At 39.4% G+C, this 248154-nt stretch overlaps 8 protein-coding genes and 1 long non-coding RNA gene across 30 annotated transcripts; 6 read left to right on the forward strand and 3 right to left on the reverse strand.

The window, feature by feature from the left end:
- Positions 1-15304: 15304 nt before the first annotated feature.
- On the forward strand, positions 15305-70638 carry oprm1 (opioid receptor, mu 1). 3 transcript variants are annotated; one of them, XM_004551449.5, is made up of 6 exons: positions 15305-16033; positions 58040-58392; positions 61464-61639; positions 62471-62649; positions 62861-63044; positions 65226-70638. In XM_004551449.5, exons 1-6 carry the CDS (start codon positions 15792-15794, stop codon positions 65229-65231), a joined length of 1140 nt encoding a protein of 379 aa, XP_004551506.1. In that variant the 5' UTR covers positions 15305-15791; the 3' UTR covers positions 65232-70638. The 3 variants fall into 3 exon arrangements, with proteins under 3 accessions (XP_004551506.1, XP_004551507.1, XP_076747657.1); XM_004551450.5 differs by having other exon boundaries at positions 62861-63031; XM_076891542.1 differs by lacking the exon at positions 65226-70638 and having other exon boundaries at positions 62861-64448.
- LOC105940911 (uncharacterized) lies at positions 62524-64530 on the reverse strand. The gene is made up of 3 exons (XR_001167563.4): positions 64417-64530; positions 62889-62970; positions 62524-62653 (listed from the first exon to the last, which is right to left on the reverse strand). It is a non-coding gene; the product is annotated as an uncharacterized LOC105940911 (long non-coding RNA).
- A 9727-nt stretch (positions 70639-80365) lies between the features above and the next one.
- sf3b5 (splicing factor 3b, subunit 5) lies at positions 80366-82497 on the forward strand. The gene is made up of 2 exons (XM_024799220.2): positions 80366-80506; positions 81861-82497. Exon 2 carries the CDS (start codon positions 81887-81889, stop codon positions 82145-82147), a length of 261 nt encoding a protein of 86 aa, XP_024654988.1. The 5' UTR covers positions 80366-80506; positions 81861-81886; the 3' UTR covers positions 82148-82497.
- Positions 82498-89917: 7420 nt separating this feature from the next.
- Positions 89918-135773, reverse strand: phactr2 (phosphatase and actin regulator 2). 4 transcript variants are annotated; one of them, XM_012919249.3, is made up of 13 exons: positions 135559-135773; positions 107543-107728; positions 106629-106703; positions 106246-106386; positions 105039-105287; positions 103164-103701; positions 102768-102946; positions 101874-102030; positions 101453-101508; positions 99973-100034; positions 99569-99706; positions 98041-98117; positions 89918-95367 (listed from the first exon to the last, which is right to left on the reverse strand). In XM_012919249.3, exons 1-13 carry the CDS (start codon positions 135698-135700, stop codon positions 95352-95354), a joined length of 2016 nt encoding a protein of 671 aa, XP_012774703.1. In that variant the 5' UTR covers positions 135701-135773; the 3' UTR covers positions 89918-95351. The 4 variants fall into 4 exon arrangements, with proteins under 4 accessions (XP_012774703.1, XP_076747658.1, XP_012774704.1 ...); XM_076891543.1 differs by lacking the exon at positions 135559-135773 and adding an exon at positions 127169-127250; XM_012919250.4 differs by lacking the exon at positions 135559-135773 and adding an exon at positions 117233-117452.
- Positions 135774-137350: 1577 nt separating this feature from the next.
- LOC101483871 (pleckstrin homology domain-containing family A member 1) lies at positions 137351-158379 on the forward strand. 8 transcript variants are annotated; one of them, XR_191196.4, is made up of 15 exons: positions 137351-137480; positions 144386-144617; positions 145695-145751; positions 145859-145904; positions 148887-148984; positions 149376-149507; positions 151102-151242; positions 151568-151636; positions 152215-152279; positions 152411-152474; positions 152678-152767; positions 153883-153956; positions 154736-154810; positions 155935-156177; positions 156306-156437. XR_191196.4 is itself a non-coding variant. In XM_076891544.1 (15 exons), the coding sequence occupies exons 3-15, from the start codon at positions 144477-144479 to the stop codon at positions 156535-156537; spliced, it is 1284 nt and encodes a 427-aa protein (XP_076747659.1). In that variant the 5' UTR covers positions 137351-137480; positions 140205-140287; positions 144386-144476; the 3' UTR covers positions 156538-158379. The 8 variants fall into 8 exon arrangements, 5 of the variants coding, with proteins under 5 accessions (XP_076747659.1, XP_004551509.3, XP_004551513.3 ...); XM_076891544.1 differs by lacking the exon at positions 155935-156177 and adding an exon at positions 140205-140287 and having other exon boundaries at positions 156306-158379; XR_001167570.3 differs by lacking the exon at positions 154736-154810.
- Positions 158380-161139: 2760 nt separating this feature from the next.
- On the forward strand, positions 161140-191101 carry LOC101484981 (serine protease HTRA1A). Its single transcript, XM_004551457.5, has 9 exons — positions 161140-161756; positions 171009-171108; positions 171680-171884; positions 186286-186480; positions 186569-186601; positions 186682-186796; positions 188482-188545; positions 188685-188780; positions 190412-191101. The coding sequence occupies exons 1-9, from the start codon at positions 161297-161299 to the stop codon at positions 190578-190580; spliced, it is 1437 nt and encodes a 478-aa protein (XP_004551514.2). The 5' UTR covers positions 161140-161296; the 3' UTR covers positions 190581-191101.
- A 2953-nt stretch (positions 191102-194054) lies between these two features.
- Positions 194055-221623, forward strand: wapla (WAPL cohesin release factor a). Of its 9 annotated transcripts, none has more exons than XM_076891546.1 (22): positions 194055-194426; positions 195046-195459; positions 195622-196330; positions 197413-197711; positions 197914-198047; positions 199204-199299; positions 200532-200693; positions 201247-201383; positions 202780-202891; positions 203631-203861; positions 205555-205666; positions 205790-205887; positions 206191-206267; positions 206737-206912; positions 207204-207319; positions 207439-207654; positions 208351-208552; positions 210036-210124; positions 210225-210320; positions 218359-218397; positions 220314-220409; positions 221395-221623. In XM_076891546.1, exons 2-21 carry the CDS (start codon positions 195072-195074, stop codon positions 220365-220367), a joined length of 3543 nt encoding a protein of 1180 aa, XP_076747661.1. In that variant the 5' UTR covers positions 194055-194426; positions 195046-195071; the 3' UTR covers positions 220368-220409; positions 221395-221623. The 9 variants fall into 9 exon arrangements, 7 of the variants coding, with proteins under 7 accessions (XP_076747661.1, XP_076747662.1, XP_076747664.1 ...); XM_076891547.1 differs by having other exon boundaries at positions 197917-198047; XM_076891549.1 differs by lacking the exon at positions 220314-220409.
- Positions 221624-226474: 4851 nt separating this feature from the next.
- LOC101485900 (uncharacterized) lies at positions 226475-239185 on the forward strand. Of its 2 annotated transcripts, XM_076891552.1 has the most exons (7): positions 226475-226695; positions 236328-236474; positions 236576-236684; positions 237497-237621; positions 237833-238243; positions 238334-238419; positions 238826-239185. In XM_076891552.1, exons 3-7 carry the CDS (start codon positions 236645-236647, stop codon positions 239052-239054), a joined length of 891 nt encoding a protein of 296 aa, XP_076747667.1. In that variant the 5' UTR covers positions 226475-226695; positions 236328-236474; positions 236576-236644; the 3' UTR covers positions 239055-239185. The 2 variants fall into 2 exon arrangements, with proteins under 2 accessions (XP_076747667.1, XP_076747668.1); XM_076891553.1 differs by lacking the exon at positions 226475-226695 and having other exon boundaries at positions 236336-236474; positions 238352-238419.
- LOC106675460 (uncharacterized) lies at positions 230412-236152 on the reverse strand. Its single transcript, XM_076891551.1, has 3 exons — positions 235792-236152; positions 233874-233975; positions 230412-233262 (listed from the first exon to the last, which is right to left on the reverse strand). The coding sequence occupies exons 1-3, from the start codon at positions 236119-236121 to the stop codon at positions 232054-232056; spliced, it is 1641 nt and encodes a 546-aa protein (XP_076747666.1). The 5' UTR covers positions 236122-236152; the 3' UTR covers positions 230412-232053.
- Positions 239186-248154: the final 8969 nt, after the last annotated feature.

The raw sequence follows: 248154 nt of genomic DNA on the forward strand, positions 1-248154 counted from the left end.
CTGACTTCAGCCAAAGCAATTTCCATTGTTAAACATTTGCACAATATAGTAAATTAGAAAATAATGAATGCCTCTTTGAACTTTATTACACTGAATAAACATTTAAAAGCAAACTGATCTGGTGTTCTCTTTGTTGACACGACTATAATTATCATGCGTTATAGTTCAGAGGAGGAGAGCGTTCAAATGCACTGCAGATAGATCAAGTCCAATATCCAAATCATTAATTGGTAGGCTATTAGTGAATAGCAGCAGGGCAACGAGTTTGGTAAACAAACCTCTCAGGCAGGCGCACAAGAGGCAAAAATCTATAAAAAAGAATTAAAAATCAAACTGTGGGTATATTTTAAAGTAAAAGAAGCCAAAAAAACAACAACAAACAAACGGGGAAAGTGGAGAATCGTGACGAGTACTCTGAATAAAAAACACACAAGGTACAGAAGTAATAGCTACTGCAGAAAATGTGACTGCGGTCAGTACGAACACTTGAACGAGTCTCTCACTGAATCACTCACTTACTTACAAAAGAACAGATGGTCAGCAGCTTCTGCAGTGAGGAGTAAACAGACGTTGCTTCCAAATTTCACATTAATAAAATGTGATAGTTTTATGACATTGTTCAAATAATAGACATTCGTCTCTGAAGAATAACAAAACCATAATCTGTATATATTGACAATAGCAAGCAATACAATACTTAATAAGAGTGACACAACATTTGTTCAGCACGACACATGACTATACAGTTGCCCTAATAGTGCAGCAGATAACTGAGACAATATTTCAGTGGTAGATACGAGTGCCAAAGGCTGCACGTTTGTCACCCTGAAACTAATAATTTGAGAAAAAACAGGAAGAAGAGGTTTTTAGTCATAAATTTATAATGTAAGCGTCTTCAATTGCACAATTTCAGATCACACAGCACTATGCTTTCCTTTCATAGCACTATACATGTTTGATTTGTTTCCCCACTAAGTTACCAGGAATATACACACTACTTAATTTACTTTTTACTTAATTTACTTAATTTAATTACCTCCTTATGTTATTGTACTAGCTTTATTTTAATGTAAATATAATTATATTACACTTTCAAATAAAATACACTGCAGTTCCTTTTAATTACAGGGGAATTATGCCCTTACATGTGGAGTATATTTTGATGCGTAGTTGTACTTAAATGATAGCTTACAGACTGCTTTATTTTAAGCAGCAGAATAGTACAAGGCTTGTCACTGTATTTCACAGCTGCGGAGTCAGATTGGGTGTCCTCTAAGTGATCTTCACACACAATTACCATTAAATAGAGAATTTACTCACCTCCATCCTTTACATGCTCCGCTTCCATACAGAACCATTGAGAACGATAAGGCAGAGGGTTGACGTGATGGAATGGATGGACAAAACTGACAAATACAAAAGTAACTTTGGGGAGTAAGACAGTGATGACATGAATAAAGAGAAGTATGGATGAGGTAGAAGAGATAAGCCACTTAATTTGAGCATCATCAGTTAACCTAACCCCATGCAAGTCTTTGGGGGGTGGGAGGAAACCAGAATAAGCAGAGAGAACCCACACAGATATGGGGAGAACACACAAACTTCCACAGAAAGGCATCCGGTGAGATCTCTCTTGCTGTGAGGCAACAGTGGTAACTACCATGCTGCTCCCACTTTTTTCTGCATTCACACAATCACTGATGGATCGAAGGGATTTATATCTTCCCCAAGGGTACCTCGACACATGGACAGGAGGAACCAGAGATTGAGACCTTGTAGTTGGTAGACAATCCACTTTACCATTTGAGCCACAGCCAATTCAAATATTTCAACTATCTTCAGTTATTTTCCATTGATAAAACACGCCGAATATCCGCATTTCACTTTTATTTCTTTCTTTCAGTATTTTGCAAGTAACACAAATGATTGTCAAAGTCATTGTGTGTCTGACCCTAACATATCCATTTAGCTAACTATTTAAAAAACTCCACTGTTTGTTATATAGATATATGTGTGTAACAAACTCTGCAGGAGCCTTTTAATAGCAGCAGACATTTGATAAATAAAACATGCTTTAGCTGCCTTGAGCTAAAGAGGTAAAATACAAAAAGCAAACAGTCTGAAGAGAAGCTTGGCAGTGTGTTCATTTGATTTTTAAAGTTTATTTGCATATGCAGATTGGTTGCACATAATTGGTTGCCCAGCTTTTGATTATTTTGTATGTCTGGACTTCATTAATATGTTTATAATTATTCAAAATTGATAATAATGATCCAAGATGCCCACTCCTGTATTGTATAGTGGAAGGAATGTTTTTTCTTCTGGACACATGGGAGCAGGTGTAGTTAGAAGGGAACAAAGAATTGTTTGCCAGATTGTGATTGCAGAGGATGATTCATTTGAAAGTACATGAACTACCAGCCAACAGCACGGCTGGTGATGCTCATCCTTTACTCAAAACTCAGCCAATGAAGTAGCTCAAGGCTGCAATGATATCTGAAATAATTAAAACTGAACAGTTCCCTAGAGCTACTGTCAAAATTGTCACTTCCATCAAATGTTGCAGTATCAGTGGGCGCAAGGTCATAGGGTACCTGTGCCAAAGGCGATTCACAAGCTGAGTTCTTCTGATCCTGTGATTATGTTATACCTCAAGGCAGCTGTACAGACATTATTTCAAACTCATTTTTCTAATAATACAATGTGCGCAAACTGCTCATTTATACTTTTAATATTCCACGTTTCACCGCATCCCTGAACCTCACTCAAAACCATGCCAGAAAAGAAATGTCATTGTTTTTATCTAGTGATTTACTTAATTTACCTTCTTTAGAAGTAGTAGAGTGAAAAGGCTGGTAAAAAGGTTATAAACTTCACTTCCACCTTTAAATGCTTGATTGTTCTCCTATTTTTGATGATCACTACTTCCAGTTTGTCAAAGCTGCCTTCCCCTTCATCTCGCACCTAATGGGATAAAAACACTGAACAAACAACTAACAGTCTGGAGCGAGTTCAGTGAGTGTTTATATATACTTCAAATTTGGTCACATTTGGTTTTTTTTATCATTTGTGTTTCATCACCTTTAGAGGCCTATTATAATAAATGTCAACAGTGCTTTCACAAGCAGCAATCCCTCCAGTCCCTCTACTCATGTTTTTAGAGAGAACAAATAACAGATACCACAAAATGCTCTCACTTCTCTGGAGAGTCATCCAAGCTACAGTAGCAGCAGCAAAAAGCCAGACAGATATCGCTGCCTTCTCAATTGAGTGCTACCAAAATAGAATCAAAAACAACAGCGGTTTCAGATAATTTAATGCAATATATCCTCCTTTACCAGGAGGGTAATTTCCTAAAAAATAGATAGTCACTATATAACGACTCTTACGCCACTTTCACATGTATTCCGAAACCCTAAACCTTTTTTACCAAACAGAGGCGCGTGTGAGAATATAAATGCTCATTGCTGTTAGTTCAGACATTATCCGGTTTTTAATCTGCCAACTCTCTAGCAAAAACTCTGCGTGATGCACTGATGTGCCAATAGCACAGTTAATAGCCTGGTGCATTTACAGCCAGGAATTGGGTGTCTTCTGCTTCCTCCCACAGAATCAAACTGAATATTTCCAGTAGCGTAAACGCCTCTGAAGCCGATTATTTCCTGCTGTCTGCTACATGCGAGAAAGAACAACTGTCGAAACCATCCTGACATGATTGTCTCAAAATTGTCTGAAGTTAAAGTAATGTGTAACTTCAAAGTGACTGTGTTTTTAATTTTGATTTGAATTTCACACTTTTTTCAGTCATACGTCATGTCACTCGTTTAAAGGAATTGCAATTTGTTCTGTCTTGCTTCTTGTCTAGCTGCTGTTGTAGGGCTAAACACTTGAACTACTCGCCATTCAATCACAGTCTAACACAGAGAGGTAGATAACCCTACAGATTACCCTCACCCTATAAGAAATTTAGAAGGATCAATTTACTGAACATGCATGCTTTGGGACTGTGAGCTCCACACAGAAATGCCTTGTTGCTGTGGACAATACTGCTAGCGACTGCACCAAATGACTGCCCTTGTCCTCAGACCCTAGATTCAATCAAATAAGAGGAAAAACACTCAAGAAAACACTGAAATAAGAAAGACAGAAAATTAACACAAGAAAATTAAAGTGAACTAAACTGCATTCGAATGAGGTCCACTGAAATTAACTGAAGGGAAATGCAAATAAGTGGAAGTAAAGTGAATGAGGTTAAATGAATTAAGTTAGTGAACCAAGCTCAGTAGAAGAAAAGGCAAAAGAAGACGGTTTGAATTTAATGCAAGAAGTTTAATGAAGGAAGCTGAAGTAACATGTAATGCTCTGGTCGTTCTTCTGGCAGTCCTAGCTGTGTTTGACAATATTTACACCACAGAAAGACAAAGGCTGTGTGCAGAGTGATGCAGCAGTTTCCTGTAGGGATTTAGTGCTTACACTTGTTAGAAGCATGGCAGATGGTGTGTCCCTATGAGGGACATTAACATAATGAGAGATTCAGGTAATAATGAAAGGAAAATTATGAGAAGTGTCAGTGCACAGTCTGAATAGTGCTTGTACCTCTTGTGGAAACATATGTTTTAGGTTTACTTTTTATCTATGCTAGATGCTTTGAGGATGGCAAACACAGCATCACAGTCAGCCCACTTTGGCACTGCTTGAAATTGTTCATCAACTGTCTGATAGTTGATGGTTGTAGAAAATGTATCTCAGTCCTTTGAGGTCATCTAGTACCACCACCAAAGTGTTCAACAAGTTATTAGCTAATATAAGAAGCTTGGACAGCAATCTGCATGCATTAACAATGTGGGTGCAATGCATAAACATTCCTGCTTGTTAGTACCAAGTAACGGACTAACATGAGAATTTCAAAAATATGAGAATTACATGCTACTGCTAACCATTTACTTTTTAAAAAAAATAATAACATCACCCTTCCTGAAAGATCCCTTGGCCCAGTGGGAGGATCCAAGGATTTTTTTAAACAGAGTCTAAATGCGTTCTCTTCCTATTAGAAGCAATTTTATTTCTTCTTTTATTTCTGTTGGATTTTTTTAAAACTATATGAATATATGATTCTAAAACCGTGCACATACAGCTAGGCCCTTATGAAGAATGCACCGAAATATCTTTTTGTAATTTTGCCTCTGTATACTACCATAGTGGATTTTAAGTGAAAGTGCAAACTTTCAGCTTTAATTCAAGAAGTTTACTTACTGTTTTAGAATAACAGCAATTTTTATTGGCTTTTATAGTCTTGCAATTTGTCCTCCATTTCCAAAAGCAACCAAAGATTTGGACAACTGACTGAGAAACAGGTAAGGCAGCTTCCTTCATGATTTCATCACAAGTAGGCAAAAGATCAGGAGTTGATTACAAGTATTAAACTTGCAGCTTCAGATATTTAGGTCTGAAACGATCCCAAAAATCCCATAAAGTAGGGATGTACCATCCAGTAAGGCCTGGAAGACCCAGAAAACAGTTAAAGTGAATGATTGCACAATTCCTGGTAAAGGACACTTTGGTTTGTTCCTCTTACTGGTCAAAGTATTCATATACATTCTTACAACACTTTAAAATATTCTCTATACTCTAAGAGTAAACTCCAGCTTTCACACAAGCACCGCTGCTGCTTTGTCCACAGCTGCTGCGGTGCTTTCGGCCTGCATGTAAGTGTTTAACCTTTTCATGATTTTCTCATATCATCGTTTGATCTATCTTTTCTAACATCAGACACTCCTCTGCCACTCTGTGTTTGTGATGTTTGCAGTGTGACCCCTTTCCTGTGAATACTTGGAACTAGACTGATAAATCCATAGCTGATGCACTGAGCTGATAACCACCTTTATATGTCCACTTAGCCTGACTGCTAATGTCAGGGTAAGTGAAGCTAAATAACGGAAAGATATCCTGGGCATATTTAACTTGCTCCCATAGTACCAGGCTCAACTAAAAAAGACTAAATGCAAACAACCACAAAAACAAAGCAAACAGCAAAACCAAGATGTAAAGCTGTCCGCCCCCGTGGATGAATTATGTCAATTGCTTTTGGTCTCTTATTAGAAATTCCAGACAATGTGTTATTTGTTATTTACCGCATTGCTTCCTCTTTCATTGACTTTCTTTTATCAAAGGTTTGCTCATAGTGCTTGCTGCATCATCAGTGGCTATCACTGTCAAAAGGTTTAATTGTCTTCTATCTATTTGAAGACAATAATATATTCATCATAGTGACAATCGCTAAAGGTGTTAAATGAGTTGACGTAGAGGGAGTGTTAGCCAGAGCTGCCTGTGCCAGAGACAGAAAGACCTTCCCAAAAGGACTTTAGCTTCAGGATAATACATTTCTGCATAGTCACTCCTAGGATACTGTGGCATGACTGATTAACAAAAATGTATACTCGATGTCACCTAAAACAAATAATTCAGAGGAAATCCATCTAATTTCAAGTCGGTTTTAGAGAGCGTATTTAACTCAATTTATTCATCCATCGTGGATGGGGCTAAGAGATTAAGTCAAGATGGAATTGCCTACAAAGTTAAAACAGTGGGCATCTCTTTCAGAGCATTTAATTTAAATAGCATAACTGTCTATAAATGCTAATGTTAATGATGAGGTAATGGGTGCACATTTAGTCCAGTCTTTTGTAACTTTATTTAGAAAAAACTGTGAGATGGAAAAGATTGTCCACTGGCTATTATGCAAAGTGCAGATAAGTGTGAAATTATATTCATTGTCCTTTCCTTCCCTTTGTTATGGTGTTTACCTTTGATACCTTTTCTTTATATTCTGTGTGAGCATAATAAATAAAAACACTTCATAACAAGGGAGTTTTTGCAAGGCTCGAGAACTTTTCAAACTTTAAGATTACACTTCAGATAGCACCACAAAAATCTCATACAGTTGCCTTTCATTATCAGTGTTCATTATCCAGATTAGAAAAGAGAGGAAAGGAATTAAATTACTAAAACTCATCATGGATTGTCTTCAGTTCTTACCGTACACTTGGAGCAATAATCTTTATTAGCAGCTGCCAGCGTTTTGTGGCTCTTCTTGCCTCAGGTTTTACTGTCTGGCTAATTGAACTAGCTGGATGCAGCCTGAGAGGAAAAACCTGCAGACTGCTCAGTACAGGAAAAGCATATTATCTCCTCTTCCAGCCCAATTATTATGTATGCAATAAACAAGACCTCTAACCCAGTGGTAATTGTCATATATAGATATTTTTTTTGAAAGGGAGAATACAAAAGAAGAAAGAACACTGCATTGTGTTGGATTGTGTCAATCTGACATTCTGGTCTTAATAGTAATTCTTCCTAATTTAAAGTGAACGCTCTCATTTTTATGAATCTATTTGTCATTTTTAACTCATGATCACAAAGCCAGTAAAGACCATGCTCTCACATGCAAGGTATGACATCTCTGTGTATCAAGCTGAATATGAATTTATGGACTTCCATCAGTATAAAAGCATTTTCACCCTCATATGTTATTTTTCCAAATATGTATTGTGACAACCCCAGGACATTAGGTGTCTCTTTTGGATTTTGTGTTGTGGTTTGTGCTGTGCTTTGTTCTGCAGGAGCTGATCGAGGTAACTGGCTGCACGACCTACCCCTGGGCCCAGTGAGCCTGGCTGTTAAAGCTTTCTTCTTTCTGCAGCGGGTCTCTCACTTGCTCTCTGATTCTTTTTGCTTACCGGCCTGATTTGGACACCAGCTTCATAGGCTGGATCAGCTCAGCTACAGCAGGTGTTTTTGAGTTGTTTGTGTTTCCCACAGACTCTGTACACACCCATACACGCTTTACACAGCTGAACTGCTGACACACACATTCACTTTAATTATGTTCTGCAAATACATCACCCTTTACTAGTTACCACCTCATTCAGTCTCTGTCTCTTTTGTTGCAGCCCGTGAGCCAGGTTGCAAAACAATATTAATGTGCAGTGCAGGCAAACATTCACATGATTCTCCGCTGCTCATTAGACAACTTACAATCTTTGCACTCTCTGAGTTTGTAAGATGCAGTCATGATTCTGTTCCTCTTGACCCACTGAACAAATCAATATTTTGATCTGCCTTTAAAGCTTTGACTGAAGTGACATACAGACTGGGAACAGCTTAGAGCTCAGTGACTTCAGGTATTAGATGCTGTTTAAATTGCAGACTTTGTCCCTGACAAAGATTGCTAATCAGCATCTAGAGTTCATTTTTGTATTTAATGTTTTTTATTCATTTGCTTCTAAAAATCCTCTCGCTGCTTTCCAATATGATTTATGAAAAAAGAAAAAAAATCCACAGTTAAAACACCCATTTTAGTTGGAAGAAACTTTACTTTAATTCAAGTGTTTGTTCTGAATACATAACAGCATTCACTTGAGATTACATCACAATAGCCATGTGCTGTGCAGACTCAAATGCCTCATGCCTTTAGGTGGTTACATAAACCTGCAAAGATGAAGCCTATTTCTTCAAATTCAAGATGACAAATAGGTGTAGCCAGCTAGAATGAATAAACATTTGTCTGGTATAAACAGATCTGAGTCTGAGTATGGTAAGAAGATATCTGAGAAAACACTGGAGGTCGTAAGAGGAATGCGTCTGCCCGATGATGCATGTATCCCCTTCTGCGCTTGGTAACAGATACCAATCACAGGATGACTGCGTCCTTCTAAAGATTTTACAGGAGGCAGTTTAAGGTATTTTTAGCTTGCTGAAAAAGCATTGCATTAATACTTTGCAGTAAAAGTTGTTGGAGTTGTGTATAACTTCGATTTCTCCAGATCAAAAAGGACTAAAGCATTTCAAACTGAATGACAGAAATGTCAAATATATCTCTCTCTATCTATCGCTCTCTCTATATATATATATACACACCTACAATGATGTCAGTTAGAGTTCTGCTCTATACACTGGGCTGAACGATGCATTCAAGTGGAGTAAGAAAAACCCCCTGAAAAAAACATGCACCATACAAATTTGTTTTTGAGCTGAGATTTGATCTGTAAGGTAGAAGAAAGAAATGCAGCTGGTCTGTTTGACTGTGTTTGATGCCTGTGGTCAAATTTCCATTCGAATTTTGGCCAAATTTAAACAGAAAATCTGCACAAAGATGATGAATGCATCCATCACCCTCTCCGGGCATTAGCATCTTGTTCGATTGGGATAAACAGATGGTGGTGCTAATTCTCCAGCCTTTAAACGACTCCAGAACAGGGAAAACAGGGAAATGACGCAATTAAAAGAACAACCAATCTTAAGGAATTGTGATCTCTATGTTCATTTAAAATGCCAGTTTCATACAGCTGAAATCTCATCACTCCACAAAAATCTGATATTTTGCACTCTGTTAAGTGGCATGTTGCATTAATTTTTTTTTTTAACAATTTGTATAAAAATGGTAGGCTGAAACATTTCCAGTGTCGGTCAGTCTCAGGTTTACTTTGTGTGTTTTCTTTTCTGTTTAACATAATTACAAACCTGTATTTTGATTTGTCATAAGTTTTTTATTCAGGATTCAGTGATTTTTAAACATACCATTCTTTCTTTTGTTTCCCCACAAACCTCATCTTTGCCGTCCTGTCTTCAATCTTCATTCATATTATTTCAATAGAGATGGAGATGACAAGTACAGAATAAAAAGTGTCACAGGAACAGCGGTCAAACTTCGTGTACCCTCTTGAGGTGCTGAGGATGTCACATTTTTAGTGTTTTTGCCTTTATTGGATAGGACAGACAGACAGCACCAATTGAGCTATACTGGTGTCTAAGCATGACTTTTATTAGCTAGCTGAAACATATTATGTGTTTTAACATCAGTATTCTCAGTATATATTTCTGCTAAGTGTCTTTTTTAAGAAAAATAAACTTGTGAAAAGAACCTGGGATTTGAGGGATTTAATGAGGCTGGGAGGAGTCGTAAAAATAAAAATAAAATAAAATAGTTTCAATTGCTTGACACTGCACCATGTGGTTACATCCTGTTTAAACAAGCAGGTGATGTGCTGTGAATTTGATGTACTTGCACTACAGGATCAACAACCACCTGTGTAGCATATGAGGGTATTTTCTGTGTGAGATGCAATGTAATTCTCACTATGGCAACAGGACAGAGCCCCTACCACCAACCACTTCACCCAAGATGCATAAATGAGGCAGCACTGCTTCAGAGGAATTACAATATTACACAGTGTAAGAATTTCTAAAAGCATTTGTGGTGGCAGATTTCTTTTCTCATGTATTAATCACATATTTAATTATATCACATTAGTTATAGTAATATCACTTTCTCACTTTACCATAGTAAGAGCACTCCTGCCACTACTTTACATGCATGTGGAAAGTTAACACAGTGAGGCCATTGTAATGGGAGACATTAAACAGATAGTGAGGCTCCTTCTGCTTATCAGGGATGTAAATCCTTAGGTGACGGCCAAGCAGAACACAAGGTCATAATTCTCTCTGTGAGGGAGGAGGTATAGCCCCCCATGAGAGGGGCCAACATGTAAGAGTTTGAGGAATGTTCTTTGTCTGTGTCTCTGTATGTAAGATGTAAGGCCGGTGGCCACAATTCAGAGATAGTCCTGGTGTTTCACTGGGATGCTCTCTCCACATTGCAATGTGTTTATTAAACCCACTTCAAATCAAGTTCACTGAGTGTGTTGCAGGTTATTGTTAAAATTTCCATAACACATTCAACATCAGAAACTTAATTCTTCAAACCATTTATTCAAGTGGCTCTGCCACAGAAGCCAAGTGCATACAACTGCATTTCACAAACAACAAACAAACAACAACAACAAAAACTGATGTTGTGTGAAATGTGAATAAAAACAGAATCCAATGATTTGCAAATCTCAGAAACCCATATTTTAGAGCATAGAAAACATATCAGATGTTTAAGCTGAGAACTTTAAGAAAGATATTAGGTCATATTGAATTTGATGGTAGTAATATATCACAAATTTTGAAGGGCACAAAGAAAGGATGGAAAAGTGAGACTACAAAGAAACAGCTGCAGGAACATTTTTCAAATTATGAAGACTATGTCGTCATCTACATCAAAATATTTAGTGAATCTGGAGTGTGTGAATCTCTGTGTGCAAGGGAAAAGAACACATTTCATTATTGTATGCCCATGATCTTCAGGCTTTAGGCACCACTGCATTAAAAAAGGCTTTATTTTGTCATAGAAATCACTGCACTGCACTTCCAGAAGTGTACTACTCACAAATGCAGGTTGAAGCTTGATCATCCAAAGAAGCAGCCATGTGTGAACACTATCCAGAAATGTCACCATCTATTAAAAAAGCTCATTAAAAATGGATTGAGGGAAAGTGGAAAACTCTGGTCAGACAAATCAAAAGTCAAAATTCTTTTTGAAAAACACGGTTGCTCCATCCTCTGTACTAAAAAGGTGGGGGCCATCCAGCTTGTTTTCTTGTTGCTTGTAATCACCTGCTCATTCTTACTCAGTCTCTTTTCACTTCTCCTTGTCACCTGCTCTGTGCACCCACAGAAAACACACTCACCTGGAAACTAGCTCAACTGTCGTCTGTGGAAACCTCCAGCTCTACCTGCTTGCATCTGCCATCTCCGCTAACTCTTAGATACCCACCAGCTGCCCACAAACTACCTCCATTCACTCCTAACTCAAGCGAAACTGTTAATAACCACCTGGATTTCTCACATGAATCATATTCCTGTTTAAGACTCCAGTTAAGCTCTTTGTCTCGTCTCTGATGGAACTCCCATGTTCAAGCATGTAGTGCTGTTGAATCTCCAAGCCAAATGCCCTCTATCCGTAAACCAATCACTCCTTAACAATAAACACTCCAAACCTGCCAGCTGCTGTCGGAGTTTGTTCTCGGGGACTGCTTTTTGCCAAAAGAAAAATCCCCCACAGCTTCCAAGTAGAAGAGTCCGGGTGCTCAGCTGGCCTTCCTGCAGTCCAGACCTCTCAGCAATTGAAAACATTTAGAGCATCACAAAATGAAAAATGCGATAAAGAGCACCCAGGACTACTGAGTAGCTGCGGGACAGGATTCCTCTTACAAATGTCCAGCAAATTCTGTTTTATGGACTGTTGTTTAAAGAGGGAGTAGTACAGACTGGTAAACATGGCCCCATCCCAACTTTTTGACACACGTTGCTGCCAGCAAATTCAAAATGAGCTAAGAAGTTTTTATAACACATTGTGGAAACAATACTGTAATCCATATTACAAGAGCTAATAGTTTCTGTAGTACCTTTTACAGTTTTCTGACAGGCAGCCTATCCAGGGTATCAGTCTATCACAGAGCTGAGAGCTGGGATAGGCTCCTCTAATTCTTTTCTCAGTGCCTGCAGAAATCCCTCTAAAACCAGAAAATCGGCTGATCCGACTTATGATCAGATAATTGTAATCTGTGAAGGACAGAAAGAAAGTGATACGGTTTCTCATCACTGGTTGGCTGCACTGCCCAAACTAATAAGAATTAAAATCTAACGAAAAGTCAGAGAAGCTCATAAAGTCATAAACAGGACAAATTAATTTGGTTTTTTTTTAAACGATATTAAGCAGCCATGAATTTTATTTATTATCAGAGTAGGCTCCTTTAATTAGATTCATCACAAACACAGGTGGGATTAAGAAGGATTTAGCTTCTTGAAGCGAGTGTTGTTGTGATTTGGTGCTATATAAATAAAATTAAACTGAATCAGCAGTGGTTGGCATAGCTTGACATCAACTTTGTTTTAAAATAGGTTCAAACGTGTTAATATATTTTTTCCTCCACTCAGGAACTGTTTTGTAAGAAAGCAATCATAAATAGCCTACTGCATGGCAGCCACATGTAGTTACTTATTAGTAATGTTGATTGGTTCATTGCTCTTATGTCTGGTTAATAAATAGAACTAAACAAATGTTATTTTAATCTTAATATTATTTTATTTGTTGTTTTACATAAAACCCTCAATATTTCTTTATTCTAAGCTTTCTGTTGGATGATGGTGGAAAAATACTGGGTTTAAAAAGCTGAAGGTTTCCTTAAAAGTTGACTTTGTATTTATAACCTGAACTCTGGTCAGGTTGCTGAAACCCCAAATCCCCAGAAACATTACTCAATACATGAAGTCGTGTTCTTTCAGAAGTACAGCTCTGGAATTAAGTGAGCCATTCCTAAATTGATTCCCACATGAATATCAGGGAACAAAATCTGAAGACCAAAAAAAAAAAGAGTCCTGTATTAGACAGATGAATAGGCTAACAGTCGGTTTCTTTATCCTTTTCTTTAAATGAATTACTATCATTAAGATTGACATGACAAGTCTGTCCATGAAATTTAGCTGCCATCTGTGCTCTGTCATAGCAATGAGTGTAGCATCTCTTGGTGCAACACTTCTCAGTCTTGCGCCGCTGAATCACGAACATATCACTGCAAAACACATTTAGAAAGGAAGCTGACCTTTTTGAAAAGGGCACTCAGCCATAAGCTCACAGAAGCCTTGTGGCCACAGAAGTAAACCTGTTTCTACTATTAAAGTCAGAGCTGAAAGGAAACAGTTTTTATAATGTCACAACCAAACAGTGTGGAAACAAAGAAATGTAACATCATCAAGAGTCTTCATATACAACTATAACATTTGTAGCATCATAAATGATTTTCAAATATGTAAATAGGACTTGATGTTAGTTAACTTATTTAAACTTGCAAATGTGCTAATACACCAAACATATCTGCCCATGCATATGAATTTAAATCAAGTGCAGAATTATTCACTGCATTAATGATTATGTTTAAACACTTACAAACCAAAGCAGTCTTTAACTGGTCTTAGTCAGAGTGCTTTTGCTGTCTAAACATAAATATATATATATGAACAGGATTCAGCATCTGAACCATGGACTACGGTGATTACGTCCACCATTCACCCTAAACATCACTGTGGCACTTCATTCTATCAAAACTGCGGAAATACTTGTATTATAAAAAAAACAAGTTTTCCAAGAAATTCCCACTGTTCAGCCATCAATGGAATTTTTAATCACAATCAACAAAACACTTTAGCAGGATAAGAGAAGGATACTGGGTTGAGCTTGTCAGACTTAGCCAAAGTGATAAAACTGTTCTTTCACAAAAATAGCATTAATACTCCCTTTTTTAATCACTTAACACACAGATGAATTAAGCTTTCAAGTTCTTCTTACTGTGCAATTTGTGTTGATTAAAGTGTTTGCAAGTAACAATTTTACAGCAGTGACTTTGAGTACCAGTAATGATCATGTTGAAAAGCTTTACATTTGTTCAATGATCTTTTGTCATTTTTGAAGCTATGTGAAACTGTAATGAGACAAGTGGGGACATTATCTCGATTAAAATCAATTCCTATTGGATTATGCCATGCTACATTCCCCTGCTCGGCTCACATAATTAGAATAAAGCACAGAAACGGAAATCAGAAGTGAGAAGCCTCATCAAAGCGGTACATGTGCAGGCATGGGTGACTTGACACATAATCACGAGTGTTCTCTTTGTGTCCTCAGACAATGCTGTGAGCATTGTATTATCCTGCAGGTACTACAGAAGCAAAGACTATCACTGTAATGCTTCACTTTAAAACAAATGTGGTGACAGACAAAGTAAATGTCCTGCAAATTGCTGCTCATAGAAACTGATACCAAAGCTGAAGCATTTTCTGGTGGTAACAATAGCCTGTTTCTTAGCTGGTCAGTCCAGTCAGAATGAAGAAAGAAAGAAAGAACCAAGAAGAGCTGAAAAAAGGAAGGAAGAAGAGAAATAAGGGAAGAGGGATGAGAATGAAGAAGGAAAGTAAATAAAAATTAGGGAAAGAAAAATGTAATGCGTAAAATGCAGAGAAAACAGAAAGAAAGGAACGTAAAGAAAAAATACTGAAGTACTGAAGGAACAAAGATGAGCAACAAAAAAAATCCCAATGACAGAACTAAAAGAAGGGGGGGGGGGGGGGGGGGAAGTGAGGTAAGAGAAAGGAGATGTTAACGTGTAGAATGAAAAAATAAAGGAGCAGGGAAGTTAAAAGGAAGGGGAAGTGATCAAAAAGTATATAAGAAATGAAAGAAAATATATAAAATATTTTAAGAAATTATAAAAAAATGTGTTTTAAACCCAAAATGGTCAAAAGAGTGAGCAGGGGAAAAGAAAAGAAGGAAGAACGGATGGAGCAAGGGAAGAAGGGAAAACACAACTGGGGGGTTAAAGGTGGAAAATGAGAAAAAAAGAAAGAAAGAAAGAAGGAAGGAACGAAAGTAACGAGACTAAAAGGAAAGAAGGACGGAGCAAGGGGGGACTGAAGGAAGCACAACAAGGCATGCGAAAAGGGGTGGGAAGGAACGAATGAGTAGACATGTGCGAACAAAAAGGGGAATGAAAGGATAGGAAAGAGGCAGTAAGAAAAAGAGAGAGGAAAGACCCTAGAGTGAAAGAAGAAAGCGAGCGAACTAATTCATTTTCACGTCGTCGCTTCTGTCCCGTGCAGGCTCGCTGTGCTGCGCGAAGATCGTCAGAAAACTCGTTCAGGCTGCCGTTAACCCTCAAACCGTCAATACGCACGGCACATTCTTCAACACGCTGAGGTTTAACGCCACCGGCGGCCCATCCCGCGCCTTACAGGCAGAGCTGCCCCGAGCACACGACAGAGAAGCACCCAGCGGGGCATCACAGGCACCGAGTGCGCTCGACAGGCACCTGAGGGGAGGTGAAAAACGCGCCTGCGGTACGTACCGGTCGAGGACCATGGACAGCGCCGGCAACTGCTCAGAAGCGGATCAAAGGAGCCAGCTGTGCTCGTTTTATAATGGCAGCAGCTTGTGTGGGAACTTCACCGACAACACAAGCTTCGCCGAGGGGAGTAGAGGGAACAACATGGAAATCGACGCCAATCCGGTTATCATAGCGATTGCCATCACCGCTCTTTACTCCATAGTGTGCGTCGTGGGGCTGGTTGGAAACGTGCTGGTCATGTATATCATTGTCAGGTAAGGCGATTAAAAAAAAGAATGAAAAGAAAAAACTCTTACACTGGTTTGAGTGGATGTTTGTTCTCAGACTTGTTGCACACAATCAGAAATGACTTCCAACATTAATTCACGGGTGTGTGTTTTCGTCGTGTGTTTTTATGAAGCTGTGGGAAACCATGTGCTTGCGGTGTTGACAGCGCTGCGAGCACAGCTGCCGTTCGTGCGTAAAAATGCCTCCAACAACGCAGCAAATTGCTACAGCGCCAAAACCCGAGCTGAGCGAAAGGAAAGGAGGGAAAGAGAAAGAGTGAAGGGAAGAGGAGGTGTGCACAAAACACACTACTTTTCACTTTAAAACAGTGGCAGCTGACATCTCTTCATCTGTCGCTTTTAACCACGAGCAAAAATGATGTGATGCTGTGACGTGATGACAGCACGCGCCATGTAAGTCTCGTGCGAACGCACACTCCCCGTTCAATGCTGCTACCTTCTTGTGCGCAAAGGCGTCGGTGTCTTGTGTTCGAGCAAATTCAACGAAAGTCTAGAAATAGTTGGGAATGGTGTTAAAGCAAACACCTGCTAATATAAAGCCTGCAAGTGCTAAAAGTTAAACAGGTTGCCCGGCTCTGAATCCACACATTAGATGAGCAGATTTGTGGATATTTGCTTTCTAAAAACAGACATAAGCTATATGTTCAAGCATGTTCTCTGTTGCTTCTTACGTATAGATAACCAACCTCCTTGCCAAATTTCATATATCATGTTCACGTCTCACTGATACGTCTATCTAAAATGCCTTCCCTTCACGGGGTCAGCTTTTATCATTTCAATCACTTGGTACAAGAAGCACAGGGTGATCATACATGTTTAGTCCTACAGACTTAAAATCCGAGGCCACTTGCCTTTTTATTGTCAGTGTAGACCAACTGGAATAATAGAAATAGTCTTAGTTTCATTGTGTTCATTGGTTCACCACTGATTAAAAAAAACTTCCACCTACTTCAGTGGACCTCACTGTCAGAAGCAGGATTTCACTGGCCTTTAATTACACATGAACCCCTGACATTTATATCAGTTAAATGCTCCCTGGTGTTGTGGATTTGTTTATATATATGTATATATATATATATATATATATATATATATATATATATATATATATATATATATATATATATATATTATATATATATATATATATATATATATATATATATATATATATATATACAGACATATACTCACATATATATCAAAATATATACTTGTATATACCTGCACTGGAGTTTTTATATAATGGAATCACTGTGATAAGCATTTAACCTACATGTTTGAAATCACAAGACCCACACATCTGGGTCAAATATTATCCACAATTATATTAATGAAGTTTGTGCCACTTGTTGTATGAGCATATGTGATTAATACTGTCTGAAATGAAGTAATTAGGATCAACAAGTAACCTTTCATTGTCTTATGGCCAACGATGACAAGTCCAAACAGGGTTAAATAAACTTGGCCCTGCTAAGATGCACCTGGGAGCCTCTCTGCCTGTCTTCGTTGCCAGAAGGTGGTGAACCGCCCATCTTTAACCAATATGGTAAACAAACTTGGCCCGGCTGAGAGTGCACCTGGGACACTTTTTGCCCATCTCCGTTGCTCAAAGTTGTGAGAAACCTTTCCTTAACGTATATAGTCGCAAACCCCAGGCAGCAAACCTGACAAAGTTGTCAGGAGGATTCATTGTTTTGTCTCTGCAATCAGTTTGATATCTGTAGTTTTGCTGACTTTTGGATTCGATCTGGCCATAAAACTGTCAAAGGGATCCAATTAAAAATGATAGATGCTGGGAACAGTGCTCAGAAAGTTATGGAGTAGTGCCAGAAAGTTGTGTAACGCAAGTGTTGGAGATTAAAGAAGGGACAAAGTGCAAATTGACAACTGATTGGGGAAAAGTAATGACAAATATATTACATCAATAATTGGGGGTGTTGTATAGAGTTAGAAAATACTTATTAGTTTAAATTTAATTCGGTCACTGACCCTATGAAATGATGGGTCAGATGCCATCTTTTAAAATTTGCAACTCAACACTAGCCACTGGAATGCTATCTTATTCCAAACGAGGCTCGTTTAGGTAATAAAAAGAAGCTGGACTGGTGGAGCAGGATGAGGATGTAAAAAGCAAGAATACCTTAAGGGCTGAGGGAACAAAAACTGCTTGGCAGCCAGTGGTGAAAGTTAGGAGTGATTGCCTGCTTAATTGGTCCAGTAGAGTCATTGAAGTGTGACAGTGCAGAGAATTTGCCTTCATGCAAGTGATTGCCGAGGTGACTTCTCTGGCTATGTTGACTCCCTTCACTGCTAATAGAATATATAACACTTATAATTCTCCTCACTTGTCCACTAATTCAAGGGCAGGTGAACGCTCATGCACACATCATCCCCACACTAACTGCAGTCTAATTGCTTCCTGAAATACATCTGTTTTCCTAAAGAATGCGCACATCTATGCCGGATGTTTTTTCCTCTCTCCCTTTTTTTTCCACATCTGTGCCGGATGTTTCCTGCACCAAATCACTTGCAGCGAATCTTCTCCCTTCTGCCTCCATAGCAACAAACCTGAGTGAAAAACAAAGGAAGAACAATGCAAAACTGTAAAATGTCTTCTGATGTCTGGCATTTATCAGTTGGTGTGTTAAAGCCATCAACAACTTTCTCATCCTTGGCTGTTTTACCAAAGCATAATGAAAAGGAACCCACCCAATGATCCCTGGCTCCTCTCCATAGTAATCAGAAGGCTGTAAGTCCTAATCCTGACAGGCAGCCTGGAGCCTGCACAGGCACTTCTGTGACCGAAAAAGTTTTAAGGATTTTTGCAACTTTTTGAGCAAATGAGACTTTGTGGGAATTGCAAGGACGCTAGAAAATATGTTTAATTTTCACAAAAACCACAGTCCACCAGGGTCATTAGCATTCATTATTCTCTTTGTCTTTCTCCCCTTCTCTGCATGTCTTATGCTCTTTTCTTTCTGTCAGCAGATTGAGAGTGAACTGCCATTTAGCTAATGATACACTGTGGATATTTACTTGCAAACAGAAATGTAGTTTTGAATTCTCTGTCCCCATCGAGCCGTAGTTGAAAGTAGTTTGTTGAAATTAAAAAAGAGATATCAGCTGCTGAGGGATATTTTCTCCCGCTTGCAGTCTGAATAATGATAACCTTAACGCTAAAATTTTTTATCTCTCTTTCACTCTTTATCTCTCTGTCCTCTTGCTGACTCTTATGGCCCTTCACAAAACTCTGCAAACATCTGCAAACATCCGCAAACTTCTCGCAAGCAAACAGACATTAACAGAGATCAGCACGCTCAATCGGGAATATCGATTGCGGATGAACAGAAACTGCTGGGCTCCACAAGGAGTGTGCTGCCGGCGCTGAGTGCTTCCTGTTACCATGGAAACGCAAGGAGGTGTTTTGAGCGTGATGAGTGCAAAGTGACTCCATCACCACCAAACCGAACCCCATCTATCCTCACGAGGAGCTAGACCTAGTTGGGCACATTTATCAGCTTTCAGTGTTTCCTAAACTGTAATCGATTGAACATCTGCAGGCTGACAGGCTGACCTGCATGCATCCAACCACTGCTGCTTCCTCTGTACTGCATATAGCTCCACAACAGATGGCAGAATTCTGATGGTACTCTAACACTCTAAATTCTGCATATCCCCGTTCATACAAGAGCTTCTCTCCAGTGACATGAAACATGAAGAATCTATAAAAAACGAATTGCTTGCTCATAGCTACCTGAAAAGCTAAAACAAGATAAGAAACACACACCTTGGTATGTGCTTTATTGCTGAGCAAGCAACGGTCAAAAAGATATGCTTAACAAGCATATTTTCAAAATCTAAATGGTATTACCTTTTAAATTCAGTCTGTAAAAGGCATTTTGGCCTCGCAGGCCTTATGTAAGATTTCACTTTGGTTATTCCAGAGAGATTAAATGTCTGTTTCAGAATGATTTAGACAAGTAAGTCTAGTTTTTTGTAATAAAACTCCCCTTTGTGTTAATCTTCTCTCAGCAAGAAGCACTGTAGGGAAGGGCCAAGAGGGTAATGGTCCCAAAACAACTACAGTTCAAAAGAACTACTTGATGTGTATAACCAAGACTAGCTTCATATTGACTTTATCTGAACTAAACAGATCCTGGGGGCCTTTACTTCAAGTCTACTGTAGTATGGAGAGGTGGAATAGTTAGATAATTAAGCTTTAAATGTACAGTGCTTAACAAATTTGTTAGACCATCTGTCATAAAACTGGAAAACACAAATGTTTTAGAAATCTAGGAAAAGCATGTTTAAAACGAATCATTTCATTCTTATTTATTATATAAATAACAAACTGAGTTTACATTTTTATCATCAAATTTCAGCTTCTTAGAAGTCAGAAGTTAGTCAAGCAATGCATTCAACCACTACAACTAATTTTTCTGTTCAGGAATGCAAATAAATAACTGAAATTTGTATTATGTGTTCTTTTTTGTGAAACTATGAGTTTGAAAATTCAGAGATTATTTATTATAATAATGATATTTTAGATTTTTAAAAATCCTTTCTGTTAACGAGCTTGTTCATACTGGTAGAGCTACCATTGCACCTGATGGTGGCCAAATAAATGTTATGCACTATGTTTGTGGACACAGCAGCTCCTTTAAAACAGCTGCATTTTGTGCAGAATAAAAATCTGACATTGTGTTACAGATAGTAACCAACAATTAGCAGGAAGTGGATTGTTCAGGAGGAGAATGACCTGTACCTCATTAATACCAAGTTGGTTGCTGGGTATGCATACTGAAAAAGGTGAAAAACTGCAGGAGCCCTCAAGATTGACTTGTTTTTCTCTAGATCTTAAATGTTCTCTCTGATGAGTGTCGGTAGGTTGTGGTGGCTTGGGAAGCAGACACCTTTCATGTGAATTTTTGAGCATCCTCATGCATGATAGATGTGACTTCTAAAGCCTCTTTATAAAACAGATTTGTGAGAACGTTTGATCTTCCTGTAACTTAAGCACAAAAACCACATATAAAATTTTAAGCACTTTGATCTGAAAATCTCCGTAGGGGTATTGCATATGCGTCCCAGCCTGTGGTGAACTGTACTCAGGGACACTCTAATGAGCTTGATATTTAGCTTCGTTTATCTAACCAAATATTTTTTCTCCCACTAAATGGTATGTGTTGCCTGGCTTTTTCTTCTTCTCGTTTTAGTTTATGGCTATATTTGGGCTGATGTTATATAAGAACAAATCATAATTCAGATGCTGTCAGTTGAGGCTGATTTAAGATTTACAGATTAGAGCTGCACAACTTACAATATTTATAGACTTGGTTTTTGTTTCGCTAATCTTTTTGGAATCAAATGGGAGCCGTTCTAAATCTATAAACAACCCCTTCTAGAGTTGCTCTGCAGTGCATGGATTTTTCCAGGTACAGCCATGAGATCGTAAACTGACTAAATCAACAGCAGACACTCGTAACTCCCAAAGCTACCAGCACATTTGTATTCCTCCGTGATTGTACTTGGCACATACTTCTCTTCTTCAGCCAGCATCTGAGAAATGGTGTTTCAACCTCTTTTTTGTAACAGCTGGACATGCAGCAATCATGTTATATGGCTTTGATTGCTGATAACCAATGACAACGGAACATCTTGATAATTGCCTCTTGCATGCAATTACCTTGTTTGCCTTTGAGTACAAACTCACCTAGAACAAAATGAGTGAAGACAAATTTATTTATGGAGTAACATTCATCCTTGGCAACAATAAAACTATCAGCTGCAAATGAAGAGTGATTGTTTGACTCGTGCATTTACGAGACGCCGTCTGAACCTCAGTGATCATTGCTATAATCGGTGAGCAGGAGACTGACAGCACAGCATGAACCTCTGAGAGACACAAATTCAGCTTGCTGCGTCATGCTAAATTTGTGTATGTGCGCACAACAGGGTGGTACAGAGTCTAATATCTTGCTAAGGAGACAATTGTGGGTAGAGCATGCAGAGAAGTAATTAGCCTGTCCTTCCTGTGTGTGTGTCTGTGAGTGATGAGTTCCCAAACACCACTGGACACTGCTGGAGAATTAGAGCTCTGTCAGTCTGCTTCCAGGAGCAGGTGTTCTGTTGAATTTAAAGACCGAACGAAACGAAGAAGTTAGACGACAACGGCGAGCGCTTCACCAGACTGTGGAGAAAGCAAAATGGGGTTTTGTTGAGTAACGTAATGACAGGCTCTTACTGTAAACACTGAGAGGATGAAGGAATGATGATTAATTAAGAGGAAACAAAAGACTGATTTTGCGTCTTTCTGTACTCGATGATTGATGGGAGCTCTTGGCTCTTTTGTCCATCTGTCATTTCTAAAGTGACTCACTCTCTTACCCTAACTCTGCTCTTTATACTCTATGACAGGTGCTGTAAAACACGTCTCTTTTCATCAAGGCTGACTTTTTAATGAGATTGGAAGGATCTGTTCTTCTGTAGCTCTTTATCTTTTTACTTTTTAAAAAGTATGACGTGCCTTTAAATTCATTTATTGCCACAACTCACAAAAAGATAAGCAAGTAAACAAAGCAAAGAGGGCATGCGATGACCTCATCTGAAGTGAAATTCATCACAGGTTGACAGTTGACAAATATTTTCACAGCTCTGTCGCACTTCCTGATAGAGGTCAAGTACTTCACGTAAAGCAGAAGGTCCGCTTTACATTTAAAAGGTTGTTTCTAAAGGACAGACTTGGGATTTTATTTTATCTATTTCCATATTTGTTATTTCTCAGGATGGAAACACATTACCAGAGTGACTCACATTGAAGTGCATAGAAATGGTAAAAACCATGAGCAGGGCACAATACAGACGTTTTTGAATACACGCAGTTTGTGTGATTTATGTCATTGTGGTCCAGATAATCATATTTGGAGATTGTCTGAAGTGTTTTGCAAACTAAATGCAAGCATACCCAACTAGGCCAAGTTCTCATTGTGGTTTTGATCACAAGATGGACAATATTTTCCTAACACATGAATTTAATGTCTGCAAATACCTGTCAGAGCTGCCAAATTTCAGCTCAGCTATAATTTGATAACAGCTTTAACTGTTCTAATAAACTTATGTCGTTTTCTGTTGCACCCATATTGGATAGTTTCCATTCCTGATGCCATATTTTACAGGCTAATTAAGCGCTTGCATTAAATTAGTTTAATTAAATTCTTGGCTTCAATGCTTTAAAAAACAAACTAATTTAATAAAAGTAGTTTTAATGACATGGTAGTGACACATTATTTAAAATGTTAACATTATATTTTGCTGACAGGACAAAGACTGAAGTGCTTACAGATTTCAAGCTAATGATACAAAGTATAACATTAATTACAGTATTTTAGCCTAAGTGTTGCACATGTTCATGATTTTACAATAGTTTTCGTTTACTTATCTTTTCAGTGAGTCATTGACCTAAGAGTTGTTAGGTTAGACAGTGAATTATCATTAATATGAATTGATGTCTACACCAGCATAACATCTTATTTCAGCAGCACAAAAACTTGCCTCCTGTTATGTCAGAAAACCTTCCAAGAAGACAGAGAAAAGGTACATGTTTTATGACTTAGTTTAGATTGCACATATATCTTATTTTATTTTACCTTGAGATTAATTATATACTTTTGCATTGCATTTTATTACATTTCAATATGGCACATACATACAATCAAAGGGTTTAGTTGTTTGTTTTTTGACAGCTGTTGCATGAAGTTAAACTTAAAAACACCGCAAGTTCTAAAATGGAAACCAGTGAGTGGTTCTCCTCTTTTGAATATTTGTTATTACTCATTAAGAAAGCAAAACTATCTCTTATTCAATTATTGATTGATGGAACAATCAATAGATTACTCGATTACTAAAATAGCTGCAGCCCTAATATATATTGCCAAAAGTATTCACTCATCTTCCTTCGCATGCATGTGAACTCGAGTGGCATCCCATTCTTAATCCATAGGTTTTAACATGATGTTTGCCCACCCTTTGCAGCTATAGGAGCTTTAGCTCTTCTGGGATGGAATGGCTTTCCAGAAGTTCATTTGTGAGGTCAGACAGGCACACAGTTTCTGCACTCATTCATCCCAAAGGTGTTCTCTCAGGTTGAGGTCAGGACTCTGTGTAGGCTCTTTAAGTTCTTCCACACCAATCCCCCTCTTCTATATCCTTATCGAACTTGCTTTTTGTTCTGGCGTGCAGTCATGTTGAAACAAGAAAGAGCAATCCCCAAACTGTTCCCAGAAAGCTGCAAGCACAAAATTGTCCAAAATGTATCGATATGCTCCTGTCACTGGAAATGAGGGGCAAGTCGGACTCCTGAAAAGCAAACCCACACCATAATCTCCCCTCCACCAAACTTTACACTTGGAACACAGCAGTCAGACAAGTGCTAGTAGCTCTTCTTCTTGTTCAACATGTAAGCATAGACTAAAACACTTGTAGGTGTATACAGCTCCCTCAGATCTGGACGAATTGTAGACTCAGTACCAGAGATGGGCAGTAACGCGTTACAAGTAATGCGTTACTGTAATCTGATTACTCCCCCCCCCCCCCCCCAAATAACGAGTAAAGTAAGGGATTACTATTGCAAAAACTGTAATTAGATTACTGTTACTCTCCCGTAAGCACGCTGCGTTACTGCGTTGCTAAAACCGTGATTTTTTGCGAGAGTGTCTCATGACAATGACGTAAGCGAGTGCGACGTTCGTGACAACAGCTGTGTTCAGATCAACAAAGGATAATATATCGAGTGCAGAGAGAGTATGAGCTTGCAGCGTTTAAAGTGTGGAAGTACTTTATGCTTGGGAAGAAAACTTCTTTTTACAGCAAAAAATCCCTAAACTTCCGAGCAAGCACCAAGTGCGCTACGACGTAATAGGAAATTCACAGAGAAACTCGCGGATTCTTCCACTGACCGCCGCAGCACACCTGCACCAGGGCAAACCTCCGCCTACCCCACTCCTGCTTTACAGGTGAAACTAGAGCAACAGGACCGCTAGTCTTTGATTTATTTTCTGCTGTGTTTCACTTACATTTATTTGAAAAACTGAGTGTAAACACAAAAAATATTTTATTTTATGTGCTGGAATGTGCACAAAATAGGTTTAAATGTTAAACAAATTTCTTCCAGTCAGAGAATGTTACATATAATTTAATGTTTGCGTGATGCATAAAGTTAAAAGATTAAAACTAATAAAACAAGTTTTAAAAAGAGACTTTTCCATTTGATTACATTTTGTATGATGGATTATGCAGAAAACGTAGAATTGGGCTGAAAGATCTATCGCTTTATCACCTATTCAGGTTGAAAATTGTGTTTTTAAAAAGTAACTAGGTAACTAAGTAATTAATTACTTTTGAAAATAAGTAATCAGTAAAGTAATGGGATTACTTTTTGGGGGAAATAATCAGTAATTAGTTATAGATTACTTTTTTAAAATAACTTAACCAACACTGTTCAGTACACACACAGTACCTCATCTAGGATACTGAATAACACAAGTACCTTTGTGTTTCAGGATTTCAGTATCAAACGGTATTAGAAAGGTGTCCTTCAGTATGACGTCTAGTGATGTCTCTAGTGAGGGAGATAGTCTTTGTTTGCTAATCTTTGCTGTTAGCTTTCTTTTTGTGCAAAACACTTGCTTTGAATAACCATATAATTAAACTTATTGATCTTAATCACCGCTATTACTAAGAGCAAAATCCCTGTGTGTGTGTGTGTGTGTGTGCATGTGATACCATTATCCTTTGCACACTGGCTTCAAGAAAGACTGCTGTATAATGGGAACAGTAACAATGGAGTATAGATGGATGTCTTAATCTTTATACAAATTAGTCGTGGGGTTGAGGTGATAAAATGCTATAATGTCTCTTATTACTGTTCAAAGCATTCGCCCAAACAATCATATTTTTTTATTGAACTGAACAACTGGCAGGAGGGACATGCCCAGTTGAAACCGTACTTAAGGTGACATAAAAACAAAAAGTGACCAGGGTGCTTATTCAGACATGAAGCCTACACATGTTCACATGCCGTCACATTAATGGAAAGGAGTGCGTGTCTAAAAGAAGATAAAAGGCACAGCAGTTCTATCCTCATCACCATTTTTCTCTGATTGTTCATGGATATCGATCTCCTCGTATCACACTGCAGTCAGGTCAGAAGCATTCTGTTGATAGGTGCTTTTATTAAATGTTTCCATAACTGAGCATGTGTACAGAAGAGAAACTGTTGCCATCAGTGTGGTAAGATAAAAATATGTGCCAGAACATTTAAATATGAAAATATAGAATTATACTTTTTGAAGGAAAAAAAATCTCTAGGGATGTTTAACACCCTACAGTGGTGTGTTTGATGTAGAAAAGCCTGAAACTCCAGCTTGGTACTGAGTTCATTAATTTAGTTGAATATTATTTAAAATGCTGATTTTGTAGTCTTTTGTAGTCTTGACTTTACAGGCTTTACAGTATTATAACAAAATAAAAACCTTCCTCTCGACACTCTTGAGAGGAAGGTTTTAGCTGCGAGACAGTTAAGCAATATTTACAAAATGAAAAGCAAAAGACTTCTCAAATGGCTTGTGTGGGGTGGAATTGGAAAAGCAGAAAATACACAGAAATGGAATACTTCTATTATTTCAGTCATTAAAAAATAAATCGCACATAACTCCTGCAGCTTGTAAAATCATAAGTGCTTAAGTGGAGCAGCAGTTATCATTTTAGAATATAGGAAAGATGTTTTGTGTGAGTTGTCATGTGTATGTGTCACTGGCAGCCTGTGAGCATTGACCCTCAGCTTGAGCAGAGGCACATCTGTCACAACAATGTCCATCTGTCACAGTGTGACCACCACGGCACACTTGCTGAGCTGTTTACTCCCTCAGTAAATGTGTAATTATTCATCTTTTCTATTTGTCTGCCACTTTTGTGTATGTGTGTGTGTGTGTGTGTATGTTTGTGTTTACACATCTGTTTCCCTGTGTACACATGAGTACCTGCATACGTTGCTTGACAGCTCAGGAAATCTTCATGCTAAATCATGGCTTCTTCAGTCCATTTCAGGGAGAACTGTGCCTCTATTTTGTATAACAATCCACACACATACACAAAGTTTATGAGCGTTAACAGTAGTTTCAAAGTTTACATGTCACTGGTAAGTTTAATGCAGTGGGAATAGGAAAGTTTTAGCTGAAGAACAGGATTAAGGGGAGCAGAGTGAAGCTGACCCCCCACCCACTTGAAACGTAAAGGCAAATAGGCGGAGCGGTTAGTGCTACGTTTGTGCAGATTTGTGCAGGTAAAATTAGCGTTTGTGCTGCTACGGTTTCCGAGATATTAAACTTTATTTTATAGGTCATTCAAAGGTCACCATCCCCCCAGACTGCTCCAAAACGGGCCAAAATGGTCTACTTTTTTAGTGCTACGTTTGTGCTGATTTGTGCAGGTAAAATTAGCGTTTGTGCTGCTTCTGTTTTAAAGATATTAATGAAAATGTAAAGGTCAACCAGCCCCCCCACATTACCCAAATCCAACAAAAGTGGTATCAAACGTTTGTGCTACGTTTGTGCTGGTTTGTGCTGCAAAGATTTTCGTTTGTGCTGCTATCATTTTAAAGATATTAATAACAATTTCTAGAGGTCATCAGAGGTCAACCAGCCCCCCCACATTAATTAAATCAAACAAAATGGGTGTCAATCAACTGTGCTACGTTTGTGCTGGTTTGTGCTGCTAAAATTTTCGTTTGTGCTGCTTCTGTTTTAAAGATATTAATGAAAATGTAAAGGTCAAAAGGTCAACCAGCCCCCCCACATTACCCAAATCCAACAAAAGTGGTATCAAACGTTTGTGCTACGTTTGTGCTGCAGAAATTTTTGTTTGTGCCGTTATTATTTTAAAGATATTAACAAAAATTTCTAGAGGTCAACCAGCCCCCCCATATTAATGGAATCAAACAAAATGGATGTCAAACGTTTGTGCTGGTTTGTGCTGCAAAAATGTTTGTTTGTGCTGCTAACATTTTAAAATGTTTAATAAAATAACGTCTTGATGCGTGCTTAATCATCCAGGTAAGTAAATCCCAAAAGGTTGATTCTGTTCATCTGGACATTTTCAGTTGGAGAAACGTTTCGTCACTCATCCAAGTGACTTCTTCAGTCTCAGCTGACTGTAGGTTTCCCCAACCATATAAACAGTACATTTGCATAGTTAAGGAAACTAGCGCCACTGAATGAACAATGTGCCGGGGGGTTAATTCCATGATTGTTAGTATGCAAATTCTTATGACCATTGATCAATGACAACTAATCAAAGCCTATTGATCAATGGCCATGAGTACCATTCACAGAAAGTGGGGAATGGCTACAATCACAGCATTGTAGGATGGCCAAAGATGTACCCTTGGGCCCCCCTTCTCGATCCAGAGATGGTCAGCATCCTGACAGCCCGATGGACGAAGCTGTCTCTCAGTCTGCTGGTTCTGCCCCGGAGGCTCTTCAGTATCCAGCCCTCACACATCTGAACACTAGAGACTCATATGTCAGAGTGCTGTTCATAGACTTCAGTTCAGCATTCAACACCATCATTCCCCAGCAACTCATTCACAAACTGGATCTGCTGGGGATCAGCACCTTGCTGTATAACGGGCTGCTAGATTTCTTGACAGGAAGACAGCAGACAGTACGGGTCAACAGCAACACCTCCAGCCCAAGAACACGATATACGGGGGCTACCCAAGGATGTGTGTTGAGCTCCCTTCTCTTCACTCTGCTGACCCACGACGAGATCTACTACAGGGGTGAAGTTAACCATCTGCCAGAGTGGTACAGCAACAACAACCTGTCCCTGAATGTCATCATCGATGCATTTTGGGATGTAGGCAGTGACAGTTTCTGTATATTCCTGAAAGTCTGTGGTGTTGTCGTGTGTGGCGGCCTGTGGTGGAAAAGCAGTGCCTCTGAGGACCCTTCTGGCCACACCTGTACCTGCTTACGAACTGGTTTGGTGACTTTGACCAGGGGCCTGTGGGAACCCATGGCACACCTAGATTTCTGCCTGTACTGACCCTTATGCAAAATAGGTGGAATTAAGACAGTTCCAAAAGCAAACACAACTGATCAGTGCTGAGAGTGGTCCTGTTGCTGAGGTTGGGATGATCCTGTAATCTCTTATGAACGACCTCCAACGCTTCTATGACTGGGATGCAAGTGAAGACAGATGTAACATCTCTCTCTCTCACTGTACATGTACTGTTTATAAAATTAGGGAAACATAACCTGCACAAACAAAATAATTTGCAGGACAAATGTTTGACATCAATTTTGTTCGATTTGAAGAAGGTAGGGGGGGCAACTTCACTCACGGGTGTTTATATGGTTGGGGAAACCTGCAGTCAGCTGAGACTGAAGAAGTCACTTGGATGAGTGACGAAACGTTTCTCCAACTGAAAATGTCCAGATGAACAGAATCAACCTTTTGGGATTTACTTACCTGGATGATTAAGCACGCATCAAGACGTTATTTTATTAAACATTTTAAAATGCTAGCAGCACAAACAAACATTTTTGCAGCACAAACCAGCACAAACGTTTGACATCCATTTTGTTTGATTCCATTAATATGGGGGGGCTGGTTGACCTCTAGAAATTTTTGTTAATATCTTTAAAATAATAACGGCACAAACAAAAATTTCTGCAGCACAAACGTAGCACAAACGTTTGATACCACTTTTGTTGGATTTGGGTAATGTGGGGGGGCTGGTTGACCTTTTGACCTTTACATTTTCATTAATATCTTTAAAACAGAAGCAGCACAAACGAAAATTTTAGCAGCACAAACCAGCACAAACGTAGCACAGTTGATTGACACCCATTTTGTTTGATTTAATTAATGTGGGGGGGCTGGTTGACCTCTGATGACCTCTAGAAATTGTTATTAATATCTTTAAAATGATAGCAGCACAAACGAAAATCTTTGCAGCACAAACCAGCACAAACGTAGCACAAACGTTTGATACCACTTTTGTTGGATTTGGGTAATGTGGGGGGGCTGGTTGACCTTTACATTTTCATTAATATCTTTAAAACAGAAGCAGCACAAACGCTAATTTTACCTGCACAAATCAGCACAAACGTAGCACTAAAAAAGTAGACCATTTTGGCCCGTTTTGGAGCAGTCTGGGGGGATGGTGACCTTTGAATGACCTATAAAATAAAGTTTAATATCTCGGAAACCGTACCAGCACAAACGCTAATTTTACCTGCACAAATCTGCACAAACGTAGCACTAAAAAAGTAGACCATTTTGGTTTGTTTTGGAGCAGTCTGGGGGGATGGTGACCTTTGAATGACCTATAAAATAAAGTTTAATATCTCAGAAACCGTAGCAGCACAAACGCTAATTTTACCTGCACAAATCTGCACAAACGTAGCACTAAAAAAGTAGACCATTTTGGTTTGTTTTGGAGCAGTCTGGGGGGATGGTGATGTCATCAGCAAAAAATATAACTTTTAATATCTCAGATACTGTAGCAGCACAAACGCTAATTTTACCTGCACAAATCAGCACAAACGTAGCACTAAAAAAGTAGACCATTTTGGCCCGTTTTGGAGCAGTCTGGGGGGATGGTGACCTTTGAATGACCTATAAAATAAAGTTTAATATCTTGGAAACCGTAGCAGCACAAACGCTAATTTTACCTGCACAAATCTGCACAAACGTAGCACTAACCGCTCCGCCTATTTGCCTTTACGTTTCAAGTGGGTGGGGGGTCAGCTTCACTCTGCTATTAAGGGGCATTAATTCATTTAAGCTCCATGTGTGTACTTTACTGATACTAAAACATACTGTGGGCGATCGTGGCTCAAAGAGTTGGCAGTTCATCTTGCCAACTCTTCGGACACAACGAGCGAGACTGTCCGAGGGCTCGGACAGTCTCGCTTGTTGTGTCCTTGGGCAAGACACTTCACCTGCCGCCTACTGGTGTTGGCCAGAGGGGCCGATGGTGCGATATGGCAGCCTCACTTCTGTCAGTCTGCCCAGGGCAGCTGTGGCTACAACTGTAGCTCGCCTCCACCAGTGTGTGAATGTGAGAGTGAATGAATAGTGGCATTGTAAAGCGCTTTGGCTCTAATCAAATCAAATCACTTTTATTGTCACATCACATGTGCAGGTACATTGGTACAGCACATGCGAGTGAAATTCTTGTGTGCGAGCTTCACGAGCAACAGAGTTGTGCAAAATACAATAACATAAACAGGCAAAATATACGAATGGCTAAATCTGAAACTAATAAATATATGTACAATATATAATAGTTTAAGCAAAAAAAAAATTTTCTGGATGTGTATACTAAATGTTTTTCTACGTGTGTGTGTGTGTGTGTGTGTGTGTATACACATATTTTACAAATTAAATAGAGTCAACAATAAATAAAATATATAAAAATATACAGAGTTGAGACATGTGCAGAACAGAGGCGTTACTGTACAGTATGGAGTGCATAATGTTAAAGTTCCAGTAGTGAAGCTGAGGTGTCTATGACGTGTTCAGCAGTCTGATGGCCTGATGGAAAAAGCTGTCTCTCAGTCTGCTGGTACGGGACCGGATGCTGCAGAACCTCCTTCCTGATGGAAGCAGTCTGAACAGTTTATGGCTGGGGTGACTGGAGTCCTTGATGATCCTCCCCGCTTTCCTCAGACACCGCTTCCTGTAGATGTCTTGGAGGGAGGGAAGCTCACCTCCAATTATCCGTTCAGAGCACCACACTACTCGCTGGAGAGCTTTGCGGTTGTAGGCGGTGCTGTTGCCATACCAGGTGGTGATGCATCCAGTGAGGATGCTCTCAATGGCACAGTGATAGAAGGTCCTGAGGATGCGGGGGCTCATGCCGAATCTTTTCAGTCTCCTGAGAAAGAAGAGGCGCTGCTGCGCCTTCTTCACTGTTTTGTTTGTGTGTACTGACCACGTAAGATCCTCAGCCAGATGTACCCCAAGGAACCGGAAGCTGCTCACTCTCTCCACAGCAGCGCCGTTGATGGTGATGGGGGTGTGTACTTCTCTGCACCTCCGGAAGTCCACTATCAACTCCTTTGTCTTTGCGACGTTGAGGGTGAGATGGTTGTCTTGACACCAGTGGGTCAGGGTGCTGACCTCCTCCCTGTAAGCCGTCTCATCATCGTTGGTGATAAGACCCACCACTGTAGTGTCGTCCGCAAACTTCACAATGATGTTGGAGTTGTTAGTGGCTGTGCAGTCGTAGGTGTAGAGTGAGTACAGGAGAGGGCTCAGTACACACCCCTGTGGAGCACCAGTGTTCAGTGTGACGGGGGATGAGGTGATGCTGCCCAGTCTGACCACTTGGCGTCTGTCAGACAGGAAGCTAAGGATCCAGCTGCAGAGGGAGCTGCTCAGTCCTAGATCCTGCAGTTTCCTGTCCAGCTTCGAGGGAACGATGGTATTGAATGCTGAGCTGTAATCTACAAACAGCATCCTCACATACGTGTCTCTCTTCTCCAGGTGTGACAGGGCAGTGTGTATTGTCAGGGCTATGGCATCATCAGTGGACCTGTTGCGAACTGTAGAGGGCCCCGAAAAGCGCTATATAAATGCAATCCATTATTATTATTATTACCTGTTGTCTTGGTATTTTTGGCTGTGAGAGCAGCACCCTCTGATTTTACTCTCGTCACCCTGTCCTTTTGTGCATATCACTGCTACTTGGCACCATCACCGAACTTTCAGACACGACTCCCTACTTGTCTTTGTGATGACTCTGGTAAAATAGAGCCCTGTGTAATAAACCTATTAACGATTAAATGCCATTTTTCTTTCTTATAAACACACACACAAAATCCCAGTAAAATCATTTCAGATAGTCGCTTCAGTATTATCATCGATTTATCACCCATTGGGAGTTTCTATGACGACTAATGGTGAAAGGTGAAAGTGTTTAATTAAGCGGCTGGCTCAGACACAAAAGCGCTGTTTGATGGCAGAAAATTCATGAATCTCTCACTGCATGTTTGTGTTGAATCCCACTGTTTCAGGCTGCGACGAGAATGTGTTATCAGCTATTCAAAGTGGTTCCTTGGGAGTGCTTCATATTTCTTTATGTGCTTTCATTCCATGCTTTTCTTATTCTCCTTTTTAGTCAAGGTTACGCTGTTGTCAGGATTTGTTGATGCATATTTATTCTATTTATCAAGACTCCTATTTAGTATCATCAAGTGTCATATTTGGGCTATGAATTAAATCTGTATAGATGGAAAGGATCAATGAGAAGGTGCTTTGGGTATTTAGATTTTTTAAATTCCCATTTTCCACAAGTACTTTTGATTTGTTGGTAAAGGCCCCTGTCGTTTCACTCCCAGCCACTAACACCTTTATTTTCAGTTACCTCTGTGTTTCTACCGCCTACTGTACAACTGCTGCTTCCTTCCTTATTACTAATCCTCAGTATATACAACCAAACATATTACATTTGTCAAAGATCATTGTTCTCCTGCTAGTTTTTCAAGGTCATGCACGCTGAACATTTAATAACATATTTCACCATTTTCTCATTTTGAGGCTGTTAGCTGTTCTGTATTTGATTTCTTTGTGTAATTTCTAAAACAGAAATGACTGTTTGTCAACATGCAATCGCCAACCAATGCAGAAGTTCCAAAAACTCCAGTTCCTCTGGAGGCAATTATTAAAAGTCACAGAACAGCTGTGTTTGTGTTGTTGGTGCCTTTTGGAACATGTTTAATACAATTATGTGATGAATATTATCAGTATTTTGGCTTAGAGTGTCTAAGAAGTTTCAGCTTCAGTTTTGGTGAGTGAAATTATGGTATTTTATTTGTGTATTATTAAGCACTAATGAGTAGATTTGTGCATCTTTGAATGGCAGCCATAGAATTTATAGAGACCGCTTGCCAATTAACTTCTGCTGGGGTTCTGTGTGGTATCTGCACAGAGACCTCAGATGCTGTGTCTGCAATCTGCTGGAGCAACTATTCTAGTTTCTAGCTTCCAATGTTCCTGTTACCACTGGGAATACTTTGAATTATACTTTCCACCTCTGATCCAGTTGTTTCTTTGGCCCCTGGTACCTCTCTATTTTCTCATGCGCCTTCCTCTTGATGTTGCTGATCACTGAAATCGCTACATCTATCATAGTGCGGTCTTCTGGGTTGTTTTCAGCTACCACTTTGTCTGGTTAGTTGGCCAACAGCTGCTTGTCTGTCTGGAACTAGAAAACCTACAAAGACTTAGGTCTGTTGTTCTTAACCATCAGGACCCGGAGACTTCTGGTCCATATGCAGCTTAAACGTTCCTATACACTATCCCAGCCACTTGGTTGTGCTTCTCAGTGTACACTGTCCCAGCTTGCATCTTACATCTCTCTACTTGGATGGTCTTCGGGACATCTTTGCACAGTTTGCAACTTGGGTCCTGCCTGTATGGATCTGGTGCTTTAGGCCTGTTCTTGTGCTTCAATGATTAAGGTATTTTCTAGACGCTTTCTTGACATCAGCCACTTCCTCTGGCAGGTTCCTGATATATTTATGGATGCGTTTCATCCTGGACTGTGGCTCTGACACCCACTAATGCATGCTCAGAGTGCAGGACTTTACGTGGAGACCTCTGTCCATTGTGAGATTGTGTGTTTTTACATCACTGGCATCTGTCTCATCCTGTGGCCATCTTATTTTTCCAGGTTGTTTTCTGATAACCAGTACAATTTATGTATTGATGGCTTGGATCGTATTCCATCCGGTTGGCTTCTCACAACCTAACTTGCACATCTTTATCATGGTTCCCTCTGACTTGTGAGATTACCAGCTGTCCTATACATCTACTACTCTACCTTCTGGTAGCTCCACAACTTTAGTCTGGATCACCTTGGCTTTATTTGCAGCCATTCATTCACACTTATCCAGTCTGAATAAGACAAATTTTCTCTTTTTTGTGCAGTCATCTCAATGCACACAAAAAGCATTTGAAAATGAAATGTGAAAAGGGAGCAGCTGCTAAAGCCAGTGTTCATTAAAGGGACGCAGGAAAAATACATTTCTGTATTTTTTTCTTTTTTCAATGCCATGTTCCAGTTTTTATATATACACATCTTATAGCTGTTACTGTTGGGATCTTCCAGGCAGCTCACGCATAAAAAAAAATGTATAAGGCTAACACTGAGGTGATCTTTTTTTTTATTTTTATTTTTTTATTCTCTTTTTATTAAACAACCTATATAAACACAAATAATCCAAAATAAACATATAATCAAGAACAGACGTAAATAAAAAAAAAAAAAAAATAAGAAAAACAGACGGGTGTACCCTCTAGTGTGTATGTACTCGCACACACATATTCACTCACACACCCATATTCTTAAGCATACATACACATACCTACTTACATATGTGTTCACTTGTAGTCTCATACATACTAACATATACATATAAACACATAACGATTCAGAAATGTGGCATATATAGTTACAGAGATTCAAACAAGATCGGGTCTCCTTAACCGGATGTAGTGTTTCCATTTACCCCAAATTTCACTAAATATATCAAACTGGAGTCTTTTAATGAAGGTAATTCTTTCCATTTTAAACATCCCATGTACAGTCTCATGCCAATCACCCAGTGATGGAATTTTCGCACTAAGCCATTTCTTGGTAATAATTTTACGGGCAGCCAAACTCAGGATACCATACAACTGCTTAGACATTTTATCTACATTTACTGAGTATAAATATCCAAACAAAAGTTCGTCCCAATTAAAGGGAAGCTGCATACCAAAAATAATCTGCAACTCAGAGTGGATCAATACCCAAAAAATGTTGATCCTTGGGCAAGACCAGAACAGATGAAAATGTTTTACTCCTTGGGCCCCACAATTTCTCCAGCAATTAGAGTGATTAAAATAATGTTTACTTTGTGCAGGGGTAATAAAAAACCTACAGATACTCTTCCAACCGTAACATCTCCATGTATTAGAACTAGAAATTCTCCACTGAAAAGCGCACTGCTCATACCAAATGTTATCTGATATTGCTATATTTGTTTCATTTTCCCATTTTTTTTTGATGTAGGTAGTATTCCACTTCTTAACCTCTTGTATACCCTTGTGCAATCTTGAAATCACCTTAAGGCCTGTGTCAGCCTGATAAGCCTTGACAAATATACTCAGAACAGGTAAAGAAAAAAGATCTGTTCTCTTAGGTATAAAATTATATAGATGATGCCTAATTTGTAAGAACCTAAAAAAGTCCGTTTTACTTAACTGGTATTGATCTTTTATTGATTGGAAGTCCCTAAGAATTCCCTTATCGTAAAACATACAATATGCCGTTAAACCTTGTCCAGACCATTTTTTATATCTTACGTCTAATTCATTAGGTAAAAAATCACTGTCAAAAGCGCACCATCTTAAAATCCTAACCTCTTCAATCCAATCATTCTTATTAAGAAATTGTAACCAGAGTTTTAAAGGTAGGTTAATCCATTGGTTTCCTTGATGAATTTGTTTTTTAATAAGTCTCACATCCCCTAGAATTGCCTGAATTGGAGAATCTTTTAAGGTCACTGTTTCTAGTTCTTTCCATCTCGCTTGATAATCTACATTACACCAACACACTAATGTCCTCAATTGAGCAGAAATATAATAGTCTTTCAAACATGGGAACCCCAACCCTCCTTTGTCTTTAGCCAACTGAATAGTTTGGTACTTAATCCGTGGTTTTTTCCCCTGCCATATAAACCTAGAGATTATTTTGTCCCATTCCCGAAATTGTTTGTCAGTTATTTCTACAGGGAGTGTTTGGAATAGGTAGAGCATCCTGGGCAAGATATTCATTTTAACTGTATCTATACGTGATTCAAAATTTAAAAATGGTAATAAATTCCATCTTTTAATATCCTCATTTATTTTATAACTTAAAGGATTAAAGTTTGCATTGTATATCTTAGACAGATCTTTAGTAATATTTACTCCAAGATACTTCATCTGCTCCGTTTCCCATTTCAAATTGGCTTTAGCCTTAATTTCATAATTGGGCTCATAGTTAAAAGTTAATATCTGAGTCTTCGATATATTTAGTTTATAACCTGATATTGAACTAAAGATCTCCAGAAGTGACAATAGCTTGGGGAAAGTAGTGTTTGGATTTGTCAAATAAATCAAAATATCGTCAGCAAACAAGGAAATCTTATGCTCTCGACCCCTAATCTTGACTCCAGTAATAGTATTGCTTTGTATTACACTTTGACTCAGGGCCTCTATGAAGAGAGCAAAGAGTGAGGGGCTTAGAGGACAACCCTGACGTGTCCCTCTCTGTAGGTTAAAAACATTTGAAAGCGCCCCGTTAACTTTGATTCTTGCCTTTGGTGATTTATATAATGCTTGTATAATCCTGATAAACGATTGATGGAATCCGAATTTATCCATGACTTTGTATAAAAATTCCCAATTAACCCGATCGAAGGCCTTTTCTGCATCTAAGCTCATAAGGACCATCTGAATTTTATTTTTCCTAACATAATCAATAACGTGTAGTGTTCGGCGAACATTATCTTGCGTTTGTCTCTGCTTAATAAAACCAGTCTGATCCAAACTAATTATCTGAACAAGAATATTTTCAATTCTTTTGGCAAGAATGTATGTAAATATCTTAAAGTCCTGGTTAAGAACACTAATGGGGCGGTAATTTCCACAGTCAAGCCTGTCCTTTCCTTCTTTAGCTATTATAGAGATAGAAGCCTCATTCCAAGATGGGGGAATTACTCCCGTCTTTAAAATATAGTTGAATGATGTTCTCATCAAAGGAATCAGTACCTCTTTCATTTCTTTATACCAGTCTGATGGGAATCCATCTGGGCCTGGGCATTTATTCGGTTTCAATTTTGTAATAGCTTTTTTAATTTCAAATTCAGATATGTCCTTGATTAGGGTTATATTCTGTTTTTCATTCAACTTTGGTAAGTCGAATGAATCTAAAAAAGATATCATACCTTTAATATCCACTCTAGGTTGTGTATATAGTTCTTTGTAGAATTTTAGGAAGGCTGACTGTATATCTTCAAGTTTATACACAATGTTATTTGTTTGAGGGTCCTTTATTTTATATATTGTATTTTCTAATTGTTGTTTTTTTAATTTATAAGCCAGTAATTTAGCAGATTTGCCTCCTACCTCATAGTATCTTTGTTTTAAAAAAACCATATTTTTTTGTATTTCACTTGAAAAAATTTCATCGATTTCGTTTTTCTTCTTTTGTATTTCTAATTGTAAGTTTGTAACTGCGCTTATTTTATGGGCATCTTCAAGATATTGTAGTTGTGTCTGGAGTTTTCTTAAATGCTCATTTCTCTTCTTTTTTAAATTAGCGCTGTAACCTATGAGTTTTCCTCTTATCACTGCTTTTAGGGCGTCCCATAGAATACTCGGGGAAACTTCTTCATTATTATTTTCCACTATATAATCTATTATATCTTGACTAATTTGTTCTTTCATCGTACTTAGAATACTTGTATTTAATCTCCAGGATGTAACTCTTCTTTCGTATCCAAGCACTACTTCCAGGTACAATGGGGCATGGTCTGATAAATCCATCACTCCTATCCTGCAATTGATCACCCTGCTAAAATCTTTTTGGTACATAAAAAAATAATCCAATCTAGAATAAAATGAATGAGGGTGAGAAAAAAAGGTATAATCCTTCTTGTTGGGGTTTAGTTCTCTCCATACATCTATGAGCCCTACGTCCTTTAAGATTAATTTGATGTTTTTGGTTGTTTTATTCAATCCCGGAGCGTGTGGGTTTGATGAGTCCAAGGACGGGTTGAGGCGAACATTCCAATCTCCTCCCAAAATCAGAGTACCTTGTGCCTCTCCAACAATCAATTCAAAAACCTTTTTGAAAAATTTTATCTCTGATCCTGGGGGAGCATATACATTTATAAGAGTAATCAGTATACCCTCCAGGTACCCTTTGACTAACACAAACCTCCCCTCCTTATCACTGATTTCTTGGATGCATTCAAAATTTAACCTACTAGAGATTAGAATTACCACACCCCTTTTAGGACTCTGAGGGCAGGAAGAGGAATACTGATTAAATTTCCATTTCTTTAATTTATCATGTTCGAGCTTCGATAAGTGAGATTCCTGTATAAAGGCAACTTCTATTTGTTCTCTTTTTATTTTTGACATAATTTTACTTCTTTTAATATGGCTCCCCAGACCATTTACATTAAATGACACTATTTTAGTTACCTTACAGGGCATTGATGTACGACCTTATATAATTCCAATCTCTGTACATAGCCAAAGATCGAAAGGTACTCCCCCAAACCAGAAAAAAAAAGAGAAAAAAGAAAGGAAGAAAAAAAAAAACCAAAAAAAAAAAAAACATTATACAACGAAAACATATAATCATGTTGACTTCCAAAAACATAATCGCTATATTAGCTATATTTGGTGAGGGAAAAACTCTTCTGTCCACTTGTGGAAGAGTGCCCTCTCCGGCACACAGGCCGAAAGCCCAGTGGTCTGTAGGGTCCAACTTATTGTGCAAATAAATGACCCGACTTTAATGTAATTTTATATGCCCTCTTTATAAGATTAACTAATTATATAACAAAACAAGTAAATCGAAATAAAATTCATATTCTCAGTTCATCTTAGGTCTCAATATTCTTGAGTTTACCTCTAGTATAGTGCTCCGTCACACACTTGCTGTTTATCCACTGTCATCTTGGTGCCTAAATATCTGAAGGCGTTCCTTGAAACCCAGCTTTGGAGTCGAGTTTCCACCTTTCTTCTTCGTACTTGTTTGCCAAGTGTGCTGTTTTATTTGATCCAAGAATGAGTCTCTGTCTTTCACAACTTCTACCGATAATCCCCTCTTCACCATATCGGTAGTCGCTTCGTGCGCCGTGTTGTATGTCACAGTTCCCTCTCTGTAGAACACCCTTAGCTTGGCCGGGAAAGGCGCCTGGAAGCGAATATTGTTCTCTTTAAGCACCTTCTTCGCTGTCGCATATTCCTTTCTTCTTCTTTGTATCTCCGGGGCATAGTCATTGTCCACATATATCCTAGAATCCATAAAGTTGAAGCCCTTAGCCTGCCAGGCCTTCTTAATAATGTCTTCTTTGTTACGATAACTTGCGAGTTTAACTACAATTGAGCGTGGAAGGCTCCTTCCGGGGGTTTTTTGCCACCGGCTCGATGTGCTCTTTCAATTCCCAACACCGTGGGGCGGGAGAGACTCATTGTCTTTTCAAATAGAACCTCTACAAAATTGACAACGGATGGAAATTTGTCCTCTTCCCCTTCCCTCACGCCATATATTCTAAGATTCTTGCGACGTGACCGTCCCTCTAATTCCAGTAGCTTAGATTCGCATCGCAACGGAAAATTTGCCATTTCAATTAGCAGCTCCTCCGAGGCCTGGATTCGAGTCTCCATTACGTCTATGCGTCCCTCTGCTTCGTCGAGTCTTATACCAATGCCGACGACCTTCTCCCTTATAGCATTAAACTGATCATTTGTGTCTTTTCTAAAAGCACGTAATTCTTTTAATATCATGTCCATCGTAGCTGGGTGGTCCTTCGCTGTGGCGTTAGCATCGGGTTGCTGGTCTTCTTCCATATTGCTGCTAGCTTGCGACGAAGCATCTTCTTCCGCTTCAGTACGTTCTCCTACATCCTTTTTCTTGGATTTTCTGGGCATTTCTATTCCTTGGTATAGTACCCCACAAAGATAAATCCAAACTTTTTATGTTTCGAGTTAGGTAAATTGGGGTAGAAAAAATGTCGGGAGCAACTATCCTACACAGCCATCACACGACCCGCCAAACCGGAAATAAGAAATTCGCTGAGGTGATCTTTAACACTTCCTTGGGCTTTGTGACTCTGAAGATGAATTATTGCATAGTGAAACTCTGTGCAAGCTGTGGATTCAGCAGTTTTAATACATTTTTCATCAAGGTTACTACATCAGGTGTTTCATAGATCATAACTAACTTCATCTTTAATGATACACCTTACATGACACTGGTTTCTTTTTATAGTCACATTAAATAAAACTTGCATGATTCTCCTGCAAGCCAAATTAAAAAGAACACTTAAACGCTTGATCCCTGAAGAAATGTTAGCTCTGGAGAATTTATATGGCAAAAACTCTGCCCATTATGTCAAACAGGCACATTTTAAATGTTTGTATTGTATTAAAGAGGGGAAGAACAGTACTAACCAGTGTGCTAATGTAATTACTTGAGCTATTTCAGAAGCTTATTTGAGCTGACGTGTAATTGATAAATGCTGTGATGAAGTGCTGTGAGTAATTTAAAGGATAATTCCAATTTATTTCCCATTAATGTTGTTATTAGGCCATTATATCCAGCCGTCACTGCATTCTCTGCCCCTGCTATAGAAACAAAGAGTCAACATGGCATATATCAGAGCAACTAATGCAAGTTCCCTGCAGCTTTCAGTAAAAAGCTTCAGGGAAAATTCCCTCTCGTGCAGGCAGCTGGCAACTATATTAAGCATACCTACTGGATGCAGTTTCACTCTGCATATGCACTCACTCGCTGCTACATTAGGTACTTTTTCAACTCTTTGTTCACATAAATGTCTGATCAGTAAATCATACAGCAGTAACTCAATAGCCAGAGGTCATAGGAGAATGGCCAGACTGCTTGAAGCTGATAGAAAGGCAACAGTAACTCAAACAACCACTTGTTACAACCAAGGTATGCATATGTGCATTTCTGAATCTTGAAGGAGATGTGCCACAGTAGCAGAAGACCATACTGGATGCTAGTCCTATAAGTTAAGATCAGGAAACTGAGGCTACAATTTAAACACAGTCACCAAAGTCTAAGGAGCTTGGAAAGAAAAGCGTCTGGACTTCTTTGAGTTGCTTGAAGACGTTTCACCTCTCATCCGAGAAGCTTCTTCAGTTCTAAGGGTCAAATGGTGGAGAGTCCCGGATTTAAACCCAGTGGGAGTTTCCCCCCAAAGAGGGACAAAGGACCCCTGATGATCCTCTACCTAATCACATGAGCCAAGGTGTGAAAGTGGGTGTAGGTCACAATCAGCCAGAGTTTCGGGTGAGCTCATTGTGAAACCTGGCCCCACCCTATCATGTGATTTCTTGAGGTCAGATGGCCCAGGATGTGAGTGGGCGTTAAGGCGTCTGGGAAGGGATCTCCAAACTGGATTATAAATGGCAGAGAGTTGGTGTCATAAACCACCGCCTGTTCAAAGATGGTCACTCACAGTGGACATAGATGGCTTCTTTCACTCCTCTTTCAAACCATCTGTCCTCTCTGTCCAAAATGTGAACATTGGCATCCTCGAAAGAGTGTCCTTTATCCTTAAGATGCAGATGGACTGCTGAGTCTTGTCCTGTGGAGGTGGCTCTTCTATGTTGTGCCATGCGCTTGTGAAGTGGCTGTTTGGTCTCTCCAGTGTAGAGGTCTGAGCATTCCTCGCTGCACTGTACCGCATACACCACATTGTTAAGTTTGTGTTTTGGCGTTTTGTCTTTCGGGTGAACCAGTTTCTGTCTGAGTGTGTTGCTGGGTCTGAAATGATCCGGGATGTCATGCTTGGAGAAAACCCTCCTGAGTTTCTCTGATACACCGGCTACATAGGGGATGACAATGTTGTTGCGTCTGTCTTTCTTATCCTCCCTCGCTGGTGTCTGATCTTCTTTTCTGTGCATCTTTGCTGACGTTATATACGCCCAATTAGGATAACCGCATGTTTTAAGTGCTTCCTTTACATGTGTGTGTTCCTTCTTTTTCCCTTCAGGCTTAGAGGGAACATGTTCTGCCCGGTGGTGTAGGGTCCTAATCACTCCAAGTTTGTGTTCCAGAGGGTGATGGGAGTGAAAGAAGCTTCTCGGATGAGAGGTGAAACGTCTTCAAGCAACTTAAAGAAGTCCAGACGCTTTTCTTTCCAAGCTCCTTAGACTACGATGATCTGGATGACTGAGAGCCTTCACAGACACAGTCACCAGTTGGACAATATAAGGCTGGAAAAATGCTGCATTTTTGGATGAGTCTCAATTTGTGCTGCAACATCAGTGGTCTTGGTGGTGTAATGATGTTGGGGAAGTGGGGTATGTTATTGGTACACTTTGGTTCCCTTAGTGTGAAAGATGGATTTGATAGTTCCCTGATGTAGTGGTTTATACAGCTGCTTAACAAGTAAGAGCTCCCTGGTTCCGCCCTGGAAGGAAACACAAATCCCTTTGGGGTTGTGTCAAGAAGGACATCAAACGTAAAAAGCTGCCAAATCAAATATGCAGAGTGAAATGTCCAAAGGGAGAAGCTCAAAGTAGCTTTTTAGTATAAAAGATTCATGCACATACTGTAATGTCACCCATTAATTTTGGATATTTTGAATCCTCAATGTTGGTTTAAGTCAGGAGTTACCTCATATGAATGAGACATTGGAATGCTAAGTTACCCCTTAATGCTAGCAAGCTTTGTTAGCATGTTGCATCCACAAACTGTACTATGTAATCTACATGCGAAGGGACTCATGAAACACAAGAATTTAAGTCACCAAAGCTGAAGCAGAAACCTCTCGTATGGGCTTTACTACAGAGTAAGCCATTACATGTCAGATACATCCATTAAATTGCCCCGAATGCATCCAAAAAACAGACGTGATCAGGAGCTCCAGTTTAGTGAATCCAGTTAGTAAATGGTAAATGGACTGATTCTTATATAGCACTTTTCTACTCTTCCGGAGTACTCAAAGCACTGTATACAACATACCTCATTCACACCCACTCATACAAGCACTTCTTTCTATACTTGAACCAACATTCACACCCCAATGAATACATCGAAGAGCTACGTGTGGTTAGTATCTTGCCCAAGGATATTTTGCATGCAGACTGGGGAAGCCAAGGATCGAATCATCAATCTTCCAATCAGTAGCTGATAGTAGCTCTACTACCTGAGCCACAGCCACCCCGTTAGCGAAGGGGAGGCCATGCAGACTTCAGCTTCAGGTCTATGTGTAGGACACCTGTCAATCAGAGCAATCACGTCCACTATAAAAATAGCAAAACCATTTCTTTTTTCTTTTTCTTTTTAAAAGAATGCAACAACAAATAAACAAAACACAGTAACCAAAGGTAAATTTCATACATTCGGTGGACATCACAGTGTCATTAATGCGAGTCCTTGTGGCTGTAGTAGTTGTGTAACTTATAGTGAAAACCTGATATTGTAACAGTCCTGGTATATACTAAATAGAAAAAAAACCCATCAATTTCTTCTAACTTCCAGTCTCAACATCCTATTACTGCTCACCACATTAACACATGCCTGTAAGTCAGACATGCACAGAGTCACACCCTGTGCACCCATATCCATCATGTTCCTCACACTGTGCATGGACTGTGTTACTGGTCAGAGCCAGAGGCATCCAGATGTCTGTTCACATGAGCAGCCTCTGTTTCAGCAACCAGGACTTAATGGTTTATCTGTAGCCATGAGCAGCTAATGAATCTTACACAGGGCTGCAAACATGCATTCGAGCTTCGTCGGCTAATGATGGATTATGTTTAGGTTGCTGTGTAACAAAAGCCATAAAAAGTAATCGGAATCTGTTCCAAACGGTTGAGTGTGTGCCTTTTTACTTTGACGTTTACTGAAATACGATGACAATACGGTTGATTCACTACAGCCAAATCAAAGCTTACAGTTGTGCCCAAATTATTTAATATCTGCTTAGCTATTAGTCTCCTAATATCTGTTATCTTTCCAAGATTATCCATTTTACACATCAAAGATAACAGGCAACCAAAACATTGAGGAAATGTTTACTTTTTGTCAATATAGCCTGTTAGTCATCCAGGTCATGGTAGTCTTGAGTGCTTGTCTTGAAAAGAAGGCAACTGGACTCCTTTAGGTTCATGTGCATGTTGTGTCTCTCTTCCAAGAGGTTTGTTCAGTTTCAAAACAACTGTCGGAAAGTCCAGAGTATTTAACCCCCAGTTCTGGTTGTCCCCTTGGAGATTTTACATCTGGTCCAAGGTGTGAAATCTCTCTCCCCGCTATCATGTGAGCTATTACGATCTCTTGAAGAAAGGTGTGAGTTGAGGTTGAGATGCTTGGGAAGGGAATCTGATAGCTGTAAGTCATAACCTCTGTTAAACAAGGGTCATTCACAGCGGATGTAGATGCCCTCCTTTACTGTTTTCTCAAGCCGTCTCTCCTCCAAAATGTGAACCCTGGCATCCTCAAAAGACTGTCATTTCTCCTTTAAAGCAAGTGTACAGCTGAGTCTTGTTCTGTTGAGGTAGCTCTCCTTGTCCCATGCATTTGTGGAATGGATGTTTTGTTTCTTGTATATAAATATCTGAGGCACTGCAAAGCACACATGATGTTCTTTTGCTTTTGTTTGGCTACCTTGTTCTTGGAATGAACCCTTCTTATATTTTCAAAACAGAAATTTTATGATAATATTGAATGATTATTATTGTTTTATGGGGTATTTTTGTATCTTAACAAGGTAATCTCCACAGCTTTTTTCAGTGTCTGTTTTTCTGTTGTTACTGCGGTATTAAATGAATGAAGCTAAAGTGAATTATTTTCAATCATTCCTACTTCCTGTGAATTATACAAGAGTGATAATGTTCTGGTGCCGAACCCATTACATATCTTCAGCTAATGGCAATGAGAAGAACAATATACATGCTGCATTAGTTTTCTAGTTTCTAGATAATGCCATTTTTGGCAAGTAAATTGTTTCTCTTTTCAGTCTATTTTTCAACCCACACAGAAACATTAAAGCAAATGAATGTTACAGCATGGTACGTTAAATTTAATCGTGCCTGATATAATAATGTCTTATCCCTGGTCACAGTTGTTGCCATGGTGAAGAGCGACCCTCACATGTGAAAATGCACAGTTATTGACTAATTAACATTCAGGGACATTTTAATGGCTCCATGCCGTTTACTTTCATAGGGACATGCTGTGAGGGCAGAATGTTTTTTCTCTCCTGCCTGTTCAGCTCATATGTGTTCACGTCTGTTACAGTTTCAGTGTTTAGTTTTCTGTTGAACCAGAGGGAAAAGAAGGCTTGTAGATTATTGGTAGCCTGAAATAATGGTCCAATTTTCATCCTTTGTTATTGAACACCTGGGGTTAGACTGCTTCAGTGTAATCACGCAGGCAGCACATGCAAAAAATTACTCGCAACAATGGAGAGTTTTTGTATTTGTGCATATGCCGTTAGTTTTCAGGCCCATTTTATCCACAGTGGTGCAGGGGTCAGTATTCTTTCCTCCCTGCAAGAAAGATCAGGGTTTGAGCTTCCTGGCCAGCTGGGGCGTGGAGGGTGTGGAGTCTGCTGTTCTCCCTGTGCCTTTTTTGGGGGGTTGTAATGTATGGGTCTAACCAGACACTTTAGAACTAAAAAGATGTCAATCATCAGCTATCAATAATCACATAATCACAGTAGAAAATTACAAAAACACATTGAAATGTGTTGTAGATGTTCTGGATTCACACTTGGTTACCGCAGCTGTCTCGGAGTGTGTGTGGAGAGTTCGTCAATCTGTATAGAAACAATGTCGCTCCTGCTTTGTACACTATATGCCATCAAAGACACGTACGTTCTCACTTTTATTACAGTGGCTACTTTTTGCGGTGAGTGTGCTCTCAGTGCATGGTTTTTATTATTACTAATAATAATTATGACTCATGATGTGATTTAAAGCAGGTTTGTTTATGATGATTTTTTTTTCTTTTTGGTAAGGAAAAATGATCCCACAGTCATGCATATTGTATCGATATAGCATATATATGCTATATATATATATATGGGGCTCCATGGATTAGACTTCTCGAGCATATCCCATATATCTCGAGCATTGATGATCTCCTTAAACCATTTCTGAACTCATTCTGCTTTGTGGGAAGGCGCATTATCCTGCAGAAAGAGTCCACAGACATCAGGGAATACCGTTTGATTGAAAGGTCTGCAGCAATGCTTAGGTAGTTGGTACGTGTCACATAGCGCATCCTGGTGCCAGGTGTTTCCCAGGTAAGCGACACACACACTCTGCCATCCACATGATGTAAAAGAAAACATGATTCATCAGACCACCGTGATCCAGGTCTGATGCTCATGCGCTGGTGCTTTCAGCTGACCTTCACACCGGGCTCCATACGCCAAACTACAAAGGACTGTATGTTCTGAATTCTTTCTATGAGAACTAAACAAGTGTTTATGTCACGGCGGGGTGCGCCGGTGTGTGTGTGGAAACAGGACCCAAAAGCAGATGACGATGAGGAGTAGTAAGGTTTTAACAGAAGGTGAAGCTTTATTGCGATGCCGGCAGGAAATAAACCAAGAGACCAAAACAAACAGGCAAAACACTAAGAAACAAAACACTAAGCTGGCAAAAACACTAAGAAACAAAAAACACTAAACTGGCAAGACACTAAGAAACCAAAACACTAAAGGTACTAAGACCAAAAAACTATAACTATGACTGAGGTGAGATTAAACAGACGAAAACTATAACCATGACTGCGGTGATGTAAACAGACGAACCGACAATGGCATGGAGAAAACAAAAGGCTTAAATACAGACATGAGGTGATCAGGGGAAGTGGCGACACATGGGGGAAAACAGCTGACAGACATAAACCTAATGACAGGACCAGGAGAGGAAAGCTAAATACAATAAACAAAGAACACATGACATTGCCAGAATAAAACAGGAAATACTAAAACATGACAACACAACTTAACAGACCTAATACGTGATGAATAATTACAAAACCCCAAAACATAGAAAACCAAGAACAATAACTGCCTAAACTAAAGGAAAATAGGAAATAACACAAAACTGATCACATAACAAAATGAGACAAATACAAAGAAAACTCAGAGTGCTGGGTCGGAGACCCAGCCTGTGACAGTTTACTTCTTCCCACTCCCTTTCAACATGTAAATGAATCAGAACGGTAGCAATATTGAAATGTATTGACTTTTGTATAGTATTTTTTTTCTCTCTTATTTTCTTTTCTAAATGTACCTGTATATTGTTTACATGTTTGAAATAAATTAACAATCAATCAATCAATCAATAAGTTTTCAGCAATTAGAGCTACTGTATCTCGTCCTTGTTAGACCACATGGGCCAGCCTTGGCTTGTCTACTCATGATCCTGTTCATCACTGTTGCTAACCCCAAAAAGAGTTTGAAGATGCTATGACCCAGTCATATGCCAATCATAATTTAGCCCATGTAAAATTCACTCAAATCCTTACATTTATTTTTCCTGGGTACGACACATCAACTTTGATGACAAAATTTATATACAATATATACCATCCACTAACAGGTGCCATGGTGAAGGGATAGGCAGTGCTATTATTCCTGATGTATACTCTACCACCAATTTCCTCTAATCCATTCAATGTTGTGCCATGAAACTTGAATGTCTAAATGTATAACCAGATTAACTTTACCGTATCACAAAAGCCCAAAACAAACAATAAATAATTGCCCTACATTGCAACAACAAATGGGACTAATTAGGAAGCCAAGCTTGAAGTTAGTCTAATTTTATTTTTTATTAATCTGTCAACCAACATAATTTATGTTATATTAGGCTGTCACAGAGCGTATGAATAAAAAAGAGGGCTTTATCATAATAAATTTTTTTCAAATGTTGGCATATTAAAATGACTTGCTGAATTAGTGTATATTAAACCAACCAATCCTCAGCTGCCACCTGTTTAAGAAGCCTTTCTGGAAAACTATTCAAACGAATGGCACAGTAAGACATCTACATATTTGTCAAACGATCTGAATGTTTACATAATGAATCCTCAAGGACAGCTTGTTCCTTTGCTTTGACTATATTAGGTGTGATGAGTTTGTAGAATGTAATTTATGTCAAAATTGTTTCAGGGATAATCTGCTATCATTACACAATCTATTTTTCTCATTTAAGGAGAGGTGAAGATGGATGTGAAACAAGAATGACAGAGTCTCTTCCCCGTAGGAGGGAACCACAGCTATTGACTTGATGGAAGGCTATGAATTATACATTTTTCACAGATAGAACTGCTGTGGATGGATTTAAGACCCATTACTGTACATCTATCTTTCTATCTGATGTCCGTGGGTTTAGTGGTCCAGGAGAATTCCATTTAAATGTTTTTTTTACAGTTAGATGAAGCAGTTTCTGTTAGGTTTTTTTTATTATTATTTTTGAGTGCTGTTTATTCACACCAGAAGCATAATAAAGGTTTTTACTTTTCCGATGATTACTTCTGCCTTGTCTCTCTGTGACTCTAATGTCACTTTCTGTCAATAACGGACTGATTATTTATTCCATTATCTGCAGTCTGTTTACTGGCATACAACAAGATGATGTTCTAATCTTCTGTTTATGCGAGTTGTCAAATTTTACTTCCAAAATGAGAACTCTGTGGGAGATCTGCATCCTCTTTATGAAATATATTTATCAAAAAATTGCTGCTGGCATGAAAATGAATTCTAAACTTTAGAAAGTAACAGTGTGTAATTTTCTCCGTAGATACCCAATTTGTAGCTCTGTGTTGCCATATATTATTACACAAAAGTCATTCAAGCATTGCACAAAGCCTAAAGGGTTTTCATTTTTGATTATACCTGCTGGTATTTTCAGTATCACACCTCCCCCAGCCTGTAAATACTGATAAACTTGCAACTGCAAATAAATATGTATTTAATGAAGTGTAATGCCACTTGATAATATAACCTTGCTAATGAGACATGAGCCATTATCCTAGCTGTCATAGGGCAAACGGCTGGGCGCACCTGTGACAGGTTGCAAGTCTACTGCGGGGCAATGAGACAATTTAATAAAAAGGGTTGCAAAACTGACAGAAACAGCAGATTAATTCATTTTCTTCTGATACACAACCACTATAATGTAAGCGTGACTAACAGTATTCAAGATTACGTTTGACTAAGTGCAGCGTGTTTTCATTTTTACACAAGGTAATGTAAGCAGCATTTAGCTGAATGTTTATTTGTGTATTTGGTAAAACAAATTTGACCTACACTCATTCAAGGTGAGAAGCTTGACAGTTTGATAGGATAGTGGTAAAGATTAGAAAACTTGGAACACGTTCTGTGAAACGTTCTCATTCCCAAAGCATAACATTTTAGGCTAGGTGACAAATCGTCAATATATTACGCTTCCAGGCACCCAACATGTCCCTAGATCACGAGATCGGAAAAATGAGGAAACATAAGGAACCGTTTGGAATGAATCTACACATGTACGTTTGTTTTACTTAAATCACTTTGGAAAACACTATCTAACATCATTAAATTGCTGGTTAGGGTTAGGGATAAGGTTAGGGTTAGGGCTGGAATACATGGCTGTATTACCGCGGGAGCATCATTCTACTGGATTTCATCCATAACCCGGTGCGTAGCATAAGAACGTGGAAGGTCACCTTTTGCGTTCCTCAGCAACACCGCGGGAGTTGATAAATCATTATTATATTACAGCTCGGGAGTGAGAACGGGATGAAAATTTGGGAGGATTGAAGTAAAATCCACACAATTGTTATTGTCCATTGGGGTTGAGTAATGGGCTGATCTGCTTCAGATCTATAAAATTTTAGTCAGACTCTGAATGTAAGTCGTTAATGTGAATTTTTATTTATGCTCGTGCAGATTTGCAGATACAGTGGGGCAAAAAAGTATTTAGTCAGCCACCGATTGAGCAAATTCCCCCACCTAAAATGATGACAGAGGTCAGTAATTTGCACCAGAGGTACACTTCAACTGTGAGAGACAGAATGTGAAAAAAAAATCCATGAATTCACATGGTAGGATTTGTAAAGAATTTATTCGTAAATTAGGGTGGAAAATAAGTATTTGGTCACCTCAAACAAGGAAAATCTCTGGCTCTCACAGACCTGTAACGTCTTCTGTAAGAAGCTTTTCTGTCCCCCACTCGTTACCTGTATGAATGGCACCTGTTTGAACTCATCATCTGTATAAAAGACACCTGTCCACAGCCTCAAACAGTCAGACTCCAAACTCCGCCATGGCCAAGACCAAAGAGCTTTCGAAGGACACCAGGAAAAGTATTGTAGACCTGTACCAGACTGGGAAGAGTGAATCTGGTGAATGACCTGCAGAGAGCTGGGACCAAAGTAACAAAGGTCACCGTCAGTAACACACTACAACGGCAGGGAATCAAATCCCGCAGTGCCAGACGTGTTCCGCTGCTGAAGCCAGTGCATGTCCAGGCCCGTCTGAAGTTTGCCAGAGAGCACATGGATGATACAGCAGAGGATTGGGAGAATGTCATGTGGTCAGATGAAACCAAAGTAGAACTTTTTGGTATAAACTCAACTCGTCGTGTTTGGAGGAAGAAGAATACTGAGTTGCATCCCAAGAACACCATACCTACTGTGAAGCATGGGGGTGGAAACATCATGCTATGGGGCTGTTTTTCTGCCAAGGGGACAGGACGACTGATCCGTGTTAAGGACAGAATGAATGGGGCCATGTATCGTGAGATTTTGAGCCAAAACCTCCTTCCATCAGTGAGAACTTTGAAGATGAAACGAGGCTGGGTCTTCCAACATGACAATGATCCAAAACACACCGCCCGGGCAACAAAGGAGTGGCTCCGTAAGAAGCATTTGAAAGTCCTGGAGTGGCCTAGCCAGTCTCCAGACCTCAACCCCATAGAAAATCTGTGGCGGGAGTTGAAAGTCCGTTTTGCTCGGCGACAGCCCCAAAACATCACTGCTCTCGAGAAGATCTGCATGGAGGAATGGGCCAAAATACCAGCTACTGTGTGTGCAAACCTGGTAAAGACCTATAGTAAACGTTTGACCTCTGTTATTGCCAACAAAGGTTATGTTACAAAGTATTGAGTTGTATTTTTGTTATTGACCAAATACTTATTTTCCACCCTGATTTACGAATAAATTCTTTACAAATCCTACCATGTGGTTTCATGGATTTTTTTTTTTCACATTCTGTCTCTCACAGTTGAAGTGTACCTCTGGTGCAAATTACTGACCTCTGTCATCATTTTAGGTGGGGGAACTTGCACAATCGGTGGCTGACTAAATACTTTTTTGCCCCACTGTAGCAACAGATTTGTGATTTTCACTAATTTACCAAATGAATCACTGTATCACCACAAACAAATATATGTAATCACCTCATTTAATTGCAAGTTGATGCAGAACTGATAAGAATGATAGAATGACTCTGGCTCATTCCCCTTTTGTCACCGTCTCGATGCACCAAAGTCACTTGAAGATTGACTGATTGCGTGTAGTTGCAGCCCTGGTTCTTTTCTTTGAAGCAACCATTTCAAAAGGTAACAAGCTCAATACACATAATCACAATAATTTTGTTTGTGGTACCTTTGCTTTTGCTTGTGTGTGCAGTAGCTTAAAGTAGGGTAAATCAGTCATTGCTGTATGTGAACAAGTCTAAATATGATTTGGTGCTCTCCAGCTACACATTACCTTTTCTTCATGGCTGAAATGGGATGTAATAAACTCCCAGATGTCTCTCTCTGGCTCCCTCTTGTTTTATCATGGACAGTATGATTTATACTAAATAACTTCAGGGCACTACTGCCATGGAAGGATCTTACAGCGACCACATTATGCTATGCCTAGGGCAGGAAAAATTAAAGCACAAAGCTAAAGTCGACCAGAGATTTTTCGCAAACTTAAGTGATAGTACAATAAAAAAAAAAAAGTCTTGGAATTTCAAACAAAAGTGATGCATAACATATTGCTTCCAACCCCTTATAAGAGCATGGTCTGAGATGCAAACATTAAGTTATATCTGCCCATGTCAATGTGAATCCCTAACCTTGTCATAAGAATATACATGCTTTCTTTTAGTATTTTAATATTACAATAAATCTGACAAGTTGACAAAAACCAGAGAAAAAGGAGCAGTTTACAGGCTGAAGTCTGCTCTAGAAACCTAGAACATTTTTATTGATATGTAACTCACAAGCCCGTTCATCTCTGTGTTTGTTACCTGTTGAACATCAAGCTCTGGCTCCTTGGGTGTATCAGCATGCACTCTGGCTGCACAGGTCTTTTGCTTCTAGCTTTGTGTTAATAATTTACTGCCTTTGCAGGTGCTTGGAAAGATTTAGTGTTGTTATTGGACCACTGGGTAGCTGTTGCCGGCCTGGACACAGATTACACTTTACTGTTACATTCTTGTCTTACCAATAAGTTATGGGTAAGTCTTGACCCTTCAAAAGATGTAGAGTACTCTATCATTTTTGTCCCTTTCTTATACAAGAACTGTGGTCAGGTGGATTAATAATAATAATAATGTATACTTTATTGATCCCCGTGGGGAAATTACTTGTTTTTCTCTGCATTTGACCCATTCACTCAGTGAAGCAGTGGGCAGCCACTAAGCAGGCGCCCGGGGAGCAGTGAGTAGGGACAGTACCTTGCTCAGGGGTACCTCAGGGTAGCTGTTCAGTGGATTCGAACCCCCGACCTTCCAATCATGGGGTGACCACTCTACCTACTAAAAAACCTAAAAATGTAGGTTTGACTAAAATAAGATCAATTGTCTGCTTTTTTTGGACACTGAAGAAACTATAGATCTGTTATTTTGTTGCTGTGAGAAGGGACCACATACTTCAGCTTTACTGAGTTTTCAGTCTGTGATATATGTCAGTGCCAGTTTACTGAATCAATCACACATGGCAAAACCTTAAGCAGTTTTATTGACAGACATAATTTACAGATTTCATTTAACCTTTTTACAAACTGTAAACACAATTTCACTCACGAAAACATATTCTGCAATCTAATTTGTGCCCTCCATAATGAGCATCTTATCATGGTGGAGGGGTTTGTGTATCCTATGGATCCCAGAGCTTTGTTGTCAGGGGCTTTTACCCCTATTAGGATCTCTCAAACTGATAGACAAACTGGTCCTAGTTGAGGGGCCAGATGACGAATGATTCAGGTAACTCATAAGAAGAATAAATGAACAGAGGACCACTCTACCCTCCTGGGGATACTGTTACCCAGCCCTCATCCTGGAGCCAGGCCTTGGGAGGGAGCTTAATTTAGAAAGCATTTAGTGGTGAGGCTTTCACCCATGTGACCCTGTTGGATGCAGCCTGAAGAGGTAACATAGGCCTGGACCCATGTTTTCTAACCACCCACAGTCTATTGGAGAGGCCCTAGACTCTGTTATAATCTAGAATTGTCCTTGATGATAGGTGACAGGCTGGAGGGAGTATCATGGTATCCCCAACAGTTCAATGCTGTATATTGGGGTTTTCCCCGGTGGACAAAAGGTGTTTGTTTCGGTGCCAACTTCTTGGAGTGACTGGGTGATGGAGGGTGTCCCATGTGACGACTCCATTGTTTTACTCTGACTTACACGGGCAATTACTCTGAGATCCAGAGGGGTACAACTGGGAGGAAATCCCTGCCTGATCAGAACCCCAGTGGGTTTCTGTCACCTCAGTTTGTCCATACTAAACACCATGTTCAAGCATAAAGATGTTCATAGGTGCGCAGCAACGAGATACCCTAGCATAGTGGTCCCTTTTTTTGTGCCACGGACTGGTAAATGTTTGACAATATTTTCACAGACCAGCCTTTAAGGTGTCGCAGATAAATACAACAAAATAAAACCAGTAGGCCTACCGGTACCAAGAAAAGAGAAAATGTATTCATAACACACAGGAAAAGACCCAGGGAAACCAAGTTAACTATAAAAACAATAAAACATAATGATAAAAACACTGGAAACCGTAAATTTCACACCCGAGCCTCAACTCTCGCGGCCTGGTACCAAATGACTCATTGACCGGTCCGTGGTCCGGGGGTTGGGGACCAATGCCCTAGCGCACAGATCGATAATTGATCATCAGATCTGCAGACCAGCTGTAAAGAGCTGTGTCTGCACGGTGGTTGACGCCTGTTGTGGCTGTAATCACTGAACCAGATGGTGGAAGCCAGCAGTGATAGGAGCCATCAAGGTATGGAGTCCTATCAGACTTGGTTAGCCTGTAAAACTCCAGAGCAGCCAAGTGCTCTGTAGCTCTGCCAGTAGTGGACGTAAAAATTCAAATGTGTGAGGATTTGTGGAGGCTATTTTTGGTCAATTTCAAAGTGACTGTGGCAAACGGTCAGGTTGCTCAGGAAGAGAATGCTATTAGCTGGAGGAGTCTCCAATTCAATAAAAGGATGCTGACATTACCTCGAGCTCTATCGAGCTACTATGACAGCTTTTACTGCATCACAAGGTGTCTCGTCGGTCCCAGTGCAAATAAAGTCTGAAATAACAAACACACTAAGCTGTCTGAGTTACAGTTAATCAGAATTTAATGAACTAACTGTCATCTCTGGTTGTTAAGAGGATTTGGGATTACTGAGGACAGTGCTAGAACAAAAACGATGCAAATTACCTTGGCTTAATGTGACAGTTGAGATTTAATACAGCTAAGACCGGTGGGTGCAATGTATCATTGTCACTTTGTGTATTCATTTATTAATTTAATAACCTCCCAGCAGGGATGTGTCTAAGTAGTCTTTACATGGAATAGTGTCGGAACAGCACAATTCCTCTTGTGCTTTGGATATTAAGACATTTTTTAGAGATGTGCTTGCTCCCTTTATGGCAAGAGAATTAGGCATGAAAGATTGATCTCTCCTTCATGTCTGGCTGATACAGCTGGCAGTGCATCTAATGCATCTGTTGAGCCTAAGAAACACAAGCCTCATATCTAACTCATAACTATTGTTGTCATTTTTACTTGTTTTGGTATAATTTAGGTTAAACAAGGTAACCTTTAAAGCCTGACCAATACATCAAGGGGACTGGTATATTGGCCAATATTAGCGGGAGAAGCAACGTATAGCTTCAGCCAACATTATGCTCCATAGTTTGTCCGCCAGAGGAAACTATGCAGCTTCCCTGGGCGCAAAAACCACCAGCTGATATAAGAAGAGTCGGGCAGATTCTCAATCTTGTTGTAACAATAAAACAAGACTATTCTTTTAAACAGCACCAATATCAGTTGAGCTCTAGTTTTATTCTCTTGTTAAACAGATTACATGAACGGGTAAGCTGTTTCCCCCTGTGTCTAGCCTTTACGGTAATGCTGCTGGTTTATCTAATAAGAATAATAATGAACAATTAAAAATAGATTAAACCACCATTAGGCGTCATCTGAATCATCTGTTATCTAAATTAAGATAATAATAATAAGCTGGAATAGTAAAATTGAGGAGTGACAAGAACTAAAGTGTATTTCACAGGGAAAATCTAACTCCTAGACAGCTTCATTATAGCGTCATTATTTGAGTCAATTACCTCTTTACTGTCTAATACCACTCTATTGAACTCTGTAATACCTCGCAGGCATAGCGACATCACCAGGGAACCCTCTAACGTTTAACATTATGAGAGACTAAAGCAGCGTGATTAAATATGCCAGGCTTCACTCTTTAAAGCCTTAAACATGGTCTGAAGTTGCAGGTTGGAGCTGAATTTTTCACAGTATTTTCACCCATGAATTTTATATAATTTCGTTATAATTTTACCATGGATGACTAATATAACAGGGTTTTTAATAATTCATTTGGGTCTTGCGTGCTGAGTTTAGATATGTGATTTTAGATCTTTTTGATGGGATCCAGCCTTAACCTCGGCTCATCGCAACGATAGGAAGCGATAAACACAGAATATGTCTTTGCTGACAAGAGCTGTAAACAGTGGAGCCATTTCAGTCACTTGTTTTCAGGCCTCTTCATTCTGTGGAAATGGATCCACGCTTTCTTCTGTTTTCTATAAACACTCCACCATTTTCCATTCTCTTTGAACTACCCCTCTCTGCTCCATTTTCCACTATACTGGCTGAAGGGACATTTTTCTGAAATACTATTACAAGGACCATCCTTGAAATGCTTTGATCACTCTTCATTCAGATCAGTGAAAAGCTACTGCTGCCTACGGGAAAGGTTTATTTCAGCAATGTCTTTTTAGTCAATATTGTTCACTTGACCTTTCTACCGAGTCCTTATTAACGGCCCTCTGTTATCATTATTTCTACACTCTATGAATATAATATGGAACATACAAGAAACGATTTTTCCTATCTGCCTGTAAGAAACTGGAATTTTTTAATTATACATTTCTTTAAATATTTTTGGATTACATTTTATGGTTAATTTGTATTCTGTAATATCTTGTAATCTTTTCAATAAATGGAGCTGAAAGTTTTCTATCACAAAATGGGCTAGTAGCTCACAGAAGAGGCCTGAATTATTCAGAAATCATTTCAAGATACTTTGCCTAGATCATACAGTATTCTTGCGTCACAAGGAAACAATGCAAGCTGGGTATATTTAGCAAATGGTCACGCCTGTGTGATTCCATCTGTAAATTTTGCATTTTATTTATGTGTATCCTTCTGATGCTTTCTTTCTTTATTCTTACACTAGTTGAAGTAGTGTTCTTTCTAAGTAAAGACTGAAAAAAAGGGCCTTTGTCAGTTTTGGGAATTTCACATATGTTTTTGTTTTCATTTCAAAAAATGAGAAAAATTCTCAGTATGTGTTTAAAATGTCAAGTTGTAATTACTGAACAGAGCTGCTGAGCCCAAAGGGTCACCGAGCTAATGGTTTAGAGCCACTGTTTGAAGTGACTGTTACCAGTTTGTGCTGCAGAGTCAAACCTCAGTAGTGGATCAGAGCTTCTTGGTCATGGTCTCTACTGCAAATAAAAAGACAAGAAACCTATAAAGACACTCAGAACAGCTAAAGAGGGATCAAATAAATACAAAAAAAAAAACCCATAATAATGCAACATGTGTGACCTTTTACATATCCAGTATGTGTCTTCTGTGCAGATACACCAAAATGAAGACAGCCACCAACATCTACATCTTCAACCTTGCTCTGGCTGACGCCTTGGTGACGAGCACACTACCGTTCCAGAGTGTTAACTACCTAATGGGGACCTGGCCTTTTGGGGACGTCTTGTGCAAGATGGTGATGTCCATCGACTACTACAACATGTTCACCTCTATCTTCACACTCACCACCATGAGCATCGACCGCTACGTCGCTGTGTGCCACCCCGTCAAAGCACTGGACTTCAGGACGCCACGCAATGCCAAGATTGTCAATGTCTGCAACTGGATTCTTTCCTCTGCAATTGGGTTGCCTGTCATGTTCATGGCCTCCACTACTGTCACTTTAAGTATGAACACATGTACCACTAATGCTGATCCTGATTTGCAGCACTTCAATTTTAGCATGAATGGGGAAATTGTAATGGAAGTAAATACACTACATATTGTTTTAGCAGCCTGACCTCATCACAATAATCTTCATGATTAAAGTTTTGCTGCATAGACAGTGAGTAAAACATTAGCCCAAGAAATGATAGCATCTAGTGAAACAGCTAGTTCTCTCTGCAGACAATTATGTCATTTTTGGATTCATTTGCAATCAGCCTGTTCTGCCCCTTAGGTATGATGATGTGCTGCTTTGGACAACTTTAAAGTTAAATGAAAAAGCTCCGCTAAAAGCATCCTTGACCCTAAAACTGTTTTTGTGATCCCTCGTGCAAATAGCGAAGGTCATTCAATTTCTTGAAGAAGTTGTCTGTTTTCATCCATGTTTATAAATAAGATGTGGCAAAATAAACGGTAGAGATTCAGTTTTACAAATTACTTAGATTATTGCATTAGCTTTACTTTCAGCTGCTCCCTTATTTCCCAGGCGGTTGCCACAGCAGATGAATCTGCATATTTGATTTAGCAAAGTTGATGGTACAAACCTCCCATTTATCCATGTTTGGAACTGGCAAAAGGGGAAAAAAACTCTAGAATCCACCAATAAAACAAACAAACAAACAACAACAAAAAAAACAACAACAACAACAAAAACAAACAAACACTTATTTTAGAAGAAGAACATTAAATTACAAATTTAAAAATGAATTTTCGACAATAAAGTGATGTTGGGTGTGCCAAAATAAAGAACAGATTGCTGGCCAGCGCGTACTGATCCAGCCTTTGTCTAAATTCCAAAATTCACCACACAGTTGGCCACAGTGACAACAAAATAAGGAACACTTTGCAGCAAATTTCATATTCTAAAAGTAGAAGAGTGGAAGTTTGTCACACCACCCACTTCTACTCCACCTGCAGCCAGCCTTCATCCCTTCAAACTCCATCCTATCTGCAGCCCTTCACTTCCTCAGCTCTGCTGAAACCTGTCCAATTTACATTCGCTGCTCCCTTGCTCTCTCTAGTTACTTGCTCAGCTCAGTTTGCCACAATCTGGATTCTTTGCTCAGTTCAATTAAGGTTCCTTCACTGATCTGCACAGCTATCAACTTGTCCACTTCTGCACACATCTACTTTGTCTCACTCTACCTTTGCTCAATACTCTACCCCTACCCCATTCTTCTGTCTAATAATTATTCACCGCTTATCTAACTCCAGCCCCCCATGTTTGCCTGTTAGCTCACTCTGGCTCATGATACGGAAGTCCTCACATCAAAAAGTGTGTAAACAACATGTGTCGCGAGGCAATCAAGTGTACTGTTATTGTCAAGTATGCTACCTCATTAATTTCCATAAGTGTATTGTAGTGGTTTACACATTTCCCTAATAAACTATCCCTGGCTTGATCCTGAGAGGAGACACAAACCCCTTGAGTGTTGTGTCAGGAAAGGCACCCAGCATAAAAATCTTCCAAAGCCAAAACGCTGTGGTCATCCCTCGTAAGTAAGCTACCAGCCAAAGCTATAGTTTTTCAATGGGGAGTCAAAATGAACCCTTGCAAGTATATGTGGCCATTTTTTTTTCCCTTTCGCTGTATTTTACACCACAAAATTCATCATACATTTAGTAAACTAGTCAAATTGTTAGGAGTTACCCAAATTTGGAATTAAATATTAAATAATGTTGTGTGGGAAAATGTACACACACCCTATGCAATTTTTCTTTTTACAAACAGCATTTTAACAATGGCACAAAAACTACAAAACAATAATGAACTCATTCAGTTCAGTCTCTTCATTTTTGATTGAAAAAGCAGTTACACACTCCAGCACATGTAAATGAAGAGAAATCACAATATTTATTGTGTAACTGCACAAATAACTCGTTCTGGCTGCTGTCAAATACAGCTGTCTTCACAGCCAAAAAGCTGCTTGCAAGGAAAAAAGGAAGCATATCCAGGAGCAAATGCAGTGGTAAAGACGGTAACTGAATAAAAATGAAACTCAAGCATTCTTTCAATCTGTTTAAGAAGAGAGAGTAAAAGGAGATTTACTGCAAAGCTGTGGGGGCAAGGTTCTTTAAGATGTGATTGCTTTACTTTGACATAACAGTTTTCAGTGAAAAGGTTTTTCTCAAGCAGCTTCAGGAAGACATTGCTGTCTTTGTGTACACACACACACATACATATAGCACTAAATGAGCCACAGGATTCTCTAATGTGGGATAGTGCTTCTTCTTTGGTTGTGTTTGCTTTCCATAATTAATTTTAGAAAAAAAAAAAAAAAAAAAAAAAAAAAAAACACGATTTGAAGATGTCACACTGCCCTCTGAAAAATTATTTTTCTGCATTTTCATATTTTAAAGAGGCAGTTAAAATAGATCTGTTTATATCCTATCTTATGTTTGTGTATGCTGAGACTATAGAGCTCATAGTATACATACCCAAAGTTTCAAATACTGAGGTCAGGTTATATACGTAAGCCCTACAAGCCCAAAAGCTCAGGCTGCTCTTGGCTCTGTATGATGTCAGTGAAAGTGGAGATTCTTTATATGGTCGTTTCGAGCATGCTGCTCTGTCTGCGAGCACACCTTCTGTTCAACGTTTCTGTTTACAAGAGAAAGCCAATTAGAAGAAAGCTACCTTAATGTGAGGGGGGTGGGGGTTGTAAAATACCATATTTTAGGCAGCTGATTAACTGTGGAGCTGCACCAAGACCCAGCCTGGGTTTATTTAGTATAATAGGTATTATTTTGAACTGCAATCTAACCATTAGAGTCCAATAATAAAATATTACAACTGAAAGTGATTATAATCAACCCCTTCTCATAAAGTGAAGAATGGAAAATTTGGACTCTTATGAAAGTAATTTCCACAGTTCATTTTCTAATCAGTAATTTTTAAAATAGTTTTCAATGATGATTTAAAAAAAAAAAATAAAAATAGGCAGTAAGCAAAAATAGAGTTTGTTAAATACATACACATGCATATGATGAATGTTTATGATGACTCTATCCTGTGTCTTCTCAACCTGCACAGACACAGGCATAGTGGACTGCAAGCTGAATTTCCCCCACCCCGCCTGGTACTGGGACACCCTGCTCAAGATCTGTGTGTTCATCTTTGCCTTCATCATGCCCGTCCTCATCATCACTGTCTGCTATGGCCTCATGATCCTGCGGCTAAAGAGCGTGCGAATGCTGTCGGGCTCCCAGGTTGGAAAAATGCATTTTCTTTCAAAAGCCCCAAAATTGCATATATAATTTCTTTCTCTTTTTTTGCATTTTGTCAAGGGGATTTAATTAGATGCAAATTGTGCATTTTCTAAAATTATTAAACCTTGGGTATAAACCTAATTGATTTTATTTTTCAGAATAATGAGGCACAATAGCAACCTGCCCAGAGCATGCTTGCAAATATGGTGCTCTCATCACTCTCAAGTCCAAGTAATTAGGGAAAATCAACTTAAGCCTGAGGTTGCGGCTTAGTTTTAATTAACCTCTTAGTGCTCACTAGCATGAATATGGGTAGAATGAAAATTCTGCTGCCATGCTTTAAAAAGCATCAGCTTTCTCTGAATGAATAACGATTTAATGAAAAACATAAACATACAAAGGCAAATCACAATTTTTTCAACACAAGAGTCTAATGACCAAAATGCCTCAAAGCTAGTTGTCTTTTTTTATTCAAAGGGGGGAGATAAATGGTGAGGTAACACCACACTGGAATGCACGACAGTAACCTTTCACTACGTATTTGAGTTGTTGCATAATGAAAACATCCTAAAGCAGAAATAAAAGGAAGAGTAAACATTCTTGTACACAGGATTTGTTACTGCCTATAGCTCTTAATTCTCTCCTCTTACTCTCTCATCCTCCCTTTCAGGATTACATTCTCCAATCTCCATCCTTTTCACACACTAGCCTCTCTGCTCTGTCATTCTTTCGTTATTATTTATCTTTCCCTGCCATCTCCAGTTTTTTTCTTTTTCATCTTTTCACCAGTCTTATACCCATCACTAATCTGCCTAACTTTTTCACACACAGGAGAAAGACAGGAATCTGCGTCGAATCACCCGCATGGTCCTCGTAGTGGTTGCCGTCTTCATTGTCTGCTGGACTCCTATCCACATCTTTGTCATCATCTCAGCTCTGATCACCATCCCCAACTCCACTTTCCAGACTATCACCTGGCATTTCTGCATCGCTCTCGGCTACACAAACAGGTGCCTAGCAGAGAAAAATATGCACAGTTTGTTTTTTGTCAAAATTCTGGATAATTGTTTTTAGAATTATTCATTTAAAAGGAAAATGGTGCAGGACGGGATAATAGGAGAATGTTATCAGGAAACCACATTATATAGTAAAGTTGAATTTAGCTTTAGGCTGATTTTTGTGCTTGTTATAAGCTTTGATCCTGTTTTTTGTCTCCTGCAGTAGTCTGAACCCCATCCTTTATGGCTACCTGGATGAGAACTTCAAGCGTTGTTTCCGTGAGTTCTGCACCCCAAGTCCTTCAGTGTTGGAGATACAGAATTCATCCAGGACTGGAGCCAGTAGCCGCAAGATCCCACAGCGTGAACACATCAGCGCAAACACAGGAGAAAGGTCCAATCAACAGGTCACCAGTGTCTGTATTACTTGAATGTTAGTTAGGTAGGAGCATTTAGTGGAAGTCTTTCACTCTGTGTTTCAATGTTAGAGGAGAACATCAACAGCTTTCAAATATCTGTACAGTTGGTGGCACAGCTGGTAAGCTTGGCTTGCATAATTTTTGTTGCCAGAAGCAGAGATAATGAAAGTCACTGTTCCCCCCAAAAAGTATGTGCAATCTAAACTGACATGCAGTACTGTGCAGAAGTCTTGAGCCTGCCTTCATTTTTTCATATCTTGCTTCCAGGAGCCAGACTTTCTTGACATTTTTATTAACAACAGTTCTCCTGTTTGTTTTTAAGGTCTTTCTTAGATTTTCTCTGGATGTGCTGCTTTTCAGTCCAGCTCTTATGCCTGACAATTTCCAAGGTGGTTTATTTGTTAGTGTTGGTGGGTTTTTTTTTTGGTAAGCTTGTTAACACTGACCTATGAACCACTTGAGCATTAGAAAGACACCTAACTCAAAGGACAAACTAGTGCCATGAAAACAAGTCATAGACAACTTTTTAAATAGTATAATAATAGCGAGTTTCAAAAGGAAGATGACACAGTTTGATAGTCAGAAAATGGCTCTGGTTTTTCACCAAGAAGGTGATTCTCAAAATGCTATTGCATGTATGGTGTGTCCTTAAAAAAATTGAGGAAACTGGACAAAAGGAGATGAACAACATGTGAAAGTCATGTTCTTCGGAAACAAAAAAAAAAAAAAAAAAAAAAAAAAAAAAATCTAGCAAAGACGTGACACAGGACCTGAGAGATGCGTCCGCCCCTTCACTGTAGCCTCATCAGTAAAGGTCTCTATACAAGGGTGGCAATAGAGAAGGCTTTCTTAAGAGAGGGAAAGAGTCATTTCTCACTGGCTGCAGTGTGAAAAATCAAAGCATAAACATGGTGAAGGCTCTGCCATGGTTTGAGGCTTATTTCACCCAGTGGGGGATTTTGTCAAACTGATGGTTTTATGAATGTAGAAAAGTACTGTCAGATTTTGTAAAACCACAAAGCATCTAACCGGTGATAGCTTCATTTTCTTTTCCTAAACACACTGTTTTGCCTTAAATACTGTGTTTCCACGTATGTTAAACCTTTTTTCAACAAATTTGCTTCACCCAGTTCTCTTTTCCGTAAAAAATGAGGGGAGGCTCAAGTCTTAATTTTGAACAGAACCAAGTTAAAAATGTCTATTCCTGCTTGTAGCATTAGGCTAACTTAAGCTAAGGCTGTAGCATCATTTCATACCGTGAACTATGTCGACTGCATAACAGGGCGAATTTCAACAGCACAGTGTTGTCTCAGATTGAACACAGCATTATGTAGTTAGAGGAAATGACATTTGAAAATACCTGGTTTCTGTTGCAGCTCCTTGTTTTAGGTCTTCCCTTCCTTTATTCCTGTGACTTTTGCGTTCCCCCTCTCAGTGTTTTCTGTTCATTTCGTGTGAGACATTTTGAAGAATATGTTCTCATGTGGCGTTTGGTGCTTTTATTTCCCCCCATTGTTCTCTCACTATCTTCATTAACGTCTGATTGCGTTCACCTGTTTCTTATTATGCTCCTCTCACTGGTGGGCTTTTAAACCCAGTCCCAGCCCAGCCCTCTATGCTCCCACTCTGACGTGTATAACTGCTACTAATATGACTACTGAAGGGTCTCGAAATTGCAATGGTAGGGTACACTTTCTATCTCAGTTTATCCTCCTATCAGATGGACCTATTAGGATCAAGTCCTTACTCAAAAATATGCCATTTTCGGTTCAAATGTATTTGTTATAATTCTTATAATTCTTTTTTTTTGGTTCTTTATTAAACACATTAATAACAACAAAGTACAATGCACTTTTTGAAAGCATGTACAACATTTCCACAAAAGTAAATTTGTCTCCATAATATTTAGCGAGCTGAGCTCTGACTGCACTTCTTGCACTTCACTGCAGTGCTTCTTGTTTACATTTAATTTGTGTCTATGTCCGGACCTACCATTAAATGAAACAGTCATGTTTGCTTTACAAAGATAAAAGCAGTATCAAACTCTCAGCAACAAAGCAATAATGAATTTATCGCCAAACCTCAAAGTTATCCAAGAATTTCTAGTGAACTCATGGCCATGGGTTCACAAAGTGTGTAATAAGATAAACATCCTTTCTTTCTCTGCAGGTATGACTAGCCTTGGAGGGGTCGTCAGTGGACTCTCGCTGTTGTGGCAGTGTTCCCAATGACGATCTCAACTCAGAAGTCACCCAGGTCACCACGGGGCTCTGATTATCCACGTACACATAAGCCACATTCACACAACCATTCAGGACACGGCTAAGACACAACAGCACAGAACATTTTAGCCAGAATGCGTAACTGCATCAGGCCACTACTCTGCCAGCTAGTGTACCTAACTACATGGCTGTGCAAGCTTTTTTACACACTGGTTACATTGATTGGGTAGCACATCCGGACTGTTTGTGAAGTGGATTTGTGGCATGTTTGTTTTTTTTTACTGGATGCACATGTTTCAAATGTAGCTCTGTGTGAGTCTAAGCTAAAACAATCCCTAAATTCAATCTGTTAACAGCTCCACACCTGCAGGGCCAAAAAATGATAGACCTCAGGATCTATGATTAGGAGACACATGGGAGAATAAGCCGTCTTTAGCCTATCACTGTGCCAAAAGGAGATTTGCAAAATATTCAACTAAGATGCAACAAAATTTGTCAAAGGAGATAACAATGCTATACTGCTGAATCCCCTTCTTACAGCCCAGGTGGCCTCGAGGTAGCTGGAAACCTAAAATGGCAGCAGGTTTTGTTTTAATGTGGACTGCCGACAGTACAGGAGCCTTCACTGTGTTATTTTAAAACAAAACAACCCTCCCCCCCCACCACCACCACCACCACCACATCTGATTAAAAGGAATGCACATACCTCACATACAAATGTATATAGAAGAACGGTTGTTTTTAACATTTGCAGGGGGGACCTCCACCGTGTAGTCATACTCAACTCATACAAGTTATACTCAAAGAAAACCGTCATTACCACATCAGGGTGTCTGAATTGAAGTTTCTGCACTAAGTTGAGAGGTAAAACTATTTGTGTTACATTAGTATTGTATGGACTACGCAGATTCAATATGTGTGGTAAACATAAAAATATACTGACAGAACTATAAAAGCCACTTTCACAAGCCACCGATACGTATATGTGTCTTGTTTTGTTCTTTCTGCTTTGTACAGAGCTGCCCCATTCATCAAAGTCTCGTATTAACGAATTCATTATAGTGTAAAAAATAAATCAGTTAATTGTATTTGTCAAGCTCATATGGCTTCACACCAGTCTGCCACTTTTTTTCCAGATGTCTAAAAAGAACAGATCACCGTGTTGCTGCGCGGCACAGGATCTGCTTATCGTTGGTTCTTTTCCTCTGTCACTGCATGAAGACATGATCGTAGAGAAAATGTCTTTCATAGCTAATTACAGCGCCTCACACTGCTTCTATATCAGATCAGCAGCTTTTCACTTTTACACCTGATTAGCAGAATTTTCCGTCGAGTGATCTACGTAGTGCCGTTCAAACTTTGGCCACTTCAAGAAGATGAGTTGTGAGTTGCACTGCACTCAGTAACGATTTCACCATGAAGCACAGATGTAGTACAGTATTGTACTTTCTCTGCAAACTCTGACATATGTACGAATGTCTATTTGTTTACCACAGTGCATCCTTGTGGATGCTCTAAACCAGCAAAAAGCTTTCATCAGCCTGTCCTGCACAACCTTCAGTGTGTGCTGTTGCAGCAAATAGTGCAGACGTATGCTTTTACCAGTGTATAGTTAAGCAGCCATTACAACAGGTATGGGTTGAAGTGGAGTCACTTCTCTGAAAAAGTTTAGCCAAGCGGGACAGTAACACCTGTTGTAATCACTAGAATTGCTTGTGCCTACGTGTTGTGCCATATGCCAAACTTGAGCGCCTTTTTTCATAGTAGCTCTACGCGATATTCAATGTACTGGTATTTTTTTCTAAGGATCTGTAAAAGTAAATGATTGTATTAATCTGCCATGTAAAATATTGTAAGTATTCTGTCGCTTTTTTTAATGAATGTGAAATCATTAAAATCAGTGTGGTCCTACACTATATATGCATATATATATATATATATATATATATATATATATATATATATATTAGGGGTGCAACGATATTCGTATCGATATTGAACCGTTCGATACAGTGCTTTCGGTTCGGTACGCATATGTATCGAACAATACAACATTTGTAATTTATTTTATCAACTCTCCTTCTGACGATGCTGTCTGTGTTGAGCGCTCAGTGAATCTGCGTTCGACTACTCCGCCTAGGCTGCACTGTCGAGCGCAGATCCACTGAGTGCTCAACACAGACGGCATCGTCAGAAGGAAGAGCGCAGGGCAAGCTAGCAAGACAGAAGTTAAGCTCTCCAGATCTGGCGTTTGGAATTATTTTGGTTTTCATGTGACGTATGACCCTGAAGGTAAGCGAGTCATGGACTAAAGTAAAACAGTATGTTGGATGTGCCATGCAATGCTCAATTACATGGGTGGGAGCTAGTGTGTTAGCGCAGTTAGCTCGTTAACGTGTTGGCCGTCTAGCCCCATGCACGGGGCGATCGGCGGTAGCTCGTTAACGGAGATTTGCCGTGTTGTGGCGTTAAGGTCATTTCAACGAGATCAACCTGAAAGCACTAGTGGGAACACAACGAATATGACTGCACATTTACGCCGACATCATCCTAGTGCAAAGACAAAAACAACAAGCATGCTACTAACTTTAGCCGAGTCATTTAGACAGCTGTTAGCACATGATTCTCCTTATGCTGCTGAGAATATAGCCCAGAAGAAGCGGATAGTATAGCTTTTATTTTGGAAAGAGACATTTCTCTGTAATAAACTCTCTTTTCCAAAGATGAGTGATTCCTCAATCAGATACAGGGCTTGCAAAATCGCTAGCCCGACGTCCTGGGGCTAGCGATTTTTTTCAGTCGGGCTACCAAAATCTATCTCTTCCCTGCCCGTCGGGCTATTGTAGGAAAAATATATGTCAATGCTTTTGCATTCTTTCAGAAATGTAGCTGGGTAATTATGTCATTGGCATCGGTGAGCCACTGTCAATATGTGACATATTGAAATCGCGTTTGAATTTGCGCTTGTTTTTTTGCTTTCACTTTGCAATCGCGCGAACTGTGTATAGAGAGCGACAGCACTGATCTGTGAGTGATGAAAATTTGTGCACCAATTCCTCTGACATCGTCTTATTAATCGTTAGCTCACTATGCAAACATGACAAGTGAAATCTCCCGCAGCTTAAACATGTGAGAGGTTGATCGCGCAGAGAATCGCTGAGCTTATGTGAGTGCGTGTGTAAAAGCAGGAGGATATATATTTCATTTCTTCTGAGCCAAATAAGACAGGTCAGGGTGAAGAAGTGACAGCCAAAGAAAAGCTTACCACAAAACGGAGAAGTTATGACAAATCAGACTATAAGGCAAAAAGAAAGTGCAGCTTTATGGTTTCATGGACAAAAGAATTTCTGTGGCTGCAATATGACGAGCTAAATAACCAGGGCTGCACATAAGTGGTCCGCAGGTGCGCATTCGCTGTCAAAATAAAAAACGCGCACAAGGGTTAGGGTTAAATTTAAAAACTGTACTTTTGAGTTAAAATATATATTTATAATTTTAATAAATGACAAATTAAAAAGGCATGAACATTTTTTTTGTATCGAAAAAATATCGAACCGTGACACCAAAGTATCGAACCGAACCGAACCGTGAATTTTGTGTATCGTTGCACCCCTAATATATATATATATATATATATATATATATATATATATATGTATATCTCTTATTAAATCTGCTTTTAATCGGGACGTGTGCAAATCAGAATACTGTGTATGTAAATTGTTGTACACAGAGAGTTTAACTTTGCAAATTGTTTTTGATGAAAAATGCTATACGAGGATGGCACACTGTGCATACTGCTTCAGTGTGAAAGACTAAACTGTAGATGATTCTTCGCAGCCCATCAAGCTTCAAAATAGCAGCAAAATTTACTCTGTGGTGCATGAGCTGTCAAATGTTGTATCTCATGCGCAATGTGTTCTTCATTTGGCAACGAGAACATTATGTTTCATTTCACAAAACACATCATGTAAACAAAGGAGTCAAATGTCAGCTTTTGTGCAGCGTTTCAGGCCAGGAATGAACAGTTGTAGCAGCAAACAAAGGGAGGAAGGGTTTTAATCAGACTATGTTTCCACCTGAAGTCTAGAGAAATTCCTGTTTAGATAACTTGAAGAGTGGCTATAGCTGAGTGTGAGAGCTGAGAGTTTGCCACATTTGTTAACTGTGTCGTAGATTAATGATCTCCTCAGGGTGAATGATGTCCTTCTGCATATTGTATAACAAGAAAATTTGTTATGCCAAAAAAGCATACATGCTAGAAAAGTTTAGGTTTAGTCTAGTGTTGCAAATAATTAAATATCAGCGAGCCAGGCAATCTGTTTAAATATCTCCAATGCTGAAGCTTTATGCATGGCATTGTTGTATTTAAAAGTTGTCTTTCATGCATTTGTTTGTGTTTGTATGAAGTAATTGTTGAAATCATTTTACAGGAGCAGTCAGAGGAAGACAAACAGGCTTGGAAAAACGAAACATAAGAGGAAGCAAACCAAACTAATATTACCTAAAATAGCACAACATTTGTAATCTGCTACCAACTTAAAAGCCTCAACCCACTTATAGAGCTAAAAAGACTCAGGCTGGTCTCAGAATTCAAGCACTAGAAGCTCAGTAGATATTTGATCATATATGTAGCAGTAAAGTTCATATTTAAGACCCTGTTTTCAATATTCTTTAGCTTACTTTAACCAGCTGACTGTAGGTGAAATGGTTTCAGTCCACAAAACTGAAGGTTGCTGCTACAAACAAGAAGCCTGCTTTGATCTACTTCTGCTAAAAATCAAGGATCCATTGATTCAGTAATAACTAGAGAGCCTCTCTGGAGAGCACACCATTCGCCAAAACCAATAACCTATCCTGCAATTTTAAATTGACTCTTGCCTGAACAACTCGAAAAACAAAAAATAGCGAGGTGAAACGTCTTTCACCTTTACGCTTTCTAACTGCATGTGTGCAGCTACATTAAGATGATGATACTCTAATTCCATTTAAATGAAGAAAAACATTACACTATCCACCCTGAAGGTCAGCAAGGTACATTTAACATGTGCAAGATGCAACATCTGACTCCGAGTGCACCTAGAACTGAGTCATTACCGTCCTTGAGCTGTACATGTGCTGCCATGAAACTCTCTCTTCTTTATTTTGTTATTTATGAGAATTATAAAAAATGTATTCTGGTCTTAAAGTGACATGTCTTGTGATTTAATGTTAAAAACAAGAATTTATGATTTATGGATGGCTCTCTGTAACACTGTACATGTAATATTGCAGTTATCTGGTTGTTGTCTATGGATTAAAGTGTCATTAAATCTAACTGAACTACCTTTATTCTTGCATTTAAATAAAACATTATCTACATTCCAGTCTTCCTTGTATTCAAAAACAAGAATGTTTTCCACACTCAAATTAAACACAGTGCAGCTGGTCTGTGAACCCAGAGACAAATACAAATACTGACAACAGAAACAGATCATGAGGAAAAATGAACTATACAAAATACATTTTTAACTCACATTCAGCAGCTGGAGTGTTTTCTCCCATTAATCACGCATTACCTCCTACCACTATAATTTATCACCAGATAATCTATAAACATATTGCTGCGACATTTGGAAATTTCACATGTCAGCCTTTGGGTGCTGCATCACCTCAGAGTGATGTTAACTTTTAAAAATGACAAGATTTCAACATAAGGCTATACATCCACACATTCAGAAGAAATTTACATTCACTAACATGCCTGAAAACACTAACGCCAGGACCACTCGCGGATGCTGGGCATGCACGTGCCAGTGGAAGCAGAAGGCAGAGGATTGGCTGGTTGTAGAAAATGTGAATGAGTCAGGAAAGCACATGTAGTCAGGAAGCAAACGTGGGTGTCATCATGCGGCATCTTTTTTCAAAAGTCTGGAACCGCTGCCAAATTTGTACCTGTATGTGAGGAATGGGTAATGAGTCCCCTATGAGCACCTGTGCACTGCAGCAGTGGCTAAAAACTATGTGGTGCATTTTTTTTTCTTTGGTATGTTCCTTCAGTCTGCTGTAATAACACCACAAGTGCCCTGTAAGCTTGACATATTAATAACACTCAGCGAGCACGTGTTGTGGTCATGTATTTGTTCTTTTTTTCCCCAATACAATAAAAAGTGCTGTTAAAGTTTTTTTTTTATCTTTTTTTTCTTTTTAGCAATTCTGCTTGTAATTCTCTTAAATGTTATTCAATGTTCAAGGATTCACATGCAAATGAAAACCATCTAAAATCTATTGTGTCTCCCTTGTACATTTGAAATGATAGTTTTCTCAGCTGTTGGGCCTGATTATGGCCAGGTGCATTTCGTTTGCAGTGCTCTCACTCAGCAAGAGGGCACACGCTTGACATATGGTGCAGTATGGCGTAATATGTGTTACCAAGTGTCAAGGGAAAGTAAAACAGGGCATTTTAAAAGGACTGAAAACTGTTTCAGCAGCATTTCATTTTGCTCACTCTGGGACTGATTGTCTGGATAGCTGCATAAAAAAAAGAAAAAGAAATGATTTAGAGAGGCTATTTCCAAACATATTGGAAAGATGTCCCAGATTGCCACATCACTTTTTTGTCTAAAATACAGCTATGCTCAAAACTTATAATTTTTATCTATATAGACTCCATTCAGTCTTAGCATGTCTGTGTAATGTGCACGAGGGTTGTACACATCATCATGGTTTCAGAAGTGCATGGAAGTATTCACAGCATGTATTTGCTGCATAGATGCTTCAAACCCCATCTTGTCATGTAAGCGGCTGCTCAGGAGCCAGACATTGCCTTATTGGACTTGGCAGCATGATTTATCCTGTCATAGAAATTATTACGAAGTGACAGTGATTTTCCCGTCTTCCTGCAGAGACCGAGACCTCACCCAGACCCGATGTTGTGAATCTGCCCTTTTCCATATGGAAAGCCAATCAACCAAAACAAACCTAATCCCCCAAAATCCAAGTTTAATAACTTGATATTTAAAAGGTTAAACCTTTGTCTTGGGGACAAAATCAAGGGTCTGTGTTGTATAAAATAATACAAAAACACAATACCGTGACCTATTTCATGCTCCAGTCTGGAAACCTAATATGCGCTTGTGCATGCAGGGGAGAGCTGATAAGTTATGTATGCAAATGCACTCTTTCTGATAATCTTTTTTCAAAACTGGACAAATTTGATAAGATATTTGTGATGCACGCGAACATTTCAATTTAGTAAAACAAACAGAAAGCTTTCTCTTTCTCTTGAATGCTAAACGTTTATGTTTGTGGATTATCCAAAAGAAATATGTCTCATGTGTAATCCACCCATGTAAATGGTTGCTTTTGTATTAATAGTGAGCAAGAAACATAAACAAGGGGACATTTTTATGAGTTGTTATTATGAGAAATAGAAGATTTATGAAAGACAAAATAAATGCAAAACAAACATTTACTCTTTAATAAGCCTTCACTGAGATTTATGGTCTCATTAATAAACTTCAATTTGTTTAGACTAAAGACTTGCATCGCATCATCTCCAATAGTCTTGGCTTCATTAGTGAAATAAACTATTTTTTACTTACTTAAATATGGCTTCTATTTGTTTCAGAGTCATGCAGTCTTACCTGCTTACCTGGTGGGAAAACCATGTGCTGCTTTCTAATAACAAACTCCTGCATGATTGAAGCATGTAAGAAATAGAAAGACTAATGACTTTATTTTTCATTTGTTTCATAGCAGCAAAAAACATAAATCTGTTATGAAATCTCAAACAAGGAGGGTCAAAAAGGAGTGAGTTTGTGTGTTCGGGGCTGTGTCGAATCCAATTTAAGTCCTTCAGGCCTTGATACCCCAGCGCTCCTCTGCGCTTTCATAGAGCAGTGCTTTCCTCAGGCTATTTCACACTCTTAGATAAATGGCTAGCTGGCGCTCCTCATTTGATGGAGAGGAACATAGCATTTTACTGCAATGGCTCACAGCACATAGGGAGGGTGAGAGCCAGATGCCACAGTCAGAATCTCAGGTGTGGCGAGGAAATGAAAGTCATGGAGGAAAGACACAGAGCAAGCCAGCAAAAAAACAGCCAGCTGGTCGAGCTTATCTAAGCAAATCAGCGTGACAGACCACTGAGTCCCACAAAACTGCCACCACCTTATGGCTCTAGTTGCCAATAAACCAGCCATCCAGCAAAAAGTGGGCAGTTTGTCATCTGACCAATAAGTTGCCTCCGTTTGTCAGTCCTCCAACCAACCACGACTCTGAGTACCCAACAGGGTGTAGTTTTCTTGTGCTTCCCTGTCTATCTCCAGTGCACGGTGGTTGGGAATGAGCCCGGGTTTAAATCAATGGAAATATCGCTGACTCCATTTCTTACTATGCTGTTACTCAACGAGACTGTGGGGCACGGGAACCATCCAGTCAGGTAATATTCCCATCAATCCACCTGATTTCATTACCCTGTTCTCCGCTAGTGCTTTGCTTTGCACTTTCCAGGTCCCAGCTCACTAAAAGATTGGCTATCAAAGTTTGATTATCACATCCCAGCAGCTGTTATTTTGCCATAGGTGTAACTTTCTCAGAGTGGGATAAAAATTTACATATTTTTTGTTTTTGATTGGAAAGCCAAAAAAAACCCATAAAACTACTGGAAACACATATATAATCTGTCTGTACTCATATAATTTCTTTTCATATATTTACAGCACCCATTATTTAAAACTTGCATGACATTTTCTTCCACACATTGCAAGACAGTTACACACTTTGGCACTTTTATTAAGGGCTTTTCAGCAGATGTTGTAATACCAGCTACAAAGAAACTTTCAACACCACTTGACACACTTTCTAACATCAAGGTCTTCCTGGTGGATACATAAAAATTCTGCATAAATTGCGCAGGTTTGCTCTCTAACCAGACCCTCCAACAAAAAAATCATTCCAGCACTTCTGAAATTCACACATGAAGAGATAAAAGTGAGTGACTTGGACTAGAAAAAGCTTTGTTGCATTTTCTTACACATCAAGATCAGACAAGTCAAATGAATGATTGCTTTGCTTGTCAGTTCATTTTTTCAGATCCCAGTTTATTATAATTATGGCACTGGGCTTTGAGGCTTGTTTATTGTTAGTAGATTTAGCTTGTTTATTTCTCATACTAATTGCAGTCTAAGTTTATCCTCTGGTAACACAGATCTGTTATCCACCTATCTTCTTCCACTTCTCCAACATGCAAATTCCACACTGAAAGACCACAGAATGGATTTAAACCCAGGACCTTGCTATTGTGAGGTGACAGTGCTAACCACTACACCACTCTGTCAGTCAATCAACAAAGATTACCAAGGAATTTCTTTTAAAAAAAAAAAAACTGAAAAAACCCTAATTCTTAAACCTCTTTACTATTTCTGTTAAATTCTGCTCTTTTTTCAGACAAAGTTTTTTTTATATAAATATTATATTATATTCAGTTGTATGTTGTCCACTTAAAATGCAGTGCAGGTTATGAAAACTGTTGAATACTGAACAACAGAGTGCTACAGACTGGAATAATTTAACAGGCTTTATTGGCGGCACCTATTTTTCTACACCTTCTATCTCACTGTTGCACCTTCAAGCGGACACCAGAAGACTGAGCATAATAATCATGCCTTTATTCACATTGTCGCCAAACCCTTTTAACAGTCCGCTGCACTTATTTTGCATTCAGTTCATACCGAGGGATTAGAGTCTCAAGAGGCTGGAGAGTTTTTATCCTTCAGCTTTGCTAAACTCTGCATGCTTCTCTGTTATATGCAAAGCCACAAGCAATGTCAACAACATCCCATCTCCACCACAGCTAAGGTGTCACCCGGCTTTGTTTTCCGTACCAGTGGTTTCTGCCAGGATGTGCTGTTGAGAATATCATCCCTGGGGTTCAGCGGGGGAGCTGGCCCCAGAGAGGGGTCACTTGCCCCTTCCTTCCTTCCCTCCCCATCTCCAGCTGCCTCCCTCTTCCCGCTCCACCACAATCACCCACACATGCAGGGCCTTGGGGTAAAGGTGTGTCACCAGGGTGCAGGGGAGGCATCCCCCCCTCTGTCCCCTTCTAGCTGCCTGTGCCTCAATTTTATCTCACAACTTAGACATTCACATCACTCACACTCTCATTACACATACATATAGGATCTTGGGGGTGGGCACGCCACACGGACTCCAAAAGACCATCAGGGTGTACAACCTCACCCCTGGCATCGTTGCCCACCTCCCAATTTTAAATACATGTAGACACTGAGGGCTATCAGGAGGGGCTATGCGCTTACCTGCTGCTCTCTGGCAGGTAGCTCCATGCCCTCCTGGGTTTTAAATGCACTTAGAACACACATGCATCAACACTACAATGAGCGGGTGGAGGGAGGTTTGGAGTCTTCTCACAACCCTGTTCTCTGCGGCCTGCTGGAGCAGGGGGGCTGGGAGGAGGAGTTGGCCGTCCGATTGGGGTCTGGAATGTGGGGCCTCCCTGCTACTGCCGAGCCGGGGCGGTCTGCTTCTCTCCACCCCAGGGAAAAGGGTAACACTACCTGGGTCTTGGTGCAGTTTCCCCCTCCGGGGGCAAGGGTACCTAGACCTGGGGCTTAGAGTACGCTTGGGGAGTGTGATTGTGTGTACAGTGTCTCTCTATGTCTGTCTCCACGTTGGGTGAGTGTTGAGTAATTATGAGAGCATGAGGGTGGGAATGGTTGTTTGTATCTGTGTGTGCCTGTTTGTCTGTGTCCATATGTCAGGTCGGGTATCAGATGTCACCTCTCTGGAGGCCTATCTCCCCCCACCACTTCCCCTGCCAGTGGCAGACGCCCTCGGACATCGGTGCGTTGGTGGTTCTTTGTGTCTAGGGATGGGCATCCGGGTACACACCGGCTCACTCCTTGGTGGCTGCTTGTCGGGGCCTGGAGCCTGGGGTTCTCCTCAGCTCTTTCTGGGACAGTGGCGCGGCTGCCCCTCTGTTGGTCTTCCTTCGTCTCTTGTGTTCTGAGGGCCTCTGGATGTCTGGAGTCTTGATCTCCTCCATACCTGCTTCATGCCCTGGTGGACGGGGCTGTGGCTCCCTACACCCTCTAACAGATCATTACATAAAGGAACCTTTTAAATACAAGCGCGCTCATGCTCACATGTGTACACACGGGTGCTCACAAACACAAACTACACCCTTTTTGGCTCCTACCTCAAAGCACACTGTGCGCTGTCGATCTTACGTGCTGCAAAATAATGTTTAATATTTAGTATTTACTGTTATATTCACATAGATCATCGTGATGTTGTTTATTATGTTGCTCTTTTTTTTCTCTTTCTTCTGCTTGTTTTCTCTTTTTTCTTTCTCAACAGGTGATCCAGGTGATTGATATATGTATTTTTTGTCTGCTTATTTTGTTGTTTTTTTGTTTTTTGCCCTTTATCCCCGTCCCTCTTCCCCGCTGTTTTTCTTTCCCTCTTTCTTTCTCCCCTTTCTTTTCCCCAGTCTGTCCCATATTTAACAAGTAAAAATAAAATAAAATAAACAATAAAGGGTGAATCAAATAGACCATTACGGCAAGGCTGGGACGGTCCATTTGGTAAAGTAAATCCGTTGGGCATCTTTCTTCACCTTTAGACAATAATTCTGATGGCAAAAGAGCCAAACAGGACAGACAAAAAAAAAAAAAGAGAATATCATCCCTGGGGTTCAGTTTGATAAATGCACCTTCCTGTTTTATTGCTATAATCCATCATGCAACGTTATTTTCATCAGATATTTTTCTACAGAACGAGTGAGCTAGACTGTTGATAGTGAAGAGCAGTCCTCATGGGACATAATTCAATGTGGTATGTTGTCTTCTGTAGTTTAATCAAATGTAAAAATAAACCTTAATGAAATGGTCCTAAAACATGGAAAACGCTTTTGTGTATCTAAATACTGATCTGATCTGACACATCATAGGAATGTAACTTTGATGGCACTATTCTGTTTTTCCAGTGATTTCTTCCAGATTTCTAGTTATTTCTAAATGTTGCCGAAATCCAACTCATTGCTGCATATACGGCTCCTGGGATCAAAAGCAGAAACATTCTTGGGTAAAACCAGCAAACACCAATTTTTGCAGCTACCCAGATGACCACGGCAGTGTCAGAACAGTAATAAAGAGATGACTCAGCTCTATAAACAACCAACCAAACTGAAAATATAAAGAACATGAAAAATTCAGGTAATCATCCAAAGTGCAGTATGTTATCTTAAAAGGGTTGGGACTGAAAATAAGTTTGGTAATAAAAATAAATATAACTCTCAGGAGAATGTGTTTGCAAAAATTAAAATTACCTTCGGGTAACCTCAACGCACATCTTTCTGTTATCACGCCTTAGAGATGAACACAGTCTATGAGATGCACAAAAACTATTAAAATTAATGAAGCCGAGGAGTCATGTGCTCATAGTTTCTGTAGAAATGTTGGATTGAAATTGTTTTCCCCAAAGAAGCATTTTACAATGTTCAGCCAGACAGTAAAATGTTATAGTAGATGTAGTAATAGTTTTTACAAGACCTTCATGGCTCCCAGAAAATGATCTGAATGCGACAGATACCAGAAGTCTCGACGTTTATTTCCTTTCTGTTTCTTTAGTTGGGACCCTAATGACATTCACACTGCCCTTGGGATAAATTACAGCCTGTTATGTATTCATAAAATGTATCCATTTATTGTCAGGTGAAAAAGTTAAAGTGTCCAATACCATTGTGACTAAACACTAACATTCCCCAGGAATAAAATAGCAGTAACACAGGCACCAAAGTCCAAGGAATGTCAGTTAGAGTCAGCAACTTGTAGATATGACCCTAAACCGTACCTTGAGTTTTTAGTTGTCCAAATATCAGCATAAAACAGCAGCTCTCAGATTTATTTTCAAAACTGTGTTAAAAAAAATTAGCACTGCAGCTGTGCACCAGTATACTTAACTCCATGTTTATTTTGGGACTGTGGGAGGAACCCACATGGGGAGAACCTGCAAACTCTACACAAAAACAGCCCCAGACGGGATTCAAACTGAAATCCTTCTTGCCGTGAGGCAAACCATGCACTTTTGTGCCACATGTATTGCCACACTAGTGTTATCTAATGTTATATAACGAGAATAGAGCCCAACTGTTCACAAAAATATAAGTAAACATTTCAGAAATGTGGTGATTTTGGCTCAAAATTAAATGGTGAGCCTGGAATATTGCTCATCATCCTACCCATGAGTGCCATAACGCTAATGTCTGTGGTTAAGCTATAACCGCTTTGCACCTAGCCACAGAACATCATACAGACAAATTTGGCAATTTAACAGAAAACAGGCAACACAAACAGAGACAAACACATTTTGAGTTAATTGGGTCAAACAGCTAATGGCAAGGCCCCTGTTATCCTTTGCTCCGACAATTCACAAGAATCACTCGTCCCATTCGACTATTCGAGAGACAGATGCCCTCTCTACTTATAAGGTTAGGCTTAAAACTTTCCTTTGTGATAAAGCTGTTTTCTTTGTATTGTGGGAGGGTCTTTACCTTACAATAAAAGGCACCTTGAGGCAACTATTGTGATTTGGCATGACATAAATAAACTGAATTGGACTATTGGTCAGATTTTAGTAAAACAGTGATCACCTGATGGTTCTTCACTGAAATTGTTCTCGTTGTCAATGTCAAGGTTACAGTTGTTGTTTCATGGACATTTTTCCATTTTCACAAGAATTACTGCTTCTCCTGGAGGTCCAGTTTTAGTGAAATGACATTAATTTGTCCTGGATCCACATGTTTATAAGCCTGCTTGACTTCTCAGTGGATTTCAATTCTTATGAGTTTCTGCAATAAAGCCAGCCAGTGACAACAAAACTTTCTTTCTGCACCTCACACAATACAATAACCTCTGTATTATGATGGATCATGAGGTGGATGAGCTACTACATCGCTGACATTCTAGCAAAGGTGTCCGTGCCCGAGAGCCCAGTCTATATGATTAAATAGAATAGAATAGCTTTATTAACCAAATCAATGGAAAATTGTCTTTGTTTCACCAAGTCATAAATCAACCAATCAAGTTGCTTCAAATGAACCCACATTCATACATATACATATACAATACTTCAATACAACGATAAAAACACATCACAGCATCTCATTATTCAGAGTATCGATTGCTCTTGGTGCAAATCATCCCTTATATGTCGTTTTAAAAGGCATTAATTTGAAATCAGAATAGAGAGGGGGGTCACGGTCAGCAATAATAGACCGGGCTTTAAACAGACTGATGACACAGTTTATCCAGTTTAATTTGTTGTCGATCAATAATTTGTTTCTGAAAATTACTTTACACATCCAGTCATCCACACACTGGTGATGGCAAGCTACATTGTAGCCACAGCCACCCTGGGGCGCACTGACAGAGGCGAGGCTGCCGGACACTGGCGCCACCAGGCCCTCTGAACACCACCAGTAGGAAACGGGTGAAGTGTCTTGCCCAAGGACACAACGACCGAGACTGTTCAAGCTGGGGCTCGAACCGGCAACCTTCCGATTACAAGGCGAACTCCCAGCTCTTGAGCCACGATCGCCCTATTATATGACTGATTATTATTATTATTATGTAATATTAATTGTGTGTGTGCGTGCATTACATTGCAAATGTGCACATTATTTACTATTCCCTACATACTAAATGTTAGGCTTAAACCTATGATAAGCAGATGTTTTCATTTGTTTGTAGCTGCAAAACATGTGATCCTGGGCCAGTGCCCCGCTGTTTATTTTTTGTAAAATAAACATTGCCTCATATACTGTATAAAATTTCAGAAATCCCAATAGAAGCACACAGGTCACGTTTTGATGTTTTGTTTCTTTATGTAAGTATGTATGTATTTATTGTTATTCTCTGTAAATTATATAATTACCTGCGGGTTAAGAGAACAACAGTTTTTTTCTGTTAAGTGAATGGATTGCACCTATATATATATATATATATATATATATATATATATATATAAAAAATTTGGTTTAAGATGGACACGAGAAACGTGTCCATCTTAAACGAGAAACGCAGAGTTTACAGTCTGTGTTCCTTTCCGGTTCATTTTACTGGGCGAACCAACCGGAAGTGATCGCTCCGTGGTGCTGTGTTGAGTTGGAGACGGTAGTGTAATTTATTTACATCTCCTACCTTCGTGTTTGAATTCCTGACATTTTATGTAAGTATCCTTTCTATTTTCAACTTAAAAAATGTCTTCCTTGTTATTATATTAACTTTAAAAGGAACATTTAGAGAGCAGTTGACAGATACGGTGAATAGGCTAACACTGGCTAATTAGCCTCACATTAGCATTAGCAGGAATTTCTCTGTTTACATAGAAATCTTTTTACTTCAAATTTAAATAAAGTTTGAATTGCTTCAGAGTAGTATAATCACTCATCGGGTTAACATTTGTTGTGGCATTGCTTGACTCGTAAATACAAAATACAAGAAAAATATTCAGGTTACATGACTGAACTTCTCCGTCTGAACGTCTCCTTTTTAGCTGCACGTTTCTTCTGATGTCCACATGTGCTGTTGCTGTTAGATAGCGTTTCATTCATGGGTCCCTATACTTTCAAGCCCTTAAACGGGTTAAAATTGTGTTTATTTTGGCTCCGAATCAATCGGCTTTTGGTATGTGACTTTACTCAGAAGCACAACGGATGGTAAAGAAAACGAGTCTTTGTTTCTACCATGGCTGGCAATAAATATAAAACATCAGGACACGACCACACTGTTACTAAAACAGAATTCACAATGACAGCAACGAGGTCGGCGACTTACGTAGGTTGTGTCGTAGACGTTAAAAAGAATGCCCACAGAAGTCTAAATCCGACCTTTATCTGCACTTCATCGATGGTGACAACCTCTTCCTATTTCTTAACAACCACTGGATGAAAACCAGACCTTAGAAAACTGTCTGTGTTATATTTGGAAAACCAGAGCCAGTGAAAATGTGGGACACAGTCTCAATATGTGGGATAAGGGATAAAAATACTGTAACACAATAATCATGGTTATTTTAGCTCAGTATTAAGCTTGCAATTCTTTAACTTGGTAAGACTTTTGAGCTTTTTAAACAATGATGAAAATGTGTTGCTTGTTCTTTGTCACTTTTTAAAATCAAAGTTATTCCAAACAGCTGAATTGGTTTTCGTTTTGATGACCAAAAAGTCTCTCTTTATATCATTTTGGTTGAGCTGACCTGCCAAAACCTGAAGGGAACACTGGGTGTTTAGTGCGAGGCAAAATTGTGTCAGTGCAAAGGAAGGGGATTCACTGGATTTATAGAATAGGGCAAAATATGAACCCTCACCCTTTGTTAAAAGACAAAAAGCACAGTCGCAGTCATTTCTGTTAATTTCTTTAAAAGCTATAGTTCTAATTGAATACAGACTTTGATTAATAGCCCATCTTAAAGTCTTTAGCCTGTTATCTCATTGTGTGATCCATCTTTGCATATATATTTTTTTAATTTATTTATTTTGTATTTATATTCTAACTTCTTTCTCATCTCTTCCCCTGTCTAGAGCCTCCAGGACTCATCTCAGCAAGAATGACAGACCGCTACAACATCCACAGTCAGCTGGAGCATCTTCAATCAAAGTATATCGGCACAGGACACGCCGACACCAGCAAGTGGGAATGGCTGGTCAATCAGCATCGTGATTCCTACTGTTCCTACATGGGACATTTTGACCTGCTGAATTACTTTGCTGTGGCTGAGAACGAGAGTAAAGCGCGTGTTCGTTTCAACCTGATGGAGAAGATGCTTCAGCCATGTGGACCACCAGCAGATAAACCTGATGATGCCTAGATCACACTGGAGTGAGCAGTGGATGCTTTTTGTTAGAAACAAAAAATATTCCAGCTAAAACTGCTACTGCATCCTTGTTTGACTCCACCATTACTGGATTCGTTGTGTACTTATAGAAGAGAAGACTTTTTCTTTTTTTTGGTTTTATATGGACCAGAACAAAATATTTTCTTGCCCAGCACAGTTTTCTAAACAGTTGTTTAAAGGTGAAAGTGCTTTAACAGCTGAACATGTACCAGAGGACATAATAGAAAGCAGGTATAAGGTGTAGTACTTTCATCTGCATGTGTTTGCATTAAAGGATGGAGATGTATTCTTGATTTCATTAAAATTAGTCTTTTTCTATTTTAGCACTTGTTGATTGCATTTACATGAATTTAGATTTAATGGCCAATGGTTCGGATTCATTGACCTGTTGTGATTTACAATGTAGTAATTTATACAGTAAGTTTAAAAAGAAAAATCAGGAAAAAAAGTTTGTACCCAATAAAAACTGATTTAGTATTGACAGTGTTGGGCAGCAACAAAGGGACAGCAGTTCCAATGTTTCTTGGCATGGTTACCGCTCATCCCTGTGACACAACAGGGGGAGTGAGAACAATTTGTGCAAAAAGAATATCTGCTCATCAGGTGGAAAGTGCTTTCTGTTACACTCCCACACTACCTGTAGCTGTTCTGTTGGATAGAAAGTAGTTGCTGTGAAAGCCAGCTCATGTCCAAGTCATTCAGAGTCTTGGTGGAAGGATTTATGTTTCCACTGAATCAGGTTTTTTTTTTTTTTTTTTTTTTTTTTTTTTGTACTTTGGCACTCACATTAAAAAGAAAAATGTGTGCACAGGAGATATTTGACTAAACCTAGTCATGGAAAAAACTTTTAGATATGAAAAGGTAAGCCGGTTTACAAAGAGAACTAAGGGATAGAGAACAAGCTAGCAGATCTTGTGGGGGAGCATTTGCACTGTGAAGAAGGAAAAGTCAGCTTTGATTATAATGGAATAAAATTGTAAAAACAAAGTGAAGCGAAAAACAAACAGCTCATTGTGCAAAGCACCCTCCTTATCTGTAAACCGCGTTATGGGACGAGCATACATGGTTGCCAGTAGAATTGGAACAATAGTATTGTAATCACCAGGTTGAATGGAGAAGTGTACAAGAGCATTGTGTGTGCTCAGATTCAGCCAAGTTTCTCCAAACATCCTTTGCTGATGTTTAATCACTCAATGTAGCTGTTTTCCAAAGTATTACACAACCAAAGCCTAATCAGAGAGCTCAAAATGACTTGATTGAATATTCTTGGTGATAAATAGCCTACAAAAACAGAACTGACCAGTTTTCTAATTCGTGTTCAACGCACACACACTTGAGCCGACAAAGATCAGCTGTCCGTGACTGAGACTTGGCATGCTATATTTTTTTATATATATAAACATTTTGTCAATGAACATATGTGATATTCATAGTTAATTGAGCTTTAAAATTCTGTCTGCTACCTTTTATTTACAATTCTGAAAAGCATGTAACAGTGATCAGATTTCAAATGAACTTTTCAAGCAGGTGCAGCAAAAACCTCTGTAGCACAGCTCAACAGCGGTGGTCAGGGTAGACATTAAGAAAAATTTTTCCAGAGAATGAATTTGGATCTTTGATAAGGAGTGTGGGTTTATTATGCCACCAACCATGGGATCAGGTTTTTTATAAAACTAATTGCCTCAGGCTTGTTAAAGTCGAGTCTATGTGTGATGCTGCGGTCCATACAAGGACTTTGCTTGGGGAGCAATCAGAAAGGCACAGCAGGGGCTGAGGTTTCACTTGCTGACTTAAGGTGGTTCATGAAAGTATGCTGTCATCCAAATTTGCGCACACAGTCAGTTGGTGGGAGAGGACGCTAAACATGACTCATTGTTGGACTGTGATAGTAGTCAGGAGGTGCCAGGGAAGTTTTTGTGTCGTGTATTATGGCTGAGATTGTGTGTTGGAGGCTTTCTTGGTGGGGTAAGTCCTTGCCATCTGTCCTCACTGTCAGACTCGGGGAGACAGCGCTGCCAAGTCAGGCGAGAAAGCTGCGTGAGGTTTTGTTGGTGTGCGGTCTCGCACACACACGCATGCGAAACACATAAAATGCTTGACTATGCAAGACGTGAGCCCATAAATAATTGTCTGCTTCTCAATTTTCTGTTTAGTTGTATCATATGATTGTGTGATCTCAAGAACAGCCGATATCGAATATGTATGTGAGGCACCCTGAAAGAAGGCCCTGTTTTCAATTATAAAAATGACACATTCATTTTTTTTTTTTTTTTTTAAATCACCAGCAGCTATGAGAAATTATCAGAGCATCTTCTAAAGCACTGAGCACCATCACAAGGTTTTTTGTCAGTGCTGAGAAAAACATGTTATTTAACAGAAAGCCTTTCTTGTACCATTACGTCACTACAGTTTTGTGTAAGAAATTGCTTTGAAGCACAGATGAAAACTGTTCACACAGTAAGAAAATGTGAAAGCAGCATACAGCTGTTGTGTACTGTTTTTCTTTTCCAAGTCTGTCACAGTGACCATAAATACTCAAGCCTGCCTGCCAACAGTCTTAAATCCTCACCATGACAGCTACAAGGTCATAATGAACACTCATCTTCTACTCATTATGAACAAGGAGCAAAACCTGTCTCTCATGATCTCATATAAATCCTCTAGTTAATGAATGGAGCATAATATTAAAAAATAAAATACTTGGATGATTTATTGGACAAATAAAATATTCAGACTTCCATCCAGCACTTCTTAGCCAACTAGCGTCACAGGGAGTGAGAGAGGCAGGGTACATCCTAGACACTGAGCCCATCACAGAGCTAAAGCATAGAGACAGATGAACATTTATTCTCAAATTCAGACCTATGGCCAATTTGGAATCACCAGTTAAGCTAACATGCTTGTTTTTGGACTTTGTGAGGAAGCTGGAGTGCCCAGACACCATGGCCACAGGCACAGACAGGACATGCAGACTCCACACAAAAATGCCCCAGCTGACCTAAATCAGAAATATTTCATATACTGCTCGAAAAAAAATAAAAGGAACACTTTTTAATCAGAGTGTAGCATCAATTCAATCAAACCTCTCGCATATTGATCTGGTCAGTTGAGTAGCAGAGAGTGTTGTTAATCAGTTTCAGCTGCCTTTGTGTTCATTAAATTAACAACAGGTGCACTAGGGCTAGTGTCTCTACTGGTAGTCCAACTCCTCCAGCATCCAACACGTCAATATGTGCAATTTCCAGAAGGTTTGCTGTGTCCCTGAGCACAATCTCAAAAGCACATGGGAGATTCCAGGAGATGGGTAGTTACTTTGGGAGAGCTGAAAAGAGTGGTAGAAAGTTCTTTCAGAATGATTAAAGAAGAGGATGGCCGATTTGGATTCATTAATTTGTTGTCTTTAAAACCATTCAGCATGATTGTTTGGTGGTGTGTCAGTAATGGTCTGTGGAGGAATATCTATGGAAGGTTGCACTAACCTTAGTCTAGGTAACAGCACTATGACTTTGGTTAGGTATTCTTGAAATCCTTGGACCCATCGTCAGACCACGTGCTAGTGCAGTGGGTTGTGGGTTCCTCCTGGTGCATGACAACAGTCTGCCTCATGCCGCGAGAGTAGGCGGTTCCTGGAGCATGAAAAAATTGATACCATTGACTGGCCCCCTTCCTCGTCTGACCTGCATCCAATAATACATTTTGTTTCAGTCCATCCGACGCCACCAGGTTGCACTCACAGAAGATCAGCCATGCCCTGGTCCACAACTCGGAAGAGATCCCCCAGGATGCCGTCTGTTGTCTCATTAGGAGTATGACCTGACATTGTCAACCCTTTGTAGGCTGACAATTTTCATTTCCAACAAAGAAAGTGGCATCCCTTTTATTCCTAACACATTATCCAGTCCAGATATTTTTTTAATTTATTTATTTTTAGCAGTATATTTTACACCTGTCAGAAAATTACTCTGTTGATCCCAAAAGTCCAAATGTGAAAGAGAAAAAGAAACTGGCAGAACACACCATAAACTGAGACGCTAATGCTTTTAGTGTAATCACCCAAACACATAACTGGGTGTGATAGCTAAACCCATTCTGCCTAAATAGTTAAGGGTTCTTTTATTTCATGCTATTATACTGTATGTCTTACCAGACTAGAAGCACTGATTTTTCTCCAGACTAATCTGCATGTATATTGGGCAGATGGGGCAGTCATACTGTTGGAAACAGTTCTTAAGGAAGAACCAGAACCCCTGTGTTGCTTTATATTCACTTTATTCAAGCTTCAGTTAAAAGATTCAAATCCTTTGAAAGTATTTCTCAAATAATATTTCAACTGGACTGATTTATTTTATTTAAGCTCATCATGCTGGAAATGCAAAACTATTTCTGTTTATCAAGTAACTGGTGAAAATACACAAAGAAAGCTATTTTTTGTCCTTTTCTCTCTTCCCACATCTAACTCGTCACATTCGATTTTGTCAACGAGCAAGTCACTGCACTGCTGTCAAATCTTAAAACGGCTTCTTTCTGTCGAGCTGTCAGCTGTCACTTCAGTGTCAATGGATGCAGTCCTCCTCCACCTCATTCACCCCCAGTTTTCCTCAGAGCCAGCTCATCAGAAGTCCTGTTCCACATCATATGCATGCAGACTTCCATCATACAGCGTCACCACCACCGGTGTCTAAACCCATTGTTATGTTGATTTTACTACAATGGGCTACTGATTGGTGTAGATTATCAAATAATTGCTTCATTTAATGCAGTTGCACTGCAATAACGCTCTTCTTTATGGTGAGCTTCCATGCCACTGATCAATAAATGCAGGCCCACTTGAACATTTCGCAGCTAAACAGCTAATCAATTGATCGAATCTCGTGCGGCCGCTCGTTTTCGCCTCAGCTAGGTAACCTTTCAAGATCCTGCAGGGTCTAGTTGAGGCAATTAATTCTACTCCCTATGACTCTTTGCAAATCACAGTCAGAGTGGAAACTGGAAACTGGCAGCACCGTGTGTTTGCATTTACAAATGGAGCTTGACACATTGAATAGCATTTGTTAATAAACCACTTGGCCTTTCTGTGTTCATGCTGATGCGAGCTCTTCGTTTGGCCACTCGTCCATATCTGCTCTCTCCTCTGATTACACACTGGTGCAAAGGTTCAGGAAGCACAATTACCCTCGTCAAATATAAATTCTCCACAAATTCAATTATCTTTGTCCACATGGCCACCCACCACCTAACCCTTGTTTTATCCTGTTCTCCTTCACTAAACTCTTCACCGATTCTTCTTTACTGCTCGAACCACTTCCTGCAAACTACATCGCATCCTCCCCTTCTCCTCTACTACACTCCATTTTTTTCTTTCTTCATCTTTGCCCTCTCAGATAGGCTTACCAGTGGAGTGGAAACACAGCAACTAATGACTCTCCAGCAGTGGAAAAACACATGAATATTTTGTGTGAAGAAGGCACAAATGTGGTGCAAAATCATATTCAAAAAATAAATGCAGAACAGAATTCACCCAGAAAAATGGCACTACTAAGAAAAAAGGGGTTTCTGTATGAAGAAAATAATTAAAGATCTCTGGTCTGCACAGTTCTGGAGGCACTTTTGTGCCGTGAAAGTTCTCCTTAAAGCATCCTTTAGTTAAATGCAATTTGAAGCAAATTACAATTCACCTGTCACCCACACTTCTTACCAATCAATTACCCTTTCAAAAAGGATTGCTCATATTACTTTCAAGTCTGTAGTGATGTTTCTTTTATAACATTTCCCTCATTTTTGAAAGGAATGGAAATACTTTGAGAAATAGAATGACTGTAATATGAACAGTATAACAGAGCAAAAACAAAAACAAAATCATATGATTATTAAAGTGGGCTGTTTGTTGTGTGTGTGTGTATTTTACAGCTAGTAAAATGTGGAAACTTTTTACTCTCAGAAAGCAGGGCTGAGTTTAGATTTATGGTTTAGGTTTAAAGTTCAGGTTGAAAAAATGCAGCTGTGGCCAATAAAGAAGTCTAAGATAAAAGCAGGGATTTTAGAGACAAGCATCAGTTCTCATGAGTAAGACAAGTGTGTGTGTGTGTGTGTGTGTGTGTGTGTGTAAGATAAAACGAGAGGAGGTTTATGATCACTGTGTACCAGGAGTATCTTTCAAACACAGGCACCAGGTAATACAGTTTTCCTGCTGCCCTCCTGTGCTCTATAAAAATGATTATCACTTCTGTCATCCAGGTCTCTTTGACCCCAGTTTCCTTCCATCACCAGTTTGCATTTTCTTGTCCTCTTCTGCACATCCAACTTCATTACACCCACTTCATATTTAAACTCTTGAAAGCACATCCTGTCGTTGAGCTGGATGGGACCTTTTTGTAACCCAGTAGCTTAAGTCAGTGTAATTATGCTGTCATCTTTGGCAGTTTATCCAAACAAAGCCATATAAAAGATGATGAAATGAAGTGAGCTGAGCTTTCTATATTTTTTTTCTTATATCCAAAAAAAGCTTAATTGGCACTAATTGCCACACTTTTAGGTGCATCATAGATGGTAAATTTCTCTCAGTGCTGCTCTTTGTAGCCTTAATGGAAACGGGGGGGGGGGGGGGGGGGGGGGGGGGGGGGGCAGTCAGCGTTTCAATAACTTTATGAAATCTGCCACAAATTATGTAACATATTCAAAAATAAAACCCCACTGAGTGTTGTGCTCTTTGCGTTTTGCGTCTCTGAATAGTTAATTAGGAGACGCAACCTTCGTGGGCTCTGAAAATATGCTGCCTGCAGGGACTACAGCTGGCAAGAGGACAGCAATGCAAAATTATGGGGCTTCAATGAAATTACATATTATCCTAATATATTTGTGAGGTATGTGCAAATGCATTGCTTTAGGATGCCTATTGCTGATGCATCTCCGAGCTCCTCTGTTCCACTTTGTATGCACAGTTTGCATAACGCTTCTTTATTCATACATTTCCCTGTAATATACAACATCTAAAAGCCTTCCCTGCAGGGCAGGCTGTCTGGGTCCAGACATCACTTAATGCTGGCGAGAAAGCTCATGGTCAGAGAGCAGGAGGCGGTTACTGACCAACAGGGTGTAATTCTCTCAGCTGGCACCACTTTGCGGTCTCTCATTTAGACTCATATCCGGTGGATGAATTATACCTTCATTAAAAACTCTGAAACGTTTGCATGTATGAACACATACATGCTTAAATTCCAAACCTGTGACATTTATTTTCTTTCCGGCAAAGAAATTTCATATTTCTCTCAGATTAGCTTTTTTCCCCACACAAGTATTTCTAGGATGTAGCGAATGGTCGAAAAAAGAGAAAATATCCAGTGAGCGTCAGTTCTCTGGGTTGAAATTACTTACTGATGCCAGAGGTCAGAGGAGAACGGCCAGACTGCTTCAAGTAGTTACTGAAATAACCACTGGTTACAACCAAGATGTGCAGAAGAGTATCTCTGAAGGGAGAAGCCAGTGTTGAAGCAGAAGGGCTACAGCAGCAGCAGACCTCACTGAGGGCCCTTCCTGTCAGACCAGAACAGAAAACTGAGGCAACAGTTGAAGACTGTTTCCAGCACCTTGTTACATCTATGCCACAAAGAATTAAGGCAGTGCCAAATAAATAATAGGTATACCAACTAAAGTATTGGGTGTCCCTGTTCTCAGACAAAAAACAGTTGTGATCTTACTTCAGTGATAAAATTATTCACGACAAAAAAAGACAATGACAAAAAAAAAACCTTTTTGTTTAAGTCTTTATATACAAAAACACTATACACAGTTTGGACACAACAGTAGCTGTTTTGGGATATATAACATTGTAGTACAACTTCAAAGATGAATTATTAATGTCAAACAGAGTAAAGGTGGTTGGAGCTCATGTGAAATATCCTCTCCGCAGCCTTTGCTGCTCTGAGCACAAAGTAAATTCATTACTCTGACAGTTTATACATTACTGTATATCAGATTTATAGCATGATATTTGCTAAACTGCAGCAAATTACAATTTATTTTCACATGGTCAAGAAAAGATTACATGTTCAAGAAAAAAGGGGTGGTTTTGACTGCAGTCTGATTGTGGCTCCAGTCTGAAGTATAGATTTACATTCGGGAAGCAATAAAGGAAGCTTCAAGCACCACCAGCAGGAGACATTCTCAATGTAAACATTTTTATGAACTGGGGGAAGTAGACAGCATTACAAATAAACAGTAGCAGCCCAGGAAAAACAAGTGCCACTATGGCTGTCAAGAGAAATAGAGAAATACCTTCTGAAATGCAGTCTAACTATTATTACGTTTTCCACGATCACTATTAACACTGGGAAATGTGGGGTAGGCTTGCAGCTTCTTTGGGTAACGTGACTGTTTATTTTACAGCTGCCGTACAGATGAGATGAAACAGATGGCACCCATCAACGTTTTTAGATGATTCGTTCTGAATCCTGATGAATTAAGTGGTTATAGCTTAACACCCACATTCCTAATTTCGGATAGAAATATGGATTTTTGCACGATATAAATGCTGTTGATATTCCACGCAAGTATTTCGGTGGAAGCGGTTTCAATATTAAAAAGCCGTTCTAAAAGCGATAACACTAAGCTTTTGCCTGGAGAAGGTTTCTAAATATTCTCATTTGGTAATGCTTCATTTTAACCTCTATATTTAGCACTGATATGTACACCTATCAGCCACAACATTAAAAGCTGCTAACAGGTGAAGCGAATAATACTGATCATCTTGTTATAATTCAATGTACTGCTGGGAAATATTGGACTCTGGCCTTCACAACCCACTATTGCCAGGAACCTCTCCCAGCTGAACAATGCACCCTGCAACTCAACAAAAACTAATTACAGGAACACAACGAAGAGCTCAAGACCCCGACAGGACCTTTGTGGGGTGTGTTGTAACGAGGCACCTCCAACCTGCAACCGACAGGATCTAAAGGATTTGCAGCCAATGTTCTGATGCCAGACAACACAAGACATCCCAAAAGGTCCCGTGTCAATACCCTGATGAGTCAGACCTGTTTTGGCAGCAGCAGGAGGTCCTACACATGATTAGACAGGAGGCTGTAATGTGATTGATGAGTGTATAAATTGCTAAAATTACGTACAACACACTATAATGTAGCTTTGAGTAAATGCTAAGAAATTCCAAGTTTTTAATTTATTTTGATAACAGTTAAAGCTTTTCCTAATTGGTACATAATGAGTGATAACCCTGAATAACCAGTTTAATTGTAATTTTATTTGACTGTATACAGGCTGTAAATGATTAATAACGTGGGTTAGGCTACTCAGTGTGCCCCTACCGAGGTCATCACCTTGGAGATAGTTGTGAGAGTTGTTGACCCACCCTCCCATTACGCAATTTATTAAGTTCACCTGGGCCACTCACACCTTGACATACTTGTGACCCCAATGAACCACATCTTGATTCACATCTTGGCTCATGTTACCCTACCAACACCTCCGTTGGCAGGGTAGGTTAGATAGTATGTTCAAGCTAAAGTTGGAAAATGGAATTTCTCCTAAAGTCGGATTTCCAACTCAGAATGAATGCGTTGATCACAAATCCTATTTTTCCGACTTTACTACTGGAACACGCTCAACTCGGGAGTGATGCAAATCCAACTTCTGAGATAAATGGAAAGCAGTAAAGACTCTCAGGACCACCTCCAAAGACGCCTCTCATGCGAGAGATAATATATGTTTATGAACCTAGAAAAAACCAAAACATCAATTTGCCTCTAACTCAACTGGATGTATGACTTTTAATTTGTAATAAAAGCTCAAACTTCCTGGGTATTTGACTGCAGCTTTGGCTGACGGTGTATACCGTGTTCACCTGTGCTGGAGCCACACCCAGGCAGACTGTAAGGGATCAAACTCATATTTACTTCCTTTCTTCAGCTGCTAGTTTTTATTTCCAAACTAATTAGCATATGTAAACTTTACATATATAATACACTCTCTCTCTCTTTATATATAAATATCTAAAACCAAGTATGATTATTATTCCTATGTAAAGGATTTCTAGTTTGTGCAGATTAGAACTGTGGATATTTGTAGAAATAAATCCAAAACCGGATATTCCCAGAGATCATTATCTTTGTCTACGTATGAAATAGGTAGGTTATTATTAAAGACTGTGCTTGATAAATTGATTAAAAAGCACCACTTTCAGGTCAGCTGTAATCACTTCTTTATCAGTGTCTGGAGATGGTATCAAAAAATATAAAAAAAAAAAAAAAACCCAACACAATTTGATTTTAAAACATTCACATAAAAGTTGTATCATATTATATTGGTAGTAAAAGTCATACCAATGTATGCACATGCTTGATATACATTCTGTACAGTACACACACATATATGTATATTCATATATATATATGAACAACAACTTAGACATCAACATGAATACTGTTGCTTCTTTTTCATTGCTATACATCTTTTCACTTTACAACCCCCGCACATTCAGAAGTGGAAACAATCAATCTGCCCTTTTCAGTTACTATTTGGAAGAATGACGAGTGTTTGTGGAGGTTGGGGCTCTATTATAAGAACACCGTCTTTTGGAGGTCAGCAAGCTCTATCTGTCAATCACTCGACAGCCAACATCTCCGCTCTTCTCGAGTAGGCATGGGACAAAGATATTACTAAAGCTCAGACAAAGATTCTGGCATTCTCGGAGAAAGAAAACACTTTTAATGGATCCTCTACATTTTTCCGAAACATGCATCTCAAGTATCTGGCAGTGCACGTAAAGTCAGCAAATCCACAAATCCCCCAAAATCCAATAGTTACCAAACCACCCGAGCCAGATTGCTAAAAAAAAAAAAAATCACAAATCCACACACTAGATGCCTCATAGCTCCACATTTAAACAAAGGAAATCCTCTTGACTCTGTTAAATATGGCATCTATTCAACCACATGAAAGTTGAAACATTTTCCCAATGATTGACCAAAACTGTAAAATGATCTAAAATGATTCTTATTGAAATAATTACCATGGCTGGAAATTAACTTTCCAAAAAGTGGAACAAATCCATCAAATAAACCTGATTCATGGTTAAAAAAAAACATGTAATGACACTAGGTAATTTTGCTGGATTCAAGATGCATGTTAAAGCTAGATGTAAAGATATAATCACAAAAGTCACAAAGCACTCATGTCAACATTTCTTCTTTTTAAATGTGTTCTAAAAATAAAGTCACTTGACTAAATTGCAAAAGCATGTTCAAGGAAATGAAAATTAAAGCACTCTTTCACTCTCTGAAAGAAGAGGGCCGTTCGTTACTAGTGCTGAACCTCTCAGTGCCTGTTCTCTACGTAGTCCACCCAACAAAATGAAACCTGTAAGCCAGGGGTGTCAAACTCAAATACACAGTGGGCCAAAATTCAAAACTGTAACAAAGTCGCGGGCTAACGTTAATATTTATTGAAATATATTTATTCCTCCAGATATAAGAATGAATCTTTTCTTATGGACTCAAACACGTTTTGCTGAAAAACTGAATATGGAACAAGCAAAGCTTAATACTAAACAATATATATATTAGCTGTATAATACCAGTAGGCCAGCTCTGATAGTAATTTGGTATGGCTTCACGGGCCAAATGCAAGTAGGCTGCGGGCCAAATTTGGCCCACGGGCCAGAGTTTGACACCTATGCTGTAAGCGTTCCAACACCTACATACGATCAGGTTCCTGCTTTATCTTTGGCACCAAATAAAGAGCCAAGTAAAGCACCCCAGCCAAAAGCCTGTAATAGAACTAGTAAGAAAACAATGAGTACATCTCCTAAACAGCTAGCCCAGCACTTTGTGATTAGAGGTTCATAACCCAGCAGAGAATACATGATGATATGTTATCATCAAGTATCATCAGGAAAGTGTGCTGAGGGATTAGAAGTGGCCAGAATGGGATTTGCACTTCAATATTAAAGCCTCAGGTGGCTCCCTCAGCTTTAGCAGTTTTAAATATAACACTTGTGGTTATTCTTCAGCTATGTGCACCGTCGTCTTCTGTAACTCTTAGGATACAGCGACCTCTAGTGGCAGAACTTAAAGCATGTTTTTAAAAAAATGAACTGCAGTATTTCTGATTCATCTCTGAGGGGAACATCTGAGCAGAGGAAACTGCCTCTCCTCTCCTGTGATCTGTGACATAGGCACTGACATCATAATAATAATGGATTGGATTTATATAGCGCTTTTCAAGGCACCCAAAGCGCTTTACAATACCACTATTCATTCACTCTCACATTCACACACTGGTGGAGGCAAGCTACGGTTGCAGCCACAGCTGCCCTGGGGCAGACTGACAGAAGCGAGGCTGCCATATCGCGCCATCGGCCCCTCTGGCCAACACCAGTAGGCAAGTAGGGTAAAGTGTCTTGCCCAAGGACACAACGACCAGGACAGAGAGCCCAGGGATCGAACCGGCGACCTTCCGGTTACAGATGCGATTCCCAACCCCCTGAGCCACGGTCGCCCAATCAGCATGAAACTATCCAATCAACCCCACTTCCTGTACTAGGAAGTTGCCCATATTTGGCCATTTGTCAGTTACTGACAAGGCATACCCTGGTAAGGACACAAACTCTACAGTACACTCACATTCACTACAACAGGGCTGACCAAAAACATACATACAAAAAAAAAAAAAAAAAGAAATACACAAAATATTTTGTGTACCAGCTGGTTCTGATACTCTACAATAAATAAATCTACTCTGAGCACAATACACGCCACTATCCTGACATTGGATATGTGCAAATGTTTTATGGGTGCCAAGAAACACACACAGATGTTATGATAGACTTAAAAGTTTCATCGGGGGCAACAGAGCTTTTTTACATAAGATATTCCGATGTGCTTCAGTAGGAAAAATGCAGGTGAAGCGAGTGTCACCTTCCTATCAATCGCTCTTCTAAAGTATGAGCGCACATCCAAGGTTTTGGAACTGGTTAACCTGAACGACACACAGCCACATTTAAATGTTGTAAAGTACACCTGTGCTTCTCCTGCTGTGACAAGACAAAAAGTCCGCTGTGAAAAAGGTCGACTGAGTTCCAGAGTGAAGTGGACTGAGCTGAGCCTGCTGGGAGATGTGGACCAGAGAGCTTGTGGCGCTGACGTCGACGGGGCATTGAGGAGACTTAGGGCCGATGAAATCTGAAAACACAGACACAAAGGTTTATTTACAACAGAAGAAACACACAGACAGTATAATAGAAATACATGAATGTATTGTCATTTATTAGCAATTCCTACTAACACTCCGAGTAGTAACCTGCACAGTACCTGGGAATAAACTTGCATCTGAAATCACTTTTCAGATCTTGAAAAATCCTCAAACACTAAACCAACTGCTGTCGATATAAACCAAAGCTCAGTGAACACTAGGGCTGCCAATTTTCATTTGAATTTCAAACTTGTATTTTTCTTTTTTTAACAGAAACATAAATTACTCATCTGAATTCAAAGCAACCAACACACATAACAGACCGCATCTTTAACTCCAGGAGGTGGGTGTTTACAAAATGCTTTGTCAGGCTACATTGTGAGTAGTTTGTGTGATCAAAGACAGTCGGTAACAGCAGTTTGTGGTGAGTTATTTGCTGACTGTAGACACTTAATAGTAATATCTTTTTACATAGTCGAGGCATCAAATAACAGAATGAGAATGAAATGAAGACATGGCTAAGCATTAAGCTGTCAGGGCCGCATTGATCTGCGTAATCCTTGTGGTGTTGTCGGATCAAAAATGGTCCCTAGGTGAATGACAGACAAGCATATGGGAATCCCGAGGACCACAAAGCAAAAAATAGTCATGTGAGAAAAAGGATTATGTGCAGTCCTATAGAAAAACTAACCATTAAATAAGCATTTCACCATCTTAAATCATCTTTAAAAGTCATTGAACTTATCTTGATGCTTACCTAGAAGCAATAACTTAAACACTTGTTTTTCTGTATGACTTTATCAATCTGTCACATCATTGTGGAGGAATGTTATGGGATCATTGTCTTGCTGCATTGACCCAATTACACTGCCAGACAGATGGTTTCACATTTGACCCTATAATGCTAACTCAAGACCAAATTCTCACTCCTCCATCGCTGAGACGGACAGCTGGTTCAGATTCCTTTTACAAACATGTGCTCCGTATGTATCCAAACATCTATGCCACTCTGCTCCCTTGCAAAAGACAGTGTGTCCTTTGGTTTGTTCAGATGCAACTTTGGAAACCTAAGCCATGTTCTTTTAGAGGCTTCCTCTTGGAAACTATTCCAAACAAGCCATACTTTTTCAGCTTTTATCTAAAGGTACTGTCATGAACTTCAACATTTAACATGCTGAGACCTGTAGAGTCTGAGGTGTAGCTCTTGGGTCTTTTCATGTGAATCTTCAGGTGAATTTCTATGAAAGATTGTGTTATTAACACACATCTGAATGCTCCACACCAGCAAACTTCTGCTTTGTTGATGATCAATTCATCAAGTGCATTTGATTTTCAGCCTGGCTGCTCCTTACCCTCTAAATTCCTAAGGAAGCAGTAATCGTGTAGATAGTTTTTCACCGGACTCTAGAAAGAAACTTATTCACATCACTGTGAGTGAGACAGATTATAATATGAACATTGTTTTATCATGTACCGTTGCTACGTTTCAGCGTGTTATCAGGCAAAAACAGTCAAACACGAGTTTCCTCTATCTTTGAGCTGCGGCTGCTGGCTTTAGAACGAAAATGGTGGTGGTGCATTTTAATCGTGCTGTTAATTGAAGTGTTTTAACAATAGATTTAAATCTTGCAGAAAAGCACAAGTCTACAGGGTTTTTTTTCCCTCTTCAAAAATATGGCACAAAGGAAAAACATTTCTGGGCATCGTAGAACAAATGACGCATTTCATTGATTTCTCAAAGGAAAATGAAAATCGTGGACCTTCCTTCAAATGTTTCCATTGTCAGACTCAAAAGAAAGGAAGAGTTCTGCTCATCTTTTTTTTTTTTTTAAATTTCTTTACAAAACATACTTTTGGAAAGATTTCAGTTTTAACTTTGTCTTCTTAAAGCACGTGTTCTCATTCTCATCTCATTATATTGACTTTTGTAATGAATTTGCAGGTAAGGCATTGCTTTTCCTCCATTTCCAGCCCGTGTACATTTTATATCAAAGTTTTCTTGTTCCTAAATGTTATCTTGACTTCTGTGGCTCACCTTTAATAGCATTTTTAAAGTCAGACAGGGAAAATTGCACCCTGGAAGCACTTTTCTTTCTCTTTTATACTCTTCTCCGTTGCATGACCTGCCCCTCAGCCCTTAACAATTTAATAAAGTCTTGAGGCAAAAACATTGCCAGACATAATGCTGCCACTGCTGGGTTTTTTTCTTATTTTCTCTAAATTCATAAAACAAAGTATAATAAGATATGAGGAAATAACGGTGACTCAATGTCTCTGTTCTGCATGAGTTGCAGTAACATCTCTTCTCTTTCAAAAACATCAACAACTATGTAATTTCACAAGTTCAGAAAGAGGATGTAAACAAATATTGAAACATTTTGCGCTAGTTGTGTTTTTATTGAAAGGTTTATAAGTTCTTTTTGGTGGGCTCGGCACACCGATAAAATAACAAATGAGAGAGGGAACCTAACCTTTATTGTCAATTATTGCCTGAGGTAAATAAACTGGAGTCGACCCAGGAGTATATCGTGACTTTAATGTGGGACTAGAACAATATAAATATTGATCAATGTGACTAATAAACAGCAGCATTTACTGTGATAAAGCGATAATAAAGCTTCAGAGTCTGCTTAAATGGTCAATGCCATTGACCGCTTAAGTACCTGGTGAACTGTTTGCTGTCTTCATGAACCTCCATCTCTCGGCTTTTAAACTCATTCAGCTCCTTACGGATAGCAGCCTGGGGGGCAGAACACACACATACAAAGACACACACAGAAAATAACATCATTAGAAGACCAAGGCCAACTGTGCCCCCCCCACCCCAATCACCTTTTCCAAGTAAGCTCATGATGCCTTTGAGCTGTTTCAATGTGAAATGTTCAGATGCTTAAGCACTCTCATTTGGAGCTTTTAAGATGTTTACAGATAATTTCCATAAATCTGCAGAGCTACAGTCTTTGCTTCGGGGAAGTAGTCGGAACTAATAGTATATGAGTTAAAAAAAATCGAGCAAATTACACAGCAGCACAAATGATTATTCTCATTCATTTTAACTTATAAAATAATGATTTTAAAGGGATTTATTGTAATGTTTGTAACCGACTCTTCCCTCAAGCCTTACATGAAAAGTTTGTTTTGTCTGTCGTCAGTAACATCAAGTACATCCATTTTTTGACCTGGTTGTGCAGGTGATGCTGTGAAGTCGGAGGTTTATTTTTAAAGCTGTTAAGGATTTAGTTAGACGTCGCTTGCTTTATTTGCCTGTCCATTCTTTTATTTGACAGTAATGAGTTTAGATTTGTGCGATCAGAAATAATTTATATGTCTCCAAGGCTGTCTGCGGTGTGACTGGTGACGGAGATTTCAATGTACAAATGTGCAAGCAGACAGTTTACTTTGGTTTGTCCATGCATCGTTTTCCCTGTTGCCCTCTGAATGTGAGAAGATATCCTAAAATTGAATATACTGGATGTGGGCTGGAAGTCTCAAGGTCTGTATTTATGTGCTGTGCAGTTCTGAACATCAACAGCAGAGGGAAACCTTGACAAACTGCACACTTTGAGGGTCTTTATTGTCTGTGAGGATATTTTGTTAAGCCATGCTAAATATTCATACAGTGCAGATGGCACATATATGCAGTTACATACTGACTTAGTGTGAGCTAGGTGAATTTCATGTATATCATCAAGCATAAACACACAGAGACGTTTAAGACCATAATATGAAACACAACTGTGTACGCAGAAGGCCGTCCTGTTGAAACTAGAAAAAAAACCTGCAACAAACTAAGACCCATACATAAATGGGTTTTTGATTTTGGCCTGCACAAGCTCTGACCCCAATCCACCACCTTTGGGATGAACTGGAACAGCGACTGCAAGCCAGGAAACATTTAGTGCCTGATTTTAATAATGCTCTTACAGCCCAGTGGGTTCAAATTCCTGCAGCCAAGATCTGAAATCTTTTCTAAAGTCTTCCCAAGAAGTCGAGGCCGCTACAAAAGCAGATGGTTGTTCGCCATATATGTGTGATTGCATGTCCACATATATTTTAAGTCTCTAATCACCAAAGTAATCAACATCACAAATTCACAAAATTTTCACCCTGAATAGAAACTGTAAAGGTTTCATAAAGCCCTAATAAATTAAATTATATCAGGCATTACAAAGCAGTCTACAAGAGCAGTACCTTGTCAGCAGGAGTAAGCCGTGTCCAGGGTTTGTCAGCTCGTCTGTCATAATCCTTGGCGTCCGTTACCTCCACATATTCATTAAAACGAAGAATCCTCCTAGCAACGAGCTCTGCCACCGTCGGCCTCACGCTCAGCTACACACAGATGAGAAAGGAGGAGAAAGTAGACAGTCAGTCGAATCAAATATTAAACTTCAAAATGATCTTCCCAGTATTTTGGTTAATGTCTCAGTTCCAGCTGAGTCCACTAGATGGCCTGATCTCTCTATATAAAACAGTTTCTTTCTACTACCATGACTCATAAGGTGGGGCAAAACATATTAGTAGCTAAATATAGACGTGCTGTGTACTTTCTGTTCTGTTATGTGTGTGTGTGTGTGTGTGTGTGAAATTTACAGTACCTTTCTCGTGAGCCTCCTTTTAATCTCTTGCTTAGCTTCTTGTTCCTCTGCTTCATTCTTTTCTGCATGTAGAGAACCAGCAGATTGATTTCACACCTACTATGTCTGCAACAAGTTACTGCATCTAATTATATACACAAGCTATAATTTGCAATATTAAGCCAAGTGCATGGCTATGCAGCAGTGTGGCTGCCATTACGTAAACAAAAGCAAAAAGGCGAAAAAAGGGAAATTAGATTCAATCTGAACGGCAAATATTCTTGTGAAATATTCATTGAATTGCACCATATATACACACACACACATACACACACACGCATATATATATATATATATATAAACAGCTTGGTGAGGGGGCACTGGAGAAGTCAGTGACATCTAGTGGTCTCATCCAGATTGAAACAGAAGTCATGCAGGATTTACGACACCTAATCCTTTCCTAGCACAACACATACACAGTGTTACTTCTCTTCCTGTGTTTAAAGGAACACATGAGAGCCTTGCATTATTTCTCATGTGCTATGATGACACTGAGGCTGTGTGCTGCAGACCGAAATGTTTTAAAGTCTGCAAATCAACCTTTCAAAAAATAAATAAAATAATTAAATCAGAGGATAAAGTTACACAGATACCCAGTAAAGCTGTTGCTCTTGCTCTTGACACTTTTACATTACATTACATTATACACACAGTATTATATAATTTTACCAAATCTATTTGTAGATAAATTCTTGCCCACAAAGGGATGAACACCAGAAACAATATATCGGAACTTCCTTACCGCTGTTATGTATGTGGATATAACCACTACACGTATGGACTATGTGTATATCTGTTCTATCGACTGGGAATACAGGCATTCTTTTCACCTACAATAAAGCAGTATTATCATTGTATATTAGGGAAAGAGGTATCATGCATTTGTGCAGTTAGACCAAGAACAAATATACTGATTGAAGTAATGGGCAATTCTTAAAACCATAAAAGCCTGCACGAATGACAAATTTGAACTAAACAGGTGAGATCATAGCCGCTAGCAGAGTTATTTTATTCATGTTCAGTAGCATGACAAGCATGCTCGTTAGTGTGCGTTGGAAAACGAATGACTCAGACCAGCTTCTATCACTTCGGTATATGATCACCAAAGAAAATCCCCTCACAGTGTGATTGAACACATCACTCCACCGTGGGAGACACAAAGCTGCTAAAAGGCAGTAATTCATAATTTAGACAGACATATCTGTCTCATCCATCTGATTAATAAGACACGCAAGGTCGTATCTGAAGATCTGAAAGTGGCAGTAACAGATTGTGGCTGGGCAGCTGAAACAGCACAATACCGGCTTTAATGTGACCATCCTCATGATAGCTCTTGTGATATGGTTGCAGGTAGATAAATGACATTCGGGCTTTAAAGCATTATGACGATCATAAAAAAAAAGGTGTATCACGTCACACCTCTGTTGAAGAGTGTACTTACGCTTCAGAATGTTTCTCTGCTCCAGCTCCTCTGTGGTTGGTCTTTGGCTCAGGCGTCTAAAAAGAGAAAACTGTTTACACTCTTTTTACGAGCAGGTATGGATTTAATAATTCTGCAGGCTCGTGCAGAGAAAAATCCAAAATTATCAACACTTAAGATGTTGTTTTTTGTTTACACCTTTTGTTGCTGAGAATCTGAAGGCTGTTTTAACACCAGCCAATTTGGCTCATCTGTTAGAAAAGGCCAAACTTCAGGACACATTTTTAATGTGCATCATTTGTAACAGTATACCACCCACAGCTACACCAAAAAAATAAACAACAATCTCTGTTGTTATCCTAAAGCAATGCCAAGCTTGAGAAAAAAGTAACACCTAGCCACATTTTCACAGTCCACTTTGTATGCGTGTGTTTGAGTGTACCTGACTAATTTGCTGCCAATCTGCTGGCGTAGCTCGTGCCTCTCCGTCTCTGAACTCTGTGGCAGAATGTTTTTCTCTTCCAGCTCTTTCTTGCTGGGTCGGTTCCCCAGTTTAATGTTCAAGGTGTCTCGTCGGCGGATCTTGCTGGCAAGAGAGGCTAGAACAGAGAGAGAACAGGCAGGGCTAGTAACAGTCTTCCGGGGGGTCAGCTGTGGATCATAATGAACAAACAATGAAGAAAATGAGACGTTTAAAAACCTGAAACATCAACAGAAAGTCCATTGTAATGATAAACAGATTAAATGCTGTTCACCAGTGCTGGTTAGTTTTGCAAGCAAAAGTTGCATCTTTGACAATTTTAACAGCATGACTGCACGAAGCAAACATTGCACCGTCACAGCAAGTTGGGCGGCTTCACAGTCTGACTGCAAACGGTTCTTTCACTTCATCTTGGGAGCAATGAGCCCTTGAGCTGAGCAGGATGTTAAAGCTATGGATGTGTTTCTGCAACCATTCAAGGGTTTATACACATCTGGTGACATGACATATTCTTTTACTGGAAGTGTCTATTCAGTAGCCATGAGCTGCTGGCCTACTGGTCAGTTCCACAACTCTGAATCAGGATACGCTGTCTTATATTAAAACCAAAGGTCATGTGTCATTAGGTAAAATATATATAAAACACATTTATTTGCAAAATAAATATGTTTTAACCATAGTAGCAGGACTAGCAGGGCTCTTTAGTTGTGAGGCAACAGTTCTAACCATTGACCCACTGCACTACATCCTCTTAAACACATCACACCCCGCCTGCTAACTGACATGTCGAAGTTGAGTTGTTTAGGTGAGCTTCTCTTTAAGTTCTGCAGCTGACGTGACTGTTGTCAAACATACTGTTTGAGTCCTCGTCTTCCTCCTCCTCTTCTTCCTCCTCATCCCGGTACAGGATTGGTCCGTCAGAATCAGAGTCACTAGTTTGGCTGTCTCTCGGCCTATCGGGTATCACGGTCACCTCGGCCTGCTCTGTTTTTACCCTGGGTCGCTGCGGCTTTTCTGCTTCATCCTCTGCTGACCTGCAGGAATCAATAACACAACAGTGTGACTAAACAAATTTTAATAGATTTATTGTCAGTTATCTAATTTCATATAACAGCAAATCATATAAAGATTAATTTGTGACTTTGTTAAGGTTACTGTAATGCATGCTATCAAACTTAGATAAAGTCAAAGTGAACATAAGGAATTCAAGCAATCAGCAACTTGCATGTACCAACTAGATTTTTACAGTACCTCCGGCCATTTTCAACAACATTCTCTGTTTCTCCTTTCTTCGTTCCACCTCCTCCTCCCTCCTCTTTTGTCCTCTCCTGTTTATCGCTCTGTGAGCTGCCGCGCGCCTCTCCATCTGCGAATGATGTGTTTTCTGTAGCAGTGTTGACATGAGAAGACTGACTTGTGGTTCCAGGAACTGCACCTTTATGGGTATCTTCACCTGCACGCGATGCGTCAGGTGAAGATTTGGGATCTTGGACAGAGTCCCCCTGAGCTCCCGCTGTGTCATTGCTTGAGACTTTAGATGAAATAGATTTGGTGTCTGAGGAAAGGCGAGAAGCTTTTAAGTCTCCAGGTGGGTTAAGAGTCTCTGCAGAGGCTTTTTGAAGTACAGACGATGAAGTCGGAGTGTCTGATTTCCGGTTGGCCTTTGCATCTGTCCTTTCATTCTGTGCTGCAGAGCCAGTGTCCTTTGACGCACGAGAACGAGGTGTGGAGGTGGAGGTGGTGGTGCTTTTTGTTGTGCATCCCGTCTTCTTTGGATGAGAGGACTTGGCTGAGGAGGACAGAAAATCAGACGTTTTTGTTTTTCTAGATGCTCTATTTTCTGAAGACATGCACAAAAACCTCCTAATATGCTTATACAAATTCTATGTTGTAAAAGACAAATATTTATGTGTTTTAAAGTAAAAATGTCATCAGTAATATATGTAGTTAATAACACGCGTATGATAATGTGAGAATCATCCCAAAATATAAGCAATGTTTATATTCTGTTTAATGGCTGTTGGCTACTTAACCCAGGGAACTATTGCTAGTAGTCTTACACCTTCTGTTCAAGTGAAACATTTTGATTGGCTGCATGGATAAAACTGAAGCGTATAAAACGCGATGTCTCACTTTTGCTCTCTATTTCAATCAAAGTAGTTTCACCTAAAGTATGATCGGCCTTGAATTTTATTTTTCAAATGCATCACGTTTTTTGTCTAGGCTGTGCAATGCCAGAAAACGTAACCATTTTTGATTAATACATAATCCAAGTGTATGCAGCACATATGGATTCCAATATTTACCAACTCTTAAACTTAAACATAATAGAGTAACTATCTAAACATATCTTCTCCATTAAAACTGTGACAAACACAGAATACCTAAGGATATACTGACTACTAAAGTATGTTTTCAAGTCTATGTGAAGTGTCTTTGTGTGCTGGTAAAAACACCCTTAGGAGAGGGGGTGAACTTAGGATTTCGAAGTTATTCAAACATTAATGAAGCAACGTTTGTGCCACTTTCCTGAACACACCACAAAAGACACAAATATCCTCTGAAAGGACTGCATGAACATCACATGCAGTGTTCTAAGTTTCGTTTAACCATGCTATATATTGCAGCACAGACACACACACATATACACAGGAAGCAGGGGGATGATCATGCCCTGGTGTCATGCTAGTGAAACCACACAAGCTCGTCAGATTGCTCTCTCTCTCTCTTTCTTGTTAAAGTGGCGATGCTACACTGACCTCACTCACTTTTCTTGCTCAGCCCCTCTGACACACACACAAACACTGCAGACATTTCTAGAGGTTCACAGATAAATCTTTACTTCTGCTTTCTTGGAAAACAGGCAGATATTGTAAATGATATGCTTTTTATAAGGAAAGCACATCGTGAAGAGGGAGAAAAGGGGAAATACTAACCACTTGACAGAAACTTCAATAACATTTGCACGAGTGTGCACATAAAGCCATGCTTAGAAGGAACAAACTGCTTAATAGTGACTCCTATTTTCCTTCCAACAGTGAGAGAAGGGCATTCTCCATGCGGGAATGAGGGAAGGGATGAACACTGACAGGCCAGCTGGTTTCGGTTCTAACTATCTGAACTTACCAGTCCCGCGACCAGTTGTGTTAGTGTTCCGTGGGGGGTTAGCTTTAGCCTGTGTGGACGACCCAGTCTTGACAGTGGTTTTAGTTGTCTTTTTAGCCCCAGAGGCACCATCCTTGTGCTTTGCCGTGGCTGCGGTGCCACCGGCAGGTTTGGATGATGCGGGCGGAGTGGCGCTTGGCTGTTTTTTAGCTTGAGTCTCTCGAGGTCGCGCCTGATTTGCCCGGGTGTTAGGTTTAGTATCAGACCTTTCTAAATAGATGAGAGGGAGTAGGAAGGAAAAGTGCAGCAGTTACAGGTTAATATAAAGGCTGGAAGGAAGATAAAAGTTGCTGATCTGTGCAAACTGATGCACAAATAGAGAGGTGGACAAGCAGAGACAGAGGAGAAAATGAATGATACAGAAAGTGTATGACAGAGCTGATGATGAAGGGCTCTTGTACAGCTTTTCCAGAGAACTGATAGATAATATGTACCCATTAACCTTCCCAGGCTCCAGGGTAGGCGATAGTATGTGTGTTCAGTTGCTGTACTTACAGAGTTTGTTGCCTTTGCCTTTCTGATTATTGACAAATGAACAAACAAATGGCTACAAGTTCAATGCTAACAGGGTTGAGTTGAAAACAGCACAACACTTAAGCAGCATCAGACACAAGAACAGTGGCCTGTCTCCTCAGGGAGAGAGAGGCATTAGGAGGAGAAGATACAGCTCTGTTCAAACTGTGAATGCCTATTGCAGGCTGATATAATGGGAATATCTATCTGAACACATTAGACCCGCTCATTGATCCCACAGCGAGTTCAATGTCAACCAGAAAGCTGCTGCAGATACTAATGCATTCCACAGCCCAGAGGAAAAGACATCAAAGCACCTAAAAAAAGCTACAATATTTAGATCCAGTATATAAAAATGGAACAGTTCAAGGGCCGAAAAAGCCCCACATTCCACAAAATGTGAGTTCTCTGTAGAAGAGTAAAGTTTTCTCAGCATTTAGCACGTCTCTAGCGACAACCGTTTCTTGCTTTAATTTTCAAACAAATAACAACAATGCATCTATATATAATTCTTCAATATATGCAGGTGGAAGACTGTTACCCTGGGCTTGTAACTTCAACTAGTACAGGAATCTGATGGTTAGAGACTCCAACCAGCCCTGGATTACAGGCCAAAGTATGACAAAGGTTATATTGTGACTGGTCCAAAGGTTACCTGGTTTCTCCTCAGTTCTGACCGGGCCAGTTGCCTGTTCCTCCCGCAGTGTTTCTTGAGACTCAATGTCGACTTTGACTTCCTCTGGCGTCAAACTGGATGTGGCATGGCCGTTCAGATTTTCACTGATGACTGGTTCGTCTAGGGGAGAAGAAATAAAAGCTGCTTTTTAGTCATTTTCTCCATCTCCTGATATGACACAAACAACATGTGACAAAGTAAAAAGGCTTTGAAGTGTAAAGAACAATAAAAAACATGTTAAGATGTGTCTTACAAGGTGAATTGCTTTGCTTTGTAATAAGTAAATGTCATAATTTGGGGAAGAAGAGGTGTGGCATTCAATGTGTTCTTGAGCATGGATTTGACTGAGACATAGGACAAACCTTGGTCTGGGATGAGAACTCCTTTCTTGATGAGCTCCTCCCTCGTTTGTCTAGTGGAGATTTTTCTCTCTAGAACTGAAAGACCAACAAGCTCAAGTTCAATATATTTATTCAAACACATCAACAACACAATGCCAAACCACATTTTACACAGTTTGCAACTGCATGACGTTGAAATAAGAGACGGGGTGACGAACGGGCCTGCCTACAATCCAGACCTGTCACCCCATGTAAACATTTTGCACATTAAGAAAAGAAAAATGTGACAAAGGAGACCACATAATGTTAAGTAAACGAAATCCTATATATAAACAACTGTGTGAATATATTTTATACTGTTTTCTAATAAATGTGGTGTTTAAATTACTTGTAAATCACCACAATCTGCTTTTACTGACATGGAAATGTGGTTGTGTACTGATCTCAGACCCCTCCCCCCCGAAAACTTTGACACCAATAAATAATCTAATTATAAAGAAAGACGTTCTACTTCCCAGTTAGCACCTTATATATCCTATATATCTAAACTGCCTGAGCGCTAGCATTAAAGGGACATAGAGGAACACAACTTTCATATAAACACAGGAAAAGCAAAAGATAAAACCTAGCAGCTTTCAGGAAAAAGAGTCTCTGGTTTTTGTATTTACCTCTGTCTCTCTTTATTTCCCAGCCAAACCCCTGAGGAATCAATCAGCAAGAACTACAAACAAACCATTCACTCTTTTCCTTTTAAAGCTCTTCTGGGAGCAACAGTGCTCCATTTCACGCGTAATGTTCCACACAAATCCAAAAATGCAATCTGAGATATTGACCAGACACTTGATTGAGGAGAACAAATCAGAAGCGACTCATCAGCTTGTTGATACAGTGTCATTAACATACACATCCACACACGGACACACAAGACGTCCTACCTTTTGAAAGATCCTGGAACTTGTCGCTGGTCTTCTTCTTCCTCCACTTCCAGGGTTTGAAAAGTTTGCCCAGGGTTGACAGCTTGCCTCGCTGCTGCCGTGATGCATGGGCATTCTGGGCATTGGCAGAGCTGTCCACCGCCACGTCGCAGCTGGCCAGAGATGTTGATTTCTCCAGTCCCTCAACTAGAAGACACGAAAGCAGAAATGCATATAAATAAGAGAAAAGCAATATCAGCGTGCAACCCAGGCAGGGCCCTTATATTTGCATATTATCCATAAGCCTTTGCAGCCTTTCTCTAGGAGAGCTGGTCTCTCCTACAACGGATATGCAAAGATAATCCTGCCATCTGAGCACAGGAGATTCTTATTCTCAAGACCAACACTTCCAATTTAAATAAAAATAATAATACTGGACCTTAATTTCAGTCAAACTAGTTTATTTTAACTCCTTCATACTGCACAATACTACAAGTATAGGCCATCTACGATGTACACATGTGTTATATGTTATAAAACAGATTTTTCTGCCTTTCTAATACTTCTTCTTCTTCTGTGATATACTGAACAGCCTGAATCCCACCCTTCAAATTACTCAACTGAAATGATCCGAGAAGGTGAAGGACCCTCTTTACTTAAAGTGCTCTCAAACATATGCAATCATCTGACCCCCTTCCTTCAGGTCACAGCAACATGATGCTCAAAATAGAGTCATAGCACTTAAGATTCATTTTTATTCCTGTAGCCATTTAAAGGACGACAGGAAAAATGGCTCTCTTATCATAATGGAAGCTTCCACAAACCACAGTGCACTTTATCTGGCTCTATAGTTTGCATTTTTTATGTGCAGGATTATAGCGGTGTTTATATTTTCAGTCTGTATTTACTGGAATTGTGTTTATATTTTAATAGTGTAGTGTTATTTAGTATTATACACATCTCTTTAACAAGTGATTACTGGTGTTTACTGCCGAAGGCTTGTTCCTGTTAGTTTCCCGATAACGCCCGCCTATATTATCAACTAAAAGCTTTAAATGAAGACAGATCCACACACGTTTTTAAGATGGAGTCAGCAAGTGTTAAAAAAAAGCTGAGAAATAGTCATATTTGTCGCGCTCTACAGGTCAGTCAGGGGCGAATATTTGTTTTTAACAGTATTTGCAGTGCGTGCGCTTGTGTGTGTGTCTTGGCGAGATCCTTGTCCTCCCACAGCTCCTCCTCTTCCTGCTGAAAGATTAGAAGAGCTGTGAAACTTCTGGGATAATGTCGACAGTGTGTGCAAGTGCGTGTGTGTGTGTGTGTGCAGGAAGCTTACAGAGGAAAGAGAGGTGGTGTGTGTGATTCCTCAGATTTAAGCAGAGGAAGGCTTTTGTTTTTGCAGCTACGTAACACTGCTGAATCACCGCTGACTCTGTGGAGCCCAGCTAGCGGCAAATGTGTATCATTTTTTCCGCAAAAAACTTTTGAGTAATTTATGTCTTTTTTCATATTTGCACTCCCGAAGAAAAGGTCAAGTTATTGCTGCTTGTAGGAAATGAAGTTCAGCGATGTGGAAATATTGAAGGAGCTGTGTGCTTTTAGCACAGAAGTGCTCTTAAATGACAGAACAGCCCCAAAACCATGCCTTTATGAACGCATGGCGCAACATAGAAGAGCCGGCTCCACGGGACTAACTCGGCCGTCCTTCTGCATCTAAAGGGAAATGGTCACTTTTTTGAAGATACCAATGTTCACATTTTGGACAGTTTAAATGAGGAGTGAAAGAAGCCATCTATGTCCACTGTGAACGACCATCTTTGAATAGAGGTGGTGGTTTATAACACCAACTGACTGCCATCTCAATCCAGTTCTGAGATCCCTTCCCAGACGCCTTGACGACCATTCACATCCTGTGCCATTTGACCTCAGGAAATCACGTGATAGGGTGGGGTTAAGTTTCACGATGAGCTCACCCGAAACCTCGGCTGATTGTGACCTACACTCGTTTTCACACCTTGGCTCGTGTGATTAGGTCGAGGATCAATAGGGGGTCCATGACCCTCTCAGGGACACTCCCACAGAGCTTAAATCTGGGACTCTCCATCATTTGACTCTTAGAACTGAAGAAGCTTCTCGGATGAGAGGTGAAACTTCTTCAAGCAATTTAAAGAGGTCCAGACGCTTTTCTTTCCAAGCTCCTCAGACTAAGATGACCTGGATGACTGAGAGCCTTCACAGACACTGTGCTGAACACTTTATTTTTATTATATTAATATATTTAAATGCAGTCAGACTAAGTAATAATAGATGTTTGGAACATTAATCAGCCATGTGCAGAAATTAAAAGTAATTACAAAACATCACACCTACAATTTGCATTACATAAAAAGCCTGGCTCAAGTTCAACTTCAGCTGATATGTCTTCAACACAATACTTGGATGTTTTTCACATGAAGTCATGGTGGTTGTTTTCTCCAATTATGTGGACAGCTTCAATTAATTCTGAAAACAAAACTTTAAAAGATGCAAGATCAAGTGCACGATCCAGGATCCTGGTTACACTAATCCATAACAATTTGTATTCTGATTGGCAAGAGGAAATATACTCATGAGCGCAACCTACATTTGTTGACATGGTAGCAGCCTGGTTTAAAAAACTAAAAAAAAAATACAGAATCATCGCAAAACCTCAATAGCCGAAGGCCAGGGACTCTCATGTCATCTGCAAACTGAGATAAACGCAATTATTCAAGGGAGACGATTTAAGGGAATTCATTAATTCATTCTTTCAAGTGCATTCTTAGAGAACTCCTAAATTTGCAAATGCTAGCTACACATGGAGGGAATCACTATGCCTGCTCAATAAAAATAATAATGCATTCCCACTCAGCTCATGTCACTCTAAATACTTGCCGACAAGAAAACAATAAAAGTTGGTTGAAAACAGAACAGTGCAGTGTCAGTACTGTTTAAGATGCTTATGCAGCCCCATTGTCAGCAAAAAAAAAAAAAAGAAATCTGCCAGATTTCCACCAGACCAAAGCTTAAAAAACACTCAGCTTAGCTGACCAGATGATCCAGATGTTCATTTTGGCAGTAAAGAAGTTAAGTAACCATTTGCCTAACAGCAACTAAAGTCACTCAGTCAAGCATTTCCTGGCTAAGCAGATCTAGTGGGTCAAATCCATTTCATAACCTTCAGCTCAATTGAAAACTATCAATAGCCTGATGATTGGTTGGCTCTCACCAGCATTGGCAGATAGCTGATTCGCACTCTGCACAGATGGACATGGGCTAAAACTGATGAGTGTAAACTATCTCTGACTGCTGCTTACTGCTGATGAAGGATCAATGCATTGTTTATTCACACGCTGTGAGTAATTAAAGTCTACATAAGTGTACATTTTTTTTCTACTAGTGTTGTTTATTTTCCACGGTGATGAAAGTCTCTCTTTTTCCCCTGCATTACTGAAGCTAAAGTAAATGTGCATCGATCAAAATATTTGTTGGAACACTGTCAATTAAATATGATTAAACCAAATTCACACAGGTTTACAACTAACAAACTCTTAATATCTAACAAATAATATCGAATCTTCTTATTCTGTCTATAAATTTAAAGACAGTTTTGCAGGTTTTAAAACATTTGGTGGTCTTTAGCAGATCTAAACTAAATAAAGTAGGATTATTATAACAAAAAACTGATGTGTCATTAGCCTAAAGTGTAAAATGAGGGTCAGATAGTAAGAAGTAATATAACTAGAGCAATATAACCATAACAAAGCACTCTGCTTTGTTAAAGAATGCTCGTAAAATCATAGTTTCATTATTGCTCCCAACAGTATTGTGATCACCTTTATCACATCGAGTGCTCAAGGACAAACATGTACATAAAAACAATGGCAGTAAAGAGTGAAGACATGGAGAAGTGCAGCACAGAGCCCCCTACAACTCCCCTCAGACCAATGTAGCACCCTCTTTTTGCACACACACACACACACACACACACACATACTTTGCATACACACACTCATTTCCTGTTCCTGTGTTGATATCAAATCACAACAATAGGTGCATTTCAGCAGCTACTCTGTACCGCTAACGATGGGAAAATCGGTAACAGCGATTATCATCACCATTAGGCCAACTATCAAACTTCCAGTGGGAACCAAACAGGGACAATGGATTGACTGACTACTTGCTGAGAAAAGAAAATGAAACGAAGAGGCAAAAGAAAACTCACTGCTTAGTTTAGAGAAGAAACAAAGCAAATCATCAAAAGAGATTCATCTGCTTCCCATTTTTCGGAACCGATTGTAATACAGTCTTTTCAAATTCCTGGTTTCACAGTTATGTAATTATCATAAGGAAAGGGGAAGATTTGAGATTCATGCTGTGTCGTGTAGCAATGCAGGAAATCTAAAGCCTGCATTGCTGTGACACATGCATGAGGTGCTTACACTTACACCGAATGTGTTCAACGGCAGAGATCTCACAAGTACAACAATAAGTCATCTTTTCCGAGAAAATTACACCTACAGTTAATTTATTGTTCTCACCTCACTCTGCAGAAATTCCAATCATTCCGTCCCCCAAACAACTGACCAGAGGCTGATGCTTGGAGGCGGGCAACCGTTAAATAACTCTTGATTTCCATCTTTATGTATACGACTATTATCGACATTTAAAGAAAAAAAAAACTTGGCGATTTACTGTAGCTACATTGTAGTGGAACAGAAAATAGTGAATATACGGTCGATATTAGCTACTTTAACAATTTCTCCACAGTAATTGAACCTGCAGCTGCAGGGTTGTTGTTTGTTCTTTAGTGAGAGATTGCATGATGGTTGATTAGTTTATGTTTTCACTGGGATTCAAAATGTATAGGAACCAGTCCTAAGGGTGCACTGTTCCGGTTAGATGTCACTAACAAAAAGACAGAGGTGGCGCTAGAGGTGGAGCTGGACTTGGCGGTGTTGAAAATGCTAAGATTTTTACTGGGAGTGGCTAAGAGGGAAATGATTAGAAAGTAGTATATCAGAGGGACAATCCAGCTTGAGCTGTTTGTGGACAAGATGGACCTGACACGTGCAGGGAAGGGACACTGGACAAAGCCTGTTGAATATGGAGCTGCCATGCAGACAGAAAAGAGGAAAACCTCAGAAGAGTCATGGGTGTAGTGAAGGAGGACATACAGTGTTAGTGTGACAGAAGAAGTTGCTCGCTTGTGTGCGAGATGGATCTGATAATCTGTCAGTGAGCTGATTTGGCAACTTCTAAATAAAACAACTAAAAAAAAAAGAGGACGATCTCATTTATCTGTACTTGTCTCATTTCAGCACAGTTTGAAAATTTCTAGGTTTGTGAACACTGTGACGGCACCTTATGGGACTAGCGATGTATACTATACCAGCGGTCCCCAACCTTTTTTGCGCCACGGACCGGTTTATGCCCGACAATATTTTCACGGACCGGCCTTTAAGGTGTCGCGGATAAATATAACAAAATAAAACTAGTACCGGTACCAAAAAAAGAAGATTTATTCATAACACACGTGAAAAGACCCAGGAAACAGAGTTAACGATAAAAACAATAACAAAATAACACTGAAAACCGATAAAAACCCTGAAAACCATACATTTCACGCCTGAGCCTCAACTCTCGCGGCCCGGTACCAAACGACTCACGGACCGGTACCGGTCCGAGGCCCGGGGGTTGGGGACCGCTGTACTATACTGTATACTGTAAACTGGGGAGGCAGGATTAAAAATAGTTGGAATAACCAGTCTTTGGGACTCTATCGCTTGTGTTAGTGCTGCTTTTTTTAGCTTAGCCTATGCCCCAGAAGACACAATATATATATATATAAAAAACTTCTTTATTGTGAAGTGACACTGGGTAAAATGAAAACAATATATGAAACAATATGAAAACTCTCCACTGCACCCACTGTATGTGCTTCTTTTGCTACTTTTTAAATGTTTGATTGTTTATTTCGCGCTTGTTCCTCTTTGTGGTGAACACCACAGTTGTCCCATTCCTGTTCAAGCCCACTGACACGTCTACATAGTCAAATATAACGGTGACAAATATAATACCTTGAGGCAGACAATGTTAGTTTACTGTATGTGCAGAAATAATGCTCAACGACTGCTACATCAAACACAGCAAACGTTTCAGCTGTTCATTACATTACACAAACAGATAAACACCACTGCCAATCTTATTTGCCAATAGATCGAACACTGTCAACAAGGTAAGTACTAACAGATAACAGCTTTAAACATGTTGACTTCTTTTCAACTAAAAAATTTTTTTTGTTTGTTTTTTTTAAAGTCGATCTTGCCAGGCCTTAATCTATTGTATCTATTAAGAAAAATATACACCATCATAAATCAACAAAATCAGGTTTTAGGAAACCAAATCAGAGGAATTAAGATCTTCAGTTCATCAATCTGCTGTTTAACAGCAACATATGTTATGCTGTCAGTATTTGTTGTAACTGACAGTTGCTTTAAAATAGTGCTGTATTTGATCTCTTGAAATTAAACTGTGTACCTCTAAATCTCAGTTTAATTCTGGGACGTTGTTACACATTACAGATGCTGACTCGACTCCATTGTTCCACAATGAATTTTACACTGAAACAGCTGAAATGCAATGTCATGCAAAATGGGTGAGTCAGGACTTGGATATTTTGCAGCTGGGTGGGATAATTAGAAACAACTTCAGAGACAGCAGACGACCAAATAAAAGAGACTTCAGTTGCCAGTTGCCTTGACAAACTGCAAAGTCTTATATGTATCGCCTGATATAATATTTAAGGGTAAAAGAGATGTATTGTGACAGAGCCAGCAAACTCTTTTCAGACATTATTGCCTGAACATGTGTTAAGGAGGAGGGAAAAGGGAGAGGCTTCCTTCCTTCACTCCAAGTCACCGGGGAGGGAAGAAGCAAGCGTCACAAACAGAGGAAGAGGGATGGAGGGGGAGAAAGAGGCAAAAAGAAACAAAGGGAAGAAGAAAAGATGAAAGAGGGGAAACACAGGGGAAAAGGGACACTGAGGTGGGGCATGAGAAAATGTGGGATTAAAGAAAGAAGGAACAGGGAAAGGAAGAGAAGAAGACAAGGCTACAAGAGGTGCTGGACAAGAGTGGAGGGAGGGGCGGCGCTGGGCTCTGCAGTTTTAACACTTGGGTCATTTCTTCCAAATCTTTCTCCAGCAAAGGCTGGACAAGCATTATAGAGCTCAACTCATGATACTTGCACGACTTCAAAGCTCTGGCTAAGTCTGGAGTAACAGAGCAAAAAGCAGTCAAACAGGAAACCGACCATGTTTTAACTTCGGTAGAGAAGCTCAGAGATCTCAGTTTTATGTTAATGATCTTTCAATAAGACCCTGAGAGAAAGAATTCCACTTCTGCTCTTAGTGCTGTAGATTCAGCATTTAAAGCCCACCGCATCATTATGAAGTCGTAATGTAACCATGCAGGACGTATAGATCATTATTATAGCCACCAGGTTCCTTTGCATGTTGACTAAAGTGCATTACAGTTGATTCTGAGTTTTAGTTTAAATGCTGACAGAGCCATAAAACAGATTTAGTTTTGTTTTCATCCAGAGTCATGTGTCTCATCCTCTACCTCACTGCCTTTAAGCCTTCCCATAAAAAGTGTGATTGAACGTGAAGTGCCTACCTTTATGGCTCAACGAACCGACCAAGGACTACAGATGGGAAAAAAAGGCTTTGATTGTAAAAACAAAGCATTCGGGTTCAGTATTTGCCAGTGTTGCATATGAAAAAAGCTGATTAAAATGACTCTGGGAATTAGATACACAAAGAACTCCAACAGATTAACCAATGAACAATCAGTGCTGCAGTTTAGTATGCAGATGAAAGAACACAAACTACTCTTTTTGTTCAATCTGTAGCTCATAATAAGCTTCAATGTCATTATAAAGCTGATAAACACTTGATGGTTAGACTGTTTCATTTAAGAGTATTTTTTCCTTTTCTTTCTATTAGCTTCAGCTTCATAATCTTCAAAATCTGCATGATTCCTAGTTTGAAATGATAACACTTTGGTGTTGCCCCTCAGACTGCTTTGAGCTGACAGGAAGGCAAGAATAACCCAAATGACCACTTGTTTTAACTTCAAGTATCTAAAAGAGCATCTCTAAAAGTACAACATATGCAACCTTGCAGCAGATGGGCTACAGCAGCACAAAACCACACGGGGTGCCACTCTTACCAGCTAAGAACAGAAAAATTAGGCTCCAGTTTGCACAAGCTCACCAAGAGAAGATCGGACACACATTAACTGGTCTGAAGACGTTTTGATTCTGATTGCAGGGTTAGAACTTAAAAACTTTGAAAGCGTGGATACAGCCTGTCTTGTATTAATAGTTCAGGCTAGTGACAGAGGTCTAATAGTGTGTGGTATAATGTCAGTCCATACTTTGGGTCTCTGAGCGCCATTTAAATGGTAAATGGTAAATGGCCTGTATTTATATAGCGCTATCTAGATGCCACAGCCTACCTGAATATAGTTGCTGACCATGTACATCCCTTTATAACCAAAGTGTAAGCATGCCCCGCTGCAAAGTTCAGATCATCTCAAGATGATTTCTTGAACATGACAATGACACTGTCAAATGGCCTCCACAGTCACCATATCTCAACCCAACTGAGGTCTTGGGACACAGTGAAGCAGGAGATCCACATCACTGGCAAATCTTCATGATGACTGCATGATGCTGTCATGTCATTATGCACCAAAGATATGTTTCCAGCACCTCGCTGAATTTATGCTACGAAGACTTAAGGTAGCTATAAATGCAAAAGGCGGTCAAATCCAGTACTAGCATGGTGCACCTAAAAAACTAGAAAGAAATCTGAAGAAGTCTTCATTAAGGAGATAATTAACTCACTAAGGAGTTACATTAATCCATAATTTAAATAATAACAGGTTTAAACGTAGCTCAGAACTCCAGCACTTCTCATTTATCCAAAATTAATATCTTCTGTAATATTGCATTTCCTGCTGCTCTTCATAAAAATGACCAGGCCTACTTGTTGACTCACTGAGTGCTGCTCAACAGCTTCGTGACTGTATTTACTGTGCTCAGATAGACAGCTCGATCTGGGGTCTACTGTAGGGGCAAATGGTTACAAGTTTAATCTGCGCTCCTTCCGATCATCTCGACCAATGTCAAGTTGGCTGCTAAATACATAAAGTCTTCATTACCTAGTTACAACAAGCCAGCCTTTTAAACAGCTCTTGGGTTATACAACACTGCATCCTGTTTTAAGACAGGCTGTTTCACTAGTTTTTCTTTCTGCTATACAACAGTTGGTTGGCAGAGCCAGCGATAAATTTAGAAACCCCCTACACACACACACACACACACACACACACACACGGCGTAAAATGATGCAAGAATAAAATGAACACACATCTATTTAGCAAACTTCCACTGACGTTAACGGTATTTAGCGCTGCGCTTTGTTTGAACTGTGTCGAAGTTATGCGACAGAAATGTGAAAGAACGAAAACAAAAAACGAGAAGACTTCCTGAATAAAGATAGCGGATTGTGTGTGAGAGAGACAAGAGGAAGGGAGACTGCACACTGCACGTATACACACACACACACACACACACACACACACACACACACACACACACACACACACACACACACACACTCACCGCTTGCAGTCTGAGACACGGCAGACACGGCGGTCTGACCCATATTCGGCTTGAGCACCGGGCCGGACCGGGCCCCCTAACCCGCTATCACGGCTCTCTATCTCCGCATAAACCCCGTCCTCCACCGCCAAGCGAGTTCATTTCAAAAAAAGAAGTTTTTACGCCGTGATGGCTCAGTCACTGGAAACTTGGTTCACTCTCTCACTCACTCTCTACTACGTCGTAACTTCCCCTCCCCTCCTCCACCACCTCCTCCTCCTTCCCGCCTCCTCCTCCTCCTGTGAGCGGCTGAAAATGCCTCTCATTCCTCTATGCAGATTAGGGACGCTGCTGGGGTCAAAGGGCGAAGGGGTCCGACACTCTCAGCCGCTGGTTTACATCGGCCCAGATCACGAAATGATGGCACTAACCTAGAACTGCGCTCCAGTGAAACTTGAGGTGAATGTGACTCAATTACATAACTATTTTCACAAACCAATATTGTAGCCTTAGTGCATTACACAGCTTTTGTTAAAATTCATATTGTAACTATTGTATCTATCTAACTTTTGTGTATTGTCTTCTCTTTTTTTAAAAAACACATTATGCAGTCATTTGCAGTATTATCACACATGTATCCTTGTCACACTTATGTTTCATATCATCAAACAAATTTTAATATTAGAGAAAAAAAATAACGCCAGTAAATACAAAATTAAGTTTTTTAATTGCAATTTTATAGAGTATTATAATTATCATTGGGCAGCAGGGTGTCATGGTGGTTAGCACTGTTGCATAACAAGTTCCTGGATGCAATTTCACAATTTCTGTATGTTCAGCCCTTGGTCTGTTTTTCAGACATTTGTGGAAGAAGACATAGTTTTAAAGAGCTCCCTGACTTTGAGTTATCATTCTACTGTCACAACAAGTCCGTTTGTGAGATTTCTTCCATCCTAGCTATTCCGCAATCACTTGTAAGTGTTACTTTATCAAAGTGAAAGTCTTTCGGAACCATAGCAATTCAGCCACAGATTGGCATACCACGTAAAGTTACAGAGTGGGATTACCGAGAGCTATGCGTAAAAGTTGCAAACACTGCTTCCTCAATAACTGTAGTGTTACAAACCTCCCTTGGCATTAACATGAGCACAATAACTGTGCACCAGGAGCTTCATGGCATAGGTTTCCGTGGACAAACAATCACGGAAACCCATTACACTTTCTTAGTCCAATAAGCTGAGCTGAATAGGTGTAAGGTGTAATGTGTAGGAGGCCCAGTACGTTTGTGTATGTTGTGTATTTGAATATAAATATTTTAACTTGTTTCTCCATCTGTGAATTCTTCACAGAGCAGGCTGGAAAACGTCTCCAGCTAATGCTAAGCTAATGACAGCAACAGAAAGCAATTAGAGTCAGGGGTGGGAAAAGCTGGTATCATGCAAAATTATGTCTGGGCGTGCACAATAAGTTGTGTGTTGCAGCAGGACATTTACCTTAAATATTAAATCCAATTTATTTCAACCTAGAGTACTTCCCATAAATGGGTGATGTGGTGGCATGACCTCATTAGAGCCTTTCACATCCTGAAATTTGACTCCGCTGAAGGAGTCCTGTAAGTACAAAATGGTCCAAAATTCCCCCTGTGATCATCAGCCATCTCTGACCTGCAGGTTCCTCTAAAGCCTGAGGTTTGAGGTTACAAAGGAGGCTGAAGCAGGTATTAAATCCAAGGGTTAAATTATCTTTTGACCTCAAATGAGTGTGCTCTATAAATATGTATAAATTGTGTGTGTTAGTAACTCAAGGATCACATTTCATGAACCAATGAATCTAGAAAACCAGGTAATTCCAAAGAGTTATGACAGATTTTCTTTCTACTGGATGTGCCTGTGAATTTTAAGCAAGTACAGTGTTTCTGGAACTTGTGATGGGTCTTTTACAATATTACCCAATATTAAAAATATATAACAAGAAACAAAAAAGATGATAATAATGGCATTAATAAGTTGCTGCATTGCTAATATGATATGTAGTGTACTTACTGCACAATACGTCATACAGTGTCATTTAAAACCTGTGTGGCAGTGCATATCAGTTGTTTTTAGACCAAATTTAAGGTCCTCCTTAGCAACAAATCCACTCAGTGAATTTATAGTCACACTAAATATTATTTTATTGACATTCCAGCAGCCCAATAGTACCATCTAGCCCAATAATTAAACATCTGAGAGCCTATCTCAGAAACCAGGCTTGGGAAATGACAATATATTTAGCTTACAGCCTATAATTAATACATAAATGAGTTTACAGTCCAGCTCCAGAGGAAAAGCAGTAGGCTTTACCCTGCAGGCAATTTATTATTAAAAAGGAAGATGACAGTAGTGAATCTTGAACCAACCCAGCAGTGAGTCATTCAAAAGAGCGCAAAGTCAGTCTAGTGTTGTCATTAGGTGCTCTACTTGCAGCACGCACAAGTAATATCTGTTTAATATTAGACACAAGAGCACACATCACTGCTCAGTGACAACTGTGGCAAACTGTGGCAAACTGAGTCAAACGCTGCCACTGACTCTCAACACGAGAGTCAACTAACGTGTGTGTGTGTGTGTGTGTGTGCATGCATGTGTGACTGTGTGTGTCTGTCTTTGTGTGTGTATGTGTTTGTGTTTATAGAAGAGAAAGCGCAAGAGAAAGAGAGCTTTGGCTATCATTACTGTCAACACAGTGTCAGTTGAGACCTTGCAGAACAGGGCTTGACAGAAATAAGCCATTAGTACACACGCTCCCTCCCACTCTCTACACACACAAACACACACAGACACACACAGCAGCAAGCATGAGCAAATTAAACTTGCCTGATCTGCACACGAAACGACTTACCATTTGGGCCAAGACTGCCATCTAGTGTTAAGCAAAGTAAGCATAAGCAAACTGACTTCAGGTTAACTGGGAGATGATTTGTCACAAAGTTGTTCTTGTTCCATTCATAAGTCTGTTTCTATGTGGCAGTGCTGCCCTCGCTCCCTGATCCCATTTCCCCATAAGTCATTAAACATCAGGAAGCCACATGCAGTCCTGGCATTTAAGCAGCCACAGCACAGAGAACATTGTTCTTAAGGATTGTGGCAGAATGAGAAATAAAGCCAACATTGACCTTTAAACAAAACTAATTTTGGAAGTTTTGTTACAAAAATGAAGCAGTGTATGGATTTTGTGTGTGTGTGCAGACTCACTCACCACTTCTTGTCTGCTCTGATTTGATAAAACCCAATTACCTGCCCCTTGATTGTGGCTTATTTCAACCTAACTCTAACTCAATTCTTAAGGTGACACGGATGCCATCAAGTCCAAAGAATATGTGACATTTTCTTGATCCACCATATTAACAAATGACCCCTTTCAATTGCTTTTGTGCTGGTAACATGCAGTGTTACCATTCAATATACATTTAGCTTTGGAGCTGCCAAGTCAACCACACAGTTATGGGGCTGTCATTAGCGAATCAGATGGAAATGGATAATTGAACAGGAAGGAAGCCGGTAAAGAGGTGGGAGGATAAAAACTGAGAATGAGAATGGAAGTACTTAGAGAGGTTAACAGCAGAATATGACTATGTTAGCACTTACTGGGAGGTAATGTCATTTACACAATGTACCCACAACACATACTGAATTTGGAGCACATTTACACGTGTTAAAGGACAGAGATAATACCACTGAGAACACACACACTGATTTCCAGACAAGACAGCACAACATTCAGTCTCAGAGGGTATTTTCACTGGTTCCTTTGGTTACCATAATCCAAAGATTCTTATGTTTTTGCCTACACCACATTTTTTAAATTAATTATTAACAGTGAAAAAGATCCGTGTTGCATTTCAGTTAAATGTCAGCACAATAGCATGAGGTAACTTTTTTCCATAGATAAATGATATTCATTGAACTTAGTATTTTCCCTTTGGTCATCCACCCACAGAGGCTCTATGCTCCACCAGTGGAGCCATCCACATAGATTCAGAATAACTGAAATAATGCACAGAGATGCACATATATGGACTCTGTCCAAAATGGATCAGAGTCAGACATGCATTAGCTAATTAGCTAAAAAAAGAAAGAATGAAAACTGAGCCAAAAAAGATTTGAAGATAATGAATCCTTACCCGAAACAAGCTTGATTTCAGCTCATCCCAACAAAAAGACATGAGAGGTCTAAAAGGATAAAGATGATGTCATTTTAAACATTGACTACTGAGTTTATTGTATGTGCGTGGTTTTATGGTTACACACAAGGTTACATAGATTAATGTTAGCATGTATGGTGGGATATTATATTTTAATGTACGCCTTTATGCATTTTTATGTATAGTTATTTTTAATGCTATATTTTCAAATGGGTGTCTCTGTTCTCAGTGCAGGACAATTTTCATTTTTGAATTTCATGAGCTTTATCATTCACTGCCCATCTGCCTTAAAACACACACACGCACATACGTGCGCTCACACACTACTTGGGTATCATTTATATTGATGCACAGAGCCTTGACCCTGCCTGAAACCATCAAGTACAATTAAGACACCATGATGACAAAGAGTAGAGCTTGTGTTGCCTCTAGAACCAGACAGACAAATATCAGCTGACAATAGCAGACATTATGTATGTTTCCAATAGAGATGCCCTCATCCTGATGTCACACCAGCTGGTTTATTGACTACCATGTGCACTTGAATTCTGGAGTCAGAAGTGACCGTATTTGGATAAGGTGGAGCTGGTGACCCTGGAAACCTGATTCGAAGTATATACCTTTCTTTGCAGTTTAATACACACTTACTGATGGGATTCATTTCAAAAGGATCACAAGTTCACTGAAGGAGTGAGTTCAGACAATGACATTATATAGATTTTTTTTTTTTTTTACATTATATTGATTTAGTGTTTCATGAAAACTGATTTTTTTAGTGACTCTATTTCAAGGGATTGCGAGGCACCTCTGCAGGGGCTTCACTTCTCTGGCCTGGTGGCTATATTTGTACTTTTTCTGTTAATGCTAGGCCTTCAGTGCTGCCACTTTCAGTTCTTCAGCTTTAAGTGTGGGGTTTCTTTGCTTTAATGTTTGGTTTTATGCAAGTATCACTATCAAGTCAAAGTGTCAGTAACCAGATCTCAATCAGACTGCGTTCCTGTAACTTGTTTCCAAACTGCTGGCTTAATCTGAGCATCCCATAAACGCCCGCATGCATACTGTTCCTTTTTTCACCCGTAGTTATTCTGCCATCAGCCTCGTCTCCTGGGGGCTTCCCATGACACAGCGCTTCTTCCTCATCGAACTCTTTCCACTCTCTATTCATACACCACTTTGCATTTAATCATTAGTTATTATCAATCTCTTGCTCTCCTCCACAGCATGTCTTTTGTCCTGTTTCCCTCTCCTCACCCCAACTGCTTACGTCAGATGTCTGTCCCTCTGGTTCTCCTGGTGGTTTCTTCCTCTTAGAAGGGAGTTTTTCCTTCCCACTGTTGCCAATCGCTTAGTCATTGGGGATTTGTCTAATTGTTGGTGTTTTCTCTCTGTTATTGTAAGGCCTTTATTTTACAATATAAAGGGCCTTGCTGTGAACATAAAATGAACTGAACTGAGCAGTGAAATGACCAAAATATGCCATGAAAGCAGCATCACCACATTTCACATGTAAACTACCTGAAAAACCGATTACTGATCAGATGCAAGATTTTGATTAGATGAAATTAATACTTGTGCTGTAAATCTGTGCAAGATTTTTAGGGATTTATTTGAAATCAAGAGTACTCAGCTTTGAGTATGAGAATGAATCTCTCAAGGTAACGCCTCAGGAAATGGACTCTGCTTGTCCTGACACTAAATAACTGAGACTAACAGAGGGAGATTGACCAATTCTCTAACCGGAACAGCAAAAGGAGAGACAAGAGAGGTGAAGGGGGCAAGGGGCCAGAGGAAAGGAAGAGAGTCATCAAATATTAAGTAGTAGCCTCAGCAGAACAAGAGATAATAATTGTTTAAGTGCTTCTTTTCAGAGCCTTTCTCCCCTCCCCTTGATTTATTTATTAAACAAAGTTTTTTTTCCCCCAGAGCACAGTCTAAGAAAATTGTCCTAACCTAATATTATTTTGCGCTTTCATAACTCTGTATGTGTGGCTGTCCTTTACATGCACAGCACAACCAGTTTAAGGAGGTCTATGTGAAGTTCACCTAATGGATTTTCTGTGTTATGAACTAACTAACCTTTTTAAGAGTCAGTGACGGGACTTGTCTGAACCAGGATCATGATTCAGACTGCAAACTGTCATAGCAGTCAGGTGTGACTCAGCAAGGAACAGGCCCTGTTATACAAGCAAACTAAGCTGAGAAGAGAGGAACTTATTTTAAATGGTCTCAGTGTAAAACTAGTCATTCTCTGTAGTTCTGTGATGTTTCATTCATTTAAAATAGTGTCTGTAAAATATATGATCAGCAACACTTACAGTATCTTATTCATCTTTGCCAGGTTTGATAATGTTCAGTAGAATTCAGTAAATCAGCATTTTTTTTTTTTGCATAGACTAGGAGATATTGCAGTATTAAACCACCTTAAATCATTTTCTCATTCAGCATATTACTATAGCCAGATTTTCATGCATAATTAGAATTTTTTTAAATAAAATTTCCAGAAAAAACATGAAAGATAGTCTCAATTATTGAACAAATACTGTGCAGCTCTGCTGTATAATAATATTAAGGGTTGGGCACACTTATTTTCCAAATGGATCGTTAAAACATTACAGAAACTGACAGTGTGATAAGATCTCATTGTTGATTGAATAAGTGCCAGTCAAACCTCAAATGATGGAAAACAGTTCTCTCTAATACATCAATGTTGAAAACAAAGTAGAAGTGGTTAAGAAGAAACTTGGTAATTGCGTTTGTTTCATGTAATAACTTGAGAAAGCCTTTGCCTCATCAGTTTGGTGCAGCGGAAGCTGGACTTTTGAGTCACGTGTTTCGTGTATGTCAGCATTTACCCATTAAGACTATTTCCATTGCACTGTAACACATTTTGATTCCATCAATATGCCAACTTTTTGGTCAGCACCAAGTGTGGATACAGTTTTAGTGTCGGTAGAGGGAGGCCTTTAGTGAACTTTCACTTCAAACTTACTTCTTCTTTCATTAGGTTTTTACAGTACATAGCCACTAAGTACTGAGAAAGAATTTCCAGTTTTATAGTTTTTTTCCTGCTGATAATAAAAAAATCATAGTTTAATATTGGACAAATGTAGTTCTGCTCATGATCATCTCATCTCTACACAATGGATGTAAGTCTCAATACAGTATCTGAATCTAACTAATATCCAGTGTTATAAACACAAGTTTGCCTATTCTCTCCACTCTCAACCCTCTTATGTACCTAATAAAAGCATTTTTAACTGGTAATATTAACTGTATAATATTATAATGCAACAATACAGTAAAGGCTACTGTCATCCCTCTTTCCATCTGCCAGCAGGCTTGTCTGAAATCTGATCTCTTGTTTGTTGTATTCTGTTTGGCACAACCCATAAGCCGCCATCACTGTTAAAATGTTGCCTGTATAAATCAATAGTTGACATCCTGCCAGACAGGCAGCCGGAGAGCTTAAAAGAACGTGAGCTTGAGAGAGGTGAAAGAGAGCGAGAAAGGCTGAGAAAGAGGCACAGATGAGGACCAAAAGAGCTGAAGGAAAGACCATTAATGTCCTGTGGGGTCTTTAATAATAGCCATAAAATAATGGCCACCGTGGCAGGAAAATGTAAGAGCAACTGCACATAAGAGAAAATGGCAATGGCACGACTGTTTTAAAAGTGTGTGATGTGAAGGCTTAAGAGGACACAATAGTCTAACTATATAAGGCTAGATTTACCCAAGAGCTGCTGTTAATTACAAAAACAGCTGTCCTAAGCACGTCAGTCATGTTTGCTCAGTTGTGTTGTGTGGCTGTTAGTCAGGACATTGCTTCTCTTTTGAAGGCTAAACATGATTTGTTTTAGAGTAGACTCGCCGCTTGATGATGATCCTTTGGCCATTGTCATGCTAGCTCTTACTGACAGTAAGAGCTGTTTTGAAAAGGGTTACTTAAAAAGGTTAGATACCATAAAACAGTTTAGGTTTAAAATACAGAATAAATAATAAAACATCTTCTCCCCTATGATGATATCTTAGTGGCTCAAAGAGTGACATGAGGATCATTCTCTTTAAAAACTTAAGAGAGTTGTACTGATTTATCTGGTGTACCTGTCAAGCAAGTACGTCAATCTGTCAGTCTGAAACTATGCTGTTTTACCAGGTCAAGTCTCCTCTGTCATTTAAATATTCATGTTTGAGAGAGAAACACAAACAAGCACAGTGGCATTTGTGGCATAACTGAAGTTAGGTGTGTGTGGTTTCCCCCCTCAGAAAGGTCATCACAACTTTAGCAGCTGAGTGCAGAGGTTGTTGTGTTATCAACAGTCTGTAGGAGTCTAACCTGCATCGATATAGTGCAGACTGCAGACGCAGTAGTAAATGACTCATGTTATACAAGCGTGTGCAAATCTGCAGACTGACCTTGTGTTTTCTCTAAAACACATGCATTCAAGAGTGGGCAGAGGAAATATATCCACACAGTAGCACTATGACCAACTATGGTCTGTGCAAACATATGCATATGAATGCACGCACACACGCAGATGCTGCTTTGCATTGCAAAACACTGTTTTACAAATTCACCGCAGCAATAATATTTTGTGTACTCATTTGGGTCTCAGCACAAGTCTGCCAGTGAAGGCAAAATCACACAATTAAAGGATGGTTAAAGCAGTTTATTGTAAAGCTTACCTAGGACAGCAACAATCATCTTTGTTCAAAATTTCTGTCTTGATTTATTGACGCATGACAGCAGAGGCTTTGGCTATTAAACACTGTGATATGTTATGACAACCTCAGCAAACAGTAATTAAACTACATTAGATAACATGGGACTGATATAGCCTGCCTGCCCCCTCGTGTTGTGTGTGACACCAACCAATGTACAGACTTACCATTGTCATGTTGGCTAGCACACCCAAGATGGCTTCCAGCCAAGCACATTAGGAATTATTATCCTTAATAAGTTTTCTATTCTCTATAGAAATATTTATAACAAAGTTACAGCCATTAGATGCAGTCTTCACTCAGTCATATGAGAAACCCTAATGCTATAATGCAACTGTGAACAGACTTCAAAAGCAATCATTTCTTTTTACATTAAGTACACAACGATCGGTGCTTCATGAACACTGCCAAAAACTCTTTCTGTCATCAACAAATCTGAACCTACCAGGACACTAGAGGTATAGTTAAGTGAAGATATGGAAACCCTTAATGTCATTTAGTCCTCTACAACACTCAATAACAATAGGATCTTATTAATATTTCAAACAGATGCTTGAGTCTCAAGTTTTCAAGCATATACTGCATGACTGGGTGTTGTCACTGGTATGCGCTGCATATTTATTTTAAATAATGAAACAATGCAAAGCGTTACCAGAAAAACTGCTCGAGCCTGAAGAAAGTCAGACTCTCATACAAAAGTTGCAAAATAATTAAAGGCTTTAATAATGGGGACATTAAAGCGCTATATGACCCCCATTTATTTCTCCCACTGTGTGCTCATTTCTTTCTTCCGGCTAAACACGAGCATTTTAACCAGAGTGTTTCATAACTCAGGTGATACAGACCCAGGATTTACAGCCTATGCCTACACTTAACATGTAAAGCAATCCTAGGCTAACAGGTGACAACCAAAGCAAAGGACAGCATGTTAGGTGAAGACCCAGTAGCTTCTGCTACTGCTGCACAGACACACAAAGTCAGAGAGACACTGGATCATTTAAAAAATAGAAAGATATACAAGGAAGTACAGCTTATTATATAAGGAGGAAACTTACCGTCATGTTCCATGACTTGACCCAGGGAATATTATCAGCAGTTTGAGTTGATCCTTGCCTCTTCCAGACACACAGCCTCTCTGCCTCCAGCCCTCCCCCTTGCCAGTTCCCCCTCCCTCTTTCTCACCGTCTGCCTGCTTTTCCTATTCTTTCTCTCTCTCTCTCTCTGTTCCTGTATTACCCTCTCTGCCTCTCTCTCTCAGTCTCTCTACACTGTCTGCTACTCACTTGCTCCTCCTCCCTTCCTCCCTCCCATCTGCATCCCTTTGCTCCAGAAAAGACCATTAAAAGTTAATGTTTGTTTCCATCTCAGGTCCTCGTTCTCTCTCCCAGTCCCATCCTGCGTTTATCTCCATCAAACTGTCAGTCAAGTTTTTCCTTCTTCTTACGGCTACCCAGTCTGGCTCCATGCTCATCTATTTTTTTTTTAACTCTACCCCATCCCCATGGGTTAAAATCCCACAGTGACGTAAAGAGGAAGGAAGAAAAAGAAGAAGCAGAAGAAAAATATGGCACAGCAGATGCAATCATTCAAACACACACTCGCATAGTAGAAAAACTACATAGAATTCATACACGCCAGTCCTAATAATCTAATGCATTTTTACTGTTGTATGCTGTTTGTTGAAATTGCTAATGCTTTGGCAGTTGCATACCTAAACTTCCATGCTAGTAAATCAAACCAATATGATTAGATTAGATTAGATTAGATAGAACTTTATTAATCCCTCGGGTGGGTTCCTCTGGGAAATTCGATTTCCAAAAAAGCACAGCACCGACAGAAGTTACAGAGTTACAGAATATTATATACACACACACACACACACACACACACACACACACACACACACATATAAATACAGAGACAATATAAATAAAATATACGAAGGGGATAAATAGAATGAATAGGAATAAAAAATAAATAAAAAATAAAAAATAAAATATGAACTGAATACCTGCATGGGTTTTCTCTAGGTTCCTCCTGCAGGTCAAAGACATGAACTGCAAGAGCTGAACTCAGGGGTGGGCAATTAATTTTCTCAAGGGGTCACATAAGAAACTGGGGTTGTTTTGGAGGGCGCCTATATGTTTATAAGAGATAAAATTAGTATTAAGCAGAATAAGGTAACTCAGTTCTGCTTAATTGATATTACGCAAAATTGGATTGACCAAATGGGTGCACTCCTCCCAGTTTTTTTTTTTACGTGGCCCCTTGGGAAAATGAATTTCCTGGTGATTGTAAGTTGTAAGTGTGTGGTTGTCAGTCTCTCCGTTTTAGCTTCATGATGATGAACCAGTGTGTGCCCCAATATCAGCTTGGAGAGGCTCCAATGCTTGTGACTCTGAGTTGAACGAGTAGTTAATATAATAAATGGTTGAATTGAAAGGAAAATAAGAGAAAAATAAACAAAAGGTAATGTATTGTGTATATAAATATGTCTCAAATGCAGTGATATAAAGCATCATAAAAGCCACAAATTGCATAGCTCAAGCACACGTCATGTGCTACCCATAAAAACAAAAAACAATAAGAAAAAAACACTTCCTCATACCAGCTTAACCACCATGGCCATAACTCAAGAAATCATACAGTAAAGCCTAAAGCAAAACATTAATACACGAAAGTCACAACTGAACTCACATGAAACCTGAAAGGGGAAAGAGGAGTCCAAACACACAAGTCTTAGGGCATAGGTGAAACTAATGAGAAATCAAAAAGGAAGCAAAAATATCAGCGATGCACAAAAAACTCTTTACCAAAATAAAACAGGAACTGAGAATGATTAAAAACAAGAAAACAAACAGACACATAAACAGAGTTAGACAAAAATCAGGAAACACACCAGTACACATTAGGAAAATATGAAAACCAGAAACCCAAGAATGGATTTCAGTTAAATGAACAGGGACCGTGACCATGACACACTGTTATAATCCCCTTAAAAATGGAAAAAAAAAAAATTCCACACTATAACGGAGGAATGGAAAGACAGATGTGGTCATATTTCACAAGGTTTTCAGATACTGAATTTTTACTGTCCACCTCTTAATTTAATTAATTACTAAGTATTAAGTACACACACTGAGTCTGAAAAGACACGGACGTAAACTGCAGCTGTCTAGTGGCCTTTTCCCCCTCCTCGTTTTAACCCCATTTATGGCTTATTGAATATTACAGTTAAGAAGACAGCTGAAGACTGTGGCCCAACGACAAGAATATAAACATAACATTTGTGAGAATCATATCTCTATAAAAATCAACAAACATACTCACACACAATGAGAGAGAGTCAGGTGAGGGCAGGTAGAATAAAAAATGCAAGAAAGATGAAGTGCCATGGCCTCTGGTCTGGTTACAAGGTTTTTGGGTGGTTTTGTTGTTTTCACTCTTGTTCTAGCGCTTTACATTTTTCATTGTGTGCTCTTGATTCTTGCTTTGATTTTTATCTAAATTCAACATTTCTTTATCTTTGTTTTGTGTATTTGCTGTATTCCACTGAGGAGTCTAAGTTTTATTTCATCTAGATTATTATCGTTATTATTAGTAGTAGTAGTCTCCCTAGTGTCTATGTTTATGCCTCCCTCTGTGTGCCTTTGTTCCTGACTTCTTATTAAATTCCATCCATCCATTCGCTTCCGCTTATCCTTTTCAGGGTCGCGGGGGGCGCTGGAGCCTATCCCAGCTGTCATAGGGCGAAAGGCGGGGTACACCCTGGACAGGTTGCCAGTCTGTCGCAGGGCCAACACACAGAGACAGACAACCATTCACACTCACATTCACTCGCACATTCACACCTAGTGGCAATTTGGATTATCCAATTAACCTATTCCCACAAGCTGCATGTCTTTGGACGGTGGGAGGAAGCCGGAGTACCCGGAGAGAACCCACGCAAACACGGGGAGAACATGCAAACTCCACACAGAAAGACCCCGGCCTGATGTTGGAATTGACCTTCTTGCTGTGAGGCAACAGTGCTAACCACTGTGCCACCGTGCTGCCCTTCTTATTAAATGTTTCTATTAAATTTTGTGTTTGGCTATTTCCTGTTTTACTTTGAAGGTTAGTTCTCTCTTTCCCTGACTGTTTGTACCTGCTGTTAATGGTTTCCTCTAGTGTTCTGCCTGCTCCCCCAATTAGTGCTCTGTGTTTATATATAGCCCTGTGTTCCTCCTTTGTCTGCTAGTTCATCTGTTATGCTCCTCGGTGTGCTCTGTCTCTGTGCTCATCTTTGGTTCTATTTGTGCCTTTTGGGACTTTGTTAATGTTCAAGTTTCTTATCAGCCTTTTGTTGCCAAGCCTGCTTGGGTCCTTTCCTCATCGCTTTCTGTGGTACTAAGAGCCAGATAGATGGTTATTTCCTCTCTCTTCGTTTCTCCCATTTACACACACACACAGGCGCGCGCACTAAATAATTAAATAAGTTTTATATCAACAAAAGTTAGGATTATTGCGTGTCTCCTTTAGATATCTGCTGCATATTTATGTTGGCTGTGCACGTCTACTAAGCACAGGTGATTTTTAATTTTCTGTTTATTATAAAGCATATCTATTTCACATTAAAGTCCAATCTGTGGAAAGAAAAAATGGGTCAGAGCACGATAAAATGTGCTGATGGACTGAGAATAACAGATATGCGTGTGTGCATGTGTGCATGTGTGTGTGTGTGCATGTGTGTGTGTGTGTGTGCATGTGTGTGTGTAAGCCAGTGTAAACAATGTAAGTTAAGTGGACTGAGAACAAATATGGTGTCCACACACAAACATTAGTGCTACGTGTCAAGTGTCAGTATTTTCCTGTATTATTGTATTTGACTCTCTTATTATTATTTAATTCTGTTCTCAAATGATATTTTTTTTATACATACATATAATTTATCTATCTTATATCTGTATTTTTTAATCACTAGTGTCTCTCTTCTGCTGGATTTTTTAATTAACATACAGAGTGATTATGTAATTCCCACTTCACGCTTAAACATACACTTGCTGTATGTAAACATCATTATTAGAGGCTGTGCAGAGTAATCATCCTGCTCATTTTCAGCCGAGGCGTTTCAACATATATTAATAAAGTTAAAGGCTTATTAAGTAACTGCACAAAGTTACTGTTAGACAGATGGAGGGGGAGTAAGAAACAGAGAAAGTGAGACTTTGACTTTTGATTCAGTCCAATGAAAGGGCTCCCAATAAGCGAGAAGAACAGAAACTGGCTCATCAACTCCAGTAACACCCACCCACACAGGCACACGCATGATCACACGGAAAAGAAGCGAATAGATTAAAAAAGCATTAAAGTGCCAGTATCTAACAAGATAATCAAAAAGAGATGCAGTCTTATTCTCTTTTTCACAGTTTAATGTGAGAGCAACACATAAAGTCCATCCAAAACCTTACCAAGGCTGAGTGTGATTATTAAAAAGGAAAGAAAATCAGTTTCTTAGAATTAGCATTCAAAGAGTGTTCATGAAGATTTCAGGGAGTGTATTAAAAAACCAAGACAACAGAGCTGATCCAGAATAATTATTGGATTTGGAGTTGCCTTTTGTTTGTCTGCTGGCATAATCATGAGGTCATTTAAAATGCAGCAACAGCAGGCCGACAGGTTCTGATGAATTGCGTTCGGAATGTCCCTGTAGAGCAACACATAGGAGAGTTTACTGAACGTATGGCTTACTCACACTTCACTACTGAAAATGAAATAGGTTGTGCATCTGACATCGCTGCAGTCAAGTTTTGGTTAGATTTAAACACAAACTCAAGTTGATCAGGGATTAGGCAAGCTTGGTGATTTGGTAATAAATTATTAGTAAAAGGGTGGGCCAAATGTCAGTGATTGATACTGTTAAAAGCAAACACTGACTGTTAGTTAAAATAGTATGTTCTGTAGATCCATTCTCTGTATTGGCTTCTATGGAGAGCTTGTATATAGGCATTACAACTAGCTTCTCTTCTGCTAGCATGTTAGCTAATGTAACCTTTTATTTTTATTTTTAATATTCCAAGATTAACATTCATTGCAATCCTTGGTATGGGAGTATCGCCTATGTGACTTTTCTGAACAAATTTAAACTGTTTCACCGCTTGAACTGGATGTCACACCTGGGGGGCTTGTTGAAAATGGGTCAAAAGGCATCTTAAGTTATAAAAGATATAAATTTGTTCTTAAAAATCTGCCACTGATATCATATGTTAAAATAAAGCCTGGTTCCAGAGCTGTAGGCTAGGTTTTCAATATTTTTAAACTTTGACGCCAGAAACCAGAGTTAACCATTACCTAATGTCTTGCTTTGCTCAAAACAGGTATAATCACAATGACCCTTTGAGAGCTCGCTGACGTGTTATTTTTAGGGGTGGAATTACTGCCTCACAGCAGGGTCATTGATAAATTCAAATGTGATGGTATTATGTAAAAAACATATATCATCATAAATGTAGCTGAAACAAGGTGGTTGTATTTTGCTACATACTAGCCATAGTCAAATAAGTTAATAGATCCTAAACTGTGGTCTACATTTGGTTACAGACGGATTCCTCTGCTGCCCCATCACTTGGCACACATTTCATGACATCGCTACATCTATCCGTTGTAATTGGAATAAAAAAAAAATACATTTCACATTAAATATTTTCTTTTTAGAAGCTTTCAATTGACACAGCAAATATTAAACCAAAAATCCTTTCTCTGAATCGTCTATCTCCAGGATTTAGAAATTGAGCTCTCAACAAAATCTATTAAAAATTAATGATTTAGTGATTTCCAATTCCATATGAGACTTTTGAAAAGAAAAAGTCGAATGTGGTTATAATAAGTGAACACTGCAACATAGATGGTGTTTTTATTCGCTCCAAAAACAAAAACCATAACTTTTTTGGGGTATGTCAGTGGCTGCTGCAGAAGCCACATCGGTAGCTAAAGATGTGTGGGCAGTGAAGGGGGAAGGGCAGCTCACTGCATTTCAGTACATTTTAACAAGCAGTTATCGCAGGCTAAAAGGGTCTGTAATCAATGTAATTTCGAGGCAAGTACCCGCAAGAAGCCAAGCTACCAGAAAGCTGACACTCCTCTGTTGTCTTCTTTGCTTTGGTCCTCTCCTCCTCCTTAATCATCCAGTCCTCGCATCCCTTTCTGCCTCCTCTCTGCTCTTCGCTGATTTCATAATGTTCCCTTGTCTGCATTCAAATGCCTCACTTGCTTTCCACTCTTTGGTCTGTTTGTTCACTGTTGCTCTTCTTTGTCTTAATTCGTACTTTTTGTTCTTGGCCTTTCCTTCTATCTTTCTCCTCTATTTTCTGGCCTCTTGTACCATTTTATCTCCTCCTCTACTTTATCCCTCTCTAATTAGGACAGCGAAACAGTACCCATCTGGAGGACAACATATTATTTACATCAAAGGCCATCTTAGCATGCGCATTATCCACATATAACCTAAGAGCCGTGAAGTGCATTGGTGTACATGCTTTGTTATTCTTATGCACATTCAGGAAGTGATAGAAAATTACACCAAAAATTAAACTGAATCTTTTGTCAGTCTTTATTCAGACCCACTTTACTCAAAAACTTTCTGCCTTGATTTTGCTCCGGTTACAATTTAGCCACATAATATCTCACAAGACTGTGGTTTCTTATTCATTTTTAAAGGGAATGCTTAGATAATTCACTTTTACTTAAAAGAGCCTATTTTGTTTTATCATTTAATTATGCTTCCTGTTGCCTTGCATGTTCTCAAGTATGTGGGCGGCATTTCCTTTTTATTCTCATATATTTTATAAACAAACCATACTTAGCATGAAAAGAACATCCCTCCCTTCTGCCATTAATCATGCTAATATTCCCCACCGGAGCAATTTTATATTGGGAAGGGACATTTCTCAGAAGCTCGATCAACTTCATCCCTTCTAGTCAAAAAAAAAAGAAAAGAAAAAAATATGATTCTGTAAAATGACAGATATGGTCTGTGTCATTTGCGATGTGTACTACACTATTTCTAATCTCACATCATCTCAGTCAAAATAAACCCAGCCTGCCACCATCAGTCCACACCTGGGTGACGTAATACGTTTGAGTTGATGTGTGCTGTTTTTAAGGATCATTGTTAGGAAAGGTGAAATAGCGCCCCCTGTTGCTACAAATCGTTCAGTTTACAATATAGTGTGTTTTGTACACATTACAGTCATTGTATAGTCTAAACCGGTTGTTTGGAACCTTACATATGTTTAACAGATTTGAGTGCAGATTACATATGTACGGGCACTTATAAGAAATATTTAATAATCTTGCAACTGGTGAAGTTCAAAATGCAAACTGGCAGGAGACATAAATAACTTTGGGCATCTATTTTCCTAACGGCTCCACTCCACAATCATTTCCTGTAATTACAGCCTAACGGTAAACACAGGACACTTACTGTGGCAACTGTAGACAAGCAATATAACTATTAACTATTAACGCAAATGTTATTTGTATGCTATAATGAATTGATCCCATTTAAGAAGAAAAAAAGTCCTCACCAAAAGACAGTGAATTAATAAATGTTATGTCTGCAAACTGTGTCAGAGCAGAGGGAGGCGTGTGAATTGGTCAAACAGCACGGCCCGAGTTAAAACAGTGTAGATGACTGATAGGAAGTGGTTCAAACCACTAAAGCAGTATATAGGCCTGCAAGCCACGGGCTTCAGGCAGCAAAACCCTGACAGTGACATTTAAGAAAGTCACCGCGGACACATGGTTAACACAGTGAAAGAGGTCTCACACTGCATCATTTTAACACCCTGTCCCCGAGTATTGGTTTTACATTTTACCTCTGAGACCTTTCGATATCTAATATCCAAAGAAATAACCGATATTGTTATTATACTGAAACTGCACACTTGCTAACTTCAGTTACTGGTGAATTTAATTATGTGTCACACCCTGACGTGACAAAGACGATCTCCATGCAATTTATTGTGTAACTTTGAGAAAAAAAAATAGGTGTATCCACTATATGGTTATGAATTACAAGTGTGTCACAACAAAGCAATGAATTACTACGGTAATTATTGTGTTCTATGTATGAACTGTATGAATTGTATGAACAAGAAAGCAGAATTAAGTATAAAACAAAACAAACAAACAAAAACTGGCTTCTTTATTTGCTTTTTTTTTTTTAAATTCAGCCCAAAATGTGAGAGGAAGAGATACGACGACTATTTTGGGTTGGAGAACAGGAAATCAGAGGAAGCAATTTGGAGATGTTGTCTAGCAAGACGTAACTGCTATAACTTGCATAACCTTAACTGTTGATTAAAGAAAGCTAGCTGAAGCCTGTTTTGTGCTTATTAAGCACCTTTGTCTCAAACTTCCTTATTCTTTTTTTTTTCTTGGCCCACTCGTGAGAGGTCTCTCCTACCTGAGCGGGCTCCCCGGAGCTTGAACAAAACTCTAGCTCGAAATCCGGAGGTATCACTCTGAGAGCGGCACCTGTGGCGGGGCCACAGCTGTGGAAAAAGCTTCATCTCCCGGTAGGTATCCCCCTCCTCTTCGTCGGCCATTGTCGCCTCGTCTGTCAACCCGCCAGGCGAGGGGAGTAACAAGTTCACAGTGAAGAGAAAGCGAGAAACCTCACAGGAACCTGCTGAACATCAGCACACCGCCTGCTCCTCCTCTTCAAAGTTTTCTTAGCCCGCAGACAGTACGTGTTCCTGTGTTTGTTCACGCCCATCATCTGTCGCTGCAAACAGGTTGGCTTGCTGTTATGACTAAGAGCAATTGTGAAAGGCAGTGGCAGCTGCCTACCCATTATCCCACTCACTGCTGAAGCTGTTTCCATTTTGCATGACTTAAAAGAAGAAGACGGAGTTTAAGCAATGCACATTATTGCATGCATTTGCGTCACACAGCTCTTAGCTGTAACTTAAGGCGGCATGCATGGAAAATAAATATCTTTAGTGCACAGAAACTCCATTACAATCATACATAAGACATTTACCGAAACTGCATCTGGATGCAGGACCTGCGAGTTGCATGCATTTTCTCCTGCATGAGTGAACCGTATGGACAGATAGCAGCAGACAGTTATATTTATTAAAGATAAACTAAAAACAGAAAATATGAGGCGCTTTTGCATAAAAAAAAGGTTTCTTTGTTACACATAGTATATATGCTTCCTCTACACATTTGTTACACATCTTACGCAATAACAAATTTCTATTTATCACCACGGGATAATCGCAGGACTCGGTCGATGCAGGCTTTAAACGTAAGATGTCGCTAAATCACTACTCTGCTGATTTCCGTCCAGGTTTACACCCAGTGCTTCATTTTCACATTATTATGTAGAGATCTCTTACTCTGCACTCATTTTTCAAGCACCAAATATTTTGATAATCTTTAAATATGACTGGTTTGACAGTGTTTGTGTGGCAGAAAGTGGTACACAATGCTAGCACAATGCTATAGTCAGATATATTATATTTGAATCTAACTCTCCCAGCTCCTCCAACAATAATTGAAAAGAAAGATGTTTTTTTTTTTATTGTGGTTACATGTGATAATCTTTTTATGTTCCCATTTACACTGTTATTTCAGCTGCTGTACTGCCAGCTTACAGTCTCTGGGTTTCAGTACTGCCTCTTCATATTATTTATCATATTTTTCATCATTTTTACTAAAATCTGTCAAACTTGACTTTTTTGGTACCTTGTCACTTTCCCTGTTGTGCATAGCATTAGACAGGCTGAGGCTGTAATAAAAAGCCTTCCCTGACTGGGGTAAGTGCCAACGCTAGTCCCGCAAAGCGGTCAAAATATGGGACATTGTGCCAAGATTTCTGACGAGTGGACAAGGCTTAAAAATACTGTCCAGTCCCACATAAAGAGGGACATCTGGTCACCCTGACATTTATACTGAGCAGATTGCAATTAAATCAAACCTATAAACATACACATATATTTACATGTTATTGAAAAAATACTTGCTCAAACGTCTGATGCAAACTAAGTATTTAGTGTTAGTTTTTATTTATTATTTAATCGAAATAATAATATATGACGAATTGTACTGTATTATACTCCTATTACACATGGATTCATATAAAAATTATAGTAAAAAAAACCACAAATACAAATCTAAACGACATAGCTCTATCGATGTTTTTGTTAAGCGTCAGAGTGATCATCTTCATAATAGACGATCTGCGGTCGTCGCTCAGCAGTAGCAGTGTTGGATCCCTGTCCTGAATCGGAGGAGATGGGCTGAGGTATAGAGCACAGACCCAACAGCAACCGAGATCCACGGCGGTTCAGCGCACCACTTACAGGAGGGACGACTTGGGTAAGCTGACATGGGTCGTTAAACTAAATGAATTAAGCTAATAACTTTGTTGTTTCATACACTTGAAGTTGTCCGTTTAATATTTAACGAAGCGGGCTAGCAGGAGCCGCCAGTGTTAGCTCGGGGTTAGGTTAACGTTTGTGACAAAACTTCTTTCTCCCAGCTAGTTATAAACGGTCGAGCAGTAAAGAAAAAGCAGTATTAGGGGAGATATATTGTAATTATCCGTGTCTTGCGAATCGTTTTACAAGTTTGCGGCACGCTAAGTACAAGCTAACATGAACCATATCGTTCTCAGTTAAGTTGAGGCCAGGGAGCCACAGCCACAGCTGCTGATGCTGCTAACACAGCCGTTTTCAGCGTGTTGTGGTAAGCTGGAATACCCAACGTTAGCTAACAGTTTTTGGTTGTGATGTTATATTTACGCTGGGATTATGGACTCTTGTTTCCTAAATCCTTTGGTTTAGACGCGCAGGACTCAGCTAGTAGACTAAACCCACTGAGCATCTTCGTTTTGCCTTACTTTGGAAATAGAAAAATCTAGACTAGGCATTGCTGTGGTGCGAGAAACCTGGGTGACCAAGTAACTGTTAAGGCTGAAACCGGGCTCTATTTAAAGGTTTCTGGTGAGAAATTATTTGTTTTATTTGAACTAGAATGGCCTGACCCACAAAGAGCAAGTGAAGTCCCCTGCCCCTTTAGTTAATTACCTTTAATCCCTTACCATTGTTTTCTCTCCCTTTTATTTATTTCATTTGTTGCGTTTTTTCAATCCACATCCTGACACAAGCAGCATAAACCTTTACTCTGCAGTTACTATTTCCAGTTGCTGTGGTACTTTAGATGTTACAGCAGCAGTTTAGGACCATGAAAACAAAATACTGACTGTCCAGTCCTAAATGTTGACTTATGACTTGGGTATCTTGTGACAGTGTTTGTGTTAGTGAGGCCTTCCAGCAAATGTAAAGAGTCAGTCTACCTGGGAAATGTTTGACCTAGAAAGAAGTGGGCTGTTATCACCATCTTATCTTAAGAGGTTGACCTTTAAACTTGTAAATCTTCACTGTAGTCTGGTTAGCACTTTCAACAATTTATTGTAATGTTTCCTTGTATCTTTCCTAAATTTAATTTACAGTGAAAACCGTGCTGTGTGATCCCATACAGAATTTTTGCGTTTCTAAGTATCCTGGTAGTGATCTGTTTTGAATCCTTACTAGAGAAACCCAGATATGCTACTCAAATAGAGGCTGGGTTACTGATCACTGCTTGCCATGTGTGGATTGCTTTCCTTGGCACAATTATGCGTGTCCTGTAAGGAAAATTTTCAAAGATTTACTTGCGAGGGAGCTGAATTATCGTAAGGATATTATGACCATTGACCCTGGACACAAAAATACCTACTGTGCAAAAACTGCACTCTGTCCATTCTGTATTTGCTCTTACCTAAGCACAAGAGGTAGCTTGCACTGTAACATATAGTAGCTTACAGCCACCTCCGGTGAGTTCATATGAACTTATATTTGTTATTTTGACAGTTGAATTACTGATGTGTTGTTATGTTCTATATATGTCCTGTATAATCCCCAGCGGGGGATTATATATCCCCCCATATGCAGACATACTCACTGTGATGAGCCCCTTTGACAAGGGAGCAGCTGAAAGTAGAAAGGAGTGCAATATATTTGACCATATTAAATCCAGCTCTTCATCACAGATTCATCAAGATCTTTGTAACGGTCAGTCATCACTGCTTCTGGGGAATGCCTTCTTTGGGAAACACTTGGCTCGGGAGCTGCCACCAGTCCTCACCGAGGCCTTCCCCAAACCGCAGTCTCAGACCTAGATCTAGCTCTCTGCATTCTCCTTTAAGAAACATTGTCAATCAAATTCAAGATGTGATAACTATTAATGAAAAGAAGTCAAACACAAACTTTAAATGAAACTGAAGTAAAAAAAAGAAAAATTATTGTCTACATTAACAAATTTCTTCTGCGGGCCCACATAGTTCAGATTCAGTCCCATAAATGTGTTGGTGTAAATAATTTCATCTGTATTTAAGGAGAAGGCTCATTTTAATAAATAATCATGCACATTTTTCCTCTGCAGGAGATGTTAGGGATGTAGCTATCTTCAGTCCGAGCCCTGTCTGATAGTGCTACCTTTGCTACACCACCTCTATTACTTGTCTACAGACCCCATGAGAACTTGGGTTAACAGCATTGGAATTTAGTCTGTGTTGTTATTGTGTGCGCGTTTTTTGTTTTTTTTGTTGTTTGTTTGTTTTGTTTTTAAATGTTGACCCACTAGATTGACAGGTGACCTGTGACATATACATGTTTTTAATCAGCCATTTTACAAAACAGTCTTTTTTGGGGGGGTCATGCTTACTGCTATACACCAAAATACAGTTTTTATTTCATATACGATGTGATTAGTTGAACTGATAAAATGTCCACTGTTGCTTCAATGTTTGATGTTAAGAGTATGTATGTTGACTTTAAAAACAGTGGTAGTGAAAAACTTTTTTTTTTATAAAAAAGAACTATAAACACTTAAACAGTTCACCTTGAGGCGCCGCTTCTCTGTCCTGAGCAAAGTTGTACAAATCTTTTTATCGATGAAAGTGCAATTTTGTAAACTACCATAAAGTTCAAAGTTGTTAATTGATCATGAGAACTGGATATTTGCTGTGTTTACTGAGGATATGATCTCATTGGTTTCAAGGTTGTCTCACCTGATCCAACAAGAGATAAACCAATAGATAACAGGAAGAGTGGGTGCATTCAGGTCCCTCCTGCTTTCAGTGAGTAAGTTTTAATAGGCCTTGGTATTACTCACCTTCTTGATGTGAACTCAAGTGACACCTAGATATATGCTTCCTCTACACTGTTTATTTAATCAACAATATTGCTGTTTATTTACACTTCTTAGTGAAATGCGAACTGTAAATGAAATGTAGATTTCTCAATACTGAGTGTAAGGCATGATTTAAACCAATTTGAAATGTTTTTGCATTATATTTAAAGGCTTGACTACAAGCTCTGCAGTCTTGCTCAGGCCTTTTTTATGGGATGGCAATGGCTCAGGACATAGATCAGGTCACCTGCTAATTGGAAGATAGGTGGTTGGCCAACGTATCCTTGGGCAAGATATAAAACCCTAAGTTCCTCCTCATGTGTTCACCGGAGTGTGAATGTCAGAAAGCACTTGGACATGTGTGTCTGGAAAGTATTCTCTGCACTTCACTTGTTCCACATTTTGTCATATTGCAATGTTATTGCAAAATGGACTAAATTCATTTTTCACTTTAAAATTCTACACACATTACCTATAATTACAAAGTGAAAAGGGTTTGCTTGAGATTCTTGCAGATGTATTAAAAAAATTAAAAAAACTATGCTGTGAATACACGTGCACTGTCGAAAAAAAGTACTGTTATAAATGTGTGTGAATGAGACATGTTGTATAAAGCACTTCGAGTGCTCAAGTAGAGTAAATGAGCACCATAGAAGAACCAGTCCATTTACCATTTACATCATCACACACAGATGGAACATCATTGATGCCCAAGCTGAATAACAGTGCCCTAATATTGATCCTTGCACGACCCCCGTGTTACAAGTTCTTGTGTGTGTTGGAATTAAAATAATATTATCTGTGTCATAGATTTTATGTAGATCCAGAAGCAATCATCTCACTACCCCACCTTTTTCTAAATTTGCCCTAACAACTATGGTTGTTAGAATTCAAATAGGGTAGAGTAGGCTGTGCTTTTCAGGTGTTCTACCAACTGGTCATTTGCAAACTTTTCAGCAACTTTGCAAACAGAAGCAAGCGCACAGGTCGAATTGTTTTCTTCCTGTCTGTCACCTGCCTTGTATAAAGGAGTTCCTACAGCAATTTTTAGAACGGAAGGAAATGCTGTATTTCACAGAGTTATTTATAATATAAAACATAAACAATTATTTATCTAGTCCCTTGTGAGTTTTTACATTTCATTAGGGGTTAAATAAATGTATTAACCTTGGACTCACCTGATTGATTGAAAGTTAATCCTGTGATGATATTTGAGAAAGCATGGAAATTAGATTCTCTCAAATATCTACCTGATTCTTCCAAAAACTAAACAAAACAATGCTGTGAGCTTAAGCTGCATACCCAGTCTGTATTTTCTTTGTATGTTTCATGTTCCCACATCTATACCAGCATCAGCCATACTGATGCAGATTCACTTCGGCTGTTTGGGTTCCCTAAGTAATTGTGAGGAAATGAAGTGCTAGCAAAGCTTTTGTTAGACGAGTCAAAATTGGTTTGCTTTTTGTTGGTCATATGTGGCTGATAAATTATTTTGGACTTTACTGCACTTTTTGTTTTTATATCTATAATCTTTTGGCTGCTGATTACATGTTTTTAATGGTACTTGCCATGGGTTCATCAGTCAGTGTTTTCTTACATCTTTTTGCAGAGGATATCTATGTTCAAGTAGGAGCTAAAGGAAGATGCCAAAAATGGGTTTTAAAAAAAAAGTATTACTAGTAGGGCTGCACGATTAATCGTTAGAAAATCGCGATCTCGATTCATACTTATGTGCGATCTCATTTCCAAATGACAACGATTTAAAAAAAAAAAAAAGATGACGATTGTACCGCATTTTGATCCGGGACGTAATCTGCATGAAAACAAGCGCTCACTCTTCCTGCTCAACAAATGACAAGGGCGGAGCCTTATACCACTGATACAGAAGCTGTGCCGTGTGATGCTAAAATTAGCAGGAAAAAACAACGGAGAGCACGTCAGGGATAACGAGAAGTGACAGGAGAAAATCGGTCCCGGTCAACCACCCAAACATCAATAACGGGAACCTTATACAGCGCTTCCCTATACACGTCGAACTCCCGCAGGCACAAAGAAATTACGGAGGCTATTACTTATCACCTGACCAAAGATATGGCTCCCATCAACACTGTGCAAAACGAGGGACTTAGGAAAATGATCAACACCCTAGACAAATGCTACACTGTGCTGTCCCGCAACTATTTTTTCTATTGTGGCACTACCTGCTCTATACACGCAGTGTCGAGCAACGGTGGAGACGGAATTTTAAGCAGTACAACTTTTTGCAGCAACAACAAAACGTGAGACATTTGTTGTTTTTATGTTTATTTATTGTTTTTATGTTCAGTCTCAACTGTTACGAAGTTGATGTGCAGTTAATAAGTGCAATAAATATTTATACTGGAAAAGAAAATCGTGAGAGAATGGTGATCTCAATTCTAAGCCAAAAAATCGTGATTCTCATTTTATGCAAAATCGTGCAGCCCTAATTACTAGTGTAAAAAAACAAAAAAAAACAACCCTGTTCAGCAGAAGCTAGGAACTAAGAATAATGAAAAGCATTTTTCTACCTGATGCTGTGATGACAAAATAAATCCACATGATGTATTTAAATATGTTAAAACCCCCCATTGAAAGGCACTTTGGGTCAAACAAAGTCTAGGGGAGTGATCATTTTTTTAATGTTATATTGTTATAGTATGGAGGAAAAAAAACATACATTTTTAAAAATTTCCCTTATTCCCTACTTAGTACATATCTTGGCTAACAAAGCTGTTATCCATATTTAATTTTTATTATTATTATTATTATTATTATTATTATTATTATATCTAGTTTGCATTAAGACTTTTGATATAATCCTCCTTTTCTCTTCCCTATCTTTAAGTGTATTTAATTTCATCTTTAGTCAAATTCTTCTCTGCATCACGAAAATGGATGAGCATGCTTTCAGCTGAACTTTTGCAAAGTACTTTATTTACAGTGTCGCCAGTCTCCACAGAAACGTCTCTCACTTGACCTTCGGTGTGTACGTAGCGTTAAGATGGTCGTCTCTGACACTGCTGCTCCTTTCTGTAGCCTGTGTGTGAAATAGGATGACTCAGAAGCTGACTTTTATGGGTAGATGCATATTTTACGGGTAGATCCAGAAACTAACTGAGATGCTAACAGCCTAGACTCCCTGCACAACAAGCGGGCCTTTTGTCCCCTCCTTGCCCTCATCCACCCACACAGTGCTCATGTTCTGGAAAAAGAGCGCTTTATCTCGGCCTTCCACAGACTCATCTCACATATTGTAGGATTGGTTCAGAAAGACAGCAGCTTAAACAGGCTAATGTGACTATATCCCCACAGTAACACTGCACCCACCCACGCGAGTGCTGACATTGAGATGCGCACATTCAGACGTGTTGGTCTAAACATTTACTTTTCAGTTCATTAAAGGAGAGCAGCAGGGATGTGCCAGCACTCAGCAGGTTAAATATTGCACACTCTCTCCTGTGTGGGTCCTTTAGGTGTTTGTTTTTTTTTTTTTTTCTCCCCTCTCGTCTCTCCTTTGTGTCGAACATGACTGAGCTCACTGGTATTTTTTGGCAATACTCAAGCGGTGCTTAGCTGCGGAGGCAGGGAGGCGGGTTGAAGGGAGGGGATAGAAGGGGTTGGCCAGAGGCTTGCCAAATCGGATGAGAGAGAATTTGGGAGGAGATGACTGAGAAAGTGAGAAAAGAGAGACACCAAGGGAAGAGGGATAAGGGGTGGGGGGCAAGCTAGGCTGGGTGGAAGAGAGAGTGACAGTGTCGAGTATGTTTTACAGGGGGAAAAAAGAGGAAGAGAGAGCGGGTGAGGCTGATATAAAAGGATAAAGGCGGGGTTGTGGTTTGTGTCACATGATCCCCTCACTGGTTGTAGCCTAGTGAGATCCAGGTGGCAGAGACACCATAGATGCAGTAGATGAAGACAGCAAAAGAAAGGGAGAGCAAGACTCTGCACAAAGAAAACTTAAAATTCCCCATTCACCACGCACCCTCTTCACTCATTTTTCTTTCCTCTCTTTTCAATGTGTCCTTAAGGAATTCCTCCGTCCCGCTTTTCCCTTCTCTTCTCCCGCTCCTCTCTCTCCCTTCCCGGCCTAAGCGGGCTAGGGAATGTCCCGGTGGCGCGATGCCTTACGTGGACCGACAGAACCGCATCTGTGGCTTTCTGGACATCGAAGAGAATGAGAACAGCGGCAAGTTCCTGCGCCGTTACTTCATACTGGACACACAACAGGGAAGCTTGGTGTGGTACATGGACAACCCACAGGTAAAGACACAGAGATGTGTTAGCTTAGCTCTTAGCTTTACTGGAGGGTGACCTCAGGGCAACCGTACAGGCAAACTGGGAAACTACATGCTGCAAATTTTAGTTATCATATAGATGATTGGCTTTCATGCAGGTGTATCTTGACTGTGAGCCACTGATAGCAGAGCCTCCTCTATAAATTATGTTTTTTAAAAATTATATTCTAACATGCTTCGAAAGCACATTTTACAGACAAAGGAGGATCTCAGATCTAATGCGGTGTCTGTGTTGTAACTATTGGCAGACACTCCTGTAAATCATGTCAGAAAGGGCTGTCTGTGGACTGCAACACAGGGGAGTAACTTGTAGCTGGAGGTGTGTTTGGTGCTTTTCTTACCTGCAGCAGAAGCTGTGTGGCTCACACATGCCCAGCGTAAGCCTAACTGATGTTAACCAGCACGCATGTGCAGCATCAGTATCAGCATGTTTTGAGGTTGGTGTGTTTTGCAGCAGTCGTGCAGGCTGCAGGTATTCATCCATTTAAATAGGGAATAGAATGTACTCATGTTGTTGAGAGGGGCCCAAAGAGACTACAGTAATATTTGCACTGACCGTAGTGGTTGGCCATCAGTGTCTACTCTGTGCCCCATAGTGTCACTTTTTATATAGTGTAATATGTCCTCTGTTGGCACATAATCTGATTTAGATTTGCTGTATTTGTTAAGTGCCCTGTTACATCAAGTATTCATAAATGATGTAGAGCAGGAAAAAAATTGTAAATAATTGAATAAGTCTCTTTCTTTTTATAGATTGAAAAAAGTTAAATTTTAATGACGTTAAATCTGGATCTCCCAGTTTCAGAAACACAGGAAGGCACTGACATTAACTGGATGGAGTGCAGCCAACACATGCTGTACTTACTCTATAATATCGACTGGCTTTGCAGAACCTCACCCCCAGACCAGATCACATTTGATCTTCTACGGCTAAAGGCCTGCCTTACTGGCACTTGTATTGTGTATTGTATTGCGTAATTGCATCATTAGCTTGAGCTTCCTTTTTATTGCAAGTATTTTTCTTTTCCACCTTTTCTCACAGAACTTGCCTGTTGGTACGGTCTGTGTTGGTTCCCTCAAGCTCACATACATCTCTAAGGTAAGCTAGATCATCAAAGGAGCTACAAGGTTATATACAACTGGAAGACTTCACATTTTTTTAGTTGAGCTTGAACACTAACGTCTGTGGGATTTGTTTTTATTTAGGTCAGCGATGCCACCAAGCTGAGGCCTAAAGCAGAATTCTGCTTCGGTAAGAAAATGCACGTCATCAAATCTGTTCTTCCAGTCAGGATATTAGCATAATAAAAGCACAGAAGACTTCACTCTTGTTTTTAACATCTTGCATTTCAAATATTATTTTGAACACATTTTCCAATGATGTCACTAATGAGCCTTGGATAATATGATTCATAGTATTATTCATACTAAACAGGAAAACATCTTGCGTCTTTATAAAAATACAACTTGACAAATGTCTGAACTGCTTTGAAAACATGAGCAATGATGGTGAGTTTAACCACATGTTGACTAAGCTGGATACCCTTAATATAACCTAAGGGAGGACTATTTTTTTGTCCTTGTCTGCTCTCTCAACATGGTCAAGCACAGCTTTTCTCAGGTTTTTTCCACCACTGATCAAGCAGCATTGTTCAGCGTTGCGTGGTTTGTTAATGTAGAAAAATGCACGATGCTCCAGCAGTTAATGGCCTGGGGTTTTTTTTTGACCACGTTGAACTATTCTATAAGTAGAATTTATTATCTGTCCTATTTTAAAACAGTCTTTTGTGTATTGCTAAGGTTTTGTCTCATTCTTCTCACCTACTAGTTAATAAGGATATCCCGGGGCATTACCTATTGCTGACTACAATAAGTAAAACATTTTATAAAGGCATAAGTTGCTGGTGTCTTCTTCTGGTGCGTTGTTAGCTAATCTTGATGCACATTGATTCTGCAGTCTTTAGAAATGAGTCGCATTACTCTGTGCTTGTGGGTCCCTGTGATTAGAAAACTGACTCTTATGCAAGAACTTTCTTACTTACTATCTTTAAAATGGACCTACTGTGCTCTTTTCCAACTCCATAGTTTTATTTTTTGACTTGACAAGAGTAGCTTTAGCAGCTAGTGTAGTGGGTAACACGTTTGTCTAGAAATCCCTGGGAGGGTTGTGTTAGGAAGGGCATCCAGCGTAAACATCTGTGCCAAATCAAAAATGTGGATCCATCCGCTGTGACGACCCCTTTCCGCAGCAGCGGAAAGAAGAAGACTAGAGTTGTTTTGCATGATTTATAGTACAAAATATTCTTTATTTGTCTAATTCTGGGCCTCCGTACAACTCCAGAGTTATTCCATTTCTATCCTTTTGCTTTAAAGCCATCCTTCCTTTAAGCAAGCTGATTGGCTGCCTCTTGCAGGCAGAAGGTTTTAACAGTGAATGTGTGGGGCTTCAGTGCTCAGTTTAGTGACTGAGATGACCCTGTTTGGAATAACTTCACAAAAGAAACTGAAAATGAGCGTATAGAGCAGTCTGTAGCCTGAGCTTTTACTTCTCCATACGTTGATCTTATTAATTGAAACTTTGTGTAATATGAACACTTCTGGTAATGGTATACGGTAATTAATTTTATATGTTAAAATAAAAGGGTAATAAAGACACTCATTTTGTATGAGTGAATTATATAATCTTTGTATTTTACCTGGACTGGGTATAATTTATGGGGTGTTGATAGCTTTTTAATATTGTTTGATGTCCTCTTTGCAATGTCCTTCAACAAAGAAATACATAAAGCCCTATTTGTACTTGTCTTCTTACCTCATGTGGCCAAGATGGGAAAAAATATTTAATAAAAACTATTAACTACTGTCAGATGTATTTATTTTTTAAGAGTAAATCTTCATCGCAGTGTTTGTTTACTAGCCTAAGTCTTCATCTGTCCAGTTCAATAGCAGGAAATACTAGTGTGTGACAATATGTTCACACTGCATGTGTATATCTGGCTGTGTACACAGCAGTTGCCTTGTTGAAGTTATGACAGGATGCCGACATCCTAATCAGAACCTGATTCGCAGACGTGAGAAGCTATTTTTAAATTTTGTCTGATATCCATGAATCGTGCTCCTCCCCTTTTCCTGTGTCCAGCAAGCCAAGGCATGATATAGGGTGAAGCAATGTTGACATTTAATTTATAGTTTAAAAAAACTCAAACAGACTTTTGTTTGCAGCTCATATGCGATGGAGAAAGATTAAGAGCAACTGTGTGAACTTTGGCTTTTGTCTGCATTTCCCAGCAGCATGCATTGTTTTGTTATGTGTAACTATGAGTCAGATCTGATACCCCTTCTCCCAGATTTCATTCCAGTGCCAAAGATACCACTGCAATTCCACTACTGCCGAATAGTTTATCACTCCCACAAAAAGTGGACAGATTTTAGCTCAAGACTGTTGGACAATTTCCTCCTGGTCATCTGCTTGAGGCCAGATAGACAGAATTATTTTGCAGGAAAGTAGTGGAATAGTGTATTGAGGTGTCCAAGATCTGGAATAAATACACAGAACGGGGAAGAATGATCTTCATTGTGACACAGTTTGCCTTTTGCCTCTTCACAGCTCTCCCCCGCCTGATTTACCAGGCCAGCTTTAATGTAATTTATTGCTATGGTGTCAGAAGGAAATAGAGGAGACACAGGGACGGTTTGAGCTGCAGAACTGAAGGATTTATGGCAAAGCCAGAGAGAAAAGAGACTTTATTTCTTTCAGCATCTAAATCCTGATCCATAGCTAATCAGCATTTGACCCAAAAATTTCTTCATGATTGAAATGCAGTTTTCTCATGTTCATGGCTGTAAAACCGTGTGAGAATATTTGGTTGTTGGTACACCCCCCCCCCCCCCCCCCCCCCCGTCATGGTTAGACGTGGGTAGGTGGTGCCAGACGGAGACAGCTGAGTCTAGCTGGGTCATCATCGCCATGCAGAGAAAATGCTGCTGGGTGTGTGTGGGAGAGTCCCTTGGCTCAGTTGTTTTTCACTTCCAGAGAAATCTGTGGCGGTGGATGTGTCCTGACACTGATACAAGAAAGGGCTGAATACACTCTTCAATATGTCTTTGTATGTGTATTTGTTTGTAATTCAGAGGGTGTATTGTAGCCTGATTGTGACAGAAGAATGTACTTTCACTTTTTCTTTTGTTCCCAATGCTCTTTTTTTTTTTTTTTTTTTTTTTTGTCACCTGTAAGTCATCAATGCTGGGATGAGGAAGTTCTTCCTGCAGGCCAATGATCAGCAGGACCTTGTCGACTGGGTCAACGCTCTCAATAAAGCCACCAAGATCACTGTGAGATGATAAACAAAAGACACACACACACACACACACACACATCTCAGATTCAGCTTTTCTAATCTGCTCTTTCTGGTTTATGTTTTATCACTTGGAAAAACTTTTATTTCTTCCTCTTTCAAGGAACTAGATGGAAGTTAGTCAGAGCATGACTAACAGGATGCTGCTTTGTACAGAGTTCTGGGATAAAGGACAATGAAGTTTTGGGCATGTGGAGGGGAAATGGGGATAAAAGGCTTGTCAGAGTTTGCATGCATAAAGTTTCATGAAGCTTGGCTTGAAGTTTGTAAAAAAGAGGCTATTTATACCTAAAGCTTTTGTGTGTGTGTGTGTGTGTGTATGTGTTTGTTTGTTTGTTTGTTTGTTTGTTTGTTTGTTTGTTTTTAAGGTTCCAAAGTTGTCTGATGGCCAGCAGAACTCAGAGAACCAAAAGGCTTTGCCAGATGTTGCAGGGCCCAAAAAACAAGTCTCCTATAAGACTGAGATAATTGGAGGAGTGCCCATAGTCACCCAAACACAGGTAAACTTTACCCGTGAATGCAGTGAACCACATATTGTATTTGATTACATTTGCATGTATACATATGATAACATGTACTTTATTTATCCCACCTTTGGGAAATCCTTCAAAAGAAAATGTGTAAATTTGTTTTTAAACTAGACTATTCCCAAAATGCTGCTTTTATATTGTATCTGTTAGAATGATTTAGTCAAGCTATTTCCAACTGTTAGATCATTAGTTTTCACCTAGCAAAAGTGCCCAAAGAGAGCTGCGTTCAGGCTCTCAAACGTGTGAAATTTTCTGCTTCAAACACAGAACAGTTTTTCTACAGTTTTAACCTGTCAGATAAATCGACCAATTTAAAGACCTCACTTTGATCTTGGAGAAACTGATATCTCTATGTTCTAAAGTGCAAAACTATTGTTGAACCAATAAATGATTAATAACATTTGATAACTACTTTAATCCATAATTTATTGATAAAGGAAATGATCCTTAATTTCTGATGTTGAAACTACTGCATTATCTTAATATCTGTGCAACAGTCGTCGTAATGTTAATCACAGGTTGTTGTTTTTTTAACAGTGATTATGCATTCACCAGTCAGGTCACCAAATACACCATGCTAGTACAACTTTAGATGCCCTTTTACCTTCAAAACTGCTTTAATTCTTTGTGTTAGAGATTTAACATGGTGCTGGAAACATTCCTCAGAGGTTTTCATTGACGTGATAGGATCAAAGATGCAGATTTGTCTGCTACACATCCGTGATACGAATCTCCCATTCCACCACATCCCAAGGGTGCTCTGTTGGATTGTGATTTGGGGACTTTGGAGTTGATTTGAGTACAGTGAACTCGTTGGCATATTCAAAAGATGTTATCTTAGGAGTAACCATTAAAAGATAAAGGGATGGACATGGTCAGCCAAAATACTCAGGTAGGCTGTGATATGAAAATGCTGGAACCCAAAATGGGGCAATAAAATATCACCCACACCATTACACCGCCAGAAGCATCCTGGATCATTGATGTAAAATGGGATGAATCCATGACTACTTTTGCTGCTTTAGCACACCTGCTTTATGGTTAGTTGAGCTAAGTATTCACAGCAGGCCTTGGTTGTAACAAGTGGTTATTTAATTTACTGTTGCCTTCCTATCAGCTCCAGGTACTCTGGCCATTGTCCTCTGAGAAATGTCACTCACTGGATATTTTCTCTTTTCTGATCATTCTATGTAAACCCTATAGAAGTGGTTGTGTGGGAAAATCTCAGTAGATAAGCACTTTCTAAAACACTCAGACCAGCCTGTCAAAGCCACGTTCAAAGTTACTTAAATGTGATGCTCGATTTGACCGTGTCTTCAGGACTAAATGCATGCTGCCATGTTACTGGCTGATTAGATATGAGTGTTAACAGTTGAACAGGTGTACCTAACAAAGTGACTGGTGAATATTTTTATTTCTTGACCAATGTCTTTTTCTCAAAATTCAGTTAACTAGGATCATTGTCTGATCGTTTGTCATCACAGAATCCAAAGTGGCAATTTGTGGTGTTTGCTTTTCACAATGAACTTCAAATTGACATTATTTTATGTCCTTCACCCTCCAGCATGAAGGAGGTGATGGCGCAGATAGAGCTGAGCGTGAGGCCATGCAGCGTTCCCACAGCCAGCTGCCTTACTTCCTGGGGAGGCCAGCTCAGGACCACAATGTCATCAAGTCAGGCTACTGCGTCAAGCAAGGAGCTGTGGTGAGCACTGACACAACCACTGACACTGTTTTTGGTTATTTATTTATTTTTTGCTTAAAATTAGTTAATTTAATTTGTCCTTGTGTTGGTGTTCAGATGGGTTCCCCTGTGCAGTAGTTCTGCTCAGGGACCCAATTAAAAAATAAAGTAGGTAAGCTCCATTACAATTAATATAATGATAATCTAAGAAAATTCAGCTCCTCCTATGTGTACAATTCTATACTTTTAGAAAGACCCAAAAGTAAAGTAAAATGTGTAAGAAGTATAAAAAGATGTGCTTCTGTAATCTGAATCTTTTTTTTTTTTTCTTTTTTTTTCTCCCCAGATGAGGAACTGGAAACGGCGATATTTTCTTCTCGAAGAGAATTCAATGAGTTACTTTAAGTCAGATTTGGTAATTAACTGTGATTAAGTTACATGAAGCTTTTATGGAATGTTTAGATTTGTAGTACACACACATTTGATTTTCCTCCAGAATCCGAGGGGGAAGTATCTGCAAACACAACCCCGAGTTCCAACATGCTTTATTCATAGCCTGTGGAATTCAATGCCTTCACTGTACATGTCCGATCATGCCTTCTTCCCTCCGGGTTTTCTTACTTGCACACACACACACACTCACACGCACACACACACACACACACAGACTGTCCTCTGGATAATACTGTACGTCCCTTACCCTGTCCTTGTCTAGGTCTGCCCTTATTTGACAACTTTATCTGTCTATTTGGCTATCAACAGGCCTCAAGGACACAGACTCTCTGTCTGCTGTATCAAAGTGCTGTGTCAAGAAAGTTGCAACCATTAGTGTTTGCAGTTTGCTACTTCTTGGAAAGTTAACCTCCTTCTTCCCCTGTGAACCAGAAACTCTGCACCTTTTCTAGCTATCCCATTAGATACAGCATTTTAAATGTGAATGCATTATAAATACTATTTGTCCTGTGTTATGAAAAGTTAATTCTTTGTTTTTAGGAGAAAGAGCCTCTCAGAATGATCCCACTAAAAGAAGTTCACAAAGTCCAGGAGTGCAAGCAGAGGTATCTAACAAGTCCCAACATTTTTCCATTGTACAGAAAAATGTCTTTGTCTCGGTGGTTTGTGCTTACCTTTTCTGATAAAGATAGAGATGAGATCAATTTGATCCTGTTTTTTTTCTGCTTCATTGTAGTGACATTATGATGAGAGATAATCTATTTGAAGTTGTCACCACATCAAGGACGTTTTACATACAGGTATGCGACTCTCTGTGATGAAAAGAATGGCTCAGACGTGAGTGCTTACTAATGTTGATGAATCTGGTATTCAGTCTTGTCTGTCTGCATCTTTACCAACTACATGTTACCCTTCCCGCCACTTCTGATCCTGATTTCCACTCCTTATGTTCTCATTCTTTCCTTCATTTCGTTCTGCCTCTTTTCATGTCTGTCTCCACTAGGCGGACAGTCCAGAGGAGATGCACAGCTGGATCAAGGCTGTGTCAGGGGCCATTGTGGCCCAGCGGGGCCCTGGGAGGTCAGCTGCCACGGTAAGTATCTTCTACTACGGTACAACACAAATCCACCATGGGAGAGAACATAAGTCACTGCAATTAGGTTAAAGTTTAACATCGAAAGTAACGTCAGCCCTGAATTTTACTTGCATGAGTAGAGTGGGAGACTTACTGAGTGACGTGGTTTGTAGTAGTCAAGATGATATGGTTGATTTGTGTGTTGTTTCACTTGTGCCGCTTGTTTTTTCTTATTCTTACACGTCCTCACGCAATTTCAGTGGCAATCTTTTTCTTTTTTTTCTTTTACTTCTTTGTAAACAAATGCATAATAGGAGAATTGGCTGTGCCGTTTTTTCCGCATGACATTGGTTCATCCTATAATAGTATTTTAACAATATTGTGTTGTAGTTGCATAGTACAGAATGGCATAGACTTGTAATTTCTAACTCCTGAGCTATGGACCTGTAAAGGGGATTGTGATGTTTATAATCGGGGGGCAAATTATAGCTTGAACTTTGCTCAAAACGGTTCTGAATGTTCCTCAAGCCTCTTCATTACCACCTACAAACGGGATTGATTTTTATTTTTAATACTACTTTTTTGAAATTATTTTCTTTAAATGTATTTGCATCAAAGTGAGAGCGATAGAGAGACTGATGGCATGCAAAAAGTCTTCAGTTGGAAACAAACTGTGGACACTGAAGTTCATGGCTACCACTTAATTCCAGTCCCATTGGGTTGCCCCTGAACTGATTTAGCTAAAGTGGGTAATGGATAACCAGCTGTCACCACTTGTTGAGCATTAGTTACTTTTCAGAAGTCTACGTGCAGGGAGCCGAGCAGCTTGACCCGGTAGGTGAGCAGTGAAATAAACCACTTCCATTGTCCTCACTGCAGATGAAAACCAGCCTCTGCCACATTTGGGCCCTTTTGGTTAGACTGAAGTCATTATCCGCAAGCGTCTGTTTCTCTGTGGTTTCCTTTCTTGCCTTCTGTGTCTTTCTCTCTAGCTTGTCTTTCCTTCCCTGTGCCTCTTTTCTCGATCCGTTTCTCCCTTTCTTCCTTTCACATTCTTTCCACCTCTTCTTCTCCTTTCCCAGTGGGCAGATGGCCCATCTGCTCTAATCCTGCTTTGCACTGTGTTGTTGCAGATGCGGCAGGCCAGACGGCTGTCGAACCCTTGTATACAGAGGTATACGTCCCGAATCGGGGAGTGCAGCAGCACGTATGTCAGCTCGTCTAAATCCCACTCCCTCCCCCTTTTTTAAGCTCTGGGTTCAGCTTTTTAATACTTTTTTTTTTTCACTTATTGGCTGGTCCTTTTGTTTGTGGACGAAGGGGAACAGATCAGATCCGACTGCACATCTGATGCGCTTTTCTTTTTTCTTTTTTGTTGCTTTGAACCAACCACACCCTACGTATGGCTGTGATTACCCAACAACTGCTCCTCCTCCCTTCACATCCTCATTCTCGCTGCTTATCTTCACCCCTCAATCTCCTTTGCTTTTTTTTTTATTGTTTGTTTTGTTTTGCAGCTCTCTGATATCAAGCTTAGCATAAAGTTTAGGGGTTTTGCATTTAGAATATTTGCAGCTAAAGGGATGCAATTTGTGCGTCAGGTGTTTTAAGAGTCGAGGTGTGCTTGCTTCTCTTGCATGTGATGGCTGTTGTCACAGGCATGGCAGTGCAAATCAAGCATACTTTAAGTCTTTCAAATGCTAAAAATGAAGGGTTTTTTTCTGCCACAGTACAAAATGACTCTAAACTGACCATCACAAGGCCCTGCAGCCTTCATCTTCATCCACAGCTTTCTTATGTTTTCTTTGTTGCTGATGACATTTCAGTGCAAAGTTGGAAGTATTCATGCACAAATATGCTCTGACTGCATGAACTGTCTGACCAGCTTAGCTATGAATAGTTTAAGCCTAACTGTATCTGTGTCTTTATTACTGCATCTTTCACACCTTCTGTTTCTCTTCCCTCCGTGCTCTGTTATCTCTGCAGTCTGCTGCAGCTGTGTACCTGTCTTAGATGTGTGACATCCTGCTTGTCTCTTCTCCTCCCTCCTGTTCGCTGCCTGTATGTTTATTTTATCTTTCTCATATGTTCCCATACAACAAAATCCTTGTTTTCATCTTGACTTCCGAAAGCACATCTCTGAATGTTGTGAATGTGTAACAACAACTCACCAAAGCTGAATCCACAGGTCCAGAGTCACAAACTCAGTTTTCATAGTGACATGTTGGGGCTTTTTTCTTAAACAGCTATCGGTTGGGCTGATATATTGGCCTATATTAGCTATTTGTTGATATATCAGTATTGGCATTTGTGACTGTTGATGAAAACAAGGGAAGTAATAAAGGGACAGAAGGAAACACCCTTCAACTGTGGCATGTTGTTACATAGTTTGTCCACCAGAAGGCACTCTGCAACTTCCCAGTAGGCAAAGCGGATTCACACAAACACAGGTCAATCAACACTTGTTGCAATGATGCAGTTTAAAAATAATCTTGTTTTATTATGTTGGTATGTAATCATAAATAATGACACATAAAAGAATAAATAGTGTTTGTTTTGTGTGTCTGAATGAAAAGAAAATATCGGCGGCTATATTGAATTTTTAAATCACAAAACATCAGGCTTTAATATCCTGTTTCGGTTGGGCTTGACTCTTAACAAAAAAAAAAAGTCAAATTTAGAGCAGGTTAGCTTTAAATGCCTACAATGGATGACAACTGGCACTGCAGTAAAGGTTTGGGTTTTCCCAACCCTTCATACTGTGAGATTGTCTAATCTTTCCCCTCCCACTGTCCGCTAAATTTCGACATGAGCTTGATTTTGGACATTTGGATTCAACGACGAGAACAAAACAAGAACTTTTAATACACTTGTGATGCTTACTGTGGTTTTCTGTCATGTTTGTGCTACAATTTTACTCTTAAATTTTATGACGCGTAAGTGATAGTTAGGAAGTTGCACAGGCCTGCAATGTCATATGGTGTTACCGTGAATAAGCATCTTGGTGAAGAGGCTATGTTTAAAAATATACAGCCATAAAGGTGGTGCTTTCATGTGCACATTTTGGTGCATTACAGAGCATTGCAGAGTGTTTGTCTAACCTACATTTCACCTCCTGCTGACCCTTTTTTTTCCTACCTGTACTGAGTTTTTTTCTTTCTTCTGATACATCTTTTTTTTCTCAGAGATTGAAATCTGAAAAGCTGTGAAATAATGAGCAACAACCAACCACTGCACTCTGTTTGAACTTCTACTGCAACCTATTGAGACTACCAAAACTAAAACCTCCTGACACTACTTTTCCTGCTACCTCTACTTCTACTGCTACCACTCCTACTGCCGTCATCTCCATATTCTAGCAATGCTTCATTCTTGAGCACCTACAACTTCAAGCTGCATCAGGCCTCAAATGCGGGCGCTAATTCCAAGTCTGTAACTAACTTTGGCTCTTCTCACATGAAGTACACACGTCAGGATTTGACTCATCTCACTAACAACAACTCCTCTTGTCTCCTTCATTCTTGCTCTTTCTTTCCTCGTGCTTTTTCTGCTGCAGGAACACGGCAGCCGTTCCACTTTCTACCGCACCCCCACGGGTCCCCCCGTCCCTCGCTCGCCCATATCTGCAGTGCCACCATGCTACCCAGAGTGGGGGAGTGCTGTCACGTGCGGCACACGCTCACAGTCTGGCATGGGACAGCGAGCACTTCATGAGCCTGCTGCCACGCCCCAGTCACAGCCACACGCCAGCACGCCTGTCCCTGCAGGAAACACGCCTGGCAAAGTGACCTGCGACGCTCCCGTGACCAACGTCGCCAGCTCTGAGGAGTCACCGTGGCGCCGGCGGAGCAGCATTGAGCCCCACATGCCTGAAACACCCCTGAACCTAGAGGATGCTGTTCTGCCAGTGAGTGAGGTCTAACCCGTTTAACTGGACATTAAAAGTCAAGCGGAAGTTGACTGAGATCCTCAGATAAAGAAGAAATCCTGTGAGCAACATTAATTTTTTTTCCCAGTCAAAGCTCTGTCACAAACTCTTTGGAACTACTCCATCGGTGTACAGGAGAAACAAGTTGGCTCACCTCTGAACTGCACTCTTGTGCCAAAGTCAACCCAGGCTCTACCCACCCAGCTCTCCCCCCCCCCCCTTCCCGCCTGCTGTCATAGTTCAAATGATGTTATTATTTACCAAGAGTTAATTTACACCTTCTACTTAACTTGTGTCAATTAGCACTCAATAACAGCTTTATTTTAATCTGTACAGGCATAAAGAGGTGTTAAAAGCATTTAAGTGTTGAGGAATTTTGCAAACCACTTTGTGCCAAGAAAATAAGGGAGCTTTTAAGGGTGCTAGCTAATTCCTCACATCTGAAAAGAGTGTTCAAAGTGAGCACTGGCATTTTGTCACCTCTCAGATCTACTTGTACTAAACTGTGTGATCCATTCATACTCATTATTGTAACACTGGATTTGTGTACTATCGCCAGTGTTTATTTTTTGGAGCAGGCCAAGTCAGAGATCAAATCCTCACTTTAATGCAAATTAAAAGTTGACAATTCTGGACTGGGCTAGACTTAAAAAATATATATATATAAAAAATGGAAATAGTTATGTACAATCCGATGTGTGTAATCATGCAAGGTGAAATGTATTGAGTCTTTTTTTTTTTTTTTTTTTTTTTTTTTTACAGTGGCCAAGCCACTGACTTGAATCTGTTTTTAAATATACGGGGAGGGTTAAGGTCTGTTCTTTTTGCAACTGTTTCCTCAACAACGTTTTGGTTGATTGAGTTGATGTTACTGACAAAATAAAGTAGTCTTCTGTGTACTACTACTACTACTACGACAGTAAATAGTTTTAACCAATAATCCACTTGTGGTAGTAAAGGCAAAGTGCCGTGCAGATGAAAAAAGAAAAACTGAAAGCTTTCACAGCGTGTGCACCATGTCACAACCCAAGTCACTCTTTCTGGTGAATCATATTTCTCTGTATTATTGGAGTCTTGATGACGGCTTAAAGTAGCAAGTGAACAAGAAGACGATGAGGACTATGCTTCTATGCATTTTGTAATTAATATTGATTTAAAAAGAAAAGCAACAACAATATGGCAGAGTGAGCTTTAGCTCGGTCCTGAAAGACATATTTGCTTAAACCTGTGTTTACTAGTTTGAAGATAATACTGAATTGATCAAGTGCATACGTTTTAATTCATAGTTTAACAGAAAAAGTATTCAAGCTCAGCCACTTATGTTGCATGCTAAGGTTTTAATAATACCTAAAATTGTATTATTTTTTTCTAATCTACAGATGTTTTGGTTGTTGCGTGTTTGCAGACTAGAAACAGATTTATTTTTTATATGCTTTTAGGCATGTCCTGTTCCTGTTCACTTTTGTGTTGACAGCCTAGTAGCAGGAAGCTGCCTCATGGTGTTATTTAAAAAAAAAAAAAAAAAAAAAAAGTCCCACTGTAATCCTTCTAAATAATACACACTAATCTTTTTTAAGTGCCTGCCGCATTAGAGCCTAGCAAAGCCAAGCTATTTCACCCTCTTTTCAGTCTAGTGTAATTGGTTTGAATTGTCTCTATTTATTATGTGGATGACTTGAAAGAAATAAACACTGAAAATGTGCTCATGTTTCAGTATTGTGCTTATCTTTATCCAGGAGAGCATGAGTCTGGTGGAATATAAGAGGTTTACAAAGTCTGCAAAGAGAGAAACTTTTGGCAGCATCCACAGTTTGATTTGAGTGTTTGATGTGATTGTAGAGAGTTTCCTCTGCCCTCTTGTGGCAAGAGAAAAATCTTCACTTTGTCATTGAAAACATTCCTGTGCTCTATAAACCACCAGTTATGTTTTCATCACGGATGACTGCAAAGGTTTCAGTTGATGGAGTGCAAAGCACCACACACGAGAAGCATGAAACAGATGTTTCAGCACAGACCCAGCCAAGAATCATAACAAGAATCATGTAAGAAGCATGCAAAAAGCCACATTAACAAAAGAGGGTGTGTCTGTGAGCTTCCCCTAATTCCATGTTTACAGAAATATTAGCCTCAACCAGAACAAGCCATCAAAATAATTACAATAAATAAGAAACTGACCATTTTTGGATCCTTGAATAAAAGCCATCAACTCCACATAAAAGCCCTGCATTAACAATTTATATAATAAAATATAAATACACAAAGTATCAGAACTTTTGCAAACATAATTCAACTTTATTTTGTTATAATCCTATAAAATGTGTTTGCCGTTATATCTGACTAAGGTGGGCCTTTCCTATTTGCTAGTTAAAATTGAATTTGAAATTGTGCGTGATATTTAAATTCTTCCTCACAGCTTGATGATAAAACCTAATCTACACTACAGCTGAGTAAAAAGAGACAATCATCTTCATCGAGGACCAAAAGTATGAATGGAAACTGTACAAGTAAGCCAACTTGGCAATGTAGAACAGTTGGTGTACATGGAGCAAGTATTTCCACTCCAACATCGATGATAAAGCGTATGTATGAGCATCGTTTGTCATGTCTTAATGAGGTGCTCCTTACATATTCAGCCTTGAGCTTGATATGGTACGTGTGGACTGAATATTTAAAGCCTCTTTAATCAGCTGGATAATGAGTTATGGCATATTCAGGGGCTTCGTCTCTATGTGTGCAGTTAATTGTGAATGCTGCATGTGTGGACATTTTAAAGTACATGTGGATGGTGTCATTGGAAGAAGCAAAATCATTTATAATTAGCTGGTGTGTTTAAGTATGAGCTTGGATGTACAGCTCTTTGATATTCCATATATACCATAGCTTCTATGCTCATTGGAGGATGCCAGACTTTGGTGTGGCTTCAGATGTGGAAGTACAGCTCCATTTTGGTCCTTCAATGGCCTCACTCACAGCCTGGACAAACTTGGGAGGCGAGATCACACAGACCTCAGTGTCGTCCATCATTGGCTACGTTCACTGTCCTCGGCTGGAGGATGGGTGTTCCTTATAAATGAGGTTGCTTTCATCTGCAAGTTTTCCCACCGTTTCTCGCCTACGTAGTGCCACATAACGGAGCTGATGATGTTGCGTGGGTTTCGGCCGTTTTTGCATCAGCCAACAATGTGTGTTGTCTTGGACTGAAATTAAAGAGCGTTCAGCTTCAGCTCTGTTTTTTTTTGTTTTTGTTTTTTCTGCGAAAAAAATGAATGAACCCTGTCATTTAACTCTTAACATCAGCTCTGGGTTACAGTCTACATTGTAGACTCTGTTTCCTGTGCTATACAAGAGTCCAGTCTGTTTCCGTTATGCCCCCCTTCTAATTGCCCCAAAGATACAAGAGATTTGGGTTTCCTGAGCCCCAGCACACCACAGGGTCCCAAGCAGGGGCATGGACAAATATTCTGCTGTATTTGTTGACCACATTTAAACCAAGAGGCACATAAAAAAGAGAAAAAACAAGCCTGTCTTAACACAGTCTATCAAACTGTGTTGGGTATTTTATGAGGCTGATTTACAGAGTTTACTGGACTCTTACAGCTCACCACAGACATCTTAATCTAACAACGGTTTGCTGTTTGCCAAAATTAAAATGTGCTACTCTGATGCTGGAAATGTGTCAAGAGTTGATGTTTACAAATATTTTGAGTGATTAGTTGTACAAAACGATGTTGATTGCTCTTGAATTGAGTGCATTCTTTATTTGGATACCTGTACTAGACTTGTCATGCCCCTACTTGCTGGGTGCTTAACCCTGCATCATGATAAACAGGCCTAGATAAGTTATGTCTTCATGCAGTCTTCCAACTGGAGCAAAGTTGGCTGTTTATTAAGTGTACATGAACGCATAAAACCCACAATCCACGCAATTATTGTTCCACCACTGATTTTTTTAATTAGCCATGAGGCTTGTGCGGGTGCCAGGAGTGACTCACAAGGAAGCATTAGAACAGGAAAATAAATAAGTACAGCATAAGGAAATAGTGACGCTGGATGTGTGGAAGGCTGTATAGCGTAAAACATCTGGGCTACATGCATCCTTATTCTGCTATTATTCATTTCATCAGTCATCGACAGGAAACACTGGTGGACTAAAATAGTCTCGATATTCTCAATATTCTTGCTTGTTTTCAAGTTGACTTTGATATTTAAAGTTTTGTAATAGGCTGAAATAAAACTAATATATTTAAAATCACTTCCTCCCACCAGTCATGGCAATTTTCTGCTCTTTCCTCTGATTATTTATCTTCACGCTTTTGGAGACATGTCAGTAATTTAACTCTTCCGATTCAGTACGTCACGTAAAGCCACCAATCACCCTGCTTGTTGTTATTATCTAGAAAGTGAGTTGCATGTTTGATGCCGTGCCAGCAAAAACGTAAAATCGCGTAATTGGTTACGCAGTGGAGTTTCTGTTAAATGCCTCTCCAGCTGGGATGACTCCCCTCTCAGCACTGAGCTCTGTCATCCCATAACACTGCTGCTAGCACAGAGCGACCTTTTGGAACTCTTTAAAAGTTTGTGGTGAATTTTTAGGGGAGCTTCTTTTTTCAGTCTGAAACATGTTTTGGTTGCTGTTATGCGCAATCGTAGCCTTTGCAGCCGTGCCGGCGGATGCGCAAATCTCCAGCCGTTATGTTGTCGGATGTCCTTCCCGGTGTGATAAGTCGATGTGTCCTCGGCTACCAGCGGACTGTCCGACAGGACAAACCCTCGACGCCTGCCACTGCTGCCCGGTGTGCGCCTCCGGTGAAGGCGAAGCCTGCGGCGGCAGTGGGAAGCTCGGCGACCCAGTGTGCGGAGAGGAGCTGGAGTGCTCGGTCTCCGGCGGGATTGCATACACTGTGACGGTGAGGAGGAGAAGCAAGAGTGGGATTTGCGTGTGCAAAACCACCGAAGCGGTTTGTGGAAGCGATGGGGTGTCCTACCGGAATATCTGCGAGCTGAAGAGGGTCAGTCGACGGGCGCAGAAATTGCAACAGCCACCTGTTCTTTTCATTCAGCGGGGAGCCTGCGGGAAAGGTAGAACTCACACTGTTTTGATCAAGACACCCTTAACCCAAAACACACTGAGATATTGATAATAAATAGGAGGGAGTAGATTCGACGTTTAAAGTTAATTGATTACAGTATAGTGTCAAGAATCATGAATAGGCTACTCTCTTTTGAGCGTTGTGAGCCAAAAACATTAGTTTTGCAGCTGAAATCAATCGTTGCACATTTTCTGTAACATGGTGTCATTTTTTGGCCGTTTTACCTTAATTATTTACAACTTGTTGTTGAACGTGATCCCATCATTCCTCACTGGGCATTTATTGTCTCAAGGTCGCACAGATGTTGTAGCTCAGCGCTGCATTCAGTGGCACACAATCCCCATGTGTCTGGAACCACAAGAGCAGCCATTCAAGTGCAGCCCTTGATCCTGCATTACAATTAGACTTGATCAGAGAGGGCTTTTCTTTTGTTTTGTTTTGTTTCCCCCCCCCCATGGCTGAATGAAGCCACGAGTTATACCCTGTTGTAAAGCTTGATGTGAACCTTAGGATTACTCTGGCATGCATGACTATAATCTGGTTGATTCCTTTATGCCGTGTGGTCTTTGCCTGAAATATGTGCATTAGCTGAATAGAATGGAATGTCAAAACCTGATATGTATGATATAAACTGTTATTAAATATAACTGGAGATATATTTATAATGATAAATGGAAGTGTTTCAGTATGGACCTGCATTTTGTCATAGTGTCATGTGACAGGTATTTTGTGCTAATCAGTGAAGCTCACTTATAATGAGACTTCACTCTTTGCATCTGCTGCTCTGTGAAACAGCACAGTCCAAATGAGAATGCACATTCTGTACAAAATGAATCAATGAGTCATATATCATCATTAGTAGTGTAATTGTTTACAATTTATGCATGACATAAAACATCCAGGAATGAAAAAACGATCACTAGTGATGCTGCAGGTGGTAAAAACATTGTGTCCTTTACGGTTTTTACTGTTACTGTGTACGTACTTTTTTCCCCCTCAGATTTGGCAACATATGTGCACTTAAAAACACACAAAGGACAACATTCAACACCTGTTGCATCAAAGATCTATAACTTACCTCAAGGCTTGGAAACTTACTGAATCCACCCTGCCACAGCCCCCCACCACCACCCCAGCTTCTTCCTCTCTTCTCTTTTTGACTGTGGAAGTGTCTTTCACTCCTGGTCTGTGTTGTCACTCATAAATCACACTTAACAGTCACATGAAGGAATTCCTGGCACTAATTCCACCTCTGTTGAAGACTGTTTAAAACAGGCAGGAGACATTGAGGAAAACACAAAATTAGCAACCCATATTTTCGGGAAAGTTGTACATGTACATCAAAAACCATGTGGGCACAGTGGAAGGGCAGACTGCATCGCCACATTTGTTTGTCAGTCATGTAAGCAGCTTAAATGGTTAAGTCATTCCCGAGCAGCTAACCATGTCTGAAACTGAGCAAGACTGTGGTGAGTGCTATTGATTTTCCAAGATACCCTGTGAGAATTTCCATAGCTGGAAGTTGCATTTTATTTCGTGCATTAGATTTGTCCCTGTCCAGGCTGGTGCTGACTAAGACTGTAGCAGAAGCACATATTTTAAAAAGAAATGTCAACTTTAACATAAATTGTGAACAGGTCTGTTGACTCAGAATGTCAAGAGCTGACACTGAAAAGAAACTTAAACCCCTCTGAGTGCCTTGAAATACACCGCAACCTGGCCTCATGTTAAGAAAACATGTGAGCGCAGTTGCATGATGTCATTTCGTGTCTGGACAGTAAAGGCGTAGCTCATTTTGGGGGAAAAAAGAAAGAAAAAACTAGGCCAAAATTTGACTGTGACCTTGGTGTCATAGTTGTTAAAAATTATCTTTTTTTTTTTTTTTTTTAAAGTGCAGAAAAAAACCTTTTTGGCAGTTTAAAAGCACTAATGTGACACAGACTGACAGGAAAAGCGCTGAAGAGTATTGGAGATCAGAACTGAATCACTTGGTGCCTCTCAAACTGTGAACCAGAACTATGGAGGGGTTGCATGAAGGTGTGAACGTGAAGGTGAGGCTGACTTTCTTATAATCTGTTTAGACTTTAATCCAGTTGAAAACCCGACACCGTTTGTGCTGCTCATAATTCAGAGCTGATGTTGCAGACAGAATGTACTCTGTGACTCCAGCGAGTGACATCTGCTGAATACGCACATTCTTCAGCAACTTGTTTCAGCCACTCATGATGTTAAAACATCATTTTTGGGCACATGCACGTGACTTGTTTTTGTTGTTCTACTTGTCAGTGTCTACTTTTGGTTCTGAATGTCTGCCTGTCTGCTTTTCTCATCTGTTCTTTTTCCTGTTTGATGTCTGTAATTCTCCTGCTTCCTTCATTCCTCTCTCTGCTAAACTATATTTGCTGCAGCCTCTTCCGTGCTCAGCCTCTTTTTAATGTCATCTAATACTGACCGCAACATAAGCACATTTGTGTATGTCCGAATTTCCTAAATTGCACTAATTAGAGAAATGTAATGCTTTTGCACCACACCAAATTGCTGTACCTCCATTCTTGTCTATGGGCCACGATAAGTGTTATTAAACACTGTACTGAATATTGCATTGGTTTAATATCTTTTAAAGGGTTAAAACCTGCTCTTGCAGCTGCTGTACTGATCGACATACATCATTTTCTAACAATAAAATGGGACATGGTTTTGAATGGGTTCTCCATGCTGCTCTAACTGCCCTGTTACTAACTCAGTGTGAGTGTTTCTGGTTGTATTATGTGCTTTCAACCTTAGATGGAGTTCACAATGGAAAAAATTAAGTTCACTGGATTAAAATAGGGTAAATTGAATCAATATTGGGAATGGAAAAATTGGGTTAATTATAATCACTCAGTGAGTCATTTGAAACAGCTGCCAGTGTGTCATTGTAGTATTATAAACAGCGGCAAAGCTCAACTGTATGCTTTCATAACTGGGGAAAAAAGCCCCATCGAAACAAAATGATTCATGGTCTTAACACTGTAGCAAGCTCATATGTTCTGAATCATTGAAGAAGTACAGCGAGCCAAAATCAATGACCTACTGGAAGTAATTTTATAATAACATATACACTAAGGCGCATACTTGCCATACTTTTTAAGGCCAAAGAGGGGCCATACTATTTACATTTTATTGGCTTTTTTTAAACAATCAGTACTGTCCTTTGACAACAACCCATTTGACGTAGCTTTACTTGCTGACCTTACTTTCTTTTCACTGACTGGTTCCTTTAATCCTCTATTCCACCTGGCACACCTTGTATGCGGGCTATACACCCTTCCCCTCACTATTCTCATGCTAATGTGGAGTGAAAAGAGTTAATTTATTAAACATTTCTATCTTTAAGTTAATGATTTACTCTAAACTTATTTTGGCTCTTTCAGAGCTTATATGAGTTTCCCCTTTGGTTAGTTAAATTACCTTTGATCTAAAGGAAAACAAACCTAAAATTCCGGAGAATAACTGATGGCTGTGTTCTTTGCATTCCGACCAGATGTCCATGCTGATAACGATCCTTTCCTTTGCCCCTCCTTCTTAACATATCTGAAAGATTTGCTAGTGCATTAGCTTAATTCCAGCTGGACTGAATCCACTTTGTTCACATCTATGTTTTTTCATTTCTTAAGGTTTTTTCTTGGGAGAACACAAATCGTCTTTTAGTCTGCAGGAACCAATAAAACGAAGGGTCCTATGCATGGGAAAGCTGAAGAAGAAAAGACACCCTGACCTGTAGCTCGTGTGTTGAGTGGGGAGGGGTAATGGATGTATGGGATTGTGAGGTTAGGGGGGGCTTTGAGTGTGTATGTTGGGAGGGGAGAGTACTTTTAAATTAGGTTCCTTTTAATAAATGTTGTTTTTGAATGGTTTTCCCCACATAATGCTTGAACTGACTCCAAAAAACTCTTTCCGACATCTGATTATTGTTAATAGATACTTAAATATTATGAGGCTTTCATTAGCAGTTACCACACTTCTCAATATGTCTTGCATATGGGTGAAATCTTAACTTCATCAGGTCACAGAAACTTAAAGCAGGTTTATTACTGTTTTTATGTCAGTATATCATTTAAATTGTGTGGTGAGAGTGTGTATACGCTTCTCTGTCAGGATAAGTTACTGCTTAGTAGGAATGCCACCCTCCCACATAAGAACAATTTTGTTTTTGGACTGCTTAAAAATCTAAACACCACATCCACTCTATATTACATGCAACTCACTTGACCCATCCCCACTTTTACCTTAAGTGCCATCTCCAAAATATCTGCTGAATAGCAGCGTAATGTCTGTGATATTGACAAGACTGTTCATAAGTCTCAGTCTGCCATTGCCCTGAAACTCAAGTGATATTTTGTGGTGTGCTGCTAATCATTAACATTTACAGTATTACTGTTTATCATATTATCATACTACTTTTATAGTCAGTAGTTATTTCTGCTAATGCTTTCCTATAAACCGAAGCAATTAGACTAAGTGTCTGACAGGGTGAGTCGGAGTAACAAGAGTGTGTACTTGCTGTTACACCAAATATATCGCTTCTTAATTTACCAAGTGTGAAATACTCCACTTCCAGTTTACTTTCTATAAAGTTGTTTATGCGTCTTTGGTGCACACAGATATAGTCACCAGCCACTTTATTACACTTGTTAGTACAAGTTTGGGCCTCATTTTTCTTTCAGAACTGCCTAAACTCTTTGTGGCACAGACTCAACAAGGTGCTGTAAACATTCCTCGGTTTATGGCATCACATAGTTGCTGCATATTTGTAGGCTGCACATCAATAATGTTGCATCACATTGCGAAGGTGCTCTATTGGACTGAGATCTAGTGACTGTGGAGGCCATTTGAGTACAGTGAACTCATTGTCATGTTCAAGAAGTCACTTTGAAGTGATTTGAGCTTTGTGACATGGCATATTATCCCGCCGGAAGCGCCCGGAACAAAAATGGGTACACTGTGGGCATAAAGGGCTGGACATAGTCAGCAGTAATGCTCAAATAGTGTGTGGCAATTAAACAATGCCCCCTTGGTATGAAGGGGGCCAAAGTGTGTCTAGAAAATATCCCCCACACCATTACATCATCAGCCTGAACTACTGATAGAAAGCAGGGTAGATCCATGATTTCATGGTATTTACACCAAATTCTGACCCTACCATCCACATGTTGAAATCACATGTCATCGGATAAGGAAACATTTTTCCAATTTTCAGTGTCCAATTTTGAAGACCCGATTTGAACCGTAGACTCAAGTTTCCTGTTCTTAGCTGACAGGAGTGGCACCCGGTGTGGTCTTCTGTTGCTCTAGTCCAGGGGTGCCCAATCCCGGTCCTCGAGAGCTACTATCCTGCAGCTTTTAGATGCATCCCTACTCCAACACAGCTGAATCAAATGGTTTGATCTCTTCAGCATGCCATCATGTTTGGCAAAGGCCTGATAACAAGCCATTCATTTGATTCAGGTGTGTGGGAACAAGGATGCATCTAAAAGCTGCAGGACGGTAGCTCTCGAGGACCGGGATTGGGCACCCCTAGTCCATCTGCTACATCAAGGTTCAATGTGCTGTGCATTCAGAGATGCTCTTCTGCATACTCTGTTTGTAGTAAGTGGCTATTTGAGTTATTGTTGACTTACCTATCAGCTCAAAGTAGTCCGGCCATTCTCTGTGCTTTGCCATCAACAAGATGTTTTCATCCAGAGAACTGGATTTTTTCTTTTTCTTTTTTCCCAGCAGATTCTGCAGTTTCTGAAATAAACAGACCACTCCATTTGATGACAATGACTATGCCACATACAAAGTCTCTTAAATCCCCCCCCATTTTTATATTCAAGTTGAATTACTTTCAGCTGGTGTCACCATGTGCACGTGATATGTGATCGACTGGTTAGATATTTGCATTAACAAGTACTTAAACAGGTATACCTAATAAAGTGGCAAGTGAGTATATATCTCTATATGATCAATCTGCATGAAAAATGCTTTTCAGTCTATCATTGGTCATTCTGTTATTATATGCCTATTATATGTGTTTATGTTGGTTTTGTCGCCTATGAGGAAAAACGCTATGTTACTTGGATTTCTAGTTCAATCTGCTTTTTGAACTAAAAAGCCATTTGCCTTGTTTATTAGTGACCTACAGCTTACTTTTACATTAGCTTCTAAATGATTGCCTTTAGGTAATCTCCAAATAGCTCCTGCGGGCAAATTATGCCCATTAAATTTGCATGCAGTTATTTTGAAACTGCATGCAGTTTCTGAGTCTATTATAATGTACTCTGTGACACCCTAAACAAGCCCATTTTCAAAAGAAGTTGAACGCACCACTTTTCACACCATCAAAAGCATGTCCTCTTTTCTTTCCTTATAATGACTCTAATTAAATGTATAAATGTCACACACACATAAGCTGTTTAGAAAATTACCTTGCAATCACAGATCCCATCTTACTATAGCAGCAGTTCAGCAGATGGAGAGGTTTTTCGTGAGCAATACTTAGATGAGACAGTGATCAGAAGCCTTTAAATCCCACTTTCTCTCCACATATCAAGATGAATCAGTCACGTTTTGGCATCTAGACGCTTCTTTTCAGTTTCGCTCATAAGTCAACTTAATTTTCCAACAGTAAAGTCTTTCTAAGCTTCAGCTGTAAGCTCAGTTGAGCAATGAAACGATCTATCTCACTATATAACTCAGGAGAAAATGGCTGATTCATGACATCCTGTCTCTACCAAATCACCACCACTAGGCCTATAAGTTTGCTATCATCACACTGGCATTGTAGTGGCAGCAGAGTGTTCCTGGTTTCCGCATGTGTGCAAGGAGGCCTCACTCATTATAACATGGTGAAGTGGAAGAGACTGGGAGCCTGTTTGTGCACTCCAGAAACAACACAGATTCTGGACCCCGGGCCCTGCTTTCTCTCACAGTAATCCTATCAGAGCTGACCACGAAACCCCCCGGGTTTGAAGCTAGCAGGGAGGAAATTACTCCAACATTTCCATCTTTTCTTCATACTATTGCAAGAAGGTTGTTTGGCCTTTATAATGTTTAATACTTGATTTAAAGTTCAGGAAAATATATGTCGGGGTTGGGGGGAAAAAAAGGGGTTACATTTATTTATGAGCAACTTGGTTTTCTTTTTTCTTTCAGTGGCTTTTAGCTCTAAGAATAGCATTTGGTACACCGTATACCCAGAAATAATCATCAAGCATTTGATGGATTATAGTAAAATTCTGCACAGGCAATCTTAATCGCCAGATGCCCAGAAACCTGCTAACTTTGGTGAGCCCCTCGTTTGTCCTTTCATTACAATATGAGGTGGGCATCTGAATTTTTTTAGAGAAATAGCTTGACAATTATTAGCAGGACTGAAATGGATTTCAGTACATACATCCGTGAGGTGAAAAACTCCACAACTCAAAAAATTTCTAGTAAAATTATTGATTTGGATTATTGATTCATGATGCTCAAAGGGTTTATCTTGAAGGAATTTTCACCTCAAAATGTACTTTATATGTTTTCCTCCGGACTGTAGCACTGTTCATTCATCTAGACTGTTTTGGTGTCCAGTTTCGGACATATTGGCACTTCACTTTAATTTATTAGAAATAAATGATATTCCTTGTGCTTAACTCAACAACAGTGTCTCTTTCCAAAGAGCATGACCTTACTGCCGTTGTTAATATTTAATAACATGAGCAAAAAATCCATAAACCTTACTGCAAGTAAATTCATGTAGAACTGTTTTCTGTCCACATCCAGTGTAAAGGAATTTGAATTACATTACAGCTCAGCTGAGGGAAAGTGGGAGGACAATATTACCAGAATCACTACTACTGTGAGCTTCTTGTCGCAGGTGTGCATGCATGCATCTTTCTGTGTTTATGATTCAGTTAAAAACATAACAGTTTATAACCAAGGCCCACTTTTTCCTGAGCTACCATTGTGAAGTGTCTGAGCATTTTAGCTTTTAGAACTGGAAGTGCTGGAAGGGGTGGGTCCAACATGGAAACCACATACTGATCAGGAAAGTGTTAATCCAAGTAATTTTCCTTATGACTTCTTCCAGCAGGGGTTGGTAATTAGTTTTTCCAAGGGGCCTCATGAGAAACTGTTGTGAGCTGTAGTGAAGGGCCTCTCCGATAAGTTAAACTCAGTTCTGCTCATTGTTAATTTTATGTCTTCATTAACTTTTCAGTGTGGCCCACTGCAACAGTCCACTAGAAAGAGATCTGGTTTAAGTCACTTCTGAATTGGCGTTGCTTTTCAGATACAGAACTGATCTGTATCCATCTTTTATCTTCAGTTTATAAATACGGTTGCTAGCTAACAGAACACTTTCACAGCTAACAAACTCCCGCTAAACAAATTTTGGTGCTTCACTGCGACCACCAAGACTTCAACCACATGCAGAAGAATTTACTTCCTGCAGTTTGTCAAATGTTTGTGGACTGTACTTTTTAATGGTGTTCCATACAGCAGCATGATGCTCATTAAATGCTGGTGTTAGCTTAACTGCACCTCAAGTGTCTCTTTGTTGTTTCTTTACCCTTCAGTGCAATCACTGATATCCAGGGGATTATACTTTTGCAATTTCTGTCATCTAGGAGAAAGTAATGACTGAAAATTGTTCTTGTGAGACAAAATAGTTCAAAGTACGTGGCAAAATAACAGCTTATGGATGGAAGGATGAAAAGCAAAGAGGGAAAGGTTGGGGACGTCTTGATTCATAGCCTTGCTTAAACTGTCATTTGAGTAGGATTTAATGAGCAGGTAAGTCAGTCAGCATTTCCTGACTTACCAAAGCTGGATGGGTGATTCAGTGAATTTGGCAGTCCCTTAACATACAGTGTCACACTGTCTGTGTGTTATACTTGACAAATGAGCTGCGGATGGTTTTAGAACTGCTCTGTTTTCACCCTTAACCATGGGGTAAGATAAGGGTAAATGTCAGTGTGAAGTGTTTATTTGTAAGGTTTATTACCAGACTCTGTAAATGAGTGAGTACATGTGTGTCAGACCTAGACAGTCTCAACCGCAGATGAACTGTCATCTGTTCTTTTCCCAGATGTGTTATGATGAAGGGTAGTTTAATGTGTTGGTTCTCTATCCTCACACAGCTCTTACATCATGCAGTATTTCCATGCATCTTTTGTTTGTTTTTACCAGGCTGACATCCTATTTGTGTATTTGTGTGTGCATGATGTATTTCCAGCTCAAGACAATCCAGACAGCCCGAGGCACAAATACAACTTCATTGCCGACGTGGTGGAGAAAATTGCTCCGTCTGTGGTTCACATTGAACTTTACCGCAAGTATGAGCCGCGTACCTGTGTGTCTGTGCTCGGTGCTGGGGAGGGGCAGACCGAAAAACCCTAGAATTTACAACCTACCTGTGTACTTAAACACACTGCACCAGTTGGTAGAGCAACTTATTCTCAAGTTTAGTCTTTCATCTTCTTTTTAAAAATCATCCGACCAGATTTTTGTGCTTTTTAATCTCTGCTTCTTGTTCTTTGACACTTTGATTCTTCATCTGTCTCATCTCTCTTCTGTCTGTCACCATCACTTGTGAAGTGGTTTTTTTGAAGGTCAAAACCCTCTGATTTTCAGATTTCTGTCTCTCCTTCATCCGTCGTTGTTTCACTTAGATCTGTCTCTTGTTTTATTCATCTCTCCAGCTTAGCTTTATATACTCACCTTCTTACTGTTTATATATATATATATATAGTATACATACTTTTGGTTTGCATTTAACACTTCTATTACACCATGTACTGCTTTATTTTACTATTCTGGAAAAACTGTTAAAGGGGAGAGGAAAGAATACCAGTAGTCTAACCTTTTCCTACTCTTTCCTAATGTCTCCCTTTCTTCCCTCCACAGGATGACTTATTCCAAGCGTGAAGTGGCAGTGGCCAGTGGTTCTGGTTTTGTTGTGTCTGAAGATGGCCAAATTGTGACCAATGCCCACGTGGTGGCCAATAAACACAGAGTGAAAGTGGAGCTAAAGAGCGGCGCCTCCTATGATGCCAAAATCAAAGACGTGGATGAGAAATCAGACATCGCCCTCATTAAGATCGATGCACCGGTTAGTTAAAGTGTCAGACTTCTAGAAACCTTGCAAAATTTAGAAGATGTGGTAGTTAGAGGTGTTCTCAGTGAACACCATTAATTTTTTGTTCGCTTTTGTTTTTCTTGCTTCGTATCTAAGCAAGCACACCATAAAAGGAATAGTTTTAAATACTGGAAATAGTCCTCATTCACTTTCCTGCCAAGAGTGAGATAAGAAGATCAATAAGACCATACATCTGTCTACATTAAACATTAAGCAAGAGCCAGATGTGCTGATTAGCTTTGTTTTCAGTGTAAAGACTTGGCAGTAGAGACTCAAAGCAGTCATGCACTTGGCTTCTGTTCGCCAAGAAATAATATGAGCATTTAACTACTTGTTTATAGTTATTTGACATTTCTATTTATGTACTGATTAAACAAACGAGACAAATGTATGCTTTCAGTATTTCTCTGACAGTCTTTATGCGCATCTAAGCTAATTGCCTTTTGGCTTTTATTCTTAGCTAGCATGCAGACATGAGTGTGTTATTGAACTTCTAACAATATCTAATTTTCAGCTATAGAAGTATTTTCTAAAATTTCATGGTAAGTTTTTAATGATTTCTTTGAACTATCTGTTTTGCAGGGTGCAATGACTGTACATGTACATGTTTAATGACTTTAAATTTGGTGCACAAGTTTGAATTTATTTGGGATTTTATGTCATCCACACAGGGTCAGAATTATACAGGCTCAACTATATACAAACACCCCTATTAATATGTGGTTAATTTCCCTTAGCAAGTTTCACCTTTTGTTCTCTTGCTGCTGTGGCCAAATATCAGTCTTTGTCTCGTCTGACTGTAAAACGTTTCTCTAGAAGACATGTGGTTAGTGCATGTTGGCAGCTGCAAATTTTAGTCATGCTTACTGTTGTTGCAGGGCCTTCTTTCCTGGTCAGCCCCCTATTGGTCCATGGTGGTGTAAAACTTTCTTTTCTATGTACAGTAAAGCTGGTGTTGCAGTAGTTTCCAGTTCATGGCAGGCTTGTTTTCTTGGTATTTCCTGGGTTGTTTTTAAGCATTTTAACCAATTTTCTCTCATCTGAGGGTGACACTTTGGCTCTTCTTGCAGACTTTGGCAAAGTTGTCACAATTCTGATTAACTTATACATTTGTTTGAACTGATGATCTTTGAATATCCAGTATTTTAGAAATGGCTCCAAGACACCTTCATAACTTGTGTAAAGCTGCAATTCGTCTTCTTACATCTTTGCTGAATTCGTTGGACTCTCCCATTGTTCTTTTTTCTTTTTTTTTGTTCTGAGTATTGGTCAGCATTGATCATTGAGTCAAACAAATCCTTTTTATCCTGACAAAGACAAACTACCAGCTGCAATGAATCATGATCACTGAGAAGTTAGTAGACCTTGGCCTTTTCTTTAACTTTTCAAGTTAATAGTCACTTATTAAATGATTTAAGTAAATGTATGTATGTATATATTTGACTTTTGACTGTAGTGATAAAATCTGAACCAATTCTTGTTTTTTAAAATGCTGTACAATTATTCCACCATTATATTAGCATGTTTTCCATGCCCTTGATGACTGTACATAAATGTCCCACCATATCTGTTTATCTAGTCCCATACTGCAGTGACTGTAAAGGGAAACAGCTTTTACAAAATTACAGACATACCTTTGTGTGTCTATTGCCATATATGTACAAGTCTCTGAATTGGTTTCACTGAGTACTGTACTGAGTTCATTTGGCCAAATTAAGGCTTGACAAATAAGCATTTATCCAATGAGTCCTGAGTTAGTTGAAGTGAAAAAGTCTGCAAAGGTATTTTTGACCAAGCTTTCTGAAGTCACAGCCAGCACAACAGAATAAAAATATTAACTCACGGTTTTGTAATTCTCCCATTAAACTGCTGTTAAAAAACTATTTTGTTGGTTTGGCGATTCAAGTCTGGAATGACAGTGTTCCAAATTTAGCCTAGTACTCAGAGTGCAAGTGAAGCAAAGTGAGCATGCAGGTGCAACCAGATGGGTCTTTAAAACACAGCTGGCTTGCAGTCAGTCCAGATCTTGTTAGTGTTCATACACAACAAGCTGCAAAAACAACTAACAGATACTACAATGCTCGTTTCACAACCAATTTGCAGAGACACTCACTTATTCCTGGCAGGTAAAAATCTATGGACGGTGTTGATATTTAAAGGAAAACGCATTGCTTTGTAGCACATATGTTTGTTGCATTTTCTCTCCAGTTCTCTCAATGTCCCTATCTGTCTGCGTTTTTGTCTGTCTACTGGACCAGAGGGATCCACGTTGCATGTTAATCACAGCCAGTCATGTGAAGGAATGTGTGGCAGAGAGCCACGGCCTATTGACTGCGAATCATAGCAGAGCTGCATTAGGGAGCTCACTCTCATGGCTCTGTGACACAGCTGAAAAGTTGGTCACGATTGCAGAGTGAGGTGTGTTACAAAGACCCCCCCAACCACCCTTAAGTCTGAAGAGGTTGAAGCATTCAGGTTTTGTTCGGTGCACAAATTGAGCAAGGAGTGCAGAAAAGAGCAATGACATGTGCTTTGTATTTGTTCATTCTATGATAAAACCTGTTTAGTCTGTTGATGACAGTCAGTCTGGTCTTTATTGAGGGGGATTTCCCCTGTTTGTTTGCAGCACATGGTCAGTGGCTGTGCAGATTCAGGAATGACTGGTACTTATAACATGTAGTAACATAAAGATATAGGCCGTTTAAGAATCTTCATCATCATAGAAACCTTTCACTGCACATGCATTTGAAACATTTCGATGCATCAGACTTTTTCTTGATAAACAACAAACCTGCTTTACTAAAAATTGCCTGCAAAATAAGAAGCAGGTAATTTGAGTAGGTTTGCTGTAATTCAAGACATTCAACACTATGAGTATGAAGTGTTTGTTTTATATGAAGCCAGAATGAGTTATCCAGACCATGTGTCAGCGATGAAGCCCCAGAAGACCTGTGGTCACTTTGCAAAGGCACCATTATTTAGATTTTCATTTGGAACTCGGATTTCTGTTAATGTGCAGAACTTAGCGTGTGGAACTAGTGAGAGTTATTAGATGGAAAATTAGACGATGAGTCTGTTATAATGTGAGGGCGGGAGGGCAAGCAAAGTTGGTTTGCATTAAAAGGGACATTGAAACCATGCAGAATAATTACCTCGGGTTGTTTAATTATAGCACCTAAAGTGTAATAACCACATATTTCAACTTCATAATAGTCTTCTTTTATTACCACAGTTTTAGACGACAGAGTAATGTCAACATAAAATCTGAGGTATGAATAGGAAGACTTCAAATAAGCCATTGTGATAGTAGCCAAAGGTTAGTGAAGCCTCCAGCACAGCAACTTAACCATCAGCATCTTAGTGTTTTCAAACTGGATGTTATGAGTAAAGGGGCAGTTCTGACCGTGAAACCAAAGACTTCCCACTCATACTGTTGAACATCCTACTTTGTACTACATTTTACTGTAAAGGTGAGTCTGTGGTCACAGACTAAGTAGCCAAAGGATCGTTTTCCCCTACACTCCTCTGAAAGCACACATTTTTGTAACTAGAGGATCATCCACTGCTGGCTATTAAAAATAAGATTTAAAGGGACGTTAGGAATGGTTTGACTTTCAGATCCAAAAGCGACATCCATCTTTTATATATAGTCTGTAATCCATATCATTAAAATGACACGATCTTTTAGTTTTGAAGATGTTAATAGCTGAATTTGGCAGAGAATAATTCATTCAATGCCTATTCACTGTCTATGAATAAATCAATAAAAAGTGATGTTGGCTATATCTATATCATATTCATTTTCAGAGTAAGTAAGAAAAAGCAAATATTCTCTTGTTTAAGCTTTCTATTTTTTGTGTTCAGAAAGATTTGAGGGATTTTAATTTTTTAAAGCTACAGAGGTCAGTTTTCAGCTATTTTGTTGCTGAAAGTCTTCCATCGTCCCCCCCATCAGTCATCATTTGCCTTTGCTTACCAGCCCCAATAGTGTTCTTCCAGTTAAATAAAAGCTAATTGTTTACAATGTCAGCAGTATAGAAGCAGCCAAAAATAATCAATAAAACTCCACAATGGTACAATTGTTTATGAGTGAGAAAGTTTAAAGTTAAGTTTTCCCTGACTGTATAATGAATCTCTTCTCTTTTCTTTCTCTCTCTTTTTCTATGTGAAACTAGAGTTTATTGGTAGCAGGGCCCAGTCTGTTCCTGGGGCTGTGGTCTGCCCCTCAGCTCTGGGGAACACATTAGTCTGTCTACAGCAGCTGGAACTTCAGAGGGGGACGGAAAGAGGGGGAAAAAGTGCTGTGCTCACTTGTTCCTGTGTAGAGATTATGGGGGGAAAGAGAAAGCAAGAGGGACAGAGAATGAGAGGGTGATGTGGCCAAGGCCTGGAAAATGGATCCACATGTCTGAAGGACTTTGTGAGCTAATAGGTTAATGATTGCACTGTGATGCGCGTGATGGAGCCCATCAAGCTTTAGGTTTTTAAGTCTTTCAGACCCCTGTTCACTTATACCTGTAAGTGATTCCAAAGCCTGTTGGACATTTGTTTACTTAGGCTGATAGAGAGCAACACAGACTGCCTCGTTAGAACTTCAAAATGTTCCAAATGTCCCGTGCAGTATGTCATATTTTTTAATGTTTCAGTTTATGGCTTAATCTGTGCAGTTATTAGAAAGTGATTTGGTTGCTTTAATGAAATGCAAATGTACTGCCATGCATTATCTTTGACTCTGCAGCTAAAAAGCCTCTTACCTCTTTACTTCAAAGTCCCTTAAGACTACAGCTCTGTATAGTAATCCAGTGCGAGAGCTCTACTTGACCACAGGAAGGCTGTGGTGTGTGATGTGTGTGTTAGGAACATCCATACATCCATCCATCCATTGGGGCAGGAACTCGTCCCTGACCCAGAGTGGGCAACCTTTTCCAGCTGAGGCCATGGCCTCAGATTTGTAGGTGCTGATTCTCATTCCCAGAGGTACCGCCCCTGATCTCCACTCAACATTGGAGAGGCGTGTCAACCAGGACAGCCCAGCAACATCCAGAGCCTTCAGGAACTCAGGGCAGACCTCATCCCCCCCCAGGGGCTCTGCCACCAAGGCATTGTTTAACTGCCTCAGTGACCTCGCCCCCGGAGATTGGCCGATCATCCCCCTCGTCCCCAGACTCTGCTTCCTCCACAGAAGATGTGCCAGTGGGTTTAAGGAGGTCCTTGAAGTATTCCTTCCACCGCCCAACAATTTTCTCAGTCAAAGTGGGGCCCTTTTTTGGGCTGTGCCCGACCGGGCCCCATGGACTAAGGCCTGGCCAACAGACGCTCCCTAGCCCTGGCTCCACGCCGGGGCCCTGGTAACCCTATCCCGAGCAGAGTGAACTGTTCCCTTGGTGTTCTACTCATGGGGGTGTTCTGAATTGCTCTTTGTCTGGTCCCTCACCCAGGATCAATTTGCCATGGGAGACTCTACCAGGGGGCAGAAGCCCCTGGACAACATAATTCCTGGGATCCCTGGGGCACACGAACCCCTCCACCACGATAAGGTAGTGCTTTGCATAGGGGGTGGAATAGTGAGGACAAAATGTTAAAATTACCGAACTCTACCTTACTTTCAATGATAGTCATCTTCTAAAGATGTTGTGAAAGTGATTGAGCTTTTTATTCAGGTATATTAAAATTTAAACTGCAATTGTTAACAATGGCGAGGGCATGAAATAGAAAGTCTTGGCGGGATATTCATTATCCCCTATCTGGATATCCTAGGCCTTGAAAAATAGGCCACTGCCTCCAGAGAAGTGAACAAAGTAGCTGAATCTGGCCATCACATTTTGTATTATTTGTAGGCAACAGAGCAAGCAGTCATGATTTTAGATAGTGCAAACTGACCCCTGCATACTAAATTAAAATCTGCTTTTGCCCACTTACATCTGAAATCACCGAGAGGCTAAATGATGAGCTATAAATGTGCCATCAATATCACTGTAAGTGTCAATCCTAGAATGGGTGAAAAAAAGCTTTTTGAAGATAAGGTGACTCAAAAAGATTCAAAGTTAATGAGTCATTAACTTTTTCTCAGCTTTACAAGTGCTGTATTGTGGTAAAACAAGTCTTTTATTCTCCATGTGTTCTCATGCAACAATAGAACTGTTTTTACTGGCGATCAACATTTTTAACCAGCCTCTCTGGGAAATTTGCCTGGTGTTGGTTTGGACAGGGCTGGATTTTGTGTGCGTCTGTGTTATGTGAATGTCTATAAAGCAGCCTGCACTGATCTGTTTATTTTGTCTGTTTATATTAGTAACACTGGGTAAATATTTCTGCAGAAGATGCCCACATTTCATTTGAAATCCCTCAATTAACAGAGGTGATAGACAAAAGCAGTTATTCAAACCATTATCAAAGTGTATGAGTCCGCATTTGTCCACATGGGTGTAAGACAGCTCACTGCGGGGACGTGGAGGTCACGCTCCTCTGCCAGTGGAAAGACACTGTGTGTCGCCTTTGGAGACAGGCAAAAAGGAAATGAATCACTTCCTCCTCCCTTCCTGAGCCATCTATTCTCCTTCATCTCTCTCCTCTGTAACCAAAAAGGTTCCCAGGCCTAAAGATGCAGTAGTATGGGAAAAGAGCCAAGGAAAATGGACACATAGACACACATAGTTTTACCCGACTGGGTGTTGACACTCATTGTCTTGGCCTACTGTTTTGATGTGTAATTGTTTTCTTGGCAACAGCCTTGCCCACGGGATTACCGGCATATTTGACTCAGTGCTGATTATCAATAACCTTTATTGTTTCCCTAATGACACAAGGTATGGTGCATCTTCAGCTATGTAATTATGAGACAACTGCAAGCTATTTTAAAGGCAGCTGAGTGAACCCGTGTTTTAAGGTTAGTCCACTCAGATTTTTTTTTTAAAAAGTCACATTTGCTCCAGTGGCATATAAACAAGGACACAGGCTTTTGTCCCTGTTTAAAACCCTGCTCTGAAACCAAGCACACTCGCTACTTATGTTTAAGTGTAATTAGAGTTTTTACATTCATAAATCAGCAGTGACACATCTTCCGGGAAACAAATGAATCTACAGATTGCATTTTGAATCTTTTTCACAAGTTTTGTTAGTTTCATTTCCTCAGACATATCCGGCAATTAATAAGAAGCCCGAAATTGTAGGAAAATGCATAGCTTTCGGTTCTCTACACTAACACAGAGATGTAACATGTAATGTCAGACTGATTGTGCTGATTTGTGTTGTCACCTGACAAAGGCCCTCTCTGAACCAGAAAAAAAAATGTTTTAAAAGTGCACTGTTATAGGCTCCAAAATGTAAACACCACTCATATTTATTGCATTATCAGGGACAGATATCTCAAATCCAGTACAAAATTACGCTAAGGCATCATATATCTAGGTATAACTGTTTGGTTCTTAATCTGGATAGATGACACATTACCTTTAGCTAGTTTTTCCTGGCTTTTATTATCTGTTAACTTATTGCAGCTGTCATACTCAACAATTTGGGTGCGTGCTTAAAGAAAGTATAACACACCAGAAACATCTGGTTCCTGAACAGGGAGAATTGTGCTACTCCACCATATAAAAACAAATAAACGATAATAACCTCCTGAGACATACAGCATAATTCCTATAGGCATATTAGTGTTACTGTCACAGGTTTTCGCTTTTTGTCAAAATTACCTCTACAATGGCAAAGAAGATATTCATCTGAAATTAGATGGAGACTAGGAGAATCAGTAGATTTAGCAAATGTCCCTAAATGACACATTTATGTTCTAGTGAAGTAGTTCTTTTAAAAGGTCTAATAATTGGCATGAAAGGCAAACAGGAAGTAAAGTGACCTCTTTTTCATTGGAACCATTTCCATGCACTGCTAGCACCTGCACGTTACCATCAAACGGGTGAGCCCAAAGTTGGAAACACTGATGTCAGTGGCTCTGGGAGGTGCCATCGTAGTTAATTTGCCAATGACCTGCAGATTCTTTTTGCCATGATTTTTTTCCTGTCTTTTTTACCCCAGCTTTTGATACATAATGCTATATAATGTTGCTTGTCAATCTAATCAAAATGTAGATTGCTTCTCCAAAGACAAAAGGCAAAACTGGCACCCGAGCCGTAACAGTAACAACACGGACACGGTGTCGGAAAATGTGGAAAGGGTCAGGGAGAATGTTAGGGGCAGATAGATGGTTAAAAAAATGAAGCTTGAGGACTTGATCCATTTTTTATATCTCCTGTTATACTCAGGGTCAGCACAAGTATGGCATATTCCAGCACATACTGGCCAAGAGGTTGGCTCAACCCCAAAGTAGCTACCAGCCTTAAAAGAACAGAAACATCTTGAGCGCCATGTAAATACTTCAAGTAAAAGCGAAATGAACCATATTATGCTGTCAGATCTCTCCCCTGGAGCAAACGAACCCACTAGACCTCCTCTGCTCTCATCACTGTGATTTGCACAGTTCGAAGTTTTGCGGTGTCTAGCCAGAACTGAGATGTCCTTTAGTGCTCGTAAGCGTTCATGCTACAGAGTGAAATGTGTCCAAATCTCGCAGACATATGTTTGCTCTTATTCTCAAGAACATATGGAACCTATAGTGGAGTGGTTTCCGCACTGGTGTCAGCAAGGATATGGTTTCACCCAGTGTGACGTGGACACCTACGAAGTGGGAAATGCCTATTTTATGTGCTGATTGTGACTTTACATACTTCTACAAAATTTTCTCAAACTATAAATAGTGAAGTAATTACCTATTTACTTATTTTGTACTTGTGCTATCATTCATGTAAACGAGTCCATTGTACACCGTGCAACCACTCAGGCTCACAAGCACACAAACACAGTCAGCATAGCCTCTTTCAGTCTCCTGAGCGTGATCTTCTTATTCCCTTATTTGATGTTATGTACTGCATGAGCATGCTGAATCCTGCCACATTTTTAACTGCATCAGCACAACCTCGAGGGCAAGTTCAGCAAGTAAAACCCTATACCTTAGTGTACTTATGAATTTTGTAAAGTAGAGCTTTGTAAAATATGCCCACCTTGCTTTGAAGACACCTGCATGAAGGAAACATTAGAGGCCATGTGACTGCATATGAGCTTTAATACAGTTCAGGTCAACCCGAGCTTCTGTTTCTGAATATGTGTATTTTGACGTGGTCTAGCTGTATATCTAAGCAGTGCCAGGTGTGTGGGATTTAATTTACAGACTTCAGTTTGTGAGGGTTCACGCTTAGGCGACCTCCTCCCTTTCTCTGAGTGATTATATGTGTGTCCACATGTGCCTTAGACACTATTAAGCCTCAGTCCATCTTAGTTTGCCTGGAGTTAAAGTTTGCACCTGGTCTAGTCATAAAAAGGTAGTTAGTGTAATGGCTTTTAAATGAGGCTCCAAACGACCCAAGCTTTAACATCAAACATTGATAAATCCCTTTATAGCAACTCTACAGCTATTTTCAAGTCTTTCTGTGGGGTTGTCAACCAGCATATTCTTCTCACTGTCCTTTCGCCAAACCTCTCTGTGTGCAGGCGGTTGAACAAATACTCTGCTAGGCGACAGCAGATTTTACGAAAGCTTTGAATTTTTCTCAGTAATGTGTCGCTTACAGCTGCCTCTTTGGGTAACATAAACAAAGCTGTTTAAATCTCCTTTCCTCAATCTGATGGCCCACTTCTCTCTATTATCTAAACACTCAAGAATGTGGAAAACACAGATTCTTTTGGGCAAGAAAAGAGAGGATAATCTATGGCATCATTGCCATAATATGAGGTAATGAAACGGTCTCAAACCTAACAAAACAAGAGCCCTTTATTTAAGAAGAAAAAAAAATCTATCCTCATAGACCTCATCAGATCAGACTTTTTTTTTTTTTGTTGTTCTATAAATGTTACCGTGGCTGTCGTTTTTATTTTTTCTACATCTTAAGCCAAAAATATTTTTAGGGGTAATAAGCTGGCTCCTGACGTAACTTTGATTCACTCTTTCGTCTCACATTCTCAGACTCTCTTCCTGTGGTTTGTGGTGTTTGTTGTTCCCTTCTTTCACCTTGCCTCTTTCCTTTAAGTGCGGCTATAGTGTCTTTGGGTAAAGTACCAGTGCATCTGAAATAGCACGGTGAGTCACTTGGGTGGTCAGACGAGGCGGACTCACATGGCGAGATGATTTTCCACAAGTGATTCCAGATTGCTGACTAGTAACAATTAGTAAGTGATATGTAAGCTAGGGGTCTCTCGAAACTTTGGGGAGTCCACTCGCTCTGTTTGCTCTGCCCTCTCACCTAGGTGCTGTTTGCATGTCAGCCAACTTCTGCATTTTGCCCTGCATGTGCATGCTTTTTGTGAATGCAGTGTGATTTTTGCATGAGTGTGTGTGAGACCCAGGGTTAGGTAGAAACTTTTAAGCCGCAAACTGCTTGCATTTAATAAAGTCAGATCAGGTGGTAAGGTAGCAACAGTCACCATGACACAACCAGTATCACTAACTGTTATCAGAATCATGGTGACAGGCAGTGGGTAAATGCCTTAGCAGGGACTTGAATCCACCTGATGTCCTCTCTCTCTCTCTTCGCAGCGTGTGTGTTTCTTTTTCTTCCTGTCTCCATCTGGTTATACTCTTATCTCACATGGAGTGTGACGGGAGGGGGGAGCTGGAGTGATTAAACAGACTGCTACTCCTGTGTCAGGTGTCTTTCTGTATGTGCATGTGCATGCCAAATGCTTGTTTGTTGGATTGTGCGTACAGTTATGTAGCTTGTGCGTGTTGCCATATTTTTTTGTAACAAACCCTACAATGTTGAAACAAACTCACACTAATTGGGAACTAATCCTGCGACATTTATAGTAGTTGTGTTTGTATTTCTATATCTGTGTCTCTGTCAGCATGTGAGGTAAGATTGAAAGGTTCTCATCCTCACTATCTTTGTCATGTTCTAATAATAACTTCACCATGAGCACTGAGATCATTTACAGAAAGCTTTAACACGGTATCACTGAAAAGATTTGTCTCTGACATTTTCCTGCAGCTCAGTTTTCTAAATGCATTTCAATTCGCTTATGAGTCGCATGTCTTTATTTAATCTACATCTGCAAACATGCATCGATGCAGAGAAAGTGTTTGCATGCGTTGGCAGTTAGGTATCCCCGATATAATGCTGGGAATGATATAATTTTGCAAATTGCTTCCTATATGATCCCTTTGTCTGTGTACACTAACATGTGCTACTGTCCCTGTGAACATTCACCCTCCTACGCCACCTATTTATAACCCTGAGTAAACAAAATGGATTCACAAGAGGAACTCTTGGGATAGGTACTTTTTTCCCCTCTAAGAAAGTTGCCTCCCTGCAGGTTATTGGGTACAACTGTATACAGACCCATGTGGATGTGGCATTACACATGCTTTGACTATGGACTATCCAGCAGAGATGATTTCATATAAAGAAGGAAATTGTCACTGTGGATGGATAAATATATTCTTTCGGTGTCTGAGGCAAGCACTCAGCAGCCTGGTTTCTACCACCCAGTGTAACAGGCCCAACCATAGCTTAAGGTACTCATTATTGACTGTAATATCTATCCATTTTCTAGCATCTGTGGTCTGTTGGCACTAGGGTTGCCAACTCCCTGAAAAATAAATAAGGGACACCTCGTGGCCAGGGCCGGGCGACCCAGTTGTCTTCACCCTTCCCAGTGTGGTGAATTTTCTAGCTCTTTTTTTGTGTGTGAAATTATTTTTTTTAACCATTTGACTTGAAGTTGATTTAAGTACATGCATATTCTATTCTTTGTGATATGACCATATGGGAAACAAATGATCATTTAGCCATTTATTTTTAGCTCAAAATGACAACATTAACACAGTAAAACAGGTCTCTTTCTTAAACAGAAGCCTGTCATGCTTAACTTTTGAGAATAAAAGTAAATCTTTCTTTAAAAGCACTCTGTCCTGCTTAACTTAAAATAATAGAAAACAATAGAAAGAAAAATATTCTTGTAACTGTGCACATTTAGTGCATTTAGTATAATTGGCTTCAGTTGAGGTATTATTTCAGCTTTTCTAATGCTAATCAGCTGCTCCTGTTTGTAAACCCGCTTGTTCCCATGATTACGCATCATAACTCATCATCATTATTCATCTATGTATTACTTTTATGTATTAGTCATCAATTTGTTGTAATCATCTATCCTTGCAGTTGTTTATTACACAAAATAAATTATATTATCACACTTCTGGCCACATAGCGCTGATATTCACTGCACATGCCCATATTAACTTTTTCCAGCCAGGTGTTTTCCTTTTCCCATTCTTCCCTTTCTCTGAGGGGAACAAATATTGCTGCTCTAATGCTGGGCTCACACTGTGCGATTTTTGGCCCATTTTGAGACGATTTTTGAGTCGTGCGACGGTTTTGGCGATCGGCCCGATTTTGGCCTTCATCGTGCGTCGTGTAGTATACGTGGGGTAACGAGAAGTGATTAACACCTCACGACCAGCTCCCGATCATCAATCGCTCGTGAGGGTGTCACCACAGCCGCTCACACTGCTCACGCGCAAACACGTAAACGTCGGTGAAAAAGACGTTGCAGCACGGCTGTGCAGCGTGTGATCTGGACACAAGCGATGGAGGCACAACTTGTAGAACTTTGGAAAGCTCATCCGAGCCTTTTCGATGTGGCATCACAAAATTATCACAACCACAACAACCGTGAAAATAGTTGGATTTACACTGCTGCTCATTCACAGCTGCCTGATCATGTTTTTCATTAGCAATTTAGCAAAGTTGATGGTGGTGGTGTGTCTGTGTGAGTGAAAGACTGAGAGAGCGAGCGACAGATTGTCTGTTATAACCTTCATGTTATGGAGGCACAGTGTGAGCTCTCAGGTCGCATCAGAGCATCGGGCGGTATAGTGTGAGACCTGCATCGTGACCTACCAACTTCTAACCCCTGCGAGTCAATCGTGCAGTTTGAGCAGGAGCTGAATAACGTGACTGAAAAAATCGCACAGTGTCTGCCCAGCTTTAGGTGTACTGTCGTCCGAGACTTGCACCGCAGTGTCGGCGTTTGTTTCCCTGTTGGCCATGCTTCTTGTTGTGGTCATCTGTTGTCTTCCGGTATTTTCTCCGTAAGCGACCTTTCCTCGACCAATGAGATGAGCGGTAATCTGAATTGTCATACTCGAATTGTCATAAGTGTGCTGTCAGCTCATTGGTCACAAAGCAGGAGAGGGGCTGGGAATTATGTTTTCAAACAAAGCGTTAATTCCATTAAAAGTTATAGGCCACTTTTGATTCTCACTGTATTACGGGACAAAGTGCGTCCCTTATTAGCTCAATACGGGACGTGTGCTTTTGTTTTGTTTTAAGGGACGGTTGGCAACCCTAGTTGGCACACATTTGCCATTAGGAATCATTTCTCAGCCGAGCTGCACTTTCAAATAAGCCTTTCATCGTGATTATCAGTATTTTAGGTTGTTTGGCATAAATTTCCCTTCCCCTGTGGTTTTAAAGTGGTAATTGTTTTTGTGTGGGAGCAGGACCATGCTGCATTGAGTGGGTTATGTTTAGAAGACTTGCAGTTTAGCTGTAATTCTTTTTCTGCTGTCCACTTATAAAACACCTGATCACGAGAAATGCTCAGCAGAGCGACTGCAAATGAAGCAACACTGAACTTGTGATTTTCTTTCAGAGTTACTTTTTTACATATTACTCAACTTTACATGGAGGATGTCGAGGGAGCAAAGAAATATAGTTTAGTTTTAAAGTGAATGCATTAAGTTAGTATAAGAATAGCTGAATAAGTTTAACTGCATCACTTGTTTTGTTTTCTGTTATTCTGTGCATAACTTGTAACTGAAAAGATGCAAAGATAAAAGTTAAAAATAGCAGATGACAGAGTAGCGTAGGCTAAATGTAGATGCTAGTTTCACAAATGATTCCCTATTCCTTTTATGGAGTCTGTCAAATGGCTAGAAAAATATCTGTGTGTGTGTGTCTGTGTGTGTGTGTTGGGGGGAGGGGGGTTCAAGACTATAACTCTACAGTAAGCTTATTGCGCAGAGAGACTGGACAGAAACGTTAGCATGTTTACGTTTGCTGCTAAAATGCTAATACGCATATTAGCACAAAACACAAAAGGTGCTGGAAGTGTTATTAGATTTTGCAGCATATTTGGCCATAAAGTCAGGTAATCACTAAAAGGAATGCAAATTATTCTGAGACATGAGTGGACTAGTTTGCAGACCATACTGTTGAGCTGACGTTGCGCCTCTAAACCCTATCCTATCAATGCTAAAGAAATGCTTTCTTTACCTGCAAGCCTCCAAATATAAACATACTGACCCTCTGTGTCCCACTTGCAGACCAAGCTTCCTGTACTTCTGCTGGGCCATTCGTCAGATTTGAGGCCAGGAGAGTTTGTGGTTGCTATTGGCAGCCCATTTTCCCTCCAGAATACGGTTACTACAGGAATTGTTAGCACTACTCAGCGAGGGGGCAGAGAGCTAGGCCTTCGCAACTCTGACATGGACTACATTCAAACTGACGCCATCATCAACGTAAATAAATAAAGCTGAATTGTCATTTCTCACTGAATTTCTTTTCTCGGATTACTATAGATAAGTTATTTACTTTTTTGGTTCACAGTACGGCAACTCTGGAGGGCCTCTGGTCAATCTGGTAAGCCAGAATTATATATATGTTTTTATGCTTCTACAATTCACCATTTACAGTCACTGAGTTGAGGTTTACTGGCATAGGATGGTGAAGTGATTGGGATTAACACGCTGAAGGTGACAGCGGGCATCTCCTTTGCCATACCCTCGGACAAGATTCGACAGTTCCTGGCCGAGTCATACGACAGGCAGTCCAGAGGTATGAGCTCTCACTGACACATTATTAATGTTCTCATTTTACTGGCTCTCTTCAATCACTTTTAGTATAGAAGCCAAGAGAGCTGGACCGTGATCTCAGTTAAATGAGCTATAATTCAGTTCACTAGTTCAGGAGTTTTTTTCGTTTTCATCTTTGTGTGATCTCTTGCGATATGTTCACTGTATTTAGAGCTATGGGAATCCATGCCCAGCATTACCTAATAGAATTTTAACATTACAATAAACTAAAAAGAAAAATCTGTGCCAGTGCATATTGGTTTGTTTGTTTTTATTTTATGCTTTTTGCCCTTTTCATTGAGTAGTGTTTCATAAGAAATGAAATTCAGAAACTTACCTATATAAAGCAGACTTCACCTGATCCATGCAAATCAAAAAGGAAAATGCAAGTTGGTGTTTTCAAAAGCTTTTATAGACCAGCACTATAATACATATATAGTAAGTACATTTGATAATACAGCTATTCCTCTGACAGCAGTTGCCTGTCTGCAAAAGTGTCCTGATAAGCTGTTGAGAAATTGTTCACCTTTCCCAGATGTGTGCAGCCTGCAGCTGTGCAGTGGACATGAAGACCCAGCCTGTCTCAGACATGTTTAGTAGGAAACATATCAGGACTAAATGCTTGCCAAGAAAGTGCATGAATATCCTCCTGATCCAGAAAGTCCTGCACTACTGTGTCAGTGTCAGACATTGTTCTACTATTGTTCTACTAGCAGGGTGGACAGCTTATCTCAGCATCTCTGTCCAGATTTCCAGAAAGACCAATCAGATCAGAGGTGATGCTCATATGGAGATGCAAGGCTGCAGCAATAACTCAGACATGCATGCCAGCATCCACCATGCCAGCATCCCTGCCTTGGTCACAGGTGCAGCATGGTGGCACTGATGACAGTATTGAGCATATGCTGTTCTGAGGCCACTGCCTTGAGAATGCAATACCCTGAACCAATTCTGAGGTGGACAAGTGAGTTCATGTAATTGTTTGTTACACAAATGACTAATGCCTCCGCTAAGTAAAACCAGTGAACCAGAACAGAAAGCTACTCACGGGTTTTCTAAATGATGTACTGAGAAAAGGATCTCAAACAAAGATTCGAAACATATTTCACAGCGCAAAACCTGCATTTCTTATTTTCTTTATACCCTTTGAGATTGTTCACAGATTCGGCTACGTTTGAATCGCTCTCTAGAAGTCCTGTTGTGACACTCACTTGTAATGTATGCTGGCTGTCCCTCACTTTGTCAAAAACAGTGAACCTTCTAGTTGGATGAAAGGGACAAAGACACTGGGAGCTAAATATGGCTCAAGTAGGGCTGGTGAAAGGTGAAGATTGTCTCAGTCCTTCTGAAAACGTGCTGTCTTTTCAATAAAGTGCATATGCTACAGTTTTGGGAAAGTCCCTGCCACTTTGTTTCCCCTCTGAGGCCCCAGGATGTTGCAGTATAACTCCAACTTGACAGTCTTAGCCTCGAGGTCGAGCTGAATTCACAGTGCACATCCCATTGAATGCTTGAAAAAATGATGATGATTCCCCTGGTCATATTCCTTTACTAAAGCACTGCCTTTGGGCAATGAAACTGCAGACTCCAACACAGAAAAGTGCTGTTTGGTCTCTGGTTTGTAGCTAGAGACCCAGGTTAGAAGATAACTGAATATTCTATGTCCAGCCTTAGGGAGAACAGAAGCAAAGAAGAAGTATATTGGTGTGAGGATGATGACTCTCACTCCAGGGTAAGTTGCACACTTTTATGTACATAGCCATTGTGTTCAATCCCCAGAATGCAATAAATGAAACATTGTATTATACCCAGGTCACAGGGAATTGCAGAATTTTGTGTTTAACTCTCTCCTTTTTTCCCCCTACCATTAGGCTAGCCAAAGAGCTGAAGACTCGACTCCGCGACTTCCCTGACATCACCTCGGGAGCTTATGTTATGGAGGTCATTGCAAAGACACCAGCTGCAATGTAAGCAATATATTATAAGTTTCCAAAGACAGTGGCTCTGTAGAAGCTAACTTGATTGTAACTTTATGGATCTCAGTGAAGTGCAAATGGAGGTTCTATCTGACTCTAGCTATGGGATATTGTCTTTGGCTCGTAATACAATACATCTACACTAAATTCACACAAGACTCTCATCACTCTCCACGCAGCCCCTGCTCTCCTCTCGAAATGCAAATAGATAGTATATTTCATTTCCTTTCTTAATTTTCTTTTCCTAGTTTAACCATCAAGAGGTTGCACACATGCCCAGAGCTTCCTACATAGCTGTCCTACTAGCATGTGAATTAATGGCTCACTCTAGCATGTCTAGAGTGCTTGGCCCTCTAAAATATCCCCCTCCTCCCACAATTGCGGCCCACTCCAATCAGCCACCACCACAACTCCAGCAGAGTAGGGCGCGGGAGACGCTGAGGTCAGCTATTTCCTTCAAACCTCATGCAGGGAGGTTAGTAGCTGAACTGTGGTTTTCCTGCGCCTGCTCACCCATCCCACTATATAGTGGTCTGTCCTACAAGGTTTCATCAGTGTTTACTCATTGCTTAAATAACCCACCCTTTTGCATTATAACATTTCTGTGGTTCCTTTTATATTCTCTGTTTTGTTTTTTCTAGGCTCTGCTTTTTTCACTTTTGATCTCACTCTGTGTTATGTTGGTTTATGGACTTTGGAATCTTGATTCTTCTGTAGGGAAGGGATTGTTTCTGTGGTGACCGAGTGCACTGAAATCCCAGTTTCAGCTCCGTTAATTGATGCTGTTGCAAGTGAAGGTGTGGTGGTCTATGTTTACATGTGGCTATGATTAAGCAGTTGTTTTAAGAGTCTGCTTTTGATATCACTGCTGGTTACTGCCTCAGTCTGTGCGTGATCCCCATTTTACTACTTTGTTTTTTACATTGGAAGTGTGCTTTTAGTCAATGTGTTTTTATTTTTTGTTGATTTAGAGGCTCACAGACCTGGAAACAATCCTACCAATAGCTGATTATGGCTATGTAAAATGAAGAGTATTTCACCTCTATATTTTCTTTCCACTGAAATCTAAAGAGGGAACTATAGTTAAATTACATAAGAAGATGTATAAATTGTCATAAAACTAAACCACTAATGTGTTAAGGCATCTACACCCATGAACATTTATTTCATTTGATCATTCAGATTACTTTAATAGCTTAATTCATTTAAAAACATCACAGATTTTCTTAAAATGTAACACAATGGAGGATGACCAAATATAAGCTTCAGTTCATATATGTGGAAATAAAGAATAACAATCAGTTCAGTGATTGGTATGGGATTTATTAACAATAGGATAAAACCAGTGGACTGACATTTTTATTTCCTACGTTCCTATGATTTTACAGTATTTTGTGCTCTGTTAGTCAACATACAAAAAAATAATGTATACAGTGATAGAAGGTGACATGGAACAGCTGGACTTGATAAACATCTGTACACCTCCTCAGAGGCTAAAACTGTGCCTTGATGTCATAAAACTCAACTAGAATAGCCGGGCTCCGAAAACAAAGATCATCCTATTCGCACATGTTTTTCCATTTATGAACCCCTCAATCATTCTTTCTTCTTCTGTCCTCCAGCGCTGGACTCAAAGAGCATGATGTCATCATCTCGATCAACGGCCATAGGATTTCAACAGCAACCGATGTCAGTGCCGCCATCAAGAGAGATGACACCTTAAAAGTGGTTGTGCGCCGTGGCAATGAAGATGCCATCCTCACTGTTGTTCCCATTGAAATTGACCCTTGACCCTCCAGAAATCACACCACAGTTGCTGGAGCTAGCTTTTACTTATCACCAGTGGACCTTATATCGGAGGGGTTTTTTACTGACGCACCCTCTCCCTGTGGCCAAAGGCCGGTGGTGCCTCACATCCAGGAAAATTCTGGCATTGCCTTGAAAGGAATGACTGTACGGATGCTTTAAAAGCAGCGCTGTACTATGTTTTCCCTGTGTGTTCTCATGTTTAGACTTTAATGCTTTGATCAAAGCTACTACTGTGTGTTCTTAAACCTTAAAAAAATAGTCATTGGCATAGTGTTTTCACCTGCTTACTCGTTTTGTTGTTGTTGTTGTTGTTTTTTTAATGTACTGTTGCTCAGTCAGGCTGACTGAAATTTGAAGCAATTTTAAGCGACTTGCTGAGCAAATCATATTTGTAAAATTGTTGTTTTCTAAACTCCCCCCCCTTTTTTTTTAAAGTACTGTAGAAATACTTTGTTGTTTATGTGATGTATACTGGAGAAGAAAATAAAGGTTTTTTACCTCCATTTGCTTTGACACTCTGCTTACTGCCTTTTAAAAAATGCTCTTTCCAGCTCTCTTTCATTCAGTTTAATACACACATAAACAGTGTTGGCCAAGTTACTTGAAAAAAGTAATCAGTAACTAATTTCTCTCGTGCATATGCACACAGAAAGAGGGACATGGAGCGTGTTGGGATCTGGTTTAAATTTGCTTTTATTGCCTTCATATGGGCTTGATAGTGGTCTGGTGTGATTGTTGGGACAGGGTCTCCACAGACTGACCTCAGAGACAGGAGTGCGAGCCAAACTGAGATCCGACCCATGATGCAGTGGTCACAGATGTGGGGCTCGCATAAATACATTTAATGTTTTGGTGGAGATTTTTTGTTTACCACATATAGTGAAGTAAACCTCATGAGACCTGCAACTGCAGCTTCAAGCTATACAATACAAAGTCAAACGCACCGTCTATTATGCTGCATGTATTAGAAGATAAAATTGCACTTTAACAGCTTTACGAGTAAGTCTAAATGACAGTAGAACATATTTTGTCATGCAGTGGTCGGCTTCCTAGTTTTTACTTTTAAATTGCAGACCATGTGTCCAATAGCTTGTGGAGCTTTATCTCGCCAACTGCCCAATTTTCCATTTACACAAAGCACATGGAAGCTATATTACAAAGTCATCCTTTCAAATGTCAAGTAGCCCAAAGGTGTATAACGTAATTAAACATTATTTAAATGACATAATGGACATTTTAATACATTTGATAATGACATATACTACATTTATAAGCACTAAGCAGTGTTGCTGCCATCTCATGGATTTGTCTCAGTGTTGCAGTCTGTCGTTCTAGTTTAAAAATCCAACTTTGCTGTGAACATTTTGGACAGATGTTACACTCAGCATTGAAATTCAATGTCTGCATTTCACTTGGCGATGCCACAGGTTTGTGACTCACTTGCTCCAAGACTGCAAAACATCCAGAGGTTACAGAATACATACGGTGCATTTGAATGAGCTGTAAAGTTTGCTCGTTAATGAAGTCATGACTGCCAGATTGCCAAGACCTGAGCTCAGAACCATCAGTCAAACATGGTCGTATTACCTCACCACCTCTGGGCTTTTGATGTGGACTGACTGTCTCTTTTCTGGCCCAAATACATACAAATGTTTGTATGTTTAACTGTAATTAGGTTTCATCTATCAGCCTCTTAATGATCAACCATGTTATGTTTGTCCAAATGTTACAAAAATAATCACGGGAAACAAAGTGACTAAACATTTGGCTAATTGTGGTCTATGAATCCTCCGATAAACTAAAAAATATGTCAGTGTATTATGTTGACAGTTTGTAGTTTATATCAGGAGATTAATTAGTGTGACAGCTGTTTCCCAATCACAATATTATATTAACACTATTTGTGTTATTTACTTTTTTCATTAAGTGAAATGGGTGGGATCCATCTGAAATTCAAACATTTCAGGCGGATCCTGTGGGAAATTAGTGTCTTGCTGTTTCTGAACTGAGGCCAGCCATTTCCACAAAAGATTTTCATGCTTTTAAGGAGATGTTGTGAGGTTTGTTCTGGATGAGTAATGCTCAGTTCAGTGTTGATACAGTTGGGACCACTTGGCCCTGAAGACCCAGGCTGTTGGAACGAACTATGTATTCATTTGACACCATCTGTGCCCCAGGCTAGTGCCAGCGTGGGTGATATATACATGATTTCTGTTTACAGTATGTTGGATGTGTTTAAAAATTCACTCCACTGGGTATAGAACAATCAGATTTGGCAGCATACAACAACATTTATATTGATCGTGTAAGATATTATGTTATGCTAAGAAAACAACTAGAAGAATTTAAGTAACATAACACTCTTCCATGTGTCTGATATGAAAATCAAGATAAAAATACTGTGAAAATTGGAATTCTTCCTGTTTGGATGTATTACCTTAAGTATCCTAATTTGAAGTAATTACAGAAGATTGTTTTTCCTGGATTAAAGCATTGGCTCTTTCAAATATATTTTTTTAATTTTCTCACTTAAATCTAAGTGTGTGTAGCCATCATGTGCCTTTTTGTTTGAGACATAATTGCAAGTGGCCCCATTAAAACACATCCTCAACACAACGAACTTTTACATTTGGGTCCAAAAAATAAAATTAAAAAGGCTCAGCAGTGCTGTGCAAAAGTCTCGAGCCACTACTCTTTTCTTCATGAGTTCTTCAGGCTATTTGAAGGTCTTTCAAACATAAAAGGGCAGGGAACAGCCAGTGTTTATCTTCATATATTAGACAACTTTGCATACCTCAACATGGTGTCAAGGGTGTCCTAAAAAATTGATAAAGCTGGATAAGTGGAGGACAAAAGAAATAGCTGGCCTAAAAACTGCCTACATTAAATGAACAGTAACTGAAAGTCATGTCCTTAAGAAATAGGAAACAATATTTAAGCAAAGACCAGACACAGCAACCCGGCGGTGTTAATGATCTTGTCAAAATGTATCACAATATGAATGCAGACCTGCCTTGCAATACTGAAAAGCATCTGTTTAATGAAAAATAACTGTTTAATTTTGCAGCATAAAAACAATCCAAACTCACTGCTAATGTAGTAAAACATACTTGCATGGAAAAACACACAAATATAAATGAGAGGTGGAATTTACACAGTATTGCATGTGTAAAGGGTTTCATTAGAAGATTAGATTCGGAAATTAGACCCTTTAAGCTGTTCACAAATGTATAAATTGAGTGGACCGATGCAAATATTGAGTGACCATTTTTTAATATTGCATCTGTTCTTTCCCAAAGAAGGTCTATGGATAGAACTAATGCCGATCACGGCCGTTCATTTAGCTTCTCTTTGGCACGTCTTCAAGTTCAACCCAACTAATGTGGTCCTCTTGCGCCCCCTATTGTTTGTTTTGGTTTAATTTTTAAACCAATCGAAGTCGCGTTTGCTCACAAAGTCTCAACGCACAGGAAACCTTTCCTGTTGCTGGTTGGTCGATTGCCTTCGACCAGCCCTTTACATGAGGGTCTTGCCAAGCATCGAGGAGGGAGGGGATATTTTAATGGCCGTCCGTAGCACTACAAAATGCAAAAAGTCCGGATTATCTACCATATATAGACTGTTACAGGCACCGATGCGTTAAGTACGCATTTCTGTGTTGATAAGCATCGCTGCGTGGACATATTCGGAATAGAGATGTCTTTGTAATGGTTTTTGTACTCTGCTGAGCGGACTTTACCCGCTTGATTTGTGTGCGAGTGGGAAATCAGGCCTAGCCGGCTGGCTAAAAAAACAAGCGGACGGTTAGCCTTTCGCTGGAGTTAAAAGGTAACACTGCATTATTACTCATTTGTAATTACGGACGATTTCTGCACCATAGTATTTCCATTCAGACCATTACGTCAAAAGACTAAAACTTGTTTCAAACGCAAGGTTTCTGACATTTGAGGCAGCCAGGTGAGAAATGTAAACAGACTTACGTTAGCATAGTTAGCCATGTTAAGCTAATGGCTAGTGGCTAACTTTATAGTAGTTAACTTTACAAACAAGGGCTGACTGAGCTAGAGTTAACACAGTACTTAGCTGTCCTGTAAGTATGTGCTGATAGGTAAAGAGTTTCAAATTGTATTAAAGTTGCTCTAAATCGTTCACGCTTTCTGTCGTATTGCTCACATTTACCGATGATGGTTTGGAAAGCTATACCGCTTGAGCTAGCTATGCTAACTTTGTGCGCTACCAGCCAACAGCTGAAACATAACTTAGCCGGATTAATATAAATAACATTCCCCAAACCACTCATGACGATTACAGCCTGTTTTTGTTTTATGTTTTTTTTTTAAACACTCCTTTGCTAAGTCGTTCGTATCAATTTAAGTGCGCAGATTATAATGTTCTTGATGATCTATTGGTATAGTAAATGTTTTATTGTCTCTGCTGCTGTTCACAGGGAATATGTAACATAGAGCAGCCAACATGACATCCAGATTCGGCAAAACGTACAACCGCAAAGGTGGGGAGGCTAACTCGAAATTTGAGGAGGTCTTTTCCAATAAAAAGCCCACTCTGACCACCAAATGGGGGGAGACCACCTACAAGGCTCAGCTCGGAGCCAAACGGCCTTTGTTAAAACCTGACGTTTCTGAGGTCCCCAAAAGGCCCAGGCTTGAGGACAGTGATAGTGAGGAAGACCCGTTTGGCTTTGACAGTGATGAAGAGTCCAAGACTGTAACCTCCCACAACGTGTCGCAGGCAAAAGTTGCTGAAGGGGAGGTGATGAAGACCACCACAGTGCAAAGCACTGGGACAGCCGCTGTTGTGACTTATGCACAGTCCTCTGCATGTTCAACAGCCACATTCACGAGTAAGTTTTCATTTTTTTCCATGCACTTTTTTAAACTCCTTATCCAAATTTATTTTAACCTGCTTATTTAAGTTTTACAGTGATTTCTAACTATTATAGAAGCATAGTAGTTCCTGTCTTTTGTTTAAACAAACCTGCATTTATCTTCTCTTTTGTTCAAAGGCAAACAAAAAACAGAGGAGAAGGTAGGTAAAAATAACCAGCCGTGGTACAAAAGTGAATCACAGAGCAGCCAGAAACCTGCATGGGGGACCTCTTTGTCAAGCACAGTCCTCTCTGATGATCAGAACTTCTCCCAGAGGTCCACCTCCTCCTCTCCTAATATAGACACATCTGTTAAACTGTTCACTGATGTGCCAGGTGGTAGCAGGGACTTCCAATCCTCATCTTCTTGTGATGGCTTGCTGTCAGATGAAATGAAAGGTGCAGAGGTGGAGCCTTCAGCGGAGGCCCCACCAGAGCCAGTGGACAATATTCCCCCTTCCCCATTTACCCTGAGGGCCTCAAATTGCAAAAAATACCAGCGGCCAGGCCGTCCTGACAAATCATCGTCTGAACTTGCAGAAAGTAACAGCAACAAGTCCACTGATGGTGCAAGTGCCCAAGATAAGCCCAACAGTGCCCTTTCTGCTGGTGCAAGTAGTACTGCTGCCAGTGCTAAAACAGCAGCCAAGCCTGTGGGAAGGGGTGGTGGGAGGGTACGGGACTACACGGTTCTCCACCCTTCCTGCCTGTCAGTGTGCAATGTCACCATCCAGGACTCAATGGAGCGGAGCATTGACGAACTGGTCAGCCTCGCTCCCCCAGCTGACCTTGGAGAAGCAGGGCAGATGAAGAAGAAATCAGATACACCACCACCCAAACCTACTAGGTAAGGCTGATAGTTCTGTGTCTTAAAAGCCACATTGCAGGGAGAATTCTCAAAATACTATGTTCTGAATTCTTATTTAAACAATTGTAGCCTATCCACCATTGCTAATTACATGGATGGGTGACTTGAGTATATTTTCTTGTGTCATTCAAGATTTTGTTTTTGTAGTAAATATTTTCAGGTTAAATATTTATTACCGTGTATACACGATACCATAAGGCAGCCATCATGTGGTAGGTTAGTAATTTAAATATAATAATACATACTACCTTATATCTTACTTCATTGTGTGCTCATACACACTTTGCTTTATCTCTCACTAGTACTGGGTCTTATAAAAATGTCATTCATTCATATTCTGAGGAACAAAGTGCAGACGCTACTGAAGTTCAGGTTTAATAAAGATTTCCTTGGCACTTAGATTATGCTTTCATGTATCGTATTGTTATACAGTATTGGCCAGACTTTTGCTCTGAAAGAATGTGCTTTACCTTGATGTGTCCCTGGCTTTAAAATTCAAAGTTTCGGGTCATACTTTGAAGTTTGATATGTTCTTGCGCTTTCATTTCATTGCTTTTGAGAGGCAGGTCAGATTGAATCACCAGTGGCAAGAGAGGCAGCAGGGAGTGAACCTTTAGTTTGTTAGATTAATGTTAAATCCCCTCTAACAAGTCAAAATGGCAGATGGTGGCAAAAATGTGTGCTCTGTCTGTGTCATTGTGTGTGTGATCTCATCTCATGTCAGCCATTTATACGGAATTAACTTGATAAGAATTATTTTTAAACTAAACTATTGACATCAACTATTTGGAGAAACGTGCATTAGTGTTTGTTCTATATTGTAAAGTCTACAGTTTTTTAGATGTCTCTAAACAGTAACATTTATTGACAAAAAAGCTTTCTATTCACTCAGCTAAGTAATTTTAGGCACCCACTTTGAAATCCCATTTTCTTTTCTTTGTTTCTACAAAAGAGTTTTTTCTTTGTCCTGCTTCAGTTTCTATCTCCTTTGAAAAATCCCATAAGGCACAATACTTCAAAACAAAATAATCTAAAAAAAAAAAAATTCTTCTTGTTTGTAGGTTCAGACCCACACAGACAAAGACCAAGAAGACCAAGACCGAGACCAAGCTAGAGTTCTTTGGCTTTGAGGACAAAGAGGACCAGGAGGGGGAGGAGGGTTCAGAAGCTGGCAAGAGTAGCTACAAGATCAAGTACTTTGGCTTTGATGACCTGAGTGAGAGTGACAGTGATGATGAGAGCTCCCAAGCCAAAGAAAAGAAGGCCAGGAAGGCAGCCGCAGCCTTAGCTGCTTTGAGCTCCAGCGTGGATAGCCCTCATACCAGTGACTCTCAAGACAGTCATGCTAGCAGTAATACAGGTAAAAGCAGTCCTTAAAAACAGATCTGGTGTTGGTGTAATTGTCATTTTATTGCATGATCCAATGTAACGACATAAACTTCAAACCTCTCTTTAAATTAGAAGTGCTTGGATGACCCACTTTGGTTAATATTCCATCCATTTACAAACTCGTGCTTTTTTTTTTTTTTCCCCTTTAATCATCAACAATCTGGTTTATCCAGCAGATGCCTTTGACTTTTCCGATGACTCAAGTCCTGGTGGTACCGAGGGCCAGAAAGCACGCTCAGGGAAGCCAAGTGACAAATCCAAGGACGTCGGCAGTGGACTGAAAAAGATTTTCAGTGGACCCAAAAAGGTATTTAAGCATGTTTTAAAATTGGCCGTGTGTTTCTTGGCTCGCTTTTCAACCAAATGTTTTCTTTGTCCTGTGCCATCCAGTGTCTTTGAATATTTGCCCATGAGACTTTTTTTTTTTTTTTTTTTTTTAACAACTGCATAGACAAGGGATAGGCACAAACCTTTTAACTGCAGTCTGATCAATCTAAGTGTCTCAGTACAAGTCATCTAGCACTTTTGATGACCTTACTCCTGACCAGGGTTTAAAGCAGGTCTGACACGTCTTGGCTTATTGATGTTTAGATGACATTTACATAACAGAATGCCCAGCTTGTCTGAAAATAGCCTGAGATAACGAGAGTGAGGAGAGCATCAGAGAAAAATAGAGCAAGTGGGCGGGTAAGAGGCTCGACTGAAAACTAAATTTATATGGTTGTCATTTTATGTAATCCAATTCTGTGATTCAGCAGTGATGCAGGTTAGAACTACAGTCAGAGACTTAAGGCATTGAACTGTGATGCCCAGGGAATAACTTTTGACAGCCGTCTCATTTGAATCCCATAAATGTGCGTTCAGTAGCATGCATGGGTTTCCACTTTGAAGGGGATTTGGATATTACCTCTTCATCAGGCACATATTTTCTCATAACTCTGCTTTGATTTGTAATGCTGTGCTGTTTTGTGTAATGCCCACATTTTCTCTCTTTATCTAGATCATGTTTTGAAGTGGCTTTGGGTTATTTGTAGTCTGTCTTACTAATTCTGTGTAGTTATTCTTTCTACTTCCTCAGCAAAACTTCCTACATTGTCTTTGTACGATATAATTGAGTTTCACAATCTGTCATTTTCAGGAAATGTTTTGTGCTGCTTGGGGAGTGTTGTGTTCTACACTGAGGCTGCTGTTGTCTTAGTCTATCAACATGAATTCAGCATGCAGTGTTTATGGGTTCAGTTCTGCTCATTTACAGCTGGAACGTGGTATTCTTTAGAGAATAAAATATTGGCATATAGGTTGTTGTTGTAATTTTTTTAATTTATTTTTTTTAAACTGTCATCACTGAAATGCACCAATCTGAAAGCACCATCAGTATTTTCTTATGCCAGCTGTTAGTAATCACTAAATATGTGTATCCGTTTAGTTAACTGACAAATTTTTAAGTTCTTGCTGTGTTTCAGTCTCCTGCTAAAGCTGTGTACAATGCTCGCCACTGGAACCAGCACGAACCTGAAGAAATGCCTGTGCCTCCAGTCTCTCGATCTCAGACTGCTCCGGTAAGATACTGTATTTTGCCTGTAGACTGTAGACTGTTAGTAAAAGATGGACAGAATGTGGCATCATCTATTAGCTTCTTAAACCTGCATTTTGAAGCCATAATATTTGTGTTTTAGCTGCTGGTATGTTGACTTTGTTGATGTAGAGACCATATTTAGGCCAGTTGGTGGGGTGCTAAATCATCAGCTGATCCTAGCAAAGCACAAACACGGGTATCTGCTTATTAACAGAATTATAATACTTGAATTTCAGTCACTGAAACTGAATATCAAACTTTTCGGATGGGCTGTGCCACCTGGCAAGCCATATTACTCATCAGATAAGTACATTAAAAATGCTTCAAAAGTTCAGTCTAGTCCAGTTGAGTACTGAAGGTAAAGTATTGCACAAAATCCACTGTAGCTAATGTTAGCACGCCTTTCAGTTTTAAGCTATAATAAAATGTCAATGTGAGCTATTAAAAAATCAGATATTATGGGGGAGGAAGTTGGCTATGTAGACTAAATCTGTTCTTTGTGCCAGGTGTTCTTTTCATGGCTGAAGCTAGGCATTTTAAAATACCACAAGTCAATCACACATTGATTAATTTTGGAGCCAAACTCAAATTGCTATAAGAGAAGCCACAGTTTTTTTTTCCCTCGTCTTAATTTTTCAGCAAGGTTACTGCTTGGTTTACTTGTCAGGAACTGGAACAAAAATGTAAATCTGTCATTGTGAGTAAAGAGTGTATTTGTATGTTTAAAGTTCTCATTAGGGTGTATACATTCATTTTGCACAGAGAGGGTAAACACTATTACTGGGTTATTATGTAAAGAAAATGCTATTAACTAGTGCCATTTATTTGTGTTTGTGTTCTTAATGTCCACATATTAGGATACTGTTTACTGGTCTCTTAGTAGTCAACAATTTCTGTATTAATTGCTCTAATTAGTATTGCTGTTCAAGTGAAATTACTTTTCCAGGCAAGTGAAGTTTGCTTGTATGTTTTGTATTGAATTACCCCAATGGAAATAATGTTTGTTTAGAGACTAGCTAATCAGACTCTGGCGACTGGGATTTAAAAGTTATTGTTAACTTTGCACTACCTCGTCTGACATCTGTTAACAGCACTTATTAAAGACTTGTGTGGTTAACAGACTGTTCAGCTGTGGTAAATCTTGTGGACATGTCATTAAACAGATTTTGTTGCTTTGGTATGAGCCCCGTTTCTCAGCTTCATTTTTGTCCTTAGGCTATTTTATCGAGCAGCAGCAAGGACAGCAACTCCCATAAAGATGACGGCTTGTTCAAAGCTCCTCCACCGCCACCCAAAGTCATTAAGTCAGAGACCATCCCCACACGACTCAACCAGGATATTGTCACAGCACTCAAATGCAGAAAAGAAGACAAGGAGGTGAGTCCAGGTTACACAGATTTGCTGAGTAACAGCAGTTGTTAGATAAATCTTTCTGATCAGTTTTTACTTCACATTTTGTTTGCTTGCCAGTATGAATTACCCCTAGCCCCCCCTTTCCCCCCCTTCCTTTTTAAACACTCAGCCAGTGAAGGGTTGGCATTCATTTGATGTGTGCCAGTGCTACTCCCATACAGCTTGTGTCATTTACAGATGGGCCTTCTGGCCCCAGATCAGGCTGTTAGCCACAGATCCCCTGAGGTTAAATGGCTTCAGCTACACTAAGCTGTCACCACACACTGATTCTGTTATAAACCCAGGTCCTCCATCCTGTGTCGTGCTGAGCCCCCTCACAGTGTGACTGCTGATATAGATATACATACAGTGTCAACTGCTGATCATACTGACCTGAAGCTTTTGCTGGCTGTGAAACCAATAGAGGAATTTAGAAATGTGAGCAATTTGCTGTGTGTGTGTGTGAGCAATTTGAGGGTCTGGACAGATGCAGTGCTTCTCAATTAGCTACAATTAACCCCATTTCCCTTACTACCAGCTGTATACTGTGGTGCAGCATGTGAAACACTTCAACGATGTGGTGGAGTTTGGAGAGAATCAAGAGTTCACAGATGATTTTGAGTACCTGGAGACGGGGCTCAAGAGTAGTCAGCCGCTCAACACAAGATGCCTTAGGTAAGTTTAATAACCAGCTGGGAATTTTTCTTTGTGTTGTAGAGGAACATTTCTATATTTGGTCTGATTTTAATTTCTTTGTTGTGACTTGCTAAATGTTACTTAGTTTACAAAGTTCAGTGACTGGTACAAGCATATGCCAGTTAATATTTCATAAAAGTACCTAAAACCAAAATTCATAAAGTAAGTTATTATTCTTGCAACAAAGTAGTAGGAGGTAGAAAACGCAGAGTTAATACTTTAAAAACAAGCACAGATGATCAATTTTAATTGAATTGCACTCCAGCCCAGAGACTTCATGTGTAGCTAAAGTTCTCAATCATTTCTGTCCCTTTGCATTTGCTCGCCTCCCTTCCACCGTTGTGCCTCAGCCTGTTAATCACATTTTACTTCCAATTGTGATTTTTCACTTGCAGCGTTTATGAATAAAAAAAAAAAAAAAAATATCCAAGATTAAACTAATATTGTTCTGCGTTCATTTTCACAGCATTGCTCTCTCATTGAAACCATGAAAAAATAATTATTGATCATGTGTCACTGATTAACTAAATGTGATAACAAAATCACATTTAGTTAAAACATTGAAACTATGATGTAAATCACACTTCTTATCCAATGTTTTCATAGGATTTAAGTGATTTTATTCATAATTTAAACTAGAAATGCAGTACAGGTAGTTAATGTGTGGCCATACACCACACCCAATCCGATATTTACATTATGTCTGGGCTAATATATGTAAAACATTAGCACTTCTGAACGTGTCTCACACCTGGGACACCAACAAGTTTTCACTGTATGTTTACTATGTTGTACATCAAACTGGTCAAGTAATGACTGAAGAGCTTCAAATAACTGTCATAATGAGTTGAGATGATGATGATGATAATAAAATTATAATTAACTATAATAATAAACTAAATTAGTTTTACATTGTATTTTTTTTTCGTCCTATAGTCTTTTTTTTGTATTTATTTGTTTTTACTTATTGCTACCTATTGAATAAATTGGACATTTTTTTTTATTTGTGATATATGAAGTTACAGAATTAGAAAGGTGATGTTTAAGTCAACACTGACATTTCCTTACACATAAAAGAATCATTCCCAGTCTCTTTCTCACACTGAGAAAAACAGCTTAATAATTTAATGCTTGCATTGGATCCATGCTGTGCATCAGCAGAAAGCCAAAGTCAGGCTGTTGTTGTTTTATACCATTAGAACATTGGATTGATGCATAGCATGGGCAACATTGAAGCCTTAGTCTTTAAATCTTTCCCTATATTTCTTTAGTTTGCCATTTGTGACATTTTAATTTAAAAGTAGGCTGATTTCATTGTCATAAATCTATCTTTAACATTCCCTCTATTCTCCACTTTCCTCCCTCATTTCTCCAGTATAATCAGCCTGGCCACACGGTGTGCCATGCCCGGTTTCAGGATGCACCTGAGGGCAAGAGGGAAAGTCGCACAGGTCTTCAAAATGCTCAACGATGCTCCACAACACCCGGTCAGTCAAAGTTTTGTTTTTAATTAATTATTTTTTTGTCACCTCCTGCCACAATCTCTTTCTATCATCTCCCTTGAAGTTTTGACAGATGGTAATACAATGTTTGAATAACTTGTGCTTTCACAATTTATTTTGTGACATGAACCATTACTTTTCCATCTAAGATGAAGTGTTGAATCACGAGCCCTGTTTCTTCGGTATTAAATTATCAAAATGCAAGAAGAGTGCAAGGAGACCTCAGTAGTTATTCAAATGACATCCCAGGGTTAGATATGCACACGTATAAATAGGTTTGTGATTTTATTTTTTGCTCAACAAGTAGGTTTTCTGTTGTTAATGTAGTGTCTTAAAATATATTAGTCTTTCCTTTAAATAAGCGAAGAGCTTGTGGTGGGTATTATGTTTTTATGATATGGCAGTATTTGTGACCGGATGGACCTTTTTTGATGTCAGTTTGTCTTAATCTTTATTTTATTTATTTCTTTTGTGTGTATTTTCTGTTTTTCTCTTGGTGCTGTTTTTAACATATTCTTTGTATTCTGGTTGTAATCCTTGACTGAATAGCACTTTGAATCAACTCATGTTGTTTTTATATATATCTAAGTATAAATTTTGTAATTTTGAGAACTATGTAGTGAAAGTGACACACAATAAGCTTTTTCTTACTGATCCAGAGCTTTCTCCATATGATCTACACTGCCTGCACCCCTTTGTAAAACCTGATCTGTCATTTTATCAGAACCTCGCTCTGTGCACGGCTGCACTGATGTACATTTTGAGCCGGGATCGTCTTAACATGGATCTGGACAGGGCATGTCTGGAGCTAATGATCAAGCTGCTGGAACTAGACCAGGACTACTCGGGTCACCAGGATCAGCTCACAGCAAAGGAGATGGCAAAGGTCAAAGAGAAGATCAGGAAACTGTGCGAGACTGTGCACAACAAGCACCTTGACTTAGAAAACATCACGGTAGGTTGTCCATCAATAAAGAGATCATAACATCATCACATAACTGGTGAATCTTGGATTTAATCAGTAACCACAGTCTCTTGTTCATATATTTATTGAATAAGCAACACTACGTACATTTTTAAACTACTTTAATGGAAAGGTTTTTCATAAAAATGTCAGTCTGACCTCTTTGTATGCACCCCCTTCTGCATGCAAATACACTAATCTTACTGCAGCTCAGCTGTCAGTTTTGACCTGTCACAACTGATCGACAATATTTCAGTCAGAAAAGTTGCTGATTTGATAAAATGACAGCATTAATATTACATATGCTTTACTACCTAGTAATGTTTTCTTGGTGAACTGGTTTATATTTCTTCTTATCAAGCTTAATTAGGGGGAAAAATGTGTGTTTTAGTGTAGACGACTTTTACAATAGTGGCTTTGTAATACAAGCATACATAAAAAAATTTTTATTTTTTTATTTTTTATTTATTTATTTATTGTCATTGTCAAGAACAATGAAATTGCGTTTGGGGCTTCCATACAACCCAAAAAAAAGAAGAAAATAATAAATACCCCTTAAAACCCAAGTGTACATATTTAACCCAGTGTGACTCCAATGCAATAAGACAATCCTTAGCAATAATGTTCGTAGAAATTCAGACAAAGACCTGAGAAACATGACAAAATACAACAATGCAACCCATTCAATATTATTGTACTGTGAGATATGATATCAGATATGATAGTTATCTATTTAAGAAAGAGGGGGGGGCAGGAGGGGGAAGAGAATAAAGATATGATGCACCAATGCAGACCAGTTCATTGCTATTAAGAAGTTGGATATGGTTATTGTCCGTGAGAGGGGGGCAGAGAGTTCAGGAGCCTCACAGCCTGTGGATACAGGCTGTTGGCCAGTCTGGATGTTCTGGCCTGTATAGACCTGTACCTTCTCCCTGAGGGCAGCAGATGGAAAAGGTGGCGCGCAGGGTGATGTTGGTCCCGCAGGATACTGTGCACCCTCCTCAGACAGCGAGTGGGGAAGATATTACTGATCTCTGGCAGACTTGTTCCAATAATTCTGCCAGCTTCTTTCACCACCCGCTGGAGTGCTTGCTGATCGGCCTTGGTGCAGCTGGGGAACCACACTAGAAATCCATACGTCAGAACGCTGCTGATGGCACAGTTGTAGAAGTTCAACATCAGAGGTCTGGGAATGTGTGCGCTCCGCAGTCTCCTCAGGTAGTAGAGGCGCTGTTGGGTCTTCCGTGCAACTGAGGTGATATGGTTGCCCCAGGACAGGTCCTCGGTCACAGTTACCCCCAAGAATTTAAAACTGCTCACCCTCTCCACCGCCTCACTGCCAATGAAGAGAGGCAGATGGTTGTTATGACCCCTCTTCCGGAAATCTACAATGATCTCCTTGGTCTTTTTGGTGTTTAAGACCAAGTTATTGTCGTGGCACCATGACTCTAGTTGTTGCACCTCTGTCCTATAGTTTGTCTCATCATTGTTGGATATAAGTCCGAGCACTGTGGTGTCATCTGCAAACTTAACAATGAGATTGGACGCGCAGGAGGAAATACAGTCATGGGTGAAGAGAGTGTATAGCAGAGGGCTCAGAACACACCCCTGAGGGGCACCGGTGTTGACCACAAGGGTCCAGTGATGTTTTTTTTAAACATGCTTCTGTCCTCTATCCCTGCAGACAGGGCACCTTGCCATGGAGACACTTCTGTCGTTAACCTCCAAGAGAGCTGGTGATTGGTTCAAAGAGGAGCTCCGGCTACTGGGAGGCCTGGACCATATTGTTGACAAAGGTGGGTGTTGGATACTAATGTGCTCAAAGCCATGCTGTACAGTGCATATGTGTATACCTATGCAACGATTTTGTTTGTCACGGTTTGTAATTGCCACATGTCGTGTGTGTTGCATTGCCACAGTGAAAGAGTGTGTTGACAACCTGAGCCAAGAGGATGACAAGGAGAACCTTGTAGCATCTTTATGGGGGGCTGAGAGGTGTCTGAGAGTGCTTGAAAGTGTAAGTACAGTTCTGTCAAGTTGGATTCTCTCTTGCACCAAAGTCACACTAGAGTGAGCCTCAAGGACAACAGTAATTGAGTACTAAGCTGTGAATTGGCTGGTGACCTTTGTTACCCGATTAAATGCCTCTGCTTAAAGCACTGAATGTGTCTTTATCAGCTATATCTTAAAATGCCATTCAGCTTTCCGAGCTAAACATAAAGGGTCTCCCTTAATTTTGTGTTTCTTGTCTTGTTTTCAAGGTTCTTGGTGTACTTTTTCCCTCTATTGATTTCATTTCTCTTTCATCTCCTGCCAACAGGTTACAGTGCAGAACCCTGAAAATCAGAGTTACTTGATTGCCTACAAAGACTCTCAGCTTATTGTCTCCTCTGCCAGGTGAGCACCAGCTACTGCTTACAGCTATTATTGACTGTCTACAGACATACTGGGACACAGTGGCTATCGTGACAACAGGTCCTTTTCACTTTGTCTCTTTTACTTTTTGTAAGATCATTTTACTCATCATCACCTCGGGGCAATTCTAAAGCTTCTCATGCCCATCAAAAACAACATTAGGGCAAATAAAAATAATCCTAGGATAATAGATTTGGATAAAGGTAACCACACCAATAACCAGGTCTGTGGTTTCTAAAATTGATAGCAAAAGTTACATCTTAGTTTTAACCATGGATTCTTCTTAGTTTGCATTCATGAACACAGTATATCGAAGATCAATTGTGCTCAAGCTCGTTGCACTTTCTGCATTTAGGATTATCTTTCCACTCTGCACTTTAATATTTTTCTTTATTTCTGTTATGTCACTTTTTACTTTCTGTCAACAATATCTTTTTCTTACTTTTATCAGAGCTTTGCGATACTGTGAGGATATGATCCAGCGGTACAGCAGGGCATTAAACAACACCTCTCTGTCTTCATCGGCTGCTGCACTGCCTCACTGCAGCTTCACAAATGTGGGAAAGGCGGTGGAGGACTGTATGAGGGCTGTTATTGGAGTGCTGCTCAACCTTACCCATGACAATGGTATTCTCATTCCTTTTTCTTTTCTTATACTATTTATGGAAAACTGCAAAAACTCAATTTACTGTAGTTTTTTTGTTTGGATTGTAGTTCTATAAATATACAAAGATGAAATGGCTCATTGTGTACTTCTGTACAAAATGAATATATTCGTGTTAATGTGGTCAGCTAGAATTCAGTTGTATCTTGTATGATTATAGTCTGTACCGTGAGCTATAATATTCAGGTGCTTAGCAGGGAATCATGTTGACATGTGTGAGCAGAGGTTAATAATAAGGTTATTTTTGCCTACAGAGTGGGGAAGCACTAAGACGGGTGAACAGGATCAGCTAATAGTGACTGCTCTAAATTGTGTCCTTCAAGTCCCACGCTACATCCCCCAGGAGCAGCGATTTGACGTGCGTGTGCTGGTAAGGTTCTCTTCAACAACAGAAAACATCTTCGCAACGGCACAGTTGCTGACACGCTGTTTGGTAAGTTTATGTATGTATGTGAATGTCTCATTTGTGTATTCTGTGGTGTATACCAGGGTCTGGGTCTACTAATTAACCTTGTGGAGTACAGCTCCAGAAACCGCCACTGTCTGGTGGACATGGAGTACAATGTCGACGACACCTGTCTGGAAGACAGCCTCATGCAGCCTGCTGACCCAACGCAATCTGACACATTGGCAGAGTCAGCTGAGACTCAGGCAGATACGGCTGACAAGCCCAAGTCCTGCGGTGCTTTGGCTGCCCTGGTGAAGGTAGGAACTGTGCCAGAACTCATACATCAATATTTTAGCAGTCACTGGATGTGGCTCTCTTTTGTCTTTTTGTTTAAAAAAACAAACCAAACCCCCACAAAACAATAGTTTAATACAGTTTAAAGAGCTGAATACATCTTTCCTATTCTTAATTTAAGCAGAAACAAAGTGATTGGGTGTTGTGTTGCAATTTCTTTTGTCTGTATCATAGAACTCGTGAACCACTCATTTACCTGGTAACACATCTTTCTCGGGAGTGTTAAACATCTCTTCACTGCTTTAAATGCACACCTCTGTTTGCTCACAGTATTAAGTAATAAGCAAGTGTAAGTAAATGCTTGCTTGTTTGTGGATTAAAATTTCAAAATTAGGTTTTTATTTAGGTTTTTCTTTTTTAATCAATGTCACTGCAGCCAGAGTTCTTGCAGATTTTCAAAAAGTCTGGAAACTTTTAAAGAAAAAAATGGCAATTAACCTCAAAATTACTTTTCATGCCCAAGTATTACAGGCTAGTTTCACAGTATTTGGCATGCCTATTTGCTTCCTAACTTTGCCAAGATGAAATACCTTTGCTGTCAAGCTAAACTGCCACTCTTTTATTCCCTTTGAATTATGAAAAATTTGCTGTGTTACTTGGCTCCTGTTTTTTGGCTTGTGTTTGGAGTTCACATCTGTTTATTTCCCCTGGAATCCCAGCTCTTCCTTGAGAGGGAGCGTGCTGCCATCCTGGCTGAGGCAAAGACTGACGACCTCATCAGTGAGGCCCCCAAACCGGCACTAGACCAAAGCGGAGAGTGGCAAGAGACATCAGGAGAGATCCAGTGGGTGGCATCCGAAACAAATGACAGCCAACCCGAGAAGAAAGAAGAGGAGGATGAAGAGTTGGACTTAAATAAAGGTAGATATTTTGGGGTTTGTGCATATAAGAGGAGCTGTTTGTAGCTTTGAGTAAAATTACAATCCAAATAAATGCTGACTCAATTTAAGCATGAGTTAATAATATCTGCAATAAGGATGAAGATACCAGTAACTATAAAGCTTTGAAAAATATCCCTATTAAGAATTCATTAACCGAATCTCTAATAAGGCTATTAAGGGAGACCACACTTGTCTTCAATAACAAAAACTTGTTTTTAAAACTAATTTATCCAACATTGCTCAGTTCTGGCTTTTCAAATGACATTCTCGCTGAATTTTACACACCAAATGATTGGGGGTGAGGAGGGGGTAGATTCACAACATTTATCCATAATGGGAATAATTTCATTTATTAATCCATTCATCTTAAAATTCTGAGTTTTGTGTATAAGCTGTGTAAGAAATTGTGCAGACAAAGGAAGGGCAGTTTCCTTTGAGATGACATTTCCAGTTTTTCTTTTTAATGTTTCCCAAAGTTTTAAAACTTCTAGATCGACATGGAGAAACTTTTTCTTTTTTTTGAACTCGTAGATTCCTGATCTTTAAATTACTATGGGTTAGGATGGCCAGGTCGCACCCGTGGGTGTGCGACCTGTGGGTGTGCCGAGTGGGGTTTTCCCCACCCGGCACACCCACATCCACCCAATATTTTAAAAATATGTCATTGATTATTCTCTGTCTGTGTCTTTGGTAGAATTTTATCTCGCTGCATCACTTTTTTTTTTTTTTTCCCAAAGAAAGGAAAATTGTTAAAGAAAAATCAAAGTGCTGTCTTCACAAGTTAAGCTTGTTTATAAAAGCCTGAATATAACACATAATTTTCAAATTGCTTGCTCTTAGTTTTTATTTATTTATGCCATTTAAAAAAACAAAACAATGATTTTTATTGAAAATAACATGGGAACCCCATAAGTATATCTGGGGGGGGGGGGATTGTTACAAGTCTCCACCATACTTTCTCTGGTCATTGAGTGATGTTGTGTCAGTTTGTCATGCAAGATCAACAGCTCTTGTTGTTTTGCCTTCAATGTTCTTCTCAGGCTTTGATGTAGAGTGCTGCCATGATTTTTGGCAAATTGACTTCTACACTTTAATCTGTTTAGCTTTAGCCTTGATGCTTTTCTCAGCTGCGTCATTAGTTTCTGCCACAGCGCATGCTTTGCATCATAACAGGCTTTGCTAATGAATAATGAAACCTGTGTCCAGCTATTGTTACAGTTGATTAGTTTTTGCAGCTCCATTGAAGTTTAGGTTGCGAAATACAAACCTTTGTTCTTTAGTACTTGCTAGTCCTTTGAATGTGACCTCCATGAGCACTGTAAAACAGGAGTTAATGTTACTCTTGTGAACATCATGGACTCATTGTTTTTAATGCTGTGTAGAAGTGTTGGGTGAGCTGATCAGTGAATTACAGCTAAATATATATTGGGAAACCTTGTCTTTCTCCTTTGTGGTTACTGCAGCTCTGCAGCACGCAGGCAAGCATATGGAGGACAGCATTGTTGCTTCATACACAGCCCTGCTGCTGGGCTGCCTCTGTCAGGGCAGCCAGGTAAAAACCGGTGCAGATTTATACATTTTGTTTTGTCCAGATCTTTAAAAAAAATCTATAATATGTGTTGTTGCTCACTTCCTTTTTTTGCCATCCTCAGATTAATGTGACTACTGTGAGAGAAAATCTACCTAAAGGAGATTTCTCCATCATGACAGAAATGCTGAAGAAGTTCTTGAGCTTCATGAACCTCACTGTGAGTGTGACTATTCAGATCAGCCCTCTGTTATCAGTGTTACGTGATGATGCATGTTGAGATTGACGAAGTTTAAAATGATCTACAGTTAAGCAAATACATGATGAATTATACAGGCTCAACAAATCAAAGTGTTTTTCTTAAAAAACAAACAAACAAAAAATACTTATATTTTAGTGACAGTGTAGTGAAAATACTGACACTGAAGGTCTTCGTCCTTTTTTTTCCCCTCCTCCTAACGCCTCTGAGTGTTGATGCAATCCTTGGCTTCAGGCAAATTAAACTGAAGATACAAAAAGCCGTTTAATTGGACCCATTGAGCAAAAGCACATTTTTGTGCAGTGAAGTGGCTTGGATGAAATAAACATTCTTGAGGCCCAGTAATTCTGTACAATACCACATTTTCCCTTTTAGTTTCAAATAATTGCAGTTTTTCTATAGCTCTTCAGCTCCTTTCAGAACCCCCTAGAAAGTGAGTGAAATGCTGAGCCTTTATTTCTGTTTATTAATGAAATGACTTAGGAATTCAAAACATTTGAAAGATGAATAAATGAAAGCCTTTCTGATTGTTGCTCATCTTCCAAAAAATAAAAAGCTTATAGTAGCACTTGGCTTTTATGAAGTACTACTTCGTTATAATACTAAATGTATTCAACAGATTATTAACAATTCAATATTTTTTTATGTCCAAGAGGCATAATCGAAATGATAAAATTTGCAAAACATAATTTTCAAATAATTCAAGGATTCCTGTGATGCTAGCACTACCACGCCACAGATGTGTGTTTTGCAGCAGCTTTGATTGTGACACATCCTGTCAGAGCTGAAGATTGGAACCATCTGTTTCATAAACATCCCCTTTGAACAGAAGCATCCTGTTATCATCAGTGTTTGCATCGAGACCTCACAAGTAAAGTTGTTGGCATCCTCACACACTTGTTTTTGTTTTTCCTGTTCTGTCTCCACACAGTGTGCAATGGGCACCACAGGACAGAAGTCCATCTCACGGGTCATCGACTACCTGGAGCACTGTTAACAGACAGCAAACTATCGAGCTCTTACTCCGACTGCACATTAAACGGTTTCCAGGTTACTCTTGTTCTCCACTACCCATTAGAAGCCACAAGGGGCCATTGGAGTCTTAGCAGCATTCTCTTGACTTCACCTGATCAGCAGATGTTGCGATCACTCTAAACTCTGAGGAAAAAAGGCATACACTGACATGTGCGTAAACACACGCATACAGATATACACAAGTTTCACTCCCTGTCTGGAGCACAACCCGAACCAAAGCCCTGCTAGCTGACAGACATGCAGACAACTTCAGTTCCACTCGGCTAACAGCCCATTTAGAGTCAGATCCAGATTCATCCTCAGGTGAGAATCGGGCAGACGCGAGGCTACATCCCCGTAATCCGCGGAAAGTTAAACGAAGCAGACGTCTTCACACATCGTCCCGAGATGTGTGACGGTAGCAGGCCACTGAGGAGGAGTCTCCCGTTTGCTGCCGGGTCTTGATTTCTGGCTGCTTAGCTGGAGTGTGAACCACTGAATCAAATTTTATGGATCATTACATTTTCTTCTGTGCGTGTCCACGTCCAAGCCAAGGGTGAAATCATAGATTAGCATGAAATCATTTTCACAGACGTTTGAATGATGTGTCTGTACGTAAAACCTGTATGGAATGATTTTTGAATGCAAAATCCCATTGACTTACACATTTGCAATTGGCTTGAATGTTTAAGGGAAATCGAATTTCTAGCTTATTTTCTAAGCTTTTCATTTTGTGCCGAGTAATTTTTGGGAGCTTGATTTTTGTAGGCTTTGGCTCATTATATTTTTAGATTTTTCTTTTTGCCTTGAGGGCATTTCTCTACCAAAATTATGAGTTACTGTTAAAGAAATCAGGACTGCGTGACATACTGACTTTTAATAGGATGTCCGTTATTTGACTGGTGACGGCACTCGGAAAATTACGAGCTTTTCTAAAAGTTAGAATTCTTCTCAGCCGTTGTCTGTTTGCTCACATTTTAGTTTGTTTAGATTATTTAAAGTTCATTTAATTCAGCCGTGTGTAATTAGAGTATGCATTTAAACTCACTGGTATAACGTGATGGATTACTCAAAATTATGATTGTTGTGCTTCCTTTATGTTTGTAATGAAGTTATTTTTAATGTATTTAATTTAATGCGTTCTCCTCTTGTGTAAAATGCAAAGCCTACGTAATGAGATCCCAGTTGTGTCCAACATCGGCTCATTATAATCCACCCCTTGTGATACAGCTGTGTGGCTGGGCACAGCACATCTGAGTGGCTAAATTTATGCTTAAATTGTAGTTTTTAAACATCAATCACTAAAATATTATGCACATGTTGATCAACATAAGTGGGATGGGGTTAGGGGCAGAGATGGGCAGTAACGCGTTACTGTAATCCGATTACTTTTTTCGAGTAACGAGTAAATAAGGGATTACTATTGCAAAAACGGTAATTAGATTACCGTTACTTTCCCGTAGGAACACTGCGTTACTAAAACCGTGATTTTTTTTTTTTTTTTTTTTTTTTTTTTTGCGAGAATGTCATGACAGTGACGTAAGCGAGTGCGACGTTCGTGACAACAGCTGTGTGCAGATCAACAATGGATCATATATTGAGTGTGGGAGAGAGTATGAGCGTGCAGCGTTTAAAGCGTGGAAGTACTGACCTTACTTTGAGTTTGATTCCATAAAAAGTGACAAAAACATTAGCGTCCATCGTGCGTGGGAAGAAAACTTTTTTACAGCGAAAAAAACCCCTAAACTTCCAAGCAAGCACCGAGTAGCTACGACGTAATGAGAAACTCACAGAGAAACTCGCGGATTCTTCCACTGACCACTGCGGCACACCTGCACCAGGGTAAACCTCCGCCTATGCCACTCCTGCTTTACAGGTGAAAATAGAGCAACAGGACCGCTGAGTCTTTGACTTTATTTATTTTCTGCTGTGTTTTACTTGCATCTATTTGAAAGACTGAGTGTAAACACAAAAAAAAATGTATTTTATGTGCTGGAATGTGCAGAAAATAGGTTTAAATATTAAACAAATTTCTTCCAGTCAGAGAATGTTACATATAATTAAATTTTTGCTTGATGCATAAAGTTAAAAGATTAAAACTGATAAAACAAGTTTTAAAAAGAGACTTTTCCATTTGATAACATTTTGTATGATGGATTATGCAGAAAAAGTAGAATTGGGCTGAAAGATCTATCGCTTTATCACCTATTCAGGTTGTAAATCGTGTTTTTAAAAAGTAACTAAGTAACTAAATAATTAATTACTTTTGAAAATAAGTATTCAGTAAAGTAATGAGATTACTTTTTGGGGAAGTAATCAGTAATTCGTTACTGATTACTTTTTTCAAGTAACTTGACCAACACTGGTTAGGGGAGTCTAATATTTTCCTGTGTCCAGCCACAAGCAGCTTCATGTTTTTGCTCATGATATGTTTGCATTGGATAACATGCATTAAGCTCCCATTTATTTATTCTATATTGGTGTCATTTAAGCCTTGATGATGATGTTGACCTGATCCTTGGAAAAGCCTCTGTCTTGTACTGCTCACATGTACGATCACTGATTTGAATGACAGCCATACCTGTAAAAACGTTAGTTTTATCTGCTTTGTAGGGCTGCAGTGAACAGAACTGCAACTGCATTTTACTGTTAATCACTTTGAGAAAAAAAAAAAAAAAATCTGGTCCGAATGTAAATACTCCTGTACATACCAGTTAATGGACATTTCAGATGCTTAGACTACTTTTTTCCCCTGAAGCTGATATTTTTATTTTATACAATATTTCTGAGTTGTTTTAAAAACAAAAATTGCAGGAAGAGGAAAAAAATGTTTGTACCCCTTTCAAGGACATTGTCTTTGGTTACATGTAAATAGTTGTATCTCAAAAAAGAAAAAAAAAAGTTGCTACTTTCAGTACACTCCCTATGTGGTTTCTTCCTTCTATTGTTTTCTTTCATTCTGAGCAAGTTAAAAAATGTTAATGTATTCAGAGCTACGGGAGGTGAACACTTTACTAAACACAAGTGGTGTTTAGCTTCCTTTTTGTATTCATGTATGTGTAGCAGCTGCTGAATGCTTAACTTTGTATCCCAGTTTGTGCCTGTGTGCGTGTGGATGTGCAAAACCCCCTGGATCTCGCTCATCCCTGACAAACTGGCTGGGATAGAGTGAGAGTCCAAAGCATGGTCACTATACTTAACAGCACTCAGCGGTGACAGTTTGTGAACGTGGCCCCTCAGCTTGACTGACTGCTGCATAATGGAAACAAAAGATTTCTTGTTGCAGTTGCTAGCCAAGAGTCAAACTTACAAATAGCTTGGGGAACGAGGGGAATGTAGTGATATACTATCTGACAACACTGATTTCATACAGGCGACAGCTGTGTCAACCACGATTCAACAAACGCTGCCTCGAAATGTGAAGCGTCAGGAATTGTCAAGACAGGGAAACATGTTGAGTAAACATTGCACAGATAACATGTAATTATGTCTTTATGTTTTGTTGCCCAACATGCAAATACATGATTAGATGCAGGCAGAAGAGCAGATTAAAATTCTAAAACGCATGATTGCAGACAATGGGCACCTCTGCCTTCATCCGCCTGCTGTACATTATAGCTTTCATGGCAGTTTCTCAGTAGTGGGAGGTCAGAGGCAGAGAGAGCATTCCCTCTGTGATGATCGATGTGGCAAGGAAGTGGATGAGTAAACAAAGAGGAAAAACGCAGCATTTCCAATAGCTTAACAAGATTCGTAGGATGTCCTCCGCTGTTGGTGAATGTGAGGGAGGAGAAAAATGGGGAAAAGGAGAATGCAGAGGCATGAGATTAACGTTTCCAACTTGTCAGTCCAAACCCTCTCAGTGAGGCTGCGCAGCCTACGGCGAGCAACTACAACTGTTTTTTGTTTTTCTGTTTGTTTGTTTTTTTCCCCTTCCCAGCATTCATTCTTTCATCCCTCTCCATATCTGGACACATTTCCTCCTGGCTTGACTCGTTTGTCTTTTCAGCATCTCCCCTTGCGCACAGGCTGCTTTAGATTTTCAGAAACCGCTGTGTTCTGGTTTCTGCGGTTTTAATTATGGGAATTACTTCGGCAAAATGCAGCTTTTTTTTTTTTTTTTTTTTTTTGACTCCTTGCGGCTCCATTTGATGCTTTATCTCACAGTTTGTTGTATGTGGAGGGAGTGAATAGGTGATTAGCTTGCAGGTGCAAGAATTGTTTTGTTTTTACAACTTCTTGACAAAAAGCAAAACCAAAAGGATTCAAGGCCGTAATGCCACTAGGTGGTGTGAGTACTCAGCCTCTGATCGCAGTGTCTGAATGGTTGAAGTAAAGTGCACACACCCACACGTATCTTCTCATCAGTGGTGTTGTCTAAGGATTTTCCCCTCGAGCTGTAAGAACTCTGCTGTCTTTGGAGAGAGCAACGCGCTGGTCTCACTGATGCAGTCACGTGCATGCGTGCTCCGGAGGGAGGTGAAACATTTATGAAGAGGCTCTGTTGATGCTTTGCTGACCATTAGCGCCCCTGTTCACTTAAATCAAGCTGTCACATGAAGAAATCGTCGTACCACCTGTGCACCAACACGTGAAACTCAGATGGGAACGTGCAGACTCGTTCGTCTCCTCAGTCTGTGCAGCTGCAAGTGCTCCTCATGACAGTTATGTGGGTGAAGAAATGTTTTTAGAAAGACTCCTGCTTTCAGAGGTTTTATATATTTATTAATACATCGGTACAGCATTTCTAATGCGTGTTTTCACAGTTTTAATTCTTCAAGGATACAAACTAACTCACCCTACCTTTGTCTGAAGATTAACTGAGGCGTTTGGGCAAAGAGGAAATACTTGAAGAAGTATTCTAATCCAAAAACAAAAGTTTTGCCTTCAAACATTTCCTTAAGAAGTAGTACAAGAGTAATGTCATTGAGATGTAATTAAAGGATAAGACTGGCAATAGATCTCTTTTATTATTTTTTTTATTTAATGAGTTCATGAAAAAAAAAAAAAAAGATTCATCTTCTGAGTGCTCACCTCACAGAAAAAAGTCAGGACGTTAATAGATAACACTATGTAGCGAGTTTTACTTTAATTACCCCAAATGGGGTACTTGGTGAGGCATCTGTGACAGGCTTTCACACAGTTCCGCAGTTTTAAGTTGGAGTTTCCGAAAACTCTGAGTTTCCCAGTTGTAATTAAGATAAGATAAGATAAGATAACCTTTATTAGTCCCACACGTGGGAAATTTGTTTTGTCACAGCAGGAAGTGGACAGTGCAAAAGTTATGACGCAAAAATTAGAATACAATAAGAATAAATACAGTACACAGCTGTACAGAATAGAATAAAATAATATACTATATACAGTAGAATAAAATAGAATAAAAATATACAATAAGATAAAAATAGAATACGAATGCTATATACAACTGAGTAAAAATACAACGATGCCAGAAAAGATTATTGCACTTAGTGTTATTGCACATGTGTGGATGTGTGTGTTTGTTCAGTTAAAGTCTTTGTTGTGGAGTCTGACAGCAGTGGGGAGGAAAGACCTGCGAAATCTCTCCGTCCCACACCGTGGGTGCCGCAGTCTCCCACTGAAGGAGCTGCTCAGTGCTGTCACAGTCTGCTGCATGGGGTGGGAGATGTTGTCCATCAGGGATGACAGCTTAGCCGCCGTTCTCCTGTCACTCACCACCTCCACTGGGTCCAGAGGGCATCCTAGAACAGAGCTGGCCCTTCGGATCACCCTGTTCAGTCTCTTCCTGTCCCCAGCAGAGATGCTGCCGCCCCAGCAGACCACACCATAAAAGATAGCAGAAGCCACCAACTTGGAAGCTGGTGGGAATGTTATTTAGAGCTTTGAAACTCAATATAGTATTAATGTGGCATAAGCCCCAAGACAAATGGTTCCTACTGAAGATCTACATATTTAAAAATGACTCGAGTCTTGAGTAATTTACTTAACTGGCACTGAAGTTTTTTTTCAGCAGATATTAGTCTGCAAACTAAACTGCACTGAAACAGAATTTTTATGGTAGTATATTGCAGGTCTGGTTCTCTGGTACAGCTGGGTCCATAATTTTTTGGACAAAAGCTGAAGTTTTGCACCTTCAATCAAGATGTGATTAAAGGGCAGACTGAGTTTTAATTTAAAGGGTTTTACAAATATTTTTGCATTTACTGTTACTGTTACTGTCCCCCCTTTCATGGGCTCAAAATGAACTGGACAACAAACTGAACAATGTTTTAATATTTTAAAATCATGCTGGTTTTTAAACTCATGGTCGAAACTCTGCATTTCCTTCCCTCCCTCGAGGTGCTTTAAGTCGTTACTACAGCCACGTTCAGTTGCTGTTGGTTTTTTAAAATTCTTTCTTCATAGAGTTTTGTATTTAATAACTGAGAAGCACTCTCTGTTGGGCTTTCTTTGCCTTGAGAAACTCTTGGGTTGCTTTTGCTATACGTTTTGGATCATTATTCATTTGCAGGTTTTGTCCTGTCAGTTTTTGAGTATTTGTCTCAGTCTGAACGTCAGGTCGAGCAGAGAGCAGCTGTATATGCTTATAATACTGCCTTCACCATGTTTAATAGATAATGGTGGCATGCTTTGGATCATAAGCAGTTCCTTAGTTTCCGTAGTTCCGTAGTTTTCCATCATTCTAGTACAAGTTAATCTTAGTTTCATCTGTTCAAAGGTTATTTTTATTAAATTTTTAATTTAATTAAACTGTGCAGACTCCTGTAGATGTTTTCCAATCTGATCTCAGCGGGCCTTGTTTATTCAGAAGTTCACATGATGTTTCTTTGCTTTTTGAATTTTCATTTCCATGATGGCATCTCTTGGTAGTAGACCTTGACAATGATACACCTCCCTCCTCCAGACTGTTCTTGACTTAAGATGCTGTAAAAAAAAGTTCCTTCTTAACTTTTGAAAATATTTCTGCTATCATGCACTTTAATTCTCTTCTGCTGTTTTTCAGGCCCTTTGGTGTTGCTCAGCTGGCCAGAGCTGGCCTGAGGTATATTAATTATTTTGAAGAGCGGACTGGACTGTTGATTTAAGCAAAATTTTTGTCTCTGTCTCTAACAATATTATTTTGTTTTTTTCAGCCCAATGATGGGCTCCCTCACGTACACTGACATGTCCCCGGGCTACATATTTGAAATTAAAATGAAAAGAATATATAAATTCAACACTTTGAATCAACTTCAGATATTATGTCTGCTTCATTTGTCATGAGGTAACAAGGGACAGACCTCACCTAGCCATGAAACTGCTTGTCAGTCAATTGTGCAATTAATTTTTGACCTCTGGGGGTTGGTTCATAAAAATGGCTGTAATTACTAAACAGTTATTATTTTAATTTAATTTTATTGGTACGACCCCCCCCCCCCTGATTTTAAAGCTGCATGTCTGCCAATTTAAAATCCACAGTGGAGGTTCACCAAAGTACAAAAAAACTGTTTCTTTGTCCATCAAATTCTGGACCTAACTGCAACATCAATAACATCCTGAAATTGTTTTGTGCCCACATTTAATGCAATCGGACCAAATGTCCGCCCCAGTGTGTGGCTAACCGTTTTGTGCTTTTATTGTGGAGGTCTGTGTCACATTTTATGTTGGTTTACTGGATTATTCTTACGAAACATTTCAGGAGTCAGTCATTTGTTAAAGAAACAGTTACAGTCAAGTTAGATATAACGTGTCTATAAATGAGGAAAAATTGTAGGAAGTAGAAATTGAGTGAACTGGAGTGCAAGTGTGTCCGAGCTGTACTTAAGGACAGTGTTGGAGTTAATGTATTTTGTTAACTTCTGCCACTGCTGTTAAAACCAACTCCCTCTCTCTTGTGCTCTCCAATTTATATGTCAAGACAGATTAAGTCAGAGGCTAAACACTGAAGCTGAACAGAGCGCATTATCTTGAAACTGCAGGGGAACCAAGAATCAACCCTGAGCATCACACTGTCAACTGAATGAGGAATTTTGCATTGGCCACAAAGCTGAGCCAGCACGCACTGATTTCTGTACAAGCCTGGGATTATTTAGCTTTCGCTACAAAGAGTTTATTCAAACAGTTTGTCCACTAGTGCCGCCCTATTGTGCTGCCACAGCAAACTGTGCTCTACAGCCTAAATGAATGCTTTCACCGGTGTCTTGTTTACTCACACGCACATTTGAAGGTACACACACCGTCAGCCAGGCCAGGCACATGAAAGAATACACACACCCCTGCAAACACCTCGCAATATAAGCACTGAACAAAGAGCCATCACTACGGCACATGTGCTGCATAACAAATGTGTAAACACAAATACATTCGCATTTTGTCCAAACAAACGCAGCACACAGATCACTCTCTGCTCATTCATAGCCAGGTTGTTTCTCTTGTCTAATCTCACTCCTTAAATCATTGAGTGGCAGAGCAGAAAGACTCACCAGCCCATCTGTATTCCTGGGTGTGCGTGACCTGCACTCTAACGGATGGGCTTTGACCACAGGCGAGCCAGATGAGGAGCAGAGCAGAGTAGTATTATAACTATCCCACACTGGCTCTGCCTTTTGCTATTCTCCACCTCCGGGCTCAGCCTTCTTTCTCTCTGTGCCGGCAGGGTGGAGCCTGATGAGTGTTGTGTGAGGTCGGCTGGGTTCCTGTTTGTGCATTTATGGCAGTCCATCTGTGTTAATGCGTTAGGGCAAGAAGCAGTTTGTGTGTGTATGTGTGTGGATATAAAAAGGGCATGAAGTTCTTCATCTGAAATGGCCATCACTGTAAGTTTCTTCAGGGTTTTGCATTAGCAATGGAGATTCTGCCTTTTTTTCTTTTTCGCACACATTATATAATAAGCAGACAGATATTAATTATTGATCATCATTTTTACTTTGGTTTATGTTGATTCAAATTTTTGCAAACACATTTGTCTTCAAATCCTAGGAGATTCGGAGGAGAGGCAAAGCATGTGGGTTGAGTTGCAAGAATGCTTTCTGAAGCCCAGTGTCTGTGCAACTGCATCAGATCCAAGATCATAAGGTCAGGGGAAAGGAATTTGTACAAAAATAGCAACTGGCAATTAACTTTCCCACAGTGAAAAACTGGCATCGGCCCGGCTATTTGTTTTTTATCATCACCCTATTATTACAGCTGTATTTTTGGCTTTATTTTTCAAGGCTGATGAAAGATGGGCAAAGAGGCAGAAAAGATCCCAGGGCACTCGGATTTGAATCAGGCATTGGCAATTATCAGTGTGTCTTATCTGAAATGTCATTATATTAGCAGAATCTTAGATTCCTAAATCTCCAATCTGCAGTGCTGTACTTATAATTTGTCATATGACGTACTACAGCACATTCATTTTCACTGTAGATAGTAGATAATAAGGTAGAACAGAGTTCTGTTTCCTTCAGCAGATCATGATTTGTGTCAGGTATTGCTGCAGTTTTTTAAAACCCACTCCTGTGATCCTGTTGCACTAATGTAAAGCGGAGATCTTTAAAACATGTATGCATTAAGCTCCAAAAACGCCAAGTGCAATACTTAAAAGCTGCAACCAGAGACTCAGGCAGATACTATAACCAGCAGTGTCTTTATTTCAGCACTTCAACAAAAAACCCAGTGCACACTTTGTACTCCCTGCCACCACCATTTTCCATTGAATACCTGCATGGTGCTCTCTCTCTTTTTCTCCTAAAAACAGCTAGCTTTATTCTTATGAACTATATATAAATGTAGTTCACCATAAGCTACATCAGTACACCTTGCATTGTATCTTGCATGGAAATAAAACGATTGTCCTGTAAAAATCAGGGCAATAAAGTAATTCTGATTAAACAGAAAAATATAAAATGTATTGTAGAGTTGATGACAACAAAAACAAAACTGTTAAAAGTGGAAATTACCCACAATAAGAAATAATAATGATTTTTATTTATCTCTCTCTCTCGATAGATAGATATAGATATATCTATATCATTCATTCATTCATTCATTCTTTCATTCTTTCTTTACTCTCCCCTAGTGACACCACGATGTAGCGGTTAACACAATGATGTTCCCATTTCAAGATTGGGAACAAATACAAACCCAGCCTCAGGGAGTCACAAGCTACTGTACTCCAGTGCTGGTCCCAAACCTGGATAAATGGCAGAGTTGCATCAGGAAGGGCATCCCTCATCAAGTCTCTGCCAAATCAAACATGCAGTTCCATCTTCTGTGGCAATCCCTTGGGAAATAAACCAGTAGCTGAATGTACCTTTTGTTGTTTGCTCTGTCCTGGCATTTTATTCTCAGGAATTTTCATCAGCCAAAAAGGTTTGCAGACTTGTTAGCTTTTCTGCCAACAGGACTGTGAGTTTGTTCGAAAGATCTACGTGTACCATGTATGACTTTCTCATAGTTATTTTTGAAAATTCTATTTTCAACAATTAACTATGCTGAAACACTGTTCTGTTTCTCAAGCTGGGATTAGTCATAAAAGACTGTGTCTTGCTAGGTAGAACTATTGATGCATCTCTAGCAAAACGGTGCAATGCAGCTTGTTTTTTGCACTCAAAACTAGGGATGGGTACCGGGCACCGGTTCTGACATAAACGGTAGTAACCAGACCAAAAAGCAGCGCACATTTCGGTGCTTTATTTCGGTGCTTTTTTTCCCCCTGAGCTGTGATACACTTCTAGCCAATCATTTTACATTTCCGAGGATAGTAGGCAGGGCCAGGTACGTACGTTCTTTTAGAGCAGAGCTACAGATTAAAAATGCCCAAGGCAAAGCGGTCAAAAGTCTGGCTATACTTCACAGCAAAATATGCAAACTCAGCAGCCTGCAACAAGTGCTTTAAGCTGATACTGTCAAATCCGATGAAACACCTGGTGACGCATAGCGTTTTGTTTTTTTTTGTTTTTTTTTAAGCCGAGAAATGCACTGTATTTGATAGCTTGCTGCGAGACCTCACACCGAGCACATCTACTGCGGGTGGGTTGCCTGTTATCGGACTCGGATTTAGCAACATCCCCCAAAAACACAAAGAGTAGAGTCCTGGCCCCTAGCCCTGCCAGTGTAGCAGAAATGATGACGGATGATGATGGCAGCAGCAGCAGCCGTTCTTCTCTGGGTCAGTAGCTTAATGTTGTTCGTGTGTAATTTACGTTGAGTAGGCTAACCACGTTATTACATTAATGCATGTAAGGTGAACTAGCAAGCCTCATCATAGCTACATGCGGCTGTCTTCTTGTTTGATGGCAGATACTTCCTTCACCCTGGCCAAAAAGGCTAAAATGACCAAAGAAAAAGTGGAAAACAGTTAAACATGAGAGGTTTTTGGACCAATTTTGTGTTCTCCATTCTTTAAGCACCGGTTTGAGCACCGTTTAAGCACCGGCACCGTTTCAAAAGTACCGGTTTGGCACTGGTATCGGATAAAACCTAAACGATACCCATCCCTACTCAAAACACAGCTGCTGTAGGTTCATGGATGGAGGCTTGTCAGTGCTCTGCGTATGGCTTATTTAGGCAGTCATAAAGACAAAACAGTGGCAGCGCAGATTACAAGTTTTACTGTTTACATACACTGCTGCCATCTTACATTGTGAAGTCGGTAGGGCTGTGCTGACTTTGTGAGTTGGGAGTTTGGCTTCCAGACTTCCAGAAAATTCTGACTGGGAACACAGAAATGACAACTTTCAACATCAAATGGAATGCACCAATAGTGACCCCCAATAGTCAACAACCCATAACCAAGGAGTCATGAAAGTAATCTGTGCTGTTTCATTAAAATGCAAATATATATATACAGACTGGGACAATTGGCATGTTTCACAGCAGCCATTTTTTACATCAAATAGCAGTTAATAGTGTTACTAATGAAATTCATGAAGATTCTGTAAGTTCCATCTGTCCATTTTCTTCCTATTATCCAGTTCAGGATTGCAGGGGTTTTTTGAGCCTATCTAAGCTGTCATGGGCTGAGAGGCAGGGTACACCCTGGACAAACCACCAATCTGTGACAGTGCTAACTAGGGATGGGTACCGGTATCCGGTGCCATGATGGCACCGGTTCTGACATAAACGGTAGTAACCAGACCGAAAAGCAGCGCACATTTCGGTGCTTTATTTTGGTGCTTTTTTTTCCAGAGCTGTGATACACTTTAGATTCTAGCCAATCATTTTACGTTTCCGAGGATAGTAGGCGGGGCCAGGTACGTATGTTCTGTTAGGGCAGAGCTACAGATTAAAAATGCCCAAGGCAAAGCGGTCAAAAGTCTGGCTATACTTCACAGCAAAAGATGCAAACTCAGCAGCCTGCAACAAGTGCTTTAAGCTGACACTGTGATACTGTCAAAGGAGGTAACAGCTCAAATCCGATGAAACACCTGGCGACGCATAGCGTTTTTTTTAAAAGCTGAAAAATGCGCCGTATTTGATAGCTTGCTGTGAGACCTCACACATCTACTGCGGGTGTGGTGCCTGTTATCGGACCCGGAGTTAGCAACATCCCCCAAAAACCTGAAGAGTAGAGTCCTGGCCCCTAGCCCTGCCACTGTAGCAGAAATGATGACTGATGATGATGGCAGCAGCAGCAGCCGTTCTTCTCTGCGTGAGTAGCTTAATGTTGTTCGTGTGAATTTACATTGAGTAGGCTAACCTAGGGCTGCTCGATTATGGCAAAAATGATAATCACGATTATTTTCACTGAAATTGAGATCTCGATTATTTGACGATATTTATTTAACCCTTTAAGACCTACTATAGAACCAAGTCCGCCAGAGCTTATATTATTTTTTTACATGTTGTAGTGCCATTTGTGGGAGCATTTGAAGTTGGTATACAACTGTTGTAGCCCATATTTTAATAATATGTATGCATTAAGTCCATAGTAATTACATTAATTGCAAAAAAGTGCAATAAACTACAAAAAAATTGAAAATCGTTTTTGTTTTTTTTTTTACATATTTTCTACTTGGAGAAATTTAAGAGGCTTATCCCTCAAAACTTTAAATACAAAAAAGTTGCAAAAAATAGTTTACAACAACAGGAAATTTATTTTGAGTGTCTTCATAGTTTTATTTTGGCGATACAGCAATTTTTATATACTGCAGGAAAAACAAAAACAATCCTATGATGCAAATTTGCAAAGAAAACAGCAGGTGCATCAAAATAAACTATTTCCAGCAGTGCAATTCGAGTTCTAAGCATCCCAGAAACTATTCAGAAAAGTCAAACATGACCAGTATAGGCTTTTAAGGCCTACAAGTAAAAAAACTACATTTTCCACGAAAATGACATCACTTCGGGTTTCGGGCAGGAAATGGCGGACATGCCATAGTTCGCGCTGACGTCTGTTTCACTGTAGGAAGTGTTATGAACAGCTGATCGGATCAGCAAAGCGTGTTTCTGGAATATTATGTTTTTGTTGCTGCAAGTGCTTTTTATGCAATTTTTGCAAAGCTTTATGTGGAAGGAAACCGTGACCGAGGACAAGCTGATGGCATAAGATGTAAGTACAACTCCTCTGGTTTCATATGTAAAACAAAATATTGCGCTAGCTTACACGGTTCAGGTTCTACAGGGATTTAAAAATAGTTACACAAAACTGAGCGTGCAGCTCTGACCGGCTAATAGGTTAACAATAACAATGTATTGAATAATGACTTTAAAAAATAATATAAAATAGTGTGCAACACCACTGAAGGTTTTTTTTTTTTTTTTTTTTTACCTCTCTTTTCAACCAACGGCAGTCACTCTCCTCTCCAAATAACTTCTGCTTAGCTTTCCGAGCTTCCCTCGGGTCCTCTTAATCAGCGGTCTCCAACCTTTTTTGCACCACGGACCGGTTTACAAGGTGTCGCGGATAAATGAGGGAGGGGCTAATAATCGGCTCAGTCATTTTTAATGATCGTTGAAAGCCCAGATCGTAATCGTGATTAAAATTCGATTAATTGAGCAGCCCTAGGCTAACCACGTTATTACATTAATGCATGTAAGGTGAACTAGCAAACATCATCATAGCTACATGCGGCTGTCTTCTTGTTTGATGGCAGATACTCCCTTCACCCTGGCCAAAAAGGCTAAAATGACCAAAGAAAAAGTGGAAAACAGTTAAACATGAGAGGTTTTTAGACAGTTTGTATTTTTTCCATTGTTTAAGCACTGCTTCCAGCCAAGAGTGATGCCATAAATCCCCTATAGCTGCAGAAAAGGCTAACATTGTTATCTTTTTACAAAAAAACAGCTGAACATGAGAGGTTTTTGGACCAATTTTGTGTTCTCCATTCTTTAAGCACCGGTTTGAGCACCGTTTAAGCACCGGCACAGTTTCAAAAGTACCGGTTTGGCACTGGTATCGGATAAAACCTAAACGATACCCATCCCTAGTGCTAACACATAGAACAGACAACCATTCACACTCTGACCTAAGGTCAGTTGAGAATCACCAATAGATCCAACCCCATGCATGTCTTTGGACTGTGGGAGGATGCCAGAGTAACTGGAGAAAACCCATTCAGACATGGGGAGAATTTGCGAACTGCACACAGAAAGGCCCCACACTGCACAGCAAATCCAGCATGTCCAAATTAACACTGTCGGATTTGATTTCAACACTATTAAAGTGTCTATATGGGTCCACACCAGAGAGTGTTAATTTAACTCTTTTTGGAGAGTTGGTACGTTAACTCTGATTTAGTGTTAAACACCAAATCTGTCTGGAGTTGATAATTTAACACTTGGTGTTAAGAGTTTATATATTAACTCTCAAAGAGTATTTTAGTTTAACTACGTAAGAGTTATCTTCTAATTCATTCTAAAAAGCAGGAATTTTCCTGTTCTGAACTTCTAGAAATTTCTTTTGGAAATAAACATTTACTAAAAAGATGCAATGGTTTTTGAAAAACATTTATTCTGAACTGTGCACCACAATTTCAAAACATTTTCTGAAAAATGTAACAGTATACATGTTCTCACTTTCATTAGAATTTTGTTTATCAAAAGGTCTGACATGGTAAATGCAAATAACAGCATTCTCATCACTTATTTCTTCAATACAATATGCATGTCCTTCATTCATCTCTTTGTGGAACTTCAACGCACATCTGCTCTCCCCCATATTCCATCTTCACAAGCATATCCTGTGCGGAGATTGAATAAAAATTAGTTGACACTAGTTAATGGCACAAATAATCCAGTAAACAATTGCAGCACAGTTTAAAAAAAAAAAAAAAAAAAGGAATCCTCTTTGAGCCATTACTTGTGTTAAGTATTTTCCCAAAAGACAAAGACACAGGCAACAGGTAATACTGAACTAAGACAAAGACACAGGCAACAGGTAATACTGAACTAAATGTAAAACCTCAACCTTTTTCATTTTTACCTAAACCGTGTGCACAAAACTCTGGAGGGATCTATGCTATAGTGATGGGATTTCCGGCTCTTTTTAGAGATCCGGCTTTTTCGGTTCGGCTCACTAAAAAGAGCCGGCTCTTTCGGCTCCGAACCGGCTCTTCAGGTTGTTTTGTTGCTTTAATTAATTTATTATTAACAATAATATAAAATTATGCACAAAAGGAATTACTAACGTAAAAACAAGTGGTTTTATTTATATATGTTTATATATAAATATATGCGGTGGCCCCTAGAGACAAAACACGTACAAACTCCAAAACACATTTCTAGCATTAACTGAACTTCCAAAGCAGAGCTACTAGATCACTTAAATTACACAATTGAAAGCATGTGTGTATTGTTTGTGTATTTATACACAGGCACTCATATATATATATATATATTCAAATAATTTAAAAAAAAGTTCATTTACCTGTTATTACCACACACCAAATCCGGTCGTTGGTACTTGCTGGCTTGTGTAGCCACAAGATAACAAAGGCTCAACACTGCGCCCAGCATCCTGGAGCACTTCTGTTGTCTTTTGTACGTGTTTTGAGTTTTTACGTGCTTCGGAGTTTGTACGTGTTTTTACGTGTTTTGGAGTTTTTACGTGTTTTGGAGTTTGTACGTGCTTCAGAGTTCGTACGTGATTTGAAGTTTGTATGTGCTTTGTCTCTAGGGGCCACCGTAAATATACTTTTATTTATTCACTCCACATAAAATGTAATAAATAAATCATATAATACAAAAATCAACTATTCACATTTCAACTTTTAACTATTTAAATTTTCAGCTTTTTCCTTTCACAAATTTAAAGTGAAAAGAACACAAAACACTGCAAACCACAACACAATTAAATATAAATTATAATATGAAAACTAAAAGAACATGCATATTCTCTGTCATATGGACCTGCATGAATAAACTTTCTCAATCCTTTATCATCTGCAACCGAAAATAGTTGTGGATGATTACTATACCTTTCTAATGTTGTTGTCCCTGCCTCTCTTTCTCTCTCTCTCTGGCTCTGTTCCTGTGCTACTGAGTGTAACTACCGCCCCTCCCCCCTCTGCCCAGCGTAAAGCACAAGGCTCGCGTGCAGAGTGAAACGGAAAAAAAGTGCGAGAGAGAGGCTGAGAGAAAGAAGGAAAAAAAAAAAAAAAAAAACCCACGTGACGGCTCGCGATAAGGATCCGGCTCGCGTCGTTCACGTCAAAGAGCCGGCTCTAGCCATTTCGTTCGCGAACGACCCATCACTACTATGCTAACGTAGAATCCAGTCAGGACGTCTGCTACTGCTGTTTGCTCGTTTTTTTTTATGGGCGATCGTTTTCAGGCTTCAAGTAGCACCATTATACCAACATTTACATTCTAGACATTGTTTTAGGCGTATTTGACCAAAGGTTTGACTGAAAATTCACATGCAAGCTTTTTTTCAGTGCTGTGGTATTTGCCCGCAAACAATACCTTTCAGCTAGCTAAAACAGAATATTATGCTATCAGCGAGCAACATGGCTAATGCCTTTCACACAGCTTTGTCTCAACTCCAAAGAGCCACAGAAGTAAAAGCTAATAGAAATAATTGAAACAATCTTTGAAAAAATGATTTACCAAGCATGGCAAACAATTCAAATATGTAGAGCAAAATGTTCTGAAACGGCTTCACTTCAGCTTCGATTGGAGCCGTGCTGGGGGCGGAGTCTGTGAATTTACTCTGTTGGTGTCATAGCCCCTGTAGGAGTTCAGAGTTAAGAGGTCAAGAGTTAATGTTTCCATTGTAACACCTCCAGATTTGACAGAGAAACACTCATTTTTAACACTCGATTTTAACTACTATCATTTTACACCTCAGAGTTACATTCAAAGAATGTGACTCTGCTTAGAGTAAAATTAACTCTACTTTTGCAAGAAGACTATTAACACCAAAACATTTAACACTTTTGAATTTGCTGTGTGGATTCAATCCCAGGACCTTCTTGCTGTGAGGTGGTAAGAGTTTACCAAGAGTTTATGTGATTTAGTTACACCTAATCTGGGGCGGCTGGGGCGATCGTGGCTCAAGAGTTGGGAGTTCACCTTATAATTGGAAGGTTGTCGGTTTGAGCCCCGGCTTGAACAGTCTCGGCCGTTGTGTCCTTGGGCAAGACACTTCACCCTACTGGTGGTGGTCAGAGGGCCCGGTGGCGCCAGTGTCCGGCAGCCTCGCCTCTGTCAGTGCGCCCCAGGGTGGCTGTGGCTACAATGTAGCTTGCCATCACCAGTGTGTGGATGACTGGGTGTGTAAAGCACTTTGGGGTCCTTAGGGACTAGTAAAGCACTATACAAATATAGGCCATTTACCATGTAAATTTTATATCAAGTGGATGTAGTTGTAGATGTTGTTTTCATCATTTGATATGATTGAGACACAAAGGGGAAAATCTGTCATGGAATCATTTCAACGTTCCTGCTACTGCATACTGCTTATTAACCATTCAGCTAGAGAAATATTTGACTTAGCCACAAGTCCTTGAATCTGAAGATTTGTTTTTCCCATAAAGGTCCCTGGCCCCCTAACATTTTTGGACAAATGGACAAACTGGATGACGTGTTGATATTATAACAATCTGTGTTCAGAGATGCTGGTTTGTAGAGATCTAAATGGTGTTGTGACAACTTCAGTCGAGAGGTCAGTAAACATGCTCTCATCTTAGATGCTGTAAAGCCTGTGAAATAGTGTCTGTGATTTGCAGGGTTTTAAAGGGATTGGCTGTTGTTTTTATCTGCTAGTTCAAAGCAGGGACTTAGTCTGAAGGTGCTTAAACAAGAAGCTGGTCCAATGCCAGCAGCGTGGTGTACGGTTTTTGTTGTTTTGAGACTCACTATGTCCTGATCTCCTTATTGAAGGCATGCTATAATGTTTGTACTAATGAAAAGTAGGTTTTTATATTGGGAAATATGTATCACAAAAACAGAAAATAAAATGTAGAAGGTCTGGCTACTTGCAATAACAATATTTACCTTTTTATTTTGTGCAGTATTTCTTTCCTTGTAGACTGTGTGTCTATTCTCAGTCATGCTCTTTCTGCTCTTTTATGTATTTCTTTCTCACTTTGCCTGGTTGGTTTTGTTGCTGAGATCTAAGTGATTAACTGCCAGTGTGAAACATTTCAGGGCATGCCAGCCCAACTAGCAGAGACCCTTGTGGCTTCAAAAAAGCAAACCGAAACATCAGCAGCACAAGGCTCTAAATGGAGCTTGAAGACCTCTTTTTTTTTTTTCTTGGTCTAATGGTCCCTGTGATACTTCCCCGGAGGCTGACATTCAGCTACACTGCAAAAACTCAAAATCTTACCAAGTATATTTGTCTTATTTCAAGTCAAAATATCTAATCACACTTAAAATAAGCCATAATCAGCTAAAGAGTAACGTTTCAGTGAGATATAGGAACTTGTTTTTAGACAGTGCATCTTGGATATCTTGTTAAGTGAAAAACTCTTGAAAACATATTGTTTTGAGTCATATCTCACACGAAACAAGCTTTTTTTGGCATTTCATAAACGTTTTAAGCTGCTGTGTTATTTGTAAAAGATGTATCATCTTGTTTCAAGAAATAGACCTAACTTGAATCAGGACATCAAATCTACTTTATTGAGAACTGCAGGTTAATATCATGCCCAGGGATAGCTCAGTAGGTAAAGTGGTCGCCCCATGATCGGAAGGTCGGCGGTTCGAATCCACTTAACGGCTACCCTGAGGTACCCCTGAGCAAGGTACCGTCCCTACACACTGCTCCCCGGGCGCCTGCTTAGTGGGCTGCCCACTGCTTCACTGAGTGAATGGGTCAAATGCAGAGAAAAAACAAGTAATTTCCCCATGGGGATCAATAAAGTATCCATTATTATTATTAACATTGCATTATTATGAGTCTTAGTATCTTAAGCACAGTGTATTTATTTTTCTTACATACCAGTCAAACCATATCAATGTGACATTGAAAAAGAGGCAAAACACTGAAATTGTTTCCCTCACTGAACAGATTGCGCCAAAAGTAAAATAAAAAGTAAATAGAACAATTTTTTTGCCAGTCTTTAAAAACCTTATTTCAGCCCACATATTCACAAAAGACTCAAGAATAATGTTTGATGATGTCAGTTAGATCATACTTCACTGGAATGTACTTGCTGTTATTAAAGTTTACATAGTGGTATGCTGTATAATCAACAAGATTTCCAGCATCCACAAAAATATTTGCCTGAGCTAGACAGGGAACTTCTACCTCATAAGCTAAATATTGATCATTCCACCCAACTGTAGAGAGAGGCTGGCATTCAAAACAATACACAGATGCATTTACAATATAGATGTTTTTAACAAGTGCAAACTCTGGAGCATCATTTATGACATCAGAAATAACCAAAGATTTTTCACATGAATGTATATTTCCATGTAGCATAATCCACTGTACAGAAACTACATGTTCAACTTGCTCAATGAAGTCTTTAATCTTGCCTTCTACATAATGAACATTTTTCACCTCTTTGGCTGGACCCATGTCGACTTCACTTGAAAAAATGGGATGTTTCTCATGCACGTTCTGACTACATTCATAAAGTTGGTTGTGCTTCACAAGAGATTTACAAATATTCTTAAAACTACTTTTCAGAGCCCACTGCTTGAAGAAACAATGTTTTGACTCAAAACGCATACACATATGCCTCACTGTAGGACCAAGAGCCTTAATCTGAGAAGGAAGATGCAGTAAATAATGCTGTTTAGGTATAATATTTTCATCTGGAAACAGTTGTTTGAAATGTTTTAAATGCTGCTCTATTAAAAGCTTCAATCTGGAGAGAGTTGAGACAGCAATAATAGGTGAAAACAGAATTTTTATGATCTCTAACATGTTACGTAGCATTTGTGTGTAATGATTTTCTCCAATTTTGTCCATAAGAAATGGAAGGATCTTCAACAAAACCAGCATCTGCCCAGCTGACTGTTTCAATTTATTGTCATTTGATGACAGCGTACTGACAGATATGGGGCAAGGCTTATCCCTCACATCAACAGGAGAATAAGGGAAACACAAAATTGCACTATTGAATGAATCTAAGTTCATTTGCCCTGAAAGCACAAGATTCTTTAAAACACATTTGATTTCATATGGGGCAACGCCTTCTTTTTTTTTTTTTTTTTTTTTTGGCCTGTCCCGTTTGGCTCTTTTGCCATCAGAATTGTTGTCTAAAGGCAAAGAAAGATGCCCAACGGATTTACTTTACCAAACTGACCATCCCAGCCTTGCCGTAATGGTCCATTTGATTCACCTTTTATTGTTTATTTTATTTTCACTTACTGAATACGGGACAGACTTGACTGGGGGAAAGAAGGGGAGAAAGAAAGAGGGAAAGAGAAACAGCTGAGAAGAGGGACGGGGGAGAAGGGCAACGCCTTCAAGAATAACATGCATGATGTCTTGTGGGGTTTGATTGATTATATCAACGTGAGGAGATTCTGTTAACTTGCTTCTCCTGTTTATACCATACGTTATTTTTAGTTTGTCTTTCAGAAAGTCCGTACTTGCCTTCTCAATGTCATTACATTGCCTGTTATGACTGGCCATGGTCCTTTTAACAAAAAAATCTTCATTAAATTTTTCCTGCATGTCTTCAAAGTGGCATTCGCAGTGCCTGCATTTACTGTAGGCAAAACCCACTCCTTCCTTAAATCCAGCCACTTCATGCTGAGCTAGAGTGTCTCCACACACAGATATGAGTGCCCCATGAATTGTCCTCTCACCACTTGCAGTGACAACTTGGACACCATCACACAGCTCAATTAAGTCACGGTTAATCCTCTCAAATATCTCATCTATACCACAACGGGAAAGATCTTTTGATTTTACCATGGCAAGCAGACGAATAGCAGGAAGTCTTGATCTGTACTTAGGGCTGATGTTACCTAAGGTGTAATAAATCAATAACAGCTTGTTCTTGTTTGCCCGAGATCCAAGAGGATTGCATAGTTCAATTTCATCTGTATATAAAATCAACTGTAATGCTGTAGGGACTTTAATAAACAGTGGGTGCCACTTAAAAATGTCTCCATCAATGAAATCATGAAGAAAGCCATCCTTGCATGGCTTTGGCCTCTCATCAATCATTGCAAGCATTCTTGGATGTGATAGCAGCTGCTCCAAACTTTTCACCAACGGTATGTAATGAAAACAATGGTCTTTAATGGCAAGAACTCTGGAGTCTCCACGCTTCGAATAACAGACTGTTTGTTTTGTGACAATAATCTCTGGTTCAACTGGTTTTAACAGTTCTTTGATGGTCTTGTCCTGCAAATGGGTGGAAGCAATTTGAGTGAAAGGGTCAACAAACTGGTCAAATACCCCCACTGCATCACTCTTTAGTTGATCCAGGTCCCCAGAATGTCTCTCAATCATGTCACTCATTTGTTGTTTTAGGTGCTCCAATAATACGGCCTGATATTGCTGGATTCCACTCACGATGTGGTTAACAGCTCTCTGTGGAAGAGGAAAAAACAAAGGAAAATCCTTAATTACAAAATTCATATGAGAACACAGTCAACATGCAAACTCACAGAGACACAATTTTTGAAAAATGAAACCTTCAGTTACATAAAGTTAGTGAGATGCAATGAGCAAAATAAGTTACCCCCACCACCCAATTTTTTTTGTAAAGAATAATATTGTCTTATGCAACGTTAAAACCTTGTTTTCACTTAATTATAATGCATTTTGAGGAATCGGATCATAGGTGGAAATGCAAATTGAAAATTTGTGTTGTGTGTATTATGTTGTCTCTATTCTTAGCTCATGCTAAGGAAATATAGTGATAGGCAGATTTTGGATGCAACATACATGTCTATTTCCATATATAGTGGGGGAGTGAGATCTGAGTGGTCACCCATGAATTACATGGAGACACATTCGAATGTCAGGTGTTTCACTCACATACCTATAGCTGTCCATTTATGATCAGATCATTCAAGATGCCAGGTCTGAACAGTGCCCAAGTTATAGCTTGAGCACTGTTAAGCATAAGTTAAGCATATTGCTTTTAGGTTCTCTAACAATGAAATACAATTCAATGGAAAATTAATGGCATAAATTACCTGTGTCAGTCGATGGGTTTCCTTGGCTTGAAGAAGAAATGCAGTTGCATGTTTATAAATGTCAAGATTCAGGTGACCCTCTCCATCTTCTTGAAATCCACTCTGAAACAGAATAACAAAAACATATCTATTAAAACAGAAATAAATAATTGCATTGATAGGTAGCAATCACCAAACAATATTGCATTCATTAGTTAGCTAGATTCATGCCCATAAGGTACAAGGTAGATGTATTTTTACTGACTGATGTCTTTAATTTGAGCTTTTAAAATGACAACTAAAATGACAAACAAAGCAGTACTTGATAATAGATTAATAAGACTAGCAAAGCACATGGAGAGTTCAGTACAGTATAGTTTAAATTCCTTGATCATGCCTGATCACCCCCAAAATTGAATTACTTGTTTATTGGCCCATTTGTGACATTTCCTGAAAATTTAAAATCTGTCCATAACTTTGAGTTATTTTGCTAACAGTCAGACAAATGCCACCAAAAACATAACCTCCTGAGTTACTAAGAAAAAAGGTAAAGAAAAGAAAAACAAAAGATAGTTTTAGAAAAAAAAGTAACAGTTAATGTTGTCAGTAGTCTTACTGTTACTTCAGAAATGCAAATAGTTATTTATAACTGATTACTCATTTAAAAAATATACAAAATAACTTACTGATTGGTTTGTATGAAAGTAATTAGTTATGTCAGTTATTTACTGTTGGACAAGTTACTGACAATTTGAAATATGTTATATTTAGTAATTTCACCTTTAAAAAAAATGACCAATACTGACAATAAAAGTAATATTGACTTTAATGCTCTTATTAATGTGAAGATGAGTATTTTTTTGTGTGTTTAAATTTTTTTTTGACAGTAACTCTGAACAAATCATGTAATTTTGGTTTGCTTTGCCTAATAGTCATTCTCTTAGGCTACGTCCACACGTACCCGGGTATTTTTGAAAACGCAGATTTTTCTATGCGTTTGCACCTTTCGTCCACACGTAAACGGCGTTTTTGGTCACTGAAAACGGAGATTTTTAAAAACTCCGGCCAGGGTGGATATTTTCTAAAACTCCGTTTTTGCATTTACGTGTGGACATAAAAATGGAGAAAACGCAGTGTCAAAGGTGTGCTCATTTTTTGATGTCACACTGTGCGCCACGTTATTATTTCGGTGAAATGAATTTCTACAATACTGTTACTTCTACTCAATGCACTGTTTAAATGCTTACATATACACACACAGTTACTGTCCCTCCACACATACCACTTGCTTCTGCTTCTATGCCCCAGCTTTGTTTACTTTTTCCCACCGAGGCTTCTAGACTTCTGATTGGCCAACATTGCTGCACGGTTAGGAATATATCGCCACCTGTTGCTTTGGCATGTTCCTAGCAGTGTTTTCCTTCATTTCTGCCTTTACGTGTGGACGGGATTATTTTTTAAAACGAAAACGGAAAATCTCCGTTTTCAAAAATACCCGTGTACGTGTGGACATGGCTTAAATTGACCTTGAACACATATGTAAACATGATAGCGACCTATTCAGTTAGCTGACTGGCTTTTACCAGCTGATTTCAACACGTATTTCAAAAATATATCAACTTTTTTTAAACTAATAGGACTTTCTGCAAAGTTTGGATGCATTCACCAGAGCGAACGAACGGATGACTGAAAAAAAAAAAACAGTCTGACAAGACTGCAGCTTTGCGTTTCTGCCACAGCTCTCATTTACGTTTCAGGTGAGTTACTTAATTTAGCGAAACAACTAGTTCGACACTCATCACTGTTAAAATAAAAGTACAACATGAGTCTGTCAAAAACAACACATTTAATGGACGTACTTGGATCAGCCAAATTAAATGCTAACATTATGTTACAGCTTCTGCAGCTCGTTTCTCTGGCTTTTGTTAAAATAACTTACCGTTAGTGCGGGGATGCTTGAGCCCTCGTCAGTTACTGAAGAACTGGCGTTAGTTTGGTTGATTGGGGCCGTCCTTTCACCTGCTCCAGGTAAACCGTGGCGGGTTGATCCATCCTCCTCATCCGCTTCCACTCCGAGAAGGTGACGCGCGTGTGTCCGCTTTACGTGATAGTAGAAAGAGTTATATACTCTGTACTCACTCGGACAGCCATCAATTCCACACACCACGCGAAAGTCAGGGCTGCGGCTGTGCATGGTATTAATGTGACTCAAAAGTTGTCTCAGACTCAATGCTACAAACACGTAGCATATAAAGCAACGCCAAGTCATGTTGGAAGCTAGTATGTTTCATTCGGTAGCGCGGGCTGCAGTTGTGCCGTAAAATAACTCGTTACCATGGTTAAACGCGCCTGCTAAATTGTCGTAGATGTGGGGGATAAAGTAAAAAAAATTTTATTAACCTATAATAATTAACGCTATTTTGCAATGCACAAAGACAGTTGTTTGGTTTAAAAACCAATCAATCATCCTTTTAGGATTTTTGGGCCAAAGAAATGTCAGGCAAATTGAAGACGAACTTCGTTTCTGGCTGTCGTGAATGATCTGGTGGACATCTTAAGTTCATGTAGACACGTGCCTGCCACTACTGTCCCAGAGTTCTTTGCATTCGCGTTTCATTGGAAGTAAGTTAAAATGTATTATACAGTGCTCATTTTTTGTACATATTACACTCCTTTCGAAAGTTCTAAATGTTTTGGTGTGTTTATATTGTGTAACGTTGCAGCCGAACAGTGACTGGACGAGGCAAGCTAACGCCAAAAAAGCTAACTAGTGTGCTAAGTAGGCTAACAGCATGGAAGGACTGGATGAGGTCACAGTGTCGGTTTTAAAGGGTAATGTATGCAAATTTATTTTTAAACAGATTAAATGGACTTATGTTTTACATAGGTGTATGAACACGGAAGTGTGCAAATTACATTATTTTATAAATAATGTCGTTGATGATGTTTAAGTAATTTTTTTACCTTCCATTTCATGTGATCATTTCCTCATTTTAGGAACATTTGTAGTTATTTGTTTTACTTATGCAAGTGTATTTATTCATCCTTAGAGGTGGATAATTCTCAGTAACATTTACCAATTTACATTTAATTGATTAACTTTTGGGGAAAAAAAGTACTTAAGAGTAGTTTTACTGCACTATAGTTTACACTTTTACTTGAGTAGATTTGTAAAGAAGTAACTGTACTCCACTACATTCCAAAAAGCTCAGTTCCTTTAATAATACCTAAAGCTGGATAAAAATTCAGTGTCCAATATATAAAAAATGAGGTCAACAATGCTACTAAAGTAGTGTGACAATTTGTCTGTAAACAGAATTTTTCCACAGCAGTTAGCCCAGCAGATATATATTTTTTAATTTAATTAGGTAATTTTTTTGAGGAGAATACTTTTTTCTTCTACTTCATTTTATTTTGAAGTAACACTACTTTTACTTAAGTACAGTCTTTTTAGCATGTTGATCATTAGCTCTATACAAAAAACAGTAGCAGACAATGAGGTATCCACATTTCTATACTAAACTAGTTAGCAATAGCAACACAATTTTAATGAAGTGTCAACTTTCATAGTCTCATCTCTCATGCAGTTTCCTTTGTAGGGCATAATTTCATCTTGCTATGTTTTTCTTCCAATGTGTTCATAGCTGCAAACATCAGCGAGGGAATGATGGGCACCCTGTCTCGTGAAGACTTGCAGGATCTTTTCCCAGGCCCAGAGAACTTTTTACGGAGAAAAGCTGTCTGGCGTGCCTGTCAGGATGTACTGGAGGTCAGTTTCTCAGTCACTCACCACCACTTAAAATTGGCATCGTCGTGTTTTTGTCCGATTACAACTAGTTTAACCGCGGGCAGAGTTGAATGGCTCTTCACTATTCCCCCCTCTCCACACACACACACACACACACACACACACACACACACACACACACACACACACAAAAATTGCGTTTTGCTTTTATTCATTATTATTTATTTTATAGGAATCTGGCCAAGATGACTCAAAATCTTCAACCAGCTCCTCCATTAATGAGTCACCCAAGCAACAGACATCCACTACTGTAAATGCAACTCCTGCAAAATGCACAAGCCCTGAAAAGGTTGTGAAGTTATTCTATCCAGAATATGTATTGCACACTGACACTGAGCTTGAGCAAGTCCGCCAACAATACTTTGAGTTGTCAAAGAAAGGTGAAGAGCGCAGCTGCAAAATGTCAAAGGAGCTCAGATGTCGGCTCATCCGAAACACCATGACTAGTATGATTGCAATCCTGAGGGCAAAAGGGGATGGAGAATCGCATAGATACCCATCAAAACCAGAAATTACAGCAATGGCAAAGAGAATAGTGCAGTACTACCCTATGCTACAGGACCAAGGCATCAAGAATACATGGGTAAGTGAAATGCATCCACTTCAATACCAAAGTGTTTCATGTTGGACATTTTAGTAGTGGTTGGAAAAATGTATTAAATGTCCTATACAGGTTACTGTGTACACACAGCTAAACAAAAGACTGCAAAATGTGAGATCCCCACAAAAAGCCACTCCAGATGGGAGACATTCAAAGAGGTAAGGCTGCAACTAATTAATTTTAATTTTAACTATGATAATTCTGTTATTCATTTTCCTCATTAATTGATAAGTTGTTTAGTCAGTACGATGTTTGAAAGTTGTGAAAGTTTTTCCCCAAAAGTCTTCTTTTGTCCACAATCTGACAATTTTAATTTCAACGATAGAGGACAAACAAAAAAGCTAAAATCATGTTTGGGCATTTTATTAAGGAAAGAAAGAAGTGATCCAATGTGATCAATCAAGTATTTGGTGACCTGCCTTTAGTTTCCTCACCTGTTTTAGCATGAAAGGAAGAAGCACTTTGTGTTACACTTTGTATATTTGAAAATGGCTGTACAATAAAGATATGAATTGATTGAGTTTATAGTTGATAACTAATTGATTAACTGACTAATCTTCGCAGCTCTGCCAAGAGGCGACGTCTTGATCAGCCAAGTGACGTAGAAGAAATGGATTCAAGTGACTCAACAATCATTCTGGATCTGTCCACAGAAGGGAGGAGCAGCCCAGAGTCGGCCAGTAAAACAAGTGAGTTAGAAGGTGAGTTTCAACTTTACATTTACAAACTGTGTGGTCATCATAAAAAAATAAAACAAATATACCTGCATGTTGAGTCAAGATGGCAGTCCTGAGATGACAGAAGTAAAAGGCTTTAAAATGGGCATCAGAAAATGATAACTACATCACATTTTTCCTGTTTTATCATCAGTTTGTTAACATTTCTGTGGAAATTAATGTTAATAAAGTATTGGTATTAATAAAAGCCAGTATATTATAAATTTAAAGAGCTGGGTACTGTGGTGTGTTTATAGTATAAGTCTGTGCAACATCACTGTCTCTAACCACTCAGTATATCATGTAAAGTAATGTTTTTAAAAAACAATGTGCCTCACTAGAGGCTTTTTTGCCTATAGGCAAAACTTTGTGCAGCGCTGAGCAGAGGCGGAGGCAGACATTTGATACACCCAGGGCTTAGAGTTTTGTTCAAAAAAGAATGACTTCATATAGGGAAAATATATATATATCACATCTGCAGGACACCTTAAACTAGTTTTTTAATTAAGCAGCAAGGCAGAACAAAGTCGGGGCTGTATCAAGACACGAGGACTAAACCCCAATTCAACCAGACCAAGAACTGATCTGGAATTAAAACAGGACTACAACAGTTCAAAATCAGGACTACTTAGGACTTAACCAAGACAGAACCAGAATCAGAACTAGATGATAGTAGCACTAAAAATAATCATAGACCTGCACTACACTTATTTTTTATTTCTACCAAAGTACATTATTTAGATTCAGAAAAGTTTATATAATTATTTAGCCTTGTTGTGCAAACAAGCCTGCAGAACTTAATAATTGTAGAATTTGAAAAATAAAAAACTTAAAAAGAAACACTAGGTACGATGAGTACCTATGATACGGTGATACTTTTGGTAAACGACCATTTGACTAACATGTGTGTCTCACCTGCTCTTGTTCCATCTCTGTTCTGTCGTCATTCTCTCTCTCCCTCTCTGCTTCTCTCTCCCTCTTTGTGCTGACAATCAAGCCAAACACCAACATCATCAAATATACAGTTGAAACCAGATATTTACATACTCTTCAGATAAAAACACAAATACTTTTTTTTTAATTGTAACATCAAATCAGAATAAATGTTTATTTTTTTTAGGTTGATAAATATAAAAAACATAGTTTCTCTCTTTACTCTTAAAGTTAACAAATATCTGTATTTCTTAATTGTAAATGGCACCAAATTGTATTCAAAATTGAGCCACACTTATGGAGCTCCACAATTCTTTTCCTGGTGTTTTGGTTGACATCTCTTGATTTTCCCACGTCAAAGAAACAGGCTCTGTGTTTTGCCTTATATGCATCCACAGGTGTGCCACCAATTTACTCACATGGACTCTACTAACCTATCAGAAGCTTCTTCAGCTCAGAATGGAACCGTCTGAGTTTTCTTATTAATTAACAATAAACTTAGTGTACATGTACTCCTAAATTTGATGAAAGTGATAAAAATAGACAGCTGTCTCTTTATTCTGACATTTAACTAATTCAAAAGATATTTCAATATTTATTTATCCAAAACAAAACAAGTTTACTCTAAATTGATGTTGTACAGTAAAAAAAAATGTTCTTGTGTTTTCCACAAAGTGTATGTAAGTATCTGGTTTAAACTGTGAATATACTGCTGTGTATTGAAGTTCCTCTTGTTTTGCATAAAAATATACTAAACAACATACAAAGCATAATATATAAAATACTACCAGAGTTTTTTCTTTGAAAGAAGCTCCTTATGTCCATTCTTGTATATCAGTGCATTACTGAAACCGATTTATATAGCTGTGGAGGGTAACAACTGAAAATAGGAAATAAACACACATGTAAGCTAAGACTCCAAAGAAACAGCATTGTTGTTGTTCGGCTTTTCATTTCGCCATTTGTTGATTCACTCGAAGAGCAAGTAACGTAATATGGGTCAAGTGATCAGTTTGATATCAATCTTTTGTGATTCACCGTCATATTTACATTATTTGTACAGTACGAATGATTTGCTTTGCTACCTGGTCAAACTTCAGTTCTCCTCTGTCTGCCTGGTTGCGTTTCTCCAACAGCGTACTGGCAGGCAGCAGCTCCCCCCACCCCCTCATGTCTGAGCTCAGATCATACCAATATTAAGGGGAATTTACGCACAGTCGTAAATTCCCACAGCGTGCACTATGTGCTTCGAATATTGTGTGTAGTTTTTGTTTTATACAGTTGTCAGCCAGGCATGTAACTATGAAAAGAAATTACACTCCAAAAGACCCCGGACTTCTGAAAAAACAACTCTGGCTTAAGCCCAGTAAGCCGCCCCCCTCCTCCCGCTCCGCCTCTGACGCTGAGAGGTGTCAAGTCAAAAAAGCTCTATCAATACTGAAGTTTTGTTTGATGACAGATTCATGGTGAGGTTTTAGTTGTATTATACATTAACAGTGGCATTATTTCCCAGATGTGATTACCCTTACACTCACATGTTTCACCAGCACAGTGAAAAAGCTCTCTCGCCAAAGGTGCACACAAGCAGAAAGGGAAAGAAAATCGCTGCATCAAACAATCCTGCTCCAAATGGCAGATTTTGGCTTTGTGTTTCTGTGTAGGAAGTAAAACAGACCTGAAAGACTCACTATTTGCATTATCTTGCGTAATCTCTGAGTAATTGGAAAGGAATTAATATTAATCCTTTCCTGTGGCACGGTGCCCCATAAAGCTGTTGTGACTAAGGCAGAACACAGAGACAATGCAGAGAACATGCCAAGATCCTCTTCAAGTAAAACATGCAGCATCACTGGATGGGGTGGCTGAACTGTGCTTTGCAAGGGTTTGACTAAAGAGCCCTTGAATGCGTGGGCTTCATAGGGGGGACGTAATACAGAAGAACCTCACACCAACCTTTAAATCCTGACTTGGTTGGGTTACATTCACACAACTGCCTGCTTCACAGCAGCTCAGGAAACAGTCGGAGTAAGTGTGAGTTTACACATGACAGGGAAAGTGGTACTTGTTCACAGTGAAATGTAGACTATAAAGTTTTACTTACCACATATAGTAGAGCCAATTTAATGAACATCGCACTCCTGGGACCCTTTAGCACTTTACAGTGTAGTTTGCAGAGGGAATTTGCTGAATGCAGAAATGTGTGGAGGAAATCAGAGGTTGTCAGTGTCACAAGCCCGAAGGCTCAGCACATGATGATTATTTTTTTCTTTTCTGATGCGTTCTGTTAAAATGAGCTTTTCACACACTTTATTTTAACCTTGCCAATTAGCGCTTCATACTTCAATGTACACAGATGAGGAATTTAAAAGTGTTTTTGTCAGTAATTAGAAATTCTCCTATAAACATCAAAAATCAGCAGTTAGTGGACATTCAGTCTGGGCACTCATCTCGTCTTGACCATAGACAACATATATTACAGTAACATCAACCACTGGTGAGTGAAGTCACCTTGTGAAGTCTCAAGGAGAGAGTTTTCTTCTTCATCATTTTGGTGTTAAGAAACTGGATGTGATGACGAGCGTGGTGGAACTAACTGAGGAACTAAGGGACACTGCATGCTGCACGTTACAATGTACTTTAGGCTTACCAGAACACAAAGCCTGCTTTATTGTCCTTTTTTTTTTTTTTTTTTACTCTAATTGGGGCTGTAATTTACACAATAAATATCACGCTATATTTACACCTTATCTGAAATTATAAACCATAAATGTATAGTTCTATAGAAAAGGATGTCTTTTTGAACCCAGAGGAGTTGCTTTGGGAACCACTAATAACATTTTGGTGCTTCTGGTATAGCAAGCAGAAAGCCCAACCACAACTTCCTGTTGTTTATATAAATAATGTAAATTAAATCTGCAAGCAGCAATGATAAGGCATTTGCACCTTGGCACACTCAAGCATGCTGCAGTGTGGCTATCTAGGATTGTGATTGGCTGTTGCACAAACTAGCACTTCCTATGCACACGAGGTGTTTTTTTTTCCTCGAGCAAACGCACAGAATAATATGCCATGTTGCTGCATACCATGTGTGGAACCCACAATTAAAATTTCAACATGATGTGTATTACCACTTGCTGATTTCCTGTTGCTACTAGATGGCGCTATAACATTGACTAAATATTCGCAATTTAGCATTGGCAAGGTTTACTATCATTAATTGCAATGTAATAGAGGGTGATATAGAACTATTCTGGAATAATCATGTTTGTGTCCCAAAAAATATGTATTTATCACCAGTCCTGATGCATATGCTAACTATAACCCAAAAAAGACAGTTAATTTGCACAAAGAACCAGAACTTCTCACAGTCAGTGCTCACACCCTATCAACTTTTTTATATGCTAAGAAGACAGGCTTTGACAAACAGGTAAAAATAGAATATTGGAAGGGAAATCTAACACAAATTCACTTATATTAACGGCTTTTTTTCAGTAAAAAAACAAAGTTGTAAAAGAATATTCAGTGGTTTTGTATTAATAGAATGTATGTCTGTAAAGTGTTATCCCTTTCCTACAGATTCTGTACATCTTGTTTTGAAAATATCTGTTTATAGAGATTATAGAGATGTAACACCAACTATATCACATTTGAAACATGAGGTTTTGTGATTTTTTTTTTTTTTTTTTTTTTTTTTGGAGAAGTTTACATCTCCCCCTGAGAAACCTTTGAATTGCACAATAAATTCTAAAGAAATAAACTTCAAACAAAATCAAATAATTAAGTAAATAAATAAATAAATGAATGAACACTATTAAAAAGGAGAATTTTCTGGAATTTACTTGATGGTTCAGGGTTTAAAGTGTTAGAAGGTTGTTTAAACATGTTTAGACTTATGTCTACAAGCAATGCGGACATGTACACGTATTTTTTAGAAAAAGTATTTCAATAGAAATGTTTCACCTCCAGGTCCAGCTGTATTACTTCTTCCAGAACTTTCGGCTACATCTCGCCCTCATTAGTGGAAGAATTTTCTTTTTTTTATATAAGACCCCAATTATCTACTGTATTTTAGCAAAAGCTGCTCTTCTGGGGTTCTCCAGAATAATTTTAAGAATGCTTCAATAACATCTGTGCGTGGATATTATTGAAGCCGCGAGTGCTGCGACTCAACAAAGAACGACACTAATAAACCTGCCTAACACAAAGCTTCATACACCAATTTCATCCTATAAAATAACTGGTGCCATTTTAATAACTCTTCCACTAAATCACAGTTCAAAATGGGAGAGATTGCTCTCTAAAAAAAATCTTTATAATAATAATAATTAACAGTTTCTTGTGTAAACAAATACATTTTTTAAACCTAGCGTATTACATTTTGGATTTAAGTGCCATCTGTCTAAACAAAAAACAAAAAAGGGGGGGTGAACCTGTTAGTTAGCAGTTGGTGTTTTACACATCCAGCAGGTACATAGTAACATTTTATTTGTTTGGTGTCAGTTGTCCTGCCCTCTGCTTGTTGTTAAGATCATTTTCTTACTTTAAATTCTGTTCCAGTCTGTCTGCATGTTGGATGAGTTTGAGATATTTGTGCAGGTGTCTGCTGCATCTAAAAGAAATGCCAATTATGACAGCAGTGAGAAGAAATCAAAAACAGCTGGACTTTGAAAACGCCGAGCAACACGCTAGAGCTGAGTACTAATATCTAATGTGCTCTTCACAGTGACCAACGTCTTACACATGCACAAGGTGTCATGCCACTGCTCGTGGTGTATATCATAGCTGTCTGGTTACAACTACGTTTTTTTGTCATAAAGCACACTTTGTTTCCTGTGAGTAGATGTTTTTTAAATGGAGTTTTTAAACGTTGTGAAAACTAGGTAAGCCGCCTTTGGAAAATATAGGTAACCCTATTCCCTGTTGTTGAAAGAGAGTCTTACTCCTGAGATGCATCTAGTCTGCTACCGAGATAGAAAAACAAGAAAGACGGGGGGGAAAGCAAAGAACTTTAAAAACTTTTTCATAGTCAAAAAATGAAATAAAAACAGTTTCACCCCTGAGGGGAAGGAAAAGTTTGTGGTTGCGCACTTAACAAAGGAAAGCATTGATTTGGGATTGTTTTACCGCCACGGTCGCTAAATGGAACATGCTTTGCATTTTGACTGAAATGATTCATTGCTGGACTGCTTATCATTTTCTTAACACACTAAACAGAACAAACCTGCTAACAGCATTTAAACAGTGAAACCTTTACTGTCAGAGCCTGTTTTAGATTTTGCATGTTTCCTTTTAGCAGAGGAAACTTCCATACGCGCATTTAATTCCCCGTGAGAGTGTTAACAGTTTAGTGCGAGGCAATCATTCGGGCCGGCATGTCCCAAGAGTTGCCTTTCGCTTCTCGCCTTACTGACTACAACTTCTAGCTGCGTGACAGTGCTGGAACATATGAGTGTTTCTAACCAAGTTGCATTGTGTTATAACCTTCATCTGTTCGCATTCATCATTAAAATTCATCTATTTTTCAGATGTATAATAATGAATCCAGGGAGCAGGTGCAGTGATTTTTAAGTGAGCTCGTATTCACTGAGGTTCTTATCATAACTGTCAACACAAAGACTTTTACATAAAGTAAAAGACAGCTCTGTTCAGCAGAGTCTGAAAAGACTGAAGAGATGAAAACCCCTTTAGGCATGTTATACCACTCAGTCCAGCACTGGTACATTATGTGTCTTCAGGTAACTGATTTTCTAGTCTTCCCTGCTTGGTCAGGAGCACATTATGAGGAAATCTGAAATTCAGTATTCGCTGCAGAAAGCTTCTTCACTATCCAAATTAAAGCACAGATTCATTATAAATAAGACTGCCTCATGTTTATTTTATGACCCTGTGCAGCTGTAATTCAAATGTGTAAACATGACTGACTTTTCACAGGGATACAAATGAAACATTAAGCATTTTAAATGTGTTGTGATTTACAGTCATCAAAGGAGACAAAATTATGAAATTATAAATACAGTTATTAATGCAAAATAACACTGAGACTCCTTGATGTAGATTGTAGATCTTAAGAAAATACCAAAACAAAATGGCACGAAATCTGTACTCGTAGAAAATCTTGAAATTGCTGAAATGAAACTGTTGGTCATGTGGTTACACTTTTGAGTCCTTTCTCAGTTTTAATGCGATGCAAAACATTTTGTTTGCAGCCTTTGTACTGATGACAATGACACATAATAATAGGCTTTTAGGGTTTGCACTGACATTTAGCAATCGAAATCCACAGCAGCACCTCTGATAGACCATGATGCAATTGAAAAGACATGCAGTGCTTGAGTAAAACACGTATCCTTTCTTTTAGGAAAAAAAAGCTGTCACTATCTTTGTCTCATTATGCTATTGCTATACCTGTCTGTATCACTACTTCTCTCGCTGCCATAACCCACAGAGAAATTCTCCAAAGTTGTTGAAAGCAATTCCAGGAAATATGGAAAGTCTGTGTGAGGTAACTGTAGACAAGATTTTTTTTGAGAAAGTCAGAAGGAAAGCTATAAGTACAAAGGATCATTGGTCCTTTCTGTACATCCTACACGTAGGGGAACTAACGTACTAATGTTAGTACTACAAAAATGCTGTGAAAGTTATTTCCAGTGTGTTAACTGTTGTATATTATTATCCTTGTGATTATGTTAGACATAAATATGAAATTAAGCATTGGTACATGTGTGTTTGTTGTTATTTTAATACATCTATAAACTGTGTTAAGTTAAATGCCAAAGTCTTCCTAGGGCCAATATTTTGGTTGGAGCCCTGTTTGTGTTCTCAGTTTCACCCCTGTGCCATGTCACACAGCATCCGCCCACTATACATACTGAAACTGCTGACAGGTGAGGTGAATAAGATCGCTAATTTCCATAACAATGCAATATTTTGCTCCGAAATGTTTGGACCCAGCATTTATATGGATGGCACTCTGACACATACCACCCACCTGAATATTGCTGCAGATCAATCACACCTCCATGGCTACAGCACTCACAATATGTACTCCATCACCCTGCAAAAAACAAAACAAAAAAATCCCCCAAAAAGCATCCAGAATGGCTGGAGTAACATGACAAAGAGGCCAAAATGCCAGTCAAGTAACCATTTTAGCAAGTATTTTCCTCAAACGTTACAGATCATCATCTGCTCAGTTAAGAATCAGAGGTTTTGGATCAGTTTCATTTGCTTTGGTGTTCATGAAATGAACAACAGATGCACTAGAGAGGCAACAATAAGACAACCCCCAAAATAGGAAATCTACAGGTGAAGGCCACTGACAATTTTTTCCACCTCATCTTTTCTCTTTTGCATTTGGTTAGGGACAATTCACTGCTGGTAACATAGGAATACATGAACCCTACAGAGGTTGCACATGGCATACATGAAGATTTGCTGTGACTCATAGACTCAAGAACACAGAGGAGATTCCAGGAGACAGGTCGTTGCTCTAGGAGAGCTTGTCAGGGTTGTAGAAGGTCCTTAACCCATCAGCAGTTCCGGTATTTGCTCCTTTGTGCAAGGAGTAACAGGATGAGCACTGTGAGAATCCTGTTGTGAAGGTGTTTAACCAAACAATCAGAAACAGACTTCATAAAGGTGGCCTGAGGGCCCAACATCCTTTAGTGGGCCCTGTTCTCACTGAGTGGTACTAGTTGTGATTTGCCATAGAAAACCAGAATCCACCACTGGTGCTCTGTGCTTTTCACAGATGAGAGCAGGTTCGCCCTGAGCACATGCAACAGATTTGGAGAACATGAAGCTGCCTGTAACATCTCTGAACATGGATGGTTTGCTGGTAGGTCACTGATAGTCTGCGGAGTTATATCTATTGAGGGACACACACCTGTGGAGGCTAGGCAACGGTATGTTGAAAAGTTTTTTTCAGTATAGATATCCAGCATGATTTTTTTTTTTTCACCCTAATACATTTCCAACACGTTCCTTTAACTTTTTTTGTGCAGTATTTTTATATGTATGCTTTGCTTTTGATACTGAAACATCAATACATTAAAAACTGGAAATCCTGACCCAGATCACAATGTCAAGTCATGGGCTCACTTAAAATCAATAGGATTTGTCCACATGGAACATCACTGCCTGTGGAAAACTGCACAGAAATCCATCTTATTGTGAACACGGGAACACAATAGATTGCCATAAAGCTATGCTGCTATGTTGCTTAAAATTGACTTTTTTTCCTGT

This window comes from Maylandia zebra, linkage group LG13 (genome assembly GCF_041146795.1).
Source record: "Maylandia zebra isolate NMK-2024a linkage group LG13, Mzebra_GT3a, whole genome shotgun sequence".
Classification (NCBI taxonomy): Eukaryota; Metazoa; Chordata; class Actinopteri; order Cichliformes; family Cichlidae; genus Maylandia; species Maylandia zebra.

Coding starts and splice junctions, on each gene's coding strand:
- LOC106675460 (XM_076891551.1), bottom strand. CDS start 236,121: ATGACTTGGCGTTGCTTTATATGCTACGTGTTTGTAGCATTGAGTCTG. Junction 233,976..235,791: donor CAAGCATCCCCGCACTAACG/GTAAGTTATTTT, acceptor ATTCTGTTTCAG/AGTGGATTTCAAGAAGATGG. Junction 233,263..233,873: donor AAACCCATCGACTGACACAG/GTAATTTATGCC, acceptor CCTCTTCCACAG/AGAGCTGTTAACCACATCGT.
- LOC101485900 (XM_076891552.1), top strand. CDS start 236,645: ATGGAAGGACTGGATGAGGTCACAGTGTCGGTTTTAAAGG. Junction 236,685..237,496: donor CACAGTGTCGGTTTTAAAGG/GTAATGTATGCA, acceptor ATGTGTTCATAG/CTGCAAACATCAGCGAGGGA. Junction 238,420..238,825: donor GATGGGAGACATTCAAAGAG/GTAAGGCTGCAA, acceptor TAATCTTCGCAG/CTCTGCCAAGAGGCGACGTC.
- LOC101484981 (XM_004551457.5), top strand. CDS start 161,297: ATGTTTTGGTTGCTGTTATGCGCAATCGTAGCCTTTGCAGCCGTGCCG. Junction 161,757..171,008: donor GCGGGGAGCCTGCGGGAAAG/GTAGAACTCACA, acceptor ATGTATTTCCAG/CTCAAGACAATCCAGACAGC. Junction 186,797..188,481: donor ATACGACAGGCAGTCCAGAG/GTATGAGCTCTC, acceptor TTCTATGTCCAG/CCTTAGGGAGAACAGAAGCA.
- LOC101483871 (XM_076891544.1), top strand. CDS start 144,477: ATGCCTTACGTGGACCGACAGAACCGCATCTGTGGCTTTCTGGACATC. Junction 152,768..153,882: donor CTGGGAGGTCAGCTGCCACG/GTAAGTATCTTC, acceptor GTGTTGTTGCAG/ATGCGGCAGGCCAGACGGCT. Junction 154,811..156,305: donor CTCCCTCCTGTTCGCTGCCT/GTATGTTTATTT, acceptor TTTCTGCTGCAG/GAACACGGCAGCCGTTCCAC.
- oprm1 (XM_076891542.1), top strand. CDS start 15,792: ATGGACAGCGCCGGCAACTGCTCAGAAGCGGATCAAAGGAGCCAGCTG. Junction 16,034..58,039: donor GTCATGTATATCATTGTCAG/GTAAGGCGATTA, acceptor TCTTCTGTGCAG/ATACACCAAAATGAAGACAG. Junction 61,640..62,470: donor GAATGCTGTCGGGCTCCCAG/GTTGGAAAAATG, acceptor TTTCACACACAG/GAGAAAGACAGGAATCTGCG.
- phactr2 (XM_012919249.3), bottom strand. CDS start 135,700: ATGGCCGACGAAGAGGAGGGGGATACCTACCGGGAGATGAAGCTTTTT. Junction 106,387..106,628: donor AGTTCTCATCCCAGACCAAG/GTTTGTCCTATG, acceptor CTTCTCCCCTAG/ACGAACCAGTCATCAGTGAA. Junction 98,118..99,568: donor GGCTTACTCCTGCTGACAAG/GTACTGCTCTTG, acceptor TCTGCCCCCCAG/GCTGCTATCCGTAAGGAGCT.
- wapla (XM_076891546.1), top strand. CDS start 195,072: ATGACATCCAGATTCGGCAAAACGTACAACCGCAAAGGTGGGGAGGCT. Junction 200,694..201,246: donor GCAGAAAAGAAGACAAGGAG/GTGAGTCCAGGT, acceptor CCTTACTACCAG/CTGTATACTGTGGTGCAGCA. Junction 210,321..218,358: donor TGAGCTTCATGAACCTCACT/GTGAGTGTGACT, acceptor GCTGTTTTTCAG/GCCCTTTGGTGTTGCTCAGC.
- sf3b5 (XM_024799220.2), top strand. CDS start 81,887: ATGACAGACCGCTACAACATCCACAGTCAGCTGGAGCATCTTCAATCA.